This window comes from Callithrix jacchus, chromosome 12, assembly GCF_049354715.1.
Source record: "Callithrix jacchus isolate 240 chromosome 12, calJac240_pri, whole genome shotgun sequence".
NCBI lineage: Eukaryota > Metazoa > Chordata > Mammalia > Primates > Cebidae > Callithrix > Callithrix jacchus.
This window is the reverse complement of record NC_133513.1, coordinates 123,806,620-124,094,977: the sequence shown is the minus strand read 5'-3', so window position 1 is coordinate 124,094,977 and position 288,358 is coordinate 123,806,620. Positions and strand designations below refer to the sequence as shown.

Genomic DNA, 288,358 nt, shown 5'->3' with positions numbered 1-288,358 from the left:
GATAGCGCCATTGCACTCCAGCCTGGGAGACAAAAACAAAAATCCACCTCAAAAACATAAAATAAATAATATAACAGATGTTGGTGAGGATGCAGAGAAAAGGGAACTCTTATACTCTTTTTTTTTTTTTTCTTTTTTGAGATGGCGTCTCACTCTTGTCACCCAGGCTGGAGTGCAATGGTGAAATCTCAGCTCACTGTAATCTCCACCTCCCAGGTTCAAGCGCTTCTCCTCTCTCAGCTTCCCGAGTAGCTGAGATTACAGGTGCACACCACCATGCCCAGCTAGTTTTTGTCTTTTCAGTAGAGTCAAGGTTTCACCATGTTGGCCATGCTTATGTTGAACTCATGACCTCAGGTGATCTGGCCACCTCAGCCTCCCAAAGTGGTGGGATTACAGGCATGAGCCGCTCTCCCAGACAGGAACCCCTATACTCTTATACACTCTTGGTAGGAATGTAAACTAGCATAACCTCTATAAAAAGCAGTATGGAGATTTTGCAAATAACTTTAAATAGAACTACCATTCAGTCCAGCAATCCCATTACTGGGACTCCACGCAAAGGAAAAGGAATTATTGTATCACAAAGATACCTGCACTCATGTGTTTATCAGAGCACTCTTCACAGTAACAAAAACGTGGAATCAATCTAAGGGTCCAGAAATAGATGATTGACAGAGAAAATGTGGTGTAGCTATACACAACAGAATATTATTCAGCCATGAAAAAGAATGAAATCATGGCTTTTGCAGCAACATGGATGGAACTAGAGGCTACGATTTGAAACAAAGCAACTCAGAAACAGAAAGACAAATACTGCATGTTTTCACATATAAGTGGGAGCTAAATACTATGTGTAGACAGGGACATAGAGAGTGGAGTGACCAACCCTGGGGACTCGGCAGGGTGGGGCTTTGGAGTGGGCCATGCGTGATGAGAGATTACCAATGTACGATGCAGGTTATCTGGGTGATGGACACACTAAAAGCCCTTGGCCACTCTGCAATGTATCTATATGGCGAAATTACACTTGTACCCATTAAATTTATACAAACAAAAGATGAAAGGGAAGGAGAGAGGAGGAATGGGAGGGAGGGGGAGAGAATGAAAGGGAGAATAAGCCAGAAACTGGTAAGATTGTTTACCTACAGGGCCTGTTGGCAATGGAGTAAAAGGGGTTGGGAATGATACTTCTGTGAGTGTTACTTTTGGTATTGTTTTGAATTTTGGAACCACATTCAGTTTCTACATAGTCAAAGTCCTTAACATACAACATAGGGACTAAGGCTACATCATTTCAGCTGAGTGACATAAACACACGGGAGGGAAGAAGTAAGCCCAGAAGTGCTGAACACAGCAATTTGACTCTGTAGCCTGATCTTAAAGACGGGTAAAAAGATTCTAAACAAATAACGAACCCTAGTTAGCAAGTTTGTTTTCACAGTGACATGAAGTGTTTGGAGATAAAGGACATTGTGTCTGTAACACAATCTGAAATGAAGAAAAATATCATATATGCGTGGGTATATCTATATTCTTTTTCGGTTATATGTAGTCACTGATAGAACATGCACAAATGATAAATGAGTAAAATGAAAATAGTTGGTGAATTGGAGTAAAATATGTAAGGCCGGTTGCCTCGCTGGGAGCTCGGACATGCCCATCCCTCTCTCTGTCTGAAAATTACATCACCAGAATACGCCCATCATCTAGCCCCACCTTGGAAATCCCCTCTGCACTCAGCACTAAGCTCTGCACTTGGCACCCAGCTCACTGGAAATCCCACCTACCTACCAATAGCGGCTTGCCCCGTCCACGTCCTGTTTCTCCACAGCCAATCAGAATGCCCTCCCTCCCTATAAAACCCCACACGCCTGAGAGGAGTTGGGTGTGACTTCTCTGACCTCTTTCCCCAGGACCACAGAACCTCGTCTGGGAGCCAAATAAATTGGCATCTATTCTCATGCAGGCCTCAGTTTTCTCATTTTAAACTGAGCAATAAATCTCACAAGACAATAATCCTTACAAAACACAGAGGGGATAATTTACTGTTCTTGCATCTTTTCTGTTTTTGAAATTACAGGACAGTAGAGTCTCCGAAGATCATATTATTTCATGTCTTCTGGATCTCCGTCTGTGTTGAAATGTCAGCTTTTAGTCCTGTTCTTGCTGCTCTGAAGATAGCAACTCAATTTCCCCCTCTGGGTATTGTAAAGATTGTCTCTTTGATTTTGGTTTTGAACAATTTGAGAATGATAAGCTTAGGGGGTTTTCTTAGTGTTCATCATTCTTTGGGTTTGCAGAGTGTGTTCACTCTTTTACTTGGTATCTGAATTAGTTTGGGGCATTGGTTATGACTGAACTGTTTCCCAAAAAAATTCATATGTTGAAGCTCTAACCCCCAGTGTGGCTGTATCTGGAGACAGGGCCTTTAAGGAGGTAAAGTTAAATGAGGTCCTAGGCGTAGGCCCTACTTGGATAGGACTGGGTCCTTTATAAGAAGAGGAAGAGAGGCCAGAGCTCTCTCTGCAGGCCCATACAGAGGAAAGGCTAGGTGAGGACACAGGAGAAGGCAGCTGTCTGCAAACTGTGGAGAGAGGCCGACCTCACCAGCACCTTGTCCTTGGACTTTACAGCCTCCAGAGCTATAAGAAAACAAACTTCTGTCGCTGAAGCCCAAACTGTGGTCTTTTGTTTCGGCAGCCCGAGCAGATGAATACATCCATTTTGGGAAATCTTCTGTCATCATGTTCTCAAAGGCTGCTTCAGTCTCCCCCTCCCTTGCTTCTTCCTGGACTCTGATACACATCAAGTAGACCTGTTCGCTCGGCCCCATGTGTACCTTATACTCCGCATTTTCTGTTCTCCTCTCATTTTATCTTCTTTCAAATGAACTGTTGCATGGCTTAGGAATTCTTCCGTCTGATGTGTCTAATCTCTTATTAAATGTATTTGTTAAATGACTAATTTAATTCCTGGTTATTTTAGCTCTAAAACGCCAATTTACTTTTTCTTTCCTTTTCAGGGATCCAAGTTTCTGATAAGTTTCCGTCTTTTTCTCTGCATTCTTAATAATATTAAACCTTTTTAAAGTTTATGAGCTTGGTATTTCTATGCTGAGTTTTATCAGGCCTTGTAAGTTTCCTCTTACAGGTCAGCCTTTGCAGCTTTGCCGATAAAAAGAAATCTTACAGGCTACCAATGATGTGGCCTTTCACCAAAGAGGTAGTTTCCTTCTGATGGGTAAGGAGAGCACTGTCAGATCTCACTGGCCCTGTCAATGATCCCTTTTAGGGCTTGTTATGGCTACATGCACTGGTTTTCATGTTGCCCTCTGGATGTGCCCCTTGCTGTGTGGGGGCGGCCCTTTTGAGATCTCAACTGAAGCCGGAGGTGCTTCTCAAAGCCCTTGACCTTTGCAGGGTTTAAGCTCCTTTCTCTTCAGTATCTTGGGGCTACTGAAAATGTTCTCAGTCTTTTGAGCGATCAGCTCCTATTTTCTGCTCATTCCTAGAATCTTACCCACACGTGAGTAGTGAGTGGGTTATCCCACCACTTTCAAAAACGTTGTTGGCAGATTTTGCAGCTCACTTCTCTGAGGGCTCTTTCTCCCTGGGATTTAGCAGCCAAATTTCTAGCTACTTTGTCGTCCTTGAACTCTGATCTATGTCTCTCGGTAAAATTGCTGCTTTCTGCCTGGAATCTACCCATCCCCCAATCTCTCAGCACAGCTCCGCTTCAATCTTTTGAAATGGAAATCATTCCCAGGAAAGACAGTAAGGTGAAAGCAAAGCTCTCTTCTGCTTAACTTCTCTAGAGGATACCAGCTCCTCAACTCCCGCCTGCATTAACTGTTGTCTGTGTCTCCATCCCAATTACACACACACACACACACACACACACACACACACACACACACGATGCTTTCTGGTTTTGATTCAGAGACAGAGGCTTCCAGTAGGCCCAGGGCTCACCTGTCAGCAATAATCAGATGGCACCAAGAGAGACTCAGAGCTCAACTGCCTTGGGTCCATCCTCCCTTTGGAATGTCTCAAGGTCTTTTGCATCTGTCTTTTCCATCACGGCCAGCTCAAGGCATGGGCTGTGGCATTGGCTTCCTGCTCCAGGTCCCTGCCACATCCTCCAAAAACGGGGCAGTGGAGCCTCCCCCAGGAAGAGGAGCACAGAGCCAGCCCCGTGTCACTGGGGGTCAAGACAGGTGCATCAGGGGGTGAGATGTGGTCACACCATCCTTGGAGGTGTTGCTGTCATGTGAATCAGAAGTGAGTTAAGTTGCAGAAAGGGCTCCATGTGACTGACACCCTTGTGGCCAAAGGATGCCAACTCTGTGAACCTAGAGGCTTTTCCATGGAAACAGGACATCATGAAGACTCATCACGGGGCCCATAGGAGTCAGGATGGGGCCCAGCAAAACTCTGCTGCTGTCTTGCTCTGTGACATTGAGCTGCTTGGCTGGTCTCTCTCTAGACCAAGGTGCTTGGACTAGAGACCTCTAAGGTCTCCTCTGCTGTAACATTTCACAAGGCTGAAAGACCGGTTAAAATGTTTCTCAGCTGTCTGTGAATGCTGCCACATTGTCAACTGTTTAATTATAAGAATGTCTTCCTTTGTTTTAAAAGATGTCACTTGCTCATCTTCTGAGCACTGATGGGTTCTTTCTTGGTGACCTGATCAGTGCGATTAGTAAGTGAACGTTTAAACACCTGAAAACCAAGCTGGAGTCTCTTTTTTGCCCTTTCTTCATTCCACTCTAACCTTGCTTTGTAAAATAGAGCTAATGAACATCAAGTTTGTCATGAGGGTTAGAGATACATGTGCAAATACCTTGAGTATCAGAGACCACAGAAGGTGATCAGTGAAATACAGCTGTCCTCATCCGTAGCAGTGAGCAAGGCGAGGCCATCTCTACTCACAGTGCTTCCCACTGTTGAAACACTGCCTATACTTTCTGACTGCTGAGTTTCCTTTGTAAAAATTAAAAATGAAGAAATATTTTGATAGAAATTTTCTGTCTATCCCAAATAGCCAACTAAATCGAGTCTGAATCCTGCTGACTGAGTTCTGTATCATAAGTCTAGGCATCTCTGCAGAAGATAATCTGCTTTAAAATAACCATCGACTTGGAAATCTATAAATTGCAAGTCATAAGGAGGAGAGTGATCCATGGGAGACCCTCCCTGGGGACACTTCACCGCACACAAGTCCTGGGGTGATTCACAGCCTTACATCTTAGGAAAATAAGTCAAGCAATTCCAAAGAGGCCTGTCAGCTCTGCACCAGTCTTCAGTGCCTTCCGAAAGATGCTTTGATCTAATTTATGAAAAGAAGCACTGCTGGCTTGAGGAATGGAAGCAGACAAACTCCCAAGCAAGACAGCATCAGCAAATCATCAGGAGAGCTGCAGCTTCTGGCATTCAGCTCTGGAAGAAGGTGCTAATCCCAGCTGTGCAGCCAGCTGTGAGCCTGCCTCCCACTCACACTTTGTCTCCAGAATCTGTCTTTCTGGACCAGCCACGCCCTTGTTCACTTAGAACCCTATCGAAGGATTTAGGGCAGGGGAGCCAGGTCAGACCTCTGTTCACACCCCCATGCACCTGCAAAGTTCCTCTTGCCTCCTGTAAATTAAAACTCATTTTGAATCCCAGGCCAGGACTGGCTCCATCTTGGCTGTAGAAGCTCCACCGATCCTTTACAGAGGAATTTAGCCCTCAGCAGGTGCACATTCACATGTACTCCCAAGAACCTGGGGATCCCACGCCGATGGCTTTGGCAATGATTGAGGTCCCTTCCTGAATATTTCTGTAAGAAAATCAGCATTTTGATGTTCCCCTCCCTGTGCCCATGTGTTCTCATTGTTCATCACCCGCCTATGAGTGAGAACATGCAGTATTTCATTTTCTGTTCTTGTGTCAGTTTGCTGAGAATGATGTTATCCAGATTCATCCATGTCCCTACAAACGACACAAACTCATGATTTTATGGCTGCATAGTATTCCATGGTGTATATGTGCCACATTTTCTTTGTCCAGTGTATCATTGATGGGCATTTGGGTTGGTTCCAGGTCTTTGCTCTTGTAAACAGTGCTGCAGTGAACATTCGTGTGCATGTGTCCTCACAGTAGAACGATTTATAATCCTCTGGATATATACCCAGTAATGAGATTGCTGGGTCCAATGGAATTTCTATTTCTAGATCCTTGGGGAATTGCCACACTGTCCTCCACAATGGTTGAACTAATTTACACTCCTACCAACAGTGTAAAAGTGTTCCTATTTCTCCACATCCTCTCCAGCATCTGTAGTCTCCAGATTTTTTAATGATCACCATTCTAACTGGCGTGAGATGGTATCTCAATGTGGTTTTGATTTGCATCTCTCTGATGACCAGTGATGATGAGCAATTTTTCATGTTTGTTGGCCTCATATATGTCTTCTTTTGTAAAGTGTCTGTTCATATCCTTCACCCCCTTTTGAATGGGCTTGTTTGCTTTTTTCTTGTAAATCTGTTTTGGTTCTTTGTAAATTCTGGATATCAGCCCTTTGTTAGATGGGTAAACTGCAAAAATTTTTTCCCATTCTGTTGGTTGCCGATTCACTCTAGTGACTGTTTCTTTTGCCGTGCAGAAGCTGTGGAGTTTGATTAGGTCCCATTTGTCTATTTTGGCTTTTGTTGCCAATGCTTTTGGTGTTTTAGTCATGAAGTCCTTGCCTACGCCTATGTCCTGAATGGTTTTGCCTAGATTTCCTTCTAGGGTTTTTATGGTGCCAGGTCTTATGTTTAAATCTTTAATCCATCTGGAGTTAATTTTAGTGTAAGGTGTAAGGAAGGGTTCCACTTTCAGCTTCCTGCACATGGCTAGCCAGTTTTCCAACACCATTTATTATTTATTAAACAGGGAATCCTTTCCCCATTGCTTGCTTTTGTCAGGTTTGTCAAAGATCAGATGGTTGTAGACATGTGGAGTTGCTTCCAAGGCCTCTGTTCTGTTCCAATGGTCTATATTTCTGTTTTGGTACCAGTACCATGCTGTTTTGATTACTATAGCCTTGTAGTATAGTTTGAAGTCAGGTAGCGTGATGACTCCAGCTTCATTCTTTTTGCTTAGGATTGCCTTGGCTATGTGGGCTCTCTTTTGGGTGGGGGTGGCTAGGGGAGAGACAGTGGGGGACAGGGAGATTGGGGAGGCATAACACTGGGAGAAACACCTGATGTAGGTGACAGGGGGATGGAGACAGCAAAACACCTTGGCATATGTGTACCTATGCAACAGTCCTGCAAGATCTGCACATGTACCCCAGATCTTAAAGTACAATAAAAAAGAAAAGAAAAGAAAAGAAAATCAGTATTTTGGTTTGAAAAATAAACAATGGAGTGTTGGTTGTCAGTGAAAAGCCTAATTTTCTTGTGAGAGGTATGACCTGATCATAAGGACTTCGCATTTGATTTACTCTGTAAATTAATGCAATGTGTAGCAAAAGTTTGGAAATTAATGCAACCTATTCAAAGATTTTTTAAGTGTTTTTTCCAATTTAAATGTCAGGTTTAGGGAATGCCATAGAGTACTGTGTGTGTGCTACAGGAAATAGTGAATTGTTTTCTTGTCCAAGAGTGAATCCAGACTTGCCAATGTGTCTAATCCATTGAGAATCACGGTTTTAAAGCCGGTTTTACAATGATCAGAACCGAGTGAGCAGGCATCCTGCTGCACAGCCTCTCCACAGCCTCGCAAGGCCCCAGTGGCAGGCGTTACTGGTCTTGGAGCCAGCAATGGGATCAAACCTCTTTCTCTGGCCTGGGAATTCTGACCTAGTTGTGTCACTTGGTACATACTCCCCAGGGTTGTCAAAGGAGTACAGTGCGTCCTGATTCTCAGAATGAGATGGGGAGGGGATGGCAAGGCTGGAGTCAGAGGAAAGGACTGTCAGGTTTGACTCCCTCAGGGTCCATCTCCAGCACACTGGGTGAGCCCCCCCCAAAGCTGCCTCTTGGGAGATGGTGAGAATGAAGAGAGGGAGGCGTGGGGGCACCCAGCACACCCCTGCAAGGCAGGAGCTCCAGCAGGTCCTGCTGCTTCCCTGCAGAGGCAGCCGGTCTAGTGGGCCTGGGGAGTCCACAGGCCCCTTGCCTTCTGCCTCCTCATGTCCTGCTTCCTCTGTGACTCACCCCACAGCCAGGTGAAGGGCAGATGGTACAGGTGTGAGCCTGCCTCCCACTCACAGGCCATCTCCAGGAGGCCTCTTTCTGGATCCACCATGTTCCAGTTTACCTAGAACCCTACAGAAGGACACAGGACAGAAGAGTAAGGTTGGACTTCTGTTCAGACCTCCACCTGCCTGCAAAGTCTCCAGTTAAGTTAAAAGTTAACTTGGATCGCAGACTGGGACTGGTTCCATCTAGGAGCTCCACTGACCGTCTGCAGGGGCAATTCGGCGTGGACCTGCGCATGGCATAGTGCTGGCCCCATCGGTGGCTCTTCATTTGCAAGGACGGTAGGAACACGAACTAGAAACATTTCTAAGAGCAAACAATACTAATTAAAGAACAAAACAAGATGAAGCAGATATATTTATTCTGCTACGGAGAAGTTCCCACTAACACAAATGGAGACTCTTTTTATACATTCAACTAATGTGTCTTTATTGCCAGTGAAGCTCTAATATTCCTAGATTACCCATGGCAAATTCACTGATTGTCTCTGGGGAGCACAGCCACGATCAATGACAAATAGACGTAGGCTGTCAAAGAGCATTTCTAATTTGGCTTGCTAGTATTTTGGTGAGAAATTTTGTATCTATGTTTATCAGGGACGTTGGCCTGTAGTTTTCTCTATTTTTGAGTGTCCTCATCTGACTTTGGTACCAAGATGGTGATGACCTCATAGAACAGCTTGGAAATATTCCCTCCTCTTCATTTTTGTCAAGCATTTGGAAAGGATTGACATTAATTGTCTTTTAAATGTCTAGTAGAACTCAACTGTGAAGCTACCTTGACTTGGGTTTGTGTGTGTGTGTGTTGGGAGGATTTTGATTATTGATTTAAGCACCATATCTGTTATTGATCTGTTCAGAATTTTTATATCTGTATAATTCAGTTTTGGTAACTGGTATGTTTCTAGGAATTCAATCATTTCCTCTACGTTATCCGATTTGTTGCTGTGTACTTGTTCATAATAGTTCTTGTGGTTCTTTTTTTGTTTGTTTGTAGAAGGTGATTTATTTAAAGAGAGAAGGAAACAGGAAAAGGAGAGAGAAACAGGAGAAGGGGAGAGAAACCGGAAGAGAGAGAAACAGCTAATTCTCTTACTGAGTGAGAGACTCCAGAAAGATGGAATCCAGGAGAGGAAAGCACCTTCCATACTGAGTGGAAGGGAACAGAGAGAGATGGAGTTTAGGAGGGGAAGACAAGCTTCCACCAGAGTGTGGAGGGGACTCCAGAGGGAAAATCCAGGAGAGAAAAACAGCTTCCACAAAGGGAGTGTTTGTGGAAGGGACCCAAACATGGAGTCGCTGGGTCTCTATATTTTTGTGGTATCAGTTGTAATGTCTCCTCTCAATTCTGATTTTATTTATTTGACTCTTGTTTCTTTTTTCTTAGTGAGTCTAGCTAAAGATTTGTCCATTTTATTTATCTTTTCAAAACACTGACTCTTTGTTTTGTTGATCTTTTATATTATTTTCTAGTGTCTGCTTTATTTATTTCTGCTCTGATCTTTATTATTTTTTTTTTTCTGCTAACTCTGGGCTTAGTTTGTTCTGTTTTGAGTCCTTGAGGTGTAATATCGGGTTGCTCATTTGAGATTTTTTTAATATAAGCTTTTTGTTGTTGTTCTGAACATCTGCCTTAGAACTGCTTTCGCTGCATTCCGTAAGTTTTGGAACGCTGCCTTTCCATTTCTTGTTGTCTCAATATATTTTTAAATTTCCCTTTTGACTTCTTTGACACATTAGTTGTTAAGAAATGAAAGCAACTACTTTTAAATTTATTTTTTAATTTCTAGAGTTTTGTGGGGAACAGGTAGTGCTTGGTTACAGGATTAGTTCTTCGGTAGTGATTCCTGAGACTGTGGTGCACCCATCCCCGAGCAGAGTAACTGTGCCCGAGGTGCAATGTTTCATCCCTCAGCACTCCCCACCCTTTCCCCCGGGGCCCCAGAATCCAATGTTCCCTTCTTACGTTTTGCATCCTAACAGCTCAGCTCCTACGTGAGTGAGAACAGACAATGATCGGTTTTCCATTTCTGAGTCACTTCGCTTAGAATAGTAGTCTCCGGTTCCGTTCAAGTTGCCGCAAATGCCATTGTTTTTCCTTTTTACGGCTGAGTAGTATTCCAGACAGGCATGTGAGGAATTTCAGGGAAGGGAGCCTTCCTCACTGTCTCTACGAGTAGACAAGAAGAAAGCACGGTAGTGGCCGCTGCTGCCTCTGCAGAGAAGCGTGCACAGGCCCGAGGGTAGGGACGTTCTTGGAATGTTCAAGAAACAGTAAATACGTGCTTTTGTTTTTCTTTTGAGATGCAGCTTTGCTCTAGTCACGCAGGCAGGAGTGCAGTGGCACGATCCCTGCTCACTGCAGCCTCCGCCTCCTGGGTTTAAGTGATTCTCCTGCTTCAGCCTCTCAAGTAGCTGAGATTACAGGCATCCACCACCACATCCAGCTAATTTTTGTAGTTTTAGTAGGACAGGGTTTCACTATGTTGGTCAGGCTGGTCTTGAACTCCCGACCTCAGGTGATCCACCTACTTCAGCCTCCCAAAGTGTTTGAATTACAGATGTGAGCCACTGCACCTGGCCGGGATGTGCTTTTTATGCCAAGTTATGACCCTAGTGCCTTGAGCAGTGCCTGACACATTGTAGGTGACTATAAACACTTGCTGCGTAAATCAACAAAGCCTTAGACACTCTATACACATCTGTTGAGTGAATGAATGTGCACCACATTCCAGATACTGAAATTGTTGGGGAAATGGTCAGTCCTTGCCTGCAAGTCCTCAGAGCCCGGAAGCAGCAGCCATACAGATGTGGAAGAGGCCCACATGCAGTGAGAAAGCAAACACTGGAGAGGGACAGCAAGCTCCACCACCCCGTCTCTATGTCCCAGCGCGAGCAGCAAACACTGAATACGGGAAGAGAAGGTCTCGTTAGTCTTTCTGCCAAGGAGCCCAAAGATGGATTGTGCTCCCCACGTCCACACAGGAAATGAAAGTCGCTGGGGACCAAGTACCACGAGAGTGCCTGCACTGCAGGAGGGCCCAGCACTGACCTGTGGGAAGATTGAGTTTCCTCGTACCCATTTGGAAATACACAGTTCAGAAAAGTACTCTCAGCAGTATTTACAGATGTCAGCCACGTGACTTACTACCGTTCTTCATCTCAGAAATAGCTCTGTGCCACTTGCTGATGGGATGGAGATGGGCACAGAGGCTTCATTTCCTCCCCCTCCAGGATACAGCATCCGCGGGGTCACCCACTCTGGTTCTTTAACTGCATTTCAGGATCAAAAGGCTATTTTCAAGTGTGTAGCTAGTTTTTCTACTGAAATTCTTTCTCGAACTTCCTGCATTGATAGACTTATAAACAGTTAAAGAAAACATCACAAACAGTTGCAAATTGGTACGCATAGGTTATTGGTGAGCCCAAAAAGGAAAAGTGACATGAAGGTAGGAAAATACTCGCTATGTCCAGGATGAAGTGACCTGTCTCCCTCAGTGGGAAACATTTCCGCCTGGCATCGCATGATACATCCACAGTGGCCAGTGTGCCTCCAGCGCAGCTCTGGGTCCACACACAGGAACTGCTCTCTGCACAGCGTGGAGGCCTCCTCTCCTGGTTGAGATGCACTCCTGGAATAGACAGCCAGAAGCTGGTGAGGAGGCCATCAGAGGGCAGTCGCTGCCTGGACCCTCTGTATGACTGGCCTGGGGCTGCTGGTTCACATTTCCAAAAGCCGGGGGGACTCAACCAACAGAAACTGATTTTCTTGCAATTCTGGAGGCCAGAAGCCTGTAATCGAGGCGCTGACAGGGTTCCTCTGCAGGCACTGAGGGAGGCCCCTCCCCACCTCCTCCAGCTGCTGCTGGCCCCAGTGTTCCTCAGCTGGTGACCACCTGGCTGCGACTTCTCCCTCAATCCAGCCTTGGCTTCTGTGTCTTCTCCTCTGCTCTGTGTTCTGTTTTTCTGTCTTTCTGTTATTGCTGTTGTTCTTTTGAGACTGAATCTCACTCTGTTGCCCAGGCTGAAGTGCAGTGGTGTGATCTCAGCTCATTGCAACCTCCACCTCTGGGTTCGAGCAATTCTCCTGCCTGAGACTCACAAGTAGCTGGGACTACAGGCCCACACCATCATGCCCAGCTAATTTTTATATTTTTAGTAGAGGTGGGGTTGCACTATGTTGGCCAGGCTTGTCTCGAACTCCTGACCTCAGGCGATCCACCTCCTCAGCCTCCCAAAGTGCTGTAATTACAGACATAAGCCACCGTGCCCAGCCCTATTTTTCTGTCTGTTATAAGAACACTTGTGATTAGATTTAGGGCCACCCAGGTAATCTAGCATGATCTCATCATGAAGCTCTTAATTTCATCTGCAAATATCCTTTTTCCCAAATAGGGGCATGCTCACAGCTTTTGGGGTTGGAGAGATCTTTGGGGGAGCCATTTGGCCCGCTGGAAGATGTAATCAACCATCATCTCACATGTAAGGACTGTGGCCCCTGCACTCCCAGGGCACCCACTGCTCAAATGAATAGCACTGATCCCTCACACCGGGCCCTTCCCCAGGCTCCTTGGAGGGAGGAACGTGAGCTCCCTGGCCACATCCATAGATGAGCCTCGGAGGGAGCCCAGCAGGCAAGCTGCTTCTCCAAGTGAGGCGGGTCCCCTGTCTGCTAGGGGCTTCCCTATGCCCAGACCCCGTCACCAGGCCATGCTGCTCTTGTCTGAGTTCATCTCCAATGGGCTTTCTTAGGGTCAGCTTCTGCAGCTGTTTTAGAGAAGAGACTTAGTTCCTTTATTAAGTAGATTTTCTCTTGCTCATCTCACATCCTCTCTGCCTCACAAGTCCCCAGGTTCTTGAGTGGGTGCTGGTGTGGAGGGATAGGTGCTAAACGGGCCCTTGCAGAGGAGAAGAATGGAGGCTGGGCAGGGACATGCAGGAGCTGACGGAGAGGTGCAGTCATGGGGAGGCCTCAGACCAGCCGGGTGGGAGTGGGATGAGCCTGTAGTGCCTTTTCCCTTGGTGGAAATCTCTGAGGCATATTCTACATGGAGGGGGAGGAAATTAAGGCCTGTGGGCCCAACCGGGCTCACCTCCAGTTTTTCTAAATAAAGTTTTATTGGAATACAGTCCTTCACGTCCATTGGGTACTGTCTGTAGCTGTTTTCATACTAGGAGGAGATTGGACAATTGCCGTTGAGGCACGGCAGACTGTGAGAATCAGCTAGGAACCACCTGGCCATGTACAAGAAAAGTATTCCAAACCCTGATCTGGGATCTAGCATCTCTTGAAGGCCCATAAGGCCTGCCCTTCCTGCCTGCAGTGGGCACAGCTCCTCAGCCCAGGCGGGCGTGGCCCCTGGCCTGACCGGCCTCACTCCCCACTCCCCCAGTGGTTCCAAGTGTCCCTTCCCTAATGAGCCACATGCACACACCAAGCCTCAGGGTTCACGTCCAGGAAGCCCTGAGGGAATGGACCTGAAGAGTGAAGATGCCTTGCAGGACCTCACAGATGGACGGTGGCCATGGGAGCTCCCTCAGGCAGAATGGCCATCGAGGCAGAGGATACAGCAACACGGAGGCCGGGGGTGGGACTGGGCTGCCTGGAGGTGGAAGTGGAGGGTATAATTAGGAAGATTGTGTTGGGGGGGTCAGGAGAAGTCAGACCACCATGGGCCAGGGAATGAGTCTTGTCCTGTGTCCCAAGGGTGGTGGCCTGGAGTGTGATGTACCTGGAAACCTGCAGGTGGGGTGCTCCCTGAGGGTGGGGTGCTCCCTGAGGGTGGGGTGCTCTCTGTGGGTGGAGTGCTCTCCACAAGTGAGTTACTCTCTGCAGGTGGGGTGCTCCCTGTGGGAGGTGTGCTCTCTATGGGTGGGGTGCTCTCTGTAGGTTGGTTACTCTATGCAGGTGGGTTACTCCCTGTGGGTGGGGTGATCCCTGAGGGTGGGGTGCTCTCTGAGGGTGGGGTGCTTCCTGTGGGTGGAGTGCTCTCTGTGGGTGGAGTGCTCTCTGCAAGTGAGTTACTCTCTGTAGGTGGGGTGCTCCCTGTAGGTGGGGTGCTACCTATGGGAAGGGTGCTCTCTGTGGTGGGGTGCTCTCTGTGGTGAGGTGCTCTCTGTGGTAGGGTGCTCTCTGTGGTGGGGTGCTCTCTGTGGTGGGGTGCTCTCTGTAGATGAGATGCTCTCTGCAGGTAGGATGCTCCCATGGCACACCTCTGACCACGGTCACAGCGGGCCGGCCATGCTGGCTGCTCTGTTGACACCTTCCTTCTTTCCCTCCCTGCTTCCCTTCCATGAGCAGTGGGATATTAGGAGGAAGAACTCAACAAACAAACCCTTGTATTATATTTAAGGAAACACGTGGGATTCAGAGGGTTTCACAGACAAACCTTGCATGTGACTCGCTCTTCCCTCACAGGTGTGACGGGATTTGCTTCAGACTCTTCTGGGGACAGTGACCTTTGTTCTTCTCTGCCTGCCTGGTGCCCATGTCACTGGGAGCAACTACAGAGCCCTCTCCACCAGCGTCTGCCCAGCGGGTGCAGGCAGCGCTCTGTGGAATCCAGACTCACATTCCACCAGGCTGTGGTTGCCGGCTGCAGTTCTGACCCTCCTCAGGTTCAATCTGAAGGCATCAGGAGGCCTGAAGAGCCAGGCTCAGCAGGGCAGCAGAGCAGTGCACCTGCTCCTAGAGCATCCACAAGGCAGCCTTGAAACGGGAGCCTGAGCTTTATGAGATTATCCTTTCTCTTGCTGTGAAAATTCAAGCTTTTTGTAGGGCAGCTGCAAAGTATGTAAAAGGGGCCTCCACACAATCGTAGATGAAATGATAAGTTTTCATCTGCAGAGAAGAGCTTGTGTTACGGTGCTGAGAACAACAGTGCGGGAGAAATGTGACTTTTCCAAGAGGAGACGAAGTGTCGCTGGTGTCCACGGGAGGCCATCCCACCCCAGGCCCAGGACCACAGACAGCAGTGGGGCAGCACTGCTCACAAGCTGATGGCATCACAAGAATTTACTCTGAGTTACAAAAGCAACCTTCTGACGGAAAAAAAATGGAACCAAAATTCCTGCGGAATGGCACCCTCGACTGTCTGGATGGCACAAAGAATAAGGATTCTGGTTTAGAGGATCACTCACTCTGCCTTCCCACGCTGCAGAGGCTCTGAACCTGGGGACCCCTGTCTGTAGGGCAGCCTCAGCCACATCCAATGGCAGGGCTGTGATGTTACCCTGGGTCACTCTGGCCTCTCTCACTGCCGAAGCCATGGTGCCCACCTGGGCAGCCTGCAGAGGGGCCGGGGCTGGGGCAGGCCCGTCTCTTCTTCTCCAGCAACCTTTGCTTCTCTTTAGAGTCTCAGGCAGCCTGCTCTTCTGGGGAAAAGGTAGGTGTGGAGCTTTTCAACGTTGAAAGATTCGTGCTCCTTGTGTTCTGATGAGCTAATTATCATTCCTGTTCCACGCGCAGCTGTGACCTCCGTCCCCAAGTTCCACTCTTGGCCTGTTCAGCACCAGAGTCGGTTTTCAGGAGCTTCAGATCAGCCCCCACCGCCCCCGCTGTCGATGAAGCCAGCAGAAGCTCCGCTTACACCAGACCCTGGCGAGCCACGCGCGGCCCTTCTGGGAGACTCCACAGCTGTGGGAAAACAACTTGCCGAAGGCCCTGAGTCACTGCTTAAATCAGGGGTGTCGTCTCCAATGTGAGGAGCCCGTCTGATCCTTTTTGATACCCGTCCTTAGAAGTAGGCGTCTTCTCTTGCACCTCCTTCCTTCTTCCCCATTAGGAGACAACTGCTGAAAATATTAACTTCCAAATAAAGGAAAAGCGATCCATATTCATGTAATGCTAATTAAGGACATCCTGAGTTCATAATTGCCAATTTTAAAAAAGGAAGCCAGATTGTTTTCCTGCGCCCAATTTCGCTGCCTATGGCAGTTGAATGAAAAGAATGTGTAAGAGTGTGTGTGCCTGTGTGCATGTGCGTGGGGGTGCCTTGTGTGTGCCTGTGCGTGGGGGTGCTTTGCTTGTGCCTGTGTGCATGTGCATGGGGGTGCCTTGTGTGTACCTGTGTGCATGTGCGTGGGGGTGCCTTGTGTGTGCCTGTGTGCATGTGTGTGGGGGTGCCTTGTGTGTGCCTGTGTGCATGTGCGTGGGGGTGCCTTGTGTGTGCCTGTGTGCATGTGCGTGGGGGTGCTTTGTGTGTGCCTGTGTGCATGTGCGTGGGGGTGCCTTGTGTGTGCCTGTGTGCATGTGCGTGGGGGTGCCTTGTGTGTGCCTGTGTGCATGTGCGTGGGGGTGCCTTGTGTGTGCCTGTGTGCATGTACGTGGGGGTGCCTTGTGTGTGCCTGTGTGCATGTGCATGGGGGTGCCTTGTGTGTGCATGTGCGTGGGGGTGCCTCTCAGTCTTCAAGGAAGCCGAAGACAGCCCTTTACCAGGAGCAGCTGGAACCTGACCTGATGTACCTGAGTATGATTTTGGAGCTACAATACCTGAACTTAAGAACCACCTTATTTCTTTTTTCTAATTTTTTTTGTCATTTCTTATCTAATTCTTTTTTTTTAATTGTACTTTAGATTCTGGGGTACGTGTGCAGATCATGCAAGATTGCTGCATAGATACATTCATGGCAAGGTGGTTTGTTGTCACCATCCCCCATCACATACCTGACATTTCTCCCCATGTTATCCCTCCCCCACCCTCCCTCCCACTGTCCCTCCCATAGCCCCCTCCAACAGACCCCAGTGTGTGATGCTTTCCTCCCTGTGTCCACGTGTTCTCATTGTTCAACACCCGCCTATGAGTGAGAACATGTGGTGTTTGATTTTCTGTTCTTGTGTCAGTTTGCTGAGAATGATGATTTCCAGGTTCATCCATGTCCCTACAAAGGACACAAACTCATTGTTTTTTGTGGCTGCATAGTATTCCATGGTGTATATGTGCCACATTTTCTTTGTCCCATCTATTGTTGATAGGAATTTGGGTTGGTTCCAAGTCTTTGCTATTGTAAACAGTGCCTCGATGAACATACATGTGCATGTGTCTTTAAAATAGAATAATTTATATTCCTCTGGGTATATACCCAATAATGGGATTGCTGGGTCAAATGGAATTTCTATTTCTAGATCCTTGAGGAATTGCCACACTGTCTTCCACGATGTTTGAACTAATTTACACTCCCACCAATAGTGTAAAAGTGATCCTGTTTCTCCACATCCTCTCCAGTAACTGCTGTCTCCAGATTTTTTAATGATCGCCATTCTAACTGGCGTGAGATGATTTCTCAATGAGAACCACCTTATCTCTAAGTGCCCACAACCACCACCTGAAGGTCACGCCCCAGTGCTGAGAGGTAGGGTCTGACCAGTCTGGAAGACTGATATGTGTGAACACAGCAAGTACCCAGTGGGAAGTGTGAGATCCTGGAGCTCATGACGGGTTATGCAGGCCATGAGCCCCTGCAAAATAAAGCTGGGCACATGTGCCTGCGTACACGTGTGTGTGGGAGTGTGTGCATGTGTGCATATGTGCGTGTCAGGGTAAGCATATTAAACCTTCTGCCCGACACTGGCACCCAGAACTGACCGAAAGAACCGAAATGGCAGAGCAATCATCAGAGACAAAACTGCCATTGGTTTCCTCAGAGGCGTCCGAGTCTAAAGAGCACAGCATCTCTGCAGAGTGAGTACCAGCTCCGCGTTCGGGATCAGAGACAGCAGGGTTTACACCTTGTCCTCAGACTTACTTTTCCCCTCTGTAAATGAGACAGGTAATGATTCCTCTCTCAGAGCAGAGGGATTAAATAAGATGCCATACGTTAAATGTGCAGCTTGGCGTCTGACACAGTGCACTTGTTCTCAAATATTATTAGATATAACGGTTCTCTGCTGTTTATTTTTAAATAAACTTTATTTTTATAAAAGTTTTAGATGCATAGAAAACCTGAGCAGACAATACAGGAGTCCACGATGACCCTGCGCCTGCTTTCCCTCACTGTTAACAGCTCGCCCCAGTGTGGTAAACTTGCTACGATGAGTGAACCAGCATTGACATACGGTTATGAACTGATGTGGAGAGTTCGTTCACATTTCCGCAGGTCTTTTTCACCTGTGTTCTGTTCCTGCCCAGGACACCACACTGTATTAAGTTGTCACATTTCCTTCATTTCCTCTTGCCTGAGATCGTTTCTCAAATTGTCCTTGTTTCTGACAATGCTGATGGTGTTGAAGAGTCCTGGCCAGATGTGTTGAAGGATATCTCACTCGTGTAATTTGCTGGCCCTTTTTCTTGCAGCTAGCCTGGGTTATATGTTTTCCGAAGGAAGAGCACAGAAGTAAGTGCCATTCTCATCACATCATTTCCAGGGCACCTGCCATCAGCAGAGCCACCGTTGATGCTGCCCGAGGTCGTCTGGCTGAGACAGGGCTTGTCAGGGTCTTCTCTGCCACATCACGCTTTCCTCTCTGTTCCATGGTGCATGCTCAGAAGGAGGTCATCATGAGCAGCTGCTACTTCACACGTGGACAATAATGCTGCATGCAACATCTGGAATTCCTCTGCATGGGATATTTTTCTCTTATTCATTAATTTATTTATGAATTTATTTTCCTCTGCATGGAATTGTAGATATTTATTTTATGTTTTATATTTTAGGGGATCGTAATCTAATGTTACGTTTGTTGCTTTAATTGTTCCAGCTTAACCTTCAGGGGCTCTTTGATTGATCAGTCTCTGTTCCTATCAGTGTGTGGGGGGGGGTTTTCTGTTGCTCTTCCTGGCACTACAAACAGTCCAGGCTCACACTGTATACCTCCTGTCTTAGTTCTAGAATCAGCCATTTCTCCAAGGAGCCGCAGTTCTTTTTACTGAAGAAGGATATTTGAAACCAAGTTCGGAACGGGATGTATGCACATTGCTATTGGAATGACATTTATTTCAGGCTCTCTTAGCTGTCAGAACAAGGAAGTAATGTGTGCATGTGTGTGTCTGTCTCCATCTATATGGAACTGATCATGCACTCTTACTGTTATCTCCAGCTCTAATCCATTATCACATGGGTAATTCTAATCTTTTCTTACTTACATGTAAGCCCCACTCTTAACAGTGAGAAAACTGGTCCCCACCCTCTGTCGTCCAGTTCTTCATTGTTTAATTCTGGTACAAATATATAGAAGTATTATAACTGTTAACCAATAGCCCAACAGGAAAACCTTTATCAATGAGTACACAGTCTCATGAGCAGTTGCTTTTCCCTTTAGATTTATGGACTCCATTTATCTCCAGAGTTCTTTAGGTCAGTAACTCAACCCCTCAGTGAAGTGGTTTCAACATTTGTAACACAGTTAGAACCTTTTGTCCCCTTCTGCTTCCTTCCTGGTTTCCCACAATCTCTCAATGATTTAAAAAAAAATTATGCATTCAGATGCACTCTTTGTGCTCCAAAATTCCATGGATTTTGACAAATGCAACATCTTCTTCATTCACCATTTATCATACAGAAGAGTTTCTGTGCTTCACTAACAGTCCTCTGCCTCGCATTCCACACCCTTGTCATCTGCTTGCCATCTTCACATTTTTTTCTAGAATATCATATAATTGAGATCAGAGAGTAAGCAGCCTTTTCAGAATGGCTTCTTTCATTAAAACTATGCATCTAAGGTTCCTTTCTGTCTTTGAAACTGGGTGGCTCATCTCTTTTTATTGCTGAGTAATATGCTACTGCATGAGTGCAGCGTAGTTTGCACAGCTATTCACCTACTGAAGGACAGCTTGCTTTCCTCCTAGTTTTGTGGTGATTATGAATAAAGCTGCCCTAACATTTCTTTGTAGGGTTTTATGTAGTCATAAATCCTCATGTATGGGGTGAATGTTAGGAGTGGAATTGCTGGATCATACAGTCAGAGGGTGTTAGGGTGAAGGTTAGGAGCAGAATTGCTGGATCATACGGTCAGAGGGTGTTAGGGTGAATGTTAGGAGCGGAATTGCTGGATCATACGGTCAGAGGGTGTTTAGCTTCATAAGAAAACATCACACTGCCTTCCAAAGTAGCATTTATATTCTCACCAGCAGTGAATGAGAGTTCCTGCTCCTCCAGACCCTCACCAGCATTTGCTATTGTCTGTTTTGTTTAAACCATTCTAATGTGCATTTACTATCTTATTGTTGCTTTAATTTTCACTTTCACAAAAGAAATGGTGTCAAACATATTTTCTTCCATTTGCTTATTAGTCATCTATATATCATCTTTAGTGAGGTGTTAAGAGCTCCGTTGTTCATTTATTTAAGTTGGGTTGTTTTTAAATAATAATAATAATTTTAGATATAAATCCTATATGTTTTGCAAGTATTCACTCTTTCTATAGCTTGCCATTTCCTTATTTTATCAATATGTTTTAATTTTAATAAAGTCAAACCTATCAATTTTTAACGTATCGTACTTTGGGTGTTGCAGATAAAAGTTCATTGCCACACCTAGGTAGCATGGACTTTGTCCTATATTTTCTTCTAAAAGTGTTAAAGTTTTGCCTTTTACATTGAGCTTTAGGATCCATTTTTGGTTACATTTTGTGAAATATGTAAGGTTTCTGTCTAGATTCATTGTTATTTTGCAAGAGGATGTCCTACAAATGACTTCAGCATCATTTGTTTAAAAGACTGTCTTTTCATTGAATTGCCTTTGCTCCTTTGTAAAAGATTGGTTGGCTTTATTTTTGTGTATTCTTTTCTGAGTTAATCCACCCTGTTCCATTGACATATAGATCTCTTCTCTCCAATATCTGGCTGTCTTGATTTCTTCATGTTTTCAGTCAGCTTTGAAGTTAGGTGATGTCAGTTCCCAAACTTTGTTGCTCTTATTCTTTCTCCTCCTCTCATCCTCCCCTCCTCTCCTCTTTCTCCTCCTCAGCTCAAAAATTGACACCTTAAAAGATTGAATCATCCAATATCTGAACATAGAATCTCTCTACACCTATTTGATCTCGATTTCTTTTGTCAGTTTTATAGTTTTCCACATATATATTATGTATCAAGGTTTTTGGGTTTTGTTTTTATTTGTTTATGGTTTCTTTTTCTTTCTTTCTTTCTTTTTTTTTTGAGCTGGAGTTTTGCTCTTGCTTGTTGCACAAGCTGGAGTGCAATGGCAAAATCTTGGCTCACTGCAAACTCCACCTCCTGGGTTCAAGCGATTCTCCTGCCTCAGCCTCTCGAAGTGCTGGGATTACAGTCGTGAGCCACCATGCCTGGAAAATTATGTATACAGTTTTTACAATTTGTACCTAAGTTTTCTTTTTTCAGGGGAGAGACTTTCTATTCTACATGGCATTGTGTTTTAATTTAAAGTTCTAATTGTTCATCTCTGGTAAATAAAAGGGCAATAAACTTTTGTGCGTTATCCCTGTTATTTTACAATCTTTCAATACTTACTCATTAGTCCCAGGAACTTTGTTGTGTATTTGAGATTTTCTACATAGGGCAACCCTGTCATTCCTAAACAAAAGACAGTTTTACTTCTTTCTTCCCAATATTTTTTATTTCTTATTCTTGTCTTATTGTACTAGCTAGGACTTCCAACACTATGTTCAATAGGAGTGGTGAGAGGAGACAGACTTTCTTTGCTCCCAGTCTTAGGAGGAAAGAACCCCATTTCTCATCATTAAACATGATATTAGCTGTAGATATTTTGTAGCTGTCTTTATCAAGTTGAGAAAGTTTTTCCCTTTTTCTAGCTTAATGATTTTTTATCTCAAATGGGTATAAAATTTTGTCAAATGCATCTGCTGCATTCATTGGTATGATCTTTCTTCTTTAGCTTGCTGATGGGAGTGTATTATACTAATTTGTTTTCAAATATTGAACCAGTATTTCAAATTTGAAATAAATCCCACTTTGTCATGGTGCATAATTATTTTTACACATTGTTGGATGTGATTTGCTACTATTTTGTGAAGAAGTTTTGAATCTATATCATGAAACATATCATCCTGTAATTTTCCTCTCTTGAAATACTGCCCTGGTTTTGGTAAGAGCATAACATTGTCCTCAGGGAACCAGGGGAAGATTGTCACTCTGCTTCTATTTTCTGGGAGAGCTTGTAAAGATTTTCTAAAATTGCTTCTTATATTTTGGTATAACTTACCCATGGAACCATCTGGGCCTGATGGTTTGTTTTTGGAAAGTTATTAATTGTGGATTCAACATCTTGAATAATTTTAGGCCCATTCAAATTGTCAATTTTTTCTTGTTTGAGTTTCCCTCTTTCAAGAGATTGGTCCATTTCATCTAACTTATTTTAATTATAAACATAGAATTGTTAATAATATTTCCTTTTACGTTTTTAACATCCCTGGGATCTGTAGTGATGACTCCTCTTTCATTTCTGATGTTTGTAATTTTTGTCATCTTTCTTTTTATGTTAGTTGGGCTGGCTAGAGGCTTACCAATTTTAATTATGTTTTCAAAGAGCTGGCTTTTGTTTTTTAAACTTTTCTCTATTGAGTTCTTGTTTTTAATTTTATCGATTTCAGTTATAATTATTATTACATATTTTCTTTTGCCTGTTTTAGGCTTAAGTTATCTTTGCTATTTAGTCTTCCAAGGTAGAAGCTTCAATTATCAACTTTAGAGTTGTTTTCTTTTCTAATGTGCACTTAATACTATTTATTTCCCTCTAAGTGTTGCTTTTACTGCATTCCACAATTTTTATGTTATATTTTAATTTTCACTTAGTTCAAAATATTTCACATTTCTCTTGAGACTTTTTATTTGACCCACATGTTATTTAGAAGCACATACTTAGTCTTCAGGTATTTTGACATTTTCCATGTATCTTTCTGCTACTGATTTCTGCTTTAATTCCACTGTGGTCAGCAAATATACTTTACATGATTTCTATCTTTTTAAATGTGTTATTACATATGTTTCCTGGCCAAGAATGTGATCTATTGTGGTGAAGATTCCATGTGAGCTTAAAATAGTGCTATTTTCTGTTGTTAGGTGAAGCATTCTATAAATATCAATTCAATCAAGTTGATAGTTCATGGACTCATAACTATATCTTTACTCTTCTTTATACCTTTACATGTAACATATCTGTCTCTATATTTAAAGTAGGTTTCTTGCAGACAGTTCATGGTTGAGTTTTGTTTTTTTAACCACTCTATTTGTCTCTCAATCAGTGTATTTCGACCATACACATTCAAAATGATTATTGATACAGTTGTTAATATCTACTATGCCTGTAACTATTTAAATTGTTTCTTATGTTCTTGTTTTTGCCTCCCTTGTTGTCTTTGGGTTTCCCTAGGGATTCCTTCTTAAATAGAGTCTATTTCTCTTAGCTCTTTCTACTGCAATTCACTCCTATGATTCTGGATCTCTGTTGATGTAACAAGGAGTTGTGGGGAAGAAGGTGCATTCTATAATCTTACAGGATGTCTGTCTTCTAGTGGGCCTATGCCTCTGAACTTCACCAATGTAGGCTTTTATTTGCTTCAAGCTACCCAAGTGACAAAAGAAAGCTAGGGGACCCAAAGTAAGTTAATGCCCTCCCCTCAGGTTGGGTTAGGTGCTCGTAAAGTCTTTTCTCCTGAAATATAGCCTTGTTTCATGGAAAACACTTAGGTTTATTTCAAACTGGTTACTTTTTCCCTCAAAGGTAACCAGTCAAAGTTGTGAGGGTTTTTTTTTTTTTCTCTTGACATGAGAACTTAGGTTCCTGGAGATAAAACCAATTAAAGTGTTCTCCCTACCCTAACTACAGCTCCCAGAGTCTCTGAGTCTCTCACTGTCATACTAGTCCACTCTCAGCCTCCAGTAAGTCATCAAAATTATCATTTAAGTCTTTCTACCTGGCTTTAGCTCCAGTGTTTTCTGCCCTTAGGGTGTTGATTTCTGCTCTCATCTGCCTCTCTAATTTCAGGGCAGCAGCTTGTTTTGTAACCTCAGTTTTATGATGGGTCCAATAAAGTAACTGACTTTTATTTTGTTCAGCTTTTCCTTTTAAATTTCCATATTCTTTAAATGTCACAGTTTAACCCAGAGTTCCTATCTGCGATTCTTTTTTTTTTGAGACAGAGTTTTGCTCTTGTTACCCAGGCTGGAGTGCAATGGCGCGATCTTGGCTCACCGCAACCTCCGCCTCTTGGGTTCAGGCAATTCTCCCGCCTCGGCCTCCTGAGTAGCTGGGATTACAGGCACGTGCCACCATGCCCAGCTAATTTTTTGTAATTTTTAGTAGAGATGGGGTTTCACCATGTTGACCAGGATGGTCTCGATCTGTTGACCTCGTGATCCACCCGCCTCGGCCTCCCAAAGTGCTGGGATTACAGGCTTGAGCCACCACACCCGGCCCCTATCTGCAATTCTTAATAATTTCCATTGGAAAGCACCATTGCTGAGGCTCCTAGAGGGCATCAGCTCCTTACTGCATCTGGGCCAGGCTTTGGTCAATGCTGAAAGCCTCTGCTGGAACTGGCATTTTTACAGAAGCAGTGGGGGCTGGTGACCATTTCCAGTGCATGATAGTGATCAGAATCTAGTGCTGACAAGACCTTAGGGAGCTGCCTTAGAAAATGCCACTTGATAAACTGAGTAAAATGTTATTTAGCAACTGGAAGATAATTAGAAAGCAATTACTGAAACAAAAAGAAACCCTGAGAACACAAATAAACAATTAGAATCCAGCCCAAATTTATGATCAGGGTCAGAGACTGTGTTTTAATACCTGTGTGGTAGAGCACATTAGAAAATCGAAATTAATGCTTCATTTGCACAACTGACCTATTAGATCCCACTGGACTGTCACTGGGGGCTCCAGTTGGTTGCTGAAAGTCCCTTTGGAAGACTTTTATAACCGCCTCTGGCTTGTAGGCTTCAAGTAACCCTGTCCTCAGCAGCATGAAGCCGTCATAACTTGTGTGACGTTGTGTAAGGACGCTGTGGTCACACCCTGCATCTCTCCCCAGTGCTACCTCAGAAAGCACAAAGTCATACAAGTCGTGTGCAGCTCATTAGAGCTCAGGGCCAGTTTGCTTGTGATTAAAATAAAAGTGGGTCCATGGTAATGTTTTAAGTAGAACCAAGTTCACTCAAGAGCAATAGATGGAACATTTCCCCAGCAGGGTACAGCAGGTATTAGGACCTTTCTCATGAAGCCCAGCGTCTGCGATCCTGAGAAGAACAAGGTTTGCCTCGCTGGGCTCTAAAGCTGTGGGGAAGACAAAACAAGGCCTGCAGGACCAACTGTATCACTTACAAGACCCAGTGCAAAAAAAAAAGATATTTTCAAAAGATATGGAGAATTGCAGTGTGGCAATTCCTCAAACACCTAAAGACAGAAATACCATTCGACCCAGCAATCCCATTACTAGGTATATATCCAAAGGAATAGAAACCATTCTGTTATAAAGACACGGCCATGTGTACGTTCATTGCAATCCTACTCACAATAGCAAAGACATTGAATCAAACCAAATGCCCATCAGTGATAACCTGGGTAAAGAAAACATGGTACATACATGCCATGTAACATAGCGTGGCCATAAAAAGAACAGAAGCATGTCCTTTGCAGGGACATGGGTAGAGCTGGAGGCCATTATCCTCAGCAAACTGACATGGGAATAGAAAGCCAAATACTGCATGTTCTCGCTTGTGGGCAGGAGCTAAATGATGAGAACACGTGGACACATAAAGAGGAACGGCACACAATGAGGCCGACAGGACACAAAGAGGGAGGGAAGAGGGAAAGGATCGGAAAACTGGCATGAGTACCAGGCTTAATACCTGGGTGATGAAACAATCCACACAGCAAACCCCTGTGACTCCAGTTTACCCATGTGACAAATCTGCACATGCACCCAGGAACTTAAAATAAAAGTTAAAAAGCAAGAATTGCAAGTCGGCAGCAGCAGAACATTAAACCACATGCAGGTGCTTCTGAGTGCCAGGCCTGTGACAGCCCCGGGCACAGGTCCGTGAAGCTGGCCCTTCATATAGACCTTCTGCCATCCCCCCGCAGACTGGTGCATGTGGGTGGTTATGAGTGAATGGAGGTGTGCGATTGTGTGTGTGTGTGACGTGTGTGTGACCATGGTGCATGTAGGTGGGTATGAGTGAATGCAGGTGTGCGATTGTGTGTGTGTGTGTGATATGAGGTGTGTGTGATGATGGTGCATATGGGTAGATATGACTGCATATATGTGTGTGATTGTGTGTGTGTGTATGAGGTGTGTGTAACCATGGTGCATGTAGGTGGGTATGAGTGCATGCAGGTGTGTGATTGTGTGTGTGTGTGTGACATGTGTGAGATGATGGTGCATGTGGGTAGATATGAGTGCATGCAGGTGTGTGATTGTGTGTGTGTATGAGGTGTGTGTGACCATGGTGCATGTAGGTGGGTATGAGTGCATGCAGGTATGTGTGTGTGTGACATGTGTGAGATGATGGTGCATGTGGGTAGATATGAGTGCATGCAGGTGTGTGATTGTGTGTGTGTATGAGGTGTGTGTGACCATGGTGCATGCAGGTGGGTATGAGTGCATGCAGGTGTGTGATTGTGTGTGTGTATGAGGTGTGTGTGACCATGGTGAATGTAGGTGGGTATGAGTGCATGCAGGTGTGTGATTGTGTGTGTGTGTGAGACGTGTGTGAGATGATGGTGCATGTGGGTAGATATGAGTGCATGCAGGTGTGTGATTGTGTGTGTGTATGAGGTGTGTGTGACCATGGTGCATGTAGGTGGGTATGAGTGCATGCAGGTGTGTAAGTGTGTGTGCCTGTGCTTGTGCAGGTGTGAGTGTGGGTGTGTGGGCAGGTCAGTTGCTGAGAGAGCACAACGGTGTGCCTGCATGAACCCCTGCTGGGGAAGTGACCTGAACATGTACTGCAGGATGAGCAAGACCCTCCCAAGAGAGAGGCAGTGTCCAGCCGGCCTGTGGGGAGGAGACTGAGGGCCAGGAAGATGACCCCCAAGGGAAGGTCAGCGTCCAGCCAGCCTGCGGGGAGGATATGTAGGACGGAGTGGAGTGGGGAGTGGCATGGAGACCACCCACCATGAACAGGACCCACGTCTGTCAGAGAGGTGGGGCTGTACCCCAGGAATAGTGGAAGCCCTGAGAGGGTCGGATGGGGGTGGTTAGAGGCCCTGGAGCTGAGGCGGGGATTGAGCCGGGGGTAGAGGGCAGACAGGACGCAGGAGGCACTTTGGCGGGGGCCTCAAGCCAGAATCCCCCCAGACTCCCCACCGTATGTGGGCAAAGAAAGGTGAAGCCTGCTGTGCTGTGACCAGGACGCGGCAGGGGTGGCTTGTGAGTGTGATTGTGTGTGCACCTAGGCATGAGCAGGGCCCTCATACTCCTCACTTCCGAATGTTCTGCCCCTCCCATCCACGAACACCCTCATCCTCAGCAGTGTTTGGGGGGACCCTCCCCTTCAGCCACATTGCAGGCACACGTTTCATTTCGTGTTGAGAAAACAGGCCACATCGTTATAATTGAGCAGTGTGCATATGGCTTCAGTTTCAAGTTAGAGAAGAATTTTAATTTTTAAAAAACTTTTACATTTCTGTGCTCAAATAATGTGCCTATACATAATTATGGAAATACATTTTTAAAATCCTATTATTTTAACACAGCTGTGATTTGTTTTGCATTTCTGTCCTATGTGTGCACCCCACACAGCTGTCATCATGGTGAATAGGTAATTGTGAGCCTTTGTTTTGCATTTTGCATGATTTTGTGTACATTTTTTATATTGTGACACTTTTATGTTATTTAAAATAAAATATACTCATATATAAACATATGTTCAACACAAAAATATCGACAACATAAAAATGCATAATGCTACTAACACTCTGCAAAGTCTCCACCCGCATTTTGGAATAGGTCCTTTCAGGGTTCTCTGCATAAACACTCACATGTGTTTAAAAGTGGGATCTCTTAGTTCATGGTATTTTAAAGTCAGCTCTGTTTACATGTGTATACATACATGCACACACCCACATGAAAGATTTTACTCTGTGAAAAAAAATACTGTTATAATACCACACTCCAGGTATGTATTAATATTAAATGATTTGTATGATACTTTCAAGTTTCAGGCATCTTTTAAAGACGGGGCTCAAGTGATCCTCCCATATCAGGTTCCTGAGTAGCCTGGACCGCAGGCAGGTGCCACTCTGCCTGTGCTGTGTTTCAAATCATCTAAACTTTTTCTTTCCCTCCTTCCCCTTCTCTGCCTTCCTCCCTCTCTTCTTCCTTTGCCTTCTTTTTCATTTGAGTACTATAATAGCTTTTGAGGAATAATGTTAAAGCCTGCGTTTTGTGTAATTGCTCAATTATTCTTAAGAGAGATCATCAGAATCCGAATTGTTAGGTTAAAGGCTACATACATTTAAATATTTAGTACAAATTTGTCAAACATTTGGAAAGCATTTGAGATAATTTACATCCCCTCCAGCGAGGCACATGAATTTTCCCATAAACTTTCCAAATGCAGACAGTATCCTGTTCATAATTACCGTCAGTTTGATAAGAAAGAAAAATGATGCCTTGTTGTTTGAAATTGCATTTCTTTGGCTTTTAGTGAGGTTGAATTTTTGACGATGTGCACTGAGTATTCTGTTTACTTGGCTTGTGTTGGTTGCTTATTCCATAGCTTGGAGCATGCATCTGGAGAACACATATATCGTGGTGAAAATATTAGGCCTCTGTCACTGTCCCAGATCCACCAAGCTGGGAAAGCCTGGGAGCGTCGCTTCCCCTTTCTATGATTATAGCTTCTCCCCAGCAGGATCTTGTGAAGATCTAATGGGATAATGTAGTATCTGCAGAGTATAGGGCACAGTAAGCCCTAAATAAATGTCTGCTTATTTTATGGGATTTTTATTAAAGTATAACACAAATGCAGAATTGTGCAAAAAATGTAAGTGTCCAGCATGAAGAATTCCAAAAACAGGTTGTATCCATAGCAACTGGACCACAAAATAAGCACTGCTGGAATTCAGAAGCCCCTGGCAGAGACCCATTTCAGCCACTCAGACTTCCCCGGGGGAACCACTGTCCCAATCATCATAGAATGGTTTTGCTCATCAGGAGTTCTATAAATGGACTCTAGAGGACTCCCATCCTCCATTGCTGCCAGGTGCCAGGGCTCCTGTGACAGCGTTGCAACTGTCTCAGCCCAGGCATGGGGCTTCAGAATCCATCTCAGCTCTGGACCCACCAGTCACTGGGCTCCAGCCTCCGCCAGCCATTCAAGTCACGCCAGCCATTCCAGTCTCTCTGGGGAAACAAGCCATCCCCCCGACCCAGGGTCATACACAGCAGCTGTTGTTTTGTGCCATTGAGTCTGGGGTGGTTTGCTCTGCAGCGACAGGTACCTGAGCAGGGTAGAGCTGCACACCCTCTTAGGGCCTCTCACGGCCATGGGAGGTAGGCAGAGCCATCGCTCCTGCACGTTCTGGTGAGAACACGCAGAGCCCCAGCAGGAGTTAAGACACACTAATGTCAAAGAATGTGTAGCCACATTTTAAAACTGCCACCACCATGTTTACTGTTTTGGGCCTGGCTTCTTTCACTCAACATGATGCTTGTAGGGCCCATCCGAGGCAGGGGTAGTTGAGATTTGCTCATCCTTCTTGCTGTGTAATCTTTCACTGCCTGCATGTAGCACACTTCATTCAACCACTCTACTGACAATGGACGTCTCGGTGATTTCCAGTTTGGGGTGCATTCGGGTATAGTCCTGAGAGTGAGCTGGGACCGTCCCATCCATGTCATGGCTGTGCACGCACACACATTGCATGTGGACACCGAAGAAGAGGATTGCTGCATGTTGTGGAGCACACCTGATCGGCATTTGTGGGCACAACCACACTGCCTTGCAAAATGGTGAAAATGGTGGTGCCAATTTACCCTCAAACAGATATGAGGAGGGACCTGCCTCTCACCCTCACTGCCGTGGTGTGGCCTGAGCTTCTACTCACAGCCTTTCTCACGTGTGTGTTTTGATATCCCATTATGGTTTGATCTGCGTTTTTCAGTGACTTTCAACCTCAGTTTGGATAACCGTTTCTGTAAAGGGCATGGTCAAGTTTGGGATTCTTTTTTAAAATTGGTCTGCCTGACTTTCCGTAGGGACACAGGTAGAAGTGGTTGATGGTGTTCTAAGGTGAGTCTTCTTTGAAGATGCGTATTGTGAGTACCCTCACCTGCATTGCAGCTGGGCTTGGCTCTCTCTTAGCGGAATCTTTGGGGAAAGAGAGTCATTTTATAAGATCAAAGTAAATGATTAAAAAGCAAATGCTCCTGAATTAAAGAAAATTATGCATGTGTTTGTGTGTGTGTATATATTTACATATATACATGTGTGTATATATACGTGTGCATATATACATGTGTGTATATATGTGTGTATGTATATATATATGTGTGTATATATATACATGTGTGTATATGTGTGTGCATGTATACATATACGTGTGTGTATGTATATATATACGTGTGTGTATATATACATGTGTGTGTATATATATACGTGTGTGTATATATACATGTGTTTGTGTGTATATATATGTGTGTGTATATATATACACATGTGTGTGTATATATATACATGTGTTTGTGTGTGTATATATACATGTGTTTGTGTGTGTATGTATATATATATATACGTGCCTGTATATATATATGTGTATATATGTGTGTGTGTATATATATACATGTGTGTGTATATATATGAGTGTGTGTGTATATATACGTGTGTATATATATACATGTGTTTGTATATATATATGTGTGTGTGTGTATATATATGGGTGTGTGTGTATATATATACGTGTGTGTATATATACGTGTGTGTATATATATACGTATGTGTGTATATATATATGTACATACACAAACACTGTTTTCAAATATGAGCTTGAGCAAGCCCATGTTAAAATGTTTTCATTTTGAGACTTGAAATACATCAGATGTTATTTATTTGTATTTAATGCTTAAACGAAGAGGAAAAATTTCTCCCTGCAAGCAAATCAAGGCCAGGACCACAATCTTGCAAAGGCCAGATTCTATCACTCCGGTTAATTGGGTCTATCTCCAAGGTCACGCTGTCCATACCTCAAGGGCAGCAGAGAGCACAGAGGCTGCTGGGAATGGATGAGCATGGGGCCGGCTCCCAGGGCCTGGCCCAGGCCCCTGGGGAGTTCTCCACTGCCGCCCCCACCATCTTTCTTGTGGTGAGTGATCTGGGGGCAGCGGTGCCCTCCACAGTGTCCTGGCTAAGTAAATGACTGTGCTGTGCCTGAGAGATTTACAGCCTGCCCTGTTCTATTGTTTACAGCTGTGGAGTTATTTTTAACCTCACAGAAAATCTGAAATGTCCTCCCCAGGCTCTGTGGCGTGTGGACAGCTGGATAAACTCAGAAGGCCACGGCAGGTTGCAGGGTCCTGGGGGGAGGCAGCCAAGGCCGGAGCGGGAGAGTCCCCACCTGTCAGGTGCCTTCTCTTTCTCAGGTCTGTGCTGTGCACTCGGGGCTGGGCTTGCAAAGGCCTCTTCAACTTGAAAATATAAATTGGGAAAATGTGTTCACAAGGCCCCACTCCTGTGTGCTCAAATGGTTTTCTCTCCAAACCCTGAGAGAATGTTCTCACCTAACGTGAGAAGCACAAGAGAACTGGAAACAAATGGAAAATCAAGATTCCTCTTCCCTGGAGAATTGGAAACCAGATGACGTGGGTGAGTATCGGTGGAAACTGCGGTGATTCCGGGGCCCTCTGCTGCATCCAGCGCTGGCATTGGGGGGCGGCAGACCCTGCTGTGTGTGCTGGGGATGGTGAGCAGGGCTCCACACACGCCCTGCCTTCCTGGTTCCAGATGGCTGAGGCTGCCCTAGTAATGAAGATTCATGCAGAAGTTTGCTAGATTGGAGTCAAACTGGGTCTGGTGTCTACACTGTCATGAATAATAATGAACATGGTGCCAGCCTCGCTGTGCTGGACTCAGGGGTGTGGAGCCTTCCTCATTCTTTCCAGTGTAATTTAATTAATCCACTGCAGCTGAGTTGCTCGCTGAGTCATGGTAAAGTCCACACAGCGCGGAGCAGACAAGAGCACTGTGTGGCCACGTCATGAGGGCATGAGGGTCCCGGGTCACCCTCAGGCCCGACCATGGCACTGTGCGTTACCAAAGAAAAGCAAATTCATTCTTAGGTAAGAGACTCTTATTCAGAAGGATGATTGCCACAAGAGGAGGATCCACCTCAGGACAGAAGGGGCTGCGCCTCCGGGAGAAGCTCAGACCACGAGACCTGCAGAGCCCCAGAGTCAGGCAGGAGGGGACGCTCTCCCACAGCAGGGAGTAAACACAGCTAGGAAGACACGGGACCAGGCGGCGTGTGGTGTGACGAAACGGTTAATCGGGGCATGTTCTCCGAGTAGCAGCTCATGAGAAGTAGGGTGTTCCACACTCCCATGTTCCAGAGGCAGCAGAAGTTCAGAGCTGGGGAAAGGGGAGAAGCCTTTGTCAGGGAGGAAACCACGTTTTGTCTACCCTTTTACGTGTCGTGTCTGGGGCCTGCAGATTAAACTGGCAGAGGACAGGTTTCCAGGAAGAAAAGTTTACTCACACATCAAAGCTCATGGACACAGGGGTGCTCAGGGATGGCTGACTCAAAGTGGTGGCTAGAATCTGGGGTGCATGTCCCCAGTTTAGTAGGGAGTAGGAAGGAGAGAAAAAGCATTTATTAAAAGAACAAATAGGTTTCTTTAGTTACGACAAATGGGTGTTTAGGAGAACAAACGAGAGAGGAAAGCCTGTAATAATGCTCATTTATGAGTGTGAGTGGTCGCTCTGTCTTCCCCATGGACATAAAACTGTCCTGAGAGAGGATGGTTGGTAGATTTACTCTTGCTCTGTCTCCTGGGAGCAGAAGTGCCCTGAAGAGGAAATCTTTGGCTGCTTTCTTGCCCAGAAGCTGCTGCTTTGAGTCAGATAAGAGAAGTTCCAAGGAGATTCAACAGATTCCTGCATCTGTTGAATCTCAAATGTCTTCAGCTTAAAATAATCTTCACACCAACTCTGGGCTTCCTAGTGCCCCCGACACCTGACTAAAGTTTGGCCAAGTGAAATTAGTGGGCATTTTGTCCAAAGTGGTCAGTGGAGACAAGTATCTACAGCTCAGCTCATCATTCATGCAGCAAAGCATGGGGATGGGGAGGCTCTGGACCTGTCCTGTCCTAGGTAAACTGAGGCAGCTGAGAGCCTCACCCAAGTCGTGTGGGTTTTGCAGTGAGCCCCTTCCCAGAGCACCTGAGTAGGGAGAGGGAATTTAACCTCCCAGAGCACCGAGGGGTAGCGGGGGGCATTACCTGCTGGTGTTCCCAGGATCGCAGGAAACGGGACAGTGAGCCAGTGGGTTCCAAGGCAGGGCTGGGCTGAGGGAGTCTTTTGTCACTGGCGTTGCTTTTAAATGCTCTCCAGAAAATGCCCTCTTTACTGCCTGTGCTGGGGTGGGCCTGTCCACCACATCCTGGGGGCCACCTCAAAGCCCAGGTCTTAGCCCAGGTATTACAGCAGAGGGGACAGAGCCCACTCAGGACTGCGCTGTCAGAGTGGCGGATGGGAATTTTAAGAAAATAAAAGAAAGCTATGCAACTTCTACCTCCTGAGTATATTTACAACTCTGACTTCAAACATGTCTTCAGCCAGCTCAGCTCAGCTCAGCAGGCCTTCTGCATGGCTGGGAATGTCCCTGAGGTCTGTGTTTCCCAGGCTTCAGGAGCTCTACTGGACCACACTGGGAGTAGGCAGGCTGGCTGGTGCCCCTGTTGAAGGCACCCACATGCACCGTGGGTCCACATTCCTGGGCTATGCTGCTGGACACGGGACATCTCAGGGGCCTGAGAGGAAGCAGAGAACCACTGGGAGCGGCTGCCTGGGCACTTTTTGTCAGAGACATGCGCCCCGGCTGCAGGCACACACGGCAGGGCTGTGGTTCACGTCTGAGAACTGTCCCAGCTCATCAGAGAGCTTCCCAGAGGGCTGTCCTGGAATATCTCAGCATAGACCTTCTGCAGGGAATGCAGAAGTGTGACAAGGAAGAGCTTAGATTTTAGAACGTCTGGCATAGGGGCAGCAGGTGTTGGCTGTGAGTAGTTACTAGCCCTGCCCACTGCACACAGGAGACACCCAGGAGACATTAGCAGGCGCAGCAGACAGAGGGGCTGGAAGGCTCAGGACAATGCTCATACCCACCCACTCCCTGGCAATCCAGATTTGCATATGGGGAGACTCACCTGCTTCTCTTGCACAGGTAAATGCCTCTCAGGCTGGTTTTCCAGGTGACTACAGGTACCGTTTTCTCCCCAAGCCATATTGCTGGTGATGTCTTTAGGATGGACTCCAAGAGGAGGGGCAATCTCAGGTAGGACAGGAGCTCCCAGGAGGCAATGCACAGAACATCAGGTGGTTGAGAATTGGGTGGCTGGCAACTGATTTGGGCAGGAGGCTTAGAGGTGGTCAGGAAAGAGAGGAGGCTGTGAGCAGAAGCCGACCTTGCCCGGGAATTTGGTGGTGCTCACCCACAGTCAGAACAGATGCACCTGCGGCGCCAGCATGGGGGCTGCCGCTCAGCCCCACCCAGCCCAGGCACCTTAGGGCAGAGGAGCGAGAGAAAAGATGAAGAAGGACAGAGACCCCAGGCGGGAGTTTCATCTTTATTGGAAGTGTCTGTCGTAGGGTTTGCAGGCTGCCCCTGTTCTCAGGACACTCTGGCATCTGCTGCACTGAGGCCAGAAGTCAGCTCTGCTGCCTCACACTGCCGGGGGTCCTGTCCCCAGGAGGCTGCTGAGTTCTCTAATGAGTCATCGGTAATTATTGGTTTAAGATCCCAAATAATGACTGACACAATGTCTTAAGAAAAAGAAGAGCAATAAAGTCATCTGGTCCCAGCACGTCGCCTTGGTAGCCACAGAGCACTGGGAGCTGGGACTGCATTTCCGTGTTAGAAGATTCCGTTCACTGGGCTCGGACTCCGAATGCAGCACTCCCGGGCGTGCACGGCAGTCATCAGTTCTGGCTGATGATTCCGTCAAGTTACGGGCAGATCAGGGATTGCGAATCCCAGGCTTTTACTCCCCAACCTGGCCCGGCAGGTGGCCTAAACGACCTGTGACTTCACAAAGTCTGGTCCTTGGTTACAAGCTCTAGATGAGCTACGAGGGAAGAAGAAAAGACACGGAGATTGGATTCACAGAACAAAATACAAACAAGCTTTGTCTCCACTGAGCTCTACACAGTGATCAGAGAGGCTTCTGCTGTGGTCTCAGCAGCATCCCAGCAGGGACAGGGACTTTGCTTCTTGTCTGCAAGCTGTTGGTGGGCTGGACCGGGGGGCCACGCTGGGCAGTGGAAGGACTCCTCGAAGCTCTGGGCTTTCACAGCTGTACCCTCTCAGGCCTCAGCCCAGGGGGCTCTGGCTTTGGGTGTTTTCCATAGGAAGGGCGAGGAGAGAATGTCCTTTTCCAGAGCTTGAGTGGTCATAAGAAGAAACGAGAAGGTAGCCTCTGGAGGAAAACCAGGGAGATGTGGGAAGGAAAGCCTCCTTATATGCAGGGAGGGCAGAGGGCAGGGGGTGCTGGGCTGGAACCCTGAGAGAAGCCCAAAGGCCCAGCTAGCCCCACAGATGGCCAGGCAGGCTGAGCTCAGGTGAGATGTGTGGGTCACAGCAGAGGCAAGGGTGGCCATGTGGCCCCAGGCAGCCCTGCCTCCACCCTGGCCAGGGAGGCACAGGGGCTTCTGCCACAGACTCTGCCAGAGGAACGGCAGCTGGGCTGGGAAAGATGAGGTGGAGACGCCAGGTGGGCAGCCAGGTGGAGAAGGACAGTGGCCAACAGAGCAAGAAGCCGCCCAGGGAGCCACGTGGGGGAGGGCAGGGGTATGGGGAGGGTGGTCTAGCAGACCTCGTATGTACTTCATCTCAGCACTCCCACATAGGTTCTGCCAGCCCCCGGTTCCTCTAGATTGTCCTCCCACCCGTCCACTCCAGCTCTCCCTGCTGCCCTGGCCATTTCCGAGCTCAGTGGTTATGAGGGTCTGAGGGGGCCCAGCCATGGTCATGGGCCAGAACGTGTCTGTGTTTCTGCAAGTCTGTTTTCCTAAAATCCCCTGGACTGGACTCATTTTGCTGCCCTTTCAGATGTGGGTCCCATCGGCTCTGATGGTCTGGCTTCCGGGAGGGTCAAAAGCAATCCTTTCCCCATTTCTTTCACTCTCTCTCATTTCCTTCTGATTTTCCACATCTTCTCTGACTTGTGCTCAGGATCGCTGTGCTCTTGGGCTTCAGTGCCTGATGCGGAAGGAGTGGGGCAGGTCGGGGAGGCCTGCAGGGCTGCAGCCGAGCACTCTAAGGTCCCAGCTCCTCGGAAACCCACGGGTCCACGAATTCTTTTACTGCACCATGAAGTTCCGCGAGGAACCAGGGCTGAAAATGGACATAGTAGCTTTCCCCTGAAAGAGGGGGCTGAGTCCTCAATGGCAATTGTGGGGGGTGCACCCTGTGGGCTCAATGTCAAGCCCAGAGGAGGCAGAGGCTGGGGGCGCAGGAGGAGGATGAAGATGTAAGAGGTGGCAGGGGAACTTTCAAGACTCCAGGCGCAGCTATGGTGGGTCCTGTGAGGTGCAGGAGGCTGAGCACCAGGCCAGGAAGACTGGAAGGAGAGGGCCCAGAAAACAGGCAATGCTGGGAGAGGCCAAGCCCAGGACAGGACGTCCCTTCTCCAGTGCTCAGCCCCTGAGTCCTTCCAGCAAGTTCCTTCGGAGCCTCAATGCCTTGCCTGGGCAGAGCACTCTAAGGCGGCGGCCTCCTTCCATTTGGTTCTAAGGCGTGCAGAGGGCTCAGACCTTACGGAAAATGAAAGCAGCCTCTGCACTTCTCAACACTCCTGTGATAACCCTCCCATTTGCTGGAGATGTTCGCTTATGTGGACCGCTGTGAACACACATGCAAGGCACTGAAGGCCTGTGTGGGAGAGTGAGAGGAAAAGCAGGCCTGGCCCTGTGGCTGTGTCCGGGGCTCTCTCATCTGTACCGCTGAGACTGGCTGGGCCAGCTGGGACCCACGAGGCCCCCTCCCCTGCTGAATGTGGGGCAGGGCCTAACCGTGAGTTTTGTGTGGCATCTTGTAGACACAGACAGACTGACAGAGCAGGTTGCCCCTCTTCCTGCCCTGTGGCAGCCAGCACAGAGAGAACAGGTGGCCAAAAGTCAGCATCATCCAGGCAGCAGGGGCCACAGGACCTGGGAGAATCCCAGAGCTTGTGACTGTGGTCCAGGGAGGCTGCCTCTCAGCTGTTGCCTCCTGCTGCCCCAAACTCCCTCTCTGGAATAAACCATCCCCAGAATCAAAAACAAGATGAGGAAAGGGCTGGATTCAGAACCAGCACCAGGGTAGGGCCTACCCCAGGGCACCAGTGCCATCCAATGTCGTGAAGTCTGTCTACAGCCCCCTGGGTGCCTGGGCTGAGGTCCTGCAGTCCTTCTGATTCCTCCAAATGGAAGGAGGCCCCCAGGGCGTCCCACAGGAGCAGGAGCACCATCCTGGGTTTCCATGGAACATCTTTTCCCGGCCTCACCTAAGCCCTGCTTGCTGCCCCATGTCTGCTGCACTTCAAGAACCGATGGAAGCTCTCGATGTGGTACTGTGGGTCTGAAGTTCTTGGCCTGATGGTGAAGACGTCAAAGACCAACACAGACTCCTTTCCTCTGGGTGTGTGTGCACTTTCTCTGAATATCCAGTTTCAATCTAATTTTAAAGACATCTGTGGTTCCCACACCACCCCTCAAATTGAAAATCTTTGATACTTTTACACACACACCCTTGCCCACATGCTCTGTTACACACACACACACACACACACACACACGTACATTTTGTTAGTCAGCAATGACTCTTTCCTCTAAAGGCAGCCCATGGTTCTGGCACCCCATGCAGGGAACGCTCCCTGCTCTCGCTGGCCCTCTACCAAACCATGTGTGAAATTCCACGCACCTCTAGACTCTGCCGGGCTGCCAAACTTCTCCAGGCATTTCATTTATTTGTCTTGTTTCCTTGCTAAGAAACCAAGCTAGAAATACTAATTCAACCTTTAAAGAACCCAAAATTTCAGGCCACATTTGCCTCTCCAGGTGAGTATGTATAGGGATTTAGGAAGGTTTTCCAGAAATTATTGGAGGAACTACTTTGGTGTTGCTCTAGACGATGGGCACAGATGAGAACACCACAGAGCCCCTTTCTCTCCAGTTACTCAGTCCCAGTGCAGGAGACACCTGACCGTGGCTACACTGCAGATGGCTGGTTCAGGGGTCTCGGGACTACGGAGCAAGAGGGGCTGCTGTGTGCATCGTGCTCGGCGTCTAGAGGATGCGTCACCAGCTTCAGCTCTGGAGGGCGTTCTGCCATTTCACCAGGCTTCAGGCCTCCAAAGCATCCAGCTCCACACCTCCGTCCCCGTCTGCAGTCCAGGAGGCCAAGCTTAGTCCCGCTGTCTATCGGTTCTATCGGTTGTAGAGACGGAACTGTCCTGGGAGGCAGCCGGGATCATCAGCTCCCCACGCCTCCCTGTCTCCCTCATTCCTGGTGCTTGGCGCTGGCTGGCATCAGTCACTCGGTGGCTTACGGGTGAACATTTGCTGGTTTGCTTGTATCCAAGCAATTTTACAAATTCATTAGACAGAAACGAGAAGCTGCCATGTATTTTAGCAGCTGAATTTAAAAGACCTTGAAGGGATTGTGCTTCAGGAAAGAAGTGGCCCCTCCCACCATCTGTCAGATTTGGATGGGCTTTATCAGGACGGTGACCCTGTCCCGTGTGCCGGACTGCAGCTGCCCACAACCTGGAGCATGGCTCTTTCCCACCTCTCTCAGCTTCTCGCTCACCTGTCCACCTGTGCACTCAGGTGAGAATCAGGACGCAGATGATTACAGATCTATTTGTAAAATGAAATTGCACGATTTAGCCAGGGCATCTGCTGTCAGTGCATCTAACTTCCACAAGGAGCACCTGGGCACTGGCTCGTAAGTCACCAGCATCAACAAGCCTCAGGAGTTATGGCCCCGAATGTGATCTGGCACTTTCCCCACTTGGGGACAGCAGCAAATAATCTTGTGGTGTCCCGGGTCAGCACCTGGAGCGGTGGTGGCGGATCTTTCTGAATGTGGCTCCCATACACACATGGGAGGGAGTGGGAGGAAGGCAGGTCCCTTGTGGGCTCCATAGAACCTTCAGACATACTTTCATACAGATACTTCAGTTGTTAATAAAAGATGACCCCAACTGTTCTCATCGGGTTCATGCATACCTTTCCACAGTGTGGAACCCGTGGTCCTCCCTCAGCCGCCATTATCCATCCTCCGCCACACTCATAGCCAGCCCTGCACCACTCCTTCCTTCCCTTCTCCCTGTCTGCCCTCAGCCTCCAGGGTACCCCTGTCTCCTGGGCCTTCTCCTGCATCTCTGCTTCTCTTTCTCACAATCCAGACTCTCCCTAGCTGGCTGCCACTCGGCCCCTGTCCTGGAACCTCATCCTTTCTCCACCTTGGTTCATGCCGTAGGTGATTTCACATGGTGCCATGGATACCACTGTGTGCTGACAATGTGCTGTCCAGAACGCCAGCTCTGCCCCTCAATCTCCAGACCGTGTGTCTGAGGCCCCTCTGCATCCTCACTCATGTTCCCAGGAACAGCTGGAAGTGAAGATGCCCAAGCAGGTGTTTGGCTTGTCCTCACAGTGCTCTTGGTGTGTCCCCTGTCTCGGGAAGTGGAAACTTCATTCTTCCAATCACTGAGGTCAAAAGACGGGCTCTTGTCCTTGTATCAGCTTTCCAATCTCTTAACAAATCATAGTGGCTGTTTTCAAAGTCTATCAGAATCCAACCACTTCCTGCTGTAAGCCCTTGAAGATCCTAGTTGAAGCCACCTTGATTTCCTGCCTGGCCTATTGCACAAGGGACCAATAAGAGATGGGTTTGGTTTTCTGTGACTGGTTTGCTGCAATGACCCCGGGCCCTAGACCAGCATGGCAGGGAGTTTGTGCTCAATAGATAGTTATTGAATACATGTGCAGTTTTTACTCTTTTTCTCCAATATCTTCCCCAAAGAAGCATGAGAGTCATCATTTAAAAATTATATTATGCTTGTCTTCTGCCTAAAACTTTCCAGTACCTTCCCCTGCACTCAGCTGAGGCACAGCATCCTGCACACTGTGAGTGCCTGGCCCTGGCCCAGCCCTGAGGACACCTGCCCTCCTCTTATCCTACCTTCCCATTGCTGTTGCCCACCCACGCTGGCCTCCTTGCTCTTGTACACACCAAGCACATGCCTGCCCTCACAGCCTTTGCACACGTGCTCCCCCTGCCCAGACATCCACAGGGCTCAGCCTGTTTTATTGAGCTTTCCACTCCAGTGTGACTTCACCAGAGTAGGTTTCCGGATTAATTAGCTCATTCTTGCATTGCTACAAAGAAATACCTGAGAGTGGGTAATTTTTAAGGAAAAGAGGTTTAATTGGCTCGTGGTTCTGCAGGCTGTACAGGAAGCACAGTGCCAACATCTGCTGCTGGGGAGGTCTCAGGAGGCTTCCAGTCATGGCAGAAGGTGAAGAGGAGGCAGGTGGCCCACCTGGCAGAGTGGGAGCAAGGGGCAGGGAGGTGCCACACACTTTTAAATGACTAGATCTCATGAGAACTCATTCGCTGTGGTGAAGACAGCACTGAGCCACAAGGCATTCCCCCTTGACCCAAACCCCTCTCACGAGGCCCCACCCCCAACACTGGGGTGTACATTTCAACAGCACATTTAGAGGAGACACACATTCAGACCACACAGCACTATCCTTGATCCCCTGTAATGGTTATTTTCCATTTGCCACTCCATATACCCTTCCCAGAAGGCACCTGGCAGGCACAGACTCCATAGCTAAATCTCCTGGCTTCTAGTTGGCCTCGGTCAATGGAAGGCAGCAGCATGAGACAAGGAGGGAAAAGTGGGGTCAGGGCTTTAATCCTTGGCCCCTTGCTACCTCTCCACCCTTCCCAGAAGGCACCTGGCAGGCACAGACTCCATCGCTAAATCTCCTGGCTTCTGGTTGGCCTCGGTCAATGGAAGGCAGCAGCATGAGACAAGGAGGGAAAAGTGGGGTCAGGGCTTTAACCCCTGGCCCCTTGCTACCTCTCCACCCTTCCCAGAAGGCACCTGGCAGGCACAGACTCCATAGCTAAATCTCCTGGCTTCTAGTTGGCCTCGGTCAATGGAAGGCAGCAGCATGAGACAAAGAGAAAGGAGGGAGACGGGGGTCAGGGCTTTCTCCCCCGGCCCCTTGCTACCTCTCCGGGTCTGTCAATAAATGTGTCTGTACCTATGACTACAGCCACAGCAGGCAGCCCCTTCTTCCATACTCACAGCTCTCGTCAGGTCCTGGGAACAGTGATCTTTTTTCTTTTGCCTCCTCAGGCTTAAAGGCACACGCGGCCCAATGCTGTTTCCACTCCCAACAGCTCCAACATTGCTCCTGGGCTCCTTTAGCTCCTCACGCAGCTCTGTAAATGATCCCCCTGCTAGCTCTCTGTAGTTAAACTATCTGAGGTTGCCCTCTCTGTCGTGCTGGGGTCTTGATTGATGCAGCATCCTACTTAAAACAGCTCTTCCTTCCTTGTCTGCCTGCCTTTGCATTATTTTTCATCGAAGCTTCTGTCAGCCAGGCATGGTGGCATGTGCTCGTGGTCTCAGCTACTTGGAAACCTGAGGCGGGAGGATGGCTTGAGCCCAGAGGTCAAGCCTGTGAGCTGGGATCATGCCACTGAGCTCCAGCTTGAGCAACAGAGTGAGATCCTGTCTATAAAATTAATTAATTAGCAAACTGGCAGAGGCTATTACACACTGATTGCTTTTTTAAAATTGCATTTTAGGTTTTGGGGTACATGTGAAGAACATGCAAGATAGTTGCATAGGTACACACGTGGCAGTGTGATCTGCTGCCTTCCTCCCCTTCACTTATATCTGGCATTTCTGCCCATGCTATCTCTCCCCAACTCCCCAACCCACACTGTCCCTTCCCTATTCCCCCCAACAGACCCCAGTGTGTAATGCTCCCCTCCCTGTGTCCATGTGTTCTCATTGTTCAACACCCGCCTATGAGTGAGAACATGTGGTGTTTCATTTTCTGTTCTTGTGTCAGTTTGTTGAGAATGATGTTCTCCAGGTTCATCCATGTCCCTACAAAGGACACAAACTCATCGTCTTTAATTGCTGCATAATATTCCATGGTGTATATGTGCCACATTTTACCTGTCCAGTCTATCATTGATGGGCATTTGGGTTGGTTTCAGGTCTTTGCTATTGTAAACAGTGCTGCAATGAACATTCGTGTGCATGCGTCCTTATAATAGAATGACTTATAATCCTTTGGATATATACCCAGTAATGGGATTGCTGGGTCAAATGGTATTTCTATTTCTAGGTCCTTGAGGAATCGCCACACTGTCTTCCACAATGGTTGAACTAATTTACACTCCCACCAGCAGTGTAAAAGTGTTCCTATTTCTCCACATCTTCTCCAGCATCTGTTGTCTCCAGATTTTTTAATGATCGCCATTCTAACTGGCGTGAGATGGTATCTCAATGTAGTTTTGATTTGCATTCTCTAATGACCAGTGATGATGGGCATTTTATCATATGTTTCTTGGCCTCATGTATGTCTTTTTAACAATGTAGTTTCCCTGTCCTGAGGCCACGGGCTTGGTCGCTGTCTGTGGTGCTGAAATGTCTTTCTCTAGGAGGTCTGGGATGTGTCTTTTGAAGGCTGCTCTCTGTTCCCCAATGTGATGCTGTGTTTGCACAAAGCATCATGATTCTGCTTTCATGTCCTATCTGTTAGGCTTTAAACCTAGGTATGTACAGCTTGAAAACTGGGGCCTTCCCCTGGGCAGTGATGCCTCCTGAGGGTATATGAGACCCTCAGTTTCTTGAGACCATGGTCCTGGGTCAGTAAGGAAATGCACATCCACAGCCCCCCACATCCTCGTCCTCTTGTGACTGCTCAGTCAACAAGAACCATGAATCGAAGGGCTAAGCTGCATAACAGACTCCAAGGAGGCCCTCCCTCTCCACTAGAAACCCTCACTGCACAAGCATAGCTGGAGCACAGAGGCAGCTCCAAGCACAGGGGAAGAGCCCTCGTCTCCCCCAGCCTCGTGAGCATGAGAGCAGTGCTGCTAATTCAATCAATTGTCCAGATGTCTTGGCAAATTGCTCACGCCTCCCTTCGAAAGAAATCTCAGGCCATTTAGTTGAAGCAATAATTTTTTATGAATAAAATAATTAGAGAAATATATGTAAATGGAATATAATAATCCATTAGCAAAAATTATACCCTTGTCTTTTTTCCCTTTAACTGTGAAATACAGAGAGGCAGGATCCCACTTCCTAAGCCGTCGCAGGAAAGCCGTGGAGAAATGCCTTGGGGCACCAGGATTTACGCTGATCATTTAAGTCATGGGATGTTCCATTTCCCACCAGCCAAGGGGGATACAAGGTTCAGGGTTCCAATCTGAGAGAATAAAGCTCTAGCCTAAGGTCAGGCGTCAGCTCACCAGGTGGTTCTGGTTAAGCCAGCAGAGATCCCTCTCAGCTTCAGACTCCTCACCTCTGAAGTTGGTTATGGAATGAAAAGGGCTGCAGAATTTTGGACAGTGGCCTGTGTTCCTGGGATAATAGACATTTACTGCATAATGTTATTTGAGAATGCCTTGGCAGGTGCTGGGATTAGGAAGTAAGCTACGCTCTAATGCGTTGGGTTGTGTCATGAGAGATTAAAGGCCATGGGAGGGCTGACTGGCCAAGACCAAGGGCCTGGCAGAGCAGGCTGTGGGTGGACAGAAACCGCTGCAGGGCAATGACCAGGGGATCTGTGTGTCCTAAACTTCCCAGGGGCACGTGGCATGGCAGCAACTCAGCTCACAGGAGGAAGACTGGGCTGGCTGCCTTCACACATAGGCACAGAAGAAAGGTCTAGAAGGATGTACAAGCATATGGCAGGGCTAGGACAAACTCCCCAGGACTGCTCAACAGATGGGGTGGGGTTGGGTGGGGAAAAATGCACCATTTAAGTAGCAAATCCCAAAACCATGTTGGGCTCCCTTCTTCAATGCAGGGGCATTTCCCCATGGCTGGGGCCGCAAGTTCTGTGATAAGCCCCTCCAGCCTGGACTGATGTTGCATCTTTCCAGGGACCCATCTGGATCCCGACCTCTGCCTTTCTTTCCTGCACGAGCCTCCTCTCCTCCAGGGATCCTGTCTTCCATCCTCCAGCTTTTGCCCTCTTTTGGTCATGCCTAGAGCCCATCATGACTGATCACACAGCCTCTCTGTACATTCAGGTTCCAGCCTCTCCTCTCTGGTCAAAGCCTTTAGCTCCCACCCTCCATCACCCCGATCCCAACATGCCTTCACCTCACCAGCCTTCAGCCTACCGATTTCATCGTGATACCTCAGTTCTCACCCCTCATGTCCATGCTTTCTCCCTCCCTCAAACTAAAATTAACTCCTTGATTAATTTTCAGTCACTCCTATGCATGCTCCCAGATCCTCAGTCCCTCCCTGCCTTTGTTATTATATTTGACATAATTTCAACCCAGGTTAGTTTCAGCCCTCTGCCCGGTTCATTGTCGACTGCCTGTGTGACTGAAGCTGACTGATGAAACACTCAGCTTTCCCAACTGGCTCACAAATCCACGTTTGCTGCCACCAAGGCCACTCTGACGCTGCCCAGAAATCTTCAATATCTTCTCTATGGTATATTATTCTCTCACCCTCCTAATGCCTCCTTCAAAACTCCTCCTGCCTCCTGAAACTTGTAACAGCCCCTTTGTCATTGGGCTGACCTTGTTTCTCCTTTCACCAAGAAAATGGAAACAATCAGAACACAATTCCCTGTGCTCCCACCTCTGCCCCCCACCTGGATCTGCACCCACCTGGATCTGCACCCACCTGGATCTGCATCCATGTGCTTCACTTCTCTCCAGAGCCACATCCCACCCCCCCAGGGTGCTGTGGGCCCACCCACTCTCCTGCTCAAGGGCATTGCTGTACCGACTCTCCCCTCTCTCCCCAGCGTCATCAAACCTCTCACCTTGGGATCCCTCTCACTGCACATAAACATGCCATGGCTTCTCCCCTGGAAAACTAAAAGTAAAACATCTCTCCAACCCTCTTTCTTCTGCAGCTGCTGCTCCACCTTCTCTCTCCTTCAACAGCATGACTCCAAAAGTTAAAAAAAAATTTTTGAAAAAACTGTTTTGCCTGTAGTTTCTTTTGAATTTAATCCAAGAAGGTTTTGGCTCTTGGCATTGGCTGATGTTACATTCATCCTGATGGGGCAGAAGAAAGTGAAAAATATAACAAGAGGTGACCCCGGTCTCAGGAAGTGGTACCCACCCACCCACCCAGGTTTTTCAATCCCAATCCACTGGGCTGCCCTTGATCCCCTCCTCACCACCAGCTCCACATCCAAGCACTGAGCTGCTCACAGGGGCTCTACTCACCCCACAGTAATTCTCGAGTCTTTTATCACTGGACCTCACCATCTGAGACCAAACCACCCTGCTGTCTGGTCTCTCAACCTGCCCTTGCGTGGCCCCTCTCTACATGACAACCCGAGCCATCTGATGGAGAGTACAATCTGAGTGTGAATGTCTGGTTTAAACACCTTGTGCCTTCCTGTCACACTGGAGTGAGCCACCTTCCCCTCCATGCTATGGGGTCTCATTGGAGAGTACAATCTAGTGTGAACGTCTGGTTTAAACACCTTGTGCCTTCCTGTCACACTGGAGTGAGCCACCTTCCCCTCCATGCTATGGGGTCTCATTGGAGAGTACAATCTAGTGTGAATGTCTGGTTTAAACACCTTGTGCCTTCCTGTCACACTGGAGTGAGCCACCTTCCCCTCCATGCTATGGGGTCTCATTGGAGAGTACAATCTAGTGTGAATGTCTGGTTTAAACACCTTGTGCCTTCCTGTCACACTGGAGTGAGCCACCTTCCCCTCCATGCTATGGGGTCTCATTGGAGAGTACAATCTGAGTGTGAATGTCTGGTTTAAACACCTTGTGCCTTCCTGTCTCACTGGAGTGAGCCACCTTCCCCTCCATGCTATGGGGTCTCATTGGAGAGTACAATCTAGTGTGAATGTCTGGTTTAAACACCTTGTGCCTTCCTGTCACACTGGAGTGAGCCACCTTCTCCTCCATGCCTATGGGGTCTCATAACGTGGCCTCCGCCTGCTTCTGCGACTTCATCCCAACGTGCCACCAGCGGACAGGATGCTCTAGCCACTGTGAGCCTTCCCTCCTCGCCGAAGGAAGTCTCACCTGTTCCCACCCCAGCTGCCTGGCATCTGTGCATTTCTCCATTTAGAATGCTCTTCACCCACCAGCTCCGTGTATTGTCTGTCCCTCCTCGCCTTCCATCCCTGCCTCATGAGGCCTCACCGTCACCACCGTGGGTGCCACTGCCCATCACTGTCCATCACATTCTTCTCTGCCTTTTCCATAAAGCTCTGCTTTTTTGTTCTGTTGTATTGTTGTTTGAGGCAGCCTCCCTCCATCTCCCAGGCTTGAGTGCAGTGAGGTAATCTCGGCTCACTGCAACCTCGGCCTCATGGGTTCAAGTGATTCTCCTGCTTCAGCCTCCCAAGTAGCTGGGATTACAGGTGTGCCCAGCTAATTTCTGTATTTCCAGTTGTCCAGGCTGGTCTAGAACTCCTAACCTCTACTGATCCACCCACCTCAGCCTCCCAAAGTGTTGGGATTACAAGCATGAGCCACCACGCCTAGCCCCTTTTCTACAGAGCTTTGATTTCCATCAGAAATATCTTATGACTTTCCCATCCTCATGAAAACGTCACATCCACGAAGGCAGCTTCCTTGCTGTTGTGTTGGCCATGGTATCCTCGGCACCTAGAACAGTGCCCAAGACAGCAGGCACTCAGCAGAGACGTGTGGGAATATGTGGGAGGCGACAGCACCTGCCTTGAGCAGTGCTTTGAAGTGTCATTTTCACAATGCCCACCTCTGGATTCTCACAACACTACAAAACCACACCTTATTATTCCAACTTGAAAGATGAGAAAACAACCCCAGAAAGACGTGCAGTGTGTCCACGGCCACAGACCCAGGCGGCAGCAGAGGCAGGGTGGGAACCCTCTTTTCCTGACACCAAAACTGGGCCTGTTTTTGCAGATTTTATTTGAGAACAAGAAAAGCAGCATCCAATAGTCAGGCATAACTTTGATTTTCTCTTTCTCCCTGAGGCATGGAAAGTAGAGAGAAACAGATAAATGGTCCGGTCACCAAAAACGGAATGAAACACAACATGCCAAGAAAAAATCATTTCAACTTTTCGCCAGATGGTTTCAAGCATCGCCACTAGTTCTTAACTCTTACGCCGTGCGCCCAAAACAAGGCAAGTATATTTTAAAACAAAAAGTGGCATTTTCTCTTTCTAAAATTTGTGTGTAAAGGTGCTCACTAAACCTCCCTTTAAATGCATTTGACGTTATGAGAGGGGAAGGTGGCAGATCAATGTCACACTCTGCATCACGACCTAGAAAAATAGTTGTGTTGAGCAGGATGCCACATCCTCGGGGACTGTGGAGCTGTGCTGTACCTTATCATGTTAATCAAATAATGCCTTGCAGATAGAATGGTGGCTCGATATTTGAATCCAGCTTGTAGAGCACCGTATACTTTATTTTGTTGAAAGCCACCGTGGAGTAGCAGGATGCTATTCTGGGGGCCCAGGAGTGTGCAGGGGATCAATGCACTCCTGTCCACCGTCCTCAGCATTTCACACGTCTGCAGCATCCTTGATATGGAAGCCAATCTGCCATCAACCCATTGGGCCGGGCAGGTTAAGACTGCATCCAGCTCACTCACATATTTCTCTGCACCTCTCAATTGTATTTTCAGCAGTGCTTTAAGAACTTGGACTGTGAGCTGGATGCAGTGGCTCACGCCTGTAATCCCAGCACGTTGGGAAGCTGAGGTGGGTGGGTCACTTGAGGTTAGGAGTTCAAGATCAGCCTGGCCAACATGGTGAAATCCTGTCTCTACTAAAAATACAAAAATTAGCTGGGCGTGGTGGTGCTAATCCGAGTCTGTCATCACAGCTACTCTGGAGGCTGAGGCAGGAGAATCGCTTGAATCCTGGAGGGGGAGGTTGCGGCGAGCTGAGATGGTGCCACTGCACTTCAGCCTGGGTGACAGAGTGAGACTCCATCTCAAAAAAAAAAAAAAGAACTTTCGCCATCACCTGAAAACCAGTTCCCACCTCCTAACCTCTCCAGATTTGATGCTCCAAGGCCAGGACGACCCGAGAATGGCTTTACTCAACAGATCTCACCCAGGAGCCCAACAGACACATGAAATTGACCTCACACTCTGAGAGTGTATCTGTCAGGCGGTGTATACACGACAAGTGTATAAATCTAGGTATGCGTGTGGTGACATGGGCGACCTCCTGGGAAGTGCTGACAGGCTCTTCCATCTTAAATGGATGGGTCTCTCTTTCTGGTCATCACCCTCACCTGTCCTTCCCTTTATAAGTTTCTTTCCTTCCCCACAGGGATGCATTAGGTTAAGTACAGCAAGGATGACAGTCAGAAGTTTCAAAAAGACACATCAACACAAATTCCCTTGGAACCAATTTTTCTTTTTCCTATCAGAGAAAGCCGAGATAAACCGGTCGTACAGAAAGAGCATTACACCCCGGGTGTATCTATCGCAGGCGTTTAAGGTTATGTTCTAGATATAACTATAAAGGAAATTACCCTCACAGCTTTCCATTTCTTCTTGACATGTTTCTATAAGAAGGCAGAATTGTCTCTGAAGACACACACACCCTTGATTGCTTGGGGCCTGCAGTTTCTGTTCCTAATTTCTAAATTAATTACCTCCAGATGTAGCGCCATGTTTTCTAAGTAGATAACTGCTGTGTTTTAAATATGATTATAGTGTGAGAACATTTGACACGTGCGGTATTTGCCCTTCCCTCATTCTTTCAGAACTAACTGGGTTTTGAATTAGGCATGCTATTTATTAAAAGTTCCACTTTCTTTCACTTGTTCAACAGCATTTATTTTCCTTTATTTTGAGACAGAGTCTCACTCAGTCACTGAGGCTGGAGTGCAGTGACACAAACTCTGCTCACTGCAATCCTGCTTCCCGGGTTCAACAGATTCTCATGCCTCAAACTGAAATTCCCAAGTAGCTGGGATTCCAGGTGTGCACCACCATGCCCAGCTGATTTTTGGATTCTTAGTATTTTGCCATGTTGGCCAGGCTGGTCTCAAATGCCCAACCTCAAGTGATCCACCCACCTTGGCCTCCCAAAGTGCTGTGATTACAGGCATGAGCTACTGTTCCCGGCCTATTTTTGTTTTCTACAGCCAATATTTGACATTGTTTGGATTCATTTTTTCTAGTGTTAGGCGAATGCATCTCGTCTCGTTGCAGCTTTTATGGAGTTGAGTAAGGCCCTGCGCTTTGCTCTCAGCTCCAGTCTTGCACTGCAGAAAAGCCACCACCTCTGCCCATTGCAGTTTCTTCTGGCACATGGCGCCCTGCAACTGGCTCCCCACCCTGGTCCCTGAGCACAGCCTTCAGGACCGTGCCCATGGTGGGGGCTCAGTCCCAGGAGCCAGGTCCCACGGTGTGCCTTGGGGACATGGGACCAGGGGAAGGTTTGGTGAGCTGCTCCTCCTTGAGACCATGTGGAGAATCAGAGCCCACCAAGCTAGCGTCTGCAGCTCCCCAGAGATGCTGAGAGGCAGGTGGTGGTGAACCTGCCTTAGGCCAGTGTCCCACCTTTGCACCACTCCCGTGCAGGACACTTCAACAGTGTACTATTCTCCAGAGAAATGTGCCAGGCACCTAGCAAGATGGCAGGATAAAGAAGAAATGTTGTTGGGCGAAGTGGCTCGTGCCTGTAATTCCAGCACTTTGGGAGGCCAAGGCAGGCAGATCACAAGGTCAAGAGATCGAGACCAGCCTGGCCAACATGGTAAAACCCTGTCTCTACTAAAAATACAGAAATAGCTGGGCGTGGTGGCGCATGCATGTAGTCCCAGCTACTTGGGAGGCTGAGGCAGGAGAATTGCTTGAACCCGGGGGGCGGAGGCTGCAGTGAGCCAAGATCATGTCACTTTGGTGACAAAGCAAGACTCAGTCCCCCCAAAAGAAAAAGAGGCAATGCCAGCTGGACCTGTAGCCCTGAGTCCAGTTTCTGCAGGACTCTGGCAGGTCACCTGCTTTCTCTGAGACGACCCAGGAGGATTCTGCATGTCCATCAGTTCACACGCAGGAGGACCCTGGGAAGCCAAAGCTGCAAGGTGGGGAAACGGGAAGGTCTCTAGGGAAGGGGTGGGCAGCACAGGCTTCCTGAGTAGATGGCCAAGGATGTGTGCTGGCAAGGGAGGAAGGCGCCCACACCAGGCCTCCTCTCGTGGGGAGCTGGGAGTTCTCTTATCCTGCAGCACAAGTGGAGAGGCCAGTGTTCCTCAGGCAGTGTGATGCATCCCCACCGGAAGCCGGGCCAGCCCCTTCACCGCGAACACTTCCAGGAGAGCGTCGGTCTCCCTGCACCTCTTCCCCGTCTGCACTCCACACTTTGCGGATCCCCATGAACCTCTCCAGAGCCCCTGGCTGGCTGCGCCCCAGCGATACAGTGGTGCAGGGAGCCGGCACCAAGGGCTGTCTTTACAGAGCAGGCTGTGTCCTCCCTCTGCTGCTTTTCTAATTTCATGAACTTTCCCAGAGGAGCTGCAGTTGAGGAGTTGGCTTTCTCTGCCTGAACGCAGCTGGTTTGGATGGGAGGGCGTCTGTGAGAAGTGCTCACACTGCAGCTGAGAAGCCCATGAACATGGGATCCCTGCCTGGGCCGCCCCCGTGGGCCGACCCGACACTGCGTGCCCAGTGGCCTCAAACAGAAGCACAGAAGCACTTCTTAGTGTGCGACTTATCATCACATAAAATCTATTTCATCCATAGAAATGGGTCCTGTCGCCCCGGCCCCTGTCTTTCTGGTTCTGTGAATGACTCAGGCACCCCAGTTAGCACAGTGCCTCTTTTTTCTTTTCCCTGCAGTGTGACCTCAGATAACCTCTAGAATTTGAACAATTCCTGTAGCCCGTATCATCAGTGTCACACATGAGCATCCTCCTCCGCACGGTGGGAGTGGCACACATTTCCCAGACCCCGTGTGGGGGCCAACCTCTGCAGGCTCTGTGAAGTGCCAAACACTGCTTGGTATGAGGCAGACACTTGACCTAGGACAGGATGCTGGGCATCCCCGGGGATTGTGTCTCCTCTCTCCTGCCTGATTGAAAGCCCTGGGCGGGAACTATTTCCATGACTGTCCTACCCCCCAGAGCTTCACAGAGCTCAGAGAGACTGCTTGAGCCCTCTGAGTTGGACCAGTCACCCCAGAGCTGACCCACTCCCCTGGGGAAACTGTTCTTCCCCAGGGGTTCCCTCCAGGAGCACCCCTGGGAACTGAAATACTAACCTCCACACTCAGAACAGCACAGCTGCGAGCAGCTGAACAGCACCTTCAAAGAGGCTGTCCGAGCCTCAAGCCCCTCTGTCATCCACCTGCTGTATTCACGTGGGGCCTCAAGCCCCTCTGTCATCCACCTGCTGTGTTCACGTGGGGCCACGCCCTCTTCTCTGTATACCTGGGCATATATGAGGCCTGGTCACTGAGGTGTCAGCTCATGCCATGGGGAGGGCCCTGCACAGGACACTCAGGATCTCTCCCTTGAGAGGCTTGAAGCCTCGTAACTGCTGAGCTATAGGGAGAAGGATGGCTACAGGGGAGGACAGAAGCATCGCGTTCCTTGGCCTAACTCTAGGCCAGGAGTGCCGGGCTACACTGGCATTCATGCCAGGCCCTGCTCCCCATTCCATGTGAACTCTGCTGGCACAAGCCGTCCCTCACACCCATCTGGAAACCCTGAGCCCTCGGTGGGTGCCTTCATTGCACCTGCTCTGGACAGACATTGCAGGCAGCAGACAACTCCACCCGCATGAGGAATAGCGCAGGCAACGAGCCGCCCCGTGGGACGCTCTGGAGGCTCTGAGATGAGCAGGGCAGATGCTCCTCAGGGAGAACTGAGCACTGAATCTGCAGGCAGCTTTGTTGACTGTTTCCCATTGCACCCTCAGGAATAGCCGAAAGGGGGCAGAATTACCTACATTTTACAACTGAGGGCATGGGTCTCAGCACAGCACATGGCCTTACTCCACAGCCACGTGGTCGCTGAGGGATGGCGCGGGGATCCGAGCCTTCACTTGTGAGCCCTGCCCCTGCGGTGCCCACCCTGACGGCCAGGCCCCACCCACCCCACGGAAGTGCCCACAGAGTCCGCTCCTCGGGGCTCAGAGCACGCCCTCAGACTCTTCAAGCTAAAGCTCCTTGTTCCGGTGCTTTTACAACTGGGTATTACTGCAGATGAAAAATTTTGAAAAGATAAAATAATTTTGACTCGATTTTGCTCTTGTCATTATGGAGAGCAATGAATCACCGAAACAACCACGGGCCAGGCGTTTTTATTTCGTGCATTGTTTCAGAGGGAAACGTTCTGTCTGCACGGTCCCACGGCCTCCTGGCTGCTCTCAGGAGCACACCCTTTCCTGGCCTTCGTGGCGTAACGTGGCCATGGTGGCATGCAAGAAAGCCCCCACCGGGAGAGGGCTTCAAAATGATGCCATCTTCTGTGCTAAACAGTTACTGGAAATCACAGGATCTGGAAAAGACACTGGTGTTCAATTCCCCAAATGGACTTGCCTGTGAGTCTTTCAGAAAACAGCCTGATGAGACAGTGAATTGGAACTTAACTCTCCTACCTGCCTCAGGAGCTGAAATAAAAATGAGGAATGGCTGCAATGCTGCTCCGCTCAACTCCATTTTAATTGAAAATTATGTCTAAGATCGCTGCCTATCTGGACTTCGCCCGTCTCCCTCTTTTCAGAGTGCATGGATTTATGCACCTGCTCGTATTAAAAGCCTCACTATTTCCCATAAATATGCACAGGCTCCTGTTTGTTTGTACGATAAATATTATAAAGATCATAAGGAAATTAAAATGGAGCTTGAAGATGGCTGTCCTCCGATGATACACTCCACATGAATCATGTCCTCAAGAACTATTATCCCCAAACTTCCTGGATCCCGTATGAATGTGTTTACTCGTTGGTGCTAAATGGCAGAAGAGAGAACCTCCTAATGAATTTATAGTTTATCAGTGAGTCTCAGGGAAGCCAGAGATGGATGGGTTCTCTCCAATAGAGTGTTCATTTGCAAACAATCCACCACAGTTCAATTCTGCAGTCTTTTCGTTTAGGTAAACCAGAGCACTAGTTATAATTCACTTTATTTTTAAAGATAAACATATTATCTACGCAAACATAGGAACTACATTCCTGTAGACTGGGTTAATCGGGAGGTATTTATAGTTTTTCTTAAAGGTAAAAATGTCAGTTTTCCTTGTTAAGCATTCCATTCCTTTCTTGGGAACAGGGACATTGGTCTAAAAATGTAGATTTAAATAAAATTAGGTTTGTTTCATAAATTAAATGGCTCTAAAGAGAAGCACGACTTGAGGATGACTTCCGAATTGGGCAATAAAATAGCCAATCTTCTCGAACACCCCTCCACCCCTGCCATAAGCAGCTTGGCCCTGACAACGTAGCTGGTGTTGGGGGCCGAGGGCACAGGCGCCTCGGCTGAGGGCTGCACCGGCCCCGCCTGACCCGGGTGGGGTGTGGAATCCCAGCCCCGCACCAGCAGGCATGCTGCTGTGTCCCGGGGTCTGAGAGCATCCTGGTCCACAGCAGATGCTCAGTACATACTTGATGAATCACCAAAGAGGCAGCGAAAACATTCCCACAAGGGGCAATATTGTTTGAATCTTCTGGGAGCATGGCAGGCACCCTGAGGCCCTGAGGGTCAGTGTCCAGCCCGGGCACCAAACCCGGTCCACTGAGTCCTTTCTCAATCGCCTGAAGCCGGCCCAGGTGTCAATCTCAAGGCTTTCTGAGGCTCCCTCCAGGGAGACCGCATGGCAGCCCCCGCTCAGGGCAGGATGCTCAGGAAGTTTGGCTGAGTATGGGAGTCAACTGCAGCTGCCAGAGCCTGAACACACCAGAGGACGGGTCACACCAAGACACTGCTCACACGGGAGTATCTGCTTTCCCTTCATCTGTCCATGTGACCTTTCCAACAGGCTGCAGGGCCTACACCCCCCTGAAATGTGGAGGTGTCCACCTGGTGTGCCTCAGGCCGACAGTTGAAAAGGATCCTCTTGGGTGGCCCCATGGGCTAGAGTTAGGCAGGGAGGGGAGGGAGAAAAGGCCATTGCATGGGACTAGGTTATAGCTGCACTTTCAGCAGCCTGGAAAGGCAGCCAGGCTCACTGTTCCAGGTGAGATGGAGGGGGTGGGATGAGGTAGGGGAGGAGCTGGGGTGGGGGAGGAGCTCAGGGTAGGGGAGGAGCTCGGGGTGGGGGAGGAGCTCAGGGTGGGGGAGGAGCTCTGGGTGGGGGAGGAGCTCTGGGTGGGGGAGGAGCTCGGGGTGGGGGAGGAGCTCAGGGTAGGGGAGGAGCTCGTGGTGGGGGAGGAGCTCGAGGTGGGGGAGGAGCTCGGGGTGGGGGAGGAGCTCAGGTTGGTGGGGCATGTGGGCAGATCGGCAGAACCTACCAGGCCTTTTGCGTGTTAGGAGCTCTCCACCCACCTTGCTGAGACTATATTGGACTCAGGGGAGACCAAGCCCACAGGGACACTATGACCACCCAGGGCATCTTTTCTCAACAGGAGACAGGATTCCAAGCTGTGGGAAAATGATCCAGTTCAGGACAGAGCAGTCCTCCTGTGCCAACTGCAGCTCCTTCAAATTTCCCCTGAACATTTGTGTAGCCCCCACTGTGCTAGAGAGCAATGACTGGGACTGCTGTGTAGCAGAGGGACTGCACCTCACAGGTCTTCTTGAGTCTATCAGGAAGCAGAAGACCTCTGGCAGATCAACATTTAAGAAAGGAGGAAGCTGGGAGGTCAAGGCAGGCTTCACTGCTTGAGCCCAGGAGTTGGAGACCAGCCTAACATGGCAAAACTCCATCTCTACTAAAATATATAAAAATTAGCTGGGCATGGCACGTGCCTGTAATCCCAACTGCTGCGCAGGTTGAGGCACAAGAATTGCTTGAGCCTAGGAGGTGGAGGCTGCAGTGAGCCGAGATGACGCCACTGCACTCCAGCCTGGGTGACAGCGTGAGACCCTGTTCAACAGCAACAACACAGAGAACTGTAGAGGGCACTTTCTGGGCAGCTGGCAAGCCCCCCAAATGCCCATGGCTACTCTCACAGCACAGCCAGGGTCAGCTTTTCTCCAGTTGTGGCTTGGAGAAAACAATGGTCCCAGGCACTGCCCACCATGCCACAGCTTATCCCATTTTGCATAATGCCAGCCTCCGCAGTGAGAAGCTCATGCGGATGGAAGAGTTAGGTGCAGCTAGCCTGAAGCACCTACATCAGACACGACCCACCTGGAGCAGAGGGTCCACAGAGACGGGAGATCCTGTGGGTCTGGGGTCACCGCTGCCTGCGCCTTTCCCCAGCACAGACCAAGAGCTACTCAGCTGCCCCAGAAACACCAGGGGTTGGAGCTCTGGCTTTCCTGTAGGAGAGAAATCAGTAGCCAAGACCAGGCCCATCCCTCCCTGGAGGAGCCTGCCCGGATGGCCTTCCACAGGGACCCCCAGAGACCGAGGACTGCTCCAGCCTTCAGGGAGCCCTTCTAGCCCCTGCTCAGCCTCCCTGACATGCCCTCAGGCTGTGGGGGGCTCCATTGCTGACAGGCGTGACGCTCCTGGAGCCTGGGGGCTGCTCCATGTGCAATGAGATGGAAACCTCCTGTCGTTGCTTCAAGAAAGATACCACTCAGGTTCAGCGCACTGACTCCTTCTCCAGCCCTGGTCACTAGCAACCCACTAATTTCATTGTTTTTATGTAACAAGAATCTGAAGTTCAAAGGGATTAATTAACTCCCGGGTCCCCGTTGCTAATTAATGGAGCCAGTTTTAAAGCTCTTACCCAAATCCTACCACCTCCATGAAGAAAGAAGACTCGAATTATTAACCAGGAAAGCTTCGGGGTTCGAAGGGTCTGTGAGTGAGTGATCTGGGGGCAGGGGTCATTTTTCAGAACTACAGGACTTTATAGGAAACAGGACCTGTGACTGCCTGCCTGCAACAAACACACACACGCACACATGCACACACACATGCATGCACACACACACGCACACATGCACACACATGCATGCACACACATGCCCCCCCCCACACACACACACTGTAAACCAAAAATAAAATCCTAAGTCCCCCAGCTGACTGAATGGACTCTTCCTCTTGGCCAAAGGGATTCCAGAGAAACCTGAAATCCTGGCTGGGGCTGTGGTGGGAAGTGGGGGTGGGACCACCTCAGGCACAACTGACCAGCATTAACGTGAAAGCAGAAATCTTAAGACTGACAAAACAGAGTCTTGGTAGTAATAGGATACCACATTCTAACCTGACTCTAGCATAAATCACAGGACAGATAGCAGGCCCTGAAAGAAATCAACGTATTTTACCTCAAAATACATTTTTTGGCATATTTTGAAATGGCTCTGCAAAGCTATCTCTTGTGGGAGAAATTTACATTCTGTAGAGAATCCCCTTCCCTTCCAGATCATTTTCTGATCCTGAAGAAATTAACTGAGAGCCTAGCACCTTTTAAAGGTCTGAACAGGAAAGACTGCCATCCATTGCTTCTAAGGGCCCACCTATGAGACTTCGTCTACATAATAAGAACCTCGGTCTCTACAGTTCCTTATCTCAACCCAGACACTCCTTTCTATTGACTCCAGTTCCTTAGATAATATTCTATTTCAACCAACTGCCAATCAGAAAACCTTTGAATCTCCCTGTGAGCTGGAAGCACCCACCTCACTACCACTTTGTGTGGTCCCACCTCTCCAGACGAAGCCAGTGAACACTTCACATGTATTCACTGATGTCTTATGTCTCCGTAAAATGTAAAGAGCCAAGTTGCAACCCAACCACCTAGGGCGGATGCTCTCGGGGCCTCCTGAGGCTGCGCCATGGGTCACAGTCCTCACATTTGGCTCAGAATGAATCTCTCCAAATATTTTACAGAGCTTGGCTTTTTTCATCAACTGCACACAGGCACACGCAGACACACACACGCAGACACACACACGCAGACATACACACAGACACACACACGCAGACACGCAGACACAAACGCACACACACGCAGACACACACACGCAGACACACACACGCACACACACGTAGACACACACATGCACACACATGCAGACACACACACGCAGACACACACACACGCAGACACACATGCAGACACACACGTAGACACACACGCACACACACACGCAGACATACGTGTACACACATGCAGACACACACGCACACACACGCAGACACACACATGCACACACACACGCACATATACGTAGACACACACATGCAGACACACACATGCAGACACACACGCAGACACACACATGCAGACACACGCAGACACACACATGCAGACACACACACGCAGACACACACACATCAACGATGTGCACCATGGCTTCTCTGAACCCCAATATCTCAAGGTCAAACAGCACCCAGCAATGACCACCTTTTCTGCACAGTCCTTTCAAAATAACGGACAGAACAGGGCTGTGATTTTGCAGGACCCCCTCACGGCACTCTGCGGCAGCTCGCTATCCACGTGGTGCAATCATTTTGGCAGATTCTTTAAAAAAAGGTTGCCCTTTTTGAAGTGTAGTTTGCAAGGTCAAACTGCTGAGGCACGTTCATGGGCTGAGACTCTTCCAGCCCGTTTGTCAGGAAGGACTGAACTGGGCTGCAGCAGGCTCTTGTATTCTGTGGTCACCACCGGGTGCCTCCCGTCCATCCTCGCCTTCAGGAACCTGCGGCCATCTGTTCTTCCTTCACTCATTAAGACATGGGAACTGGGTAGGTACTCAGGAATATGAAGTCGTGGCTGTGAGAAGATCCTGTCCCAAGCCCAGACCTGACCACAAAACATCAACATCAAGACCAGAGGAGACAGGAAAACAGAGAACTCAACATCCTCTCCTTTTTATGGAAAACTTTATAAAGAAAATTTAATTTTAAAATCCCTCTATTCTGGGGAGTGAATTATCTGTGAGGTCTGCAAAAAGCTTTAACCCACATCCAGATAAATGGAGTCACTTCTGCAGGTGCACACACACACACACATGCACACGTACACACACCACACACCCATACACACATGTGCACATGCACACACCACACACACATACACACATGTGCACACGCACACGCCACACACATACACACATGTGCACACGCGCACACACCAAACACACACACATGCACACATGTGCACACGTGCACACACCAAACACACACATACACACATGTGCACATGCACACACACCACACACACACACACTCTCTCTCTCTCCATGTCTGTGAGACCAGGAGCCACCCACAATGGCTCAAAACTCTACCCAATAACAGGAACAGGGATACCAGTGACATAGATCAGGCCTTGGTGGCCAACGTCCCCCTAAGAAAAGGTAGATGCTCTCATGTGTTACTGAATTCTCCGTGTATCCTGGTCCCTAATCTGTAAGTCAACATGGCCAGTGGCAAGCGCCCAGAAAAAAAAAGGATTTGAGTCCCTGCAAGACGAACAGCTCTGGGACATCCCAGGCGCTCACTCTTAATCTCTTCTAAGTGATGAGCAAAAGCAGGCTCAGAGTAGAGGACATTGCTACAAGCCCTGGCCGTGGCTGGGCACTGCCATTCATATGAAGGTAGCGACTGGTGCGGTGGCTCACGCCTGTGATCCCAGCACTTTGGGAGGCTGAGGCGGGTGGATCACCTGAGGTCAGGAGTTCGAGACCATCCTTGTCAACATGGTGAAACCCTGTCTCTACTAAAATGCAGAAAATTAGCTGGGCGTAGTGGCGTGTACCTGTAATCCCAGCTACTTGGGAGGCTGAGGGACAAGAATCACTTGGACCCAGGACGTGGAAGTTGCAGTGAGCTGAGATAATACCACTGCACTCCAGCCTGGGTGACAGAGTGAAATTCTGTCTCAAAAAAAAAAAAAATAGATAAAATAAGAAGATTTTAAAATGTCTAAAAAGTGAAAGCAGCAGTGATCATTTAAAATTTCCAGTATAAATATTAGTTGTCTTAAGAAAATAGGCCTACCTCACCTCTTTCTACCTGGTGGTGGTGTGTGGGGTGTCTGTTTGTGGGGTGTCTGTGTGTAGGGGGTATGGGAGTATCTACGTGGGGGCTGTTGGTGTGGGTGTGTCTTTCTGTGGTTACTGGTTTTTCTCAGCAGCCAGAACATGAATGTAGCTGGATGGTGTGGCTGGAACCATTGGGTTTCAATAGAATATCATTTAAAAGTGATTTTTTTTTAAAAAAGAATACAATCAATGAAGAAAGAAAAGAAAGCAAGAACCACCACTGGGAAATTGGTTTCCCCAGAGGATAAGGTTTCCCATCGCCTACTGAAAGTCTCATCTTTGCTTCAGCTGGTATCTAGTCGGGAAAAGATCCCCAGGCCCTTCCTGTGAAGCTCGATTGTTGCAGTCAGCAGGTTGGCGAGCTCCGGCCCAGCAGGTGGGAAACAGCACTTAGCAATGGATCGCAGAGATGCTCAGGAAACAGCAGGTAGAAATATCCTCCATTTGTACCGTGTGCTCATTGATTGTTTGCACCTTAAACAGGGATTTCCTTTCCACACATTAGGGAGATGTGCATGGCCCAGGCAGCTCTTCCTGGGGTTCAGTCTCCCAGGGCGCTTCCTGGGAAGGCACTGGAAATCCACTTTCAACTCCAGACCAAGGCACGCCCTGAGTGGATAGGGCTTACAACACTAGCAGAGCATAACGGGTAAAGGAATAGAAAAGTGAAATTCGTTAAATCAAAAAAAAGAAGAGGGCTCCACTGGGTTGTACTTAATGATCAATTTCTACTGCCTAGTCTAGTTTCCAATGTGAACCAACACAGAGAAAATGAGTACATATTATGATGATCAAGAGGAAAAATGAAATGCCTCTCTTAGCACTGAGAGCCAGGATGGAGGTTGTGCTTCCCCAGATTCAAATCCAGAGACGCCACTGCTGTTACCAAGTGACTCTCAGCGGGACTGTTATCAACCACCCATGGTGGGCTCCTGATAAAGACGATGATAAGGGCTTTAACGTGTCTGCATGCCAGGCACTCTCGAACCATCATAAAACCTCTGTTTGGAAGTTACAGCAATGGTTATATTTTACGGAGGAAAGACAGGTCAGTTACGTAGCTGTAACTGACCAGAAGGCTGCCTGCTGCTACCTGCTCCCACTGGAGTTTACATACGAGCACGCAGAACCTGAACACTTGTCTTAGTCCACTTTCTGCTGCTCTAACAGAATACAGCAGACTGGGTCATTAATGGAGAAGAGAGGTTTACGTGGCTCATGGTTCTGGAGGCTGGGAAGGCCTCGAGCAAGGTTTCAACATCCGGGAGGGTCCTTTCATGGCAGAGGGCAGAAGGGTGGAAGTGAGGAAATTAGGCCCATCTCAGCCTTTTATCAGGAGCCCACTCCTAGGATAACGAAACCATGAATTCATGACCTCTTCAGGACCCCGTCTCCCAATACCATTGCAGAGGCGGTTAAATTGAACGTGAGTTTCGGCAGGGACACTCCAGACACAGTGAGGTTCCTCCTCATCACAAGGCTATTGCTTCTTCCTCCATCCCAGCACACTGATGAGGCTGTGAGTTTTCATATGCCATTTCACAGGGTTGTTTTAATTCAGTTTGAAATTCGTGATTTGGGGTAGTTAAAATCTAGACATGTTACTGGAGCTGGAATTGCATTTCAAAGGAAGAGAACTAGGAATGAATCAGCGTCTCTTTGAGCACAGTCGTTAGCCTTATGTTCAAGTCGTGAAAGATTCCTGAGTCTCGAGTCAGCTTTGCCCCCCAGAAGCTCACTCCCGTGCTGGGTCTTCCCCGATGGTTTCATTTCCTTAGAAGCAGGTGTCCTAACTTCCTTTATGCCCCACCTCCAGCCTTCAGCACATCCCAATGGAAATGCCCTGTAGACATTTTTATATTTAGTCTTGCCTTGGCTTGTCTTTATCAGATTATTTTATTGTAAGGATGATGTACTTGATCCGTAAAAAGTAACACATAAAAATCTTTTCCGAGCCTCCCTAGAAAGCATGTCTTCCTACCTCATCTACTCACCCCACTGCCTCCCTTTCCTTCCCTCTCCCTTACCCTCCCTCCACCACTGCTCTTGTCACAGTCACTGCTCACTTCAACTCCCCCAGAATCTGTTCTTCCCTGGCTCTCATTTCAGTTCCCAGAATGTGTTTTATTTTGGTAGAAAAGCAGAAAGAACACACTTTAAAGCAAAGCGTCCGTAAACTTCAGATCCCACTTTTCTACGCTTCCTCAAAATTCCAGCGTGTTTTTCCTGGACACAGTATAGGCATGGAATATCATGCTGGGTGCTGTAGATTGTTATGTATGCACTGGCTTTTAAAAATGATCAAGGCATAAATTATATAGCATACATTCACCCATTTTAATCATACAACAGGGTGATCCTTAGTAAGTGTGTCAAGCTATGGAAACATCACCACATTGAACATCTCTGTCACCCCAGTGAGATCCTCATGGGCATTTATAGTTAATTCTGTTCCCACCCCCAGCCCCAGGCAACCCTTAACTACCTCTGGCTCTGTAGATCTGCCTGTTCTGAACACTGCCTACAAATGGACTCATGTGATACCTGGTGCCGTGTGTCTGGCTCCCTAGGCAGGGCGTGATGCTTCCAAGGTTCATCCGCGCTGCGGCGTGTCAGCGTTCTGCCCCTTGGAATGCACTCTCTGAATTCTCACCAGGCTCCCTGGTAGATGAGGACCTCCACCCAGCAGACATCACACGTGAATTCAGACTGTAGAACAGGGGACAGCTGTCCTCATTTGCTAAGCCACGGCTCAGCAAGGCTTATTTTCAAAGTTTGTTTTTATGTCTTTGCTGTCTTCAGTGTGCTGTGTTCCCATCACACTGGCTATATCAGGCCCCTTGCACAGACACACTTGGATTTTTAGAGAACACCTAATTGCTCCTCATGCTTGTTCCAAGTTGATGGTAATAGCTGAGCTTCCCGCTGAGCCCACAGCACTCAGTAATGAGTTCCCTGCCTCCACACCGTGCTGGGAGGATCAAGGGCAGATGTAAATCTGAGCTGGCTCTGTGGCATCAAATGCTGCCACATAAAGCAGAGTTAGGGAAATGGACAACAAGGCCAAAGATGGGATGTACACCGCTGTGTGCTGAGTGTGTGCATGTGAGTGCACGCATACATATCCGTGTTTCACAGCCGTGTGCTGAGGTGCGTGCATGTGAGTGCATGCATACATATCCCTGGGTGTCACAGCCATGTGCTGAGGTGCGTGCATGTGAGTGCATGCATACATATCCCTGGGTGTCACAGCCGTGTGCTGAGGTGCGTGCATGTGAGTGCATGCATACATATCCCTGTGTGTCACAGCCGTGTGCTGAGGTGCGTGCATGTGAGTGCATGCATACATATCCCTGGGTGTCACAGCCGTGTGCTGAGGTGAGTGCATGTGAGTGCATGCATACATATCCCTGTGTGTCACAGCTGTGTGCTGAGATGCGTGCACTCACATGTACATATCCCTGTATGTTGTTTATGAGAACGGAGCCAGGAGTCAGTGTGGAATAAGACGTGTAATTACTGAAAATAAGTCTGTCTCAGTGACAGCAATGGTCCCTTGGATGCCGCTGCACCCTCCTAGCCAGGAGCAGAAAGGGCAAAGGGAAGTGGATGGTCCCACGGCCCAAACTCTCCGGTGATGATGGGAGGGTGCGATCCATCATCAACCTGGCCAATTTCTAGAAAGGTGACGGACCCCAGGGAAAGGAGGGCCAGGCACAGCCATGGGGCTCAGGAGCCCCCACTTGATCCCAGCAGAGCAAGGGGATACACAAAACCCTGAAGGGAGGCTGAGGGGCGGCCTCTTTCTGCGTGGGGGCTCCCGACCATCATCAGTCAGGGATGCTTTGGTGTCCAGAGCGGGCGAGGGAATCATTAGCTTTAGCTTGCTGCCCTCATGTGTCACGGGTCCCAGGGCAGCTCCCAGCAGCAGCTGCGACAGGAGGACCTGCCTCCTGGTCTAGGAGCTTGGGAAGTTTCCAGAGCAGCAGATCCTGCAGGGCAGGTGACGGCACCTCTGGCTCCCGGACCCTGGGGGCCTTTCCTCAACCGGCAGGGGCTCCGTGAACATTAGCTCTGGTCCAGCAAGCAGGAGCTTTAGTAGGAAAGGCAGCCCATGAGCCTGACAGCGTGGGGGTAGGCAGAGAAATGACAGAGACCATGGGGGTCTGGGTGGCATCCAGGAGCCTCGCCCAATGGGAGATGTCTGGAGGCAGCCAGGGCCGGTTTAGAAGACCTGGCAATGGAGCAGCTTCTATCCCTGCCACCTGCACAGCCTTGCTGCCCACAGGAACACTTCATGAAGGATGGTGTCGCGCCACTGGCAGGCCCTTTGGGGACAGGTGGCAGCAATCCTTACTTGTACATCTGAATCAAGCCTACACAGAAAGTATCAAGTCCATATTGGAGAAACAGCACTGTCCTTTCCTGAGTGCCCAGGGACCTGGAGTGTCTGAGAACAAGCCCACGGCTTGGCCACTGTGTACTCACATGCCTGCCCCCCCCAGATGCCCAGCTCTTAGAATGTGCCTGCTGGCACAGAGGATTTTAGGAAGGGGAAAAGTTACTGTAAGAAGCTGTGCTGCTAGGCCCATGTCAACTGCACTTGCCAAAACCCCCAGAAATGCAGAGCAAGGAGTGAACCCTGTGTTAGCTGTGGTCTTCAGTGACTCAGCATATCAGTGTGGGTTCCTCGATTGTCCCAAATGCCCACACGAATGCGAGATGTCAAAATAGGGAAAGCAGTGTGGGCAAAGGGGGGATAAAGGGAATGCTATGTACTAGCTCGATTTCCTGTCAATCTAAAACCACAGTGAACACAGTAAAGGCCGGGTGTAGTGGCTCACACCTGTAATCCTCACACTTTTGGAGGCCAAAGTGGGCAGATTACTTGAGGCCAGGAGTTCAAGAGCAGCCTGGACAACATGGTGAAACCCCATCTCCACTAAAAATACAAAAATTAGCCAGGCATGGTGGTGCACTGTAATCCCAGCTACTCAGGAGGCTGAGGCAGGAGAATTGCTTGAACTCAGGAGGCAGAGGGTGCATGAGCCGAGATCATGCCATTGCACTCCAGCCTGGGCAACGAGAGTGAAACTCTGTCTCAAAAACATAATAATAAAAAATGGTAATTTTGCAAAGTGCCTGTTGAATGAATGAGCAGTGCCTTCCCACAGGTGAATTCGGCTCCTGTCCCCTGCCTGAGGGAGATCTGGTTTCCAGTCTGCCCTCGAGGCTGGAAGAGCAAGGCTGGAAGAGAGACCCACATCTTCCAGGTCCCCCTTCTGGGTCCTTGGGCACTTGGGAACTTTTGCTTCTTTCTGTTTCCTTGTGGCAGTGGCTGAGTGGATTGTGTGGGAGGTTAACAGAGAAACACGTGCAGGGCCAGCCTCCCCATTGCGGGCAAGTGAGCAGGTTCCTTCTGAGATGAAGTTGAGGGTGGGGCCAGCCTCCCCCTTAGGGGCAGGTGAGCAGGTTCCTTCTGAGACGAAGCCGAGTGCAGGGCCAGCCTCCCCACTGTAGACAGATGAGCATGTTCCTTCTGAGACGAAGCTGAGTGTGTGGCCAGTCTCCCCACTGCAGACAGATGAGCATGTTCCTTCTGAGACGAAGCTGAGTGTGTGGCCAGTCTCCCCACTGCAGACAGATGAGCATGTTCCTTCTGAGACGAAGCTGAGTGTGTGGCCAGCCTCTCCACTGCAGACAGATGAGCATGTTCCTTCTGAGACGAAGCTGAGTGTGTGGCCAGTCTCCCCACTGCAGACAGGTGAGCATGTTCCTTCTGAGACGAAGCTGAGTGTGTGGCCAGTCTCCCCACTGCAGACAGGTGAGCATGTTCCTTCTGAGACGAAGCTGAGTGTGTGGCCAGTCTCCCCACTGCAGACAGGTGAGCAGGTTCCTTCTAAGACGAAGCCGAGTGCAGGGCCAGCCTCCCCACTGCAGACAGGTGAGCAGGCTGCTTCCAAGACGAAGCCGAGTGCAGGGCCAGCCTTCCCACTGTAGACAGGTGAGCAGGTTCCTTCCGAGACAAAGCCGAGTGCAGGGCCAGCCTCCCCACTGTAGACAGGTGAGCAGGTTCCTTCCGAGACAAAGCCGAGTGCAGGGCCAGCCTCCCCACTGTAGACAGGTGAGCAGGCTGCTTCCGAGACAAAGCCGAGTGCAGGGCCAGCCTCCCCACTGCAGACAGGTGAGCAGGTTTCTTCCGAGACGAAGCAGAGTGCAGGGCCCCTTTTCCAATTGGTCTGACCCGGGTGGCAAGTCAAGTGCTCTCTGAAAAATTAGTTTCTTAGGGTGCACTAATTCTCCTTCCCAGAGATTATGGCGCACGCTCCCAGGGCTTTCTGCAGTAACATGCAGCTACGAAGGGTGTCAATTATCTCATTAGCAGGCATCCCCTCCTGCAAGGCCTTTCTCTCCGAGCTGCCTTCTGGATGGAGTGTGTGACTCACCTTGTGAAACAGCAGAGGATGAGGACTCCTAGTGAAGAGCAGAGGCTTCAGAGCAGGTGGGGCAGGGCTGGGGGCACCTGCTCACCCACCCCCAGAGGCCTTCCCCGAGGTAACTGAGAAGAACTGTAACAAGAAAAGCGACTATTCAGCACCTGGGTGTCCTGGTGGTGGGTAAAGGTATAGAATCTGGCTCAGTCCTCAATGTCCCACATGAAGCTTTCTCTCCTTATCACCACATGACAGACGGTGAAACTGACACTCAGAGGGTCTCAGTTGCCCGACCAAGGTTTCAGCGCCGAGGAGGCAGAGACAGGCCTCGACTTACCCAGATTGACTTCAAAGCCGGTGATCCTTCCTCCCTGCCTTCCTGGATCACTCCTTGCTGGGGTGCCCTGGACCCAGGGCTGCCCGTGTGCTCACTTGAGGGAAAGGGCTGCAGAGTGGCCTTTGCCTGCCCTCCCTGGGCAGGGTGGCTCTGGATGGAAAAAATGGAAAGGGAGGTGGTTCCCACCACACAGCTGCCCCCACTGCTTCCTCGAGTGCCTGGCAGCTACCCAGCCTGCCCTGAGGTGCTGTTCTGTGCTGGGCTGGGTAGTACCAAATTGTTCCAGGAGTGGGACGGCAGGGAGCGTGGGCTCTGGGTGGGTCGCCTCCAGGTCAGACCTCACGGCTCCCTCTTGCTGATCGACGACAGTAACATTTCCTCACCCAGGCAGTGAGCTTCCTGTATAACTGTCTCCCCAGTCGGTCAGTGAAGGTGGGAGACCAGCCACCTAGTGAATTGGCCGGTTGGCTGGTGGATGGATTCCTTCATTGATGGATTAATTAATTACTGGTTTCGTTAATCGACATAAACCAATCAGTACATTGCCCGCGACTGGGAGGAAACAGTGAGCTGGGCGGATGGATGCAAAAAGAACGAGTGAATGAATGAAAGGAACAATGAACTAGGCAGAACACGTCGCATCTGCCTTCCAGGGGCAGATTCAGAACGGAAATAATTCAAAGGTGACAAAAATTAAATATTTTGTCTGTTCGTTTGTAAGTCCGTCATATCTGACTTTTTAAAGAAGTACCATCACTTTGACACCAATTATATTTACACAGGGTCATAAGCACTTAAAGATGGTCCTTGCGATAATTCTTTCCCTGATTCTAATTCAGAAAGATCTTCTGCCTCTCTCAAATGCAGATGACACGCATCATCTGGAAAAGTATCAGGTGCAGACGCACTGCATCCCAGCTGTGTCCGACGCCATATCCTTGTTACAAGGCAGTTTCCCTGAGGAAACAGACTCTTTCTCTAAAATCCACATGTTTATTTGAGGAAGACAGAAGGGACGGGAAGCCAACACCTCTCTTCCTTGTTCTGATAACACACTTAGGAGGCAGCATGCAGACAGCAAGGAGCCCCCGCTTTCTTTACAGAAGAGGGCATGGAATGGCCACTCCCTGCATGGAAGGACGCTCAGTGTTGTTAGTCAAAGGGAGGCACATGAGGCACCACCCCCCAGAGAAGGACAGATGTGTGGAGCAAGTGGCGTGCTCCCACCCGACCGCACGTGCAACTGCTCTGGAAAACAGTTTGGAGTTTCTTATAAAATCAAGCAAACAACTACCACTCAACCCAGCAATACCCACCCTAAGGTATTTACACAGAGAGATGAAAACATATGTGCACACACAGGCTTGTGCAGGAATATTAATAGCAGATTTCTATATAATAGCCTCAATCTGGAAACACGCATCGAGGAGCAGGAGACACCAACTAGGGTGTATTTTACAACGACTCATCTATGGAGCGAAGAAACAGCCACAACATGCGCGTAGCAATGAAGGCAAACACTCTGCTCCACAAACATTCCTGGGCGAAGAGACAGGAACACAGGCACGCGGGTGCACAGGATGCGTCCATACGGCTGGATCCACGGCAGGCGAGTCCAGGCGGTGGGGACGGGAAGAAAGCAGTGATCGCCCAGGCCCGGGGTGAAGGTGAGAGGGCAGGGCATTGACTGCAAAGAGAAGAGAGCCATGTTCTGGAGAAAACACTCGTCAAAACTCATCAAGTTGGCACTGCTAAGAGTGTGCTTCACTGCACTAAAGCTATGCTGCGATAAGGGGATTTGGAAGCAGGCTGGCTGCTTAGGGTGCAGCCTACCACCCTGCGTCCAGCGACTTCCCATCTGTCCAGGGATGCACCCTCCCTGCAGAGCGCTGCTGCCCCACCTGCAGGAGCCATGTGTCCCGCCCTGTGGCTGTCCGGCCCCAGAAGCCTGTTGGCAACTGGTCCAGCATCCGGCTGCCTGGCCCTCTGGGCCTGGAGCTTGGGGCCCCATCCTTGGCCTTGGCCCCCATCCCTTCTGTCTGGTGCTGACTTCACAGCAAACACTGCCCTTTCTCCCCTTTCCTTGGCATGGAGTCCTGCCCTTTCCCCTCCGAGCAAGGCATTCTCCCAACAGAAATTTGTGCTCAGCCTGTGAGTTACTTTCTTTTGCTGTTTTTTCTGTGTTTGGGTGTGTGTTCATCTGGATAGTGATGTGACTGTGAACCGGCTTTGCACGTGAATAAAAGTGCAAACGCTTGCCCAGCAGTGGAGGCGGTCCTTGGCCCGGTTCCTGCCCAGACCCTCACAGGCCCTCTCTGGGCTGCCCTCCATCCTCACCAACCCCCCAAACACACTTCAAGGGGCTTCCCTGGCTGCACTGCAGATGGCCTCCTCCGAGAGCCGCCCTGGACACCGGCACCACCTCCCCTGCAGCGGCACCCACACTCCACTTGCCCAGAAGACCAGCCACATTTCAGCCAAAAGCAGACGAAAAGGAGGGAGGGCTCTTCTACCAGTGTGTCTCCAAGGTCATGAAAACCCCACTGTTTGACCAGGATGTCTTTGTGATTTCAACTCCGACTCCAGGGCTTTGAACATGGTCTTCAGGCTCTGGACGTGCCCGGGAGGCACACGTGTTCCCTCCACTCCTCTTCCCTCCACTCCTCTTCCCTCCACTCCTCTTCTTCCCTCCACTCCTCTTCTTCCCTCCACTCCTCTGTCCTCCACTCCTCTTCCCTCCACTCCTCTTCCCTCCACTCCTCTTCCCTCCACTCCTCTTCCCTCCACTCCTCTTCTTCCCTCCACTCCTCTTCTTCCCTCCACTCTTCTTCCCTCCACTCCTCTTCCCTCCACTCCTCTTCCCTCCACTCCTCTGTCCTCCACTCCTCTTCCCTCCACTCCTCTTCCCTCCACTCCTCTTCCCTCCACTCCTCTTCCCTCCACTCCTCTGTCCTCCACTCCTCTTCCCTCCACTCCTCTTCCCTCCACTCCTCTTCCCTCCACTCCTCTTCCCTCCACTCCTCTTCCCTCCACTCCTCTTCCCTCCACTCCTCTGTCCTCTCCCTCCCCGGTAGCACTTTCTGAGCTGAGGCCTGAGGTCCTGCCCAGGTGTGGCACAGCCTCCTCCTGCTCTGAAGCCTCCTCGGCCCCGTCCCTGCCTGTGGCAGCCTCACTCGGCCACCAGCGACCACTCTCGGTCATGTAGCCCCATGCTGGCTGTGCTGCCTCTCATGGTTGGCAGAAGAATGGCCCCATGGAGCCTCAGTGAATCCATGCAATGTGGGCAGTCCTGGCAGTCTTAACTCATGGGCTGGCACACCTTTTCTGTAAAGGTGAATATGGTCTCGGCCACACATTAGCTTGCAGGCCATACAAAACAGGGCTAGATTTGCCCCATGGGACCCCCACCCTCAACCCCTATGTTAGAAGGGAAAGTGAGTCCTAGTGCAGGAAGGACTTCCTCTGCAGACCCCAAGCCCAGGCAAGCAACCCTTCTCATTTCTCTTTACCCACAGATAACTGAGGTGCCAGAGAGGCTAACTAGCCAGTACAGATTTCAGAACCACCAAGTGGGGGCAGCTCCCACCCATGAGGCAGGTGACCCACTCAGGGGGACCTATCCAGGAGAACAGCCATGGGTTGTGGGGCTCTCAGAGCCAGGGCTCTCCACATCACCCCTGGGAGAGGCATCACACACACGGAGGAGCAGAGCCAAGGCGCACATATTCTGCTGTGCAGGGCAGGGTGCAAGCTCCATTGCAGCCTCTACTCAGGGAAGCTGGTGAGTTCAGCTGAGCTGGTCCAAGTGAGATTCTAGGTACGTGAGACAAGGGTCTGTTTCTCCTCAGTGGACAGTCAGTGCTCATCTGCTGCCACCCTGCCGACACCACAGTTGATTTCTCCTGGGGCCAGCTCACCTCACCATAGCCCAGAGCCCAGGAGGGCAAGTCACTTCCCCAGGCCTATCTGCCTCCTGGAACGGGCATGTCACTGCTGTGCCACCCTGTTTTCCTATAGGGCAGAGAGAGGTGACAAATGGCATGGCCAGCCTCCCTTATCGTCCTTCCGCACTCGGAACAGACCAGCCCTGACTGCTTTCACCGTCCGTCTTGAAACAACCAGTGTGGAAATAGTGCATGCACCACTCTCTTCAGACCCAAGGAAAAGGATCCCTTCTGGGTGACCCCAGGGAACCTGAGGTCAGCTGCCTGCACACCCAGCAGGGGAAAGGCCATATCCACAACCATGTGGGATGCCCTGGGGTCCTGATGGGGCCTCTCTCTGCATGTCCTGCTAATGCTACAGCCTGATAACAGGCGCCCTGGCCACATACCACACAGTTGCCGTGTGCCTGGCCTCCGGGGACATCACCGGATGATTGCTTCTGGCCCCCTAACTGTGCAGCTTGGTGCACGTCTTATCTTATTGACCAGGGGCCCAAGGCTTGGGCGTAGCCATCAGTCACTGGACAGTGAGTGGGGCCATAACAATGCGAGCCTTGGCTGTTGGAAGTGCTGCTGGACTTTGGAAAGCAGACGGCTCCACCGGCTTTAGGAAGGCCCAGAACGATGGCTCAGACAGTGAAGTGGTCTGGCTGTGTCCTCACCCAAATCTCATCTTGAATTGTAGCTCCCATGATTCCCTTGTGTTGTGGGAGGGACCCAGCGGGAGGTTTCCCCATACTGTTCTCATGGTAGTACAGAAGTCTCACGAGATCTGATGGTTTAGATCAGATCTAAAAGGAAACCCCTTTCGCTTGGCTGTCATTATCTCCTCTCATCTGCTGCCACATGAGATGTGCCTTTCACCCTCCACCATGATTATGGGGCCCCCCAGCCTCACAATGGAACTGTGAGTCCATTAAACCTCTTGCTCTTGCAAATTGCCCAGTGTCTGGTGTGTCCTTATCAGCAGTGTGAAAATGGACTAATACAGAGAGACTAGCAAAATTTCTCTCCACATCACCCCTGGGAGAGGCATCACACACACGGAGGAGCAGAGCCAAGGTGCACATATTCTGCTGTGCAGGGCAGGGTGCAAGCTCCGTTGCAGCCTCTACTCAGGGAAGCTGGTGAGTTCAGCTGAGCTGGTCCAAGTGAGATTCTAGGTACGTGAGACAAGGGTCTGTTTCTCCTCAGTGGACAGTCAGTGCTCATCTGCTGCCACCCTGCCGACACCACAGCTGATTTCTCCTGGGGCCAGCTCACCTTGAAGGGCTTGGACTCCAGGAATTGCCGCTTCAGGCCATCAGCCACTTGAACCTTTCCCACAATAGACCTCTGTCAGCCACCGCTTCAGGGGCTTGAGCCTGACACCAGCTGTCGGCTCTCAAAGGCTCTGACTTTTATTATATAAAAAAAGACACATGCACATGCCTCTTTATAACAGCACAATTCTCAATTGCGAAGATATGGAACCAAGCTAAGGGTCCATCGGCCAACAGGTGGGTAAAGAATATGTGGTATACGTACACCACGGAATACTACGCAGCCATCAACAGAAACCAAATAATATCTTTTGCAGCAACTTGCATGTAGCTGGAGGTCATTATTCTAAGTAAAGTGACTCAGGAATGAAAAACCAAATATATGTTCTCACTTATTACGTGGGAGCTAAGCTATGAGGGCACACAGGCATAAGAATGAGATAACGGACTTTGGGGACTTGGGGGAAAGGTTTGGGGGGATGAGGGACCAAAGACTATGTACTGGGCACAGTCTACACTGCTCCAGTGACGGGGGACTGGAATCTCAGGAACCACCACTAAAAAGCTTAGCCATGTAGCCAAAAACCACTTGTACCCCCAAACCTATGGAAACTTCCTAACAAAATTAGCAAGGCTCTGACTTTCAAGTCACTATTTTGATCCAAGAGCAAAGCGTTTCGTTTCCCCGCCACTGGGGAGGGGAGGGTTGCTCTTGGAGAATCACTTTCGGGACCACGGCTCGCCGCATCAGGGCCTGTTGTGGGGAGGGGATCCCATGGCATTAGGCAGAGGTCGTGGTCCCTTCTGCACTCAAAATCCCCCCAACACTGTCCATCCTCGTATTTTCAATCGTGCTTCTGTCCCTACTCCAGACATGTTCGAGAGAATTTTCTGTGTGAGAATAAGAGCTAACCGGCGCTCTCTTCAGAAAGCGGCCCTGGTGCACCGGCATCACTGAAAGGTGGCAGGTGCTGCGGGCTGCGGCTCTGGGCCCACGAGTCCAGGCGTGTGGCTCCTGCATTGGCAAAGACCCCGACAGCAGAGTCCGCAGGTATCTGGGATTACTCTAACTTAGTCAGGTTATTATTCTTGCGGCTTGAAGAATAAACTGTTAGCTGATTTTAATGGTTTAAAATTTGGAAAGTCTAACCTTTCCTAAGGGTTTGATGTGAAAGTTAGGCACTTTCCTCTGGAGACAACAGAAGTGCTTGTGGCCTGTGCCCGCTGCTGTCACGCGGCCCTGGATGGCAGGCTTTGGTCAGCATCGAGGACTCCGCACAACCTCCACTGATGTGCACGAAACAACTCCCAGTGGGAGGCCAGACTCCGAACCCAATTTAGTCGGAAGTACAGCAAACGTCAGCGGAACAAAGAGCGAGATCCCAGGCCCAGAATGATCTGAGATGGCGCTGGGTGGTGCCGACAGGTGGCCAGGGTCAGACAGCGGGGTCCATCCTTTGCCCTCATCTACAGCTCCTTCACCGTCAGAAGAAATGCCCTTTGAATGTGAAGCTGTTTGAAAACAGTTGGGTGCCTCCACAGCAGTCCCTGTACGGCACCTACAGTTCTTCCTCCTGAACTCGGCACATTTTTCAATTCCGTTGTATTTTCAGCTGACCACAGAATATGCTCAGGGCCAGACAGGAAAATCTTCCTCAGGGGAATTATTTAGGTTTCCACAATGATTCTGAGCCATTTTTGATCGGACTTTAGCCGGGGCAACTTTCCCAGGCTCTCGGTGGGAGCAACAGATGAGGCTCGGGAAACTGACAGACATGCAGCCACCACTGCCATGTGTGTTGTGGGCCTGTCCACTCGTCAGTCACATCCGCTGATTCTCACCACCACTACCAGGCCTACTGCCCGGGGACAGGAGCAGAATCCCTCCCTGGCCTCAAGGAGCTTGAAGTCTTCCATCAGCCAGGAAGAGCTGCATACAAGGGCAGGAAATGGGAATATGCATGGCGGGGAGGTGCTTCTCCCTGGGTGGCGAGGTGCTGCTTCTCCCTGGGTGGCGAGGAGGTGCTGCTCCCTGGGAGGCGGGGAGGTGCTTCCTGGGTGGCAGGGAGGTGCTGCTCCCTGGGTGGCAAGGAGGTGCTGCTCCCTAGGTGGCAGGGAGGTGCTTCTCCCTGGGTGTTGGGGAGGTGCTTCTCCCTGGGTGGCGAGGAGGTGCTTCTCCCTGGGTGGCGAGGAGGTGCTGCTCCCTGGGAGGCGAGGAGGTGCTGCTCCCTGGGTGGTGAGGAGGTGCTGCTCCCTGGGTGGCGAGGAGGTGCTCCCTGAGTGGCAGCATCGGTGAAACTCCCCACTCAGCACAGGAATTCAGTGCTCATGAAGAGAAACTGCCCTCATTGGATTCAGACTCATCACCCCATAGTGGGCCTTCAGCTCTGTCAGCACCAGAGCTTTGGGAAAACCACCCCTGCTGGCATTATTCCAAAGGCCAGACATAATTCTGGAAATTCTTCCAAAACCAGCAGTGGTCAAGTAGAAAGTTCCTTTTTAACGTTTCCTTTCTTGTTAAAGAATAAGTGTACTAATAACTTTATGAAGCCCTATCCTGCGCAGCTGTTAGACATGTGCTTACAGTCACGTGGTATATTCCATGTCCTTGTACTTTAACCAAGATATCTGTGCTGGACGTGCTCACAGGCATGTCCCAGCTCTCCATTGCTTTTACCTGTTTAGAGAAGTTTTAAGTTATCAGCCAATCGGGTTTTAATTTAGATTGTGAGGTCTGGCTCCAGCCAATGGAAGCTGGACACAGCAGTAAGGATGACCCCAATGTCTAAGTGATAAATTTGTTTGTTTTCCTTTCTTCATTGTACTCTCATGGCGAAATGGCTAGTGAGAGTACCTATCCTGCAGTCCAGGAAGTAAAAATTGTGTTGCTGGGAAATCCTTTGTCTCAGTGCTATTTTTAATTTGCAGCACCGAGAATCTATTTCCAACAGGTCACAAGGTTCCCACAGAGCCCACCCCATCAGAAAGCACAGCCCAGGAAAGCACCTCAGATGCCGACCACAGGGCACCCCAGCTTGGATAGCCTTGCCCTTCCATCACTGGGACTCAATCCTGTCCCAATCCCAGGAGCTGCAGAGATGTAGACAGGGATGCGCAGGCCTCCTGTCCAGTCACTGAGGAACAGAGAGCCCAGAGTGCAGCTCCCACATCCTCCATCAAGCAATCCCCTTCTAAGAACCGCCCCTGGGGCCAGAGAGACAGGAGGGAAGAGAGCTCGCTTGGTCTGAGCATTCCTAGCTGCTTGGCAATTGAAAGCTCTCCCAGCACTGACAGTTCCCATGCGGGGACTTAGAGACTGCAGCCTGTCAGGGGAGCCACTGAGCAGCTTCCTGTCTGTTATTCATCAGATATGTGATCTTGGTCAACTTATTTAACCCCACCGTGCCTCTGCTTCCTGGTTTGTGAAGTGGGCCAATCATACATTGGCAGAAACCTGTTGGATGTGCTGCCTTTTCCATTGGCTGGGACATTCCCTGAGAAGGGTCATCTCTGTGGGAACTACATTTCCCAGCTGCCCTTGCAGTTCAGAGCACTCACGTGACTGAGCTCTAGCCAATGAAACCTCAGAGAAAGCCATGTGTTCCACTCAGGGCCTGACCCATGCAAAGCTTTTCTGGAGCTCTCCTCCATGCAATTTCCCCTTTTCAGGCTGTCTGGATAGGAAAGGATTTGCATGGCAATCTTGTAAATCATGTGTGTTGAAGAAGGCATGTCTCCATCGGCCTGAGTCCCTAGGTGATTGAATGGTGAGCGTGCCCAGCCATCAGCTCATCTGCCCAGGCTCTTAGCCAGAAATCAACTTCTACTGGCCTTGAGCCATTTCATAATTTGGAGTCTATTTGTTACTCTAGTTAGCCTACAGTACATGACAGATAACACTCCATGGCGTTTCTGGGAAGAATAAATAAATTTATGCAAAGAGGATAGAACAGAGCCCACAGCACAACCACTGGTCGCTGCTATTATTCTTCCCTGGGGTCCAGCCCAGCCCAGCCCTCCAGTCCCTGCTTCCATGTTTATGGTCATTATTTACAGGCACATCTAAAGTTTAGGCCCACTGGAGACAATCAGACGAGACCCTCTCTTCCCAGAGAGGGTCACATGGGAGGGTTTGCAGCAAAAGAGAAAAGCTTTCCCAGAGAAAGTACTTGGAGTAATCTTTAGAAATGAGAGAAGAGAGGGGGCATCTTACTCCATTTTCTGTTCCAGTAAGTGAATACCTGAGAGCGGGTTATTTATAAAGGAAAGGTATATATTTCTTCCAGTTCTGGAGGCTGGAAACTCCAGTGTCCAGGGGCCTGATCAGGCCCTTCTTGCTGGAAAGGACTCTGCAGAGTCCAGAGGCTGTTCAGCGTATCACATGGTGAGGGGCTCCTGAGAAATGGCCAAAGTCGCTTTTGTAATAGGCCCACTGTCGTGATAACTAACCCACTTCCTCCATAACCCATCAACCCATTAGTCCACAAATGGATTACCTCACTCATAAAGGTACAGCTTTCCCAAAGGCTCCTCCTCTCAACAAGCTACACTTGAGAAATGAACTGTTGGGGGACATACCTGCAGCCCCCCAAACTCACATCCTTCCCACACATAAAACATTTATTCAAAGCCAATAGCCCCAAATGTTTTAACTTGTTCCAGCAGCAGCTCAAAAGTCCAAAATTCCAAGTCTTATCTAAACTAGATATGGGTGAGATTCAAGGCATGATTTGCCTTGAGGCAAATTCCTTTCAGCTGTGAGCCTATGAAATCAAATGTGTTATCAACTTCCAAAATTCAGTTACGGAAAGCCAGAAGAAAGACATTCCCATTCCAATTCCACATGACATCTTACCACTATAGAAGGGTCTTTCAGTCCTTGTACTGCCTCCTGGACATCCTGGGGAGGAAACTGGGTCCCCGAGACCTTGAGCAGCCATATCCCCATTGCTTTGCTGGGCTCGTACTTCAGCTCTTCCAAGCTGACACGGAACATTAATCGCTCTGCAGGATCCGGGTGGTGACTCCACTCACACAGCCCCACTAGACATTGCCCTGGTGGGGACTCCCTGCAGCAGCTCCAGTTGTGCCCACGTTTCCACTTGGCATTTCACCCTGTCGGGGGCTCTGTCCTGACTCCACACCTGCAGAAAGTCTCTGTCTCGGCCCCAGGCTGTCCAAGGCACCATCTGAAATCCAGGTGGAGGAAGCCGGGTCTTCACAGCTTTTGCACTCTGTGTTTCTGCAGAATTAGCACCACGGGCACATCACCAAGGTTTTGTACCTTCGTGATCAATGGATTGAGCCATACTTGGAGTCACTTGAGCCACAGCTATGGTGGCCTGGGAATGCTGCACCAGAACATGGAGAATGGAGACCCCAGCTGGGTCTGGACAGTGACCCTGTGAAGGGCACCCCAGGCCAGTCCCTGGGAACCACACTGGCTTCCTAGAGTAGGACAAAGGGGGAAAAGACCCCACAGGCATTTCAGACACCTTCCGGGCGAACCTCCTGTGTCAGTCTCCAAGGCAGGCTCTTGGCCATGCGCTCAGTCTCCTCTCCTGGGCGTGCCTGTCCACTCTTTCCATGGCCAGGCTGAGTGTTCTAAATCCTTTACTTTGCTTCCTTTTAAAGTATAAATTCCGTCTTTAAATCATCTCTTTCCTCTCTCATTTTACAGTAGCAGTGAAGAGTCTTGAGACTGACTGACTGCTGTTTTGTGGCCATCTCTGGGCTTACTCCCGACAGTTGCCTCTTTCTTCTCCCCGTGGCTCCTCTGCACCGTGGTGCTGTGTGGCAGCTTGAATGCCCGGCTGCTCTGCAGTGTCTTCTGTCTGCTCCCCTTCATCGCTGTTCAGTTCCACATTCCGTAACCTCTAGGACAGGGATGTGATTCCATCAGTCTTTGCTGTTTTGGAACAAGGATGGCATTTGCTCTGGTTTCCAATACCTTGTCCTCATTTCCCTCTGAGACCCCCTCAGAATGGCTTTGCTGTTCATATTTTTATCAGCAATCTGCTCATGGCCACATAAGTAATCTCAAAGCAGTTCCAGACTTTCTCTAGTCTTCTTTTCCTCTGAGCCCTCACTAGCATCCCCTTAGTGTCCCATTTGTAGAAATACAGGCTTTTCCCAGCCCCCTCCTTCAAATTCTTCCAGCCTCTACCCATTACTCAGTGCTAAAGCCACTGCCACATGTTATATGTCTGTGGAGCAGAATCTCACTTCTTGGTGCCAGGTTTCTGTCTTAGTCTGTTCCTACTGCTATACATGAATACCCGAGACTCAGTAATTTAAAAAAGAAAAAAACATATTTGTTACATTGCTGGAGGCCAGAAAGTCCATGATCCAGGGGCCACATCTGGTGAGGGTCGTCTTGCTGGTGGGGGCTCTGCAGTGGCCTGGCGTGCATCACAGGACATCACAGGACGAGGGAGCTCATGAGAAATGCTGAAACTGGCTTTATTAACAGACCCATCCTCATGAAAACTAACCCACTCCCTCCATAACCCATCAACCCATTCATGGATGAACTCCCGCCCGAGGGCAGAGCCCCCTGACCCACGCACCTCCCAAACACCCACCTCTCAACCCTGCTGCACTGGGGACCTGAACTTTTGGGGGACACAGTCAAAACACAGCAGGGGGTTGGCAGTTTCTGACTAGGAAATGCCCTTGTTCTGGTGAGGGAAGAGTGGTCAGAACAAAATGGGAAAATGATTCCCTGGGGGCCCCAGAAAGGTGCCTGGGGGTGCTGGGCCTCCAGATGTGATGGAAGATGCTTCCCTCATGCCCAAGCCCACTCCAAGACAGAGGTGCCTTAGGGGCCAGGGTGTTTTCCATGGATGGCTCGGAGGCCATGGTTAGGGTGGCCTGGGAACGCAGAATGTGGAGAACAGAGTCCACACATAACAGTGGAGACATTTCCCCCATGTTCCAATTTCCTGAATTGCACAAGACTTGGGGGAAGTGGCATGACCCTTCTCTAAGTCACTGTACTCACCATCAGCCCAGCAGGACATGGAGCGCGAGGCGGCCAGGTTGGTGCAGGCGGTGGGCGATGCACGTGTCTGTGACAGCTGTGCGTGTGGAAGGCCTGTGCTCTACTAACACGTGGCTGAGCGCCTTGCCTCGGGGGCAGCCCCTGAATACTTCTGGTCTAGGAGGTGGACCCTCCACAGGAGAAAGAAAAGATGAAAGGAGAGAAGAGAGAGGGAAGAGAAAGAAGGACAAGGGAGAGACTGGGACAGAGACGAAGACAGTGAGGAGCCTTCCTTAGCTGCGGCTGACTCACAGCTGACAGCTCTGTGGAGGGCTGGGAGCCCTGGATTGAACCTCCATGCTGCCTCTCAGGCTCCATCACAGCCACTGAGTTACTCAGCTTCCCTACATCTCTGCTATAAGATGGGGATAATAATAATCACAGGACAATGAGGTGATAGGTGCCAATCACTCTGAGCGTCTAAAATACAGTAATTAATGACTCGATAAACTATCCCTACATCAGTAGCTTAAACACTGACAAGGAGAAAAAAAAGTCCTTTGTTTTGACATTGTTTTCAGACTTCCTCAGCTGCCAAGAAGCAAGCAACAAGCAAGCATGACCTAAACAGCAACTGCAGGCAGGTAAGAAAGTTGTGAAGGTGTCACAAGTAATAAGGCAGCTCACGTGGGCAGGCGAGGGGAGACCGGGCTGGGGGAGGTGGCACGGCTGGGCAGGTCGCAGACCCTGACGCTCCAGAGGGCTCCACGTGGCTATTCTTTGTATTTTCTCTTTCTTGAAAAAGTGGCGTGATTTTGTTTCCACTGCTATAAACAAAAAAGAATCTACAGCTAAACTTTACAATCTCTGTAGTGGGCGGCAAATGCCTCCCTGGTGGGAGGCTGAAGGGAGCAGTGCTTCCCAGTCTCCAGGGACAGCATCTGAAGTCTGGCTGGGTCTACTCAGTCGGGCGTGGCTTAGCTTTGTCTCATTCCCCTCTGAGGCACAGCAGAGACCTCAGCTACCACAGCGGACTTAGGGACCCATGACCTTGATCCTGCCTCAAGACTCATGGCCACAGACACTGTTACACTCAGTCCTCTGCAGCAGGCGGCTTGTTTCCCCACTTCGCCACCAAGTCGCACCAGCCCCTCTCCCTCTGGCTACTAAGCCAGGTCGGGAGTGCTTTAGCTGGTTAGGACCAGGCTCCTCTCTGCTTGGGTGAGCACTCCCGTCAGCATGGTTTGTTCAGGAACACAGAATTACTCCAGGTATTCCAAGCACAGAGGCTTACATGGCCATCGGGAGGTGTTCAGGTGACCTGCAGCAGCTCAACTGAACCCCATGGAGAGTCCCTGATGTCCTGATCTGGAGCCCAGTCTCAGCCCCCTGCCGTAGCAAAGCAGGGGGTTCAGAGCTCTCCAGGAAACTCAGGTTCCTCTGGCTCACCATTGCCCTCTGTCAGCTGTGCACACATCTGCTTGCAGCCGTGATGAAATCATGACTTCTTCCCTTCCACACAACTCACACGCGTGGCTCATGCCAGCAGGCTCTAACAAGCACCATGCAGGGCAGAGGTTCTAGGAAGTCAGGACAACAAAGACAGGATGCATATGGGAAGATGCGAAGGTGTGGACCACAGTTCACAGATGCTGAGGCTTGGACTTGACAGCAAGTCCGATTAAACTCCTCCGGGAAGAGCTGGGAAGCCCCAGAGACACTGGTCTCTAGGAGCCCCCCGGAGTACTGTGCCACAGAAGCTCATTTGCCCCCTTTTGAGTGAATGTGGCTACTATTTCCTCAAACCCGATTAATATGGAAGGTTAGAGTGAAGACACCTGCAGGGGAGGACACCCCAAACACAAAGTGCTGAGTGCTTAAAAACAGGTGATCTCTAAGAACAAAGACCCATAATGCAAAGGGCACTCCTTTATAATAGACGGGCAGCACTTCAAAATCCATGCATATTTCATCAGAGCTTCATGCTGCTGAGAAATGGTTAAGGAACCATGCAGCACAATGACGCGTGCAGCAGCAAAGGGGCCCGTCTTCATCGGCATCGGCAGCAGGACCGTTGGGTGAATCCCCGGGACTCTGCCAGCGGCTCCATGGAGATGGACACAGGCTGAGCCTGGAAATGGCTTTGCTGGGAAAAACAGTTTGGAGCAGAGGTGGCCAGGGAAGCGTCTATTTCCTTTCAGCCCTGATTCTGCACAAACGTTTTCTATTTGGCCTCTCAAAATTTCTCCCCTCGGGAAAAACCACGCTCCAGAAGTCCTGCATTCTCAGCCTTCTTGGGAATCTGTTGATGAGCAATGTCTACGTCAACACTCTTAGTGCCCACAGTTTAGAACATGGTCCCAAGAGGGCACCCTGGAAGTCAGTCCACATGCACGGACGCCTTCTCATAGCCTCGTGTGCTTTCCTGAGAGTTCCATAAGCCCAGCTTCCAAAGCACCCTCGTCCACTGCAGGGCATGCATCCAGCACCTGACAATGTGGCTGGCACCGCAGAAAACATCAGGCACACAGGTGAGCTGCTGTCCCTGCCATTGAGGAGTTTGCCGTTTGCTGGGAACTTATCAAAACACACGGGAGAGCAGGCGAAGACCTTCTCACACAAGACAGAGCAAGGCACAGAAAGCAGTAGGATTCTGTGACTGAACGAGCCGAGAGCTCTACCAGCCTCAGGGCACAGCTCTCAGAGTGGCAGACCTGGAGGTGCGCCACCCAGATTCCCCTGCAAGGAAGAGCCTGCTGCCCGGCTGCTGGCGTCAGTCGATGACCTGCAGCTGCTGGAACCCCCAGGGGCTGCCTCGGCTACCAGGAGCCACCTCAAACATGGCCCTGTCCTGTAAGGGTGGCCACACTAATGAATGAGGAAGGGGTATAAAGGCCAAGCCATTCTTGCCCAAAACGGGACAACTCCAATAGGGTCTGCTGAGGCATCACGGAACACCCCTACAACTCTTCCTGCCCAACCCCCCTGCGGCAAATGATCCCGAAGAGCCCCCCACTGTGGTGCTTCCGCAGAGTCATTCCATCCCGGAGTGGGCGCCTCAGGGATCCCAGCTGGTCAGCATCTGCCCAGCCTCCCTCCACACTTTCTGCACACCTGCCTCCTGCCTCCCAGCTGTCTCTGCCTTGTGGTAAAGATATGACCTGACTTGAGTCATGCCCCGATGCTGCCTCCCCTCTCCCTAACCCCACCTTGTTCCCTAGAGCCCTGTTTGCTGTAGGACCCAAGGCCCTGGCCCTACTTCTGATTCTCTCTGGACACTGATGACCCCCCTTACATGAAAATGTCCCAAACCCTCTGTGGTCTCCCTGCTGCAGTCCTTGCTCCTTCCACCCACTGGTCAGTATCCCTGCAGTCGATCGATTCCTCTAGTCACCTGCTTTGTGACTGACAGCCCTCTGGACTCAGTCCTGGGTTGCAGGAGTGCCCTTAGGGTTTCCTGACCACATCTAAGCAAGAGATGCCGGTGTCTCTGTGGCCCTGGCTGCTCTCCTGAAGCGTCTGATGCTGTGACCTGGTTGGCTCATGCAGCCTCAGGCCCTTCAGACAGCACAGAACTTGCTGTGCTAGAGTTTGCTCCTTCATCAATAGCACCCACCATGTGGCACGTGTGGCGTCACAGTAAGGGCGTCCATATTCAAACAAGCAAATCTCTGGAATTCTATGCTTCAAAACACAAAAAACAAGAAAATATGTAACTTAAGGAAATTAATCTCCACCGATAACATTTCAGCCGCCGTGATACTTTGGAGATGAAGAGGTTCTTGGGTGGAGAGTCCCACTCTAGCATCCGTTAGGCCTGCAAAAACTAGGTCTGACCCTGCTCTCTGTGTTTGCCCTTAGGGGTGAGCCCAAGATATGCTGACTTTAAAAGCCACCTGTTTGCAGTCTTGAAGGTTCCCTAAAATTTGCAGTCCCTGCTTTGACCCCTGTGCCTCTCATGCTATTTGATACATCACATGAGAAACAGCCGAGCTTCTTAACGATATGGTCAGACAGATAGTTCATGTAGGCTGAGCACAAAGAACGAAATCATGAAGGCGAGGAAAGCTCCCTAGGAATCACTTCGAGAGGACAATAGGACCCTGGCAAACCGTCCTCATGATGGCGCACCAATGCGCTCATCAACACACAGGCTTCTTCTCCACTGAGCCAAGTAATGAGATCAGCATGGACAACAACGTCTGCATTTTGTACCCAAAGCTGATGATCATCTGGGGAGGGAGAATAATTCCACAGTTGATAAACGGGCTTGATTACGTCTATTGATGTCTTCCAGGAAGCTTTATCTGACGTGCTTGTTTCTGAACATGAAACTGAAGGAAAGCTCCGTTTCTACCAGAAAAGGAAAGTTTGAGTTACAAGTCAGATAAAAATATTCTTCCATAGGAACACAGTCCTTCCTGTACAGAAAAGTCGTGATAATTGGGCTGAGCAGTCATCAGAAGAAGAAGCCGCTAAGTGCTGTTGGAACTCGGGGTGTCCTCTCCAGCAACGAGAGTCGGTACTCTGATGAATGTCAAGTACCCATCCAGAGCCAGTGGGATTTAATTTCATGAATTGTTTGCACAAATACTAGACAACATCTTGAGAGAAACATACTGTACTTTACATCTGTGTACATGGTGGATGCAAATGCTCCGGCCTCGCTCCTGAATAATTCATTTCAGACATTTTATTTACATAGGAAAATCACCCTTGATTTGTTTGGCAGATTTTAAGTCACAGTTTCTGTTGGTAAACTGAGCCCCTGGCGTGCAGCCAAAGGCACCGGGCAGGGGAGGCACACTGTAGAGCATGTTGGTAAACTGAGCCCCTGATGTGCAGCCAAAGGCACCGGGCAGGGGAGGCACACTGTGGAGCATGTTGGTAAACTGAGCCCCTGGCGTGCAGCCAAAGGCACCGGGCAGGGGAGGCACACTGTGGAGCATGTTGGTAAACTGAGCCCCTGGCGTGCAGCCAAAGGCACCGGGCAGGGGAAGCACACTGTGGAGCATGTTGGTAAACTGAGCCCCTGGCGTGCAGCCAAAGGCACCGGGCAGGGGAGGCACACTGTGGAGCATGTTGGTAAACTGAGCCCCTGGCGTGCAGCCAAAGGCACCGGGCAGGGGAGGCATACTGTGGAGCATGTTGGTAAACTGAGCCCCTGGCGTGCAGCCAAAGGCACCGGGCAGGGGAGGCATACTGTGGAGCATGTTGGTAAACTGAGCCCCTGATGTGCAGCCAAAGGCACCGGGCAGGGGAGGCACACTGTAGAGCATGTTGGTAAACTGAGCCCCTGATGTGCAGCCAAAGGCACCGGGCAGGGGAGGCACACTGTGGAGCATGTTGGTAAACTGAGCCCTTAGTGTGCAGCCAAAGGCACCGGGCAGGGGAGGCACACTGTGGAGCATGTTGGTAAACTGAGCCCTTAGTGTGCAGCCAAAGGCACTGGGCAGGGGAGGCACACTGTGGAGCATGTTGGTAAACTGAGCCCCTGATGTGCAGCCAAAGGCACCGGGCAGGGGAGGCACACTGTGGAGCATGTTGGTAAACTGAGCCCCTGGCGTGCAGCCAAAGGCACCGGGCAGGGGAGGCACACTGTGGAGCATGTTGGTAAACTGAGCCCCTGGCGTGCAGCCAAAGGCACCGGGCAGGGGAGGCATACTGTGGAGCATGTTGGTAAACTGAGCCCCTGATGTGCAGCCAAAGGCACCGGGCAGGGGAGGCACACTGTAGAGCATGTTGGTAAACTGAGCCCCTGATGTGCAGCCAAAGGCACCGGGCAGGGGAGGCACACTGTGGAGCATGTTGGTAAACTGAGCCCTTAGTGTGCAGCCAAAGGCACCGGGCAGGGGAGGCACACTGTGGAGCATGTTGGTAAACTGAGCCCTTAGTGTGCAGCCAAAGGCACTGGGCAGGGGAGGCACACTGTGGAGCATGTTGGTAAACTGAGCCCCTGATGTGCAGCCAAAGGCACCGGGCAGGGGAGGCACACTGTGGAGCATGTTGGTAAACTGAGCCCCTGATGTGCAGCCAAAGGCACCGGGCAGGGGAGGCACACTGTGGAGCATGTTGGTAAACTGAGCCCCTGGCGTGCAGCCAAAGGCACCGGGCAGGGGAGGCACACTGTGGAGCATGTTGGTAAACTGAGCCCCTGGCGTGCAGCCAAAGGCACCGGGCAGGGGAGGCACACTGTGGAGCATGTTGGTAAACTGAGCCCCTGGCGTGCAGCCAAAGGCACCGGGCAGGGGAGGCACATTGTAAAGCAGATAGCAGGCTGCAGCTCACAGAATTCCCTGATTCTTGAGAAAACAAGTATGTTTGATCTGGTCCATTCTAAACAGTCTTTGCTCTATAATGGTACTTGCCTATCTGCTTTCAAAAGAAACGTTCCCCCTTTCTGTGCATCTTTCATCCTGTTTATGAGTGCCCTCTTCTTGCTTTCTTTAAAAAAAAAAAAAACAACTTTCACTCTTATTCTCATTGCTGTCTTGAGGAAACAAGAGAATGGGAAGGTGAACCAGGGAAAAGTCTTTGGAGGAGGCAGGACAAATGCTGAGGAGTTCTGAGGTCTTCCTCCCCTCCTCATCGGCCACTTGGCGAGCACTCGGGGTGAAAACATGCAGGGGAGGAAGTCTGAAGGCTCTGACACTTGTCAGTGACGTGGGGGCCACAGGGAGGGAAGTCCCTGAAGATGCTTAGTGAGAAACCGCTCTCCAAACTCTCAGCTCCAGCTCCCTTCCTTCACGTGAACCCCTTAGACCAGAGCATCTCGCATTTGATGCACTTCAGCTCTCCTCTCCCAGCCTCACTGTCCAGGCGTTGGCGCCTCCCTCTACAGTACTCTTCCTTGGGCCTCTGGAGTGCAGGAATACAGAAAGAATTCCCCCAGGCTTCAGTGCTGCTGGGTGAAGGAAGAAGACAGGGATCTCTGGGGCTACATGTCCCTGAGGATGACCCTGCTTGTGTATCCCACTGAACACCACCACCATCTTGCCCGCCTTCTGCTCTTCATTCTACAATGAAAAGACTGTGTTCCTCAGGCAGAGGGAGGACACCCCTGTGGGGCAGGCAGTGGCTGCCCGAGGCGGGGAAATTCCCAAGTCTGTATAGACCTCTGTCACATTTCCTCCCTTTGTCCGTTTCTCCTTCCCCAGACCTCGGGTCTCCCTCCAGTTCCTCTGCCTGCTCCTCCTTCTCCATCCCCTCCTGCTACTCCCACAGAGCAGTTCATGCCTCGCCTGCAGGAGCTCAGGAAGGAGCTGCACCAGATCCTCCTCCTCAGGTTGGGTCTCACTCATGGATGGGTAGTGAGACCTTATGTGGTGAGCAGAGTGACTGTGTCCTCAGGACCCCCGGCCCTCTCTTGTCCATTTCTTCACACCCAGCAAATGCTGTGAGGAGCCCTCTCCTTGCCCTCTGAGGCCTATTCTCAGTAATGCACAGGGAGTGGTAAGTGCCAATAAATCCTTCATTCAGAAAAAAAGAAGAATCCATTCCAAGAGCACAGATCATCAGCCATGGGCACCATCCCCTGCTCCCAGGGCAGCTCTCATAGGAGGGAATGAACACCCAGCTCGCAGCCTTGATGTGCCCTGAGGGACCTACAGGGCCTCCATCACCCACCGCAGGACTGAACCAAAGTCTCCCTCCATGAGGAAATGGAGATGCCAGATACTGAACCCCCATTTCACCCTCCATCTCCAGTCCCGCCTCCCAACTCCTCTTTATTTTGAAACACATAGTAGTCTCCCACTTCCACATGAATCCTTGTCTCAGGTTCCTTTTCTAGAGAACCGAAACCCAGACCCATGTATACAACAGAAATTTCCCTTCTCTCCCATGCCTAGGCCCACAGGCCCTCTTCAGAGGCGGCTCCTCTGTTTTAGGAGCACACTGCTCCGGTAACACAGAGCACAGATGTGTGGTCACTGTTTCCTCATCTGTAAAATGAGATGATAGGCTCTACATAATAAGACGGCTTCCTTATGAGGGGTGAAGGAGTTCATATCTGCAATACAGTGGTGCATGGACACGGATAGCACTAAGGAAAGTTCGTCGACTAACTACCTTCACACATGCTCGCATCCGTAGTCTTCCTATTTCAGTTTTGACTTACTGCTGGCCCAAGGAATCCATTTTCACTGAACCCTGTGCTGCGTCTGAGGCTTTGGACGAACAGGAGGTGTAGGTGGCTGCCAGACTCTTGGACCACAAGCCTGGCAAAACCTCGGCTGCTGGGAGATTAGGACACTGTTCTTTTGGAACTCAGCTGATTCGTCAGGCTTCATCTGAGCATAGGTCAGGTGAGAGGCTCTAGTGGACTCCAGGAGACCAAGGGGCTGCCTCTCAAGGTCTCAGTCCTTCCAGGGTGAGTTCTCAAGGAGCATGCCCCACATCCCAGGAGAGAAACAAGCAGCTGGAAGTTGACTTTGCCATGGAAGTGCTACTCAGCCAGGCTCCTACAGAAGTGTCTAGGTTGTGTCATTCATCGTGCCATGCCCAGCAAGGCTAAGGTTTGGAAACGCCCAAGCAAGACGCACTCAGTACCGGAGATCATTGCTTCGCAGTTACAGAGTGAGGGACTTCAGCCTACACTTTTTTCTGGAATCTAATATCCAAGTTCATCACACTTTCAGCGAGCACACAGTGACAGCAGCCAGAAAACATAGCAGTTTCTTGATAAAACAATTAGGGAAACTAGCTTGACAGCTGATCCCCTCACCAATTAATCATTCCAACACCAAGAACCAAATGAGATTCCATAAAATAAATTGATCACTTTGGGGTTAATCGGTAGAACTGTGAGAATTAAGTTTGGGATTTCAGACTCATGAAATCCCTCATCTCAAGAGTTTTCAAGGCCGTTTCAAGAAACACTTTTTCTGCATTTGGCTCGCATTGTTGGAATTTTATGTTCTTTAAGATTTGTAGAAATTTAGCAATGTGTAGGGGGCTGGGGGCTGGTAATATTTCACTTCTTATGTCTTTTTTTTTTTTTTTTGAGATGAAGTCTTGCTCTATTGCCCAGACTGGAGTGCAGTGGGGCAACCTCCGCCTCCTGGGCTCAAGTGATTCTCCTGCCTCGGCCTCTTGGGTAGCTGGAATTACAAGCACATGCTGCCACACCTGGCTAATTTTTGTATTTTCAGTAGAGATGGGGTTTCACCATGTTGCTCAGGCTGGTCTTGAACTCCTGACCTCGTGATCCACCAGCCTCAGCCTCCCAGAGTGCTGGGATTACAGGTGTGAGCCACTGTGCCTGCTCGTCTTTAACTTCTTTTTACCAAGATGCCTGTGTGGAATCTCTCACTGGACTGTGTTTTTGTTTCTGCCCCTTTAATGATTGCCAGAAAATCTTTAGATTTCACAAGCAAAAAGAAAAAGCCTTTATTGGGAGTCAATAGACCCTGAAAAATAAATCACCCTCAGAAATGTGAGGCATCAACAAGCATAATTTTACTTTCAACTCACCTACCTGAAATTGTTTTGTGACCAAAATAATCCCAGGTGAGATTTAAGTATTTGTGAAAACTAATTAACTCTCTCTTTCCATAGGTACCTCCCATAGATTGGGTGGCAGTTCTGGAAGAATACACCTGATATTTCCATGAAAATAATGTCAGAATCCAATTGTATAACGAGAGGAGAAATTCATTAGTCTTGATAGTCCCCCAGAATCACCTTCATTTTGCCTTAATGTGACTTTAGATCTTTAAACACTTCCTTAAAGCAGGAGACGTAGACTTTCTTGAAGATATTGATGTGTACAGTAGTCAGTATCTTAATTGAGAACCGCTCACTCAATCCAACCCATGTTTGAAAAAAAAAGGAGTAGCTATGAATCATTACCAGTTAATACAAGAGCATGAAAGGCAAGAATCTTGTCCTCCCTCGCTCTCTTCAAGACCCACATGGGAAACCAGTAATTGCTTAATTTGGAGGATTTCCCTCAGGTGCCCATGGACCTGCTTTAGAACAGTACCCAGGAGCACCGCTGGCAGTCCCTTTGCCCTCCTGACCTTAGCTAGGTGTCAGATGAGATGGCAGGAGTCCTGTGCTCCATAGTTCTGGAGGCCTGTGACACCTTGTGCTGCTACCGGCCTCTCCATCCATCATTCTCCACCTGCACACGCAGATAGGCTCCCCTCCCACCTGCACAGAAGAAGATCTTTTAAATAGCACTGTACAAAAGAGCTCATTTCCACATCTTTAGATAAAAGCTTTGTGTCTTCATTCGCTCAGCAAATGTGTAAGAAGCATGCCAGTGATGCATTGAAAGAATGGTTTCTAGAAGAAAAAATGATGTATTTGTGGTGTTTGTCAATTTCTGGTGTAAATATTCTCAGCATGGCCCATTTTACCTACAAACAGAGCATCTCTGGATACAGAGTTGGGGAAAGAAACATGGAATTCATTCTCATGAACTGGTGCAAACCTGCTCCAGCACCGCGCTGAAAATACCTGTTCTTCTGCAGACATGATGTAAGATAACGATGCTACCAGGATACCTGACTGCATGTACCTGCTTCTGAGGAGCTCATAATGCAGCCGGGAACACAGAGTGTGTGTGAAAACCTTTCTTCTGCAGGATGACGTTATCCAAGTTTATTAGGGAGGCATTCTCTCATGAATGTTATGGGAAGTATAAGTAGAGATACGTAGGTGAGGATGTGTCTTAGTCTGTTTCTGCTTCTATTAATGAAACACCTGAGCTGGGTAACTTCTAAGAAACAGAGATGTATTTTCTCATAGTTCGGGAGAACACAAAGTCAAAACCCAAGGCACCAGCAGGATCCGTGTCTGGTGAGAACCTGGTCTCTGTTTTCAAGATGGTGCCTTGCAGGGTGGAAGGAATGAAAGGGCAAAAGGAATGAAGAGGTGAACTTGCCCCCCAAGCCTTTTATAAAACACTCATCCTCTCCATGAGGGAAGAGCCCTCTCAGCCTAATCCCCTCTTAAAAGCCCACCTGTGAATACCGCTGTGTTCACGATTCAGTCTCAGCACAAATTTTGGAGGTGACACAAACATTGAAGCCATAGCAGGAGAGGAGGGGAGGAGCCATCAGTGTGTGCTGCCATACTCAGCTTCCCAGAGGGAATGTGCAAATTGTTGATCTCAAGAAATGTACAAGAAGTTAAGAAAATGTTGTTAATTATTTCCAGGTAATCACTTAATATATAAAAATAAAATGCATCAATTCTAAACTAGGACACAAAAGTTGAGTCTACCCAATGAAATGTAATAAAAGATGGGGAAAACATGGGAAATAGAACACGTGACCTGGAATGGAAGAAATACGGCATAACAGTATCCACGTTAAATATAAAAGACTTGAATTTCTTTGTCGTAAGTCAGACATCAGATTGAGTTTAGAAAATAGCTGTAAGAAACACATTTGCCACAGAAGAGAAAAAAGGGGTTATAGCAATATAGAAAAATGCCTTTAAAAAGTATAAACTCATGAAAATCCATGCAGCAATATTAGTATGATTCAGAACATAATTCCAGGTAGAACCACAGTGAGTGACCAGGGCAGCTGCACAGTCACAGGAGAAATGGAACTAGAAAGTGTTACCATCACGAACATATGCACAAAATATGTGCTCTATGCTTCTGCAGATGAGGCTTGATTGACCGTGAATTTGTAGTTGTTATTTCTGTTATTTATCAGAAAACAAGGCTTATCAAAAAGGCCTGGAAGAGGGGATGGGTTCAACGTTGGCCATGTGAAGGTTGGGGCCACCGGGGGCCTCAGGGGCAAGTGACAGAGGTAACCAGAGATGATGCATTCACCCTGGGGAGCTTGTTTGGAATATTATCCTTTCCCTGCAAAGGTCTGGAGTCAATTTTTCACTGAAGTATTCTGATCATCACAAGCAAGAGACTGCACACAGAATGAAAGTACATTGGATCGGTAATGATAGTGAGAGACATATTTTTCTGACAAAGGATGGGAAGGATGGAACAATACAGACAAAAACACAGAAAGAACAGGGAAAATGTCTTGAAAGTACTTAAAACCTTGCTTGACTCTTAATGAAAGTTGCTACACAGGCTACAGGTGATGGGTAAATATTCACCATGTATCTTTTGAGGCATAAATCGTTTTGCTTCCCAGGCATTGCCTATATAAAGACTTAAATGGCTGTGCCCTCCTGTAGCTCGAGATATTGCTTCTGTCTATCACAGTGGAAACCTGTCCAACAGAATCTCTTATCTGTCAGACAGATGAAGCTGGAGCTTTCCTGGCTGCTCTGATAATCAGTATTAGAGGGAAGGGGCGGCGTCTCCACTGCAGAATGATTTGTGTAGGTTGCCAGGTTTTAATGAGGAGTGGAAAGCATTGTGCATCTTCAACAGTGTGTGCGCTAAATCACTGACTTTCACAGCCTCCCTGGAAAAGCCATTTGTTCTATAATTATGTAACACCCATATATATGTCACAGAAAGGCAGTGAGTTTACTATTTTAAAGTAAATTTTAGTAGTGCTGAGAATTTCCACAAACTAATGCAGAAAACAGTCTACCCCATCACGTCTTATTCTCTGTGGGCATCTCACAGTAAAGAAACTTTTTTTTTGAGACAGAGTCTCGCTGTGTCACCCAGGCTAGAGTGTGCAGTGGCACAATCTCAGCTCACTGCAATCTCCGCCTCCTGGGTTCAAGCGATTCTCATGCTTCAGCCTTCTGAGTAGCTAGAATTACAGGCATGTACCACCAGAGCCCAGCTAAATTTTGTGTGTGTGTGTGTGTGTGGTATTTTAGTAAAGATAAGATTTCACTACGTTGGTCAGGCTGGTCTCAAAGCCCTGGCCTCAAGTGATCCTCCCTCTTTGGCCTTCCAAAGTGCTGGGATTACAGGCATGAGCCACTGTGCCGTCAAAACTCTCTTTTAATGTACAAGTTTTGTTTTGCTTTTTTTCCTAAAAAGTGACCACTTTTTAGAGCAGGGAAGAGCACCATTCATGCAGCTGGATTTCAGAAGTGGGACACCCTGTTTCGCAGCTCCAAGCTCTCCCACAGTCACAAGCTGAACGGCTCCTCTCCCCACCCTCCAGCAAGAAGCAGGGAGGTGTTTCCTATTTCTGTCATCCTGGAAGGCAGAAAGCAGGAGGCAAAGTGCAGGGCACAGCCCTGGGCTTCAGTGTCATGCAAAGTCAGGTGCCAGTGGCTGCCCTCACTGTGAGACACTTGCCATGTCATTAGCGTTGTCAGGTACTTAGCCAGAATGGCCATTACTTCATCCATACCTAATGTGTTTCCCCAAACATGCTCCCAGAAAAAGAGATTTGCTTTTATTAAGTGCTCTCAGCAATAAATATCCTCCCCTTCTCCCTCAGCCTGCTTCTCTGACTTAGGACAGATTCTGTCCCACAGAGGTGAGGGATGGGTGAGAAATCTGTGGAATTCTGGAATTTTGGGGATCCAACTAGGAAAACTCTAGGTCTTTTAACAGAGAGTATTTAATAGAGGGGATTGTTGCATGAGCAATGGACTCACTGAAAGAGAAGGCTGGGACAAACCAGAGAATAACAGCGTGGCAGGAAGCCGCTCACCCAGTTGGGGAGGACCTGTGTCAGCGGATACCACAAGCCAGGGCCTTCGCGTAGGAACCACCAGAGTGGTCACCCAGCAGGAGCTGGGACCCCGGAGAGACAGACTGTCCAGCAGGAGCTGGAGCCACAAAGGAAGGAGAAACGACCATTCCTAAAGTGCCTCACAGAGCTGAGTGGCAAGAAAATGTCCACGCTCTGCACACAGCTGCCCTCCACCCCAATGTCCACGCTCTCCACACGGCCGCCCTCCACCCCAATGTCCACGCTCTCCACACGGCCGCCCTCCACCCCAATGTCCACGCTCTCCACACGGCCGCCCTCCACCCCAATGTCCACGCTCTCCACACGGCCGCCCTCCACCCCAATGTCCACGCTCTCCACACGGCCGCCCTCCACCCCAATGTCCACGCTCTCCACACGGCCGCCCTCCACCCCAATGTCCACGCTCTCCACACGGCCGCCCTCCACCCCAATGTCCACGCTCTCCACACGGCCGCCCTCCACCCCAATGTCCACGCTCTCCACACGGCCGCCCTCCACCCCAATGTCCACGCTCTCCACACGGCCGCCCTCCACCCCAATGTCCACGCTCTCCACACGGCTGCCCTCCACCCCTCCTGCAGTGCTTCCACTACCCAAGCAGCCAGAAGCAAGAAGGCCAGGGAGCCTGCACGTGTTGCCTTCTGCTGTGCAGAGTAAGGAGCTCCAAGCTGGTGCGAGGGGCTGCAGTCGTGTCTGCAGCTGCCCTCCTTCCCCTGCTCCCATGCCTTTTGTCCCATGACCTTGAAATCACTCTTACTAAGTAGGCAGTTTCTATTTCCACACCACAAATCTGGGCCCAGATATGTGACTTGCATTGGCCCGAAGAGAAAGACAGAGTGACCATGTGTGCGTCTGGACCAAGGCCTCGAGCAGCCTTGAATGCTTCCACTTTTGCGTTTCTGCCATCACTGGAAGAAGCACATGTCAGGGCTGGCTCTCTAGACCCAAGGTGGATAATGAGAGACATATGGAGCCATGCGTCTCCAGCCAAGCCTAGCCTAGAGCAGAGGCCACAGCTGAACCTCGGATGAATAAATAAGCCAGTCCATTCACAGATGACATGTAAATCCAGCCAAGATCATTTACGTTTATCTTGAATCTGCTGGTTCCCAGCCAACCTGCAGATGTATGGCTTGTAATAACAAAGTATGGCTTTAATACGTGAGGTTTGGGGTTAGTTTTTAATGCAGAAGGGTAAACGGATAAAGATAAGATGCATATGAAAGCAAACCAGCTGCTGACTGCACTAATACATCACATTAACTACAAAACCAGAGAAAACCTAGGAGGTTTTGAAACCAGCTGCTGACTGCACTCACACATCACATTAACTACAAAACCAGAGAAAACCTAGCAGGTTTCGGAGACCAGGTCAAAGAATCTCCTTGGTTGTCTCAAAACATCCTGCTTTACTATTTTTATAAATATCTGCTAACACTAAATTTAGTGAGCCAGGTGGTCCTGCATCCCATAGGAACGTGACTGCTGTGGTCGATGCAGGACAGGCATGTCCCCAGCCCCTGAGTGATGGGTCGGCCATGAGAGCAGGCCGCCTTGGTAGTGCCATGCAAAATTCAAGGGCTACTCAGATGCGGCCACCTGAGCAGGGCCCAGACTGCTGGATGGGAACTCCTGGGAGGGAAAAGAGCACGAAAGGCACTGCAGAGAGAGGAAATGGCCTAGGCACAGGTACCCAGGCAGGAGGGCGGGAACATCAGGCATTCAAGCTGCCTTGAATCCACAAGCATGGCAAGAGCCCTGCATGCCTGTGGGATCCAGCAGGGTGAGACTGTAAGTCTGGGCTGGAAGCACAGGGAACGGCCGTGAAGAGCATGCACCATGACCCTGGCAAAGGTGAGCCCCAGGGAGGGTTCGATCCCAAGATACATGTGGGATTAGGCAAAAATGGTGCACCATTACAATTATCCTTGAAAATATCTAAAATCACAGTTTTTTGTGTATTGGCTACATATCCCCATGTAATAAATTATCCCTAAGACTCAGTAGTTTAAAACAACAAGTATTAGTTATCTTGCAGGTGTCCTCTGAGGCGAGTCAGGAATTTGGGTGTGGTTTAGCTGGGTGACTGTGTCTTGAGGTTCCTCCTGGGGTTGTATCAGGATGTCAGCTGGGGCCATGGTCTCATCTGAAGGTTCCATGCAGGTAGGATTGCTCCGATGCTCATTCCCATGGTTGTAGGCAGAATTCAGTTCCCCACAGGAGTTTTGACTGGGGCCTCCGTGTCTGTCTGTCTGTCAGAAACATGCCTTCCTCACTCCCTTCCCATATGGTTCCCTCCATAGGGCACTTCACCATATGGCAGCTGGCTTCCCCCAGAGCAATGAGTGCGGTCAATGTCTTCATAAGATATTCTCAGAAGTGAAGACCCACTGCTTCTGCCATATTCTATTGGTCATAAATGATTCACTATATCCAGTGCACAATCAAGGGAGGGGGACTCCAGAGGGCGTGGATACCAGGAGGCAGGGGTTGTCAGGGTCATCTTAGAGGTCATCTACCACATCATGATTAGCCATATGATGCGGTGGCAGGACGCTCACTCTGGGACGGGCACATGGGCGCTGAGACTGCCTGGAGAATCTCAGGCTCCCATGCTCACCGGGTGTTCTGAGTGGTTCCCTCTCTCACCTAAGTGTGTATTAATATGTTATGCTGAAGGTGTGCAGTTATATATTTAAATTAAATATGCATACAACATAACACTGTTCTAGTGTGTGTGTGTGTGTGTGTGTGTGTGTGTGTGTGTACATATGAAATAAATAATTCCAGAGGACTGACAGTGAGATGGAGGAGGAATGTGAGGAATAAGCAGGTACAAGAAATAGTTCAGAAGCAACGGTCCAGGTGGAAAACAGAGAACACGTGCAGACAGAGCAGATGAAGGGAAGTATTGGAAAGGCATTCAAGATTTCAACAGGTCAGCGTTGGTGATGGACCAGTTTGACACAGAGAGAAGAAGACAAGGAGTTAAGATTTCTCCTAAATTAAACAGGGTTTCTTATGTGTCCAATCTAGATCATGCTATTAAATCAGATCCGGCATCTGGGGTTGGTGGGCTGCAATTCACGAGAGAAGGACGGATACCCTTTGTCGTAAGTCCAGGGTTCCCCTGGGATTTCTGCACCATAGCCTTGGCTGTGCCTCCCGGTGTGCAGGGCGCAGAGCTCAGGGGACATGAGCAGCATCGCAGCACTGGGTGGAGGTGAGGGGCTGGACAGTCAGGCCCCTGGACGTCCTAGAAAAACATTTCATTGCCTGGTAAAATTCAGGGTACAGGTGGCCACTTGATTTCTTTTAATGCAGGGATCCCTCTTTGAGAAGAGTAGGTTTTATATGTGTGCTTTTTATGATGTCATGTTTCGAAGTGCACTATTCCAAGGGTGTGGAGCAAGGAATAAGGAGTAGTGAGTGAATGGAGGGAGCTGGCAGGGTATCTGGTCAACATGGTAGGGTCCCCTCAACCTTCCCCACGTGTCTGCACTGCCTGGCCCTCCATGCTGGGCGTGGCCACCTGTTTTGTGCTTCAGCCCCCCAGGGGCACTTCCTCCCTACCTGCCTCCTCGGCCTTCCACTGGAAAGATGCTGAAAGATGCTCATTTGCCACTCAAGGTTTAACACGTCTGATAGTTGTTTTCCTTCTAATATCCAGAGGTTCACACTGCCAGGAACTCTGGTTCATAAAAAGAGTTATTTCTCCCTGGAGAGACATTCTCTGATGTTATTAAAGACGGGATTGTGACAGTATCTATAATTAAGAATAGTTAGATGCAAATGTGAGAAGATGTGTTTGAAAACCTCTGGATGATAACCCTCATTTAATCGTTAAGTGAAATTGAATGTGACTGAGCGCTCACTCCGCCTCATGTGGCCCCCTTCGTGGCTGTCGTGGAGCTCTCCTTGTGCACTGGGTAGTCCACTGGGGATGGATTCTGCCTGAGTAGGTTCCCAGGGTTGTTCCCAGTGCACCGACGTCAAGAGCAGCTTCCTTCTACACCTGAGTACAGTGTCCATTCACTGTCATTCCCAACGTATTCTGCGTGCCTCCCAGTGGAGAGAGGACAGAAATACACACAGGACTTCAGGCTCCGCGTGGGCCCAGCAGGCTTGGCAGAGGCCAGTTGTCGGGATTACCGGAATTGCAGGAGCCTCCCATTTCAGTCAAGGCATTGCCGGGGCAGTGCAGCTGCTGCACGATCCACTTACCACGGGGGTGGCTGGAATTAGTAACCGTGGCATGCGCACCTTCCTTCCACTTAATAGTTCTACATTTTGAATTATTAGCGTTTTTATTGACGCCTAGACTGCTTCCAAAGTAGTCGGGAGTCACGACACTGAGGCTATAAAATAAAAAAGCAGTCAACATAAAAAAAAAAAGATGAGAGACCCCTTCCAATCCTCGGGTGGGGCAGCAGAGTGTGGGGGAGGCGCAGATTGGGCCTGCTGGGAAATCCTAAGCTAAGTCCTACTGCTGCGACCAGAGCCAGCAGTTAGCCTGAGCTTTCTAACAGCCAAGGGACAGGGAACACAAACCGGGCCACAGAGCCCTCAGGCCCGATGAAGGGGACAGAGTCCACCAAGAGAGTCACCTTCCTAGTACTGAATGTGGAGGGGAATTGTCCTCCCCCTTCCTGGTACTGAATGCGGAGGGGAATTGTCCTGCATGTCCACCACAGCAGTCTCACAAAAAGGCATGATCAATAAGGCTGGTTTTCATGTTTCATTATTTTTTACTTCTTTACTTTTTATTTTTTGAGACACCGTCTCGCTCTGTCACCCGGGTAAAGGGCAGCAGCACAATCACAGCACCAGCTCGACCTCCTGGGTTCAAGTGATTCTCCCACCTGGCCTCTGGAGTAGCTGGGATTACAGGTGCATGCCACCATGTTAGGCTAATTCTTGTGTGTTTTGTAGAGACAGGATGTAACCCTCGTTCCCCAGGCTGCTCTCAAATTCCTGAGCTCAAGCTAGTCACCCACATTGGCCTTCCAAAGTGATAGGATAATAGGCATGAGCCGCCACACCTGGTTGAAGCTAGAAAGTCCTTAACAGGAGGACTTAGCTGAGGATTTTACATCAGGCTCGATCTGCACTTCCCTCTGCATTCAGCTGCCCCACCCAAATACTAGACCCAATGATTTTTTAAATCTTTGATTCCTAAAAACTAGAAATTATATTCTGAAACACTGCACTAAGTTTCAAGGGTATATGTCTGGGCTGCTATTCAATAATGTGTTGACATCAGTAAGGTGTAATTCACTTCGGTTCCCTTGACGCCCTTCCCTGGAGGTTCTAACCCTCCAGATAATCTAGAATTTTCCCTCTTTCCTTCTTGTTCATCTTCACCTAGGCTAGTTTCCGTGGCTTCTATACCAGCCAGTGAATGTCAAGGTCACCCAGGAGGAGTTGCTGTGGCAGATTTTGAAGACGACTGCATTCTCTGTTATACTCACTCCAGTGCTTTTTGTTTTTGGTACCTCCACCGGAAAGTGGGTGGGATCTGGAATGGCTGTGACCAGTGAAATACAACGATAGAGATAAGCCTGTGCCTTAAGAAATGGCAGCTTTCACTTGCTGTCTCTAGGATGTTTGTTCTGGGGGAAGTCCCCCATCCCATGTTAAATGTCTAACTACACTAAGCAACCATGCTCTCAGGAAGCTCAATTAGCCTCAGGAGAGGCCTCGTGGCAGTGCCAGCAGCACCAGCAGTTCCAGCCATCCCAGCCAGGAGCCAGGCACATCTTGGACATTCCAACTCCAAACACACCACTCGGAGAAGTAACAAAGCCAAAGATATGTGAGCTCAGCGGAGCAGACTCAGCTGGCTCCAGCCCATCAAGCCACTCCGCTGAGGATCCAGGCTGTGCTGCATCCAAATTCTGGAACTGCAGAAATGCAAGGCTAGTAAAATGTTGGTTACTTCAGTCCATCAAATTTTGTTTATTTGTTTTTTTCTGTTTTATGTGTAGATAACAAACCAGAGGGTTTGCACACTGGAATGCATATCCTCGTCTATTCTTCCATCCCATTGTTACTTGGAGCTATCTGAGGCCACTCTACCTCCAGGCCCCTGCTAATGCACAAGGAGAATTAAAATACACATATATATGGAGAAAGATCAAGAGAGAGGACAGAAGGAGAGTGAAAAAGAAGGCAGGTGACAGAGAGAAGAAAAGAGAGATCTGAGGATACAAAGGAAAGAGAGGGGGTAGAGACAGATGGACTAGATGGATAACAGATAGATGAAAAATAGACATTTGGTGAACGAATGGGTAAATGGGAGAAAAACTAAGCATTGGTGCCTTAGCAATGTGGAAAGAGATGCCATGTTTCACATGGGCCAAGTAGGCCAAGCACCTGGAATTCAGGAAAGGAGACTTGCCTGAAAGTAATGCTGGTTTATGTCTACAAGAAAAAAAAGGCTAGTTGGTTTATTCAACACACCCAGGAGAGGGTTTCTAATTCACTGGCAGAGGCAATTTACAGCAAACTTCATAAAGCAAAGCACCCTTGCTTGATGGTTGAAGAAGAGTGAAATAAAATTGCTTAGCCTCGCTCCATAAGGCCAACCTCAAGCCCAGCTGGGCTTCCTCACAGCATGGCAGCTTAGTGTAGTCAGATGTTTAACACAGGTGGCCAGTTTCCCCCAGAAGGAGTGTCCAAGAGACAGCAAGTGAATGCTGCCATTTCATAAGGCTCAGGCTTGTCCCTCTCATTCTATTCTACTAGTCAAAGCCATTCCAGATCCCACCCAGATTCAAGGGAAGGGCCCAAAGACCTCCTTCTCATGGAGTGAATGTCAAAGTGTTTCTGTTGCCAGCCCCACTCCCTAAAGAAGAGAATGTGAGGCTTGGCCTGGAAGGCTGATGCCGGAGCAGAGTTGGGGATTCTGCCCAGATATTCTCCCATCACTGAGTGACAGCCAGAGCCATGGGAGAGATCTTTCATGATGGAAATAGAATTTTCCTTTTTATTGGCATATCTATTGCAAATAATTTTATATTCATTCTTGTCACACTGAGTAAACTTCCAAAATGTGTTCCGGGCTGCCACAGCCTGTTATGCAGAGTGGCACAGGCTATGTGACGTGTTATTAAGCTGCAAGTCTTGGAACTCTGAAGAAATGAAATAATAACAGCCTTCATAAATCGTATAAGTTCCAGGGGCTGTGCCTGAGATCTGGAGCCAAGTATTGACAGACGTTCTGCTTTGGAGGGAGCACATTCGTTTTGGAATTCCTTTAGTCATGTGTCAGTTGACAACGAAGACTTTCTGTGAAAGCTGCCTTAAGTGGAGCATATTAAGAGGCGGGAAGGCCTGACTGCGAACACAGAAGAACGTCCCTGAGGTCACCCTGGCACAAAAAGTTGCAACCCAGGGACAACTTTGCAAGAAACTTGCACTGCCATTCCCAAGTCACCTGGAGCAGATGGCAGTGGGTGTTCATCCCCACCCTTTATGGCTGAAGTCAAAAGAGAGATGAAAATGAAACGATGGGTGCAGACAGTAAGATCCTCCCGCCCCGGCTTGGAGCTCCCCAGTTTCTTGGAATGAAACATTGTATTCAGCACATTTGCCTTCCATTTTCTCCCACATGACAGCAATCTTGCCATCTTGCAGAGGGACCAAGGCAGTCACAGACCACTGAAAGCATGATCCCTATTCAGAGTCATGTTTCCACTGGTGGAAGTAGATAGGAACCCAGGTCTCTGTAGCCTCTGGAGAAAGCTGAGCCCCTCACCTTCCCATGGAGCCTCCTCAATCTGATGGCCAGGGCACCCTGACCTGATCACTCATGTTTCCACACTCAGGTTCTGTTGCTTCTTCTCACAGGCTACCTACTTCTGCTAAGCTAATTTCTCTCACAACTCCCCATCCCCAGAGCCCACTGCTTGGGCTGAATCTATGTCTGCAATCCAGAAAGATGTTGAGAGCACTTGGTCTGTGTGCGGACTCCATGCTCTGACCCGTCTCAAGTCTGTTCAATCCGTTCCCTTAACTAGTGAGCTGCTGCCTCTGCATTCAGGCCCCTGAATCACCCTGAACTTTTTTCTGTTTGTTTAAGATGGAGTCTCACTCTTGTAGTCCAGGCTGGAGTGCAATGGCGTTATCTCAGCTCACTACAACCTCCACTTCCTGGTTCCAGCAATATTCCTGCCTCAGCCTCCCAAGTACTGGGACTACAGGCACCTACCACCACACCCAGCTAATTTTTGTATGTTTAGTAGAGACGGGGTTTTGCCATGTTGGCAAGGCTGGTTTTGAACTCCTAACCCCCGGTGATCCACCTGCCTTGGTTGCCCAAGGTGTTGGGATTACAGGTGTGAGCCACCACGCCCCCACTGCCCCTCCGAGGTAGGCTCTTGGAGGACTGGAGCTGTGTCTCACTCTCTGTCCCTAGGGGACCAGGCCCCTATTTCAGTGACCTCTCTGCCCCTCTCAGGGTGTGCGTGGGCGAGGAGCTCAAGAACTGCCGAACCAAGAGGTGGAACCCAAATGGCTGTATGGCTCAGTCCTTAGGTATCTGGAATGGAAACTTACCTGTGCGTACCACCTCTCTCTAGCTGTGTTTCTCCAAGGGTCCCCACTGAGTGTCCAGGAAGCCTCAGTAGATGGAGCAGGTCCCTGAGAATGGGCCTGAGCAGCAGGTCTTGGCTGGCGTAAGAGCAAAAGCTAGTTCAGGGGAAGATCGTGCTCCACTGGGAAAGCCTGGGAGCACCTTGCCAGCTCAGGCAGGGGGTACAGGGACCACAGCTCACTGTAGCAGAAGCAGGAGGAGGATGGATGCAGTCTCCAGGGCTCCTCCCAGATGACAGAAGCTGGTGTTGAGAGTTTGTGTCTCCCAAATGGCCCCCAGGGGTCCTATACCAGAGTAGAGAGGGCTAGGGTACTCCATAGGGCCTCACTGGCCTGGGCATCCTAGTATTTGACTGGGGAGAGGTCGCTTCTTTGTTGGAAAGGGCACTTGGTCCCAAGGTCTGACCCTGCCACCTAGCAGCTCCATAAAATTTCCTTTCCCTCTCCAAGTCCTCTTGTCTGCAGGTGGGGCTGCTTGAGATCCAGTGCGGTAATATATGCCACAGTGTTTTCCATTTGCTTTAATAATTTGCTTCCTATGATTTGCAATTTGCCTTTATTGATTTACATTGAGAAGTAGAGAGAGAATAAGAAGAAGGTTGATTAGAAATTCAAGACTAGGAAACACCCACCTAGGATATTAAGATCATCTAACTAAGGGAATCCAGTTTTTTCTTTCTCCACTATTTCTCCAAAGACCCCTGCCCTACTGAGAAGCTGGCCTCTCGGCTCCTGTTTCTGTTCCCATGGTGATGCTTGCCATCCTGCCAACTACATACTGCTGTGCAGAGAGTGACTCTCCCAAGAAGGCATGTGCTCCTGCCAGGGTGGACTGACTGACAGACCTTCTCTCCATCCATAGTCTTCTGTCCTGGAGGTGATGACAGAACTAGGTCACATTCATCTCAGTGTTAGCTAAACTCCAGTGGATTCATCATTACCGCTCTGCCTCCATTTGTTCACCCGTCATTCATTCCTAACGGGTCCCCATCAATCGTGTGCCCTCATCACTCCATGAAAACAGTCATTGTAAAAATCACAGGGATGGTGACGTTTCTGAGTGGCTCTCTTCTGTGTCCCTTGTGCCTGACCCCGCAGCAGCACTCTCCACTGCTGACCTTCTCTGTGAAGACTCTTCCTGGGATGGCATAACTCAGCCCATCTTCATACACACCTCGGCTGCCCTCTCTCCATTTGCAGACCCTCCCTCCTCCATCAGGCCACCAGATATAAAAGACCCTCAAGGCTCCTTCTCTCTTTTCATAGCCTCTCTAGGAAATCCCATCGCTTTCCATGACTTTAATTGCCACCTGCAAGCAAGCATACATTTCTATCTTCACTCAGACTTCTTTGTGCTCCAAACCTGTATCCATCGAACAGCCATTGGACATCTCTGTGAGATGTTCAGTCTCAGCATATTAAAAAATTAACTCACAATCTTCTCCTTCAACCCTGGTCCACCCCAGCATTTTCTTTCCTAGGAAGCATCTCCACCATACAATCAGCTGAGCAAACCAGAACTCTCAAACCCATTGCAAACCCCTCTCTCTGCATTTTATCCAACCACCGAAGGTAATCCTGAATCAAGCCCTGGAGAAACTACTTCCTGTGTCAGGCTGTTCTTGTGTCTCCATAAAGAAATGCCTGAGACTGGGTAACTTATAAATAAAAGAGCTGTGCAGTGACTGGTTCAGGGCTCTGCAGGCTGTGCAAGCATGTCTCTGGCATCCACCTCCGGTGAGGCCTCATGAAGCTTCACGAAGCAAGTGGCTCACACGGTGAAAGAGGGAGCGAGAGGGAGATAAGGGGGAGGCCCCGACTCTTACAACCAGGTCTCACGTGAAATCGCCCAGAGAGAACTCGCTCATCACCAAGGGGATGTTGCTAGACCATTCATGAGGGATCCGCCCCCATGATCCGGTCACATCCCACCCACCTCGGACACTGGGAATCACACTTCAACATGAGCTTCGAAGGGGACACACAACCGCACCACGTCACCTCCCAGGTCTGTCTCTGCCGTTTCATCACTGCTGTTTTGTCCAAGCTACCGTGACAGCACTCCTCTTCTAGCTGATCTAGCCCTCTAACCCGACAGAAAGACCTTTTAAAAAGTAAGTAGCCCCAGTTCCTCATCCCAGTGCTTTGGGAGGCCAAAGCAAGAGAATCACTTGAGGCCAGGAGTTCAAGACCAGCCTGCACAACGTAATACAAAAAGTTTTAGTTTAAAAGATACCAAAAAAGATTAAGAAGAGAAAAGCAGCTGTCGCCAGTGGCTCACAAGTGTCATCTCAGTTTCTTAGGAGGCTAAGATGGAAGGATCGCTTGAGCCCAGGAGCTTGGGGCTGCAGTGAGCTATGACTGATCGCACCACTGCATTCCTGCCCGGGTGACAGAGCAAGACCCTGGCTCTAAATAAATAAATAATAAGTTAAAAGGTCAAAACTGACCATGTTCCCTTCCCATTTTACGGACCCTTAAGGTGACTTCCCACTGATAGAATAAAGGCCACAATTTTTTTTTTTTTTTTTTTTTTTTTTGAGACGGAGTTTTGCTCTTGTTGCCCAGGCTGGAGTGCAATGGCGCGATCCCGGCTCTTCGCAACCTCCACCTCCTGGGTTCAGGCAATTCTCCTGCCTCAGCCTCCCGAGTAGCTGGGATTACAGGCACGCACCACCATGCCCAGCTAATTTTTTGTATCTTTAGTAGAGACGGGGTTTCACCATGTTGACCTGGATGGTCTCGATCTCTTGACCTCGTGATCCACCTGCCTTGGCCTCCCAAAGTGCTGGGATTACAGGCATGAGCCACTGCACCCGGCCACAAAGACCACAATTTTTAATTCTTCCTTGAGTTCCTGCACAGACCCCACCATCCCCACCAATTCTCACGCCTCCTTGAGGAGGTTCCTAGAGCAAACCACACAGTCTCACAGTGTGAAGAGCGCAGCCCTAACCACATGAGATCCGGTCACGTTTTATCCCTGTGCATACATGAGTTAGTAATTGTCTTAGACCTTTCACCATCTCTGGATATCACCAGCCAAGAATGCACTGAGCCTGAAAACTCCAGCCAGGCCAGGCTCACAGCAGACACCCCGGGGAAGGCACTCAAACAGCAGCTGCAGTGACGGCGCTGCAGAAAGCTTCCCACTTTGCCGGGACAGGTGTTGATGAGTCGTCGCTCACTGTGCGGCAGGACTCCCCCAGGAGGCTGCCGGAGTGCACAGCTCTCACTCCCTCCATTACCAATCCCGCGTGGCTCCAGTTTAGATGGTGAAATGTGCCCGACTCCTTGAGCGTCGTAAATCTCACCCTGCCTCCGTCCTCGGGATGAATTTAGATGTCTTGTTATTGCCCAGGGTACCACCATGCTCTGTTTCTCTTTATTTCCATTTAAGTTCAGCTGTATGGTTTGTCTCACCTGGAGTCTGAAATTGTGCATTTCCAATTGAAATGTGTTTATGGAAAGGACAGAGAACAGTTTGACTGTAAATTTGTGGCTGAGCCTAAGTATCGGTTGGTTAAATGAGTCTACAATTGCTTTCAGAGGAGCAGTGACTCAAAACAACAAGGCACTGCTGTTTTCATCAAAGTGTTTGGGGGTCTAGAGCTGTGAGTGGGACACCGAGTGACTGAAAAGGTTGATTCAATGGGGGGTGAACATGGAGGAAAGGGGATAGAGTCTGGGGAGACCTGGAAGTCAGTCCTCATAGCAGGGGAAAGATCCCTGGCCACCCCAACAACCCACCAAGCTTTGAGCCTGAGGATGCATGAGTTCCAGGCAGAAAGCTGAGACTCCTTTCATCCTAAATGGCAGGATGGGATAACCCAACAGTTAGGGTGCCCTGGAGGCAGGTGTCATAAAGAGCATGAAGCTGAATGCGAGTCTCTGCAAGCACCGGTTCCCTTTCACTCCTATCCACAGTGGGGAGTGCACTGGGAGGAGAGGGTGGGGAAGACAAAGTGGGAGCTGGGCCAAGATGGGCAAGAGGGGGCTGGGAGTCCCAGCTTCGGACCACAGACCTACAATCCCACGTGTACCAGGCCAGGGCATGTGTAGAGAGTTGAGGCAGCTCCGGGGCACAGAGGTCATCTTCAAACTGTACTCTTACTAACTCATGTATGCACAGGGATAAAACGTGACCGGATCTCATGTGGTTAGGGCTGCTCTCTTCACACTGTGAGACTGTGTGGTTCGCTCTAGGCACCTCCTCAAGGAGGCGTGAGAATCGGCGGGGATGGTGGGGTCTGTGCAGGAACTGAAGGAAGAATTAAAAATCTCTCGTTCCTTCATGCTTTCTTGCTAATAAACTATGAGCCAAATATCAGAAGGCAGAGACAAGTGCCTGTGCTCAGTCTCCGCGGCTCCATTACAGCCAGTTCCCCTAATGAACATGTCAGCACAACCATATATTCAAGACCTGGCACTTTTGATGAGTGGTAATAGAATGCTTTGCCTCTCGTCTGAAGACTTTATTTTCCCTGAAAAGCACAGTCGAGCTTGTTCTGATTCCTCTCGCAGTAGCTTCCTGGCTGTACGGGTCTGGTCACAGCCCAGCGGTAGGGCACCCCGAGCCGATTTAGGATGTTTACTATCTGATGACAAGAAAACAGCCCCGAGATCAAGAGGGCATTATCGGAGAGACTTGTCTGCTCTCCTTCCAAAAGGAAAAAGGATGTGAAGTCATTATTGCTAAGGACATAAAAATCTTCAAATGCCATTCTAATATGAATTTTGACAGATATGTGTTTCCATGAAAAGTAATGAATTTCACAAGAGAAACAGATTGGAAAATGATTAAATGGACATACTGCTTCAGCGTGAAGCTCCTGGAACCACATTCCCTGAATGACGATGTTGTCCGATGCAGTACGTGGTCCAGGCAGAAGCTCCCAGAGCTGTCTTGCCCCATCCAGACCCTTGAAGCCTATCCTGTCAGGAGACTACTCCCTTGCCAGTGAGCCCTGAGGCAGAATACAGAGGGGCTCCTGCAGCATTAGGAAGAGAACCAAGAAAAGACGTAAGAAAAGAGTAATGCTGAGATTTCTCAGAGCCGGAGAAGTTTCCATTTTTTTTCCCTATTGAATTGCAATTACCATACTGATCCATGATGTCATCACAGCCATCGGTAATCCATACCCTTTATCTAGCACTTTTTAAATTTTCAGAGTTTTTATCTACTATGCTTCCTCTAAGTGACAAAAACAGAGATAAGATTCTGCTTCAGACGGGAAGTTTCTCTCGGTTCAAAGAGGGCATTTTTATAGGGTCTTCTCACTCGGGCCTCTAGTTACAAGGTCTTTCATTAAATTTTCGTTTGCAGAAGGCTTACCTAAAGGCAAAGCGTCATTTTGAAGGTGAAAACCTCAACGGGATATTTTAGGTGTGGTTTCTGAATTTTAGCTGCCCACATCTTCACCAAGCAGCAGCACAAATCCTTTTGCGCTTTGCCAGTTTAGCCACTCTTGTGTCAGCAAGGTTCCAAGATGTGAGGTGTCATGCCCACTTCCCACATCAGTTGCTAGAAAAAGTTGCACCCCAGAAGCCAGTGTGGCAGCTCCCAGGTGAACTGCAGGTGCTTTCAGGGAGCCAGAGCTGGGTCCTATTACCGGATTTTGTGAGAGTTTGGTTAATAACTTGATTCCAAACGCTGCCCAATGAGCAGAGTGAGGTCACAGGATGTGAAACCCTTTCAGGAACACAGAGAAAGGGCTGGGGACACACGGGCTTATGGACATGGACACAGCCATGCCGACGAATAAGGACAGATGCTTGGCAGAGCCCACGCTGGGGGAGTGAAGACCAGGTTTGAGTTCTTTGGGGTGGGCAAAATTGTTCACACACTAGATTGAAGCAACAAGATTAACCCTTTCACACTGACAGACTGTCACTAAAAATCTGAGTTTAATTAACTAATCCCCGCTGTCATTAGAAATACGTTGGAGAAAGAAGGTCTCAACTGTATTGATCATGGCTTCCCACCTGGGGTTTGGAGGAGGACTGACTTCCCTCTGATCTGCCCAAGCAGGGCTCTTCCAGTTTTCAGTGTTCACGGTACACCCTACTCAGGATGCCCAAGAGGCTTCCAGAAGTTAAGACACTGATGAGTTGTCAAGAGAAACAGGCACTCATCCTGTGTAAGATCTAACTTTTTTAAATGTATTAAAACTAAGAATTATCGTCAGACGCATATTGTTTATGCATACATAAATTTGTCTACAATTATGCCAAGGAAGCTCGATAAAATGCGAAGTATAAATTGGTGATGTGTGGCCTTCTGAAAGCAAAGTAAACCGTAGTAGATGTGATCATAAAATGAGACCCAGATTCTTATTGGCCATCATAAAACACGGATGAAACACTAAAACCAGCAACTTACTTTACAAAACAGAAAAACTCCTCTGGGCAGGCAGCCTGCGCTTATGCTCCAAGGCTTCACCAGTTTTCAGAACGCATCACTCAAACCCACTTCAGTAAAGGGAAAATGGAAGCCCGATGAGGAAAGCAGTAACTTTCCAGGGCTCTGGATCATTCTATTCAACATCCAACAGCAAGGCCCAGTGCGCAGTGCACACGTGAGCAGCTGCCCAACGCTTGCAGGGAGTCTGAGTATTGCAGGTTGTGTTAATCACTCCTTTGTGATTTTACAATCTTCCTTAGACTGCGATATGAAGATGAAATGAGAATCGCAGATGAAACATGGAATTTTACAGTAGAGTGGATCTATGAGACCATTTATTTTCATTTCTTTCCTCCTCAGTAGAGAATGTTGAATATCGAAGAACCGATTTGCCGGGGTGATGGGGAGTATCCTGTTTTATTGATCCTTCCACTCTGCTGCTTTCCCGCTAGAGAATGTTTTGGTATCTTATAACACTGTATTGCTAGCATCTGGATAGTCTGAAATAAACGCTAGTTAATATATATGCTTCCACTCCTTCATCAGCACCTGGTAAAAAATGTATTACAATCCTTCCTCTATCTCAATTTTGCCTTCCATTCTTTTATTCAAAAATATTTCTCGTGCACCAAATGCTTGCCAGACATTACGCTGGAATGTTTCCTGGCCCCATAGAGGGCATGATCTATCAGTGAATAAACGAACACATTTTGCCTGCCCCGTTAACAAAGATTGATGGGATGATGGCATCCAGGATGTGAGGATGTGAAGAAATGGGCAAACTTAGTCACTGACAGGAGAAGGGAAAATTGGGTAAGGTATTTTTGGTGGGCAAATTGAAAAAAATATTTAAAATTGTTATGTCCTTTGGTCTAGCAATTTTACTTCTAAGAATTTATGCCAAGTAAATAATTAGAATACATTTGATAAATTATATTCTAGAATTTTCAACACAATACAGTTTACATGAATGAAAAATAGAAAAATTATCTTAATATTAAGCAATAGAAGAATGCTTAAGTAGATTATGGTATAGCTATATAACAGAGTTCTATAAACCTGTTAAATCATATTATATGAGAACATTATTTGACATATAAAACATTCACAATGCTTTAAAGATACAAATTCATTTTCTTGGGAGTTCATCTTTATAATATTGAGTCTTCCTATCCATTCACATAGTATATTTCTCTATTTACACAGATTTTCTTTAATAACTTTAAAAATAAATTTTCATAATTTTTTACACATATTTTTATATTTATCCCTTGAATATTTTCACAGATATATTTTCTAAGTGTTTGTTGCTGGCATTAGAAATGCAATTTAATTCAGTATACTGATAAAATAGCCACCATGGCTTCCTTTTGGTAAGTATTTTTCTTGCATATATTTTGTCTAATCTACAAAAGCATACATTTTATCATAACCATTTTTATTTTTTCACAAGATAACTAATAAAATGATGGTCACAAAAATAGGCTGAAAAGTCTTACCCCAAAGTGTTAAAAACACATACTCCTGGGCAGTATCACCAAAAGAAATTCTATTTACTTAATTATTTTAGTGCTTGTAATTTCTTAAAAATATATTTTTCCAGTTTTTGCTATGAATACATATTAATTTTGTAATTTGAATAAACAGAGCATGACATTTTTATTCAAAACTACTGTTTTTCTCAACCTCCTCTGTGTACTCCCCCATTCTATAAATGATTGGAACTTATCAACATGTTTTCTTCTGTAGATCCCAAATATCTGCACATTAGATTACATCTTTCCAGAGGTGGCATTGTTTACTCTTTCCTTGTAATTCCTCAATTTCAGCTCAATAAACACTGCTTCACTCAATCTCTCTTCCTACAACTCCAACAAACCAGCCTCTAAAGCTGGAGATATTATATATGCACAGATATTGAGTCTGAACTCCAGAAAAGAAGGTCACTGTCCATGGACAGCTTAGGGGAAGATTCACCTTGTAAAGTGAGATGAAAAATCCAGACCCAGGATGAAAACTTTCCACTAGTAAAGGTGCATTTCTTTCCTGTTCAAGAGAGCAGCTGACACAAGTGTGGGTTTCTACCCAGAGAAGATGGATGTGATAGAACCCATGAAGAGGCTCATGGGTCAGGACCTTCACAGAGGAAGATGCTCACAGCCTCATCCACCACACACAGCAGATGTTTGAGATAGTCAAGAGAGGTGGAGATTCCATGTAGCCCAAGGGACAGACTCCAATCTCCAAACCAGAAAACCGTATCTCTTTCAAAGAGGAGGCGGAGGAAGAAAGGGAAAAGAAAAACTGGAATATGGTCCTAACATTGCCACTTCTGAGGAAGTGACACGGAAATGCAGTGGTACGGTTTGGCCGTGTCTCCACCTGTGTCTCAACTTGAAATGTATCTCCCAGAAATCTCTTGTGTTGTGGGAGGGACACAGGGGGAGGTAATTGAATCATGGGGTCCAGTCTTTCCTGTGCTATTCTCATGATAGTGAATAGGTCTCATGAGATCTGATGGGTTTATCCGGGACTCCCACTTTTGCTTCTTCCTCATTTTTCTCTTGTCACCACCATGTAAGAAGTGTCTTTCACTCCCGCCAGGATTCTGAGGCCTCCCCAGCCACGTGGAACTGCAAGTCCAGTTAAACCTTTTTTTGTTCCCAGTTTCAAGTATGTCTTTATCAGCAGAATGAAAACAAACTAACACAGTAAATTGGTACCAGTAGAGTGGGGCAATGCTGAAAAGATACTCGAAACTGTGGAAGCAACGTTGGAACTGGGCAACAGGGAGGGGAGGGGTTGGAACAATTTGCAAGGCTCAGAAGAAGACAGGAAAAGGTGGGAAAGTTTGGAACTTCCTAGAGACTCACTGAATGACTTTGACAAAAATTCCTATAGGCATATAAACAATAAGGTCCAGGCTGAGGTGGTCTCAGATGGAGATGAGGAATTCGTTGGGAACTGGAGCAAAGGTGACTCTTGTTACGTTTTAGCAAAGAGACTGGCAGCATTTTGTCCTTACCCTGAAGATTTGTGGAACTTTGAACTTGAAAGAGATGATTTATAAAAACCCTAGAAGAAAACCTAGGCAATATCATTCAGGACATAGGCATAGGCAAAGACTTCATTACCAAAACACCAAAAGCAATGGCAACAAAAGCCAAAATAGACAGATGGGATCTAATTAAACTTAAGAGCTTCTGTACTGCAAAAGAAACTATCATTAGAGTGAACTGGCAACCACCAGAATCGGAAAAATTTTTGCAAGCTACCCATCTGACAAAGGGCTAATATCCAGAATCTACAAAGAACTCAAGTAGATTCAAAAGAAAAAAAAAAAAAAAACATCAAAAAGTGGGTGAGGGATATGAACAGACACTTTTCAAAAGAAGACATTTATGAAGCCAACAAACATGAAAAAAATGCTCCTCATCACTGGTCATTAGAGAAATGCAAATCAAAACTTCACTTGAGATACCATCTCATGCCAGTTAGAATCATGATCACTAAAAAATCTGGAGACAACAGTTGCTGGAGAGGATGTGGAGAAATAGGATCACTTTTACACTGTTGGAGGAAGTGTAAATTAGTTCAACCATTGTAGAAGACAGTGTGGCGATTCCTCAAGGACCTAGAAATAGAAATTCCATTTGACCCAACAATCCCATTATTGGGTATATACCCAAAGGATTATAAAACATTCTATTATAAAGACACATGCACATGGATGTTCATTGTGGCACTGTTTACAATAGCAAAGATCTGGAACCAACCCAAATGCCCATCAATGATAGACTGGATAAAGAAAATGTGGGACACATACACCATGGAGTACCATGTAGCCATAAAAAAGGATGAGTTTGTGTCCTTTGTAGAGAGATGGATGAAGCTGGGAACCATCATTCTCAGCAAACTGATACAAGAACAGAAAACCAAACACCACATGTTCTCACTCATAAGTGGGTGTTGAACAATGAGAACACATGGACACAGGGAGGGGAACATCATACACTGGGGCCTGTTGGGGGATGGGGAGGCTAGGGGAGGGATAGCAGGAGGTGGGGGGATTGGGGAAGGATAACATTAGGAGAAATACCTAATGTAGATGATGGGGGATGGATGCAGCAAACACAGCAGACGTATACCTATGTAATAATCCTGCACTATCTGCACATGTACCCTAGAACATAAAGTATAATTTTAAAAAATTGAAAAAAAAATTCTATGCAGTAAAACATTCAGAAGGTGACTTGTGTGCTGTTAAAAGCATTCCATTTTGAAAGGGAAACAGCATAAAAGTTCAGAAAATTTGCAGCCTGACAATGCAGTGGAAAGGAAAAATCCATTTCTTCAGGAGAAATTCAAGCCAGCTACAGAAATTTGCATAAGTAGCAAGGAGCCTAATGTTAATCCCCAAGATCTCGGGGAAAATGTCTCTAGGCCATGTCAGAGACCTTCACAGCAGCCCCTCCCATCACAGGCCTGGAGCCCTGGGAGGAAAAAGTGGTTTCCTGGGCCAGGCCCAGGGTCCCTGTGCTATGTGCAGCCGAGGGACTTGGTGCCCTATGTCCCAGCTCCTCTAGCTGTGGCTGAAAGGGGCCAACATAGAGCTCAGGCTGTGGCTTCAGAGGGTGTAAGCCCCAAGCCTTGACAGTTTTCACATGGTGTTGGGCCTGCAGTGCACAGAAGTCAATAATTGAGGTTTGGGAATCTACCTCCACCTAGATTTCAGAAGTTGTATCAAAACACCTGGATGCCCAGGCAAAAGTTTGCTGCAGAGGCAGGACCCTCATTGACAGCCTCTGCTAGAGCAATAAAGAAGGAAAATGTGGGCTTGGGGTCCCCACAGAGTCCCTCCTGGAGCTGTGAGAAGATGGCCACTGTTCTCCAGATCCCAGAATGGTAGATCCACTGACAACTTGCACTGTGCAACTGGAAAGGCCACAGACACTCAGTGCCAGCCCGTGAAAGCAGTGCAAGGGAGGCAGTGCCCTGCAAAGCCACAGGAGCAGAGCTTCCCAAGCCCATGGGAACCCACCTCTTGAACCAGCATGACCTGGATGTGAGACTTGGAGTCAAAGATGATCATTTTGGAGCTTTAAAATTTATCTGTCCTGCTGGATTTCAGACTTGCATGGGCCCTGTAACCCCTTTATTTTAGCCAATCTCTCGCATTTGGAATGGCTGTATTTATCCAATCTCTTTACCTCCGCCGCAAAAGCAACTAGCTTGCTTTTGATTTTACAGGCTCATAGGCAGAAGGGACTTGCCTTATCTCAGATGAGACTTTGGACTGTGGACTTTTGGGTTAATGGGGATTGTTGGGAAGCCATGATTGCATTTGAAATGTGAATACATAGATTTGGAGGGGCTGGGAGCAGATTGACATGGTTTGGCTGAGTCCCCACCAAAATGTCAACTTGAATTGAATCTCCTAGAATTCTCCCATGTTGTGGGAGGTAACTGAATCATGGGGGCCGGTCTTTCCCGTGCTATTCTCATGATAGTGAGTAAGTCTCACGAGATCTGACGGAATTATCAGGGGTTTCCGCTTTTGCTTCTTCCTCATTTTTCTCTTGTTGCTGCCGTGTAAGAAGTGTCTTTCTCCTCCCACCATGATTCTGAGGCCTCCCCAGCCATGTGGAACTCTAAGTCCAATTTAACCTCTTTTTGTTCCCAGTTGCGGGTATGTCTTTATCAGCAGCGTAAAAACAAACTAATACATGTACTTATAAAAACATGGAATGCCAAAGGGGCTGCCACAGAAACCCATGCTTTTCTTCTCTTAATAATCTAGTTTGACTCCTTAGTCTATGGTTAACTGGGCAGTGGTTGCCTCTGGAGGGGAAGTGTATTAGTCTGCTCAGACAACCATACCAAAATACCACGGCTTAAACAACGGAAACGTATTTCTCACAGTTCTGGAGACTGGAGCGTCTACAATCCAGGCACCTGCAAATTTAGCTCTTGGTGAGGGCTTTCTTCCTGATTTGTAGATGGCCACCTTCTTGCTGAATTCTCATGTGGTGGAGCAAGGGAGACCCGATGTCTTTTCCTTTCCTGATGAGGACACTAATCCCATCATGAGGCTCCATCTTCTGACCTAACTCCCTACCCCATCTCCAAATACCATTACATCGAGGGCTTCAAAACATGAATTTTGGAGAAACACATTCAGCCAATCACAGGAGGCAAACAGCAGTGTGCATGCCAAGTCCTCTCACCCTGCTCCCAGATAGCCACCTAGAGCTGGTGAGGACAGTCCTGCTTTTGCTCCCAGGAACATCTGAAATGCTGAAACAGTGTAATAGATAAGGTGACTCCACATTCAGATCTCATCCCTGAAGATAAGCATGGATGTCCTATTTCATTTCCCATCCCAGATGATGCCCAGCTATGCCAATTCATAAACCCTTAGCAAGGAGATACGGAGACTAGGAGACAGTATATAAATACTTCCAAAACATAAGTTAATGATTTAGAGATTATTTTAATTAGCATATCCTCCATATGTAAATTCTTTTTCATTAGGAAATTTTTAAGATTAAGTCTATTTTGCCTTGTAAGAAAATCTGAGGAAATCTAACTCTAAGAGTGTCTCTTTTTCCTCCTTGTTCCGGTCAGAGAGCCTCACTTTGCTCGGGGTCGAGCCAGCATCTCACTGGAATCTGCTCTGTGCTGGCTTTTGCTGGAATACATAAAATGGTTTCATTTTTTCCCAAGTTGGATTCTTCTTTCCTGCAAATTTGAGAGAAGATTAGAAAATTCCCAGCTCTTTTAATGTCTATTTTTGGCAAATTTGAATCCAGAACCTGTCATATAATAAAGTGCAGAACGTGTTATTATCACTAGTTGCAGACATTATGTGGGGAAAAGAAGGCAGACAGCTCATGAGAAAAAAGGAAAAAAATGATTGGCTTTTGGCTTAACGCCAGTCAGTTTGTGCTGTTATCGAGATGTCACAACCCATGAACTTCAACGAAGCTGAGAGAAATCACCCATCAAGAGTCTGAGCTTTCATGTGTTTTTTCTCTCATTGATACCATGACCTTTTGATGTCTGTGCTGTTTTGGGGATGTCTGATCTCTACCATGGCCTTCTTCTCTCCAAAAGCTGCCTTCTCTCAGTGCTCACTTCTCCAGGGCTTCAGTGAACTTTCACTGCACTCAGCGACCCTGAGCCCTGAGCCTGCCACACAGTAGAATCCAGTGCATGCCTTCTCCTTTCTCCACCCCAGCTTCAGCATGACTCTGACCCAGCGTCACTCAGCAAAGTATGAACACCAGCTGCCTTCACAAGCTCGTCATGTGCACAGCCACACCCAAAGGCTTTCTCCAGGTCTGCATCATTGGACCCCAAAAGCTAGACTTGTGGGAGCACCTCATCAGTGCCACGTTGGGTACCAAGAGGGTGGAGGTTCAGTGTGGACATGGCGCCTGAACCTCACACTCACCCTTCATTCCCTACAGGATTCTGATCGATAAAATATAAATGGGCAGGACTAAGCAAAACGTTGTGGGGTGGGGTTTGAGCAGGGAGTTCCGACCCAGAGAGCCTATGGAATGGAAGAGGTGAGAGATTTTCTGGAATCAAGACAGGCAAGTCTTTGAGTGACAGGGAGAGAGCCAGGAGGAGGATCTGTGCTGGAAAAGCCCTCTTTGAAATCTTCCACCATCAGAACACATGAGCGGAGTGCAGGCTCACCCCTTCCTTATTCTGATTAGTCTGCCTCCTCCCGGGAGAGGGAATGTGACTGCTGGTAGAGCGACCAGCAGGGCTGCCACTCCTGATCCTTCCCGAGGAGGAAGGGTTGGCACAGCCCAGGGTGGTTGCTTGTGGGAATTCCACCCATTGGTGTTTCAATATTGACCACCATGTTGGAATTGGAGTTCCATATCCATCATTTTGTTAGTTTCATATTCTTTGCTATTATTTGAAAGCATGATCTGATCACAGTAAATGTACTTTGTGTGTGTGATTCTTATGTTTTTGTAAATGGAGGCACAATTTTGTCAAATGCCGTTTTCAGTTTCAGCAATCTCATTTCATGATTTTTATTCTGACATGATGAACTTCACCCTACTGATAGAAATAATTATGCCCATGGATTTTCAATTATTGAATCAATCAATGCTTTATTTCAAAAATAACTCGCTTAATGGTGTTCTATTACTTTTGGAATGCACAGCTTTCCTTTTCCTTTGGATTCTGGAAGAGTCCCTTAACTTTGCCTCCACATTCCAGGCGCAATTCTCCACCCCGGGGGTTCTGTTCCTTCCTGAACAGAACTCTTATTTCTCTGATTTCTGCGATTGCATGCTGGATCGCTGCTGTCTTCTCTGACTTCTGCAAACTCTGGTTACCTCCCTGCCTTACTCACATCCTCTTCTCCCTTTGTCTGTCCTTACACCTGTCCCATTCTGCCTCTGTCCTTTCACACCTCTTCCCACTAAGAGTTTCTGATATGTAATATTTAATTTTCAAAGATGTGCCTTGCCTCCCAGTCTTCAGAGCAATGCTCCTTTTCCTTGTATCTTAGTATGATTTGAATCCATGATGTGTTGCTACGATTGTTTCCATATCTCTGGTGCACAGAACCCCAGAAACTCAGTAACTGCCTGAAGATGGTGCATCTGGAGTGGCTTCTGCCCCAAGGCCAGTCCCGTGGCTCCAGGCAGCCCCCTGCATTGTAAAGCAATTGTATCCACCCCACCAACCACACCGGTGAGATAATACAACCTTGCATTTGTGGAGTGCTATGTCTTCCCTTTAGTTAGTGGTACTATGTCATTTTTGTATTTTCCTGTATATCCATGATATTTAAATAAAACACAGGGTTTAAAAAGTCTAGGTCATTTTGTTACAAACTATCCCCAGATCTCAACAGCCTAAATCAATAAGGTTTGCTTCTCCCTAATGCTTCACACTCATGGAAAGCTGGGGGAAGAGGAGGTGTTGTCTCAGGTCTCCATCCAGGACCTGGCTAATGGAGCAGCCCTGTCTCAAGCAGAGGCCACAGAATTCAACCTGGCCATCAAGTGTCCCAACCCAGCAATGGCAAGGAGGCTGCTGCTTGCCATCTGTGGCCTGGACAGGCAGCCCACCCTGTGCCCAGAAGGAAGAGGAGGGGAGACACAGGAACATCAGAGGAGCGCACCAAGGACTCGGTCATTCTTGAGTGGGAGGCCAAGCACCAGCCTGGCCAGGCCCCTGTCTGTACACCCAGTGCTGCCAAGCATGATCTCTGGATGGACACACATCCAGAGGACCACGATCTGCTCACTCGGGACATGCCTGTAAACTTGGCACTGCCAAGTGTTATTTCTGGATGGACACACGGACAGGGAACCACAGTCTATTCCTTCAGGACATACCTGTAAACCTGGGCTCACCGAACATGACTCTGCATGGGCACACATCCAGGGGCACAGCTCTGCTCACTCGGGACCTGCCTTCACACTCAGCACTGCCGACCATGATTTCTACATGGTGTCCAGGGGGCCACTCTCTACTCACTCGGAGCATATCTGGAAACCTGGTATTGCCCAGCGTGATTTCTGGATGGACACACATCCAGGGGGCCACACTCTGCTCACTCAGGGCTCCCTGCTCCTCCAAAAATACTCCTCTGCCTATCTTTTCAGCATGTGGCCACACATGTCATTCAGGAATGTAAAGGTTCCTGATTTGCTTCCCTCAGGGGCTGCCCCTTCTTGCTCTTCCCATCAGCTTGTCTCCATCAGCAGGATGTCCCAAGAGTTCCATCCTGGGCATCTTACCATCCTACACTCTCCTAAGGACCCTGGGCACCTCCTGCAGACCCATAGGGTCCATGTGGTCATCTCCTCTCAGACCCACACCCACAGCAGCACTGCCTCTACTGCTGGAGGTAGGTGACCTGCAGCCCCACATGTCCATCCTGCCCTCTGCGCCCCAACTCTGCAGCTCCCGATCTGGGCTGTTCTTTCCACAGGTTCTCAGGCACTGCAACTGCTGCCCTGGACATCTCCTGGGTGCCCACGCCTCCCCTCCTCATTGCTGCTCTTCCCGAAGTGGCTCCAGAATCACCCATTTCCCTCAACTTCATTTCCAGTGCCACCCCATCCCCCTGATGAGCCATTGACATGTTTTGCCTTAACTGCAGTGACAGCTGCCAAATTGGTCGCCAGACGTCCAGTCCCATCCGTGCCCCGCAGACGTCCAGTCCCATCCGTGCCCCGCAGACGTCCAGTCCCATCCGTGCCCCGCAGATGTCCAGTCCCATCTGTGCCCCACAGACGTCCAGTCCCATCCGTGCCCCGCAGACGTCCAGTCCCATCCGTGCCCCGCAGACGTCCAGTCCCCGTGCCCCACAGACGTCCAGTCCCCGTGCCCCACAGATGTCCAGTCCCATCCGTGCCCTGCAGACGTCCAGTCCCATCCGTGCCCCGCAGACATCCAGTCCCATCCGTACCCCACAGACGTCCAGTCCAATCCATGCCCCACAGATGTCCAGTCCCCGTGCCCCACAGATGTCCAGTCACATCCGTGCCCCGCAGACGTCCAGTCCCATCCGTGCCCCACAGACGTCCAGTCCAATCCGTGCCCCACACGGCAACCAGGAAGTCTGGTAAAATGCCAGTCTGATCACATCACCGCCCAGCTGGAAACCCCGTAACTTCCCATCACCCCTGGGCTGACGTCAAATCCCCCATCTGGCCTCCCAGGCCGGGCTCACAGGCATCCCTCCTTCCACTGCCCCAGCCCTGCCTGCCTCTGCTTCCCGGACAGGACAGCCACACCAGCACACAGCACAGGACCCTGTGTTTGGTCTAATGCTTTGCTGTCACCATCTCAAAATTCCCTGTAACTTTTTAACAGGCATCTCTGCCTTTTCCTTTCCCTCTGAGCCCCACAAACTATGTAGCCAGACTTGTTCTTGGAGAGGCCTTTTGAGCACATGTGACTTTGCCCAAGCCAGGCCCTCTGTCAAGAATGTTCTTGTCTTCCCTCCACCCGCCTCCCGCCTTCATGTCCTGGGATTTCCTTCCCCAGAAACCCTTCCCAATCCCCCAGGCTTCCAGAGCCTCTGAATGTTTGTCAGCCTCATCACAGCTGTAAGCAGAGTCGGTCTCTCCCTAACCTGTAAGTTCCAAGGGCGGGACTCCATCTGTTCACGAATGCAGCGTGGTCATGCAGCATGACTGGGAAGGAGATGGGCTCAGGACACCCACGGCCGGGCTCAGGACACCCACGTTCGGGCTCAGCTCCAACCTCTCCTGCTTCCTGGCTGTGGAACTCTGGGGGAGTTAATTAAGCTGTCTGTGCTTTAGTTTCCCAAGGAGCTAATGATACCACCCAGCTAAATCTGCATTTTAGATAAACAAGTATTTAGGTATCAATGTGTCCCTTAAAATCTTGGGACGTACTTATACTGAAAAACCAAGCATTGTGTCTCTGAACTGGAAACTGAAGGGTTACTGTGAGGATGAGACACATCCAGCGGGTGGGCACCGGGCTGTGTTCTCCGTGCGGCTCAGGAGGACCGACCCCGTTCTGCTCACTGTGGTTTTCCGGAGCCCGGAGTCAGGGCCTGGAGTCTGCTCTGTCCGTCAGCAATTGCTGAACAGATGAATGGCGACTTCTATGAGAATTAAATGCTGTGAAATACGTGAGACGCGGAGCGCAGTGCTTGTTACACAGTGAACATTAGATAAATATTGGCCATTATTATTTTACTGTTAGAATAAAGTTTCATGGTAAAGGAGCATTTGTCAGAAAAGCTGCTCTGTAACGAGGCCCAAATCACCCGGCCAGATGGACAAGTGTTTCCTGGAGTTAATTTTTGTTGCACGTTTGCCTCAAGAGAATGTGGAATATATTTTACAAACCCATTATGGGAAGTAGGTTTGCAACTGGACACCTGCCCTGGACGCTCACGCCTGGCTTCCCTCTCCTCCCAGCTCCAGGGCCAGTGGTCCTGACCATCATCTGCAGGGTTCCCACCAACCTCTCACAACCCACCAGGCTGCCCTCCTGGACCACCAACCAGGGGACCTCCGATAGGCAAGACGTGGGCTTGGGAGCCCCTTGGTGTTCCTTCCCACCCCCAACCCAAGCCCAGGAGCCTCCCCAGTCTCTCATCCCCCAGATTTAGTGAGCAGAAGTGCAGGGCCCTGGGTGAAAGTTGAACGTTAGAGAAATAACCATTTGTTTTAGTATGAGAACACCCTGTGCAGTAGGTGGGATATACTCACACTAAAAAAGATCCATTTTATATCTAAAACTTAAACTGAATTGGGTGCCCTTGTCTAGCTAGCTGCCCTACACTCGTGCCCCCTAGCCCACCCCAAGTCCTCCAGGCCTGCATCTGTCTCCCCCCAGCCCGTGTGAGGCCAGCAGGAGGCCTGACCCATTCCTGGTCGTCACTGCCGCTGCCTTCATGCCCAGACCCCTGTCCTGGCGTGCTGGGGAGCTCCTCTCCTAAGCTGGCCGCAGGGAGGTCGGTCTGAGTGTGGGTTCCGAGGACAGGGAGATGGGAGAGGATGAGACCGGCTGCCGCCGAGGAGCATCGTCTGCTCCCTCGCCTCAGATATCGTTTGTTTTCCGTTCAGGAAAGCTCTTCCACGACCAGAACATTCATCTGCTTGTTATCCAAAGAGCCATCTGCTCCTCCAAGAAAACTCGCTTCCTGGAGCCGTGGGTCCCGGCTGCCTCCTCTCCCCGCCACGTCACACACACTCAACAATCCTGCTGACAGTTTCTTCACCACTCCATTATAAGCCTGTGACTTTTCCTTCCATTTCACAAGAGCGATGGGCTCTCCTTGAGATTCATTTTCACTTACACAAAAGTTTCTTCTTTCCATCACTTTTCCCCACGCCCCAGGGGGACTCGCCAATATGCAGGATTATAACAGGACTCCCAGAAGTCACTGTGCTACCTTCAGGAATCTTATCAAGTGGGAGACTTTTCTCCACACTGAGCCATCGGGGTAGACTTCCATTCAACAATAATATGATTTCAGAATTTTTAAAGGATCTCTTTTCCTTGTGAATCTCTGGCTTTAGAGTTACAAATGAGCATATCATGTTCTTAAATTAGAGATTATCGGCAAATAACTACATCTGAATCCCAATCAAATCTTTCATGTTAGAGAGGTGGTTCGCATCAAAGTGGAAAAGGGCTTTTAGCTCCTCATAATGAATCTTGCTTTTTGCCTCCAAGTGCAATCACTCCAAGGCCACAGATAATCTAATTACCACGGCGGGGGCTGTCTGCTTTAACCTGCCTTTCAAAGCAAAGCAACAATGGAGAGAAAAACTGTGGCTGGAAGTGAGGCGAGACCTCGCCTCGTGGGGCAGGGTTCGGGAGCACTCACCTTACCTCTCAGTTTCTCTCACCCATTCATTCACATTGTTGACGGCTATGTGCCAGGGAGGGAGGGAGGAGCAAAGAGGAAAGACAGGATTTTTTTTATTGTGGGATTTACATGATGTCCCTTAGCGATGAGCCATGCTGACCCTTTTCTATCACCCAGCAGGAGAGAGAACCACACATGGACCGTCTAAATGGAGCGAGGTCAAACTGAAGAGGGTTTAAAGTGCACTGTGTGTACAAAAGAACAGTTAACGAACCAAGGACACCTCACACCGAAGTGCAAGAGGGAGGAGCCTCAGAGGCGTGGCCTGAGCGCTGCTTTATAAAGCAAAGCCAGGAGGCTGTGGCCCTCTCCTATGCTAAGCACGTGTGTGATGTCAGCACGTGACTCAGAAGCGACGCGTCAGTCTCGTGGTCAAATGGAGCCTTCGCAGGGAAATGGGGATGGTGTAAGTGCTGGTTACATGGCCACAGGCGGTATTCATCCAAACCGCGGCCTCCATTTTTCTTTTTCTTTTTCAGCACAGTCCTGTGTGGGCTGTTTGGGATTTGTTTGTTTTTGCTGATTGGTTTTAACCTCCACGGGTAATCAGCACAGTCCTCCTTGAGTCAAACTAATTTCGCCAGTTAAAGGCCTGGTCTGATCATTAACTCCTCCTCACGTTCATGCCGTCATTGTTCGAGATGAACTCTCTTGGATGTAACCACGCCCCGGGGCAGGTGGGCATTGGAGGAGGAGGAGTGGATATTATTAATTCTGGTCTGTCATCAGCCAAGTCCCATCTTTGGTTTATCAACACACCCCTCTCACTGGGTATCCTCTGCCGCTCACCACCCGAGCAGCTGGGGTCCATGCAGCCTCCTCTCACACTCAGGCAAAATATAAGAAAGAGCTGGTGACTGGGTGCAATGGCTCACGCTTGTAATCCCAGCACTTTATAAGACTAAGGCAGGTGGATTACCTGAGGTCAGGAGTTTGAGACCAACCTGGCCAACATGGAGAAACTCTGTCTCTACCAAAAAAAAAAAAAATAGCTGGGCATGGTGGTGGGCATCTGTAATCCCAGCTACCTGGGAGGCTGAGGCAGGGGAACTGCTTGAACCCAAGTGGTGGAGGTTGCAGTGAGCAGAGATCACACCATTGAACTCCAGGCTGGGCGACAGAGCAAGAATCTGTCTCAGCAACAACAAAGGCTGGTGATTGATGGATACGCTCTACCCCAGTTTTCACTCTATTTTCCTACAAATAGTTGCAAAAGTTAAACCACATGACTCATATAGTCACTGAATATTTTATCCCTTTCAAAAGCTTTAAACCCTGTCTTTGACCAGTAACAACCACAGGACAACCCAAACAACAGCAGGATCTGTGACTCTTAGCCACAGGTGAGCACGGCACGTCTGGACCATCCAAGGCAGGGCAGAGTGGATGGCGTGGCTCTTAGCCACAGGTGGGCACGGCACGTCTGGACCATGTGAGGCAGAGCAGAGTCGACGGTGTGGCTCTTAGCCACAGGTGGGCACGGCACGTCTGCACCATCCGAGGCAGGGCAGAGTCGATGGCGTGGCTCTTAGCCACAGGTGGGCATGGCACGTCTGGACTATCTGAGGCAGGGCAGTGTGGATGGTGTGGCTCTTAGCCACAGGTGGGCACGGCACGTCTGCACCATCCGAGGCAGGGCAGAGTGGATGGCGTGGCTCTTAGCCACAGGTGGGCATGGCACGTCTGGACCATCGAGGCAGGGCAGAGTCGATGGCATGGCTCTTAGCCACAGGTGGGCACGGCACGTCTGGACCATCGAGGCAGGGCAGAGTCGATGGCGTGGCTCTTAGCCACAGGTGGGCACAGCACGTCTGGACCATCCGAGGCAGGGCAGAGTGTATGGCGTGGCTCGTAGCCACAGGTGGGCACGGCACGTCTGGACCATCCGAGGCAGGGCAGAGTGTATGGCGTGGCTCTTAGCCACAGGTGAGCACGGCACGTCTGCACCATCCGAGGCAGGGCAGAGTCGATGGCGTGGCTCTTAGCCACAGGTGAGCACGGCACGTCTGGACCATCCGAGGCAGGGCAGAGTCAATGGCGTGGCTCTTAGCCACAGGTGGGCACGGCACATCTGGACCATCTGAGGCAGGGCAGAGTCGATGGCGTGGCTCTTAGCCACAGGTGGGCACGGCACGTCTGGACCATCCGAGGCAGGGCAGAGTGGATGGCGTGGCTCTTAGCCACAGGTGGGCACGGCATGTCTGCACCATCCGAGGCAGGGCAGAGTCGATGGCGTGGCTGTTAGCCACAGGTGGGCATGGCACGTCTGCACCATCGAGGCAGGGCAGAGTGGATGGCGTGGCTCTTAGCCACAGGTGGGCATGGCACGTCTGCACCATCGAGGCAGGGCAGAGTGGATGGCGTGGCTCTTAGCCACAGGTGGGCACGGCACATCTGGACAATCCGAGGCAGGGCAGAGTCGATGGTGTGGCTCTTAGCCACAGGTGGGCACGGCATGTCTGCATCATCCGAGGCAGGGCATAGTGGATGGCGTGGCTCTTAGCCACAGGGGAGCATGGCACATCTGGACCATCCGAGGCAGGGCAGAGTGGATGGCGTGGCTCTTAGCCACAGGTGGGCACGGCACGTCTGGACCATCCGAGGCAGGGCAGAGTGGATGGCGTGGCTCTTAGCCACAGGTGGGCACGGCACATCTGGACCATCCGAGGCAGGGCAGAGTGGATGGCGTGGCTCTTAGCCACAGGTGGGCATGGCACATCTGGACCATCCGAGATAGGGCAGAGTGGATGGCGTGGCTGTTAGCCACAGGTGGGCATGGCACGTCTGGACCATCCGAGGTAGGGCAGAGTCGATGGCGTGGCTCTTAGCCACAGGTGGGCATGGCATGTCTGGACCATCGAGGCAGGGCAGAGTCGATGGCGTGGCTCTTAGCCACAGGTGGGCATGGCACGTCTGGACCATCAAGGCAGGGCAGAGTGGATGGCATGGCTCTTAGCCACAGGTGGGCATGGCACGTCTGGACTATCTGAGGCAGGGCAGAGTGGATGGCGTGGCTCTTAGCCACAGGTGGGCATGGCACGTCTGGACTATCTGAGGCAGGGCAGAGTGGATGGTGTGGCTCTTAGCCACAGGTGGGCACGGCACGTCTGGACCATCAAGGCAGGGCAGAGTCGATGGCGTGTAGACAGCCTGTAAATGCTGAGTCTTAATCCAGGAAACTAGGCTGCACCCTGCTTGACTCCTCCAGGCTTGGTTCTTGCAGAGGTTTTGAAGTTTTGTCATTGTGTACTGCAGCAATGCTGGGGGGTCGTCCCCAAAGGCTTCTGCAGAAATCAACGCCCTGCCTGTGCCCTAGTTAGGCAGAGAGGCCAGAGGCAGCAGAAGGACCAGAGCTTGGAGTTGAAGGGTGCTGTCCTTGGCCCTTAGGAATCTGGGAAGCCTGACTGTGCCTCAGTCCAGACAATGACCACGGGCCCTCATACACAGACAAGTAATGGTTCTGCCTCAGACTCCCCCAGCACCCCGGGCTCAGGACATACACAGCATCCATTCCTTCAGATGGAGTAATAAAGGGAGTCATTAAACCCCGCCCTTTCTAGAGAGGCCTGAGCTGGCTGTGTTTGCCTGGCTTACTGGCCACGCACATCCCTCGGAAGGCCTGTGGTATTTCACAATGGTGTGGTCTGGGAGGGGCTCCCATGTTTCCCTTCGAACGCGGTCCCCATGTGAGTCTGCATGGGAGGACACTGGCATCCCAGAACTCTTCAATGACTTGTTCAAGGTCAGAAAGCAACATCAGATAGAAACTACATCCAGATTCAGAACTCTGCAGCCAAAGACCCTACTCCTAAGAGCCCCTCTCCCTTCTGTTTTGAAGATGGATGCGTTTATTCATGAAGAACTGAACGCTCACCGCCTAAGGGATGCACACAAGCCGTCTGCTCACAAGGGTGTCACCTGGCAGGGGTTCCTCTGCTTCCCTTTGAAGGCAGTCCCCATGTGAGTCTGAACACCTGGATATCCATGACATCAGCCATTGGCTGGGAGAGACGTTCTTTGTGCAGGAATCCACATGGAGGTTGAAATGGTCATGGGGATAACAGTGTCTGCTACTTGACCTCACAGGCCGATGAAAGTGCTGGCAAAGCTTCTGGTAGGGCTCACTGCAAGCATCCCCAGGCCTCCTGCTGGAAGCAGCTCGGGTGGCAGTGGCTTCCTTCGAACGCCCCAAGGGTTCTCCCTTGTAGTGATTACCACCTGGGAGCAAATACATGCAAACTAGAAATTGCCAATTACTTTTTCCCCTTTACAATGAGTCTCCACTTAGATTAGTTGTGCAAAAGAAACTGCAAATAACTGAATTGCCGAGGACACAGCTCTGCATATCCTAAAAGCTCAGCAAAACTTTTTAATTGAATTGAACTTGGCTGAATGAACCTCATCTCTGTCTCAAGCCATGCAGCAAAAGGCAAGGGGGCACCACTGACCCAAGCACACCAGGCAGCCGGGGGCAATGTGGAGGCAAGGGACAGGTGTGCCACACCTGTTCAAGGGCTCAATTCGCCCTGGGACCACGCCCCGGGACTACCTGGGCCCTCTCCATGTGGTCTCTGCCTCAACCTTCCATGACACACACATCCTGGATGTCATCTACCTGTGTTTACCAGGGACACCAGAGCCCAAGTCAGATGGCTGCAATGGGCAGCCGGAGGCTTTGGAGGGCCCTGGGTTTTCTAGGGCTCAGCCTGGGACTGTCACATCCAGGAGGTCCTGAGAATCAACTCCCTGTGTGGGCACCTGCCCTGAGATCTCAGTGCTTTCATGCACTCAGCAGATCCTGAAAGCAAAGGACCTATTCCCCTCCTTTGAATCCTGCAAGGGACCCTTCTCTTCCTTTGAATCCTGCAGTGGCTCCAGCAGATTCCTTTGCCACTGGGGATCTGTGGAGAACACCCTGACCACCTTCTAAATGCCCCTCGTCCCACAGTGGCCACGGCTGGAGCCCAGTGAGCAGGACGGTGCGAACTTAGGAAACCTTCCTGTGTGTGAAATTGACTCAACATGATGGTTCAGTTGATGTGTCAGTTTCATTGCACCACAGTGCCCAGATTTTTGGCCAAACATTATTCTGGATGTTTCTGTGAGGGTGTTTTTGGATGAGATTTTAATCCAAATTGGTGGACTTTGAGTTATGCACATTGTCCATCACAATGTGGCGGGGCCTCGGCCAATGAGCGGAAGCTTTAGGAGCGAAAAGGCTGGAACGCCCTGGAAAGAAGACGGGGTTTCTAAGCAGACGGCCTTCAGTGCGAATCGCGACGCTGCTGTTCCCTGGGTCTCAGGACTGCCCTCTCAGCCCGCGGGATTCGGACTGGCCACACATACACCCCACTGGTTCTGTTTCTCTGCAGACTCCTGACTGATACACTCACTAAGGCCATGCCTGTAGGGACAGGAGTGATTGTGTCCCCAGAACAAAGCTGCCTCTGGCTGAAGAGGAGTTTTCTCTGACGGCGTTTGAATCAACCCACATCTCTCAGATGGGGGACTGGGAAACATGTGATCCAGGATGGAATCTGTGTTACAGGAGGAAGTCAGAAACTGCTGTTTCGTGCTTTAAGGCATGGGAGCAGGGTAGAAATGCAATTTTGTCCTGTTTCAGTATCTTTTTCTCCCCCCCACAGGGTGCCTTAAAGCCAGTCTTCTGTAGAATGTCCTTGGACACCACCCACAAGGGCACATCTCCAGAAACAGGAGGCAGGACCTGGGGGCTGCTGCCTCTGGATGGGGAAGGGGTTCCTGGGTGGGCCAGCTCCTCACAGCTTCAGCCTCCTGGGCAGACTCGCCAGGGCTTAGCTTCAGGCTCAAGAATGAGCCATCTCTCCAGCAAATGTCTACACAGGCAGAGGCACCAGACCTCCCCTCCCAGTCAGACCCCATCTTTCAATAGCATTTTTGCATCCTGTGATTGCATGAAAGGCCCCCAGCCCCTCCAGGTGGGTCCAAGCCTCCTCCAGGGCCATGGACACTTCTACCTTTCGGCTCCCAATCGTGTTGCCTCTGGGTCCCATCCCTGGGAACTGCCCACTGCAGCCCAGACGTCCCCTGAAACCCCAGGCCAGTCAGCAGCCACCCCATGCCAAATCACCCCCAACCCCTGTCCTTCTGCAGGGTCTCTGGGCTGTGAGTTCCCAGAGTGTGAGGACCCGACTGATCCATCTCTGTGACTCCAGACACCTGCGCCACACCAGAACCACCAGCAGGGCCCATTAAATATCTGCTGAACAGAGTGGCTGCGATAGCATCAGGTCACGTTTGTGAGCATTTAGGAACTTACAAAATGCTTCTGCCTACGTTACTCACTGAGCGGAATCGAGAACACCTCGGCCAGTAAAGTGATGGTCTCTTTCACCCTGGCTATTTACGAGTCATTGACGGTTTCGGAGCTCCCAAGTGTCCTGTAATAAAACAGGACAGCTCCCCTTCCCCTCTTCTCACACTGGCCTCTGGTATCTCCAACGAGGGTGGCCTGGGCTCTCGTTCCCTGCCTGCATCCCCTCCCCTGCTACAACAAGAAACCCTGAAAGCTGGGACCACCAAGCCTGCTCTGTGTTCCCCACAGGGTCTTCCCTGGCAGGTGCTACCATTACATCCCCAGGCCCACCCCTTTGGATCCCCACTTTTAGTTCATTTTAAATCTAGGCTGGACATGGTGGCTTATGCCTGTAATCCCTGCACTTTGGGAGGCCAGCACAGGTGGATGACTTGAGGGCAGGAGTTCAAGACCAGCCTGGTCAACATGGCAAAACTCCATCTCTACCAAAAACATAAAAATTAGCTGGGCATGGTGGCACACGGCTGTGATTCCAACTACTCAGGAGGCTGAGGCAGGAGAATCACTTTGAACCTGGGAGGTGGAGGTTGCAGTGAGCCAAGATCAAGCCACTGCACTCCAGCCTGGGCAACAGAGCCAGACTTGGTCTCAAAAAAAAAAAATCTAGAGATGATTTTTCTCCTGTGGCTACAGCTCTCTGCACTCGTGTTTTGAGTCTGGCACATGCTTTGTGAAACTATCCCATTCTCTGTGCTGTTCAGTAGAGGGAGTGAACTTCGCAAAATAAGCATCTCCTCATACTGAAATCTGGGAGGAAGGTACAAACTAAATTATATTTAAATAAAGGAAAAAATAATTCCCCCATATGTGACGGCAGAATGGTGCTTGAGGTCTGCTCATTGCAGGAGCCACAGGGTGAGGTTGATGCAGCCAGAGGTCTGCGGCCAGTCCAGTGAGAAGGGTCTTCTCCTGCCCTTCCCTCAGAAAGTGTTCTGCTCCGAGATGAACTGTGACCCGATTTCCTTAACTCCCCTGCATGACTGCTCTGCAAGGACAAATTTGTGCTCTATGTGCTGAGGGTCTGGGGCAACTGATGAGACATAGATATTTGACAGAGTCCCAAACATTCTACTGAGGCTTCAAAAAAATTGCTGCCTGCCAAAACGGGCTATCATTTAGTGGTTTCCAGCTCTGGAAGGCAGATCCACTTGGAGGAGTTGTTCCTCAACATGAAGAAAATCAGAGAAAGGAGCACCAGGGAGCTCAGGTGGAAGGCAGTGAGGTCAGTGGATGCCCTGAGGATGCACCTGAGCACCTGTGTCCCCCCAGCATCTGTGACCTGGAGCACCTGTGACCCCTGAGCCCCTCTGCCCCCCACCCCGGGCACCTGTGTCTCCCATGCACCTGTGCCTTCTGAGCCCCCACACTACGGGCTTTTCTCACAGCTGCCCAGCACCTTGGCTACAGGTGCAGCCCTGAAACACAGGGGAGGTTTGCTGCCCTGTGGTTGCCCCTCAGCCTCCAGTGAGGTGCTCCTCCCCTTCTCCAGGCAGACACCCCTGGGGGCTTATCAGGGGTCTCTAGGAACAGAGTCGCCTCTGCCTATGGTGGGGGCCCAGGTGCTGCCTGTGGAGACGCTCTCCTGCTTCCTGGAGTCATCCCTAGGGGACTGCCCGCTCCAAGCCCCCGTCTGCTCACAGGAAGCCAAGACGAGATGACACAGAGGCAGAGCCGCCCCAGCAGGTTCTCAGGAGGGTTGAGATATGACCCCTGAGCAAACGTTTCTGACCAAGCATCCCAGTCCTGCTGGGAGATGTGGGGTGGCACATGGTGTCCCAGAGCTGCGTCTTTGCAGAAGCCACTGTGCTGCTGGAGGGCAGTAAGGACGAACCGCTTCCTCTCTCTGGGCCCACTCTGCCTCCACACAGAAGCTTGCCCTTGAGATCTACTGACAGGGACCCTGATCAGAAGGACAAGAAGCCCTGTGCCGCTCTCCTTCACGCCAGAGAAAAGAGAAAAGACGATTTGGCCACCAGGGAGACACTTGAAAACCTGCCTCACCCAGGGTAAGCCCACCTCTGTGGTTTTGTACTGGGTGGGCTTTCTGCTGAAAAAGGTAAACATTCCCGTCTTTCCCCCTAGGAGGGGTTGACCCTGGGGCAGTATGGAGACTGGCAGGCGAGGAGGGAGGTCCCATTGGGGAAGAAGCTGCTTCCGTTCCCTGGGCTTCATGTGAGTTGAGCCCAGCAGCAAGACCACACTGGGGCCAATGGGGCCAGGTGGGAGGGAGCCTGGGAAGGCTCTGGATGGGGGTGAAGCAGTGAAGGGAAGAGGCCCCACCCCCACCTGCATGTTGCATGTCCCCAGGAGGCCTGGGAAAGCAGCAGCAGCCTGAGACAGAACCTGAGGCGGCTGTAGATGGGAAGATGGGGCCAGAGGCATGGGATGCAGGTGGGGAGTTGGCCCCACAGGAGGTGGGGTGCAGGTGGGGAGTTGGGGCTGGAGAAGGTGGAGTGCAGGTGTAGAAATGGCCCCACAGAAGATGGGGTACAGGTGGGGAGAGGGTGCAGGTGGGGAGTTGGCCCCACAGGAGGTGGGGTGCAGGTGGTAAGACAGCCCCACAGGAAGTGGGATGCAAGTGGGGAGATGGGGCCAGAGGTGTGGGGTGCAAGGGGAGTTGGCTCCACAGAAGATGGGATGCAGGTGAAGGGATGGCCCCACAGGAAAAGGGGTGCTGGTGAGAGACAGGGCTAGAGGATTGGGGTGCAGGTGGGGAGCTAGCCCCATAGGAGGTGGGGTATAGGTAAGGAGACAGAGCTAGAGGTGTGGGGTGTAGGTGGGGAGTCAGGGCTAGAGGTGTGGGGTACAGGTGGGGAGACAGGGCTAGAGGTGTGGGGTACAGTTTGGGAGTCAGGGCTAGAGGTGTGGGGTACAGGTGGGGAGTCAGGGCTAGAGGTGTGGGGTACAGTTTGGGAGTCAGGACTAGAGGTGTGGGGTACAGGTGGGGAGTCAGGGCTAGAGGTGTGGGGTGCAGGTGGGGAGTCAGGGCTAGAGGTGTGGGGTGCAGGTGGGGAGTCAGGGCTAGAGGTGTGGGGTGCAGGTGGGGAGTCAGGGCTAGAGGTGTGGGGTGCAGGTGGGGAGTCAGGGCTAGAGGTGTGGGGTGCAGGTGGGGAGTCAGGGCTAGAGGTGTGGGGTGCAGGTTGGGAGTCAGGGCTAGAGGTGTGGGGTACAGGTGGGGAGACTGAGACAGAGGAGGTGGCTTGCAGGGGCAGGGCATGGATATTGTGGTGGGGAGCTTGCCTCAAAGGCCCTAGAAGGGAGGTGCAAAGGCTCAGCAGGTGCCTGTGAGACTAATAACAGATGACGCCAGGAACAGGGAAGCCCTTTTGTCAACTTGGCACTGGAGCTCTGCGCGGTCGCTGTTGTGGGAACTCGAGGACACAAGCTCTCTTGTTAATCACAGGGCAGCAGGAGCCGTGCACAGCTACTCCGTTTGGGCTGAGGCTTTTCTCCCATTTCTCATGTGGGGGCAGAGGAGGGGTCATCAGGACTTGGTGGAACTTGGACACTCGTCAGCTGGAACCAGCCCCAACCTTGAGTCCCAGCCCAGGATTCACGGCCCTCCCTGCGGGCACCATTGACGTCTGAGGGCAGGTGAAGTCCAATCATGTTCCTGTGGGCCCCACCTCCTATGAGGCCAAGTCCCCACCTGCACTGTCTCCCCACCTGCACCCCATCTCCTGTGGGGCCATTTCCTCACCTGCACTCCATCTCCTCTGGCCCCATCTTTCCACCTACACCCCGCCTCCTGTGGGACCAACTCCCCACTGGTACCCCACACCTCTGGTCCCATCTCCCCATCTGCAGCCATCTCCAGATGCACACACTCATGCACACATGCACATACACACATGTGTACACACATATATTTATACACATAAAACATATACTGGCTGTGTTATAGGGAAATATACAGGCTCTGTGGCCACATGAGCCAAGGGTGACCAGGTTTAGACCCTGGCAGTCCTCAGTTTTGGGAATATAAGATGACACCGGCACCAACTTGTAGAAAGTGAATTAAAAGAGGAAGGTTTGGAGGAACTCGTGACGGGAGCATAGGAAGTGTCCCTTTATATGCACATGTTTGTCCCTGTACACAAAGTCCTCAAAAATGAAAAGTCCATGGGGAGCCCTAAGATGACCGTCCAAAGGCCACTGTGCCTCAGTGCAGTTCACCTCACTGCAGCCTCTGTAAGCTCTTCCAGTCTGAGGTCTGGACGCAGACAACATTGATTTTCTGATGGATGGGCGAAGATAACACGTTTGATCAATAACAATGGAGCTCCATGGTCGAGAGGGAAAACACAACAATTAGCCCAGTGCCACCATCTGAGAAGGGCTGGAAAGTGAATGTTAAGTCATTGGTATGGACCACAGGCAGCAGGGGAGAAAGAGTCTATTCTTCCCAGGCAATTCAGACACCTATCTGTGTGCCAGTAGCCACCTGAGGCCCTGGAGCCCTTCTGCAGGCCATAAAAAGGACGGCCTCGGGGTCTGAACAGGAGGGTGTTCAAATGACTCAGAGAATCCAAGACACAACACAAGGGTGACGGTTCTTGACGAGATTCCAGAGCACACAGGTAAAGACGGCCATTGTGCTTGGAGCAGCCAGTCCCGGGAGCAGGAGTGGCCCTGCGGGACCAAGACAGCTGCTGCTTTCTCAAGGCCTGGCCCAAGGAGACTGGCCAGTGTTCCCTGGGCAGCAAGCACAGCGGGCACAGGCTCCTGGCCAGTCTCCTGCTGAGCCCCGGGAGATGAGGATGGCTACCTATGCAGAGGAAAGATCTACATACAATTAAATTCACCAAGTTTGTGCAATTCGATGAGTTTATACAAAGGTACATTGTTTCAACACTGCCACAATCAAGACATAGAGCAACTCCACCTATTTGTTTTTTTGAGAAAGAATCTTGCTTTGTCGCCAAGGCTGGAGTGTATAGTGGCATGATCTCTGTTCACTGCAACCTCTGCCTCTCAGGTTCAAGCGATTCTCCTGCCTCAGGCTCCCGAGTAGCTGGGACTACAGGCATGGTGACCATGCCTGACAATTTTTGTATTTTTAGTAGAGATGAGGTTTCACTATGTTGGCCAGGCTGGTCTTGAACTCCTGACCTCAAGTGATCCACTGGCCTTGACCTCCTAAAGTGCTGGGATTAGGGGAGTGAGCCACGGCGCCCGACCAGAACAACTCCATCTCTGCAGAGCATTCTTCCTTTCCCTGTGTGTCCATTGCTCCCCTAACCCCGCTCCTAGGTAACCACTGCTCTGTCTTCTGTTGCTAGAATTTCAGAAGTCCCTGTAACTGGAGTCATTCTGTAAACAGTCCTTGTGCCTCTGTCTTTTTTCCACTCGGCCGAACGTTACTGGGACTCATTCCCGTTGTAACAGTAGTTTTCTTTGTTGCTGAAGGGTATTACCATTGTCTAGCTATCCGTTTGTGATGACACGCGGTTACTCCATCACCATTCACTGGAAATGACGCTCTTTCTCGTTTTAGTTTCCAGCTCAGCTTGGTTGAAAGTCCGTTCACCACGGATGCGTGGGTCCATTTGTGGACAGACATCCTTCTGATGTCTGTGTCCATCTGTGTGCCGGGACCACCATCTTTTCTTTGCACTTTTAGGCAAGAAATATGAAAGCAGTTAGATGTTCCATTTTTGTTTTGCTTTTTCAAAAACTTTTAGATAATTCTTTCTTTCTTTATGAATTTCAGGAAATGAAAGCTGTAGCGATTGTAACTGGGTTTGTATGGATCTACAGATCAATCTGAGAAGAGCTGGCACGTTGACAATGTTGGGCTTTCTGTTACATGAGCATGCTTTATCTTGCTCCCTCTCTTTAGGTCTTCCCTAATTTCTCACGGGAGTATTTTGCCGTTCCCATCCTGCAAATCTTGCACACACAGCATGCTGTTAGATACACATTAAGTATATCATTCCGGGGGATATGTGGCTATGCATGTGGATGTCTAATGTAAACATCTTTTTACTCACTTTTGTTTTTCATTTTTTTTATTCTCTAGTAAATAGCACCTCTAAAGTTTAAATTCATTTATAAAACATAAAAAGCAAAACTCATTGTTTTATACATGAATCTAGCATGCTGTGACCTTATTAAACTTACTCATTATTTTTAGATTTTTTAGATGCATTAGCATATTAAACAAAAACAATCATGTACACTGTGATGAAAGAGAGATTTACTCCTTGATTTCCAATCTACATGACTCTTACCTTTCCATTTCTTTATCTTGTCTTATTGCACTGGTGATTTGGAGTGGGATTAAGTGTGACATTAGTTCCAGGTTTTTCTACATACTATTAATTGGGTCAAGGAAGTTTCCTTCTATTGCTAATTTTCTGAGAATTTTTTTATAAATGGATACTGAATTTTGTCAAAGGCTTTTGTGTATCTATTGAGATGATTATATGTTTTATCATTTCTACTATTTTTTTTTTTTTGAGACAGAGTTTCGCTGATGTTACCCAGGCTGGAGTGCAATGGCAGGATCTAAGCTCACCACAACCCCTGCCTCCTGGGTTCGGGCAATTCTCCTGCCTCAGCCTCCTGAGTAGCTGGCACTTACTCTTTATTACAGTGAATTGCCTTGATTGATTTTTCAATGTTAAGCCATCCTTACATTCATAGAATAAAAGTCACTTGATCAGGCTACAATAATGTGTTGAAATAGTACTTGATTCGACTTGTTATTATTTTGTTGAGAATTTTTACAAATGTTTTCAGGAGGAATGTTGTTTGCATTTAATTTATAATATATTATTCTGATGTTGGCATCAGGGTAATGTCAGCCTCATAAATTGAGTTGGGATGTATTCCTTCTGCTAATTTTTGCTGATTTCATTTGTGACCTTTTCTTTGACATGCACATGCACAAAGAATATTTAATTTCTAAAATTTTGAAAATTGTATTGATTTCTTATATCATTTGCTGGTGTTCAGAAAATATGCTCTTTAATTTTTCAACCCTCTCAGCTTTACTGAGGCCTTAGGACCCCGCCCGTGGTGCAGCTTCTGGGCTGTGTCAGAGCCGGCTCACCCAGGCCCCTGGGTGCCAACTGCACCCATCGCTCCGCAACTCCTCACTGGGCAGCACCGCGCCAGTCACTCAAAATCGGCCATGATGGAAATATTTGCAACACCGAAATGGACAAGCACTCTGCGTCCTCGCTTCGGACGGCCGGTTGTTTAAAGAGCTGGTTGTTCAATGGCTCTCAGCACACCATGATTTATCTTTTCCAATGCTTCACACTTCCTGATTAGTTCTGTATCTATGTGTACATATGTTAAGATGAGCCTGAGCCCATGAGATGTCCTTAGCGCTCCTCCATCACACAGGGCTATCTCAGGCCTTCCTCCTAACCCATTTGTAAACTAATCTCCCATTATCTATAATTAATTTACTCATTTTTTCAACCCTAGTATGCACATGGGCTGCTTTAGAACCGCTGAACTGTGCCCACGTGAGAAGCAAACTCACTAACAGTGCTCATGTGCAGTTGTGGGCGTTGAGTGTTTTTGCTGTTGTTGTGTTTTTGGTTTTTGTGTGCAGTTGTGAGCGTTGTGTGTTTTTGCTGTTGTTGTTTTTTGATTTTTGTCTTTAGCCTTCCAGTATCCAGTTGAAACACCCTCTTCCAAATTAGGGAGATTATTTTTTCCTCACCACACTCAGTGTGGACATGTCGCACACTTGTGATAATGCAACCAAGCAGCTTTACTTCAAAATGCATTTTTAAACATTTTTTATCCTTTCTCTAGTGTTTCAAGTTATAACCTTGGGGCAAACTTCAGAGGACTTTTTTCTTAGGCTTAAAATCAAGAGCACACCCTCCTTTCTCACCATACATACTCCCTTCACGTCCATCTAACTGCGTGTTAGTATTCAATTATGTGTCTTCTTACAAGTTCCAGGGTCTACTCTGGAGACAGACCAAGCCTGGAGCTGCAAGTTTCAGAGATGACTTCAAGGCAGGGGATGAACAGCCCGGCTGCTGCAGAGATGACACCAGCCTGCACTCCTGGTGGACTGGGGCCCAAGACAGCCACCGCATTGTACTCGGCCCAGCTCCCCATGCCTTCCTTATCAAGTTTTTCCTTTTTAAAAACCCCTGCCTTCCCCCTAAAAATCAAAGCAGTTACTTTGGATGGGAATCCGGCTGCTGCTTCTCGGCTAGTTTTGGTTCATAAATGTGCTTTCTTTCCACCAGGCCTTGCTCTTGTTACTTGGCTTCAGCACATAGCAGGCATCCAGACCTGCTTTGTCAGGTTACAATAACATTAGATATATTTGCCGCAGTCTGCATCCCATCCTGGGATCAATATCCAGGTCAGCTTTTTTACATTTGCATACAGCAGTTTGCTATTTGAGTGCACGACGCTCCGGGTTTTGAAATACACGTGGGATACTTACCATTTCTTGATGTTCTTCCTTCTTTTTGCAGCATCCGGTTTTCTATCTAGTGACAGTTCCCTTCACACTGAACATGCTGTGTCAGCATTTCTTACAGCAAAGACTCCTGGCAGCAAATTCTTTAAATTTTCCTCTGTCAAAAATGGTTTTATTTTAATACTTAAAGAATGCTTTCAGTGATACAGAATTCTACACAGCGTTTATACCTGGAACGCTAGAGTCTGTCTGTTTGTTAATTCAGTTATTTGCTTTCAGTGCTTTGCAGCTGTTCCATTTCCCTCTGTCCCTAAGTGGTTTCTGACAAGGCACCAAGCCTTAATTGCATCGGAGCGGTGCTGTGAGTAAGGCCTCATTTTTCTCTTGCTGCTTTCAAGATTTGCCTCTTATATTTGCCTTTCAACAGCTTCATAGGATGTGCATGGGCATCTTTGTGGCTCTTTCCTGATGTACACTTAGCATCTTCCCATTTTATGCCGGGTGCAGAATATTTTTGAACACTGTATCTTCCAACATTTCTTTTCTCTGCTTATGGCAATCCAATTACATGTATTTGAACCCATTGATATAATCTATCAAACCACTCAGGCCTTATCTAAAATACTGAAAAAAAAAAAGAAAAAAATGTTTGCTTTTTTCTTGGATAATTCTCTTAATATCTTCAAATTCAATTACTCTTTTGTCTGTCATATTCACTTGGCTTCACACCCATCTCATGAATATTTTCTCATAAAAATTTAAGTTTTTAGTCCTGGCAGTTTCATGTTTATTGTAAGTCTCTGTACTTAGACTTTCCAGTTCTCTGTAGATCTTCTTTAATTGGAAATATGACTGTGGAGAGATAAAAGCATCGGTAGGGGCAGGTATTTTGGGGAAAGGGCACAGTTGTGTATGTCTTAACTCAGGAACCCCATTCAATTCTCACTGTGAAGGACAGAGAAAAGTCCCCTACTGCTTCCCACAGGAGAAGGGGAAAGGATCCATGAACTATGCACAGAGCCCTTGCTCCCCTAGCAAGGCCTACCCACAAGGGAAGCAATTTCACCGTAGCCTGAATGGGGTTCCCCAGAGCCTAACCCTAACTTACCTGGAAGGAGAAGTATTCTGGAGGCTCACTAAAGGACTGAGATCTAATCATAGCTCTACAGAGTGTACAGGGTGACTGTAATGATGGGACTACAGTTAAAACAACTGCCCAACTAAGAATACTAGAAGGAGAAAAGAGAAAAGAACAAAAGAAATATAATCCCAATGTTGGAGGAGGGCCTGGTGGGAGGCAACTGTATCAAGGGGATGGATTTCCCCCTTGCCGTTTTGATGGCAGTGAGTTCTCCCTATGTGAATCCTCACAAGATCTGGCTGTTTCCAAGTGCATAGCACTTCTCCTGTCTCTCTCTTCCTCCTGTTCCAGCCACATGAAGACACACCCTCTTCCCCTTCACCTTCTGTCATAGGCCCTATTAAAGGAGTTTCCAGGGAAGACAACAGCAGAGACAATAACAAGGCCAGTGGAGGAAACAGCAGCCTCTGACACCTACAGCTACAGCAAACATAACCACAGCCTCACTGGCAGCCAGATACACACACAGACTCCCACTGCAGGCTGATCTCCCTTATAGGAAGAGTGAACAGCACGCAGGAACAGATGAGTAACAGATGGGTAACGTAAGCAGAGAGACAGAAACTCTAAGGAGGAATCCAAGGGAAATGCTGGAAATAGACAACACTGTAACAGAAATGAAGATGCCTTTGATGGCTCATCAGCAGACTGGACATGGTTAAGAAAACGATCAGTGAATCTGAAGATACATCAATGGAAATTTCCGAATCTGAAATGCAAAAAAAAAAAAAAAAAGGAAGGAAAAAGATGAGAGAGAATATGTAATAACTATAAGATAATTACAAAGTGTATAACGTTTGTAGACTAAGAATACTAGAAGGAGAAAAGAGAAAAGAACAAAAGAAATAGCTTAAGTAATAATGACTGGTAATTTATCAACAGATGTCAATCTACAGATACAAGGAACTCAGAAACACTAACCAAAATAAATACCGAAAGATGTATATCTTGGTATGTCATATTCAAACTTCAAATAAACAAAGATAAAGAAAAAATCTTGAGAGACGTCAGAGGGGAAAAATATCTCACTTATAGTGGAACAAGGATAAGAATGCATCAGACTTCTCTTTAGAAACCATGCAAACAAGGATAGTGGGGAATGAAATGTTTAAAGTGCTAGAAAAAAAATCATCAACACAGAATTCTGTAACCAGTGAAATTATTTTTTCAAACTCGAAGGAGAAATAAAGACTTTCACAGGCAAACAAAAATTCAAGGAACTTGTTGACAGTAGACTTACTTTGTGGGAAATATTTTAAAAAGTTCTTCAGAGAGTAGGAAAATAATATAGGCCAGAAACATGATCTACATAAAGATAGAGCACTAAAGAATAAATAAAATGCAGGCAAAATTAAAACATGCCTCGTTTTCCTTTATTTGGGATAATTATAACAACTTCTTTAAAAGGTTATTATAATTTTATAATAAAAGGTTATAATTACATAATCTTTTCTTGGCTGGGTTTGAACTTTAAACTCTCTATCTTGGGACAGCTTCATTCAGATACTTTGCTTTTAGCTGAGCTGCACGAGTCTGCTCTGCACATGTGTGTTTAAGGTTGATATGGTTTAGATTTGTGTCCCTGCCCAAATCTCATTTCAAACTATAATCCCAATGTTGGAGGAGGGCCTGGTGGGAGGCAACTGTATCAAGGGGATGGATTTCCCCCTTGCCGTTTTGATGGCAGTGAGTTCTCCCTATGTGAATCCTCACAAGATCTGGCTGTTTCCAAGTGCATAGCACTTCTCCTGTCTCTCTCTTCCTCCTGTTCCAGCCACATGAAGACACACCCTCTTCCCCTTCACCTTCTGTCATGATTGTAAGTTTCCTGAGGCCTCATATCCATGCTTCCTGCACAGCCTGCAGAACTGTGAGCTAATTAAACCTCTTTTCTTTGTAAATTATCCAGTCTCAGGTAGTTCTTTATAGCAATGGAAGAACAGACTGATACACAGGTCAATCAGAGACGTGGGTAGAGAGAGTGGAGTATCCCTTCTCTGCCTCTTCAACAATTTCTCTGCTCTCTGCAGTGTCTCAGATTGACTTTCCAGCTTTCTAGGCAGAAAGGCTATAGGTTTTTCATGTGAGACCGTGCTGCCACTGTGCATGCTGGGCAGACTGCATTTAGCACAGGTTAAGCCTTATAGATTCCTAACCCACGTCTCTACCCCGTAAGTAAGGAGTCCTCCCTTGCTACTTTTAGTAAAGCTTACTACTTCTTCTCATTTGCCTGCACATTTGAGTAGATATGTTTCTTTCTATTGTGTTCTGGGTTTACAGTTGTTTCCTGAAGGAGGATGTTACCTGCTAGAGCTTTAGTCCCTCATACTCAAAAGAAAAAGACCACCTTCATTTTTGAAAGATACATTCATTAGGTATAAAATTCTCATTTGAGAGTACTTTCCTTTCAGTACTTTAAAGATGTCACTCCAATTTCTTCTGGCTTGCATTTTTTTTTCTGATGCAAAGTATGCTACCATTATTATCTTTATGACTGATACAGTTTGGCAATTTCTCCCCACCAAATCTTATGTTGAACTTCGATCCCCAGTGTTGGAGGAAGAACCTAGCAGAAGGTGTTTGGGTCATGGGAGCAGATGCCTCATGAATGGCTCAGTGCTGTCCTCATGGTTAAAAAGTTCCCAATCTACTGGTCACCTTGAGATCTGATTTGTTAAAAAGAGCCTGGCACCTTTCTCTTTTCTTCCTTTTTTCTTCTCACCATGTGATACCTGCTCCTTTTATTTTTGAGATGGAGTTTCGCTCTTGTTACCCAGGCTGGAGTGCAATGGTGCGATCTCGGCTCACCGCAGCCTCCGCCTCCTGGGTTCAGGCAATTCTCCTGCCTCAGCCTCCTGAGTAGCTGGCATTACAGGCACGTGCCACCGTGCCCAGCTAATTTTTTGTCTTTTTAGTAGAGATGGGGTTTCATCATGTTGACCAGGATGGTCTCGATCTCTTGACCTCGTGATCCACCTGCCTCGGCCTCCCAAAGTGCTGGGATTACAGGTGTGAGCCACCGTGCCTGGCACCTGCTCCTTTTTACCTTCCAGCATGAGTGGAAACTCCCTGAGGCCTCAGCAGAAGCAGATGCTGGCACCATGCTTCTCATAGAGTCTGCAGAACCATGAGCCAAATCGACCTCTTCTCTATAAATTATCAAAGCTCAGGCATCCCTTTGTAGCAACACAAAGGGATTAGGACAATGACTCCTAAATAGTTATGTAATATGCTTCTGTGTTCCTCTTACATAAACTGCTTGTAAGATTTCCTTTTTGCAGAAATTTGATTAATATGTGACCCAGAGTGGTTTCCTTTGTATTTCTTCTACTGGAAGTTTGTTGATCTTTAATCTATCAGTTGACAGTTTTTAACAAATTTAAATTTTTTTTAATATTCTTAATTTTTCTACACCCCCCTCCTCTGTTCTCTGTGTTTAGGATGATCACATTTGTTTTGGACCATTTGATATTCTCTCTCAAGTCCTGATGCTCTGTTCATTTTTTCCATCTGTCCTGTGTGCTTCATTTTGTTTAGGTTTTATTGTTATAGCTTCCAGTTCACTGATCTGTGTATGTGTGTGTCTTCGCAGTGTAATCTGCTAACATGTTATTTCACATACTGTTATTTTTTCTCCAGAAGCTCAATTTGGATTTATTTTCTCTATATTACATGTCTCTTGCCGTCATGCTCATGTTTTCCCACACATCTTGAACAAATGCGTGTGTGAGTGTTCTGTCTTAATGCTTTTATCTGACAATTCCATAATCTCTGTCGTTACTGGGTATGTTTCCATTAACTGAGTTTTCTCCTGGTTTTGGGCTTTATTATATGCTTATTTGTATAAATGCTACTTTGCTGGATGCCAGGCATTGTAAACGTTAATGCTATTGGGTGCTGTATTGCTTCAGGGAGTGTAGAACCTTGGTCTAGCACCCCGTGCGATTGCCTACAATCAGCTTATTCTTTTGAAGTCTACTTGTCAGCTTTTTCTTTTTTTGGCAGAAGATCCACAGCAGCCTGTCAGCCGGGGCTGGCCTACTTTAACTTCCAGAGCAGCATCTTTCCACAGTCTCTGCCCAACACCCCTGCATCCATCTCTCCAATTTCTCTGGTGGCGGTATAAAATTTACTCTACCTGTGTGAACTCTAGGAATCTTTTGTACTTCTGTTTTCTAGCAATTCCTTTCCCAGCCCTGTGGCGATTTAGCCACACACAGTCACAGATTAATATTGAGGCAAATATCTGAGAGGAGCCCCTGCAGATCTCTGGAACTCTCCCTGAAGCTCCCTCATCTCTGGAGTCTGCAAATCCTGGCGGCCTTGGCCTCGCAAAGCTACAGTGTCTGTCTACTCAGATCAGCAAAGTTGCTAGGCTCTTTTTGATATTCCTTTTTCTGTGCTGTGGCCTGGAAATTTCTTCCAAGCAGTAAGCTGTGAAATTGTACGGCTAGCTTAGTTTGTTTCGGGTCTTTCAGGTATTATTTTGTTTCTGTACTGACTATTGTTTAAGGTTGGAAATGGTTGTTTCATGTATCTTATTTCATTTTCTAGTTATTCAAGGCAGCAGGTTGCTGGGCGGAAGCAGCATTTCTCAGCAGGTTGTTTCTCACAGTGGAATAGATTAGCAAGTCTCAAAATGCTTTCTGTATTGCAACATGGTAAACACCATGATGACGCTGGGTGCTAGGTTTCTCACTGATGGCAAAGGGAGAGACAAATATGAAATGTAGCAAGGCTGGGAAGAATCCCATTATACTGGCTGGGAGTCGGAGTTATAGGCAGGAAATCTTGGTTTCACAAGACACAGACATAAATATAGGTAGACAGTCAGACAGGCAGATATGCATGTTTCTTACTCGGTTTGCTTAGAGACCTGAAATTAATCACACCATCAGTAATGAGCCCACTGTGCACAGATCTTGGTTTCTAAGTACTGCTTCCCACTAAAATGATCCGTGACTTAGATCAGGGACTAATTCCTAGGATGAGTCAGGAAAATAAGCCTACGACACATTTTTGGGCAAGAAAATAAGGCTTTGATCAAAAAGCGTTGGGAGCATGTCAAAGCACAGAGAAACCAGGTGGAAAGACTTTTCACTGATCACACAGGAGACGATGTGAGCACCACGATGAGGAGAGTAAAGGGTTCTAACCCACCGGATTAAAAAAATCTAAAACAAGTAATTGGTTAATATTATGTCAGTAATTTATAGATTAATGAAATAAGGAGATACTAATAAGGTAAATATGGCAAAATATCAAAAATTGATCAATCTGAGTAAAGAGCAGACGACAGTTCTTTGTGCTATTTTGCAAACTTTTGCAAATTTGAAATCATTTCAAAGTAGGAAGTTAAAAACATTTAGATCATCAGGATGAAGTCCAAGTAACCAAGACTTTTTAAAAAATTTAATTCTATCATTTTTTTAAATTTATTTATTTAACTTTGGGTGCATACTATATCTGGCATTTCTCCCCATGTTGTCCCTCCCCACCCTCCCCACCTCCTGCTGTCTCTCCCCTACCCCCTCAACTGCCCCCAGCATGTGATGCTCCCCTCCCTGAGTCCACGTGTTCTCATTGTTCAACACCCACCTATGAGTGAGAACACGCGGTGACTTTTAAAGGGAGAAAGTCGCATTCTTGACTTCAAGCAATTATGCTGTGGTTTTGCAGCTGGGCTTAACACTCGGCAGACTTTTCATTCATCATGGAGCATACTATGTCAGCTCTCTCCTCAACGGGCAGTGCTGGTCCTGAAAGCGCTGGTTTTGAACGGGGGCCTGGGTGTGCATGGTCTGACCTTTCAGAAGAGGGATTTGACTCAGAATTCACATAGTCAAAGCCTCCTGCGCATCAGTAAAGTGTGCAAGTCATGTTGAACTGACACATCTGTAGAAATCCGCCATAATCTCTAAGATCTTTAGGATGGGGTATGGAGCATCTTTCTGTGGCAAATGAATTTTTAAAATCTTCAGTGGCATAACTGGTTTTTGTAAGGGCGTCTTACTGTTGAAATTCTAGTTTTTCTTCTGGAAAATCTTTCCATTTTTCTTTTCACAGGCTTCTGAGCATTTATGAGGTTTTATAAACTAACCAGTGTTAGTAGTCACAACACTTCTATTGCACTTTCCCTCATCCCAAGTCTTATTTCTATATAGGATGATCTTTGTCCATTGCCAAAGGACTCACAAATACAGCTCTTTGATACTTCCTAGCTCCAGTCGAACTTGGTGTGTGTAGGAAACCACAGCCCATGGAAAGGACGATATCTGCGTTGATTACGGATATCCTGTGAAAACATTTCATTTATAAAGAGCCAGGAAAGTCATTCAAGTGTCCATATTTGCAAGTAAAAAACAGCACTTTGGGTACCATTCACCTAGGTCCAGGAAAATACCACCTGCCTGGCTTTGGGGCATGGGAGAGGGCTGGGAAATCAGAGAAGCCAATAGCTTTTGAAACAGCAGCCTGGACTTGGGAGAAGCAGATAATTTTCTGGCTGTCTGGAGGAAACCTGATCCTTCCAGCAAGTCCGTGAATGGACTGAGGTCTGGACAAGGTGGAGTCTGGTTATGTGGCCGATGCCTGGTGGACGCTCAGAGCCCAGACTTCATAACTCTGGAAGCAGCCAGAGTGTAATAAGGTGGAGACAGGGAGCGTTCCAAAGGGAGGGGAATGATGCTTTGGGAGTGGCAAGCCCTCATTCCATGGAACTGACTGGCTGCACTGTAGACAATTTAGCATCCTTGGCCTCTGGGCTCTAAATGCCAGTGGAGTCCTGGGCCTGTGACAGCCAGAACATGCCTACTCATCTCCCACACCCTCTGGGGAGCGCCACTGCAGCCATGGAGAGCGGTCACTTGAGCAATGTGGAGCTACAGTGACCTGACCCATCCACATCTACAGCAGAGGGTCCTCCCTTCAGATGCTGATTGCACACATGGTCACACTAGGGTGGCTTCAATCAGTTGCTTGTCGTGGTCCATTAGGAGAGGAGGTAAGATTTCTTAAGGACTTTGTAATTAGCATTACATTGAGAAACACTGAATAGATTTTCCCAAGGGTGCCCAGACTCTACATGGACCAAGAATATAGACAGGTGATCAGGGGGGTTTAGGGTGTGTCCCTTCACCAGGACACAGAGCCCATTCTCGGCCCATTCTGTGAGATGTGCCAAGTCAGAGATAGCCAGGTCCACACACAGTTGTATCTTTCCACAAGGTCAGACTTTTACTGACACTACTTCAATCACGAAAGCTATGACCTATGTGGAGTTCCCTAGAAGGCAATTGTCCTTAGAACTTCCTGTTCACTTCATAGTTAGAACCACAGGCACACAGGCTCAAAGCACACCATACACGACAGTCAACTTCATCAATGTATAAATATTCTAGATTAGACATTCCACAAAAAAAGTAAAATTAACATCAGGAGAAAAGAGATAGGAAAAAGGGCCAACAAACCAGTCCAGGGACAGTGACGAAGACGAAAACAGTCTTCTGGTCTGGGCCGGGAGGCCCATCAGTCTTGCAAGGAAGAGTCTCCGACGTGACAGAGCCTCTGGCAGCAGATGCCAGTGTGATCACAAGCAACAGCAGGAGTGTCAGCTAAGACAGCTGCTTCGAGCTGCTGAAGCCCTGCTCTTTTATGGTCACAGAGTCTTCTGGTGGGGCCTGAGAGTGCAAGAATGTGCTTTTATATGCCCTTATCTGGTTGGGTACAATCTTTTTTTTTATTGGTTTATTAAGGAAAACATCTCGTCCTTGTTGGTAAAGTGCCCTATGAAATGTAAAGTGGAATCTGTTTCTAAGATGAAGGTACTTATGTCAAGGGTGCCCAGGTACACCAAGACCTGTGACCGTGGCCCCATCAGTGCTGAGTACTAGGCAAGGAGTGGCCGCTGGAGGTGGGAAAGCAGCTCTGCCGCGGGAAGACCCTAAGCCACAGGAGGACCAAGGAGAGAAAGACGTAAGAACTAGGAGTGAAAAGAGCAGTGGGTGCACACGACGCCAAGACTGTGGGAATCAGGAACCTCATCAAGTCACTGAGGGAAGAGATAAAAAGTTATAATCTCACAAAAGGATTCCCTAGAAAAATCCCAGACCTCCACATTCCCACACATAGCAGGGAATTTAGGACGACCATGTTTAAAATTCACTGAGTGATAAAGGATCTCACGTGGACACATTCAGATCTAGAAGGAAGGTTAGACAACACGTGTCACTTACAATGGTGTAAACCAAAAATGAAATCCTAACCCCCCCGATGAACCAAGCAAATCTCCTCTTGGCCAAGCGAACCCCACAGAAACTTGAAAACCTGAATTCCTGGCCATCCCATGACAGGAGGGGAGGTCGGACACACCTCATTCTCCCTTCTCCCTTTTGGGTTTTTGATTCAGCTGATCAGCACGAATATTAAGATGGAGATCGTAAGACTGACAAACAGACTCTCTGTGTCAGTAAAACGCCAATTCCACCTAGACGCAGGCAGAGAGCAGACCACAAGCCCTGAAGGAAATCTAAATATTTTACCCTAAAATATATTTAGTTGACCTATTTGGAAATGGCCCTACAAAGCTGTCCCTTGTGGGGGAAATTTGCATCTGTAGAGAATCTCCTTCCTTTTTTAGGTCTTTCCCAGATCTAGGAGAGCCTGAGAGATTTAACTAAGAGTCTGACACCTTTTAAGATCCAAAAAGAGACTTTTACCATCTATTCTCTCTGAAGCCTGGAGGCTTTATTTACATAGCAAGACCTTGGCATCCACAACCTCCCTTATCTTAACTCAAGCGGTTCTTTCTGCTGACTTCAGCTCTTTACACAAAGCTTAATGCTTTCAACCAGTTGTCAATCAGAAAATCTTTGAGCCCACCTATGACCTGCAAGCCCCCTCCTCACCCCTGCCTGGGAGATGTCCCACCTTTCTGGGTTGAACCAATGTACACCTCCCATGTATTCATTTATGTCTTCTGTAATTTCTGCCTCCCTAAAATATGTATTAAAAAGCTATATGTATTAAAATATGTATTAAAAATGTCTTTTAATACATATATAGATATTTAATTAATACACATGTATTTAAAATACATTAATACATATGTATTTAATACAGATGTATTAAAAAACTATATGTATTAAAAATTTGTATTAAAAGCTATTAAAAGACCTGTAATTTCTGCCACCCTAAAATATGTATTAAAAAGCTATAACCCAAGCAAACTGAGCACACATTTTCAGGCCCTTTTGAGACTATACCCCAGGCCATGGTCACTCATATTCGCTCACGAAAAAAACCTCTTTAAATGTATGATGGTGTTTGGCTTTGTCATCAACCATGGGGACATTTCTGAGAGGCTGAAAGCAAACATAGAGTTAAAGAGGCTGCTGTGTTTCTTACGAGAAGATGAGGGACTGTGCTGAAAGCCCCAGAGCATTCTGACAAGGGACAGAAACTGCTGTGCCCTCACGTGCACTCGGGAACAAAGAAGCTTCATAATACAGCGGGCTCCAGACCAGCTCAGCTCCCACCTCTGATCTCTGCCCAGGGATAAAGGGGCAGAATGGCTCAGAATGAGAAAGTGATGCCCAGGGAACTAGAGCACCAGGTCTTGTTAGCTGTGCTGTGGGGAGGTCCCAATACATCCAACAGGTTCCCAAACTCCTCTAAGGAAGGCCGGCACAGCAGCCACAATGCAGGACCTTCCCGGATGTGCTCACATGCATCATTGCTCACGCAACACAACGGGCTTCGATGACTTGTCATTAGCCAACACGTCCCTGCATCTGACACTCTTGCCATGGCTGGCAGCAAGGGCAAGGTCTCGCTTTTGGAAGAGGAAGCTTCCCAGGCACCTCCCCAAGATCTTGACTGAAACTGTCAGTTTCTGCAAGAGAACCAGAGGCTAACAGGCCACCATGTCAGGGAATGGGAGATTTTCCCATCAGGCTCGATAGAACACCATGGACTAGAGTGCACATTCCGAGCCAGGCCATGCTGAGCTTGGATCCCACAGCTCCCCTGAGAGCTGGGAGGCTCCACAGCAAATATCACATCAGTCAACATCCCTGTCTAGGGGTATTCCTCCATCCATCACATCATGCCAAATCAAAGGTGTCTGTGAGTGTGCAGGTGTGTGAATACACATATTCATGTCTATAAATAGGCACACATATGCATGTGTGTAGAGTGTAAACACATACATGTTTATATGTTTGTATATGTACATGTTAACATACATAAAATTACATGCATGTTTTATGTGTGTATGTGTATACTATACGTGCTAACACAGGATTATAAAACCTGACCTCCTTATGCTCATTTTAAATTATTGACCATGGCTTTCCTTCTCAAATTTACCATGAGGTAGGAAAAAAATCTCTTTGCCTGTTCAGCAGAATTGCCAGGCGACCCTTCAGATTCCCAGTCTACAGAAAGGGGACTAGAGTTGTACCTGCGAGCTGATACTCTTACAGTCATGGTTGACAGCTTTTTTCCTCCCTCCAGATTTATGATGTTTTAATGAGCAAACCAGTGGCAGAGAATATCATTATCCTCTCCGTTCATAGCCATAGGAAGGATGTGCCACAGCATAAGTTCACACAAACAAACTAATTGAAGCAATTTGCACTATTGCCCAAATGCTTGGCTTTTTAAATCCCTCTGTTTCAGTCTCAATTGATGCAGAGAATACCCACATTTGGCATTATTTTTCCCCAGATAATAAATGAACTTGCCCTGCCCTCGACCCCACCAGTGGCCGGAAGAGAAATATTGAAGAAACAGTTGGCAGGAGGGTGCCATGGTCATGATTCAGCAATGCTCTCCTCCGTGCACCTCTCAGCCTCCCGCTGCAATAACTCTGTTTCATAAATATTTAATATTTTAGCTATGTTTTCTTAAACCAAAAGTTGACCCTTATTCAAAGTAATCACATAAGTGATCAGTATTTGCACTGCCTGAGGAAACAGGAAATTTGCATCCAGCTTCTCTAAGCCAAAATTAAACATTTATACATGTTATTCACATTGCCTATCATTAGGCCCAACTTACCAGGGCTCTCCGCATTCAGTTCCACACTAGAAAAATGCTCTCTCTCTGAAATAAAATCGACCATGAAAATTACACTTGTTGCTGGAATGGTCATATGCCCCCCTCTAAAATTCTCTAAAAGGATTTTTCAAGGAAGTCAGCATTTGCTGGGAAAGTGCTCTGGACTCTACTTGGAGAATTCCCCGTCTAAGAGGCCTCACATGGCACTCATCACACCCCAGCACTGTTTGCTTGCTTTTGCTTTTTTTTTTTTCAATATCAACTTTGCTTCCAGACTGTATTTCCCTTTTTCTACCAGCAACCAGGAAGGAAGGCGAAGCAGATGGGGCAGAAGGAGAAGTCGGAGGATGAAAATGAAGACAGAGAAAAGCTGGAAGATTTCTAACACCATGAGGCTGACTTTGCGTCATCTTTCAAAAGCCAAAGTGGGATTAGCTGGCCTTTTTCAGCCTAACATTTAAGAAAAATCTTTAACAGGATGATGTGACCAGCACCCTGAACCAAGAAGAGTCTTTTCTTTGGCACTTCCTTTTCACGTTTGGAATTTCACAGTTTCCAAGAAAACGGGCTTGATTTGCCCTATTCTATGGGGTCCCCTAAACTCTTAGTAAATTTACTGGGGTCCTGAATGATGAGTCTCTGCAGGAATTTCTTGTGAAATTACATGATTGGCCATTCACTTGCATATATTTTATTTTTAATCATTTTTTTTTTACTTTTACTTGGCTTTTGTTTTTTAAAAAGTTTTTATGGATACAAAATAGTTGTATATATTTTGGGTATATAAATGACAATTAGATACAAGCATGTATCTTACAATAATGTATGATAATGAAACCAGAGGGATTGGAATACTTATCATTTCAAAGACTTACCAGTTCTTTGTGTTAGAAATATTCCAATTCTACTTTCAGTTATTTGAAAATCTACAACAAATTATTATTAACTATAGTTGCTCTACTGTGCTACCACACACCCCCAGGGGTAACCACACACCCCCAGGGGTAACCACACACCACCAGGGGTAACCACACACCACCAGGGGTAGCCACACACCACCAGGGTAGCCACACACCACCAGGGGTAACCACACACCACCAGGGGTAACCACACACCACCAGGGGTAACCACACACCATCAGGGGTAACCACACACCACCAGGGGTAACCACACACCACCAGGGGTAGCCACACACCACCAGGGTAGCCACACACCACCAGGGGTAACCACACACCGTCAGGGGTAACCACACACCACCAGGGGTAACCACACACCACCATGGGTAACCACACACCACCATGGGTAACCACACACCATCAGGGGTAACCACACACCACCAGGGGTAACCACACACCACCAGGGGTAGCCACACACCACCAGGGTAGCCACACACCACCAGGGGTAACCACACACCGTCAGGGGTAACCACACACCACCAGGGGTAACCACACACCACCAGGGGTAACCACACACCGTCAGGGGTAACCACACACCACCAGGGGTAACCACACACCACCAGGGGTAACCACACACCACCAGGGGTAGCCACACACCACCAGGGGTAGCCACACACCACCAGGGGTAACCACACACCATCGGGGTAGCCACACACCATCAGGGGTAGCCAAGGGGGAAAACACAGTCCTGGGTTCCCAGTTTCAGGTTATGGTTGGGCAAGTAAAGCCTCCTCCTCATCCCTCTTTTCACCAAAGACAGAAACTAAAAGCCACGGCTTCAGTCTGCTAGGAGCCCAGAACAAAACACACCACCACCAAAACAAGGCAGCTGGGCAGGCTTGCACTGGGTCTGATTCTTTCTGTTTAACTGTTGATTTCACCCCTTAACGAAGCCTTCTTTAGCCCTCCCTCCACACTGCTCTTCCCAAGCCTCTGGTAACCACCACTCTACTCTCCTATCTGTGGGAGTTCCATTTTTATGTCGTAGCTCCCACATATGCGTGAGAACGTGTCATACTTGTCTTTCTGCGCCTGGCTTGTTTTACTTAACATAATGTCATCCAGTTCCAACCTGTCACTGCATATGATGAGATTTCATTCTTCTTGTGGCTGAATAATATTCCACTGTGTCTATGTTTTCTGTGACCACATTTTCTTTACCGATTCATCTGATAGACAATTCAGTAAAGTTCTAGAATACAAAAGCAATGTACAAAAAAGTAGCATTTCTGTACACTAACAGTGAAAATCTGAAAAGGAAACCAAGAAAGCAATCTCACTTACAATAGCTCTAAATAAAATGAAATGCTTTATAAACTTAAACACATTGAAAAATGTCTACAATGAAAACTAAAAACAGAGGAAGAAAACTGAAGAGGACACAAAAAGATGGCAAGACGTTTCGTGTTCATCAACTGGAAGAGTCAATATTGTTAAATGTCCGTACTACACAAAGCAATCTATGAATTGAATGCCATGTCTATCAAAATTCCAATGACATTCTTCACAGAAATAGAAGAAATAATCCTAAAATGTATGTAGAACCACAAAAGAACCAGAATAACCAAAGCCGTCCTAAGCAAAAAGAACAAAGCTGGAGGCATCACATTATCTGACTTCAAATTTACTACAAAGCTATAGTAGTCATTGTTCAAAAAATCTCCTTAAATGTACAAAACCAACTAATGCCAATTTAATGAATGATTGCAAAGTGAACAACGCAGAAGCCTTATCATGCGACAAAACATCGCCAGCGCTACACAAATGTCCCAAGTGCCCTTTCCAGTCCTAACTCCTGCCTCCTCCTCCCTGCATAGTCACCTCATTTTCATTGTTATGGTCATTGCACCCTGGCTTTCTCTGTATAAGCACTACTTAGATACTTATCATTAAACACTATGGTTTAGTCTCATGTGTCTTTTTAGCTTTATACAAACATAACCATCCCGTGGGTAACCTTTTGTGTGTCTTCTTTCACACAGTGTTACATTTGTGACATTCATTCACAGTCACGCATACGGCTGTGGTTTCTTCACTTATTCGTTTCTTCTATATTTGAGTTGTTTTCATTAGCTATCCCAAGTGATGAAGTGCGTGGTATTCCTAAATATATTTCAAGTGCATAAACTGTCATTGGGCATACGCCTCAGGTTGGAACTGCTGGGTCTTGGAGCACACGTATGTGCAACTCACACTGTCATGCTGAACAGTTTCCCAGAGTGCTGCTCCAATTTACCTCCACACCCAAGCATATGTTAGAGTTCCCATTGCTTCAGAGCCTTGCCAACACTAAGTACACTCTTCCATCTTTTAAATGTCAGCTGTTGGGGTTTTATTCAGAATTTTCCTGATTTCCAGTGAAGTTGAGCAAGTTTGTATGTTGGTCGGCCACTTTACCCTCTATTTATATTTTTTCCCATGTGGCATAATTTTTAAAGACTATTTCTGCCTCAATTTGTAGTGAGTGCCAACAGTGTAACACACTTTGCTAGAAATCAACTGACAACATAGTGCAAATCTTTATTTTTGGACTCTATTCTGTAACACGTGTTCAAATGTCCATCTTTTGTGCCAATACAACCTTGACTCAACTACTACAGCTACCGAGAAAAGCAAAGCCTTTCGCTTGGTTCTTTGCCTTGGGAATGGCCTTGCCTACTTTTGACTTCCTTGAGATACAGAATAGAGCAGAGGAATAGAAGCTTCGAGTATTTGTCTAAGAGCCAGCAGGTGATGAGCACACCCTCCTCCCGGAGCCTGGCTGATCAGCCCTTGTCTCATTTGGACCATCTATTTGCACGGTCCACAGCAGGTGATGGTGTTCCTCCGCAGAGACGACATTCACCAGGCTCAGGCACAGGTTCTCCACTTTTCTGTTCTTCACTCTTTCCTGAGTCTCCCACGCTGGGGTCATATTTTTCCCTGCCCTTCAGCATTTCTTTCGGTGCACATTTGCTGGTGACATATTTTATGGTCGTGTTTTCCTGCAGTCTATTTAATTTTCATCTGTGAAGGACAGTTCTGGGGCAGCAGTTACTTCTACTCCATTGTTTTCTGCTTTTCTTCCTCGTCAGCTGGTTGAGGAGCCAGCTGTCATTCACTGACGTTTCTTCCGGCTGCTTTCAAGAGATTCTCTCCATCTCTAGTTTCAGGTTTCACAGTGAAATGTGTCTCTTTCTTTTATGCTGTTTGAGGTTTGTCAATTGATGTTATTCACCAGTTCCAGAAAATTCTCGATCACTGTTCTTTCAAAGTTCACTTTCACCCCATCTTGCCCCATCCCTTCTTCTGGGTCTGCAATTCAGTGTGTATTAAACCGACTTCCTATGTCCTCTATTTCTCTTACCTTCTTTTATGTATGCAGGATTCTTGTAACTTGCTGTGATTCATTCTGGAGCAATTTTTTTCCTAATATCTTCCAGTTTACAAATTACTTCTTAAGCTGTGTCTAGTAAGCTATAAAGCTAGTTCGTTGTATTTTTAATTTCAGTTATTGTATTTTTATTTCTAGAGTTCCCATTGGTTCTTTTTGAAATACACTGTCACTTTTTATAGTCTTCAGCTCTCTACTACATTTTTTCTTTTTTCTTTTATCTCCTTGAACAAACAAGTATAGTAATTTTGAAATTGATGTCTGGTAAAACCAGTTACATTTGAAGATTCCTTAGGATTGTCTGCACAGAGAATCATGTCATTTGTAAATAACGTTTTACTGCCAGCTTTCTATCTTTATTAGTTTTTATCTTTTTTTTTCTTTTGCCTCATTGCCCTCACCAGAACTCACAGAAAAATGTTAAATAGACATGCTAAGAGCCAACATCCTGCTTTCTAATCTTAGGGGAAAACCATTTAGTTTTTCGCCACAAGCTGCCATAGCTGTCACTCATGTGAACACGGCCTCTGCCTCCTTCTTGTCCTGTCCCTGCTTGTCATCCTCAACTTGCACATTTGGAGGCAGCCTCCATCCAGGGGCTGTTTTCATGTCCTGGGTAAATAAGGCCCCACACCCTGAACCACGTGACCACTTTACTTCTGCTTTAAGCCTGGGGGACCCGATAATGCAACCCTGGAGTCTGTGTGCTTAGCTCCCTTCAAATTAAACAGTCCAACCCCATCCCAGGAACCCCACCCATTATCCCTCTCTCTGTCTTGCCCACTGGTTGAGTGCGCATGTCCCGACAGCTCCGTGTTCCATGGGACCTTCGAGGCAAGCTGTCTGCTTTTCCCTGGGACCCGTGGGTAGGAAAAATATTTTCGTGGTTCCCATCTGAGTGGCCCTCACTGCTGTACCCCTAACCTAAATACCTCACTGAACACCTCACAGCCTGAGTGTGACGTGAGAAGTCTTTGTGTAGATGCCTTTTGTCAAGCTGAGGAATGTTTCTCTTTCTAAATGTGCTGAGGATTTTCATCATCAATAAGCGCTGAATGTTGTCAAATGCATTATTTGCACCTGTTGGGATCTCGCATGAATTTTCTCTTTTCAAGTGGTGAATAACAGGGATTAGTTTACAAATGATAACCAACTTTGCACTTCTGGGTCCACTGCACCTCTCCACGACGTGTGTATGTAGGTGTATGTGTGTGGTGTATGCATGTAGCACGTACGATGTGTGTATGCGGTGTATGTGTGATGCATGTATTTGTGTATATATGTACATATATGTGTGGTGTATGCATGTAGCACGTACGATATGTGTATGCGGTGTATGTGTGGTGCATGTATTTGTGTATATATGTACATATATGTGTGGTGTGTGCATGTAGCACGTACGATATGTGTATGTGGTGTGTGTATGTGTGGTGCATGTATTTGTGTATATATGTACATATATGTGTGGTGTATGCATGTAGCACGTACGATATGTGTATGCGGTGTATGTGTGATGCATGTATTTGTGTATATATGTACATATGTGTGGTGTATGCATGTAGCACATACGATGTGTGTATGCGGTGTATGTGTGATGCATGTATTTGTGTATATATGTACATATATGTGTGGTGTATGCATGTAGCACGTACGATATGTGTATGCGGTGTATGTGTGGTGCATGTATTTGTGTATATATGTACATATATGTGTGGTGTGTGCATGTAGCACGTACGATATGTGTATGTGGTGTGTGTATGTGTGGTGCATGTATTTGTGTATATATGTACATATATGTGTGGTGTATGCATGTAGCACGTACGATATGTGTATGCGGTGTATGTGTGATGCATGTATTTGTGTATATATGTACATATATGTGTGGTGTGTGCATGTAGCATGTACGATGTGTGTATGTGGTGTATGTGTGATGCATGTATTTGTGTACATATGTACATATATGTGTGGTGTATGCATGTAGCACGTACGATGTGTGTATGCGGTGTATGTGTGATGCATGTATTTGTGTATACATGTACATATATGTGTGGTGTATGCATGTAGCACGTACGATATGTGTATGCGGTGTATGTGTGGTGCATGTATTTGTGTATACATGTACATATATGTGTGGTGTATGCATGTAGCACGTACGATGTGTGTATGCGGTGTATGTGTGATGCATGTATTTGTGTATATATGTACATATATGTGTGGTGTATGCATGTAGCATGTACGATATGTGTATGCGGTGTATGTGTGGTGCATGTATTTGTGTATACATGTACATATATGTGTGGTGTATGCATGTAGCACGTACGATGTGTGTATGCGGTGTGTGTATGTGTGATGCACGTATTTGTTTACATATGTACATATATGTGTGGTGTATGCATGTAGCACATACGATGTGTGTATGCGGTGTGTGTATGTGTGATGCATGTATTTGTGTATATATGTACATATGTGTGGTGTGTGCATGTAGCACGTACGATGTGTGTATGTGGACTGTGTATGTGTGATGCATGTATTTGTGTATATATGTACATATGTGTGGTGTGTGCATGTAGCATGTACGATGTGTGTATGCGGTGTGTGTATGTGTGATGCATGTATTTGTGTATATATGTACATATGTGTGGTGTGTGCATGTAGCATGTACGATGTGTGTATGCGGTGTGTGTATGTGTGATGCATGTATTTGTGTATATATGTACATATATGTGTGGTGTGTGCATGTAGCACGTACGATGTGTGTATGCAGAGTATGTGTGATGCATGTATTTGTGTACATATGTACATATATGTGTGGTGTGTGCATGTAGCACGTACGATGTGTGTATGTGGTGTGTGTATGTGTGATGCATGTATCTGTGTACATATGTACATATATGTGTGGTGTATGCATGTAGCACGTACGATGTGTGTATGTGGTGTGTGTGTGATGCATGTATTTGTGTATATATGTACATATATGTGTGGTGTGTGCATGTAGCATGTACGATGTGTGTATGTGGACTGTGTATGTGTGATGCATGTATTTGTGTATATATGTACATATATGTGTGGTGTATGCATGTAGCACGTACGATGTGTGTATGCGGTGTGTGTGTGATGCATGTATTTGTGTATACATGTACATATATGTGTGGTGTATGCATGTAGCATGTACGATGTGTGTATGCGGTGTGTGTATGTGTGATGCATGTATTTGTGTATACATGTACATATATGTGTGGTGTATGCATGTAGCATGTACGATGTGTGTATGCGGTGTGTGTATGTGTGATACATGTATTTGTGTATATATGTGCATATATGTGTGGTGTATGCATGTAGCACATACGATGTGTGTATGCAGAGTGTGTATGTGTGATGCATGTATTTGTGTATATATGTGCATATATGTGTGGTGTATGCATGTAGCACGTACGATGTGTGTATGTGGTGTGTGTATGTGTGATGCACGTATTTGTGTACATATGTAAATATATGTGTGGTGTGTGCATGTAGCACGTACGATGTGTGTATGTGGTGTATGTATGTGTGATGCATGTATCTGTGTACATATGTACATATATGTGTGTGATGCCGGATTTTGTTTGCTAATCTAGTGTTAAGAATTTTATGTCTAGATTTACAGGGATATTGGTCATTTTCTCTTCTTTTAATCACTTTGCATGGTTTTGTTTTTAGAGCTATGCTAGACCCTTAAAATGATTTTGGAATCGTTCCCTCATTGACTAAGTTCTGACAGTGTAGGTAAGAGTGTTATTTTTTCTTCCTTAAATATTTAATAGAGTTTGTGTTTGTGTCCTGTCCTTGCACCTGAACGGTGACTGTGTGACAATATAATTGGCTTCAAGTCATGAGATGTCAACTGGTCCATGTCCAGTGGAGCGCTAGTGCTTCCACAACCGTTTACTAAGCCCGTGCCAGGCCGTTTTCTCTCTTAAAGGTACACAGGGGCAGGCAGGGACCATGCTGCATGGTGCTCTGCAAGAGTCCAGCACAGGCTGTGTGGGAACAGCCAGGGTGTCCACCTGCCCCTTCCTGGGGCGCTCAGGAGACCCTCTGAGAAGAAGTGATATTTGAAAATACTGCTTTGCTATACGGTGGTCTGAAACGCTTTAGACATCGTTAAAGATTTCGTTTCATTTTCTAGATTTTTTGATACCCTTAAATTCCTCTAATTCTCTTTCAATGAATTGTTTCAGATGGAAAAAGTCTACGCTAAATACTAAAGGTAAAGAAAGAGGGTGGCCTCCTGGAGACCTTCAGAAGGGCCTTTTAGCCACAGTGCAGAGTCACGGTGAAGTGCAAGGGTCAGACTGAGCAGCTGGCCATGTCCCAACCTTGCAAACCCCAGCTAAGGCAGTAGAGCCCGACAGAGATGGCTCTGCGGAGTCAGTGGGGGGATTCTGGGGCTTCTGGTGTGTGCAGCTGGGCAGGGGGAGGAGCCTGGCCTTGAGCAGTGAGTCAGAGAAAATGCTGGGGTCAGCAGGGAGGGAGAACGCTGGTTCAGGCTGGGACACGGTGAGTAGGAGGGGCCTTGGCACATCCACGTAGGTGGTCCTGTGGGCAGGTGGGGAAGTGTCTGTGCAGGGGGATACCAGGGACGGGCCTGGAGATGTAAATCCATGCTTCCTCTGTGAGCAGAAGTCCCCTTTGGCCACGAGAGTGGATGAACACCCACAGTGAAAAGAGGAGGAGGCCACCCACAGAGCCCATGGCAATCCCAACACTCAGGCCCAGGAGGAGGAGGAGACACTCTCAGAGAAACTCAGAAGGACCACCCCACTGAGACACACAAAGAGGCCAGGGTTGATAATGTCACATACACCCAGGGAGGGCCAGTGCGATTGAGGAAGAGTGTCTTCCTTTACTTCTCTTCTGATCAGCACCTCTGATTGCCCCAAACGTACCATGACCACAACTCCCAGAATACAACAGTTACCTACTACTGGGACCAGAGATGGCAGGGAGCTTGTGGCTTCAGCCCCACAGGGCATGTTTGCTTACAGCTTCCGATATACACACGTACACAGATGTCCACCAGAAGTGGTCTCCTGCAGCCCCAGGGGTCATGGGTAGTCCCTGGAGAAACTTGCCACCTTCCAGGTCACCCTGGTGGTCACAGTCACACTCAGAGAGGCACTTTCCACAGGTGAGTTTGTGCCAAAGAGAGGCGGGCAGCCAAGGAGTTGAGTTGGGAACGTGACAGAGCTCTGGAGCTAAGACTGCTTTGAAGATGGAGCTCACTGGGGACAGGAGGTGAATACAAGCACATCTTTTTCTCAGCAACCAAAGTTTGATTTTAAATTCTGTAGGTGGGGTGGTAACTCCCCGAGGTTAAGTGCTTTCTAGTTTGCTTTGCGTGTGATAGCTGGTGGCAATAACGAACAGCGCTTGGGAAGAACGAATGCACTTAGGAAAGGAAATGGTTTGAAATGCAAATTGCCCATCCACCTCCCAAAGAATTGCTCCCACACTGTCCATGTAGTCAGTGCAAGACTCAGAGAGAGAGAGAGAAAGAGAGAGAAAGGCGGGAGTACCGTGGGCGGAAGCCCAGCGTGGGATGTGAAGATGAGCCACATGGCGCCAACAAGAGCCACTGAGCCTGAAGCCAGCTTTACACCCCAGCCACTGGGTGACTGGGGATGCTTTAAACTCTTCTAAATCTTTAATTGCCTTACCTCTGCAAAGGGAAGCATAGCGTCTCACCTAGTTAGCTGCAGTTTTGTGAAGATGATGTAAGGTAACTGATACATGCGATGCATGGTAAAGTGGGCATGCTGGTCACATGGAAGGATGGACCACTGCTCAGGGTGAGTGAAGGAGAAGTAAATGTCATCCCACACTTAAGTTCAAAAGACCAAAGGCACAGCAACGGTATGAACACATGCCACGTAGCAGAGTTTTAAGTGGTCGACAGGTCACGCTGTGTCCACAGTGTGATGTCATCACAGAGAGCTCATGGGCTTGCAGACCATCTGGGTAGACACAAGAGCACTGGGGATGATGGGCGTAATGGGGTCAGGACCCACTTGCTCCACTCCACAGTCCTCGGTGACACTCTAAGCACCGACTGAGCCAGAGACTGTGGGAGTGGGCACCAGTGTCTAGGCAGCTAGAATGCCTCTGAGAAGAGTGATCAGGAACCGAGGGTCAGAGAACAAGAGGAGCAGGAAATGGTTGAAGATGTGTCTCACTGGCACCGTCTCCTGGGTAATAACTGCCGAGCTGATTGTCAAGAAGCAGCGAGGCTGGGCTCGTTCTAAATGGATCCTGAAAGCAGAAATTCCAAGACTGAGAGGCTGAGTCACCAGGGAGACAGTTTCATCATCTCAACCAGGAGGAACTTAATAGCAGAAAGCAGCTGAACCTCCACGGGACCTTGACAGGCAGTTGACACTCCATCTCAGCCTGTGTCCAACATGGCAGAGGGATTTCTAATCCTGTTGTAAAGGAGGTCAGACTGCATGATTCTAGAACCTTCCAACAACCTCCAAGTGCTGGAAGACTTGCAATGGGCCACTCACAGTGCCCCAATTGCTTCCTAAGTTCCTCAGTGGGCTCTGTAATATCTGATATGCAAACCAGGCGGTGCAGCCAGTCTCGAGGAGGTTACAAACACACGCATCATACTTTTCTGAACAGTGGCGCAGAGTACTTCAGAAAATAATCCAGTCTCATTGCACGTCTCAGTGGGCAAGTGAAAGACGTGAGGGTGGTGTCAGGGTGCCTGAGGGAGGTGCTGAGAATGGCCATCCCTGTTACTGAGAGAGCTGCTGGCAGAGATAACCCAGAGCAGCAGAACTGACGTGAAAAGGCAGCAAACTTCTTTTGACACAGGGAATAATACGATATGCAACCTTTGGAGACTGGCCATTTTTGCAGCATCATTTCCTAGAGATTCGTCCACGTAATTGTGTGTCTCAATCGTTCATTTATTTTCATTACTGAGTAGTATTCCTGATACACATGTACCAGTTTGTTTAGTCTTTCATCTGTTAAAGGATATCTGACCTGATTCCAGTTTTTGGCTCATTCAAATAAAGCTGTTATGAAAAAAAAAAATGCAGCAAACCAGAAACCACAGACACAGCGGGAAGCCTCCCGCCAGGCCACTGTCGCCAACAGGAAGAGCAGCCCTACCCTGCCCTCAACAGAGAAAAACAAAATGATAGCACAGACCAACCATTCCCTTCTCCTGAAAGATCTGGAACAAAATCCGTGTCAGAACCCATCTCAAATCCAACGGCAGGTAAGCAAGGAACGCAGCTGTGCGCAGAGAGGAACCAACAAAGAAACCAACTTAGATGAACACTGATGAAGTCACCAAAAGAAAAGCAATCATCTGTGGAGTCAGAAATGCCCTCCGAAGAACGAGACTAATTGCAACATCCATAGGAGACGTTTAAATTGCAGTTTGGAATTTTCTTCTTAAGATTTCAGGTGGCAGAGCATCTGCAACGTGGACTACTGCTCTCTGTTGAAACACACGGTTGCCGGATTATAAAGGACAGTGGGGAGAGAGAGCGGAATTGAACCCTGGCAGAAGTGTGTCCTCAGTGAACTGCAGGACCAGCTGGAGGAACCCTCCCCAGACTTCAGAGGGAAAGCAACATATAAAACAAAATAACGTGTCTATGCGCTCTGAAAACTAAGTGGTGAAAAGTGCAGGCTGTGGAATTGGAGTGCCTGGAGTTTAAATACAAGCTCTGCCGCTGACTTCGTGAGTTCGGGCAAGTTCACCACCTTCAAAGTTGCTGTGCTCACAATTAAAATATGAGACTGCTTGTTGAGTTGTTCTGAGGATTGAAGCGGGTAGTGGAGTCCACAGAGATTGCCAAGCACGTGATAAACAACAGCCTTTTTTAACGTCAAAGAAAAAGGCCCACCAACACTTACAATGGAAAACATAAAAAGCGCATCTGAAGACAGCATGGCAGCATGTGTAAAGTTAGACTCATGCAAAGCTATTATAAATGCGCTCAGCACATAAAGCAGTTTAACCAGGAAAGGGTAAGAATGAGGTTGGTTTCAGAGGTCTCTTCCTCTGAGGGTGTGGACAATGTCTTCTCCAAATCTCCATTGGCACCTCCCTGACTGAGGTCAACAGGCCACCCTGGTTCACCCAGCATTACAGGACGCAAAGGCCAGTGCCCGGCCCTGACGCTGCTGCTGGTGTCAGGCTCCTGCCTCCGTCACGGAGGCCGTGGAGAAAGTGCACACGGTTTCTGCTAATTCATGGGCCATTCCTGAGCACGCGGGAGCGCAGGTGAGCATGGGCGGCACTGAAAAGCAAACGGGTAATAGTGGCCGCTGATGATCAAAACATGAAGAAACCTGCGACAAATGCCAGGCTTTGCCACCGCAGCAGGCAGCGGCTTTTAAAAAATTACCTTTACACGAGGAAAAAGAAGTAAATAAACTGAGCATCTAATCTAAGACCCCAAGAAAGTAATCGTGAAATAAAGAGAAAAGAGAAATTTATACAGATAAAAAGAGAAAGAACCCCATTTACAGTAGAAGAGCTCATACATTTAGTTTGTGGGTTTTTAATTGTGGCAAAAACTGATAATATGATAAGTGAATTAGAAAAACATGGGCGCTCTAGTCAAGCAGAGAAAAGAGAAAAGGGAAGTTCAAACCCTGGGAATGAAACAGACGAAACACAGGCAGGAGCAACGTTTACAAAGTGTCATGAGAAAATCCCTTCAGACCTAGGACTAACTCTTTCCACATGCGTGATTTAGCAAATACTCCAAACCCGTAAGTTTAAAATCTGCCTGAATGTTAGCAGCGCGAGGCCAGGGATCTGGGGCTGTTTTGTTCAGAAGCAACGTGGAAGTCTCTGCAGAAGTGCCTGGCACTGAGCAAGTGTTCAATGAATGTTTGTTGAATGAATGAATGAGTGAAGAGAGGGAGACAGGAAAAAGTAAAGGAAATCTGTGTAAAATTAAAGGTTTTCAGGAAAGCAAGCATTTCCAAACTTACTTAAGGCAATGCTTTCAAATATTAATGAACCAATAGTCTTGAAAGAAACAGCCCCAAAAATTAGACTAAGGTTACTTCCTTCTTATAATGTATTATGCAGTAGTGAAATGTAGAACGAGATAGAGCCACGTATACTCACACAGAAAGGTTTCAAAGATTTACTATTAAAAAAAAGGGGCAAGTTACATAACATACATTCAGAATAATTCCATTTTATTAAAAATACAGAGGAAAAATTTGTATTTCAATATGTGCTTATACACACTTTGAAATACACAGAAAAGAATCTATAAGAATTCAAAGCTGCTGGATATGTTTGCTTCTGCTGACGGAACAGGAAAGGGGGAATGGAATCACCTAGAGAGATTTCTGCTTTATCTGTATGTTTAAAATTTCACATAACAAAAGCATATTCATATATGGCTTATAGTTAAAAATTAATTTAAAAGATGAAATGTTTAAAGCTGCCCAAGAGCTAACCTCATAAAACATCCCAGGTGCAGGCATTTTTATGAGCAAGTTATTTCAAAACCAAAAAGAGATCATTCTTATGCTATTTAAATTATTTCAGCACACAAAAATTTGGAAAGCTTCCCAGTTCATTGCACATAACCCTGACACCAAAAAAATTCAGAAGCACAAAAATAAAACTATATAATAACCTTAGCTGTAAATATTTTTAAATTCTAAACAAGTATTAGCAAATATAATTTATCTAATCTCTTAATATATCAAAATAACAAAATAACCAAAATATTTTTCCAAAAATATTAATAAATTTATTAATATAATTCATCATAGTAAGTCCAAGAAAAACAAACGACATCATTATCATAACTGCCTAGAAGCCATTTGGCCAAGTGCAATGTTCACTTCTGATTTTTAGAAATTATTTGTAAAATAAGGATAGAAGAATATTGCTTGGACTATTTCAGAATAAAATAAGAAAGATTCATTTCGAACTATTAGCCCTTGCTATTTGTATACGGTACAGAAATACAAACTGTTTTCTCCTGCTATGCTCTCAACACTCAATACAAAATTCTTCTGTGGCCAGACGTGGGAGTTTTTTCCCATACACCAGGCAACTCACCAGTGCTTCAGTTGAGCATCCTGAGATGCAACTCAGTTCTGACACTGACCCGAGTTAGTGCAGGCCCCACAGGCCAGGGCCTCAGTCGCAGAGGACTACCACAGCCGAGATGCCAACCACAAGTTCAGATCTCCAGCACTTCTGACTATCTAGCTATAAATTGAGGATTCTTACCACCCCCTCCCTTGGCTTCCATTATTAGCTATAAAGTCTCTTACTGGTTTGTTATAAAGGAAATTACAAAGAATACAGATGAACATTCACATGGAAGCTATGCACATGGCGAGGTATGGGAGTGTGGTGGGGGGCACAGAGCTTCCTGGACTACTTCTGTGCACCCCGACACTACACCTCTAGAGACGACCACCCTCTTCCTCCATGCATCTCCTCTTCCATGCACCCCCACACTACACCTCTAGAGATGACCACACTCTTCCTCCATGCATCCCCTCTTCCATGCACCCCCACCCTACACCTCTAGAGACCACCACACTCTTTCTAGATGCATCCCCTCTTCCACACACCACCACCCTACACCTCTAGAGACCACCACACTCTTCCTCCATGCCTCCCCTCTTACACACACCCCCACACTACACCTCTAGAGACCACCACACTCTTCCTCCATGCCTCCCCTCTTCCACACACCCCCACACTACACCTCTAGAGACCACCACACTCTTCCTCCATGCATCCCCTCTTCCACACACCACCACCCTACACCTCTAGAGACCACCACACTCTTCCTCCATGCCTCCCCTCTTCCATGCACCCCCACACTACACCTCTAGAGACAACCACACTCTTCCTCCATGCATCCCCTCTTCCACACACCACCACCCTACACCTCTAGAGACCACCACACTCTTCCTCCATGCATCCCCTCTTCCATGCACCCCCACCCTACACCTCTAGAGACCACCACACTCTTCCTCCATGCATCCCCTCTTCCATGCACCCCCACCCTACACCTCTAGAGACCACCACACTCTTCCTCCATGCATCCCCTCTTCCACACACCCCCACACTACACCTCTAGAGACCACCACACTCTTCCTCCATGCATCCCCTCTTCCATGCACCACCACACTACACCTCTAGAGACCACCACACTCTTCCTCCATGCATCCCCTCTTCCATGCACCCCCACCCTACACCTCTAGAGATGAACACACTCTTCCTCCATGCATCCCCTCTTCCATGCACCCCCACCCTACACCTCTAGAGACAACCACACTCTTCCTCCATGCATCCCCTCTTCCATGCACCCCCACCCTACACCTCTAGAGACCACCACACTCTTCCTCCATGCATCCCCTCTTCCATGCACCCCCACACTACACCTCTAGAGATGAACACACTCTTCCTCCATGCATCCCCTCTTCCATGCACCCCCACACTACACCTCTAGAGACAACCACACTCTTCCTCCATGCATCCCCTCTTCCATGCACCCCCACCCTACACGTCTAGAGACCACCACACTCTTCCTCCATGCATCCCCTCTTCCATGCACCCCCACACTACACCTCTAGAGACAACCACACTCTTCTTCCATGCATCCCCTCTTCCATGCACCCCCACCCTACACCTCTAGAGACCACCACACTCTTCCTCCATGCATCTCCTCTTCCATGCACCCCCACACTACACCTCTAGAGACGACCACCCTCTTCCTCCATGCATCCCCTCTTCCATGCACCCCCACACTACACCTCTAGAGATGAACACACTCTTCCTCCATGCATCCCCTCTTCCATGCACCACTGCCCTACACCTCTAGAGACAACCACACTCTTCCTCCATGCATCCCCTCTTCCACATACCCCCACCCTACACCTCTAGAGACCACCACACTCTTCCTCCATGCATCCCCTCTTCCATGCACCACTGCCCTACACCTCTAGAGACAACCACTCTTCCTCCATGCATCCCCTCTTCCATGCACCCCCACACTACACCTCTAGAGACCACCACACTCTTCCTCCATGCATCCCCTCTTCCATGCACCCCCACACTACACCTCTAGAGACCACCACACTCTTCCTCCATGCATCCCCTCTTCCATGCACCCCCACACTACACCTCTAGAGATGACCACACTCTTCCTCCATGCATCCCCTCTTCCACACACCACCACCCTATACCTCTAGAGATGAACACACTCTTCCTCCATGCATCCCCTCTTCCACATACCCCCACCCTACACCTCTAGAGACCACCACACTCTTCCATGCGTCACCTCTTCCATACACCCCCACCCTATACCTCTACATGTTCAGCAACTCGGAACTCTGTAAGTATTTAATGGAGGCTTTGTCACGTAGGCATGGTCAGCTACTAACTCGACCTTCAGACCCTCCAGACCTCCTCCCTGGAGCTCCAAGCTACTAATCCTGGCTTGGTCTTTCTGATGACCAGTGTCTATGCAGGAGCCCACCAAGGCCACCACATTAGGGCAAAAGATGCTGCTATCACCAAGGCAATTCCAAGAATTTAGGAGCTCTGCATCAGAAACCAAGGCAATTTTAAGGGTTTAGGAGCTCAGTGTCAGAAACCAAGGTAATCCCAAGGATTTAGGAGTTCTGTGTCAGAAACCAGGATCAAAGACTAAACATGAGAGCAGAAGATTCTCCTAGAACCCCTATTGCTCAGGAAATTACCGGGGTTTCAGAAGCTCCATGCCAGTACTCAGCAGCCAAGACCAAATATAGATTCCTCTTATAAGTGACAATACCGCACAACCAAAGCAAAGTTGTTCATCATCACTACTATCTCTGAAATCAGGGCAAAATTTAAAATACAAAGAACTCATGTTGTAATTTTTATAGATCTGACTTAATTTCTATTGAAATTGCATTAAATCTATAGAGTTAACTGCAACGGATTTAATGCTATAAATTTAATGCAATTTCAATAGAAATCAAAGATAGTTTGACTTGACAGCATTTTTTTAAATCACTTTGAAAAAGTAAATGTAGAGGAATATTAGATAAGAAGATAAAAAGAAGAGTAATAAAGGTGCTTGTCCTATAAAATATCAAAAAATGCATCATTAGAATAACATATAAGTGTCTCACACAAATACAACACACAAGGTAGGGGGAAGGGGCTCGGGGTATTGAAATGAGAAATAAACTAAGGACAAACCCAGGTAGTACAACTACTCAAACTACAACAGTGGTATTTCAGACAATTAGGGGGAAGATGACTGAGATTCAGTAAGTGGGTGTTGAGAAAATGAGAAACCACAGGGAAGTAACGTCTCGATCCCTCTTGCATGACCTACATTAAAATCCATCTTTGGTGGGTCAAAAACTTAAATGTGAAGTGGGCCATAACTGCATTAAAAGAAAATGCAGACGACTTTAGCATGTGGAGGAAAGGAGACTCTCAACATAACGCCAGGTGAAGGAAACAACAGCTACCCTCAGCTGTATCAGAAACAAAACTCTGTATCTGAGAGCACCACACAGAAAATCAGAGAGCGAGCAAACTCTGGGGAAATACTGGAGGCACACCTGACCAAGGTTTAATATTCCTGATACATAAAAACTTACAACAAATCCATTTTAAAAGGTTATTGTGGAATAGAAATACATGCGAAGTCAATTCACAAGAGAAGTTGAGCTCATACACATATGAAAATATTCAGTCTCAAGAGGAATGGAAGAAATGTAAACCATCACAACAGAACAGCCGAGCTGCACAACAGACTGGTTTCCCATTCTTAATATACTAACAAAAACAATCACAGAACCCAAATAACACTCATGTAGAAATAAAATTCAATGTTTAGAATGCATTGCATATAATCGGACACCCATTTCTGATTTACTGAAAGAAAAAATATGACTTTTGAAAGCCTGGCATATTAAAATCATTCCACTACATGTAGAATCATAATTTATAATTAAATGCTAAAAGCTTCTAGTAAAAATAAGGAAAAACCAATGTATTAACTTTCAACGTAACTACTTAAATTGCTTTATATATGTAGCCAATGCACTGAGTCATGAAACAGAAAAGGAAAAGAAAAGGGTAGATTTACTTTAAAGGGAGATTTCTTTAATCACAGAGGGAGGCAAAAATTGCAGCAAAGTGAAGTGATCATGCAAAGTCATAAATAAAATTATAAAACCCAGATAAAAATACTAAGAACAGCTAGTGACAGATACCTGGAACGCAGGAAACAGTGGGCAAAAACCAGGGGACAGTTCACACTATTTTTTAACGCAATTTTTAAAAAGAACTGCCAATTGGTGGCATTTGAGGCCCGAGGGAGCTTCCCAGCACCCAGGCTGTGGCTGCAGAAATGACAGGCTGCTCACCCTCCGACGGCACAAAATCAGAAGTCAAAACCGGAAAGAGCTGGAAATCTCAAGGGGATCCCGCAAGTGAGTGCTCTGCAGGAGTGAGACAAAAAATTTAAATATGAACCTCACCTAGATCAGGGGCTAGCAGCTAAGCTGTGCCCATGTCGGGGACACCACAGGGGACTCAATGGAAAAGCCACAAGATCAGGGAGGGAGCTCTTGGAAATTGGAGCTGCACAGGTGAGATCTGTGTTTGCTGCATTGTTAACTGAGAAGGTTCTGGATCCTGCAGCTGGATCCTGGTGGCAGAAAGCTAGCAGTCCCTGGGCCTGGCATGTCATAGGTCAGAGCCTTAGAGGTTAGAGCTGCTGGAAATTAGGAGGAAATCTCCAGGAATAAGAAAACCCCAGGAAACCTAAGTCCCCAAATTGAGTATAAATCTTTATACTCAATAATCTTTGAAGTCTAAAGATTCAGCCCAAATCTTTGAAGGATTGCTAAATTATTAGTCCAAATCTTTGAACAACTGCTAAATTATTCAGGCAAGGGTTAAATACCAAGTACATAAAGAGCTATGACAAATTGGTTTTAAAAGTAATAATGAAATATAAATATTGGCAAATGCAATTTACAAAAGTAGGCTGCGTAATTGCAGCTGAGATACTTGAAAGCAGAGTAGAGATTTCAGCAGCTGCATAATGCAATAAAAGCAAAGTTGTTATTTGAGGCCAGGCAGATTAACTACAAGGTAGAATAACAATAAACACTCAGAACACAACAGATTCCAGAATCACCACACCATACCATCTACAGTGTTTAATTTTTAAACCTAAGTTACTACACATGCAAATAAACAGAAAAGTTTAATCTATACCCAGGAAAAGAGGCAGTCAATAGACATTATTGGTGACTTGGATATTGGTTTTAGCAAACAAGTATTTTAAAGCAACTGTTAGAATTAAATAATAAAAAAATTTATCTCAACTGAGAAATGAAGAATATCAAAATGAAAAATTCTAGAGTGGAAAAATATAATAGCTAAAGATTGATGATGACACAGAAGAAAGGACCAGTAACTTGTATGCAGATAAAAAGAAATTAATGAGTCTGAAGAACGGCAAGAAACAAGATTGAGAGCCTCAGAGACAATACCAAGCAGTCCCTAATACATACTGCTAAAGTCCCACTGAAAAAAATCTGGGACAGGAAAAAAATTCTGTGAAGAAATATTATACAAAAACTTCCCAGAGTTGGTGGGAAATGTTAACTTACAGATCCAGAAATGGCAGCGAACTCCCAGCAAGTGAAACACAAAGAAACCACTGCTAGGTACACACCAATAAAACAGCTGGCACTGCAGGGTTCACACCTGCCAGTAATCCCAGCACTTTGGGAGGCCAAGGCAATGAATCACTTGAGGTCAGGAGTTCGAAACCAGCCAGGCCCACATGGTGAAACCCCATCTCTACAAAAAATACAAAAAAAAAATTAGGCATGGTGGTGTTCACCTGTAATCCCAGCTACTCGGGAGGCTGAGGCAGGAGAATCACTTGAACCCAGAAGGCAGAGGTCGCAGTGAGCAGAGATCCTGTCACTACACTTCAGCCTGGGTGACAGAGCAAGACTCCGCTTCAAAAAAAAAAAAAACTATTGAAACTAAACAGAGAAAAGAAATATTTTATTCCTAAAGCCAGAAAAAATAATTTGTTACATACAGAAAAACGATAATATAATTAACAACCAACTTCACTAGAAACTGTGGCAGTCTTAGTATTATTTTTTTTTCATACGCTGATAGAAAAGCGAATGTTTAACAAAAAGTCTTTATTTAGCAAACTCCCCTTCACCAGTGGAGGCGAAATGAAAACACTTTCAGATAAACAAAAGCTGAGACAGTTGGTCACCAGTAGACACACACAGCAAGAAACGCTAAGGGACTGTCTCCAGGCTGGAGGGAGAGAACACCTGCGAGAATCTTAGCTGCACCCGAAGAGCCGCCATGGACCTCCATATCTGTGGGCTCCATACATGAGGATTCAACCAACTGTAGATAGAAAAATATTAAAAAAAAAAAAGACCACCTCTCTACTTTTGAATGTGTGTGGACTCTTTTGTTATTATTTCCTAAACAATGCAGTATAACAGCTATTTACATAGCATTAACATGGTATTAGGTTTAAGTAATCTAGAGATTATTGGAAGTATATGGGAGGAGATGCACAGGTTACATGCAAGTGCTGGCCATCTTATACCAGTGCCTTTAGCATCCACAGATTTTGGTAACCAAGGGTGGTCCTGGAACCATTTCTCTATGGTTACTAATGAACATCTGTACAGAGCAACAGAAATATGAACTATATGGCTAAATAAAAGTGGTTCCACATGTTTTTCCTTTCTTCTCTTCTTTGAAACATATTTGATTGTTTAACTGAAAATCATAACACTGGATTGATTTATAATGTATATAAATGTAACATACATGATAACAAAAATAAGAATAAGAGAAATGCAAATCTATTTTGCAAATTTCCTCTATTTTACCTCAAGTAATTCAATATTAACTCTAAGTAGATTGAGATAAATTAGAGATGAATAATATAATCCCAAGAGCTTGCCACCTATAATTAATTCAAAAATAAAATATAGCTAGGAAGACAATAGAATTTAAATGGAAAATTCTAAACTTCTTGATTAATACAAAATATGACTAAAACAAGAGACAAATAGAAAGTAAATGACAAAATGGCAGACCAAAATAGAACTATATCAACGACTACACTAAACGTAAATGAATTAAACACTTTTATCAAAAGGCAAGTTTTACCAGTCTTGGGAGGGAAAAAAAACCAAAATGATACCTACAAAAGTTGTCCTTTAAATGCAAAGATACAAAGAGACTGAAAGTAAAAAAATGGAAAAAGATACACCATGTAATGAATAAGCATATACGTGAATAAGCGTAAACATGATGATGTTAATATGAGACAAAAGCGACTTTAAGACATGGAGGATTGTTAATGGCAAAGAGATATTTTACAATAATAACAGAGCCAATGCATCAGGATTATGTAACAATCATAACAACAATGCCTCACATTCCATTCGCCAAAAACTGAGAGCACTATAGGGAGAAATAAATTTACAGTGAAAGTTAGAGAAGCTGCCCTGTTTTATCTGCTTTTTCAGCGGGATTCTAACAGTATGTTTCATGGACTGCTTGGTGTTGCCTCTGAGGCTCTCAATCTTGTTTCTTTATCACCCTTTCTTCAATAATTGATAGACCAATTTAAAAATGAGCAAGGATATAGAAGATTTTACATTATCAGTCATCTTAACAGAAAATTATAGAGCACTCCCTCTACTCACTACAGAACACATTTTTTTCAAGTGCAGGGAAAGGTTACCAAAATAAACTATATGCTGAGCAATAAATTCTGTTGTAATCAGAGAATATTTTCCACAGTATCTTAATCTTTCAATTTTTAAATATTAAAATACTGTAGAAAATATTCTGATTATAACAGAATTAGATACTTACAACAATAAACATCCTTAAACATCCAAATCTCTCTAGATGAAACACCTGAGTTTTAAATAATCCACAGGCAAAAGAAGAAATTACAAAGAAATTGAGATAATACTTTGAACTGAATGAAAATTAAAAGGCAACATATCAGAATGTGAGGAAACAGCTAAGGATGTGCTTAGACGAAAAATCCAGAGCTTTAAAGATTAGTGTCAGTAAAGAATGAAAATTTTGAGTTTAATAATGTCAATTTCTACTTCAAGCAGGTAAAAGGAAAAAGAACAATTAAATTCAAAGATAGGTAGAAGAAAATAAAAAATAAAAATATCAATGGAATCAAAACACAAAAAGTAAAAGTCGATTCTTTGAAAAGATCTATAAAATTGAGAAACGAAGAGGACGAGGTTATGAACCCCAGGAGTAGAAGCGGAGACTCGACACAGGCTCTATGGGTGCCAACGTGATAATAAGAGAATGATAAAAAAAAGTATGTCTATAAATTTGATGCCTAAGTCTGAAAAACACGAATTGTCAAAACTGGCACAAGAACACAAGAAAATCAGCAAGAGTGATAGAGGGAAAAACAGAAGATCTCTAATCTCATTGGAGGAGCTGTTTCGCTGGGGTAAGTGGGATTGAGTAACGCACCTGTTACGGACAACTCACATCCCACCAGCTGAGATGAGCACCACCCCCCTTCCACAGGGATGAGAATAACACCCTCTGATGCAGCATGAACCTTCATGAGACATAGTAGGCAGCAGTGTGGAGGGCCACCCAGTCTATCCCTGTGGCAGAATGGAACCATCCCATCCCCTCAACACCATCTGGGGGCAGCAGAGGGGCCCTGACCCTCCCGTATGTCCGGCAGACGGCTGCCACTGTGGCTCTGCAGGAGCTTCCCCATTGCTCCATGGTGCTGTCCTCCTCCTGGTGCATCCTCTCTCTTGACTCTGTAGTCATGAGGCTGAGGCCTGCTGTGGGGACTGCAGGGACTGGGGCTGATATATGGCGCCATCCCTCATGCAGTCAAGAGACCACTGGACAGCAGACCCACACACCAAGGCAAGAGTCCTTTGTCCAGCACTGGTGAGTGCTATCCGAGGGCCACCAAGGAAAAGGAGAACAGAGAACATCCTGGAGGAGGCTCCTCCCTCCTCCTCTTCTCCCTGGTCTTACAGGGAAACATGGTGTCAACTGAGTCCGCCTTTCAAAGCCGCCTCTGTTCTAGTTTTTCCTGTTTTTCACCTGTCAAAAGCAAGGGTGCACTGGCAGATGATGAACAAAGAGGCTCTTTCGCAGTGTAGGGGGTAAGGGTGTGGAGCCAGGGGTTGTAACACACTAATTTTCATGATATACATACTCCCACCATGGCCATTATCAGTTCCCAGGGTACCTTCAGCAAAGGTGGAGCTGGGAAGAGACAGGCAGTCAGTTGTGGGACCCATGTGAGCCAGCTCTGGCAAAGCACCACAACTGGGCACGCAGAACAATTCTTTTCGTCCCTGCTGTTAGGTATCAAAACTCCTATAGTCCATTTGGAAAGCAACTTGGAGATATGTATCAAATGCCTTCAAAGTGATCATGATTTTTAATCTAGTAATCTTATTTTTGGTCATCTATGTAGCACAGAAGTAGAATTACTAATTGTCATAGGTTTATAATAACCTAAATACTTAAAGATAAGTGAACAGTTAGAAAAATCATTACAAATACTGTTGAAGATGTTTCTGGGTTGTTTGCTAAGACTTTAGGATGATTTATGCTCTGCTGACTTCACTGCATGGGGACCCTGGGGGCTGCGTATGTTGACTCTACAGAGCAGGCTCTACCAGGTGCACTGAGTCTCTGCTTTCCTTGGTGCCTGCCAAGAAGGGAGAGGAGGTTCCGGAGAGGACCAGGCTGATGGGCTTGGGAGAGCAGCTGGAGAGAGGTGTGGGATTGAGGAGATCACTGGAGCCTGAGGATGGGGCAGGACCAAAGACAGCTCCCACGTATTCCACCCACCCCCCAGCACTGCCCTTCCCCCCACTGGTTTGCTGACTATGCAGGACGGCACATGCCAGCTGGTTGCTCACCTGTGGAAGACCACGCCTTGCCTGCCATCCTAGAAAGCATTTACGTCTAAATCATGGCAAATAAGCGAAATGTTTTTACCTGGAAGAGGCATCTTGCATTGAGCTTGCAAAGGGATCTGAGTGGTGTTTTCTTTCCTTCCTCTATTCAAGGGCGCATGTGCAGTGGAGAGAAGAAGTGGTTCTACACCTTATTCATGTTTTCAAAGTAAAAAAAAAAAATAGGAATGACTGTAGGCCTCCCTGAGCAACAGATTCGGTTCTGGGTGATGAAAGTGGTGTTCGTGTTAAAATGGGCCAAACGCAGAGAAAACATGGCCCGTGGGCAGCTCCTGTTCACAGTGAGCAAGTCTCACTTTCACTTGACACACAAGATGCCTTGGATAGGGAGGTCCCACAGGCTTCCTAGGACCACGGCACTGGCGAGCCACACAGCCAGATCCCTCCCAAATCTGTGCTCCCACTGCTAGAAATCATGCTTTTTCCATTGTGAGTAAACACGAAAGTCAGAACCAGAAAGAGGTATATCTCTATTTAGGTATGTGCAGGGTCTTCACGGCCATCTAAAAGTAAATCACATACCAAAAACAACAATGAAAGTTAAATGTGAAGGCCTGGAGCCCACTCAGATGACAGCAATCACAGCAACAAGCTAGTTCCAAGCACTCCCGGGCACTGAGCCACATTCAGGTGATGGAAAGAAACTCGTGCCTTGTGCCTGTGACCAGGACTGAGTGTCAGATGAAAGGTACTCAGCCAGTGAGGAAACAAGGCTCCCTGGTAGCTCATCTGGGGTCCCTGACAGCAGTCTAAGACACGGCTGACGAGCAGAAACCAAAGAAGTAAGAAACCTCAGCTTAAGGAACCCACGGCTTGCAGAAGCAGGGACTCAGTGTGGCTCCATGCTGGCTGCAGGATCGAGAGCCTCTGCCTTGGGAGACCTCTGGTGGCACCTGAGGCTGGGGCTGCTCCTTAGCTTTGGAGTTCCAGGGCTATTTCTGGCCAGTGCTGGGCAAACAAATGAATGAATGAATGAACTAATAATGAAGGAATAGACATAGAGGTTCTGTGATCAATAGAGCCGGGCAAGCCAGCCTCTGGCCAAAAGGAGTTTCTGAGGAACCCCGCCCCACACAGCCTAACAGCTTTCCCTACTCAAAGGGAAGGCTTGGGGAAAAAAGGTGGCTTTGTGCTGGGGCTCCCTCCACCTCGGAGGATTCCAAGTGCCCTGTGTGATCCAGCCATGAGGCCAGGGCCACACAGCTCCGTGACCTCATGCCTCGTGACGAGGATGCTGTCAGGGATGCAGGAAGGGGCCTTGTGGTGCAGTCCCTGATCATCAGGTCACGCTGTTGCCCCTGGAGCTACGGCCCTGGCAAAACTGTCTGCCCCCTGGAACACTGGCCAGGTAGGAAGCTGCTGCCAGCAGCTACTTCTCTGGAGGGCATGGAGACTTGGGGACAAAACAGCTGGCACCTATGACCCTATGCATGCAGTGGGATGGACTGAGGTCTGTCTGCAGGGCAAATGTGAGGGAAACTCCCTTCACCTGCAGCTCAGGGCCAGTGCCATCCATCACACGGTGCTTGTGTGTTACCTTCTCTTACTGTGTGCTAGTTGACAATCCTTGGAGCAAATCAGACATGACTATTTCTCCGAATTCCTCTTATTAGAAATAATCAGTTCCAACTGAGCCATTTCCAATCCCACAGGCACTGGCCCCTAAGAGAGCTGCCAGCTGCTTTGCCAGAGATATGTGGTTATGCAGGAAATGTGATCAAATGGTCAAATGAGGGGGTCCCAGCAGCATGGCTGCCCATCCTGGCCATCAGAGCATGCAGGGAACACACCCCTGAGGGCAGGTCCAGAAGAACTCAGTCAGCTCCATCAGGATGGAGGGAGGGTGGAGGCTACTGGGAGAAGCACCAGGGAGGGGGTGTCCCCTGTGGTCATCTGAGCTCACTGTGGGCAGCAGCACGTGCCGGTTCTGAGGCACAGGAGAGAATGAGGAGGACACAGGAGCCCCATCCCACAGCACGTGGGCTCTCAGCGGGGAGGGGCTGCATATGGCGCTCAGACCCTAAGTCCCCTCTGGTTCGCCCAGGGTGTGTAACTCTGATTTGGAAATAAGCCAGCTCTTCAGGAGCACAGGCTCAGCCATTCCCAGTGTGTCCTCCTTCTCCTGAGTCCTGTGAGAAGAGCACAATCTAAAAGCACAGTCATTAAAACCATTTGAATTCATTCACTGACCTCGTACTTATCTGGCACCTACCACATGCTGGACACTGTTCTGACTGTGGGGGCAAAGCCACAGAACCTGTATTATAGAAGAGATGATGGGCAAGAAATACCAAAACCAGTCAATACGTGAGCCTGTGTTAACCCACCTTGTGGCAGCCAAACCAACTCATTCCCGATTGAAGAAGCCTGACAAACTCCATCTCAGCTTCCTCACTTAGAGTTATTTTCCCTCCATTAAGCAGGTAGCTGCAGTGTGTAGCTGGGGCAGCATGACCCCAGGCACATCCAGGGATGCATTGCTGATAAGATGCTAAGTCAAGCGGTGCCAGCAGACCCTGGGAACGCGGATGTTGCTAAGTACGCAGAGCCCCCATATCTGTAAGTGTATGTCTTTTGTGACAGCTTAAGCCCTGCACCTGGTATTGTTTACTTCTTACATACTAGTTTATCCTTTAACTTTCTGCTTGCTCTGCTTCTGTGAAAACCTGCTTCAGCTAGGTTCCCCCTCCCTTTTCAAACCAGGGCATAAAAACCAACTAACTCTTTCTTCAGAGCTGAGAGTCGTCTCTCGGTCGCCAGCAATAAAGGACTCGTAACTCAATCTCAGAATGTGGCGCATTCCTGTACTCGTTCAGGTATAACAAGACAATTCAGAGTGTGATGAATGCTATCAGGAAGATGAACCACGTAGAGAGTGACCCAGAGAGCCACGCTGCCTTGGCAAGGGCAGCACGGGAAGGTTTTCTGGAGAGCAGACATTGGAACTGAGACCTGAACAATGGAAGAACATGCACACTGCAGAAGAAAACAGACAGCCAATGAAACAGAATGGGAGCTCAAATATATGAGCACACAGAGCATGGCAAGGACACGCCATGACCATTTACGGACAGAAGTTTACTGGGTCTAGGGAGTGTGGGGAAATTGGTTGGTAACTGGACAATGTTCTGCTTTTTCAAGTAATGCACAATCTAATCCACATGTGAGTTAAAGATTTAAGTGCAAAGAGTAACCACAACAGCCCCTTGGAAGATGCCATGGAGATTTATTTTCTCCAAGGTGGAAGATTCCTCTCGGAGCAGGGACTCAGGAGAGACAGTGGGACGTGGTGGTTAGGGCAGACCATCAGCATGAGGTAAATCTGGTGGATTTCAGATCTCAGAAAGAGGGTGTGTGCAGGCAAGCAAGGAACTTAGCATGGCGGACGTTCCTGATGGTATCGGGGGCCACCACGCCAGATGAACTGCCCGCCCCACCTGCCCTTCTTGTTGGGTGAGACTGACAAGGTCCCCAACTCCTTCAAGCAAATATGTATATAGAAAATAAAATTTAAACATTTAAAAACCTCAAAACTAAAAAGTCCTCCAAATTTTCGAAACGGAAATCATGATAAAACCAACCTCACAGGGCTTGGGGCAGACTTATTGAGTGAACAAACTCACAAAAACTATTAACAGCATAAATCAGAGGGTTAATAAATTTAATGAATGAAGTGTCCCAAAAATCAATGAGAAAAAGATAGGAGAAAATGAAAATGGATAGGCAATTAACAAAGGAAGGAACGCAAATGGAAAATAAATGTATGAGAACACGTCACAGCTATGTAATTAAATTAATGGGAAATTTAGCAAGGATGACATTCTTGTCCTGCCAGCCAAGGGTTTCAAAGCATTTCGTATCTGCTGTTGGTGAAGCTGTAGGGAAGAAAAGGTCAGGGCAGTAGAAGTTCTAGGACTCACGGGAAACATCAGGCCTCCAGCAGATTGGAGTTGGGGGCTGGGCACAGCAGCATGGAGTGTGGGTGGGTCCTGCCGAGATAACCCACAGCGCCCTGGAGAACAGTCTGGGAGAAGCGCCTGAGAGGGGATCCTCGGAGGCTCTGTTTTGGGTGTGCGGCGTGGGCTTGGAAATACCCCAAGAGCTGGCTCAACAAGAGGTAAGTGGCTTTATTTGTATTTTTTAAAGCCCCACTGTGTTTTAGATCCAATACTTTAAAAACAAATATTGCCTCTCAGTTCTGAAGTATTATCAAGAGCTTAGTGTCTCTTCAATATAAGAGGAGCACCTCCAGAAATACCTTCCTAATAGAGGCATTGATTTTTCCTGTCTCTCATATCTTTGCTGAAGGACTTTCCTCCAGGAGCTGGTATTTCCGCACTGATGTCCTGACACGCAGATCAACAGGTGTCTGGCTGGATGCCAGTTCTATCCAGAACAATAAACTGCAGGCACATTCCTGGCTAATAGAAATCACCTTCCAGCCCTGCTCCAGGATTGAGATTCCAGACACCTGGTCACCGAGCTTTTGTAGGGCAAGAGCTCCCGGCGCCATGCCTGGTGAAAACATATTTGCACACAGCACTTGGCAGGGCCACCGCCTGCTCCCTGCCCTTGTTAACATCACAGCTGACAAGGGTCCGGCTGGACCACCTGCCTCGGCAGCCATATCACCATGCTGCAGGCTCCTGTCTGCTTCTCCCTCCTGCCCGAGGACGGCACTTATGGCTCCACGGGATCGTAAATGTTATGACAGTGAAAAAATCAGGCTGAGATCTCCTGTCTGACTCAGCACTGTTGAACATCTATTTAGATCTTGAAATTAAAATTGCATGCCTACAAAGTCCTTGAGAAGATAGCAAAGGACATCTCCGTGCTGCATTTCATGGCAGAAAAGTATTCAATCATGCACACATTATGCCACATACAAATAAGCCCCTTTGTTAATTTCAGTCACTGGAATTTATTAATCACCTATTGTGTGTGAGGCTTTATTCTGGGAACCATAATAGCAGCTGAAATAAAAGAGGCACAGGAGCCAGACTCTGCTTCCTATGGCGATCGCAGGCCAGCAAAACACACAAGCGATTAAACTCCATGAAATTCTCACACACGGTAAGAGAGCCTAAGGGCTAGTGGAAAATCATGGACGCCAAGGAAATGGAGCAATTAACTCTCAAGCAAAAGGGAAGATCTGGGCAGAGAGATCACAAAGTAACCTTTTCTCTGCAAAGCTGCCCTTCCCAGAGCTCCCTATTCCAAAGACAGGCACAGCGCCCCCATCCCCGCTGCCAGAACCCAGCATCACTCTGATCTGCTCCTGTGCCCCGGAGCCCATGTTTAGTTTATCCCTGGGTCCTCCCTCCCCAAGCCGCTTCTCACTATGCCCTTGCCAAGTATCTGTTCCTGGTTTCCACCACCTCTCCCAGAGATGGCGTCCTGCTCCAGTCTTGTTCCTCGAACACACAGAAGCTGAAATGAATCTTACAAATACAAGTAGGATCATGTCAGCACCTGGACTGAAACCGTCAGGGTTTCATGCTGCCCTCAGCTGAAGTCCACAGTTCTTAAGAGGCTTGGGAGGTCTCCTCACGCTTCTCTTCCCACTCACACCATCTTCATCATCATCCAGCTCCTCACTGCACCCTGCTCTGCTCTGTGCAAGGGTCTCCCAGACTCCAGACCGGGCTCCCCCTCACTTCTGCAATGTCCATGCAGCCCTCCTGGCTCCCCATGGAGGTCACCTCCTCTGAGACTCCGAGACTGGACTGTGAGGCTTCCTGCCCCTCCCACTATAGCCCCTGGCACCTTACCCAGACTGTGATTTCCATGCTGTGTGGCAATGGCCCGTGAGCCAACCCAGGAGCTCCGCAGGGGAAGGACAGCATCTGTAGAGGTCACCTTCTCCTCTCCAGCACCTCTCCCCATGCCTGCCCCACACAATGTATAGAAGCCCTTTACACAATGAAGACATCGACCTGGGGTGTGAAACATCAAAAACTGATAACCAGGAGAGAGCGGAAAAAGTGTTTAACATGTGCAACGGCTCAAGAGCAAGAAAATATGTCGGCTTTTTAGAGAATTACAAAAAGTAGGCATAGGATGAGATATTAGGTTGGAAAGGTAGACTGAGGCCCTGTCATAGAAGGCCTTGAATGCCAGGCTAAGGAGTGAGGAGAGACTTCTGCTGCCACAGTCCGACCCTAAACTAAGGAGAAAATCCGAAGAAACTACGAAGCAGCAGTTTTCAGGAGGCCAGGCTTGGGGCAATGAAGGGCCTGTGAGAGTCAGGGGTGTTCATGAGCTGAGCCCTGGGACGCTGCTCCTCACTGCCTTGAGGGAACCCCAGGCCACAGCACAAGGAACGGGAGCCCCAGTGGGGCCTGGTGGTTCACATGAGTTCAGGAGACAGAACCGAGGCTCTGGGATCCAAGGAGGCCAGAATTTGAGAAGTCGAGTGCTGGCACAGAGAGAGCTCTGAGGTTCCACAAAAGGATCCCCTGAGATACTCAGCAGAGGGGTACGGGGCAGTGGATGTGGGAGGGGTTTACATGACGCTAGGAAAAAAGCCACCCAAAAAGATTAGAAAACATGCTTCACATAGGACCATAACTCATGCTTGTTTCCACCAACCAGATTTAGAAACCTCGTAGTTCATAGTACATTGAGAAAAATGCTCAGGAAGATCATGCCTCGATCATGGGCAATGGTTATTCCTAGAGACTGTACTGCCCCAGACCCACTTAACAAATCAGAGAAGCAAGACCTGGAAGAATCAAGCTGTTTCCCATTAACTGTGTCTCTGAACAATGTTCAATAATATTTATGGGAATATAAAAATATCCACTATAGTCCAATTATTCCTGATGAGCACTGGTGCAAAAATCCTCCCCCAAATACTAGCAAACTGAATTTAAGAAAATATTAAAAATATCATTCACCATGACCAAGTGGGAATTTTCCCTGGGATGCACAGATGGTTCAACATACATAAACAAAGTGATACATTCTATCAGCTGAATTAAAGACAAAAACCACATAATGCTTTCAACTGATGCTCGAAAAGCATTTGATAAAATTTGACATCGCTTCATGGTAAAAGCCTCAAAAAACTGGGTATAAAAGAAACGTAACACAATTAAAAAAAACCATATACAACAGACCCATAGCTAGTATCATGCTGAATGGGGAAAAACAAAGAGCCTTTCTTCTAAGATCTGGAACACAAGGATGCCCACTGTCACTCATGGCATTCAGCACAGTACAGCAAGTCCTACGCAGGGCAATTAGACAGGAGAATGAACTAAAAAGCATCTAAATTGAAAAGGAAGAAGTCAAATTATCCTTGTTTGCAGATGATATGTTGTTATATTTGGAAAACCTTAACCACTCCACCAGAAAAACTATTAGAACTAATAAACTAATTCAGTAAAGTTGCTGGATGCAAAATCAACACACAAAAATCAATAGCATTTCTATGTGCCAACAGCAAACAATCTGCAAAAGAAATAAAGTAATCCCATTTGTAAGAGCTACAAACAAGATAAAATATCTAGAAATAAACTTAACCAAAGAGTTAAAAGATATCTATAATAACAACTATAAAACATTGAAACAAGAAACTGAAGATGACACACAAAAAAATGAAAAGATATTCCATGTTTATGGACTGGAAGAATCAATATTGTTAGATGTCTGTGCTACCACAGAACAATCTACAGATTCAGTGCTATTCCTATTAAAATACCATTGACATTCTTCACAGAAATAGAAAAAAAAAAACCTCTAAAACATACATGGAACCACAGAATACCCAGAATGGCCAAAGCCATCCTGAGCAAAAAGTACAGAACTGGAGGAATCAGATTACCTGACTTTAAATTATACTACAGAGCTATAGTAGCCAAAACAGCATTGTAAGAGACACATAGATCAATAGAGCAGAATAGATAACCCAGAAATAAACTAATACATCTACAATGAACTCATTTTCAACAAAAGTCTCAGGGACATACATTAAGGAAAGGACAGTCTCTTCAATAAATGATGCTGGGAAAACTGGATATCCAAATGCAGAAGAGTGTAACTAGACCCCTGTCTCTTGCCATGTACATGAATCAAATCAAAGTGGATTAAATACTTAAATCTAAGACATGAAACTACTCAAAGAAAACCCTGAGGAAACTCTCCAGGACATGGATCTGGGCAAAGATTTCTTGAGGAATACCCTACAAGCACAGGCAGCCAAAGCGAAATTGGACAAACTGGATCACTTCAAGTTCAAAGGCTTCTTGACATGAAAGGGAACAACCAACAAAATGAAGGAATCACCCACACAATGGGGGACTGCAAACTATCTGACAAGGGATTAATAACCCTTGGAACATAAAGAACTCAAACAACTCAATAGAAAAAATATTTAATAATTCAGTTAGAAATGAGCAAAATATATGGATAAGCATTTCTCAAAAGAAGACATACAAATGGCAAACAGGTATATGAAAAGGTGCTCGGCATAACTGATCATCAGAGAAATGCAAATCAAAATTACAATGAGATATCATCCGATCCCAGTTAAAATGGCTTTTATCCAAAAGATGGGAAATAGCGAATGCTGGCAAGATTGTGGACAAAAGAGTGCTTTCATACAGTGTTGGTGGGAATATAAACTCATACAGCCACTTTGGAGAACAGTATGGAGGCTCCTCAAAAAACTAGAAATAGAACTACCATATGATCTAGCAATCCCACGTCTAGGTTGATATGGTTTGGATGTCCCCACGCAAAATCTCATCTTGAATTATAACCCTCATAATCCCAATAATTCCCATAGGTCAAGGGCAGGACCAGGTGGAGGTAATTGCATCATGGGGGCAGTTTCACCCATGCCGTTCTCATGCTAGTGAGTTCTCAGGATATCTGATGGCATTTCCTCTGCTTGCACTCCCTCCATCCTGCTGTCCTGTGAAGAAGATGCCTGCTTCTCCTTTGCCTTGCACGATTCCTCAGCAATGCAGAACCGTGAGCCAATTTAACCTCTTTCCTTTATAAATTACCCAGTCTCAGGTATTTCTTCACAGCAGTGTGAGAATGGACTAGTACCCAGGTATATACCCAAAAGAAAGGAAATGAAAGTACATCGAAGTGATATCTTCATTCCAATGCTTATTGCAGCCTTATTCACAATAGCCAAGATTTGAAAGCAACCTAAATTTCCATCAACATAATTCATACTACATTGTACATAGCAATGAATAAAGAAATATGGTGCATGTTCACAACTGAGTACTATCCAGCCACAACAAAAGAATGAGGTCCTTTCATTTTTTTGTTTCATAAACTGGAGGACAGTATGTTAAGTGAAATAAGCCAGGCACAGAAAGACAAACTTTGCATGTTCTCACTCATTTGTGGGAGCTAAAAATTAAAACAATTGAATTCATGGAGATAGAGAGTAGAATGATAGTTATCAGAGGCTGGGAAAGGTAGTGGGGTTTGGCGGGAGGTGGGGACATTAATGGGTACAAAATGTCATTAGACAGAGTGAATAGGAGCTAGTGTTTGACACCACAACAGGGTGACTGCAGACAATAATTTAATATACATTTTAAAATAACTAGAAGAGTATAACTGGAATGCTTGTAACACAAAGAAATAGTACTTGAGGTGAAGGATGTCCTATTTCCCAGTGTGATTCTTACCCATTGCATGCCTGTGTCAAAACATCTCACATATCCCACAAACATATATGTACGCCTACAATGTACACATCAAAATTGTAATAGTTATATCCAGCACCTAAGTAAGATGCCTGCCAACTAATCAAAGATGAACAAATACACAAAGAAATGAGAGAAAAACCCCACAAGGAGAAAAATAATCAATCAGCCAAAACCAACACAGCTGTTACACTGAGCAGACAAGGACATTTAAAATGATCACAGATTTATTCCATATGTTTAAAAGTTTCTTGGAAACGTGAAAGATAGAAACTAAAGAACAAAACAGAAATTCTAAAGTCAAAAACTCCAACGTTTGAAGTGAAAATTACACTGGATGTGTACATTATGCACTGCAGAGGCAAGGAGGAGTAAACATGAAAACATAGCAACAGAAACTGCCCAAAAAAAGCAGAGACAAAAAGTACTAGAGAAAAATTCAATCAGTTCCTTATGGGACAACTTTAAGAGACTTAACACACCTGTATATTGAATCTGTAAAGGGGCGGAAGGAGGAAAGAGCAGAGTAAAACGAAATCCTGGCTAAGAAGTTTTCCGTTGGTAACTTAATTGATATTGATAAAATAATAAATCTACATATCTAAGAAGCTTAATGAATCTTGAGCCAAAAATGATGGGAAACCTGTGATAAACAGAACATCTTAAAAACAGACAGAGAAAAACAAACTCATTATATCAAAAAAAAAAAAAAAACAAGGATAAGGATGACAGCTTGTTACCCATCAGAAGTTATGTTAGAAGACATAAAGCAGCCTCTTTAAAGGACTGAAAGAAAAAACTACACACCTAGACTTCTAATCACAGACTAAGTCTTTTCAGAAACAAAGGCAAAACAAAGACAAATGCAGAAATGCTCATGCTGAAGTAATGTACAATGACAATAATTTACAGCTAATCATGACAGCGCCTGCACTATCAGCAACGGGAAAATGATTCCAGATGGAAACAGGTGTGCAGAAAGGCACGATGTGTACAGGAAATGGGACTTACCCTGGTAAATACATAAGATTTCCCCCTTTCACTTGGATATCTTTCTAAGTTAACTGGCTGTTTAAAGAAAAAACAAGATAGTGTAGAGTTGATAACATGTGTATAAATAAAATATTTGACAAAAATAGCTTACCGACTGAGAGGAGAAAGATGGCAGGTGCTATTGTGAGGCTCTCCTGTGTGCGGAAGGATGGTATCACTTAAAGATAGACTGTGATAAATTAAAGATGAAAGCTAGCAATCCTACAGTAATCACTAAATCTTTAAAAAGCATTATAACTAATAAGCCAATGGATGAGTAAAATTATAACATATCTACCATTAAAAGAAAGAAAAAAAAACAGGAAAGGGGGACAAAGAAAAGATGGGACAAATAGAAAACACATAGCAAGCTTTATTAAGAACACAAACCTATACAATCGACAGTTACATTCAATGTAATTTGACTAGACATTCCAGTTAAAAGGAAGATACTGTCAGATCGGATGAAAAACAAGACCCATGTGTCTGCTTCCTATAAGAAAGTCACTTTAAATATAAACACAACACTGTGTTAAAAACATACGGAAACTACATATCACACTAGCACTGTCAAAAGAAAGCTGGACTATTTTATATCAGACAAAAAAGTTTCAGAACAAAGTTTATCAACAGGAACGTAGAAGGCCACTTTATAGTGAGAAGGGCATCCATTGATCAGAAAGCCCAAACAAGTGTAAAATCTTTCTGAACTGAATACCCGAATGATAACTGAAAACCTTTATGAGCTTCACAATACATTAGGCTAAAATTTGTGTAAGTGCAGGAAAAACAGAGAAATGAACAATTATGGTCAGAAATTCCACTACTTTTCCCTTAGTAACTGATTGAAGAAGTAGAAAGAAAATCAGCAACGATATAGTTAACTTTAACAACGCCGTCAACAAACTCGTCTTACGTCTATAGGACACTCCACCCAACAACAGCAAAATGCAGACTCACTTCAAGTGTACACCTAAAGTCTACCTGGGTAGAGCAAGTCCTGGATTACAATAAGAGACCAAACAAATTGGAAAGGTTTCCAAGACATACAATTATGTGCTCTGAAAAAAGTGGAATTAAATTAGAAATTAATAACAGAAAGCTATGTGGAACATGCTCAGATATATGGAAGTAAAATAACACACTTTTAAATAACTCATAGGCCAAGGAAACCAAAGGTAAATTATAAAGTATTTCGAACTGAATGAAAATAAAAACACATTATATCAGAATGTGTGGGATGCAGCTAGAGGAGTAATTACGGTGAAATTTATAGCACCAAATACTTATAGTAGAAAAGAAGAAAGGTCTTAAATCAAGGACAACAGCTTCCTTTTCAAGTAACTATAAAAATAATGGTAAATTAGACTGGGCATGGTGGCTCATGCCTGTAATCCCAGCACTTTGGGAGGCCGAGGTGAGTGGATCACTGGAGGTCAGAAGTTCAAGACCAGCCTGGACAATATGGTGAAACCCTGTATCTATTAAAAAGACAAAAATAAGCTGAGTGTAGCGGCGGATGCCTGTAACCCCAGCTACTCAGGAGGCTGAGGCAGGAGAATCGCTTGAACCCCAGAGGTTGTAGTGAGCCGACATCAAGACACTGCACTCCAGACTGGGTGACAGAGCAAGACTCTGTCTCAAAAACAAACAAATAAATAAATATTAAAAATAATGGTAAAGTAAACCCAAAGCAGAAGAGAGAAAAGATAAAAATGGAAACTAAAGAAAAAGAACCCAGGATAAATAAAATAAGTTCTTGACGATTAAATCTATGAACACTGATCCAGAAACGAGGACCGAAGACAAAACTCACCACGATAGCAATGAGAAGTGATGACACTATAAATTCAATCAATAGTTATTAAAAGAATAATAAGGAAATGTTATAATCAACTTTAAGCCTATACACTCAAAAACATATGGCAAATGCAAGATTTCTTGAAAGATATAAACTATCAAAACTCACTGAAAAATAGACAATGTTAATAACCTTACACCTATTTAAGAAATCTAATTTGCAGTTAAGAATATTATATGCACACACACACGCACACACACACGCACACACACGCGCGCACACACACGCACACACACGCACACGCACACACACGTGCACACGCACACACGCACACACACACACACACACACACACACCCCTCTGTGATCAGATCCCTTTATTAGTAAATTATAGCAAACGTGTTGGAAATATATCTGTTCACCACAAATGTGTTCATAAAATTGAAATGGAGATAATACATCCCAATTCATTATTCAAGACAAGAATTACCCCAATTTCAAAATATACCATCAAAAAAGAAGAATAAATATCCCTCATAAACATAGATGAATAAATCATCTAAACACAACTTTAGCAAATTATCCACCAATATATTAAAACAATAATACATCATGACCAAGTACAGTTTATCCCATAAACATAAGGTCTAACATTTGAAAATCAATCAATATGTCACCATGTTGACAAACTGAAAAATAAAAGCTATATGATCATCTCAATTTAACAGAAAAGGTATTTTACAAACTCCAATACCTGCTTCCATGAAAAAAAATCTCAGCAAACAAGAAATAAAAGCAAATTTCCTCACCCAGATAAAGATCATCAATAAGAAAATTACATCATACTCAATGCTGAAAGAGTGAATGCTTCTCAGCTAAGACCAGGAACAACACAAGGATGTCCACTGTCACCACGTCTATTCAACAATATTGGAGGTCCTGCCCAATGCACTCAGGCTGGAACAAGAAATAAAAGGCATACAGACTGTCAAGGAAGTAAAATTGCATTTGTTCCTAGATGGCATGATCACTCCTAACAAAAATTCAGTGAAATCTACAAAGGCTACTAGGGCAAATCAAAGTTTATCACGGCTGAAGGACACTACACCAATATTTAAAAATCAATTTTATTACTATATCCTAGCAAAAATGTTCAGAAATTTAAATTTAAAAACAATATAATTTAGAATAGCATTAAAACATGGAAAATATAAATCCAACAGAAGCATGTTTGTACTGAAAACTTTAAAATACTGCCAAGAGAAATTAAATACTTAAATAAATGAAAATACACATATTATTTATAGGTCTGAGACTCGGCATTGTGAAGATGTCAATTTTCCCCAAACTGATTTAGAGATCCAATGTTATCCAAAACAAAATCTCATAAAGCTTTCTGTTGAAACTGATAAACTGATTTGAAAATTCATTAGAAATTGCAAGGACCTGGAATAATGAAAAAGAATGTTGAAAAGAAGAGTAATATTGGAGGAATCACTCTACTTGAAGTCTTATTATACAGTTACAGGAATCAAAATGTGTATTATAACTTTCAAAATGGACAAGTCAAAGGTACAAAGTACAGATTCCAGCAACAGATGCATTAGTACAGACACTGATTTTGACAAAGGCAAAAAATGATTCAGTGGGGAAAGGACAGCTTTCAACAAATGGTGCTGAAAATAATCTATATGCACAAAATTAACTTTAAAGCTACCTCACACCATGCAAAAATTTAACTCAAGTGTTCCACAGACATAAATATAAAACTCAAACTCTAGAAGAAAATACAGGTAAAATAAAACACGTATGATCTAAGTTTAGGTTAAGACTTCTCAGATAATATAAAAGCACAATAAGCAACAGTTTTTAAATTATAAGTTGGAACTCACCAAAACTATGCATTTCTGTTTTTCCAAAGACAGTTTAAGAGAATGAAAAAGTGTCATGACAAAGTATTTGCAAATCACACAGCTGACAGAGGATAGATGTCCAGAATCTATCGAGGCCACTCAAAATGCAATAAAAAATAAAAACCCGATTTTTTTAAATGGGAAAAATATTGAGCAGGTGACTTATCAAAGAAGATATATGGGTAGCAAGTAATCACATAAAATATCTTTAATAACATTAGCCATTAGGGAAATGCAACTTAAAGCCATGATGAGAAAACAAACACTACACACCTGTCAGAATGGCAGAAACTGAAAAGACTGTTCATACCCAGTATTAATGAGTATGTGAGCAGTTAGAACCTTCCTGCATATGAAACAGTACAAACACTTTAGAATGCAGGTTTCCATACATTTCAGCATGGTTTTTGTTTTTGTTTTTTTGATATAGAGTTTTGCTCTCATTGCCCAGGCTGGAGTGCAGTGGCGCTGTCTCCGCTCACTGCAACCCCTGTCTCCCAGGTTCAAGGGATTCTCCTGTCTCAGCCTCCCAAGTAGCTGGGATCACAGGCACCCACCACCACACCCAGCTAATCTTTGTATTTTTAGTAGAGACAGGGTTTCACCATGTTGGCCAGGCTGGTCCCGAACTCCTGATCTCAGGCAACCCACCTGCCCCAGCATGCATTTAACATACGATCTTGCCATTGTACCCCCAGTATTTACCCTGGTGTAAACAAAGCACACGCCCTACAGAGATTTTTTACATGACTGTTCCCAGCAGCTTTATTTGTAACAGCCAACAGCTTGCGGTGGGGAGAGGGTTCCAACCAGAAATAAATGGATAAACACATAGTGGCATGTATACACAAGGGAATCGTTCTCAGGGGTAACATCATGTAATGAATATTGGCACATGCAACAACAAGAGTGAATCTCCAATAATTATAGTGAGTGAAGGCAGGCAGATAAAAATGCATATGTCCAGGATGGTTCCATTTCTGAAAAACTCTAGAGTTGCAGTGACAGAAAGCAGATGCGTATGAGCAGGTGCCTGGAGGAGGGTCAGTAGGGCACATGACTAAGAGACAAAGCTTGTGGAGTGACGGACAGGTTCATTCTCTTGATTATGTCAATGATTTTATAGATGTATGCATACATCAAGACTGATCAAATTGTACACCTTAAATACATACAACTTACTGGGGCTAATAAGTATAATAAGGTCGCAAGATACAAGATCATTATATAATATTCTATTAACAAAATACAAACAATCCAAAAATGAAACTATGAATACGATACCATTCACTATATCGTCAAAAAGATAAAACTAACCAAAAAATGCAACACTGTTGCACTGAAAATTTCAAAATATGGCTGAGAGAAATTAAATACCTAAATACATGGAAAGGCCATCCAAGTTCATGGACTGGAAGACTACATGTTAAGACAGATATTCCCTCCAAATTGGCCTTTAGATTCAACACAGTGTCAAAATTCTAGTGGGCTTTCTTGCAAAAGTTGATGAAGTGATCCTAAAATTATTTTTGCTTTTAACTTTTATTTAAAGTTCAGGGGTATATATGCAGACTTGTTATACAGGTAAACTCAAGTCACAGGGGTTTCTTGTACAAATTATTTTGTCACCCAGGTAGTAAGCATAGTACCCAATAGATATGTGTTCTGATCCTCTCCCTTCTCCCAGCCTCCACCTTCAAGTAGACCCCAGTATCGACTCTTCCTCTCTTTATGTCCATGTGCTCTTATTATTTAGCTCCCACTTATAAGTGAGAACAAGCATCATCTGGTTTTCTGTTCTTGTTTTAGTTTACTTAGGATAATGGCCTCCAGCTCCATCCATGTTGCTGCAAATGACATTGGCACATTCTTTTTCTTGGCTGCATAGTATTTCATGGTGTGTATCTACTACATTTATTTTTATCCAGTCTACCACTGATGGGCATTTAGGTTGATTCTATGTCATTGCTATTGTGAATAGTGCTGTAAGGAACATACTCATACTTGTGTCATTATGGTAGAATAATTTACCTTCCTTTGGGTATATACCCAGTAAAGGGATTGCTGGTCAAGTGATAATTCTGGTTTTAGTTCTTTGAAGAATCACCACACTGCTTTCCACAATGGCTGAACTCATTTACACTCTCACCAGCGGCGTGATAAGCATTCCCTTTTCCCCACAACGGCATCAGCATCTGTTATTTCTTTACTTTTTAATAACTATTCTGACTAGTGTGAGATGGTATCTCATTGTGGTTTTGATTTGCATTTCTCTAATGATCAGTGACGTTGAGCTTTTTCTAATATGCTTGTTAGCTGTGTGCATATCTTCTTTTGAAAAGTGTCTGTTCTTGTCCTTTGCCCACTTTTTAACAGGGTTGTTTGTTTCTTATACTTTAAGTTACTTATATATCCCAGATATTAGACCTTTGTCAGGTGTGTAGTTTGTAAATATTTTTTCCCATTCTATAGGTTGTCTGTTTATTGATAGTTGTTTTTGCTGTGCAAAAGCTCTTTGGTTTAATATAAGTCTTATTTGTCAATTTTTGCCTTAGTTGCAATTGCTTGGGGCATCTTTGTCATAAAATCTTTTCCAGTTCCTAAATCCCGAATGGTATTTCCTAGGTTACCTACAGGGTTTTTATAATTTTAAGTTTTGCATTTAAGTCTGTAATTTATCTTGAGTTGATTTTGTACATAGTATAAAGAAAAGGTCCAGTTTCAATGTTTTGCATATGGCTAACCAGTTATCCCAACACCATTCATTGAACAAGGAGTTCTTTCCCCATTGCTTGCTTTTGTCAGCTTTGTCAAAGATCAGATGGCTGTAGGTGTGTGGTATTATTTCTGAGCTCTCTATTCTGTTCCATTGTTCTATATCTCTGCTTTTTTGTGTGGGTTTGTTTTTTTGTGTGCCAGTACCTTGCTGTTTTGGTGACTAGAGCCCTGTAGTATAGTTTGAAATCTGAAAAGGTGATGCCTCCAGCTTTGTTCTTTTTTCTTAGGACTGCTTTGGCTACTTGGGCTCTTTTGGGGTTCCATATGACTTTTAAAATAACGTGCAAAAGAAAGATGTAGAATAGCCAAAGCAGTTTTGAAAAAGCAGAGCAAAGTTAAAAGAAAAGACTTCTAGCTTTGTTAGAAGTATTATCAAGACAGTCTGATCAGGATAGACACACAGCTCAGTGAAACAGAATTGATAGTCTGAAAACAATCTCTTCTATTTATAGTCAATTGATTTTGGGGAAAGGTGCCAAACAAGCAATAGGCTTGCGACAATGTTTGCAAAACGCACTAAGACAGGTCTTGTGTCCAGAATACACAAACAATTCTTATAACTAAACAATAAAAAGATAACCCAATAAAAACATCAGCACACAATTTCAATAGACATTTCTGCATAGATGTACAAATGACTAGAAAGCACATTAAAAGATTCTCAACACAATTAGTCATTAAGGAAATGCTAATTAAATCCACAAGATCCTATTTCACCTCCACTAGAATGGCTACAATTTTACTAAGACAGACAACAACAAATGTTGGAGAGGATATAAAAAAGTGGGAATGCTCATACACTGCTGGTGGGACTGTAAGATGGTGGTATGGTTTTGCTCTGCGTCCTCACTCAAATCTCACCTCAAGTCATAATCCCCACGTGATGAGGGAAGAATGTGGTGGGAGGTGACTGGATCATGGACTGATTGCCCCACACTATTCTGATGATAGTGAGTGAGTTCTCATGAGACCTGATGGTTTGAAAGTGCGGCACTTCCCCACCCACCCTCCTGCCACCATGTGATTTACACCTCGCTTACCCTGCACCTTCCACCACGATTTTAAGTTTCCTGAGGCCTCCTGCCTACGTGAAACTGAGTTAATTAAACCTCTTCCTTTACAAATTACCAGTCCCAGGCAGGTCTTTCCAGCATTGTGAGAACGGACTAATACAGATGGTGTGGCCACTTTGGAAACCAGGTTGTTCGTTTCTTAAAAGCTAAACGTACATTTACCATATGACCCAGTAACTTCAAGCTTACATATCCATAGAACATAAGTGACAATATCCATCCATACAAAACCTTTTACATGTTTCATTGCTGCACCATTCATCATACTCCAAAATGGACGACACAAACGTCCAGCACCCGTAAATGAGTGGACAACAGAATGCTGTTCTGAAACAGAAGGGAAGAATGTCATATACATGCTAGAACGCAGACAAGCCCCAAAACGTCATGCTGAGTAAACAGAGCCAGACCCGAGAATCTACAGATTGCACGGTTTGATGCAAAAGAAACATCTAGAAGAGGCAAAGCTACAAAGAAGGAAAGCAGACGATGAGGCACATGAATGCACACAAGCAATCATGTTGGGTGATGAAATGCTCTAATGATTGGTGGTGATGGGTGAGCAACTTTGTAAATTTACTAAAAATCATTGACTTACAAGCTTGAAGACAGCGACATATATAAGATGCAAAATATATCTCTATTGAGAGATTTAAAAACAAACAAAAGAAGTGGTTTTAAGAAATGTTACAGGTGTCTCTGAAAGGTTTTGAGGATCTGTGAATCGAGGCAGCCTGTACTTTAGGAAGAAAACTCCTGTAGTTATATGAAGGACAGACTGGGCAGGAGAGAATGACAGTTTTAAAGTCATACAGCTACTAAATATGACATAATGAGGAATGAAATGTGAGGTTACCCATGGTCCACTTCAGAAGCCCAGGTAACAGACTTGACAAAACACTCTCCCAGCTTCCTCACCACCCCAGCCCCAACAGAAACATCCACCGAATCACAAGGAATCGAAGAAGAGTGAAGGGTGTCAAGTGAGGGCTTCCTTCTCACAGCATCTACTCCGTGGTGACGTTTGACAAAGGTGGACATGATTTTCTGAATTACAGTCCTTACGCAGCAAAATTCTGTTTCCTATCACCACATATTTTACTGATGTGACAAGTTGGAAGTATGATGGTGAAGATGTTCTGTGCCAAAATCCATTCAGCAGGTGCCTGAACTTAGCTCACTGTTTGAAAGCTAGAGCCATCTGCCAACTATAGGTGGGCAGCTCCTGAGAAAGCGCCAAGGTGGAGGTTAAGAGTAGATGAAGTGCATGCCAATCCAACCTCGGATTTTGACAATGGACTCATTCCTATGCAAATACATTATATGAGTTAAAGCCATGATTTTTTGCAACTTCAAAGCTTGTGCTAGCTTGTACGAAGGGAATTTGACTGCCTAACCATTTCTCGCTTAGATCTCTAGAAGGGAATTGCCATGTCACCTTCCTTTTTTAAATATTCCCTTATCCTGTCTGTCCCCCAGCACGCTCCAGCCCTAACACAATCCCTCTTCAGACACTTTGTTGAAGTCATTAACATTTAGATTTTGTTCTTCATTTCCTTTGAACTACAACTGGTTTTAAACAATAAGCCACAGCCAGACAGAAACACACCTTTCCCAGTTTTCATTCACAGTGCCACGGGCTTTTATTCACGTCACTAGGGAGAGATCATTCCCTCACATTTGTCTGAAATGCAACCAGCATCAACGCAGCTCATGTTTCAGGTTAAAAGGAGTAAGGAAAATTCCCTTCAATTAAGAAACTGGGGTATAGGCCTCATGTTGCAGGAGAGCTACTCACAAAATAAGAGTAGACAAGCAGGCTGGATGGGTCTGCACTAAAACCCCTGCCCATGGGGAGACATCAAGAGGCGGGAGAGGAACCCCACAGGAAAGGATGAGAAGATATAGGGGAGCTGACTGTAAATGCCCAGAGGGCTGCCATCTGGAAGAGTGATTCTGCTCTAGCCCGTGAGCGTTGAGGCTGAAAGATGGAAGCCGTGGGGGAAAGTGGCCATCAGTCTCAGGAGGTTTTTTCTAGCTGTCCACCATCAGCATGTGAGTCCTTGGGAAGGGCCCACCATTCAGAAGTTACCAATGAAAACTAGAATAGCCCAACCCCAGAAAAGGTTGAATTTAGATAATCTATAATTTCTTTTCCCACACTGAGTCTGTGGTCAACGATGATCATTCAGTTTCCTTTATATATTCATATTACAACATTTTATACTTTTGACAAACCTGAGCATCAAGCTAAGGAAAGATTATGTCAAGTGTGGTTTAAAGGAGAAATATAATTAAAATATATAATTCATGAGAAAGTGTGCCTCCAACAATTCACCAGAGATTCTTTACTTACGATCCCTAAAATGTAGGCCAATTTTGGTGGTATATACTTTTGCTTGCTTTCTAAGGTGAAGATCCTTAAATATCATCAAATTTATTTAAAAAAAAAAAAAAAGGTCTGTGAACTTTCAAAATGCACAAATCTCTGCATTCAGCTTTGTTTGGGGCAATACTGTAGACTAGCCATCCCAGAAACTTTCAGTCTAGGAAGAAGAAAGACTATGAGCATTGTGGACTAACATTTATCACAGGAACTAGTCCACACTGCATACAACACAGAGCTGGAAGCCAGCCACCTCCTCAACAGTGAGGTTTGCAGGGAAGTCTGCGCACCCAGACACATCCAGCCCAAGTGGGGCTGCGAAGGGGAGCTGGCGTCAAAGGACATAGAAGGGCAATGCTCTGTCTGGCAGAGGGCGTGGGTTGCTGTGGGTCCCTGCTGGCCAGCAGGACTAGTCATGAGGGACCAGAGGTGAACTTGGATGCAAGGAGCGGGAGAACATGCTTGTGGCTGCTGGATTCCCTGCTTCTGCCTCTCAGTCTGACCACGATGGCTTTCTCGGTTTCCACCTTCTAAAGTTACATACAACTTTTTCTATTGGCAATTCTGCTGAGGAGTCACACAGGGAAGGGAATTATGGGAATACTTCCAAGTCAACTTAGCTGTGTAACTTAGTCGCTGCATGGTATTCTGCTACCAAACAAATCTAAACAGCACTGGAAAATTACAGAAGACATTGTCTCAAGTACACAAATGAGCTTTAAAAATTAAGATAATGCCCAGGGCTGCCGGCAAAGCCATTATTTAAAATGAGATAAGCACCAAGTCTGGTGAATACCCAGGGTCAGTGCTGCCTCCAGGGACTGGCACCCCTGCAGGGAGGCAGGATAGGAAGCCAGAACTCCTCCTGCAGGGCCACATCCTGGCAGAAAATAAAAGGCAATTCTAACTTCCAAGCAAAGAGAGCAAGAGAACCTGAGTGTCCCAGCCCTGGCTCTGAGTGCAATGGGACACAGCTCCCCAAGACGTTGATGTGTTGGTTTTGAGAGTCACCATCTAACTGTCTGCAAGGCGCAGCAACACAAGCTGAGATTCACATTAAAGGGGTCCCAGATAAGAAGTCTACCAGGTTCCCAAAAGAAGCAAATCCAAATCTTTCCCCACAAAAGGGAAGTCTCAATCATAAGGAGACAAACTAACCAATCAACAAATAAATAATAAAACAGGGAAATAAAGGAATTTGAGCAATAATTGGAAGAAATAGCAAAAAGCAGAATCAGACCCCAAAAACTGAGATATTAGAATATTACATTTGAAATATAAAATAATTATATGTTCTATGAACAAACAACAGAGACAAATATTAACAATGAATAAAAGATAAATGATCGTGCAGATTTAAAAACAAACATACAATCTCTTGAAAAAAGTAACAATATGTTAAAGTGTGTGGGATTGAACAGCCGATTAAACCAGGTGCAGAGATAATGGTGAGTGGGAAAACAGATCTCAACAAGGCATCCAGAGCATCACATTAAGAGACAGACAAACGGAAAATGTGAAAGAGATGGCAGGCAAGATGAGAAGCCTAGCACTCGGCTCACTGGGTGAGAAATCGGCATGTAGCTCATGGAAGTTTCAGAAAAGAATGCAAAGGCTGGCGGTGGAGAAGCAATATTTGAAGATACAATATCTGAGAGGCTTCCACGCATGTGAAGAACATGAATTGTCATAATCACAAACACAACGAATTCCAGAAAGTAAATTAAAAGAAGTCCCATTACAGTGTGCCATACAGAAATTATAAAACGGTAAAGTCAAAAAGGTGCTGGGCGTGGTGGCTCACACCTGTAATCCCAGCACTTTGCTAAACTGAGGCAGATAACTTGAGACCAGGAGTTCAAGACCAGCCTGGCCAACATGATAAAACCTCGTCTCTACTAAAAATAAAATTTAAAAAAAAAAAAGCAGGCCACAGTGGCATGCACCTGTGCACCTGTAGTCCCAGCTACTCAGGAACTGAGGTGGGAGAATTGCTTGAACCAGGGAGGCAGAGGTTGCACCACTGCACTCCAGCCTGGGAGACAGCATGAGATGCTATCTCAAAAATAACAGTAATAATAAAATTAAGTCAGAGAAGGTCTTAACAGCAGCCAGAAAGAAAAGAGAAATAATCTAAAGTTGGATGACAGTTAGTCTGGCAGCCTTCCTCTCAGCAGCAACAGTGGCCAGAAGAGAGCAGAGTGACGACTTCAATGTGCCAAGAAAAGTGAATCCTCGGTCCGGAGAGGCAGACCCGACAAAAGCCCCAGAACCACAGCAGAACAGACACCGCAAACCGACAGATCTTCAGAGCCCCACAAGGAGACTTCTTCTGAGAGGAAAGGAAGGTGACCCCAGAAGGAACCTCTGAGATGGAAGATGTATCTGTGAGAAAACAGAAGAGTAACCGTCAGCAAGTTAAAGCAGGAATTAACTGTTCTTTTACCGAAGCAAGACTAATTTGCGGAGTTAAAAATAACAGAATACCGAATTCTGCTTTTGGAAATGGCAGATTCGAAAGTTTGAAGCAGGTCTTCATTGAAGACAATTAGAAAGACTGGACAGAATGTATTTTAATCAGGCACGGAAGACACAGGCATCCAGCGTCAGAGGAAATGTGTGCCTCGGGAAGGTGAACCTGGCTGTGAGCACCTGCCTCCGTGGGGCTTGATCCTCATTCCAGAGAACAAGGCCAAGAAACCAGCACCCATTTGACACCAGAAATGAAACCACAGCAACCTGCAAAGAGCGGGACGCCACTTTAGCTTGATAAAATTCTTCTACTTTAATAAAATGTGTTTATGATGGGAACTGAAGAGTAAGAAATTCAACAATTACTATGCACAGGTGATATGATCATGTATGCATGATAAAATTCCAAGTTATGTTCAAACACATCATTAGAGTGAGCAGGAGAGGTCGGCAAAGTCGTGTACACACTCAATGTGTAAAGGCCATCTGTGTTTCTACCTAGAGTCAGAGTTTAAAAATACGTTTCACAAAGATACCATTTACAATAATGTCAGCCATATCTAGTACCTAAGAATGAATCTAATGGATAATATGCAAGATCTTTCTACATTAAAACATGATTGAGAGAAATTAAGGAACCCTGAATAAACAGAGGAATAAATCATGTTCATTTGATTTAAAGGCAATATTATAAAATGTCAATTTTTCTCAAATTGAATCAAAGCAATCCAATTAAAATTATAAATTTTCTGTTGAACTTATAAGCTTAGTCTGAAATCTAAATGGAAAGGCAAAGGACCCAGGCTAGGCAGGAAGGTCGGGAAGAGGAAGAATAAGGAGACAGCTTGCTCCGCCTGGTGTCCACATTGATTGTAAAGCTGAAGTAATTAACACAAACTGGTTCTGACATGAGGGTGCACATAGCAATGAAACAGAATAACAAGTCCGGAAATAACCCACACACGCAACACACACAGACACCTGTTATATGGCACAACAGCACTGCAGAGCAGAGAGGAAGGCATTTTCCATGAATAATGCAGAGCTGCTTGAAATGTAGACCTAACTGTGGAAAGTGAACAGCGTTAACTTCTCAAAAAAAAAAAATCAATGTTTTCGAAGCTTGGAGTGGGAGAAGTTTTCTCAAATAGAAAATAAAAATTAAGAACTGAAATGGGCAGGATGGATAAACTTGACTACTTTAAAATTACGAATCTGTGTTCATTAAAAGGCGTCATTAAAGCTGAAACGGCAAGCTGAGTGAGAGAAGACACTTACACCATAACCAACAAATGTTTCACAAAAACTCCCGCCAACAGTGTGAGAGCGACAGATGACGCAGCAGAACAAAAGACAGTGGGAAAGAAAAGGCAATGAACAAAGTGAGGAATTCAGATCGTGAGCAAACATACAAAAGGGCGCTCAGTGACGTTCCCAGTCTGGAAATGCAACCAGAAACCACTATCCATTCGCTGAAAGAGCTGACAATACCCAGTGTTGATGAGGATCTGGACAAGTGGGAACTCTCCTTCTGTTGGGGGTTACAGTGTTACAAACACCTGAGAAAACTGTTTGCTGTCACCTGCTAAGGTTGAACATACAGTGCCCTGTGACCCAAGAATGCCACTTCCTGGTATCTGCCCGACAGATGCTCATATGCACTTGAACCTCAAATAAAACGTGAAGAATGTTCATTGCGGCAGCATTTAACACAGTCCTAAACGGGAAATGAACTTGAATGCCCTGCAACAGACTAATGGGTACACCCATGTGGCTGATTTACAGCAGGAAATGGTGAATTACTAGGGTCACACTCCACAGATTTCATCACTCTTAATGCTTGCCAAAAGCCAGTCCCTGTGGATTATAGATTTAAATGTGAACAACCAACAGTAAAACCTTAAGATGAAAATTAGCAGAAAATGGTCGGGAGCAGTGTCTCATGCCTGTAATCCCAGCACTTTGGGAGGCTGAGGCAGGCAGATCACTTGAGGAGAGGAGTTTAACACCAGCCTGGACAACTTGGTGAAACCCCGTCTCTACTGAAAGTACAAAAATTAGGTGTGGTGGTGCATGACTTTAATCCCAGCTACTCTGGAGGCTAAGGCACGAAATTTGCTTGAAACCAGGAGGCAAAGGTTGCACTGAGCCAACATCATGCCACTGTACACCAGCATGGGCAACACAGCAAGACTGTGTCTCAAAAAAAAAGATCCTGGGTGCAGTGGCTCATGACTGTAATCCCAGCACTTTGGGAGGCTGAGGTGGGCAAATCACAAGGTCAGGAGTTCGAGACCAGCCTGGCCAACATGGTGAAACCCCGTCTCTACTAAAAATACAACAAATTATCTAGACATGGTGGCCAGCACCTGTAATCCCAGCTACTTGCAAGGCTGAGGCAGGAGAATTGCTTGAATCTGTGAGGTGGAAGGTGCAGTGAGCCAAGATCGCACCACTGCACTCTGGCCCAGGCGACAGTGCGAGACTCCATCTCCCATCAACAAAAAAGAAAAATAAAAGAAAATTAGAAATCAGCAGAATATCTTTATGAATTTGAAGTTGAAAAGGATTTTTAAACAAAAAGCAAAAATATAAAAGAAAAGAGATATATTTGATTATGTTAAAATAAAAACATCTGCTGATAAGATACACCATAAAGCATGGGGCTATGTAGCAATGATTTTTTTTTAAATAACAAAAATCTAAAATATGTAAAAGAAAAAATAACTTCTCAAGTCAACAAAAATCCATAATCAGCTCAACAGCAAAATAAGAAAAAAATCTCAAACAGAACTTTTACAAAAAAAACAATGAACACATGAAAAAATGCTGAGCTTCACTAGTAATCATGGAAATGGGCAGCCAGAATGATACAGACCATCTCACACCCACCAGCTGTGAAAAATGTTTTAAAATCTTATAACAACTTTTGACAGGTAGCAGAAGCAACTGAATTTTTGGTGGGAGTGCAAAATGATGCAGGCACGTTGAAAATAAATAAGCATTCCCTCATTAAATTAAAAGATTTGCATACCCTATACCCTGAAACACACACACACACATATATATACACACAAATATATATGTAAAGTATTTGCCATATGCACCAGGAAACAAGTTTAGAAATATTTATAGAAGCTACTGTGATAACAAAATCCTGAACATAATTCGCTGACAGAGGAATGGGTAAATAATTTCATCCCCGTTTAACAGAATGTAAAAATGAATGAACTATAATTCCTCCCATTCATCACCATAGAAGAATCTCACAAACTTAACATTAAGCAAAAAAGCAAACCACGAAATAATGTGTATAGTGCAATGACAATTGTATACAGTCAACAATTCTGCAAAGCAAATAAAAGGCTGTTTAGGGCTTGGTATATATGTAACAAAAAAAAATGAAAATGAGTAAGGATTTGTGCCCACAAAAGTTGACTGCGATGATCTCAGGAAGGGAGGATGACGCCGCGTGCGAGACCCACGGCAGGCTTCAAAGAACTGCTGGTGTTCGCTTTCATTCACTGGGTAATGGGCGCACGAGTGTTTGGCTTATTAGTATTACTTTATACTCCAGTCTATGTTCTATGTGAGTATTTCTAAAATTGCAATATTTCATAAAACATACCTACTGCACATGCGACTTGGCTTCTCTGCTGATCTCTACATTTTCCCTTCAGTCCTTCCTTGGCCGGCCCTCTTTCCGTGGGAGAGCCTGACACGCATGTGTGTGTCCAGCACTCAGCCCTCTGGGTTTGTTCTGTTTCCAGGTTCCATTTGAAATCTGACGGCTAACTTCAATCCATGGAGCCCTACCATTGCCTTTCCAGGTTGCTCTAGTTCTCACATACTGCTGAAACTGGCAACAGAAACGCCACGAATGTTAAATGATGCGTTGGGCAGCATTAAGAAAGCTTTTGCGCGTGGGTCTTCCTGGGTGTCATTCACTCCCACAGAGCTCTTTCATTGCTGACAGCAATGTGGGACACCAAGGACGATCTCAGAGTTGAGTTTTGCCGGTGTATTTCGAATTCCCTATGACCCTCCCTTCCATACCCATCTCAGATGGTGCACAGCTCTAACCGTCTTCATCACTGAGAGTTGGGAATGCTTACAGACAAAAGGTAGACGTCAAGAATGAACTCACTTCTCCATAGGGCACACAGAGAACCTCGACTGCCTGGTGTTTGTCTGAATCTCAGAGACGGCACTGGGTGCAGTATCTCTTGAGAATAAAAATAGAATAAAAAGGTTCAAAGATGGTGTACCTGTGCTAGCCAGCAGGCAAAACGAAAGTCTTCACACTCGTCGCTGTTGATAGCTGTGGGATCCCTGAGAAAACCACAAAAGGCATCAGGGAAAGAAAGGGAATGTATAAGGAAAGTAAAGGGAGGGAGGAAGGGAACAGAAGAGTGGACAGCAGCCGCAGGTGACAGGCAGGACGGGAGAAGCACAGGCCAAAGGGCAGGGCGAAGACCCTTCATTATTTCTGTGAGTTACCACGCAGAGGAAGGAGGCACAGTGGCACAGGGACAGGCCCACGTGGGATGGGGCAGCCCTGCCGAGCGTCTTGGCCCCAGTGTGCCTCACTCAATGCTCTCCAACTCTGCATGCCCCCTGGGGTAGGATGCCCACATCCAGGTGACCAGGCAAGCTGTCCTGACCCCTGCAGCAATCACGGAGACTGCGCTGTGGAACCCCAGCCTCCCACATCCATGAGGGCTCCATCTGGAAGCTGAAGGACCAATGTCTTCCATTAACTGGGTGGGATGATGTGTGTGCAGTGAAATGGGACACACGGGCTTCTAAATGTACATGTAAGTGTAGCCTGGATTCACCTTCCCCTTGTCAGCTCAGAGAAACCGTTCTCTATCCCACCGTTTCTTCCATCCTCATACTCTGCACTCCACCCAGCGGTCTCTGAAGCCAAGCCAGGGTCTGAGGACAGTGACAGGGCGAGGCAGCACAGCGCAGGTGTCAGGGAGATTTTCCAACAAGTTTGGAGAGAGATCCGGAAGCAAGCAGGCATGCAGGGAAATGGGTGATAGGGCAGTTCTGTCCCCTTCTTTTTTCCTGAAGAACGCAACCTGAAGAAGTATCTCTCTTAGAACAATCGGAGCACTGCTTGGAGATGAGGCCGCAGGGATGTAACATCATCAGGTTCTAGACAACCAATTTTATACAACACAGTGTGTACCTCATGTTATTAAAATGGTTTTAACAGTCTCAAGATTAAACACACCCACAGGGAGATCGGCAGGTGACCAGGTAACAAGGTCCGGACAAACGGGGCGTAAAGTCCCTCTTGTCACTTTTTGAGTCTAATCTGCCCTCAGAGACTTGCCCAGGTCCCCTCCTCCTTCCCCTACTTCATCTGCAGCCTTAGAGATTCTAGGTCATTGGTTAGTGGCACAGATTCACAGTTAAACAATTGGCTAGAATCATCATCGTCCTCACAACTCACAGGTTCAATGCCTTTAAAAGCTTACCAATGCACCTGGCCTATTGACATGATTATTGTGGTTATCATTTCCATCCACGTTCAGAAGGTTCAGGAAAATTCCCCATGTCTGCCATCAGTTAAAAGAAGCTGAGATGGAAACCCTGGGCCACCTGACTCCAAAGACCTTGGTCCCAGCCACTGGCCTCAGGGACCAGCCTTCTTTCCCCCACTTGACTGTAGGCTCCCCTCCGCCATAACTGGACCCTGGCAAAGAGTTGGTCAAACAGCCGACCCGAGCTAAACGCTGATTAACAGAGGTGCGATGGGAAGCTTGGGGATTCTAACCCGTAGACAAAACAGTGTTTCCTCCTCACATTTACTGCATCCCAAACTGATGGCGGAGCTCCTTCCAGGAGAGACACTTCACTAAACGCATATATTAACCGCCGCAATTATGCACACTCCATCCCTCAACTTGAAAACGGCAGTCATTTCTTTTTAATTTAAGCACTTTCTTGATGGAGTTCTTGCTGTTGAAAGGCTTGCAAATGCATCTGGTCTGCAATCATTTAAATATACCCCTCTTTAGATGGACAAATGCAGTGGCTTTTTGGTTTTTTAGAAGAAACAAATCATGAAAAAGCCAGCCTCTCTAAGAATTTCGATGGTGTGAGATGGTTTTCTTTCTTCCTATTTTCGGCAGTGCTGTAAGAAGACACCATATTTCAGCTGACTGAAGAACAGAGGGTGAATGCAAAGCGGCACTTTACAGCCGGCCAAAGGACAAGTCAACCCCCACCCTAACGCACACGGACGCAGGGAGACGGCGAGCCCTGTGACAGCGTGGTTGAGTTATATGCCCAAAATGCAACATGACGTCATCAAAGAGCCACAAAAACTTCTAATTAGAATGTGCAAGAGGACAAACCTGACTCAAAAGAAAGTGAAAATCCAATAGGCCAGTAACTATGAAACAGGACAGTGTTTTCCATGAATTGTCTTACGGAAGTCTCTAGTCTCAAAAGTTCTGCTGAAGTCTTCCCATGTTCAGTTACTGGGATACATTACCTTTCCACAGGTGAAAAATACAACTCCCAAACATTGAAGTAGGCGATCCCAGCCACCATGTCCAGTGAACCACAGTGACAGTCAGGGAGCAAGGTAACACCGTGGGGGAGGCAGACACAGAGGAGGCGGGAGGAGATGAGACCCTTGGCGAGGTCAGGCCACATCCCCTAGGGCTGGCGGGAAGTAGGGAGGAGGGGCAGGGGACACACTGACAGCCATCCTGGAACAGAGGGAACAGAGGGAGCAGAGGCTGGGGAAAGCAGGTGTTGAGAAAGCAGCACATTTATAGCAGATCTGGAGGGCAACTCTCTGTTTTTTGTTTTTTGAGACCGAGTCTTGGTCTGTCGCCAGGCTGGAGTGCGGTGGCAGGATCTCGGCTCACTACAACCTCCGCTTCCTTGGTTCAAGAGATTCCCCTGCCTCAGCCTCCTGAGTAGCTGGGACTACAGGCATGCACCACCACATCTGCCTAATTTTTTGTTTTAGTAGAGACGGGGTTTCACCAGGTTGGCCACGATGATCTGGATCTCCTAACCTTATGATCTGCCTGCCTTGGCCTCCCAAAGTGCTGGGATTACAGGCAAGAGCCACTACACCAGGCCTATCTGTTGCATTAAATAGGCTACCAGAACCAGAGGCTGAGGACAAAGGGGCATCAAACACCTCAATACTTCACCTTTTAAAAGAGCTGCAAACAGCTAGGAACAGATGGCCCTCGACACTTAAGACGGGGCTCACTGGTTCTTCCGCCTCCCCCATCACTCCAGGACTCCCCTGCCCAGAGCTTTGGCCAGGAGTGGTGGCTCATGCCTGTAGTCCCAGCACTTTGGGAGGCTAAAGTAGGTGGATCACTTGAGGTCAGGGATTTGAGACCAGCCTGGCCAACATGGTGAAAAACTGTCTCTACTAAAAATACAAAAATTAGCCAGGCACATGCCCGTAATCCCAGCTACTCGGGAGGCTGAGGTAGAATCACTTGAACCCGGAAGGCAGAGGTTGCAGTGAGCTGAGATCCTGCCACTGCACTCTGGTCTGGGTGACAGAGTGAGACTGTGTCTTAAAAAAAAAAAAAAAAAAAAAAATTCCGAGCTTTTGTGCTCTCTGCCCAGGGGAAGGGTGGGTGGCCTCTGGGCAAGGGGATCCCAGGAGCAAGGGGCTGCCTGGAGTCAGGTGAGAGGGCGTTGGATGAGGTCAGATGAAGCAACTCCTCCAGGACAGGGAAGGAAGCATGGATAGTCCTCTGCTGTGGCCCCTGCAGGTAATTCGCAAGCACCTACCCGAGGATGGCACCAAAGAAGCAGGGCAGCAAGAACCTGCTCAGCAGCCAAGTGACTGAGGCACACATGGCCCTTTCCCCACGCGGCCCTCCCGCCCCACACACAGCAGACATGGAGACCCAGGAAGGGCAGGAAGAAGAGAGAAAAAGTTGGCCTGGCCCCTCATGGAGAGTGGCTGCAGCCACGGGGCCAGGGGAGGAGATGGACAGAAGCTCAGGTTGGACCGTTGTCTAAACAAAAGTGACCAGAAATCTGCTGAATTCCACCACGATGACAGCGAAACGCTGGAACAAGGCTGTAGCACAGCTGAAGGCAACGGTAAGACAACATTAAAATCCTTTTCTGTCTGCCCCAGAGCAGTGACACACCAGATACACGCATTTGGACCACTGACAAAGGGGAATGGAAAAGAAGGAGGATGGGTAAGAAAGTGGAGTGTGCGTGTTCCCCAGTGGCCCCGGGGGCTGGGAGTCCATGGAGCGATGGGATTCTCTCCTGCAAAACCCAACGCCCAGGCTGGATACAAAGAAAGCAAAAAAAAAAAAAAAAAATGTGCAAAATATGTTTGTAAACTATAAGCCACCACAGAACAATTAATAGTTATGTCTTTTAACATAGTCACTTAAAGTCAGTTACACAGCGACGTTCTATTCTAGACTCCCCACGACAACTTGCAAGATAGACAGTCTGCGAAGCGATCCATTCAAACCCTCACCAGTTCCAGATGCACGAGGGTCCCTCTGCCTTGCCTGCCTACAACCCTCGTCTGTCTAGGGTTGGAGACAGGCTGGCATGGCAGGTGCAGTGTGATTTCTGGAGCCAGAGTGCTGCACTTCAGATCAAGCCCACCACTGACGCACTGTGCAGTCACAGGCAGGTTACACACCCACACCCCTCCACCTGCATGCTCTGATCATGAGCTGGTTGGCGTCGGCTCAGCCTCAAGGTGTGGTGTGGTCCAGACACAGCTTCAAGGCCCCACTCCCAACTGGATCCCACCTCGAACGTGCTGGGGTTGTCACTGGTAGTCATGTCAGGCCATGCAACAAGAGCCCCCTCATGCTCTTCATGGCCTCAAGAAGCTTCTGGCCTTTCCCACGTGTACCTCTGTGTGTCTTTCCTGGTGTCTGATAAGGACGTGAGGTGTGCTGTTGGTTTCAGCTTAACAGGGCTTCACAGAGTCTTCCACACTCAGCACCAACGAAGTTCGCTGGGGTCCAGAACCAACTGGAATGCCGTGACCTGGAGGGGGAAGCACCTTTCCTGAGATCTGCAGGTCACGATGCCTGCACTCGCGCTGGACAGTTCTGGTGTCAATTTGTCAGCAAAATCCTGCAACTAAAGGAAAGACGAGACTATTCTGCTCAATTTAGAGTCTACTTGAAATTAATGGAGAATAAATGTTCCAAATTCAAACCTTTCAAGGGACAATTTCCATTAAGCCCAAGCTCAGCTTCATTTCTGATCCGCTCTTGCAAGGAGTAACAGCTGTTAGGGGTACTATAATGGCCATCGAACCACTGAGGCCAGAAGCCCTAAAAAGGAAACTCTTCTTTCTGATGGTCACCAGGAGAAAAGGAGAGCGAGTGGCACATTTCGTGAATCTGACCATGCTGTGGGCACCCACCAAATCCTCAAAGCTGTCCTGAGATTCATCACACGGAGGCACCAGCCCCCAAAAATACTCCCCTCACCCTCGGCAGGTGAGCGAGGCAGTCTTGATGAATGAGCAGCACTGAAGGAGGGGAGAGTGAAGCCGGAAGGAGAACGCAGGTCCCCGCATGTCTAGTGTGCAGCGGAACAAAGTCGGGCTCTGAGGATGGGCTAGAAATGATCTCCTTCAGCTCATCGACTGCTCAGTGGTCCAGCCATGCAGCTGGGTGGCTGCTATCTCCAGCACAACCCTAGGCTTGGGGACACGTCACTAACCCAGCCACACAGCCCCCTGTGTAAGTTTATAATCCAGTGAGTGAGGCAGAGAGGAGAGAGATACTTGCACAAAAAAACGGTTTGCCTTTTATGGTGATAGTGGCTATAAAACTTGAGCAAACTCCATGTAACTATATCCTGGAAGCATTTTACACTGCCTCTGAAAGGGACAATTAAGCTGAAACTTGCCCGGGCCAAGGGAGACACAGGCCTGCTAAGCAGAGGGCCAAGCACATGGAGGATCTCTCAAACGAGGAGGAGCCGGAGAGCCCAAGGCGCTGAGGAAGCCTGGTGTGAGTCAAAAGTGTGAACAAGGAGAGCTGGGACAAGGTGGAGACAGGCCAGGTGGAAGGGACCCTGTAAGCAGAGCCGTGCTAGCCTCACAGGGCCTGCAGCACCTGACCACAACCGGTGGGCCTTGTCAGGAGACACTTCCCAAAGTGTTGTGGAAGGGCCAGAGGGTCCAGGAAGAAAGCAGGCAGCAAACAACTGCCACGGTCCGGGCAGGGAACGTAGGGGTGCCGTGCCTCGGGGAGGAGAATGGAGACTCCCCAGACCCGGAAAGGGGAAGGTGTTGGGGGATGGTTTCTGGCGTCAGCAGTGACGCTCTATGGCACCACTGTTGATACGCAGCATTCCAGGAGAGAAACGCTTTTCCTCTTGGCTTGCTTGGTACTTTGCTTGGAGTGATCATTGTCAAGGGAAGGACCAGGGGAGACGATGCCTTTAGCTTCGGGTATGCTAAAGTTACAATTCTGGGGAGACACCCAAGGGGAGGCGTCAAGGAGGCAGGTGGAGATACAAGCATGGGGCTCGGGAGAGCAGTCTGAATGGAGAGGAGAGTCGCATCTGGATGGGACAGGGAGCCATGAGAATGCACTGGGCACCAGGGAGACGAGACACGCACTGTAGCCCATCACTAGGAAGTCTGATATGAAAGACCGGAGAGGAGAAGACCCAGGAAAAGAAGGGGAGACCAGGGGAGCAGGAGCCCAAACAGAGAGAAAGCGTGATGTGGACTGTCCCAACTGGCTGCCTCTCCAGTTTCCTCCCAGGCCAGTAAAATCAAACATGACCTTCTAGTCCCCTGGCAGAACAGGGTGCTCTCCCTGCCTCTACCACAGTGGGTGATGAGTATGCCCAGGGAGCGACATGTTTGAGGCAGGGGAAGACAACCAAGGACGGGGAGTGGCCAGCTGCATCTAAAGCTGATGAAAAGTCAAGTCAGAAACAGACTAAAATCTTCTATTGGATTTAGTCACATAGAAGACATTGGTGTCCTTAAAAGAAAAGTTTTGGTGAAGTGGTGGGAGTAGAAAGGGGGGAAGAAAGCAGGGGAGGCAGGGAGGGAGCAGAGTTAGGCCCGAGGTGATTCTTTCAGTCATGCTGGCAGCAGAGGGACTTTCTGGGGGCAGACGCCACTTTCCATTTCTGCAGCTCTATCACCCAGCAGGAGGGATGTGCGTGCTTGAGGGATGAATGCGTGAGTGTGTGAATGAATGATTCTCTGTGGGAGCTTAAAGTAGGGAGAGATGGAAACCAGGTGCCGGGCCAGTGGGCATGGGGTTGAGCAGGCATGTGCTCCTTAGAGGGAAAGCGTCAGGGGCAGTCATGATTTCTAAGGTGGTATACATAGGAGCGGAGTGAGCAGGTGGCTCCGTGCAGAGGAAGCTACAAAGCAAAGGCTCCCCTGGCACCTCAAGTGCAAGGCCACGGCACGCCAGACAGGAATAACACGCAGACTGAGCCTGCACGGAGGCCACAGCACGCCAGACGGGAATAACACGCAGACTGAGCCTGCACGGAGGCCACGGCACGCCAGACGGGAATAACACGCAGACTGAGCCTGCACGGAGGCCACGGCACGCCAGACGGGAATAACACGCAGACTGAGCCTGCACGGAGGCCACGGCATGCCAGACGGGAATAACACGCAGACTGAGCCTGCACGGAGGCCACGGCACGCCAGACGGGAATAACACGCAGACTGAGCCTGCACGGAGGCCACGGCATGCCAGACGGGAATAACACGCAGACTGAGCCAGCAGGGAGAGCTGGCGGCCACGCTGAAACTCTGCTTCTTGCTCCAGGAGGCAATGGGGAAATATGCAAGGGCCGTGAGTAGACACCACGGCAGGTCAAACACAGGGCATGCTAATAAGAAGACGGAGCGCAAGACCTGGAAGGTACAGCTAGAATCTACTTGCTATTGGCTTCCACAAGTAAAACATAACCTGCCTTCCTGGTGGATGAAGAAAACCATGTACAGAAGCTGTTACTTCAGACCCCATAACCAACACATGGCAATGCTAAAGACACCACTGGAACGATGCCAGGCTCCTCCACTGTGACTTGGATCATGAGATTCCAGAAGAACACACAGGCTGCAATCTGAGGCTTAAGAAGATCGTCTGGATGTGAAACCATGTTTATGGGTATTTGGACGCTGGAGTTTGTTCACTTGAAATAAAAGTGCAAGTGCCCTGTCTCCAGAGCTTGGATTTTAAACAGGTCAAGCACTCCTGTGTGTATGCCCTGAGACAGAGGGCAGAGGCCTTGAAGGCACACCAGATGCCTGGGCTCAAGGGAACCTGGCTGGGGCTTGGTTCCCGAGCTCGAGCCTGCAGGTCCCAGGAGCTTCCAAGGTCTTCTGAGCTGCTCCTCTCTAGAAGTCCAGGAAAAGGCCACACCCCTTCTTCCTCCTGTAAATTGTTTCCCGTGCAAAGAAAATCTTTGCTTGAAAGAGCTCAAAACTTCTCATTAGACCTTACCTGGCACCTGAGGTCCTTGCAGGTGTAAATACAGCTCAGTTCAGTCAAGGAAAATTCAATGCTCAGGGACTGAAGACTTGCCTTAGGCTGACCTCATGGGCCTTCATCAGTTTCACATTCTCTGTGAAAACCAGCATAAGCTACGTCCCTCAGATCTAATGATGAGAAAGCCAAACAGAAAATACAGACCAGAACAGCAGGAGAGCTGTCTCCTGGCCACGAAGGCAGGAGCCGAGGAAGGAAGCTGATCTTCAGCCTGACGGTGACACGGTGTAGTGACAGCACATAGCTCAGGCTGCGTGTGAAGGACAGAGCTGCACAGGAGACCCAGTGTTCTCCGAGCTGAGAAAGAAGGAGCAGAGCCAGGGGTGTGAGGATGAGTGAGAGCTTCCTCAGCCAACTGAGTCTTTACTGAAGGAGGTACGTCTTTGCGGGATTAGCCTCAGAAACTTCCAGCCCTCATATTTAACATCCTATGACTTGCATGATGAGAACAGGAAGAGCTAAGATTTAAAATCTTCTTGGAAGTCTTCACATAGCCCGCCAAAATTAAGCAGCAAGAGAGAAACTGCACGTCTTGGAAGGGGGTAGGCCCGACAAGAACTGACGTTGAGGGAGTTGGGGAGGGTAGGTTTCAGGAGCTCCATCACTGACAGCCCTGGGCTATGAGCTCTATTCCTTAGGAAGGTCCAGAAACACACCTTGGCCAGTGTCTGCCCTGAGAATCCCAGGACTCCAGGAAGAAACACTAAGGCATCTGCAGAGGAGCCACCATGACGAATAAAGGGATGGAGGGTGAGTGAGTGGGTCGCATGCTTCAAGTGTGTGATTTCAGCCCTGAAAGGAGAGAGGGGTCATGAGTTCGACCTTCAAGTGCAGATAGAATTTTTAGAGTAGGACAACTAACCGATCGCTAGCACATCATCATCTCTGCTTCTAATTCCATAGCGTCTTGCACTCATGAGGCACAAAGTGTGGGCATAAAAGCACTCGGTGAAGGCGACATGGATAAATGGTGGGCAGACAACTTCAGTGCTCACCCCGCCTTGGAGGCTTCACAGGCAGCTCTGCAACAGCTCATCTGACGCCCCAGTCCCAGTGAGTCCAGTCGGTCGGGCTCACGGATCAGCACTTCACAGCCACGCTCCTGTGAAGTTTGGTCACTTGACATCAGAAGTGAGGACCATTTCTGTACCCCAGAGCCACGTGTGCATTTGAGCCCTGCTCGTGGCGGCATGTAAGTCTACTCACAAGCACCACTGCGCTCACTGTCCAAGTGAAAGCCAAGTGAGAAGACAGGGATGGATCACTAACCAAGACGTTTCATTTCTGAGAACAGAACAGCTGACCAGGCCCCACACACAGACCAGGGTGATCTTCACCATGTCCAAAGAGAAAAGAGGAGGCTGGAGGCATTCCATAAAGGGAAATATTACATACTGTTTAGAAAGAAAACTCATGGGCATTAGCAAGGTTTTGGGGGGCTGGCAAGCTCTGATTGGTGAGTGATGGCAACAGGCAGAACTGGTCTTAGAGCCAGGACGATGTGTTTCAGCAGCTCCTGGGTGACACTGCTCTTCCGGTGAGAGCCGGTCATGCTGGCAGCAGCCTTACAACACTCTCCCCGGGCAAAGCTTGTACCCAGAGTGCATTTAACCCCCATCTCTGAACCCTGATTTAACTGGGTCTGATGAGGTAACTCCAACTTGTATAATCAATCTTCACACTTACAATATATTACTGAACTGGAATGGCCCAAGGAGTATACAACAGAGTTTAAAGTGTACCTCATTTTCCTATCACACATATTTACTGAGAAGAGCATGTAATTTATAGATGTAACAGTCTGATTCCACAGGGAAGCTTAGGAGATTCCACAGATGCACCACCCCAAATAGCTTCCTTCAGCTCCACAAGAGCAGCTGTGCCCTGCAGAGGTGCCATGCTACTAAGGAAGCAGAAAAGCCATCTTTTCATCTTTTCAGAGCTGTTTATATATGAATTCCCAAAGGAGGTCTCCATCCTGTGTCCACTGCAGAGTATTTTAAAGCAATGGTTGCTAGCTATGAGGATTCTCATCCCTCTACCACTGATTGAGTCTCATGGAGAGATTTGTCTTTTCAAGAGCCTTTTTAACATAAGAAATTCAGGGAAAGGTCCTTCCTATTACATAAACATAGGTCCCCCCACCCCATACCATGTAAACTCATTGAAACAAAGCAAAGGTTCAGGCCCCGGAGGTGAAGCGGAGACACCTGTGTACTAGGGCATCCTCCTGTCTGGACTGAGCCCCCACAGGTGTGTCACTGAGGACACGGAGCGAGTGGCCTGCTGGGGTGCAGCCAGGACCAGCAGCATGTCCCAGGGCCTGCAACACCACCTCCGTGTCTAAACACAGCCTTCTCCAGGGGACAGTGACAAACACAGACATCCAGACCCATTCATGCCTCTGGTGCCTCTCCAAGGCAGCAGTGTTCTGGAAACCTCTCTCTGGGTCAGCTAATAAGACAGCCACCAGGCCTGACATACACCTGTGCTCCTGGCGCCTGTTCAGACCCAGGGAGTGGCAAATGGCTGCAGACACTGCAAGGACCTGGACACAGGGAAGCCTGGCCTGGCCTGGGGGCTTCCTTAGAGGCACCCCAGATCCTCGCCTTGAGCCACTCCGCTTTTCCTTGCATAAAACTCAGATTAAGCTTCACTTAAAAAGAAAAAAAAGGAAGGGTTTTTGAAGGAAGTGACAAAACGTATTTGAGCTCAGCAGGAGAGAAGAGCGAGCTGGGCCTGAGCCCCGCCTCTCAACCACTCACAAGCTTCACTCTTCCGATCGCTCAGCCGGCTCTCGTGTAAGATGGAGAGAACTGCAGGCAAGTATCTCAATGTCCCGCCCAGGTTTTAAAAATCCCCTGGGATCTCGCTATTGTCTAAAGTAAAAATACGGTTCCTATGTGGATGAGAAGTGTGATTTAAAATGTTTCTTCTCAGGAAGAGCAGTGGGCTTCCCAGTCCCTTTGGAAGAGGACCAAGCTTGGGCCTCTCCAGCCCGTGAGGGAGATGCCCAGCCCCCAGCCCAGAACCTTCTGCTGTTCATTCACTGGGCCAGCAGCACTGTCCTATTACATCGTCTAACAAATCCAGAGTCTCATTTTTCATAAAGGGTTATAGGGGCAGAAACTTCCTAAATTATTCTCCAAAAGAAATCAGTATGCAAATAAAATGCCTCCACCACTTTATCAACTGCGATTTTGAAGCAGGTGGCAATCAGTCTGTATTTATTTTGGGAGAACAGCTTGGACTTGATGTTATTTGCTAAGTACTTTGTACCCTCCAAGGAGACATGTTCAACATCCATGGGTGATGATGTGATTTACCTGGAAGAGCCACCTCTCCTAATTAGTTTGATTGAAAACTCAGCAAAGCTTGATGCGCCGCTCACTCGGGAGATCCCCACTCAGTGTTTGCAAGCATGCAAGGCGCAACGTTCCAGTGACAACGTCCAGGAAGAAACCACTGCCCATCCCAGCTCGGACCCTGGCAGCACCTGCCTCCCAGCCACTGTGCACAAGCAGCAGGTCGAAGCTGTCCCCAGCACCCCGGACCCAGCCTGCCTGCAAGTTATTCGGGGCCTGCCTAAACTTCTCCGCCAGAGGTGGCAGCTGCTGTTGGGTTTTCCAGGTTTAAATAACGCAGAAAGATGCCCCCGGTTCTCCCTTAGATCTTCACGGTATATTCCTCTGTCAGACCTACTCCTGTAAGTAAAGGATGACCCACGTGATTATCTGATGACTGTCTTCCCCCACCAGGTGAGTTTGGTTCTGACAGGGACCATGCTGTCTTACTCACCTCATCACCCTTGTGTGAGCGCAGTGTCTGACATGTGGGAGACACCCAATGAACACGTGGTGGATGAATGAATGAAGGGATCGTTCCATTAATCAGTTTCTACAGTGACACTCTTTGATTGGATTATTCAATTTCGAAGAAAAATAACACTCATTAGCAAGACCAGGAAGCGGTAGAGTCTTTCTCTCTCTGACATATTCATCCAGGTCGGAGTAAGATCACAATGCATTCCTCTTACAGCCCCATTGTGTCTGGGATCCCACAGCCTCGCAGACTCCATGACAGTGGTTTCCCAGAGTCACCCTGGAGGAAGAATCTGCAGCCCAGGGCAGACCGTGCTCCTTGCCGTCGATGGGCTGTGTGTTCTGAGTTGCACTGGCACTGTGCTGCCTCCCTCCTCGTAGGTTGTACACCTTGTCCAATTTCCCCTGAAGCTTTGTCTTGCCTGTGTTCACAGAGCAGTGACGACATCTTGGGTTTTGTGTGGGAATTATAAGATTTACAGCTTAGCAACTAGGAAATGCAAGAAGTCCTTCTGTTACCAACGTAGAAGCGGGAAGACCTTTCACATTCGTCCAAACAGAAAAGGTGCTTCCCAGAGGCCACCTTTGGGTGAGGAATGGGAGCAGTTCTCCTGCCCAGGAACATCTGCAGGCGGTTCACCCCGATGCGATGATCCCCGAGTCCAGGGTCACAGGGAGCGCCTCCCGCCTGCGGGCCAAGGAGGATGCCTAGGAGCTCGCGCTGCTGTCATGACACCAGCTTCCTCTGAGTGGCAGATCTGGAAAGGCTCAGCACAGGGACCTGGTGGCCTGTGTGTGGAGTGGAGAAAGCTTCACCGGGTGGCCTGTGAGGAGCGGCCAGTGTCCACTTCCCTGCCCCGCACATGTGGCTCTCACGCCGTTTCTCCTTTGCTTGTGGCCCTTGCTCTGTCTCATTTCTACCCCTCAGTTTGCATCCTACCCTAAAAGGGACCCCTGCTGCCCTGTAGAGGGCTGACCTCCTAAACGCCCACACCCTCCAGATGTCACCAATCATGCCCTCATGCAGAGGTCCCCTGAATGCCTCTCTCACCCACCCCTGTAGATTTCACCAATCACGCCCTCATACAGAGGCCCCTAATGCCACCCTCACCCTAGTTACTCAAGACATGAGATTTCATCCTGTTCATAAAAGGAAAATTATCTTCTCAATAATAACACTTAATATTCACAAGTAAGAAATCACAGCCCAGGCTGCACCACAGTACTGAGAACTTAATAACAAGAGGTTAATGACCATAAAATACTGTGGGCCATTTTCTGCGTGACTGGAGAAAGTTCCAGCTGTTCTCGAGAGAGTGCCTGTCTCTGGAGGCAACCTGAAAGGAGAGACCCTGTGCCCGCCCCTGAGCCCCTGCGTGGGCACTGACCTGTGTGGCAGCCACGGAACTCTCTAGTGAAGCTGGCAGGGAGGGTCAACATATTTGGGGGCTTTTCAAACAGTGTTTAGGCTACACCACAAATAAAACACAAATGCAAAACAGGATAAGCTAGAAGAATAGTCATCATTGGTCATGAAGTCAGCATCAAAAGCAATGTTTGTTAACTGACATTATTCCTGCGTTGCTAAGTGTCTCAACAAGCCCATGGAATGCACCCTGTAGACAGCCTGGGCTCTGGGAAATCCCCCAGGGCCTCCTCCCAGAGACCTGCCTCCAGGGCCCCCAGCCATTACCGCCTCCAGGTGGCTGGGATGGTTGAGGCTTCTTTTCTGCGGCAAATCTCAAACACGCCAGCACCGAGTCTGCATGACCCGCCCCACGTATGGAGACAGTGTTATCGGTAATAGGAAGCACAGCCGCGAGGAACTGGTCCCTAACCATCCTGCTAGAGTTTTCTTTCTAAGCCAGCCAAGGCTTTCCACGTGGTCAGCTGGGAAGCTGCGGTCCCACCTCCTCTGGTTGCAGACCCTTGGCCCTGGCAGGGCGGCGTGAAGCTCCAGCAAGGAAAAGGGCTGGACACAAAGGAGAGTGACTCCGTGTCAACAAGACGTGGCTGTGAGTTGCTGAGGCTGAGCTGGAGGCACTATAAATTCCTCTGAAGGTCATCCATAAAGACACTTGTAGAATGAGATGCCACGTTCAAAACTCAAAACCCTCCTACCTGTGAGGGCTTGTAGATTTTTGATAAAAATAGTTTTGTACTTGGTCAGGAAGAATAGTTCTTTGCGCACGTGCGCACATGCACACACACTCGCGGAAGCTCGAATCAAAGTTGTTTCCCAAGCAGATTCCTGAAATACTCTGGGCAAAAATTTATAACAATTTTAATGGGAAAGTTCCCAGCAGCTCCCCCCTTGACACCTCTTCACTATATTGGAAGTCACCGTCCTCTGAGCCGAGGTAGATTGATGGGCATAGCCATGCAGGATGAGCAATTCTGCACATCCATCAGCCACAGGGAGAGCCACAGGATGGCTTAGGAGACATCACTCATGACGCCAAACAAATGCTCACAATAAACAGGTCATTTTATTCAGGTTTTCAGAAGGCTGCTCCGCCCCAGGCATTGCCAGGCACATGTTCCTAAATACCTTCAACAAGCCCAAGGAACACACCCTGCAGACAGCCAGAGCTCTCAGGCAGCCCCCAACCTTCCTCTCAGGGACCTGCCTCCATGGGGCCCAAGCCTCCCCATCACAGGGCTGGCCTCCCAGTTAACCCTGGGCAGCTGGCTGCCGCTCAGTGCAGAGACCCATAGAGAAGGATCAGATCCCAAGAACGGGGACCCCAGGAGCACAGAGACCCTGAAAATAGAGACCCCAGGAGCACAGAGACCCCGAGAACAGCGACCCCAGGAGCACATGCACCCCAGGAACAGGGATCCCAGTGTGACTATCACTCTTAATGGGAGTCGGGCTATCAGAATAGCCACTCTTTTTCCAGAAGCCACTACCCCTGCAACTGTGTGAAGGTCCGTATGTGACGCCTCTAGGGTGAGTCCTGAGGGCTCATCTCAGGGTCATGGAGAAGAAAATGACATGGAGAAGAATGCATTCTGGCGAGGCACCGCTCTCAGCAGCCACTATCCTCTGAGCAGGGCTCCTCCTGGAAAAGCCCCAGCTGGATGGGCCAGCTGCCTGCAGGTAGGGGTGGGCCCACCCCTTAGCACGGAGGAGGCTGACGGCTGGCTCCTCACAGGCCAAGTCAGTGCCCAGCAGCTGGGTCCGTCTCGTTTCTTTGCCTGCACCCCTCACAGGTTGCTCACCTAGTCCAAGATGGCCCCACGCCAATGCGAACACCATCTGCTCTTGCCCACCCCACACGAAAAGGACTCCAGGGAGCGACCCCACTCAGAGCCACCAGGAGGGCGCTGCCGATGGGATAAATCACACCCCTCCAGGAGGCTGCAGCCGCAATGAGAACCAGCCCTGTTCCTTGCCTGCCACAGTATCCTCAAGTATCCCCCGGCCGTCAGGCATAAAACAACCGAAATCCCCCCTGCCTCATTTCCTCACATCGTGAGGAGGCAGCGCTGGGGAGATAAATGTCAAAACGCACTTATGGAGCCTATAAAGCGCTCACTGCAAATCGAGAGGGTCGTCACTCTCAAGCTTTCACTGGTGCCTGGCATTCAAAGACAGGGAAGCATCCCCCTCCGGGTCAGAGAGAGAGTGTCCTCAGGTAGCGAGGCCAGATCCCCAGAGGAAGAACTTCGGAAGAGGAGGCAGGACACCAAGGGGCAGAGGCTCCAGCCTTCCCAACCCAATGCACGCCTGAGGTCTTGGGTACACGTAGAGCTGCAAAGGCCAAGAAGGAAATAATGTGGCATCCTCCAGATTCCAGTGCATTCTTGGGAATGCTCTAGGCAAGGTGGTAGAGGATGGTGGTTATGGACAGGCGGGGGTCCAAGCCCAGAGGGGAGGAGAGACTACAGTGGAGAGGTCGGGAAAACACAGAGGGGATTTTCCTGCCCAGGAAGATCAACATACGGAAGTGAGGCTGGCTCAGAGGATCGCAGGAAGACCCCTGGAAGGGCAGAGCAGCCAGGTCATCACCAGCTTGGCTCTGGGGCAAATGGGTCTGGACTGCAATCCCAGCTGTGTCCTGGCAGGTGAGACTCGGTGAAGGCAAATGACCCACCTCTCTGAGCCTCAGTATCACTCGCTATAAAAGGAGATAATGGCAAGTCCCTCTGCATAAGACTTGACAGGTCTTCAGTCACATCGGACAGGGTCTGCAAGCCCCATGCAGCCATGGAAGGCTCAGGACGGTGAGTCCAGCTGACGCCCACCCAGTACCCGTGTGGTGCATGCTTTACCAGGCTGTCTTCCGAGCAGCAGTGTCATGCTCACTGCCATCAAGAGCTGCGTTGGACAGTCTGAGGACCTGGCTAAGAAGGGCTCTGCAGAGCTCAAATGCAGTTTGACAAGTATTTCCCAACACCTGCTCTGGGCCAGGGCAATACCAATGACTCCAGTACCATCCAGCCCCTGGGGGCAAATGCCAATGCCTTCTCCAGGCCCTGAGGCCAAGGGGTGGCTGCACACGTAGCAGACACAGTGTCCAGGCTCCCAGGAGCTGCATGGCCTACTCCTGCCCCTCCAGGACATGCCCAAAGGGCGTCTGCTTGCAGCCCCGAGGGCTTCCTCCTGGAAGCCCAGATGCTCAAGAGTTGTCCTGGGTCCAAGGGCTCCACGGAGCTGTTTTCCACTTTCTCTCAGCACCCGGCTCACTTAGGCAGCCACCAAACAATTACCACGTAATTACAGTTTACAGTCCGCAGTTCTGCTTCTGAAATAAAATGTAACCATGGTTCTGATTTCAGATGACAAAGGAGCAGAGAGACACACTCTGATTTGTCAGGAATGTGCCTGGCAACAGCAGAAGGCTCTGGCCATGCCTGTCCAGCCGCAGAACTGCCCTGCCATCAGGCCTGACTCATCCAGCCTGAGAGGACCCTCGAGGCTTCCGTGCTAACCGACAAAGAACCACCCCTGACGACAGCCCACAAACCTCCAGGAATCCACGCACGTCAATTCCAGTGGATTCTGGACCATGGTCTCCATGGGCTAATAAGAAACAACAGCCCATAAGCTTATTTTTGCAATTTGAAATAACTGATGGCGGATTTGCGTTTTCCATTTAGCCCAGCTACAAATCCCACAATTGCCACTTCAAAAGCTACTGAGGCTTGTGATGTTGCCTTAAAGAACCAAAGGACAATTATTGGCAAAAAAACAAAAACCAGAAAATAATTTTATGCATGGCAGTCCCTTGTCGCAGAGGCCTCCTAAAAAGAGGCGGGTGAGCAAGGGAAGCACCCCTGGCTCCTGTTTCCTCGGTCCGGCTCCAGGTCTCCTGAGGCTCTGCAGTCTCCACCTGTGCCATCAATGTGGCTCCAGACCACTGAGGACTGGGGCTGCTCTGTGAGGCCCCCTTTGAGCAAAGGATTGTAATTAAAATTCACAGCAGATGCTCCTGAACACCTGTAATCTGCACACAGAGGAAAACAGTGAAAAAAAGAAATATACCAAGCCCAGTAAATTACTAAACAAAATTTCAAATAACAAAACAAACAGAAAAAGAACACTGGTGCAGAATCATTCCTTCAATGGCAAGAAAAGGTTCATCTTCCGGGACCGGCTTGGTCCTCCTCCTCCTTCCCCCAGCTCCGCTGAGGCTGGCAGGATGCGCGGCCAGCCTGGTGGAAGCAGCCATAGGCTTTGTCTTCTTCCTTCCAGGACTGTTTGCCCTGAGCTCTTCTCTTTGCCAGCTATAAATCTAAGGTCTGGAAGAAAACATGACCTACCACACCTGTGCTCTCCCCGTCCTTGAGACCCTGCCTGGAGTCACGCAGCGTGTGCCACTGTGCTCTCTGGCTCATCACATACAGACCACAGTGAGCCTCCAATCCCAGCTTTTACCCACATTTCCCTCCAAGAGGTCCCCCACCTTCCTCCATCCCCACTCACCACTGAAATACTCTAGATGACCTCTAAGAGGGACGACCCCTGAGGCACTAAATACATGACTGCGTGGAACAGAGCCCTTCCCACCCCAGGCTCACATGGAGCAGTGACTTGAGTGAGCAGTAAGCTTGTACTGGGTGAGGCTTTGCACTTTACCTGTTTGTTGGGTGAGGCTTCTGAGGCTTTGCACTTTACCTGTTTGTTGGGTGAGGCTACTGAGGCTTTGCACTTTCCCTGTTTGTTGGGTGAGGCTACTGAGACTTTGTGCTTTATCTATTTGAACAGCTGGGGTCCCCATTTGCTCTAAAATGCCATCTGCTACCACTTATTCCACAGGCTCAAAGACCCACCCTGGTCCCGGCCTCCTCTCTCCTGTCCCTCCAGACAATACCCAGTGCCACCCAGGGTTAACGTCTCCTGCTCAGAGCAAGGCAGAGGCAGCATCTGCAGGGGAAGGAGTGGGTACAGCAAGAGCCAGGAGGTCACTTCTGTGCAGTCTCTGGGGAAAGGGAAGCTGGTTTTCCAAGATTTCTCCACCCCTCGGAATCAGACAGAATGTTCTGAAGCCACTCTGAGCTCACAGGAGCTCAGTCGGAGAAAAGCAGTCTTTTAAACAGAGCAGGAGCCCAAAGATGGGTGACTCGTCCCTCCTTTGTCCCAACCTCCTCACTGGAGGATAAGCTGCCACACCTGCCACACGTGCTGCCAGGGTTCTCGTGGCTGGTAGATCGAGCCAGTGCCACCAGCGCCCCAGAAGCTAACCATGACTTCTGTCCATGCTCACTGCCTTAGTCTGTTTTCTGTTGCTTATAATAGGATGCCTGAAGCCGGGTTACTTTTTTTTTTAATGTATTTCTTACACTTATGAGGTTGAGAAGCTCAAAGTCAAGGGGCCACAACTGGTGTGGGCCTTTTTGTTGGTAAGAACACTCTGCAGAGTCCTGAGGTGCCCGGGGCATTACAGGGCCAGGCCCTGAGTGTGCTCACGTGCCAGCTCGAGTCTCATTCTGCTTCTATAAAGCCACCAGCCCCACTCCCACAATAACCCATTAATCCATCAATCCGTTCATCCAATAATCCATTAATCCACAACTGAATTAATCATTTCCGAGACTGAATCATCTCTTTAAAGCCCCACCTCTCAACACCGCCCCTCTAGGGATTAAATTTCAGCATGAGTTTCTGAGGGCACAGATATTCAAACCACAGCACTCATCCTGCCCCAGACGGTGAGACTTATTGGGTGGGTGGGGGGGGTGCCCGAGGCAGTGCAGAGCCTGGGAGAGGACCCTGCACCCTCCCCGGAATCCTGCCTTCACTGTTACCCACTCCCCTGTCCGGATGGATGCAGCCCTCCATGCTGCCGGGTCCCAACTTGCCTTTTCCCTGGGGTTACCACAAGAGTTACATTATTAGAAGGTAGCATGGGATCACATTACGCGCATAATTCGTGCTTTTCCGGGAAAGTGCTCCCCAGCTGAGCTGCCACCAGTGGGAAAACTAGGCGTGAGAGGAGGAAGCAACAACCTACAGACTAAAGTGCTGACCCTGTGCCCGCATCCCGACGCCCTGTTCAGGAGTTCCGTGGGAGAAAGTGGGCTAACATGATCTGAGTCTGATTTATCCCTAATCCTCCGAATGTACCGCTGTAAGCTGAGCGAAGAGGACCATTATTACCTGAAAAGGGGTGCAAACGTGCAGCCAGTGCCTGAGGAGAAGTGAATCTGCCACGTGCCCTCGGCCATCCTGGTCCGCACACACCACTCCCACCCTCTGTTTCCCTGCACGTCGGAAAGCATGTGAGACGGAGGCCTGCGGCTGAGTAAGAAGTAGGTGCCAGGTGGGGCGTCTCTGTCACACCCACAGGTTCCTACTGCTCCAGGACTTTAAATCACTCCATCGCCACTGGTTCTGGGGACTCTGGCAGCAGGAGGAGGGACTGGCCTCTTCCCCTGCCCTCACCCGCCGGCATGAGAAGGGGCCAGGTCCTCCTGCTCCCACTTTTCTCTGGCACAGAAAGGAAGAGCCAGGGACAGGATTGGAATCCTGCCTCTCCCACTTGTGAGCTGAGGAACCTCTTGTGAATCGCTTGCCATCTACATGTCTCCACAACCATCAGAGATGAGGAGCACTACCTATGCTCTACCTCCTGAAGAAGGCAACGGAGCCTCTAATGTGCTCAAAACTTCCCTGGTGCACAGGGTGGGCACAGGAACCCTGTGAGCTGAGCAGCAGCCTGCCCACTCCACCTCACATGGGTCGGTCTCCGAGACTCTGTTCACACGTGTACCCACCCAAGACCACTGCTCATCCCCACCCCGACGCCTCTGCCTCCTTTCTCTCTCCCACCCCTCCTCCATTCACTCTCTCTTGACAATGGAGGGCACAGACTCTCCCATCACTCTGGCAATGCTCGTCCTGCACAAGGGAGAATTCGCCCTCTGTGGCAAGGCCTTCTAGGGGCAAATCATTAAAATCCGTTTCTCTACCCTGATGAGTCCCTCCCAGAGCCACACACTGGCGAATCTTATCCTCACCTGGACTCAGTTTTCCCTCTGAAGCCTCAACCCCAGCCTTCCACTGTCTCATCACAGCCCCCCTCCCGGGCCGGGGTGCTCTACCTGCGCTCCGCACCTGCTGTGAGCCCTCCGTCTTCTGCTGGGCTCTCTCCCTTTCCAGTCGGGTGACGGCAGCAGGGGCTGGGGTCTGCGTGTGGGCGAAAGCAACGACATGGCCCTGGCAGAGGCAGGAAGGTGAAGAAAGCGGCAGAGATGACGGTTCACTGGCTTTGCTGCTGTTTCTCAACAATGAAACGGGGATATCACAAAGAAGCCTTTGTGAAGAGTTTGTGGAACTGGCTTCAGATGAAACTAATTTTAATGTCTCCCATAAGACACAGAAATGCTTAGACGCACCCACATGTTTATCTTTTGAATTGACAAATAATAATTGTGCGTATTCATGGGGAACGCTGCAATGTTTCCAACCCGCCATGCTCCCTTGATTTCGTGTGTGGGGAGACAGCGCCTTCTAGGTTGGAAGCCCGTTTGACTGGCACCCTCGCCAACTCTCAAGGCCCTAGCCCCGCCATTATCACAGCCTGCACCCCTGGATGGAGGCCCAGAGACAGATGTGCCCACCACTGGCCCAGGGGCTCTCCTACCCTGGGCCCCACAGAACACCTTCTCCATGGCCCTTCCCTGCCCCTTCCCTCACCTCCCAGCTGCGTCATCCTGGTAAGGACCCTTGACTCACCTTAGCGCTGCTGCCCATGGCCTGGGAGTGGTGGGGGAGGGGAGACTGGCCCGGGGACCTCTGCAGGTCCACCTGCGGACACTGGGTCTGGCCTCAGGTGACTGTTCTCCACTGAGGTCCGGTGCTCAGGGCAGTCTCCCACCCCCATCGCTGACAGCCTGTGCTAACCCCACCGTGAGCGCTCACCTTCACTTCCCAGGTGAGAGGAGCTGCCCTGTGTGTGTCCTGATGAGGGAACGTGAAGCAACGAAGGCTACATACTGTGAAGACATGCTCAGTCCTTCCGGAAAACACGTCTGATTGTTCTTATAGCTTTGCCGTAGGTGAATTTGGTTTGGTTAAGTGCATTTAATGGGCTTAAACTGTAACAGTTAAAACTTGCAAACATCTATTCAAATATATGCTCTACGACTACCTTGTCCTCAAAGCCTCCTCACCCAGTCTGTAGATGAAACAGCAGCTGTCCACCCCCTGCACCAGCCACCTGCCCGCACTTATGTAACAGACCCTCACCCCAGCCCACATGGGACGTGCTGACAGGACGAGGGTCTGCACGTCCACATCCACCAGAGTGTGGGCCCCTCGAGGGCAGGTTCGCCAGTCCTCAGGCCACAGACGGGTGTTCAGGAACCAGGCTGCACAGCAGGAGGTAAGGAGCAGAGCAGGGGATCTTCGTCTGTATTTACAGGCACTCCCCATCATTCCTGTTACCGCCTGAGATCCACCTCCCATCAGCTCAGCGGCAGCATTAGATTCTCATAGGAGCAGAAACCCTATTGTGAACTGCACGTGCGAGGGATCCAGGCTGCTTGCGTGCTCCTTGTGAGAGTCTCATGCCTGATGATCTGTCACTGTCTCCCATCACCCCCAGGTGGACCATCTAATTGCAAGAAAACAAGCTCAGGGCTCCCACTCATTCCACATTACGGCGAGTGGTATGTAATTATTTTATTATATAGTGCAATGTCATAATAGAAATGAAGTGCCTAAGTGTAATGCACTTAAATCATCCTCAAACCATCCCCTCCCCATGTCCGTGGAAAAACTGTCTTCCACAAAACTGGCTCCTGGTGCCAGAAAGGCTGGGCCTCTGCTCCAGGAAGCTGCACTGCTCTTCCCAGACCCTCCGCCCTCAAAGCAGCACTCAACAGCTGCTGGCTGAGTGAATGAGGCAGACAGCAAGTAAGCCCTCACTCGGTGGCTACATGTTGAACGGGGCGGATTTAAAACATTCATTCTTGGTTTGCTTTAAACCCAGGCAGCGCGAACCCTTTGTTACAGTGCCACAGTCTCCCCACTCTGTTTCACTGCATTCTAAGACACCAAGCGTTTTCTAAACCACACTAACACAAACATCACAACTTGAAAGATCTGGTGAGACGCTGATTAGCCCTGGGCTCAAGTACCACCTTTTAGGGCTCACTAACGCACCCATCCCTGGGGGCCATGTGGGGTCTTCTGGTGCGCTCAGAAGGATCCAACACCAAGACCCAACATGAGGTCATTATCCCAGCGGGGCTTTTGCCCACATTCACAACCAGGCTCTCGAAGGCCTTTGCATTCTAACCAGCCCTCTTCTGCCCCACTTATGGAAAATGATTTTTCTCAGGCAAATAACAAAATCAAGCTCTCACTGGAGGTTCAAACAGCTCGCCTCACCTCAGACGTCACTTCTGTTTACCGCCAGCTCCCACTGCATGCAAATGCAGCCATAAATAGAGATACAATCACAGTGGATAATTGAAATTTCAAAATATTAAGAACTTAGAGTTTTAGGGATTTGGGTTTTTAATAGAAACAAATAAAGTCTTGCCACATTGGCAAACACAAGCTGACAGTTAAGAAATTAGATTTGCATATAAAATATTTCATTTTATGAATTAATTGGCAGCAAACTCTGCTCCACGTCTCCGGGTAATTTGGAGTGGGAAGGCGCTGACCGTCAGGGCTCTCTAAGCAACAGGGAGCCGCCCAGGAGCTCCGCGGGCAGGGGCGGGAGCACAGACGAACCAGGCTGCCGGGCAAGAGGCAAGCCTTTTATTTGTTGCTTAATTTTAACCAAAAGGAGACTAATGTTTTCTTCTCATCTGAAACACAGGAAGGTGGAAGCCAAAGTGACGTGGTCACCTGCTGCTTCCCCCAGGAGGGGTCCACACTTGTCCCTCTGGTCTCTGACCTTGCACACCTGGCCATGGCTGAAAATGTGACTCAGCAAAGCTCATGGGGGCCATCTGGGATGGTGACAGGGTGACAGGAACCCAGTGCAGGAAACTTTGCAACGCAACAGCAGCCCAAGCTCCTGCTCATGTGTCTTGAGCACAAGGCCAAGATGTGACTTCCCCAAACTGCCTGCCTCCTGTCCCCTTGTGAGGGCAGCCTCCTGGCTCCAGGTCACCCAGGGAATGAGCTCCTCACCCTCCACCTTCCCAGCCCACAGCAGAGCCCCCGTGATGCCTGTGAGGGTGAACTACTAGGTTTCAATCGGACTGGGCTGCAGGGTGCCTGGACAGCTGGTAAAACATTCTTTCTGGGTGCGTCTGTGAGGGCACTTCTGGAAGAGACGACCATTTGGTTCTGGACTGAGTAAGGAAGATCCATTCTCACCAAAGTGTGTGGCTGCAACCAATCCTCAAGACCGTGACAGAACGAAGTGTTCAGGAATGGCAAGCTCTTTCCCTAGAAAACCCAGACCCACTGCCCTGTGCGGTGCCCTGGCATCTGACCCCGGGAAGAGAGGTGTGTCCTGGGCTCCCTCTCAGCCCAAATTACCCACTGGCTTCCCTCATTCTCGGGTTGCAGAAGGTAGCGTGCAGGACCTCTTGCCTCCATCGTCCTGTGAGCCAGCTGCTAACGCACCCCCTTGTTACCAGCCCCTCTATCCTGCCTCCTGTCCACTGTACGGTTTCTGTTTCTCTGGAGGATGATGACTAACTCACCCCTGGGGCTCCAAAAGCACAAGGCCTGGCTCCCTGCAGGTGTCAGAATTTGCCAGTGACCCATGACCAAGGGGTCTTGTCCCAGCCCCGCTTCCTCTCAAGCACTAATGACGTGATCAGGCCAGGCTGGCATCAACACCTCTCCCTGGCACAAAGCACTCAGAGGGGACTTCACTCCTGGCAGGTCCCCGCCTAAAGGTGTGGCAAGGCTGTCCTGGAAGCGGAGGGAACAGGAGAAAACAGGCAGGCTGAGCACACAACAGGGAGGAAGACCCAGGGCACTGAAGATGTCCCTGTCTCAAGAGGACATTTGTTTTCACAGAGGTGGAGCCGTGGGTGAGCCTTGGAACTTGACATAGATCCTTCCTTTCCTACAAGGGGGAGAAGGGGTGGGGCAGGGGGATTTCCAAGGGTTCCATCATCCAGAAGGCATGAGACGGGGTTCTCATGTCCTCACTTCTGCTGATTTCCCCATCTTCTCCATCAGCCGCCATATGTCTGTGGACCAAGCCCCTCTGCCCGAAGGACCGTCCATGCCCTCTTCAGCCTGGAAAGGGTCTGGGGGCCTCGGCAGCAGGGCAGCAAGGACAACTGGTCCTCATGGCATAACTTCTACAGGAGGACTGCAGTGCATCAGAGGAGGGGCCAAGTCCCAGAGCCAGCAGGGAGCAAACCAGACAAGCCCTTCCAGGGAGGTTGGGTTTCCTGGGGAAGGCAGACGCGCACCTCGATGTGGGAGCAGGGGTCGGCGTGGGCCAAATGGGGTGCTGATCTCACATCAGAGATTTTCACATGTCCTTAGTCATTCATTCATTCTTCTGTGTATTTATTTTGCATATTTAAGGTATATACCCATGTTTTCATATACATATACAGTAAACGATTACTTGACTGTGGTCAAGAAAACTAGCACATTCCTCTCCTTCCGCAGCTACCTTGATTCTGGTAGTAAGAGCATCTGAAAGACTTCCAGCAAATGTCCAGTATACAATACTGTATTTTTAGCTACAGTCCTCAGGCTGCCCTTAGACCTCTAGGCCTCTGACCCTCCTTGAATTTCCTCCCGCCGTTTCCCTGGCCCACAACTACTCCACTCTCTGCTTCCATCAAGTCAGCTTTTGTTTTCTTAAGGATTCCACATATGAGTGGGATCCTGGAGCATTTTCTTCCTTGCCTGGTTTATTTCACTCAGCATAATAATGTCCTCCAGGTCCATCCACATTGTCACCAATGGCAGGATCTCCTTCTTCCTGTGCCTGGTTTATTTCACTCAGCATAATAATGTCCTCCAGGTCCATCCATGTTGTTGCCAATGGCAGGATCTCCTTCTTCCTGTGCTGTGGTTTATTTCACTCAGCATAATAATGTCCTCCAGGTCCATCCACATTGTCACCAATGGCAGGATCTCCTTCTTCCTGTGCCTGGTTTATTTCACTTAGCATAATAATGTCCTGCAGGTCCATCCACGTTGTTGCCAATGGCAGGATCTCCTTCTTTCTAAAGGGACCAATATTTCATTGTATGTCTATACCATCATCCATCCACCTGTCAATGGACACTGAGGCAATTCCCTATCTCTCTTGGCTATTATGAATAGTGCTTCAGTGAACTTGGAAGTGCTGATAGATTTTGACATACTAATTTTATTTTCTTGGGATACATACCATGAAGTGGAGCTACTGCCCCATGGGGTAGCCCCCACTGTAGTTTCTTCTGGAGCCTCCACACTGCTTTCCATAATAGTTACAAATTGAGACTCCACCAACAGTATGCAAAGCTCCCCTTTCCTCCCCATCGTCACCAACACTACGTCTACTGAAGTCCTTTGCCCATTTTTGAATCAGTTTGTTAGTGTCTGGTTTCTTGTTTTTGCTTTTGTTTTCTGTGGAGTTGTATGTTCTTTGCTAAGGAGTTCCCTATATTTTAGCTATCAGCTCTTTAAAAGATACACAGTTTGGGGCTATTTTATCCTAATTCACAGGCTGCCTTTCCACTGCGATTGTTTCATTTGTCATACTGAAGTTTTTAGTTTGACACAGTCCCACCTGTTTACTTTTGCTTTTGTTGCCTAAATTTTTTATGTGAATCCAAAATACCGTTACCGAAACTAATGTCAAGGAGCCCTTCCCCTATTTTCTCCTCTAAACTAATGTCAAGGAGCCTTTTCCCCATTTTCTCCTCTAAACTAATGTCAAGGAGCCTTTCCCCCATTTTCTCCTCTAAACGTTTTACTGTTCAGGTTTTGTTTAGATCTTTAGTCCATTGTGATTTGATTTTTGTATTTGGTGCTAGATAAGGGTTCAACTGTAGGGAGCCAGCCGTGGGTACCCCAAGTTCAGTGGCGACAAAGGAATGAAAGACAGATTAAGAGAAAAAGTGGGACCAGGAGGCCAACACGTTATTACTCTGGCGGTGAGAGTGAAGGCCCCGAGCTTCACTCCATTCACACCATTGATTACAATCACTTTGATCTACAGGGTAGGGGTGGAGTGATGGTGGTGGCGTGAGTCAGTGAGCTGGAACTGGTGTGTCATTCTAAGGACTGATAACAGTGGTGGTTTGGGAGTTTCACAAAACAAGAACATGTGGTCGTCTTTAGCCTATGATCTATGTGCAGCTAGTGGAACCTGGGCCTTATAAGGAGCCTACAGGCTGGCTACGTCATAGTGCTCTGAAGGGGTTTCACGTCCTTGAGCACAATGTTTATGGTAACAGAGCCGAGGTCACCCTGCACCGGAACATGGGCCATGCAGAGGCCGTCCTCCTCAGAGGCCTCCTGTGGCCTTTGCAGTTTGTTGTTCCTTGTTTACATGTCACTCATAACCAATTTATGTGGGCACTCTGTCAGTCCTTTCTCCTTCACAGCTTTTCCCAACATTCAGCCTCATTCTTTTGCAGGTAGATATCAGGTTTTTCCTGAGCCATTTGTTAACGAGACAATCCTATCCCCATTTCTAAACATCATTTCCATGAAAATGGCATCTTAGTCTGCTCAGGTTCTCAACAAAACACCCTAGACTGGGAAGCTTATAAACAACAGATATTTATTTCTCACAGTTCTGTAGACTAGGAAGTCCAAAATCCAGGTGCCAGCAGATCCAGGGTCCTATGAGAACCCTCTTCCTGGTTCATAGGACTGACGGTGTGTCCTCACACGGTGGAAGGGATGACCAAGCTTGCTTGGGCCTATTTTATAATGGCGCTGATCCTATTGATTAGTCTGCCGTCCTGACTTAACTCCCCTTCCACTAATACTACCACTTCGGGTATTAGGATTTCAACACATGAACTTTGGAGACACACAAACATTAGACCATAGCAATGAGAACAGGCAGGTTAGGCTTTCCACAGAAGAACTGCCAGCCTGGTGGAGATCCACTCAGCCAGGAGGCAGATCTACAAATCCATCGTTAATTAACTCTCCATCTTTAAATAGGAAATCCCACAGAAAAAGGAATTGGCAAATTCCCAGCAATCAGTGTGAAATCCCACTCCCATGCAGCTCTCCTCCCACTCAGAATCGCATAAGGCATGGAGGGTGGGGGGCAGGGACCCTGCAGCAAAACAAGGGTACCCAGAGCCCAGGATGTATGATGGGCCTGGCAGGTCTTGCCATGACCCAGGATGGCTGCACAGTCCACCCCTTCCCATCAGGAGGCAGCCAAACAAATTCCAGAATAATCTGTGCGCCAAAGTCACATGTGTGCATACTGATGTTCACACCAACCCTTCATAATCGCGCTAATTCTCGTTCCACACAGTGGGCCATGTCACTTTGCTGGATGCAAAATGAAGCCCCTCCCTGTATTCCCACAAACTCCTGGACCAGGCAGTCCGCTGAATAGAGCAGAGGAATAGGACTTCATTGTGTAGGAGCTGTGAGTGGAATAACGAAGTCGGGAGTTTGGGGCAGGTTACGGTGATCTGGTGGCGTTGGGGCAAACGTGGAGTGGAAGAGAGGGGCACGGCACCCATTCTGGCTAGGGTGGAGGAAATGGAATGGAAGGAATTCCCATGGGAACGCTTCTCAGAACACCAGGCACAGATGTCAAGGAACCTTCTGAAATCAGGGACAAAATAAAGATGAACACATTGTGAGGGCCTCAGTGGCCACGACAACCTAGAAGAAATCTCCCACAAGGCAGTTCTTCCAGGTCCCTCCTTCCTGACTCAGAATTTCCTCAATTCTCATTGCCATATTCTTTCACTGAGCAAAATTTTATATCCATAGTATTAATCACCGGTTAACTTAATGCAGAAATGAAGATGAAGTGGATTATCATTGTTTAACACATATTCAAAATATTTGGCCGGTACCAAAACAGCTGGATAATTTCTCTCCATCTAATTACCTCCAAATGCAGCCGGGACTTCATTCCTATTAACACGGAAGCCCTAAAGCCCACCGAGTAAAGCTGAATCGTGATTTAAGCACTTTGTGGAAATAGTGCATGAAACCGGAGTTGCCTAGCTTAGCCAAGTGAGCTCAGGATTGAAAATTTACTTTAATTCTCATTTTCAGAAAAGTAGTCAAACGCCTTTAATTAAAACATATTCCTCGAAATTGGTTTTGCATAAATGATATTTTTAAAAATCAAACTTGAGCCAGAATCTAATTCTGATATCGCCAAGGGAAGGAAAAGCCATGACTGGTGCATCTTGAGCAGGATGAAAGCTGCAGAAGGACTTGATGTCCCCTAAGAGAGCAGGGTGATGGCTGCAGGAGGATGTGATGTCCCCTAAGACCAGCCTCAGGCTGCAGTGAGCCAAGACCACACCACTGCACTCCAGCCTGGGTGACAGAGCAAGACTCCATCTCAAAAATAAATAAATAAACAAAACAGCCTCAGATGACACTTCCTCCAGGAAGCCTTCCTGTTGTTCCCCAGTCACAATTACTATACTAGTCCCCCTCTGCTTCCAGGACTCTGTCCTCCTGAGACAGCACTGTCCACCTCCGATAGAATAACAGCATTTGTGGTCGCTACAGATGCAACCATCACACCACAGTGCTGTGAGCTCTGGGATGGCAGGTGTTAGGACATACGGATCCATTTTTCCATCCTATTAGATGACTGTGAGCTCAGGTCACAAGAGCTGATTGGCGTTAGCAAGGAGAAGTCTCCTGGAAAGGAGCTGCAGTGCTTAGTAATGGCAGGCACGTAGGCACTGGGGAAAGAGAGTGGGTCTCCAGGCCAGCAGTGGGGCCTCTTCTTCCTCTACTAGGACCACCCATGACTGAGGCAAGCTTGACAGATGGCAGGAGGCGGTGGCCAAGCATCACACCTGTCACAGAGAGAGCCATCAGCCAGGCTGGGACACTTCTCTGCGGTCAGCTTGATAGTGCATTTGTCTCTTCCAGGTGGTTTACATTTTCCCAAAAAAGGATGCACCCTGACCATGCACAACTGCAGGAGACCCTACCTTTGGGGTCCTTTCAACTCTGAACAACCCCAGGTGACAGGGCAGAGACAGAGACCACAGCTCCCAAAGCCTTGCGGAGCAGCCCTAGGGCATCCTCTGAGTGATGGAGTGGGACCCTGAGCCTGAGACCACGCACAGCCTCTCCTGACCTCCTCCAACTCCCACTGTGATGATGGTGGGGTTGAGAAACAAATGGCTTCAAATCAACCACCCCACTGACATTGCCCCTTTCTCAATCCCCAGGAAGGTGTCACTGGAGGAAGCTCCAATGTCTGCAGACACAACACATGCTAACGGTTTTGATTTAAAAGGCAATTTGCATTACACGGCACTGACATGAGCTACTAGCCTCTCTGGATGCCCATTTCATGAGTCTTGGATGCTGAGCCCATAGGTTAAATGTTATGAGATTTCTGTTTGTTTCTGTGCATTTATTTCACATTACCAGTCAGATCTGTGGTAATTTCTTGAGATTTCCGTCAACACCATGATTGTCAATGAAAACATTGTTTTCAGAACAGAAAATACAACATGCTTTCTAGGGACCCACGTAGGTCACAGTAATTCTCTGCTGCTCACTAAGGTGAGAAACGGGGCCACGTGTCACTTAGTTTCCATTTTATCTGATGACATGCTGACTTTACATAAACCATTTTTGCAAATAAGATCATGTAATTGGAGCATCTGTCTTGATCATTATTTGGCAAATGTGTCCTTTTAGCACCAGTCCAAATGAAATTTGGAAATTTGGCTAATCACAATTTAACAGATGTTTTGTCCAGTTCTGTGCAATCTTAATTTTAAGTGACACAAATCCCTCCATTCACTGAGGCTCTAATTGGGCTCTCTCCATGCCCGTAGAGAACGGTCAAGGTGAGAATATAATCATTTCAGTGCATCTGGTCTTGACCCTGTAGCCTTAATTAATTCAAGTGAAATCCCATTTGACCTTCATAGCAGTAATTATTTAAAGCAAGCCCTGACAAAACATCTCACACTATGCATTTTCCACAATCTAGCTCAGCAGGCTCACAGAGCCCATATCCCAAATATTCCCCAGGAAAAGTCCAGTGCTTTTCCACATGGGTTCCAAAGTAAAAGCCCATTTATGCAAAAAAAAAAAAAAAAAAAGAGAAGCTAGAGTTTATTTCAGTGTACAAAAGATACAAAAGGCAACCTCTTCTTAAATAAGACGGTCTTCTAATTCTCACTGAAGACAGCAGGGGGCCCCCCCAAGGTGTAATAACTTGGGGCCACCATGGCAAAGACTTGAGGTAGAAACAACTTTCCAATTACCCCTTCCGCAGGAAAGCCAGCACACTCTCTGCTGCGGGCATAATTGCCCAGGGTGCTGGTGTTTGCCTCACTCCAAGCACTTGCTTAAACCCTAGGTGGCTGGCTTCTCAAAATAAAATGCACATCGCATTTTACTCTGGATGAAAGCGAAACCTTTTTAAAAGCACAAATGTAAGAGAAATTAGAGGGGTGGTAATAACGTGAGCACATCTGGAAGTGAATGGAAAGGACACATTTTGATGAAGAAATGAGGTTATTTTGTCTACACAGAAAATCCCTAGCCCCACTGCCTCTGCTTGATACACAATTGTATCTCTTTTCATGAATAAATCAAAAGTGTTTTTTTTTTTTGGAACGCTGAATAATTGTTTTTATTACATTGTTGAAATGTATTCCTTTAAGAATTTGATTGCATAGATATGTGTTTTTTATTGCATTTTAGGTTTTGGGGTACATGTGCAGAACATGCAAGACAGTTGCTTAGGTACACACATGGCAGTGTGTTTTGCTTCCTTTCTCCCCTTCACCCACATTTGGCATTTCTCCCCAGGCTATCCCTCCCCAGCTCCTACCCCTCCCCACTGGCCCTCCCCTTTTCCCCCCAATAGACCCCAGTGTTTAGTACTCCCCTCCCTGTGTCCAGGTGTTCTCATTGTTCATCACCCGCCTGTGAGTGAGAATATGCGGTATTTCATTTTCTGTTCTTGTGTCAGTTTGCTGAGAATGATGTTCTCCAGATTCATCCATGTCCCTACAAACGACACGAACTCATCATTTCTGATTGCTGCATAATATTCCATGGTGTATATGTGCCACATTTTCCCAATCCAGTCTATCATCAGTGGGCATTTGGGTTGGTTCCAGGTCTTTGCTATTGTAAACAGTGCTGCAATGAACATTCGTGTGCATGTGTCCTTATAGTAGAACGATTTATAGTCCTTTGGGTATATACCCAGTAATGGGATTGCTGGGTCAAATTGAATTTCTATTTCTAAGGCCTTGAGGAATTGCCACACTGTCTTCCACAATGGTTGAACTAATTTACACTCCCACCAGCAGTGTAAAAGTGTTTCTTTTTCTCCACATCCTCTCCAGCATCTGTTGTCTCCAGATTTTTTAATGATCGCCATTCTAACTGGCGTGAGATGGTATCTCAAAGTGGTTTTGATTTGCATCTCTCTGATGACCAGTGATGATGAGCATTTTTTCATGATTGTTGGCCTCATATGTCTTCTTTCGTAAAGTGTCTGTTCATATCCTTTGCCCATTTTTGAATGGGCTTGTTTTTTTCCTGTAAATCTGTTTGAGTTCTCTGTAAATTCTGGATATCAGCCCTTTGTCAGATGGGTAAACTGCAAAAATTTTTTCCCATTCTGTTGGTTGCCGATTCACTCTAGTGACTATTTCTTTTGCCGTGCAGAAGCTGTGGAGTTTCATTAGGTCCCATTTGTCTATTTTGGCTTTTGTTGCCAATGCATTTGGTGTGTTGGTCATGAAGTCCTTGCCTACTCCTATGTCCTGGATGGTTTTACCTAGATTTCCTTCTAGGGTTTTTATGGTGCCAAGTCTTGTGTTTAAGTCTTTAATCCATCTGGAGTTAATTTTAGTGTAAGGTGTCAGGAAGGGGTCCAGTTTCTGCTTTCTGCACATGGCTAGCCAGTTTTCCCAACACCATTTATTAAACAGGGAATCCTTTCCCCATTGCTTGTTTTTGTCAGGTTTATCAAAGATTGTATGGTTGTAGATATGTTGTGTTGCCTCCGATGCCTTTGTTTTGTTCCATTGGTCTATATCTCTGTTTTGGTACCAGTACCATGCTGTTTTGATTACTGTAGCCTTGTAGTATAGTTTAAAATCCGGTAGTGTGATGCCCCCCGCTGTGTTCTTTTTGCTTAAAATTGACGTGGCTATGCAGGCTCTCCTTTGGTTCCATATGAAGTTCATGGTGGTTTTTTCCAGTTCTGTGAAGAAAGTCAATGGTAGTTTGATGGGGATAGCGTTGATTCTGTAAATTACTTTGGGCAGTATAGCCATTTTCACGATATTAATTCTTCCTAACCATGAACATGGAATGTTTCTCCATTTGTTTGTGTCCTCTCTTATTTCGTTGAGCAGTGGTTTGTAGTCTTCCAAAGTGGTTTTTAACTGTTTTGCTTGAAGAAAAGTGCAAGGTCTCTTGGTTTCTCTGATTTTCAGTAATGGAAATGGCCGCTCAGCCCCGCCCTGGTTCCTTGGGCCACCGCAGTGACACCCTCAAGAGCTCAGGGCCTGGAGCTGGATGCCTCATTTGCATTCAGCCCCCTACTGGCCAGCTGTGTCACTTTGGGTAGCCTCAGTTTCCTTATCCCATACGCGAGGAGGGCAATGCACTGGCCTCCAGGGGTGCTGGGAGTAGTAAATTATGCCCAGTAAGCGTCGCTATTGCTTCATGGAGGGCACACCCCGCAGAGACAGCCAGGCAAGGCACAAGACCTCCTGGTCCAGCCACGCAAAGCCCCGCCCCCCTCCACCTCACGTGCATCTTTGGAATCACTCCATTCTGCTGACCACCCAGTCCACTCCCTCCACCACCACAGGAGAGACACCAGAGCCTCCATGACCACACTGCACAGGAGGAGATGCACTGTCTCGGGAGGGCACCTGTCACCTCCCACAGAGGGGCCTATGGGCCTCACACACATCCATGTCCCTCTAGAGCCACGCACAGGTCTGACCCAGGTCAGGCATTGCACCATGCGTGGGACCTTGCAGGTCAGCCCCACGGAGAATGGCCAACCCCTCAGCCTGAAGCCAGAAGCTCCAAGAGCTCTTCATTCCCAACAGAGATCACAAGATGCTTAAAACACTAAAATCACCTACAATTCACTCTGATTTTTAAAAAACGCATGAGAAGGTTATCGGAATAAATGTATTGAAATGTTTCTTAACTTCCTTTAAATAACCCTGAAAACACACAAATGGGAGAAAATCTGCATCTACTGTAGAACCGAGGAGGCGTTTGGTGAAAAGAACCCAGGCCGTGGCGTCAGAACCGGGAGGCTACTAACATGGGGACGTCGCTTCTGATTTTACCCGCAGCTGTGAGCCAAGCATGGTTCAAAAGGGGGAGGTCAAAGGACAAGTCAAGGAGTGACATTAGTGTCCATGACATGCCACTTCTAGAATCACTGGAGAGCAAAGAGAGGCCCTCACTGCCCCTGCGTCCCTGCCAAGAATCCCAATCACACACAAATCAGTAGAGCGTGCCAGTCTGAGAAATGGTGGATCTTAGGATTCTCATCTCAGAGCATGCCCCCCCCCCGACTTCCTCACACCCCTGAGGCCACACTTTCCCTCCCCAGCAGCAGAAGAGAGCCTCCACCCATGGGGCTGTGCTCACCAGGGAGCCAGGCAAAGAGACTGGAGTGAACTCAGAAGCATGGCTTGTCCATGTTGCAGGAGGTGTGCAATTCTGCCAGCTGTGCGAAGGGCAATGTCCCCTCCTGCAATCCTGCTGACGACTGTGCGAAGGGCAATGTCCCCTCCTGCAATCCTGCTGACTGTGTAAGAGGCAATGTCCCTACACGTACATGCCTAAGGAGACCCAGTGTGTTTCCTGAAGCAGTGGGTCTCAAACATTTTCAGTGACGTTTCAAATACAAGCTCCTAGGTAACAGGCACAGCTGTGGGTATAATAGGTTGGTGAGGACCCTCTAGCTTAGAACGCTTCTGTATGTTCCTGAAAAGACCTGTGGAGCCTCCAGGGAGCCACAGATCCAGTCTGAAAACCATGGCCTGTGAGGAGCCTAAGGCAGAGAGGGCACGTGTGCCAGGCCTGCCAGTGCCGCCTGCGAGTCAAAGATACTGCACAGCAGCAACCAGCGGCCCTGGGATTCGCTAACGTGAGCCTGGGTCAGTCCCTTTGTCTTTGAAAAACAAAGAAAACATTTTAACATGTGGCTCAGGGTGAAATTCTGTACAGCAAGAGTGAGGATAACGTCTTAGGCATCTGGAAGGAGTCTGCCGAACTGTTTTCAACAGAGAAAGGGAGAATATGTCATAAAACAGCAGCTCCACGTTTCCCGTAAGATTCAAGAGCATGTTACAATACACCGGAGAGAGCAGGTGGAAGTGTAAGTAAACTGCAAAGAAACGAGAACGGCCAAGTAACCCCAGGCCAGCTGCAGCTCGGGGCACGCGGCGCGGTGAAAGAAGGAATCCCTGAGGGGGTAGGAGAAGAAACCGGCAAAATATGCCAGAATTCGGGTAAGAAAAGGAGAATCACATTAATAGGATAGAACACGAAAACTGACCACAGACTTTCAGACTCATAAAACGCGTATCTCCAAGAAGAAAACAGAAAGTAGCAGGCGCAAGGTGAGCACAGCGCTGGCGCGGGTGAGGAGGCGGCGCGGGTGGGTGAGGAGGCGGCGCGGGTGGGTGAGGAGGCGGCGCGGGTGGGGAGGAGCTGCAGGTGGGGATGCAGCGCGGTGAGGAGGCGGCACGGGTGGGTGAGGAGGCGGCGCGGGTGGGGAGGCGGCGGCACGGGTGGGAGACGCCGCTGCTGAGCCGCACCTGCTGATGCCTTCCGTCCCCGTCCCTGTCCCCCGCCCCGCTCCTCGCCCCAAGGATCAGGCCGCAGTTCTCAGGTGAGCCTCAGAGCAACACGCTCAACACGCGAGATCACCAGAAACTGTGCTTCGCCGAGAAACATGACTCTGCCGTGTAGACCACCAAGAGCTAAATCAAAATTAAGGACATGAAGAGAGAGAATTATTGGATTAAAGAACAAATGGGAAATATCAAAATTAATTAATAAGCCTTTGTAATCGTCTTTGTAAGTATTTTATGAAAATGTATGCGAAGAGGCTTTGTTAAATAAGGAATGTTATATTCTAAGAAATTATAATCCACGTTAAATTAATGAAATCTGGCAAATGCAGCTGGAAAAGTAAAGGTGCTCAGTGTTTGGCTTTTTACATATAAGGTATTAGAAGTTCTATTCGTGCCTTTGAGTAAGTATATTAAGTAACCATATTATAAAACTATGTCAAACAAAAATTTTTAAATTAGCACAACCTTAAATTTACAAATCATTTGAGGAAATAAAGGCAAAAAAGACACACTGTCCATATTAAAAAAAAAAAAAAAAAAAAAAACAAGAAAGAACAGACATAATGAACAGAGAGACCACATACTAATGACAAACATGTTATAGAGTAGAAATGAATACTTGTAAACTGTTGCACTATTTAAAGGGTAAACTAATAACAAAAAAAAAAACCTCCAACCAACATATTTAAAACGAATGAAAAAGAATGTTTAAAATAAAAGGTTGGATAAGTATCTATGAGACAGATGGAAAAAATGAATGCAGAAATGACAATTTTACTTACAAAGAATAATTTAAGTCGGAAAGTTTCCCACGGCATGAAGAGGATTATTTTATGTTGATAAAAGTTACAATATAGCAATACAAAAGTGTAGTGCTGATAATATCCGGGAAATTAAAAGGCAAACCATGCTGTAGGTATAGCTGAAATGAACAGAAACACACCTGAACTGGGAGGTTTCCATGCATCTTTCCTATTCCATGAGAGAGTAAACAGAAAATAGCATGTCAGAGACTTGAACAAGAAACTTATACAGAAGCCTTTGCAAGAGTTCGGGTAGTATTTACAAAAATTAATCATATTTAAGTGCTAAGGAAAACCTCTATAAAATTTAACTTAGGAAAGTTTAATTTAAGAAAAAAATAGAGATTTTATTTTCTGACAACACCACACTAAATCTTAACATTAATAATAGAGCTTGTGCCATCAAAAAAAAGTAAACTCTTGGAGAAAACAAATAACTCATAATTGTTAGGATAAAGAGAAAAAAATGAAATACTGTAACAGACCTTTGAATATAAAGAAATGAAAATGTCACATTGAACAACTGTGATATGATCACAAGCATAAATAGTCAAATTCATGGCTTTAAATACTTCCAGGAAGGAAGGGTGAGAGGGAATGAGTGAAAAGAAAGAGAGATGGGAAGAAAGGAAGAGGGGAGGGAAAAAGAAAGGGAAGAAAAAGGGGAGGGAAATCAATTGATTTTCAGTGAAATTATCAGCGGGCAGTATCCCGGTATATGCATTAATCAGCTTCTTCTGTGTTAGTGCTGCATATGAAATAATTACAAAACTTCAGTGCCTCACAATGTGAAACATTTGTTTCTTTCTCATGGGTTTGTAGGGTGGCTGAGCTTGGCAAGGTACAGCTGGGGTGGGCTCCATGCTGAAATAGTTACAATTTCCCTGGAAACTTTTCCTCTCGTGGAAAGAACATGGGCACAGAGTGAACCTGAAAGTCCTAAGTATGTTCAAAGCCTCTCTGCAGACACGCACATGTCATGTTCTTCCTATTCCAATGGCCAAAGCAGGATTCACAACCAAGCCCACAGTCTGTGGGGTGGAGAAGTTTGCCCAGCCCTCAGGAGAACAATTACTAAGCCACAGTATATCAAAGAAATGAAATTTTGAATAGACCAGTAAGCCCAAAACTAAGAAGTAAGGGGCAACGCATTAATGGTGCCTTCAGTGGCTGCACACTTTCAAGGAAATGATGATTTTAAATGTATGAACAGTAATACACAGCATAGAAAAATCTAGGAGACTGCTGGATTCATTACGGAAAGCTAATACAACCCTACCGTCAAAAACTAATGAAGAGAAATGATAATAACATATTTAAAAATAAAGCTAAATGTCATTAGAAAACACTAACAAAAAAAATCAGCAGGATATTAACCAAATAGCCTTGTAAAACCAACTAGGTTTACTCAGGGATGTAGACACTTTAACACTAGAAAAGCTATTAATAAACATATCAAGTCAACAGACAAAGTTATGTTTCTGTCCAGAAAACCAAATATCTATTCCCAGTATCTAAAAACTAGAGGCATTCTCAATAAAATTGGAAACTAAATTAGGAGGCCTTCTGCTATAGACTAAATGTTTGTGACCCTCTCCAATTTTTAAATATGGAAACCTAACCCTCAAGATGATGACATTTGGAGGTGGGGATGTGGGGAGGTGATTGAGTCATGAGGGTGGATCCCTCAAGAATGGGATTAATTCCCTTAAAAAAGAGACCCTGGAGAAATGTTTTGCCCCTTCCACTACATGATGTTGCAGTGAGAAGATGGTCATCTTTGAACCAGAAGACAAGTCCTCAGTAGACAATGAAGCTGTGGACACCTTGATCTTGAACTTTCAGTCTCTAGAACTGTGAGAAAGAAACTCGTGCTGTTTATGAGCCTCCCAGTCTGTGGTATTCTGTTACAGGAGCCCAAACGGAGTCACCTTCTTTTATTCCCATTACTCAATATTTACTCACAATTTCTAGGCATTGAAATAAGTAAGGTATGAAGCAGAAATTAGAAAATAAAATATTGACAGAGAAACAAAATTTATACAAGAACACTGTTTCATTTTACATAAATTTGAATAATTTAAAATAATGTAATAAAGCATTAATGAAGTCTCACCTTCCATCTAAATTTTCTATAATTTAAAAGTTCATTTTTTGGTTAAAATAGCACAATTCAAAAATTATAAATGGCATGTGAGCTTGGTACCACATGGCAGCAGCAGAAACAGCAATCTGATATACAGAAGTCCCTCATTCCTCAGCTGTCTGTGAATTGTGTTGGTGCTTATGTGTAGGGTAGCTTAGTAAGTAGAACTGTCATTTTAATGGTTTCTAATGTTTTACCTAAAATATTAAAAGTTTATATTCTGGTCAGGCGCAGGGGCTCACACCTGTAATTCCAGAACTTTGAGAGGCCGAGGTGGGTAGATCACCTGAGCTCAAGAGATCGAGACCAGCCTGGCCAACATGGTAAAACCCTGTCTCTACTAAAAATATGAAAATTAGCCAGTGTGGTGGTGGGTGCCTGTAATTCCAGCTTGGGAGGCTGAGGCAGGAGAATCACTTGCACCCAGGAGGCAGAGGTTGCAGTGAGCCAAGATCACACCATTGCACTCCAGCCTGGGTAACAAGAGCAAAACTCTGATTCAAAAAGAAAAAAAGTTTATATTCTACACACATGGGTGTCAAATGTGTGTCATTTAAACAGTGGTATATGTATCAAATGTTGTAAGTCAGAATCAATAAATTTGAAACAGAAGTTAGAGGCAATAAAATGCTACTGTTATTCAAGCATTTCAATACATTTTTCATGCTTAACTTATATTTTTAAAAATATAATAAGCACAAAGTTATTCATTATAATATGTACATGTATTCATACACAAGCATGCATGCACAGGTGCACACATACACACACACACATACACACACACACATTTCCATAGGAAAATTATGTTTGAATAAAATAACTTTTAAAACCCCTAATTCTAACAATGGCTATGTGAGATGGGCATTCTCATACATTGCCTGGGAAGGTAAATAAGCTAACACTTTTATAAATTAATCTGTGAGTACATAATAGGAATTTTAAAACCAATTTTCTCATAATTTATGTTTTTGAAAAATCAGAACATACTTCTCCCAAAATGTCTTTCCCAGCATTATTTACAGTAGAAAAATAAAACATTAAAACCAATTATATGCCCAACTGAAAGATGAACAATTGAACAAATTAAGAAACATACGAGGAAATATTTTGTTCCTATTAGAAATTATGCTGGTTATAAATAAAGGAAAAAAATCAACAAAAGATCAACAAGTAGTCGAACAATTTAAAGCAGCCCAATATTTGAAGTCCCCTAAGTAGACTGAGCAGCATAACAGCAAAAAGTATATGAATAAATAATAGCTGAAATTTTTCCGAATTCAACAAAAACTATAAGCCTACAAATTCAAGAACCAGTAAACCACAATCAAAAGGAATGTGAAGAAAACTACTCTAAGACACATGATAATCAAATTACTCAAAACCAGTGACAAAGAGAAGATTTTAAAACCAACCATAGGGCACATATCAGGATAATGGCTTCTTGTCAAAAAGAATGCAAGAGGGAAGACAGCAAGGCAACATCTAGAAAGAGCAAAAAGGGGAAAATTTAAAAAGCTGTCAACCAAGAATTCTATACCCTAGGAAAAAATCTCAAAAACAAAGGCAAAATGAAAAGGTTTCCACACAGAGAGAAGCTGAAAGAATTCATCGTCACCAGCAGAGCCACACTGCTAGAAATTCTGAAAGAAATCCTTGAGGCAGAAGAAAAATGATAGCAGACAAATATGGATTCTCAGAAAGGAATGAAGAGCCCTGGAAATGGTAACCAGCAGAGTAAATATAGGTCTTTGTTGTTATTTAAATCTCTTTAAAAGACAATTGTTTTAACTGTTAATAGCATGTATAACAATAAAATGCATGACAAAATAACATAAAGGCAGGAAGAAGAAATGAAAGTATGTGATTATAAGTGCTTACACTCCTGTGAAGGGGTGTAATAACACCTGAAGATAGGGATTCGTTAATGGTGTCTACTGTAAACCCTAAAGCAGCCACTAACACAACAAAACAAAGCATTACAGTTAATGATCCCACAAAAGGTTGGAACTTAAAAAAACCACACAATTCAAACAAAATGGGGAAAAGGGAGAACAAAAGACAGACAAGACAAATAGCAGGAAGACAGTGTTAAATCTAACCACATCAACAAACACCTTAAATATATTGATATGGTTTGGCTCTGTGTCCCAACCCAAATCTCATCTTGAATTTTAATTCCCATATGTCAAGAGGTGATTGGATCATAAGGGCAGTTTGTGATGCTCTCGTGATAGCAAGGGAGTTCTCACAAAATCTGGTGGTTTTATAAGCATCTGGCATTTCACCTGCTAGCACTTCTCTTTTTTTTTTTTTTTTTTTTTTTTTTTTGAGACGGAGTTTTGCTCGTTACCCAGGCTGGAGTGCAATGGCGCGATCTCAGCTCACCGCAACCTCCGCCTCCTGGGTTCAGGAAATTCTCCTGTCTCAGCCTCCTGAGTAGCTGGGATTACAGGCACGCACCACCATGCCCAGCTAATTTTTTGTATTTTTAGTAGGGACAGGGTTTCACCATGTTGACCAGGATGGTGTCGATCTCTTGACCTCGTGATCCACCCGCCTCGGCCTCCCAAAGGGCTGGGATTACAGGCTTGAGCCACCGCGCCCAGCCCTCACCTGCTAGCACTTCTCTCACCTGCTGCCATGTGAAGGCCTTTGCTTCCCCCTCACCTTCCACCATGATTGTAAGTTGCCTGAGGCCTTCCCAGACATGTGGAACTGTGAGTCAACTAAACCTTTTTTCTTTATAAATTACCCACTCTTGGGCAGTTCTTTATAGCTGTATCAAAATGAATATAGTTAATATGGTCTAAACAGCAAAAAGCAGATTTTGACAAATTGGATTTTAAAAAGCAAGATCCAACTATAAAATGAGAGCAAGAAACACACTTTAAATGTAAAGATTAAAAGTAAAGGCATTGCTGGGCGCAGTGGCTCACACCTATAATCCCAGCACTTTGGGAGGCCGAGGCAGGTGGATCACAAGGTCAAGAGATCGAGACCATCCTGGTCAATATGGTGAAACCCCATCTCTACTAAAAATAGAAAAATTAGCTGGGCATGGTGGCACATGCCTGTAGTCCCAGCTACTCAGGAGGCTGAGGCAGGAGAATTGCTTGAACCCAGAAGGTGGAGGTTGCGGCGAGCCGAGATCGTGCCATTGCACTCCAGTCTGGGTAACAAGAGCAAAACTCTGTCTCAAAAAAAAAAAAAATGTAAAGGGATGAAAAAAGATGCATTACATTAGTATCAGTCAAAACAGATGGAGTGGCTACATTAATATCACATGAAGTAAACTTCAGAGCAGATTTCATTGCCAGAGATAAAGAAAGACACTTCATAATGATAAAGGGTTCAATTAATTGAAAAGACATTATAATCTACAAAGGCTACTAAAACTAATGTCAGTTTGACAAGATTGCAGAATACAAAATAATAAAAATTCAAATGCACTTCTATATGCTAGCCACAAACAGCAGAAAATTGAAATTCAAAAATACATTTGGAATAGTGCAAAAAGATATGACTTAAATCTGACAAAAGATGCCAGAGACCTATACATGGAAAACCACAAAACAGTTCTGAGAGAAATTTAAGTGCCCAAATAAATGAAGAGACATGCCTCATCACATGGGTTAGAAAACTTAACATGGTTAGCCAGCACTCATCCCTCAACTGATCCACAATCCCAATAGGCTTTTTCTTTTTTTTTTTTTTTTTTTGCAGAAATTGACAAACTGATTTTTATATCCATATGGAAACTGAAAGAACCTAAAACAACCAGAAGAGCTACAGAAAAGAACAAAATTGGAGAATTATCACTACCTGATTTCAAGACATTGTAAAGCTACAATAATCAAAAGTGTGATACTGGCATAAAGACAAATCAGTTGAACAAAATAGACTCCAGAAATACATGTATATAGACCACTGATTTTTGACAAATATACAAAAGCAATTAAGTAGAAAATGATGAGTCTTTTCAACAAATAATTCCAGAACGAGATATCTATACTCAAAAGAAAACTTCAATCCATACCTTCTATCATATACATAAATTAACCCAAACTAGATAATACACCTAAACATATATCCTAAAATTATAAAATTTCAAATGAAAGTATAACATAAAATTTTTGTGATATTTGATTAGGCAAAGATTTTTTAGATATGGCCATCTAAGCACAATCTATAAAATAATAAATTGGTAAGTGGGACTTTATCAAAACCTAAAACTTCTGTTCTTCAGTATACACTTTTAAGAAAATGAAAGACAAGGCACTGCTGAGGGGAAATCATTGCAAAGCGTACATCTAAAACAAGTACTCCTATCCAGAATATATAAAGAATTCTCAAAACTCAACAATGACAAAAAGTAAAGGGAAAAGTGAGCAGAAGATATATAGATACTTCACCACGGGACATTTAAGATGGCAAATTAGCCCATGAAAACATGCTCAATATCATTAGTCATAAAATGTATGACTACATTAAATTCAAAATCACAGTGAGAAGCATTCCACACCTACCAGAATGGCTAAAATCATGCCAAGCCCAGGAGAGGGTCTGGGGGACCTGGAACTGTCCTATGCTGCTGATGGAAAGGTAAGATGGTGCAACCACTTTGGAACACAGTTTGGCAGTTTCTTAAAAGGTTAAACTCATCTATTATTGGATCCAGACATTCCACTCATATGTGTTTCTTATAAGAGATGAGGATGTTTCTTGTGGGTTTTTTTTTTTTTACAGGAAATGTCCACATAAAGACTTGTACCTAAATGTTCATAACAGCTTTATCTGCAATAGCCCCAAACTGGAAACAAGCTGGATGTCCCTCAGCTGCCAAGTAGGTAAAGAGACCACAGAGTATCAGTTTCATAGACTACTACTCAGCAACAAAAAGGAATTAACTGTAGATACTCTCAGCAGCATAAGTGACTCTCCCAATCATTATCCTGAGTAAAAAAGCCAGACCAAAAAAAAAAGTATGTACGCTCTAGTTCCATTTGTAGAACACTCCAGAAAATACAAATTAATATATGGTGACCCAAAGCATGCAAGTGTTTGCTGGGGAGCAAGAGGAGTCTAGGAGGATGAGAGGAGATTTCAAAGGGGCTTGAGGGAGTTTTGAGAACAAGGGAAATGTCATTAACTCAATTGTGGTAATGGTTTCACAGGTACAGACACATGTCAAAACATCAAATTGCAAACTTTTGATACGTGAGTTTATATCAATTACACCTCAATAAAGATGTTAAAGTGATGCTTGAGAAAATAGTATTATTTTAAAAAGAAACATCCTGCAAAATGTTCAATAGCATTGTAAAGTGCTTATGATAAAATGCTATGAGATAATAACAGGAATATTTTCAGATGCTGGTGAGGTTGTGGAGGGAATGGAGGGAATGCTTATCCGCTGTTGGTGGGAGTGTAAATTACTTCAGCCATTGTGGAAAACAGTGTGGTGATTCCTCAAAGGCAGGCAGGGCGTGGTGGCTCACACCTGTAATCCCAGCACTTTGGGAGGGCAAGGCAGGCAAATCACTTGAGGTCAGGAGTTTGAGATCAGTCTGGCCAATATGGTGAAACCCCGTCTCTACTAGAAATATAAAAATTATCTGGGCATTGTGGCACATGCATGTAATCCCAGTTACTCAGAAGGCTAAGGCAGAAGAATCACCTGAGCCTGGGAGGTGGAGGTTGCAGTAAACTGAGATCCTGCCACTGCACTCCAGCCTGGACAACAGAGTGAGACTCCATCTCAAAAACAAAAACAAAATAAAACAAACAAACAAAGACCTAAATACAAAAATACCATTCAACCCAGCAATCCCATTACTGGATATATAACCAAAGGCATCTAAATCATTCTGTCGTAAGGACACATGCATGCATATGTTCATTGCAGCACTCTTCACAACAGTAAAGACATGGAATCAACCTAAATGCCCCTCAATGACAGACTAGATTTTCCGGTACAGATATTTTCTTGTCATTAGTCCCTAGCCAATACATTACCACACTATTTACATAGCACTTACATTGTATTAGGGGTTATACATAATCTAGAGATTATTTAAAGTATATGGGAGGATGTGCATAGGTTATACGTAAGCTCTGTGCCATTTAACATAAGGGACACAAGCATCCCTGGATTTTGGTATCCACGTGGGTTCCTGGAACCAGTGCCCGTGAACACTGAGACATCTGTTCTATGCTTAGCGGGATTTGGGCTAGTTCTCCACTGCCTCCCACCCCACTTCAGTATGGTTATGTTATTCGTTTATGTGAACAAGTCACTCCATTTATTTTCCTTGTACTCCATCGCAGATTGTTTACATACATATTCGTGTTGATTTCATGGATTTTTATGTAGCAAAATGTAACATGGTTCCAGAAGTCAGACTTCACAATATGCCTGACGCCAACAAGTGTCATTACCCACCCCCCACTTTTTCTATCTTTTTCTTTCCACTCAATCCCTCCCACCCCAATTAGGCACCAACTTGATTGCATTGGTCTCTGCTTTATCCTTCTTTGTGTGTGAATAGTTGGGTTTTCTGTTTATTCATAAGTGAACAAATGCATATAAATTTCAGTTACCCTTTTTCTTACACAAAAAATGGCATAGTGCATTGTGCACTTTGCTTACTTTTTTCTGCTTAATAGTATATTCTCATGTGCTCTCTATTCATTCCTAGAAGTCTTCCTCATTACTTTTTTCATTTTCCTTTTCTTCTTTTGAGACAGAGTCTCGCTCTGTCACCCAGGCTGGAGTGCAGTGATCTCAGCTCACTGCAGCCTTCGCCTCCTGAATTCCTGCAATTCTCCTGCCTCAGCCTCCCAAGTAGCTGGGATTACAGGCATGCACCACCATGTCCTGCTAATTTTTTGTATTTTTAGTAGAGACAAGATTTCACCATGTTGGCCAAATTGGTCTCGAACTCCTGACCTCACATGATCCGGCTTCCCAAAGTGCTAGGATTACAGGCATGAGCCACCAAGCCTGGCCCCTTCTCAGCACTTTTTACAGCCATATAAGGAGGACTTCATGGGCCGAATGTGTCAGGGATGCTCAGCTGCTCTCCTATGTATGGGCATTCAGGTTGTTTCAATGTTTTGTAATTACAAACAATGCTGCAATAATTATTTTGTAAACAGATTTTTTTATTTTATAGAACATCATCTAAAATGAGTAAGTTTCTAGAATTAAAATTAATAAGCCAAAAGGAGAATGCAAATGTCATTTTCTAGCTGTTGCTAAATTCCCTTCCATTAGGCTTCTAACAATTCTCATTCCCATCAGCAAAGTGTGAGGGTGTCTGCTCCTACACAGACTCCGCAACAGAGTGGGAGAGATTGATTCAAAAATGTCTGCAGATCAATTAAGTGAGAAATGTCATCTCGGTGTAGTTTTAATTTGCATTCACCCCGTAAGATTGAAATATTTTCGTATGTTTAAGAAAAACAATTGTACCTCCACCTCCAGCCCAACGTGGAAGAGTAGTGGAGATGATAAGTATCTCTGACTTGTTCCTGATCCTTTTAAAAAATGTTTCCCCATTTACTAAGACACAGGTTGTAGAAGCATCGTACATGTATCTTATCATGTTAATAAAATGTCCACCAATTGTTATTTTCATGAATATTTCCATCAAGACTGGTCGTTAAATTTTGGTAGAGACTTTTTCAGCAGGTAGGGAGAAAAGTCAGGTGGTTTGTACCTGTCTGTTTGGGGTTTGTTTGGTTTTTGTTTGCTTGTCTTTTAAGACAGAGTCTTGCCCAGGCTGGAGTGCAGTGGCACGATCTCAGCTCACTGCAACCTCCACCTCCCAGGTTCAAGCAATTCTCCTGCCGCAGCCTCCCAAGTAGCTGGGATTACAGGCACCCCCCACCATGCCCAGCTAACTTTTGTATTTTTTAGTAAAGACAGAGTTTCACCATGTTGGCCAGGCTGGTCTTGAACTCCTGACCTCAAGTGATCTGCCTGCCTCAGCCTCCCAAAGTGCTGGGATTACAGGCGTGAGCCACCTCACCCAGCCATGTGTTTTCTTTTTAGATTAACATATACTGCATTATATTAATGATTTCCCTAATATTAAATAATCTTGCACTAAGAGAGACCAAAAAAAAAAAAAAAAAAACAGCCATAGCATTAGACTCTGCTTATTTCTGTTTTTATCTTTAATATTCAATGGTTCCTTCCTTGTGGTGTCTTTTGGTATGCTTGGTGATTTCTTCCTAGCTCTTTGAAAAGGAAAATTAATTCATTTCCTTTCTTCCACTTTTGCTTATAAAAAATATTTAAGGCTATACATTTTCCTCTTTCTGAATATATACCATAATTTCTGCATGTAGTGTTTCATTACTACTGTTTATGAATTCTGTAATTTTGGTTTGTATTCCTCTTTTATTCAAGTGTAACAGAATTTTAAATTTTCTGATGAAAGGGTCTTTTTAATTCGGTTAATGCTTTCTACTTTTACTGCATATAATCAGAGACTGCTGTTTACATAATTCTTACTCCATGAATCGTACCGTTTTCTTTGTGACCTAGTATGTGATCAGTCCTTATTAATGTTTCCTGTGTGTTCTATGTAAACATGCACGACAACTATCAGTGTGTAGAATATGATCTAATACAAAAATCTACCTTAAGGCTTGCATTGTTTACATATCCTATATTCTAATTTATATTTTGTACCTTTGTCTGTCTCATACTGAGAGTGATGTCTTAAAGTCTTCCTTTCTTATCCAGGATTCCTTGCATCTCTTCTAAATTCTGGTTTTTCAAGTTGATTATTATTTGGTAAATAAATATTCATAATTATTACTTTATTATAAATTAGGGCTTTAAGCAGCAAAATGTGTCCTTTGCTATTTGCAACTTTTTGTCAATTTCTAAATGCTTCATTATTTCCAAAAGCTTCGCATTTGGAATTCTACTAGGCATGAAGCAAGTAGCTACCCTGATTTTCCTATTTCCAATTGTATAGAATATCTTTGTAAATTTCTTTATTTTCATCATTCTCAAATTGTTTAATTTTAGATGAGTCTCTTGCATACACATACATGGGGGACTTTCTTTCTGAAGTTAATTGGAAAACATTTTATTTTACTCACTGAGTTAAACCAATTTACCTGTATTGACAAAACTGATATGTTTGGTTTCAATCCTGACATATTCTCATTTTTTAATAGCTTTATGGAAATATAATTAACATTTCATAAAATTGACCTACTGTATATATGAAATTCAACAATTTTAAAATACATTTATGGAACAGTGGAACCATTGCCACAATCTAATTCTAGAACATTTTAATCACCCCCAAAAATCACCTTGTGTCTATTTCACATCATTCCCATTTCTGTCCCCAGCTCAGGCAACTACTAATCTACTATCTGTCTGTAAATTACCTTTTCTGGATATTTCATATAAATAGGATCACATAAAATAGTCTTCGTCTTGTTTATTTCACTTAAAATAGTGTTTTTGAGGTTCTTACGTGTTGTAGTACACATCAGCATGTCCTATGTCTTCACTTCTGAGTAACATTTCACTGTAAGGATATGCCACAGTTCACCTGTCCATTCACTGGCTGAACATGTTCTGCTGTTTCCACTTTCTGGCTTACATCAGTAATGCTGCGGTAGACACTCCCATGCAGGATTTTATGCAGGCATGGGTTTCAGTTCTCCTAGCTAGGTACCTAGTAGAATCTCTGGGTCTTCTGGTGTATATGTTTGACTTTTTAAGGAACTGCCAAGCTATGTTCTAAAGTCACGGCATGACTGGGCCTCCCACCACAGCACAGGAGTTCCCTGTGTCCCCGCCTCCTTGCCCGTAGGAGTTATTGTCTATTCAGTTAGAGCCAGGTAGTGTGTGGGGGAAGGGGTATCATCACTGTGATTATAATTTGCATTCCCTGATAGGTAATGATGTTCATCATTTTTTCATGTTTTTATTCACCATTCATGTACCTGCTTAGGTGAAACATCTGTTCAAACTTTTCACCCATTTTAAGTGTGTGTGTGTGTATGAGAGAGAGAGAGAGAGAGAGAGAAAGAGAGAGAGAGAGAGATGGCATTGTAATAGCTCTTTATACAAAGCTTTTGTCAAATACACGATTTGGATTCTGGATACAAAGCTTTTGTCAAATACATGATTTGCAAATACTTTCTCCCAGCTTGCAGACTGTCTTTTTATTTTCTTGATAGTGTCTTTTGACGTGCCAAAGTTTTTAATTTTGATGATGCCTAAGTTATAGGTTTGTTCTTTCATGGATTGTTCCTGTAATACTTCATCTAAGAAATCTGTGCCTAACCCAATGTCATAAAGACCTTCTCCTTAAAAATTCCTTCCACCAAGTTTAGAGTTTTAATTTTTACATTTAGATTTATGGTCCATTTTGAGTTAATTTTTGTGAATGGTATAGAAAGAAACCTGAGGGTCTTTCTGCATGACAATGTCTAATTTCTCAGGAATATTTGTTGAAATACTGTATTATGGTATTTCTTCATTAAAATTGTCCTTGTGCATATTGTATTTGTCATTTTGTTTAAAAGAGCATGTTATTTGCTCTTTTATGTCTAATTCATGTCTTTTGGTATTTATGATACTTTTTAGTTTTGTTCTAAAGGTGACTTTGGTACTTGTATCTTTTTAAATGGTCTTATTCATATTTTCTTACGCAAATTTCCACAATTCATTTTGGTGTTTTTGTGTTTTGTTGGTGGTGGTGGTAGGTTTTTTTTTTTTTTTGGAGAGATGGGGTTTCTTTTTGAAAGAAAAAAAAAGGAAAGAAGGAGAGGAAGAAAAAGAGGGAGAAAGAACAGGAATATTGCTTTATTCTAAAAATGGTTATTAATAATGGCTGATCAATATTTTGTATATTTAAAGTGGAGAATGTATATTTTGTGTATTTAAAGTGGAGAGCTCTATAAATATTTGTTGAGTTTACTTGTTCTGGATCTGAGTTCAAGTCCTGGATATCCTTATTAATTTTCTGTCTCATTGAGTCTAAATCTCTTTATGGGTCTTATGTATCTGGGTGTTAGGATCATTAGCTCTTATTGTTGCACTGATCCTTTTACCACTGTATCTTTGTTACTTTGAAATCTATTTTATCAAATGTGAGATTTGCAACTCCTGCTTTTTGTTTATTTATTTATTTTTGCTCTCCATTTGGTTGGTAAATCTTTCTCCAACACTTTGTTTTGAGTCTGTGTATCCTTGGATATAAAATGGGTCTGGATGCAGCACACCGTTAGGTTTTGGCTGTGTCTTTTGATTGGGGGATTTAGTCGATTCAAATTTAGGGTTACTGCCATTTGATGTTAACTGGCCATTTTATCCATTTGTTGATGTAAATTCTTCTTTATGTTGATGCTCTTTACTTTTTGGTATATTTTTAGAAAGGCTAATACTGGTTGTTCCTTTCTGTGTATAATGCTTCTTTCAGAAGTTCTTGTAAAGCAGGCCTGGTGGTAATAAAATCTCTGAGTACTTGCTTGTTCATAAAAGATTTTATTTTTCCTTCAATTGTGAAGCTTAGTTTGGCAGGATATGAAATTCTGGGCTGAAAGTTCTGTTCTTTAAGGATGTTCAATAAATAGGCCCCCACTCTCTTCTGGCTTGTAGGGTTTCTGCTGAGAGATCTGCTGTAAGTCTAATAGGCTTCCCTTTGTGGGTAACCTGGCCTTTCTCTGTGGCTGCCCTTAGCATTTTCTCCTTCGTTTAAACCCTGGTGAATCTAATGATTATGTGCCTTGGGGCTGCTCTTCTTGAGGAATATCTTTGTGGTGTTCTCTGTATTACCTGGGGTTGAATAGTGTCCTGCTTTGCTAGATTGTGAAAATTTTCCTGGATAATACCCTGAAGAGTATTTTCCAGCTTGGATTCATTCTCTCCATCACATTCGGGTACACCTATCAAACATAGATTAGGTCTTTTCACAGTCCCATATTTCTTGGAGACTTTGCTCATTCCTTTTTATCCTTTTTTCTCTATTCTTGTCTTCTTGTTTTATTTCATTAAGTTGGTCTTCGACCTCTGATATGGGGTTTCACTGTGTTAGCCAGGCTGCCTTGAACTCCTGACCTCAGGTGATCCGTCCACCTCAGCCTCCCAAAGTGCTGGGATTACAGGCATGAGCCACCACACCTGGCCCTTGTTTTAAGAGTATCCTACCTATCACTATTGCCCATATGCCAATCAGTGATCAATGAGTGTGTTCTTCTTTCCATCTCTTTTATCTCTGCACTTCCTTTGCATTACACACACACACACACACACACAGAGAGAGAGAGAGAGCCCTAGATCTATCTTTGCAACACCACTTTAGCCTTCTCTCTACCTACAAGCATTAGATACAAATATTAAATATATAAAATGCCAATGGTCTTTGTTCTAAAGCCTCCACAGTCATCTCTTGGCAAGACAAATGTGTGTGTGTGTGTGTGTGTGTGTGTGTGTGTGTGAATTCTTCACGAAAGCTCCGGCGTGCTGAATGTTAAAACTACTGTTTGAACACTCTGGACATCGGAGGGGCTGCCTGGCCAGATGTGAAGAACTCGGTTCAGTTTCCTTCCTGGAGTACTTTCACAAGTCCGCCCCACTGTTGCTTTGGTTCGCATGTACTTTGAGTCCTTCCTGGAGTACTTTGACAAGTCCACCCCACTGTTGCTTTGGTTCGCATGTACTTTGAGTCCTTCCTGGAGTACTTTGACAAGTCCGCCCCACTGTTGCTTTGGTTCGCATGTACTTTGAGTTCTCTAAGTTTAGTCTATTTTTTTGGCTGCTGTAAATTGCTTTATCCAATCATTTTGCTAGGGTGTATACTAGTTAATTTTCAGTATGTACGTTCAGGTGTTACTTCATTACTAAGCATTTTCCCTTAGATTGTGGTTTTAAATAGTAGCTCTGCCCCACTGTTTTTTTTTTTCTTTATAGGTAAATTGGGTATTTTTCCCAATAATCTATTTCATCCACTTTCTCTTTGATTGTATTTACATTGTTGCTTCTTTTCCTCATTTTCATTGTCTCAGTTTGTTTTTACCTTTTTAAACGTATTTTCACTGAAAATGTATATTTTAATTCTAACCTATTTTTGGGGTGCCTTCTAATTTGGACTTCACTGCTGATCTGATTTTGTCTTTCATTATTTTCCAACTTCAATCTCTCATTTTTTTTTTTTTTTTTGTCTTTTTACACTGATTTCTGGTCTTAGTTTTTGCACTTCTGGTTGAGGGTGTTCTGCAGACCTCTCCATGCTGTTCGAGTGTGTCTAATTTGGGAGTATAACACAACAGTTTTCTTCTGCTTTGTTACTTCTTTTGTAGGGGGCGGTTTCCAGCTAAGCAGTTTGGAATCCCACCTTTAGTTTTCCTTTCTGGTAGTTTTGCATAGAGAAAGACTGTCTGCGCCTCTGCCTTTATGTGAACCAGGACAGCAGTTTAGTTTGTTTCATGAGATACTTCAAGACTACCCTTGCCTGCTTTCTGTCAGTGCAGTAAAGCGTAGTTTCCTCACTGAATGGATTATTCTTTCTCTTTCTTGTCAATATTTTTGGAGGTGGCAGTAAGAAGAGCGGGTGCATGTCCTCTGGTTTTTTCTTACAGGATCCCCTCCCCCACACCTCCTCTGCCCTTCACTGTGCAGCCTTCACCATGCCGCCCTTTTTGTTAACCTTTAAACCTCCCAAGCATGGCCTTTCCCAGGTTGTGCTGTCATATCCACCGCACACTGAAAAGCTCTTCTTTATAGTCAGTGCTTTGATATGCCAGGAAATGCACGTTCATGCTTAAAGTGACTTCCTCTTTCCAGGGGTGGATTCAGATCCGTTTCTGACCTGAAGCTGGTCTCCCTGTTCTGTGAGCGGCACTTGACCTGCAAACACCTGTCGAGTGTGAGGACGGCGCCTGCGCTGTGCTGGAGAAAGTTTTCATGTTTGATCATTCTCTGTCTCTGAGTTGCACTGAAGATGCTGGTTTTGCATAGTTTGTTATGCTCTGTCTTTATTTTACTTAGAAGAGACGTGCAGTTTCACATTTATGTAGTTGCCATTACCTCGACTATCCAGAATTCCCCAGTGAATTTACTCTTTAAACTCTGACTTCCATTAGAAAAGACACATATGTATTTATTCAATATGTATAAATGAATTCAAAGCAATCAAAATAAATATTGCTGTATCAGATGTCACCCGCGATCCCCCTACGAAACCCCACTGTGGCATCCTCTTTGGGAAACACCAGCCGCACTGGTTCATTCCCATCCTTGTGACAACCTCTGCCATTGCATTCACAGTTGATAAACTCAGCGTGTCTTTCCGTTTCTCTTCTGTGGCCACATCTTCCACGAGCCTCTCCCGTGAGCTAGCTGTGGCATCCTCCCCCCCCCCTTCAGCAGGGTTATCCTCAGAGGAGTTACATCACTTCTTCCTCGGTTGCCACCATGTGCCTAGTAGCCATACTGTTCCTATCTACTTTATTCTCATAGCACTAAGCACACAATAGGTCCTCAATAACTGCTCACTAAATCATTTCACTTCCTGCTCCCCTGGGCCATTAGGAAGCAGTGAATACTGGTAAATGTTCAAAATGACAAGCGCAGGTGATGGTGCCATCCTAAGAGGATGGCATCACTTCTACCAGCAGTTCCAGATTTTTCCAAACTTCTAGCACATGAATCTTAGTAGAAACTCAGTAACTATTTTTCAGATAAGGTGACAGAATGACAGAGAAGACAGGGAAGAAGTCGGGAGTCATTCCCACTGCTGGAATTTTCGCCGATGCTGAAGGCAAGGACTCTGCCACAAGCCATGCCACACACGTCAGCCTGGCCAGGACCTCCTATCCACAGACAACCCGGAGATGGAGTCATCTCTGACTCATGGTGGGCTGGCCTACCAAGAGCTCAGGCAAGCTTATGATCATTAGGTATGGACCGAGCAAAAACAAAAAAATTTTCATTCTTGCAATGAAAATTCCCCTGTGCTTACCAGCATCTGATCATGGGAGATATTTCAAAGCCCCTTTTGAGAACACCTGTGGGCAGCTGACTTTGGGGCCCAGTGCAGACATTCTGACCAGAGAGACACCTTAGGTTGTGCAGGCAGAACCCCAGAATGTCAGAGCTGGATGGGGCCTGATCCAGCCTGTGCCCCAGTCCCTCATCCAGGAGGTGATGGAGAGAAAGACCGGACTAGGCCGTGTCCCCAGTTCAGTCTTCCAGGCTAGCCGGTGCAATCCCTGCCTGTCTCCATGAGGCCCTCGGCTTCTTCCCTTTGCTGGGTCCCTGTGCCCGTGACTCTGCTGTTTATGAAGCACCACCATCTTTCCATCAGGGAGCCTGGTGCACATGGTACATCTGCAGAGGTGTGCAATGGAGGCAGGTGGGGAGGCATGAGGACCATGGACAGGCAGCATCACCTCCTGCGCCAGCATCCTACACCTGGGGTCCCCAGGGTGAAGGACCCAGCCCACCTGATGCCACAGACACTTCTTATCCAGAAGTTTCTAATGAAACTTGAGAGACGGCTTGGCAAGGGAGAAGAGGCAAGGACAGAAGAAATGGGACTTCTACTGGAAAGAAAAACAGGCTTCATTTTGGTTCCTTCTTCCCTTTCAGTGGTTGATGTGGAAGTTTTCCCTGTAATTGGCGCCATACTTTAAGTACAGAAAAAGATGGACGATCACCTTGCCCATAAGAATGCATGTATTTCACATGTTTACAGAACGCTTTTCACAGAAACGAGGCTTACCACCTCCATGGATACCCTGTAAGGATAACAGGAACTAAGGAAAAAATGGAAATTACCAGAACCTGTTATCCTCCCACAAAGAGGCTTCCAGGCACACCTCTGAAGGGCACCTGTGACCAGCACAGTCACTCACACAATGGTTGAAAGGAGCTGATGAAACTAATAACAGGAATTTGAAAAAAGAAGAGCTGAAGCATCATTTAACTCATGAAGTCCCATTTGCCTTTAAGCTGTACCAGAATATTTAAGCCCAACTCAGGTAAACTCAATCCAGTCATCGCTGCCGTCAAATAGGGTGTAGGTGCCACCACCTGTGCTTCCCAGACACAGCCCAGTGCTCAGGTGGCACCTCTTCCCAGAGCCTTCACTTACCTTTGTGAGGATTTGTTCTGTGCACCTGTGCTCCTCTTGAACGCCATCTCTGGATCTCGTGAAGCAGGACACAGGCAAGCTGCGCATGGGTTTCACACAGGTAATTACTTCATTGTTCCTTCTGGGGTTCCACTCCTCAATCTTAAACCTTCACAGAGTCCAGGATCTGGCACGCAAACTGGGGCCAAAGATGAGCCTGAAGGGGTCACGGCCTGGGTGTGTTTGAGAGATACCATCAGGGTCACAGGACATCAGATCCATGGGGGTCCAGAAGGGCTCTCAAAACAAGAAACAGACACTTTGAGGCAGGCACGGGTGGGTGGCACACTCACACCATCTCAAGTAGGCAGCTGGACCCCTGTGAGGCCCTCTACCAAACCGGGGTGCACCCATCAGACCGCCAGGTGCATCTTCAGTAAAATGTGGAAGTCCCCCATAATTGGGCAAAGAAATGGAGCTGAGTGCCCCTCATCAAGCTGAAGGATTGAGGGCAAAGGTTAGCTCAATCACCCGTGAAAGACAAGGGTTGGCATGACAACCAGCTGGTATCTGGGGAAACTCGCTGGCATCTCACCTCCACAGACAAATAGCAGTTTCACTCCTCATGCATTGCACTGAAAGCGCTCAAAGAAGGGAAGGCGGGGGGGGGTCCCAGGAGGCGCCACAATCACCTAGGAGAGCTCCACTCTGCGGCAGGTCTGCATGCATCTATGCGGGGGAGCTGCACCCTGTTCACAATCTTAGCAAGGTGCACAGGGAAAGCCAGGGAGCAGACTTGGGTGTTAAATCTGAGCCTGGCCATGAATCACGGTGAATTTTGATAGCAGAACACCAAAAAAATGGCAAGAATCGCCATAGTTGAACTGAGATTTTAGCATCTCTCTCCTTCAATCCAGACTCTTTACAGCAGCCACATGTGTTCCACATGCATCACTAATATCTCCCACTCTGCGGCTTGCATTTATCCTTTGTGGTCTCCCTGGATGACCAAAAGTGATGCCATAATCTAATCTGCGAATCTTGTCCTTGATGAATAGAACTTCATTTTTTTCCTTTTACCTTTCATGTTGAAGCTCACTGTGTGGGTGGCATTTGTTTATGTGGCAAGGCTGACTTTTCCTCACATAAATATTCAGAGGACCCAGCATCATCTGGTGAAAAGAAAAATCTGCATCTGCTCCACCATTAAAATCAAATGTCCACATTTGTGTGGGTCTATTCCTGGATCTTATTCTGTTCCTTTAGTCTAACACTATTGTAAATGGCAAAGAATTTCCCATTTTATTTTCTAATATTTCTTGATAGTATCCAGAAACACAATTAACATTGAATTCAGTGTCTTATTAAATTATTATCTGAATTAGTCAAGGTTCTCTAGAGGGACGGGACAAATAGGATGGCTGCATACATGAAGGGGAGTTTGTTAAGGAGCACTGACTTACATGATCAGAAGGTAAATTCCCACCATGGGCTGTCTGCAAGCTGAGGCGCAAGGAAGCCAGTCCGAGTCCCAAAACCTCAACAGTGGGGAAGACAACAACATAGCCTTCAGCCTGTGGCCGAGGGACTGACAGATCATTGGCATGAGTCCAAGACTCCAAAACCGAAGAACTTAGAGTCTGATGTTCGAGGGCACAAGTCATCCAGCATGAGAAAAAAATGAAGATCAGAAGTCTCAGCATGTCTGCTCTCCCAGCTTCTCCTGCCTGCTTTGTTCTGGCCATGATGGCAGCTGATTAGATGGTGCCTACCCAGATTGAGGGTGGGTCAGCCTCTCCCAGTCCACTGACTCAAATGCTAATCTCCTCTGGCAACACCCTCACGGACACACCAGGAACAGTACTTGGCATCCTTCAATTCAATCAAGTTGACACCCAACATTAACCATCATGCTATCTAAAATTTAATAATTTCCCTATAGATTCTTTGGAGTGCTTTCTATACACTCCAAATAATATCCAAATAATGAGTTTTCTTTTTGAACTAGGATAAATGTTATTTTAAAATTTTTCCTACTGCACTGGCTATGAATTCTAGCGCAATGTTAAATGGAAATTGTATTTTTAAAAGGACATGCTTGTTTGCTTCCAGTCTTATGGGAAAATATTTGAATATTTCACCATTTAATAGGATCTTCTATGTGACCATCAGGTTAAGTTACATATCTTTACTTCCTTATTTTCTAAGAGTTTTTATCAAAGGCTTTTTCCCTCATCTACTGACAGGTCATGAGTTTTCCTTTTTGTTCTGGTTCCTCGCTGACTTACACTGATTGACTTTCAAACGTTAAATCAGTCTTGTATTCCAGAATAAATGTGAGTTGGACCTCACGTATGATCATTTTATTCATTGCTAGACTAGGTTAGCTAACGTTTTGCTGAGGATTTTAAAATCCACATTTGTGACATTGAACTCAATTTTTATTTTCTTGTAATGTCTGTGTCAAATTTCCATTTTCACTTTGACTCTTATGAAAGAAATTGGAATGTGTAGCTTCTTTTCATGTTCTCTCGCGTGGGACTGGAATAATTTATTCCATCAGAGTTTGATTGATAGAATCTGCTGCTGAAAACTTTTGAACATGAAATATATCGTGTGTGTGTGTGTGTGTGTAAAAATATAAATTTGGCATATTTAATTCTGCAAAGAATACTCCAAGTTTCTATTTTCCCACAAGTCTGTTTTTCTGTTTCCAGGAATTTAATAATTGCATCCCAATATTCAAATTTACCTCTGTGAAATTTCTCCCAGGGATTGGTCATCTGTGACCTGTGTGGTGGCTGCAGTATCTGTGGCACTAACCTCTTTGCAGTCCTGAATTCTCTTGATACCAGGCAGGGCTGGCCCCTATGCAAAGACTGCACTTTGGCTTCATTAAATCTCTGTATTGTATGTTTATTTTCTATGCCATTAATTTATACTCTTAAATTATTTCCACCCTCCACTTTCTTAGGGTTTAATGTGCTTCTGCAGGTGGATGTTTTAATGATTAGTGTTTTTCCTAATATGTGCATTTATTTTCTTCTAATTAGAACACATTCGCCCCATTAACCACCTTCCAACTTGTATACCATCGAGTTTATGTATTTTAAGACTCTATATGTTAAAACCCATTTCCATTTAACATTATTATGATATTCTTTTAAATATACCCACACAGTTGCCCTTTCTTCGTTCTTAACTCCTCTCTGTACTGCTGAACTTCCATCTGGGATCATTATTCTTCTGCCTGCATAATAATCGTGTCTTTCTCTTACTGTTGTCTATGCTGATCTTTTTGTTTGTCTCAAAACCTTTATTTGCCTTCATTTCTGAAAGATACTGGTACAGCATGCAGAATTCCAGATAAGCAGTTATGTTCCTTCAACACTTTAAACATATCTTGTTTCACCATTTTCATTGAAAAGTCAGCTATCAATCTTGTTTCTCTGAAGGTAAGAAGTGGCCTGTTTTTGTTTGTTTTGTCCCTTTTAAGAAATTCTCTTTGTCTTTGATTTCAGCAATTTCGCTATAATTTGCTTGCTGTGGTTTTCTCACTATTTACACTGGGTTTTACAGCACTGCTTGGATCTGTCATGTACTGTCTTCTGCTATTCTTACTTTTTTGCCTTCTGAGCCCCAATTTTAGGTATTAATTTGAGCCATGAGGAATTATCAGTATCAATTCTTGTTTTTTATAAAACTCATATGGCTCCTCCTAATATCACTACTCATTGTTTTTTACAAAATTCACATCACTCAGCCCAATATTACTTTTCTGTTTTTCATTTTTTTAATCCATTTATCTCCCAATGACTGGATTTTGGATATGTTCTTCTGACACAGCTCCAGGGTTACTGATTTTCCCTTTGATTTATCTGATGTGCCATTAAACTCAGCTACTGAATGCTTAATTTCCATTATTGTACTTTTCAGCTACAGAATTAGCATTCTGGGTTTTTTTTAATAGTTCCAGATTGTCAATTTCTTTGATCTTAACTTTTATTTACATAAATATATTAAGCATTGCTATTATAAAGTTTCTGTCTGAGAACTCCAGTCTCGTGTCAGTGATTCTGTCTTCTGGATACTGTGGAGATGTCTTGTTTGCTCACGTTCTTTTGATTTTTGGTTATGTTTTGTTTCTTTTTTGTCTAGCTGTTTTCTTTAAATGAAATGGAAAACTTTCATATGAAAAATAGTGGGGATAATTTGACGATTTGAGTGGTGTATCGTCCTTCAGAAAGTATTCATCTTTTCTTTTAGTTAGGTAAACCAGGAGGACAAGTTATCCTTGACCACCTAAACCAAAGCCTGGGGGTTGCTGGTATATTTAAAAGTTGATGTACAATTTTAGTATCGACTTTCTTTCTTGCCTAACTCTTCTATGTTCCTTTATCTCGTTTCTTGCCATCTTTTAGATTTTTTTTAAATGTTTCCATTTGCTCTCTGTTAGCTTGATAGTTACACATGCTTTTACCACTCTGTCATGCTTTTCCTAGAGATTACAACGTGCATCCTTCAGTTATCAAAATTTTACTTCAAGTTCTGTCTCCCTAGTCCTCCGTTCCTACAGAGCACTCGCTCTGCTTCTCAGCCTCGGGGCCATCGCTTTGAAAAACTGCAGTGATCTCTACGGCGAAACCCACCCCAAATAACAGGCTCCTTTATCTCCACCTCTCCTGCCCTAGATCACGGTAACTCTCCAACACTTTCCAAGAGATTTTTCAGGTTCTTTGTCCAGCTTTTCCATGTGTCCTCAGTGGAAGGGCTGGTCCAAACCAGCAGCAGTTAACAGGTGTAGAAACTTGGTGGTTACCTGATTGTTTGGTTTGTCTCCATTTTTTTGAGTTTCGAAACACAGTAGAGAATAAGTATCATGGGAACTTTGGACCTGCCTAATCACTCTGATAATTTACGAAATTCTCTCCACATTAGTCTAAGTACTTACATGTGCTCTTTCACTCAGTCCTCATGATTGGCCTTTGAGTTGGGCCCTTGTTAGAACCTCACTTCCCATGAAAGAATTAGAAAGCACAGAGTGAACCAAAGCAAAGCCCGACCCAGGCCAAAGGCCACAGCCGTCAAGTGGCTGGTGAACCTGCAGAATCTTACCTTGTAGCGGAGTCTCTTAGCCCCTACGCCAGTCTACTGGGAAATGGCTAAGCATTTTTTTTTAAAAACCACGGATTCTAGAGTGATAAGGGAAGAGGCAGGTGGTAGTGGTTGGTTAAGAGCATTGAACCTATGCACCTGTCGGGAGGAAGAGCCAGAACCCGGGGAGAGGAGGTGCGTTCTGAGCAGCCTTTATTGCCCAAACTGGAGCAATAAAGACTTTACCATGAACGAGCCTTTTCTAACCGTGCTAAACTCCAAATTACAGAAATCCCACCGAGTGGCTCCATGGGCGTACTGTATTCAGCTGGGTTTAATCCCACCGAGTGGTTAAATACCTTGGGTTTCTCCTCTCAGGCCAGGAACATGTAGGATACGGACACGCGCAAGGAGTTTAGAAGCTGAGAGTTAATAGGCAAGGAACTGAAAAAGAAAGAGAAAGGAAAACAGCGCTCTCTCCAGTGCGAGAGAGGGAACTCACCAGAGGAGAGAGGCGTCCGGGATGCAGGGGAGTGTCTAGCCCAGCTGGAGGCGGCGCTGTCTGGTTTACGTAAGGCTCACAGCTTCCGTCGCTCAGGTATGACGTTTACACAGCGTGAGAGGAAGTCGGGCCGCCCCACCCGGATCTTATTATGCAAATGACCTTTCACCTGGGCCGGCGCCATCTTGTCAGCTCCTTACTATACATACGGGTGTCTGGCAGAAGGGAAGATGGCGTCGCCATTTCTGAACGTGATTGGCACCACTGCCAGCATCCATGTAGCAGCCCGATTTTACAGGCTGCTCTTTGTTAGCAAGGAAAACGATTTGGGGCTGCTTTTCATTAAAAGAAAAACCTTACCAAGGACTTGCGTGCCCGCACTCTCTGCCTGAGGAATCTCTCCTTAACTCCTGTATCACTGCTCTTATTCGTTACCCAAGAAGGAGGAAAAAGAGTCACAGGATGAGGGGGAGCCAGCAGGAAGAACTGGTGGCAACACCTGGCGAGGCTGTGCCTCCTCAGCCAGGGAGGCCACCCCGGTCACGTGGCAGATGTGGGCTCCCTTCCCACACGCCACCAGCAGCAGCAGCAGACTTCCTGGTGGGCACACTCCTGAGGCGGGGTGACAGAGTGAGACTCCACCTGCTATGTGCTGCCCTCAGCTGAGAACAGAACATGCTGCTGCTGTTCAAATAAAAGAATAAGTTTGCTGCACTGAAACCAAAAATGAGAATAATCAGCACAGGAGTCTGGATTGAAGCAAAGGCTGGTGTGTTTTTCTCCTCTAATGCAGCTAAGCAAGATCGCCAGCACAATGTAGCAGCTGTTTAAGAGGAAACAACAAAAAAGAAACCCACTTGCAACCAGAAAATAAAATGGGCCATTTTTGACCTTTCAGTCCTCCTATAATTGTTCATTTTCTGTAGACCCTTAGAAGACTATTTTCAGAAGAGATTTCATCCAGGATGGTCAGAGGGCAGTGCTTCTCCACTGCTTTCCAGACTAAAAGGTTGGCTTTTACTTTAACCAACACTCAGGGAAACTGCTATGTTAATAGGGCAATGGTGGCCAATGCAAGTGGCACCCATCCCCCGTGTGTGCAATGGTTAGAGCGGCTCTCCTCACTCTGAGGCCACCCAAGGATGCAAGGGTAAGGTCTCAGTTTCATAGGAGGAGGGTCTGTGAGGTGCTTCCCTTGTGTCTAAGAAGTCAGCTTCCAAGGAGGAGGGAGTGGATGCCTGGGGACTGCAGATGAAGTGCCCAGCAGCCTTGGGTGCCACCCGACCCCCACAGCTGAGCTCCCAGACTATGCCAAGAGATGTCAGCAGGCTTTCGTCCAGAAAGTACTGCTTCTTTTTGTCCCACCTCCTGTCCCTCCCATGCCACCCGCCTCCCTTGCCCACCTCTGTCCTCTGAACCCTTCCCTTCCTTCTTTAACAGAGGGAGGAAGGAGAGCCTTGCTGGCTTACTGAAGGGAGCACAGACTCTCCCCCCCCATTGGAATGATTTTGCTCCTCACCCTTGGACACTCTCCCCACCCGCTCACCGAGAAAACCAGGGACTGCACCTGACCTGTGAGCCCAAATTGATGCACAAGCTATGCCAACTTACTTTAACCCCACAGGTGTATAGGTCTGTATTTATTGGCAATGCCTGCAGCCTCCACACAAAGAGCAGGCAGCTCAGGGCAGTCTAAACATGAATGTGACGTGGGGGCTAAGCAGGATTTCACCCTAGTCTTCCTCAGCCCAGAGAATCCAGTTTGTACCCATTAGCCAGGCTGGTACCCACCCAGAATGCCAACCAGCAAGAGAACCCACAGCTGCAGCTTGGCACCAGCCTCTCTCCAAGACAAGCACCTGACCAGCTATTCCTGCATCCTGGATGCCATGTCCTCCTCCTAGAAAGTGCAGTCCCGGGAAGAAAAGGAGAAGCCATAGGACAGGGGTGTGCAGGACAGGAGGGGCCGTGATCACCCCCCTGCTGGTCTAGATGCCACGCCCCCAACCTGCTCTCAGGGAGCCGCTTCTGGAGGAACGCATGAACACAGCCTCCTCGGTGCCAGCCTGAACCCACCTCTTTAGGCATGGCTTTGAGTCCTGGAGCACATCTTCCCAGGGACCTCATCAGAAGCAATTCTGTGGTTTTCCAGTGTTCCCAGCAGGAAGGTGGCCTACCGGGATGGGACAGGTAGATAGCCTTCAAACGCCAAGGACGACGAGCTCACTGCCCTCCAGGTGCTGTCGCGTTCTGGGGACCTGAGTGGCTTAGGATGGGGAGCACTCGCCCGGAACACAAGAGGGCACATTCCAAACCCTTCTCTCAGCGGTGCTGAAGAAAGTGCAAGCCATTGCCGGCATTCTCTCCTCCAATGTTCTCCAAAGTTCTTAGTATCTACAAGCTTCTTCATTTCATATCAGATATTTCAGAAAAATTGAATTGGCCCTTGTCAAGTGAATTTTGACTTTTAGAAAAGAGCCACATAATCATTCAAACCCTAAATAGCAGGGAGCTTCCGGTAAGTCTGAAACATTAGAAGTTGAAAAAACATTCTTACAAAAAGCAGGAAATCATAATAGCTGCTAATTTTCCCCTGAGGGGAAAAAATGCATTTTAAAGTAAGTGGTGGCCAGGCACGGTGGCTCATGCCTGTAATCCCAGCACTCTGGGGGGCCAAGGCAGGTGGATCACTTGAGGTCAGGAGTTCGAGGCCAACCTGGCCAGCATGACAAAAAACCCATCTCTACTAAAAACACAAAAGTTAGCCTGGCATGGTGGCAGGTGCCTGTAATCCCAGCTACTGGTAGGAGAATCGTTTGAACCCAGGAAGCAGAGGTTTCAGTGAGCCAAGATCGTGCCACTGCACTCCAGCCTGGGCAACAGTGCAAGACTCCATCTCAAAAATAAAATCAGTGGTGTATTTTCTTCCTCCTCCTTAACTTGAAATTTCCCTCAATAGAACTCAGGAGAACAGAGCCCATTGCGCACATCCCTCGTGGATCAGTTGAGTTCCTGCAGGCATTTTTCTCTGTAAGAAAAGACCCCCATTTGCTTTCAGCATTTTGGATTTTTTTACCTGACATAACACTCATTTCCCAGGGACAAACTAAATAACCAAGTTCCACGAACTGAATGCATTTCGCATTGCACTACCTTGACAAGGCGATAGCAAACATTTTCACACCAAAAGGCTGGCTTTGTGTCTCAGGGAGGGACATATTAAAAATAAAACTGGAGGACTTAGAAAACTGTATTTGCTCAAAAAAGAAAAGTCAGTTCACTTATCCTATCAAGGTAATGAAGGAGGCATTTGATGATCCAGAACTCTTGTGAGCTTTAACACTCTCTGATAAAACCCGACCCAACACGTCTGTCGGGAGAGGCTAGGGAGTAACGTGGAGACGAAGAAGCTCAAAAGCTCAGCGGCATCAGCACAGTGTGTGTGCCCTCACTGGCCGTGAGCGCAGTGTGACTGGCAGAGCAGCGGGAGCCGTGGCCTTGGCACCTGGACATCACTTTTACCAACCTGACGGCCAGAGCTGGTCTCCTGCCCAGATCAACTTCTAGGCTAGGGAAGTTCAGTCCTGCTGGACACCCCAAAGGAGAGCACACCAGTGATATTGGGAACACTCATCATTGCTCACCAGTTGGGCACTCTGTACTCAGTTACGGGTCATAAAAAGCAGACATTTGAGACATTCACGTTCTAAATGTTAACCACTCAATAACAGCATGGGGGAAGCTTTCACGAAGCACCTGCCCAGACCCTCCCAGGTCAACAACTTCCAAATCTCAGGGTGGAGCCCCGCCATCTGTATCATTTCAAGGCTCTGAAGCTTTGATTTCAGTATACAGAGGGCTTAAGAACCCCACAAACAGTCTTACAGCCTCCCCTACCCCGCACGTGGCACAGGAGTGCCCATTCCTGCCCCTGATGGCGCCAAGCTCAGCATATCCGCAAGCTTCAGCTTGAAGCAGAGACTGGACCAGCATCAGCCTCTTCAAGGCAGTGGAATCTCAGATTCCAGTGCGCACACAATCACCCAAGGTGCTGCTTGGGGCCACATGCTGCAGTACCCCAGCACCACCAGCTCTGATCCATGACAGCCTGTGGAATCCCCCAGCCCAGGAATCTACATTTTGGCAGAAGCCCCACTTAAATACAGAGCTAAGGAGCTTTCCACCTCCCTATGCTGACTCTGGACAGAATGCTTCTGTTCTAATAGGTGAAAACTGCTTGAGAGCAGAACCCAGCCTGAGGACTTCGGTGAGTGCCCTGGCTCACACCATCACTCGTTTATTCAGCCACACGGACATGGACACATAGCAGGTACCAACCAGGTGCCAGGTCCTGGACCAGGGAGGAATCCTGATGGCTTTTCTCCCCCAGCAGCTTTTTGGGTGTTATGAGCCCTTGCTCCTCTCAGGGTGCCAGCTAGTCCAGGCCAAGAGGCTTGGTGGCAGCTGGGGTCTGCTGGTCACAGGCTTGGCTTCCTCCCTGCTGACATGAACTCCCCACTGTGACAGAGGACTTGGGACAAGAGAACCTCAGGGTCCACAGAGATATGCTCTGGTGCAAGGACAACAGGTGGCATTTGCAGACAAGGAGTCCACTCTTCTCACTGGTAATGCCCCATTTTTCCCTTCCCACTTCAACCCTGGGCGCCAGCAAGCAGGGAGAAGAACAGCAGGTGCGTCTGGTCCACATTGCACGCAGCACACAGTCCACCCTGAACGCCATCAGCGTCATCACTGCCGTGCTGAGGTCTGTAGGTGTTCCTTGAGCTGTTAGTTGCCAAAGGTGCCAAGGACACACTGAGTGCTGCTATTCAGCAGCCCCACCTCCCACCTCTTCCCTGCAGGATGGCCTTGCCCTCTACAAGCCAGACTCTGGGCTTGTGGAGGGCAAGGAATGCCACCAGGAGCCATCCGAGCAGCTGCAGCTCTAGTCCTAAGGACAGCTTGCACCAAGCCTGCATGTACACGCACCTGCTCAGGGCATCTGCAGCCAGAGATGGGGTCTGGATTGGCACAGTGTGTGCCCGTTCCCACAGACCTCTGGGTGGCCAGCCCAGACAGGGCACGGGAGTTCATCGGGCAGCGGAACCTCTGAGCGACAGTCTCACATTACACTTTAGGGAATCAGTGGGGCTTCTGCCTTAACCCCACCTGTGCCCACAAAGCCAAGTCCACAGCAGGATTCCAACATCACACGAAGTCCATTTCCACACACCCCTTCTCCAGTCCCAACAACAGCTCTGCCAGGGAGCACCGCGCAGTGTTGACCAACATGGAGGCAGAACCCAGACAGGGTGCCCAGGCCTGAGTCACATGGCTGAGCCGCGATGCTCACGCAGCTGTGCCCACCTTCACATACAGCAAGCAATAACCCTTGCTGTACAGAAAACAAAGAAGTGTGCATGCCTCGGCTCTTATGTGGGGGAAGGAGAAGAACTTTTACAGAAAACCACAAGCCAGTCCTCTTCCAGGTCTGCAGTCTGAATTCACTGTAGTACAGATCAAAAAACTTCAAACAGGAAATTTTAATTACATCTGTGCCCAGTGGAAATGCCCCAGACAATAGGAAGAAGAAAATGTGAGGCCTCTGAAGGAAATGAATCTCAACCCACCTCTCAAAGAAATCTCTGGGTAGTGCTGAGGGAAAAGAGCGACCTGCCTCCCAAGTGAAAAACAAATCAGGTGAGTGCAAAGCAACAGAAGCAGACGTGCAGACGTTCATGCAGGTGATGTTTTAAAAAAGTAAAAAAGAGCTGTAAATGCGGAGCACAGATGATTTTTTAAAGAGAATTTCTAAAAATGAAAAACATGATAATTGAAATAAAAAGCTCAGTGATCTCCAGGTCAAGGAGGATGGAATGGAGGCATGAATCATTCCTGCATATCCTGTACATAACAGACAGGTTTCATAAACCCTACTTAGGCCTTAAAGCCATTGGTCACCAATGATACTGAAGCTACGAAGACTCAGACTACGAAGACTTGACTCTTATATTATACCAACGTATTTTCTTGAACCCAGCGAATTTCGACTTGTTGAAGTAGATAACTGAACAACATTAGCAATAGAAGCAGATATCCCTATGCTCATTTCATCACAAGACGTCTTAGACTCATGAGCTGTCCCATCACTAGGCATTAAAACAGATGCAATCCCTGGATGCTTAAATCAAGCACACTAGCCTCTGCACGACCAGGCCTATCTTATGGGCACCTGCTGAGTGTTAACTAACGGCCCTGGACGTTGTTCATGGAACCGCACACAAAGATTCTGGAGGGTACAGGAGAGGAAGATGGACGAGGGACCCTGGAGCCTGCAGAACCTCACGGGGGTGACTTTTCGGGGTTTTCTTCTTACCTTATGTATCTCAGACTTCAGGTGGAAGCAGCCAGCGATCCGGAAATACCCACAGGTGCCGACAATGAAAGCCCCAGCCAGAGTTTGCTCCCTGCAGGCTGTGGGTTAGGACCGAGGCAGCCTGGCAAGACAGAAGACTTTCAGGAGCTCTACTCTAGCTGACTACCATGGAGAAAGTCTGTCACCACTCTCTCCCGGCCATTGATACAGCCAGGGCCAAGTGGGGAGCCGGGACTTCCACTTTCATGTGGTTTGGTGGAGGTGCCTCAACCTCCCACTGCAAGATGGCATCAGAGAAGGCCTCATAGGCAGCTGGGACATTTATATCCAGAGGCAGAAGGAGGAGCCCCTCATGGTGTCAGTGGAGCCCATATGGGGAGCCCCAACCTCCACCCCACCTAGCAGGAACAAGACACCCTCTTTTCCTTGCTATTTGGAATTTGGCAAGGCCAAGGGACCCAGGAATGAGAAAGCTTTTTCCCACCCTCTCCTGCTCCTTGCCAGGGTAGTGTCAGAGAACCCCTAGTGGAAAGTCAGGAATCTTACCAGCATCCAGCGGAAACAAGGCTGGCCTTCCTCCTCTGGGGCCACAAAGGGAGAAGTAATGAGGAACCCCCACACTCCACAACCCAGCTAACCCTAGTGGGCGCCTAGTGGGGATCTGGAACTTCCACTCACAACCCACAGACATGAGGCGTAGCCCCTCAGGAGCCAGTGGAGCTCAAATAGGAATCCTGGAGTTCTAGCCTCTCCTGGTAAGGTCAGGACAGCAGCCCCTTTTCCTGCCAGAGTGGCATCACAGAAAGCCAGCCGTGACTCCTGTTTCACATAAAATTCATTCTTACAGCAGAGAATCTAGTGTCCAGGATTTTCCATTTTTTAAAAATCGCTTATGGTAACAGGAACCAGGAAGCTCTCAAAGTGAAAGAAGAGAAGAGAATCCATCACATTGAACGCTGAGGTGACAGAGATGCTAGAATTACCTGACAAAAGACTTTTTAAAGCAGCCATCAAAAACTGTTTCAGACATGCTTGAAATGGTCTCATATAATAAATCAAAAGTCTTAACAAACGGAAGATGTCAATAAAATCCAAGTGAACATTTTAGAACTGAAAAAATATAGAGTGGTTAAAATGTTAAAAGCCCAATGGATGGGCTTACCAAGAGAATGGAGGGAATGAAGGCAAGAACAGTGGAATGATAGAAACTGCCAGATCTGACCAACAGAGAGAAAACAGGCTAAGAAAGGGGAGCAGAGCCTTGGGGACCTGCAGGGCTGTCACTAACATCCTAACATTGATGCCGCCACGTGCAGGAGGAAAAAGAACGGCAGGTAATAATCGGTGGAAACTTCCCACATTCGGAAAAAGACATAAGCCTGAAACTTCCAATGCTAAGCAAACCCTAAAAGATAAATCCAAACAAATAGACATTATAGTCAAGCTTCCAAAAACTAATGTCAAGGGAAATATCTCGAAAGCAGAGAAGAGAAACCACATCTTACCTCCAGGGAGAAAAAACAATTGGAACGACAGAGGATTTCACAGCAGAAACTGTGACGGGAAGAAAGGAAGTATTACACATTTTTCAGCAACAAAAATTCTGCATCCAGTGAAAATATTTTTCAAGACTGATGGGGAAATAAGACCTTCTTGGAGAACAAAAATAAGAGAAGATTGTTGCCAGAAGACCTGCTAGAAAAGAACGACTGAAGGAAGTTTTCCAAACAGGAAAGAAGAGAACCAGGGGACTTGGCTCATCAGCACTGGAACAGTTTCCATTCTTTAACGGATAAATGGCCCACACCAGTAGACGATGACAACTTATATAATGCCTAGATAAACCGATTTAAAAAGCCATACAAAGGGATACAACCAAAAATACTATGTTAAACAAAAACAATTCTAAAATATTCTCATAGAAGCCAAAAGAAGACAGAAAAAAGAGCAAACAGAAATTAAAAAAAAAAAAGAACAAACAGAAAACAAAAATTTAAATGACATTGAAATCCTAACATTTCAATATCTACATTAAACGTAAGTGGTCAATGTACATCAATGGAAGAGAGAAATTAGCAAAGGGCATTTAAAACATGATCCAACTGTAACTAGCTAAAAGAAACTTACTTCAAATATAATGAAATGAGCAGCTTGAACGTCAACAGGTGAGAGAAGACATTTCAGACAAATATCCACCAAATAAAGGAGTGGCTATGTTAATTTCAGACAGACAATACTTCAGGGCAAAGACAATTACCAGAGACAAAAATGACTATCATGTAATGATAAAACACTTAGTTCACCAGGAAGACGTAGCAATCCTGAATGTGTCTGCATCCAGCGGAACTGCGAATCCAGGAAGTTCAAAATGGGCAGAATTGAAAGGAGAAATGAACACATCTACATGACAGCAGGCAACGTCAGTACCTCTCCGTCAATCATCATAGAAAAACTCAACATAAAGTTAGCAACAATACAGAAAAGTTTAAAATGCCACCAAGCAATATGGCATAAATAATATTTATAGAACATTCTGCCAAACAACAGCAGAATACACACGTTTTAAGCCAGTCGAAGTTAGCAGCAGGCGGGTTGTATACCAACTTTAGTGATACTAATGTCAATAAGTTCTGATGGCCCGTTACCCTCAGACCGGCAAAATACATCTTTATTATGTGTGTTCTTTATTAAGTATATCATAAAGAACACATCAGGGACCATCAAACAGACCTCAACAGATTTAAAAGATTGTGTTTTTCAACCACAATGGAATCCAATTAGAAATCAATAGCAGAAAAATAGCACAAAAATATAGAAACAGTTGGAAACCAAATGATACCCGTCTAAATAATTCATGGTTCAAAAGAGCATTCTCAAATTAAATAAAAATTTTTGCTGAACTGAATGAAAATGAAAATACAACATATCAAAATTTGTAGGACACAGCTAATGCCATGCAGAGAGGGAAATTCACAGTATTGAACAGCTACGTTAGGAAAGATGAGAAGCCTCAAATCAGTCACCTACACCGCCAGCCCCCAGATAAAGAGCAAAGTAAATGAAGGCAAGCAGAAGGAAGAAGCGAAATAATAAAGGTGAGAGCAGAAATCAATGACATTGAAAACAGAAAAACGGGAAATTAATGAAGCAAAGAGTTTGTTCTTTGAAGACATCGATAAAATTGGAAAAATTCCTAAAAGACTGACTAAGAGAAATAGAGAGAAGACACAAATCACCAACATCAGGAATATCACAAAGGACCTTAGAGACTTCAAAAAGTGATTATGGAATAAAACCAAGAAAGCTCCACGAGGTAAATGTGAAATCTTAGACAGAGTGGAAACACACACTACCACAGCTCACCCAACATGAAGGAGACCATTTGAATCGCTCTGTGTCTATTTAGAAACTTGAATTTGTAATTTAAAAAATTCCCCCCAAAGAAAGAAATCTCCAGATCCAGGAATTGCATTACCGGGCAGTCATCTCAGAAAAGTAGAGTAAAGGGAAAAGTATAGACTAATCCATCGAAATTTTAGGTTCACAGAAAAACACATCCACTGCAATTTTGTTTGAAACAGCCCCAAACTGGAAACTACCCAGAAGTGCCTCAGCAGCTGAATGGATAGACAGGCTGTGGTGCGTTCATCATGCCATGGAATACTGCTCAGCAAAAGAAGGAATAAACCATTGATGACAAGCAACAACCTGGGTGAATCTCCAGAGAATTTCGCTCCGGGAAGAAAGCCGATCTCAAAAGGCTACGCATTACACTATCTCATTTATGTAATTCTCAAAAGGACAAAATTCTAGAACTCGAGAACAGATTAGTGGTTGCTAATGATCAGGTTCGGGCTTGGGGATGGAAGTAGGCATGGGCCTAAAAGGGAAGCCGGAGGGACCCAGTGGGATGCAAATGGCTGTATCAATGCCAGCATCCTGGTTGTAACACTGTGCTATGGTATGTATGTATGTATTTATTTATTTATTATACTTCAAGTTCTGGGATACGTGTGCAGATCATGCAGGTTTGTTACACAGGTATACACGTGCCATGGTGGTGGTTTGCTGCATCCATCACCCCATCACCTACATTAGGTATTTCTCCTAATGCTATCCCTCCGCAATCCCCCCACACCCTACTATTCCTCCCCAGCCCCCCACCCTCCAGGCCCCAGTGTGTGATGTTCCCCTCCCTGTGTCCGTGTGTTCTCATTGTTCAATGCCCACTTATGAGTGAGAACATGTGGTGTTTGGTTTTCTGTTCTTGTGTCAGTTTGCTGAGAATGATGGTTTCCAGTTTCATCCATGTCCCTGCACATGAACTCATCTTTTTTTATGACTGCATTGTATTCCATGGTGTATATGTGCCACATTTTCAAGATGTTACCACTGGGGGAACCTGGGTAAAGAATACACAGGATTTCCCTGTATTCTTTTTCCCAACCAATATATGAACCTAGAATAATCTCACAATAAAAAGAATATTAAAAATAACTCAATAATTTGATTCATTGGTGGATTAAATGCAGATGGAGAAAAAATTAGTGAACTAGAAAATTCATCTAAGTCATAGCATGGGGCTAGCAAATCTCAGTATGAAAAGCAAACATGGACCAGAAGGGAAAATTGCACACCGATTTCACTTGTGAACATAGACGCAAAATCCTATTATCAGAGTGAATACGGCAGTGTATAAAAACATTCAAAAAGCACGTGGGCCTCTTGTCAGGACTCTTTGAATGTTCTTACAACTCGAAGAACAGCTGAATGTTCTTACAATCTGGCTTCCCCCAGAATAAGTGATCAGAGAGAGAAAAAGAAGAGGAAGAGAAGAAGGAAGGGATGGGGGAAAAGAGAGAGAGCATGAAGCCACGGTGCACTCTGCAATCTTGTCTGTCCATTCGCACACACTATCGGTTCAGCTTTCATCTCTTCATCAGAAGCAAATAGACAAATCCAGTCCAGTCTCACCAGAAGGGGAGTTAAGCTCCACCTCCTGAAGGGAGAAGTATAGAATCATCTGTTGATATAATTTAGGATCATCACGACAGCAATATAAATACAATGTATCCAGAAATAAATATGACAAAATAAGCGCAAGCCTCTTTCAGATAAAGTTACAAAACTTTATTTAAAAGAGCTAAAGAAGACCCAGAGAAGTAGAGATAAAAACCATGGTCCTAGACAGAAAACCTCAACATTCCACAGAGCTCATGTCTCCTCACCTTGATCTACCATCCAATGCAAATTTAACCCAAACCCCAGCAGTAGGCTTGTTTTCCATATGGAACTTGAAAAGATTATTGTAAATCACACATGAAAAACTAAATGGCCCAAAATAGCCAATACGGTCCTGCAAAAGGACACCATGGTGATCGGTGAGCAGGGTCATTTCTTGACCAGATATCAAGACTCACTGTGACCCTGTGCACTGCGTGCCTTTAGAGAAGCCCGGACATGCTGGCGGCCCCAGCGTGAGACGACAGGGATCAACAGGCTCTTGTCTCTGCTGGGTGAAGGCAAACAGCTGCTTTCTTTTTGCCGAGAGTTTGACATTGCCTAATAACTTAAATGTGTCCCTTTCAAAGACCCAGCAAGCAAAGGCGCTTAGACGTAGGCCCTTGCAAAGCTGCTGCCCGGTGCACCAGAAGATAAGTACGAATATGTCTGGAGCGGAGCGATTCACAGGTGAGACAGGCAGAGTCAACCCAAATGCTCACCGCAACAGTAAGCGCAGTACACTCAGGCGAGAGAATGTTCTCCAGCAGTGAAAATAGATTCACCACATGCACAGACATGGATGAATCTGAAAATCACAACATCAAGCGAAAGAAGCAAGCAAACTTCCAGACTGTGTGATTTCTCTTGTGTGACTCCGAAAAGAGAGAATCTAAGCAATCTATTGTTTAAAGACATACACAGAGGTGGGGCAACCATAAGGAAAAGCAAGGAAGTCAGCTGACTCTGGGGACAGTGTTTGGAAGGTAGAGAGCTGGAGAGAGAGACAGAGGGACAGGTGATCAGAGTGGAACCCGGGGAGGCAGGGTGACCAGCTGCCCAATTTTGCCAAGAAATGAGAAATTTCCTAAGGTTTAAAAGTGAGAAATTTCCTAAGATTTAAAAATGAGAAATTTCCTAAGGTTTAAAAATGAGAAATTTCCTAAGATTTAAAAATGAGAAATTTCCTAAGGTTTAGAAATGAGAAATTTCCTAAGATTTAAAAATGAGAAATTTCCTAAGGTTTAGAAATGAGAAATTTCCTAAGGTTCAGAAATGAGAAATTTCCTAAGGTTTAGAAATGAGAAATTTCCTAAGATTTAAAAATGAGAAATTTCCTAAGGTTTAAAAATGAGAAATTTCCTAAGATTTAAAAATGAGAAATTTCCTAAGGTTTAGAAATGAGAAATTTCCTAAGGTTTAAAAATGAGAAATTTCCTAAGGTTTAAAAATGAGAAATTTCCTAAGATTTAGAAATGAGAAATTTCCTAAGGTTTAGAAATGAGAAATTTCCTAAGGTTTAGAAATGAGAAATTTCCTAAGGTTTAAAAATGAGAAATTTCCTAAGGTTTAGAAATTAGAAATTTCCTAAGATTTAAAAATGAGAAATTTCCTAAGGTTTAAAAATGAGAAATTTCCTAAGGTTTAGAAATTTCAGTGCTACAACCAGGACAGTCTTGGACCAACTGGAACTATTGGCTACCCGACACTAAAGCTTCTAAGTTTCCAGAACATTCTGACTTGGTCCTGTGGCTCTTTATTTGACCATTATTTTTAAACTAGATGTGGCAGGTGAAATGGTGCCCCCAAAAGATATATTCACATCTTAACCCCCGTGACACTGCAAAGTGACCTTATTTGGAAAAAACAGCATCTTTGCAGATGAAAAGATATGACTGTTATTAAGATGAGATCATTTGGATAACCAGGAGTCCTAAATAAAAAATAAGTATCCTTATAAGAGACAGAAATAGAGAAGAGACAGAGAGGAGGAGAGCCGTGTGAAGATGGAGGCAGAGCCTGGAGGGATGTGGCCACAGCCCAGGGACAGCTGGAGCCCCAGAAGCTGGAAGGGACAGGGAAACCTCCCCGAGACCCTTCAGAGGGAGCGTGGCTCTTCTGACACCTCAGTTTTGGACGTGGTCCCCAGAACTGTAAGAGAATCAGTCTCTTTTGTTTTAACTCACTGGGCTCATAGTCACGTTTTGTGGCCGCCGCAGTGAACCAAGCCTCTGAGTACATATGTTTTTATGCCCTATTTTGGTGGCATAATATATTTGAAAAGAAAAAGAAAAATTTTGACACACACACCCCCCGTTTTTCCAGGCAGCAACTCACATGCCACCCCCGCAGCCGTGACCCCTGCCCTGGCGTAGGTCTGCAGCGCGTGTCTGAAAGGCCCTTATTTTGGCTTCTTGTGCATACGTAAGTAAACGCTCCTGATCTTCCCTGCCAGATGGAAATGTCCTTGAAAACACCAATCCAGACTTACGGAATGTTCATACCCCACAGTGTCCAGACCACTGTCAACCAAACAACAGAGCTGAGTCAGCACTGAGAGCAAATGAATAAGTGAACAAATGTCAGCAAAACCCCGAGAGGCAGCAACAGAACCAGGTGAGACTCCCAGTGCACATCAGATACCAGCGGTCCCCGGAGCACCGTGTGGATGCACAGCTCCCGGCAGTGCCCAGCCTACCTTCCACCTCCCATTTCCAAACTGCCCGCTCATCCCCTGCCCCCTGCCTGCCCTGCCAGTTTCTGCGTCTGCCTCCACCTCTGAGATGCTGCTGTTCGCCGCTCAGCCATGGGGTTCCCATCCCCCAAGCCACAGGCACCCATTGCAGACGGCTCCCAGCACTGTCTGTGGATTCTGTGGCCGGCATGTGAGGTCCTGGGATTCTGTGGCCGGCATGTGAGGTCCTGGGCTCCAGGTTTCCCCTTGCTCACACCTGTGTCTCCCAGGCTTGGGCAGTCCATGCGCATTTATTAGGACGAGCCAGAGAGGCCAACACACCTCAAACCTGTGTCCCAAAGACAGGGAGAGCAAATGGCTGCTTCACCTGTGGACAGGGAGACTGCAGCAAGCCAAGGTTGCCACAGCTGCCTCCACCTCCTCATGTGACACAGAGAGCTTCTGTTTTCGAAAGAGCACTTGTCACCCTTCCCCACCAGGTGCCGCAGAGCAGCCCACCCACAGGGCTCCACCAGGCTCCCTGCCTGGCTTCCAGGTGGACTCAGCCATTGGGAAGCCCTGTCAGGAGGTGGGAGGGAGGAAGAAGGGGAGGAGAGAGAAGGGGGGATTTGTCTACAGCACCCATCCCTGCTCTCTGTCTGCAGAGCTCCTGCAGATGGGGTGCTTTCCTTGGTGATGGGCACAGCTCCTGCAAGAATCCTTCGTCTCCACCAGCTGTTCTTCCCACTTCTCTCTTCAATCCACAGCATGGTACATGCCCCACAATCCTATGTCCAGCATAAAGCACTGTGCCAGCCCCACACTCTGCCCACCTTCACATTACCCTCTTATTAAACTCTCCTTAAATGACTCAAACTGAGGATGCATCTGTTTAACAGGACGGCTCAGAGTGGGAGCTCACCACCCTTCCCATCTTCCAAACTGATGGGGCACCAGGATGGACTTACCCCCAGGCAGGGCCTCAGGATACCACAGGCCAGAGCTTAGAGAACAAGCTCCTGGTCAGAGATCGCATAGGCAGCGAGAAGGAGATGGAGGCTGGAGAGGCTGCCAGGGTCCCCCTTCAGGCCCCTAACCTGCACATCTGACCCAGGAGAGCAAGGCCCAGCCAGGCAGTGCGGCTCAGCCCAATCTGTGTGTCCCAGGACTACAGTCTGCTCTGCCTCCCAGATACTGTGTCCTCAGAAAGACTGGGGACTGGCATCACCAGTTCAAACCCCAGCCAGTGAGATCCGCTAGGAGTTGGGGACAGTGAAGAGCTGAGATTGAATCTCAGGTCAGAAAATATCAGCAAACCACCCATGGGAGACTTCCAGTTAAATTAGACATAGGATGGACAGGGAGTTTCTGGGGCTCCGGTGGAGAAGAGCAGGATGGCAGCAGGACCCACCAGTGCAGGAGTCCTGGCCGTGACCACCTTTGCTCTGCCTGGGGGGCACAGTTTATGACATGGAACTACTGATGGCGTTCTGCTTTGGGATCTTGGGTGTCCAGGGTAGGGAATTACACTAAGGAATTCTATTTTTGTCATTTGTCATTGATTTTGACTAGCAGGTCAATGATCTTGTGTATACACACACATACACACACACACACACACGCATGCATGCACACATATACACATGTGCACACACACATACACGCACACACATACACACATACACATGCACACACATGTACATACACATGCACACACATACACACACATGCATGCACACACACACGCACTCATGCACACACATACACACATACACACACACACAATTGTCCTTCGCTCCCTAGTCCAGACACTCCTTAGGAGAGAACTGAGGCCAATCTCGGGTCCAACCCTTGCCTGGCCAGGGTCCAGACTCCACAGAGCAAGCGCCTCTCCTGGACCTCATAGGTCAGGATTCCCACCTGGACCCCCGGCCACATCATCTTGGGCATGAAGCCGCTGTTCATTAACAGAGGTCAGGGAGCGCCTTCAGTTTGACGGGGAAGAGTTACTGACGGCCATGATTTCATCTTAGGAGAGAAGCAGCTTCTCAGCAAAAAGTAATGAATTGCGTCTGCTGTGACTTTTCTCCTGGGAGAAAACCAGGTGACCTGGGTCCCTTAGCAGCTCCCATCATTGACCTGAAGCTTGTATTTGGAGCTGAAGGGGTTGCTGTTACTGAGAAAGAACCACACACAAATATCTGTGAAGATTTCAGCAGTGACGAATGACCATCTGAAGAATCTCATTAGATGACCCCAAAGCATAAGTACTGTGTTAGGTGATCAGGTACCACCGTATTTAGCCAACCTTTGGAGGCTAAATTTACTACATATTCTGATTTCAACCTACTTCAAACAAAGAAGAGACGCAGTTGTTTACAAAAATGGAAATTACGTCCCCAGAGATTATATCTGCTTCTGAATGATTATTTCTTTCCATAGAATAAGTTCAGAAGACTCCAAGAACATCCACAGAGAAAGCCCATTGAGCATTTACGGTGGGACAGGCACTGCACTTTCTCATTAATCCTCACGAGCAAGCCACAGGCAGATAATACCAACATTCCCATTTCATAGATGAGGAAACTGAGGCAGGTCAAGACCAAGCAGCTGCTCAAGGAGGCAGAGCCAGGACCTGACTGTGGCCCTTTGCTCTGTGAGCTCACAGGTCTGGTCCTCACTCTTATGTGGCCTCACTCCTGAAACACCACAGCCTGTCTTTCCAACATGCCATGGGGCCCTGCCTCTGAGCTCACAACCCCCTGGAGGAATTATCCCAGAGCCAACAGGGCAGCAGCCCTCCACGGCCTCACCAACGTGGCACCAGTGTCCTACATTGAAGCATCCCTTCCTGGAGTCTGAGTTCTGATCAGAAGCATCTCAGGGCCTTCCTGGATTCAGCCCCAGGGACGCTGCCTCACCCCAGGTTTCTCCATCCCAACCCCACTTCACACAGACAATGCTGACTCCTCCAAGGAGGGGCCATCCCTTGCAATCTGGGACCAGCCTCCACGTCTCTGGGCTTAGGCCCGTGCTGGGGACCCATCTCGTCATGCTCCGAGCACATGTGCCTTTTTCTTTTCTACAACACAGTGACCTCCGGAGAGCACGAACCACGGCTCATTATTTATCCAACTCCAGAGCCTGGAACAGGTCTCAGCACAGAGGATGCACCAAGCATTTCCTCCTGAATGAATAAAAGCGGAATCCGGTAAAACTCTTGCTGTGGAAAGTAATGATTATGTGACTGATTGAGAAGAGGGTGCATAAAAATGGAGCCATCCTCTGTGTTTCTAAGATAAACAGAAAAAGCCTCACCTTGGCCATGACCAGGACCATCCACTAGGTCCTGGTAGCACAAGACTGGTGCCAGGCATGCCACGGCCCTTTCCTGGACCTCTCCACGGCTCTAGGCAGAGTCTGGCCACAGGGCTCCTAACGCGACATACTCCCCAGAACCTCCAGGTATGTCTGGCCACATGTCATCCTTGCCCCATCAGAGGCCATGCCTCCACTGTAACCCCAGAATGTTCTCAATGCTTGTACTTGGAAAACCCACATACCATGGAGTGTCCCCATTGGCTAGATCTCCATCCGCAGGACGTGGTCCCCTTCCACACCCCTACACCCACGCCCACACCCACCTGTCCCAGGACAGCTAGCTCAGAGGCACAGAGGCCGGAGCAGGAGCCAGCAGCCCTGCCTCAGTACGGCCGGAGCCACCCGCTCCCTGGCACCTGCTCTTGGGGCCTTCAGACCTCTCTGGGCAGCCCGGGATGTGGAGGTAGTCCTGAGTCTCCCACGCAGAGAATTTGGAAGCTTCCAGCTCTGCACCCAGGGCCCACTTCCGCCACACAGCTGGGAAGTTCTTCTCTCCAAGCTTTTGAAGTGCACACGAGTCACACACTCCAGAACCCATTCAATACTGCTGACCCAGGAAGCTAGACGCTTCAAATGATTTTGCACTCCCTGTGCTGTGGGTCTGTGCAGCACACTGTGAAATCCGAGGGAGACGTCAGAATGTTCTGCAAAGGAAAAAAGAAAATAACTTTAGAGTCTGAGGGAATCACCGCCATAAATAAATGGTAAAGCTGTAACGTGTTTACTGAAAGCTAAACGTTCTGCCTTCTCAGCCTGCTTTCCTGCCCTAGGGTTCAAACAACCAGCCAGCTGTCCCCTCCAGCAGCAAAACCCTAATAGTCTGAAACCGTCAGACTGCACGACTGCATGAGCGATGCCGTTTACTCATTTGAGATGCCATCAAGAATACAGAAAGTATTGTATAACACAATATGCCTGCTCTAATTCCTAGACCCGAATCTAAGGAACTCGGAGAAAAGTCCTTCGGATATTCCAAATGCATGGCGATTCTAGATGCTTGCAGAAAAGGCACAGGGTGAAATGTTGCAATGGCTTAAAAGGAAATCCTTCCCTTCCATCCCATGTACTAACGAAGTCATCATTCAGAAGGTTACTGTTGAATGAACTGGAAGGACACGTTTCTCCATCCTCTTCCTCCTTTCATCATGACTGGACCATGGGGAGGAAGAGGGCCCTGAACCCCCAGCAGGCTTAACTGAGAACAGTCAGGCCTCAAGATGGGCCCTGGGTCCGCAGGAGCACAGGCAGCCAGCAACTGTCCTGCCGGCTCAGGCCCGGGCCACATGTCACTCAGAATCCACGGGGAAACAGTGGGGCTGGCTCACGCCAGGACTGCCGTGTCACTCAGAATCCACAGGGAAACAGAGTGGGGCCGGCTCACGCCAGGACTGCCGTGTCACTCAGAATCCATGGGGAAACAGAGTGGGGCCGGCTCACACCAGGACTGCCGTGTCACTCAGAATCCATGGGGAAACAGTGGAGCCAGCTCATGCCAGAGCTGCCGTGTCACTCAGAATCCACGGGGAAACAATGGGGCCCACAGTTCTCTAGGTCCAGCAGCTCCTTGGCTTAGCTGCCCCTTGGCATAGCCATCCCGACCATGTCCTGGAAATTATGAATTTTGGAGGAGAAGAGAAACAGAGCTAAGTGGTCAGTGAAAATTCCCCAGTTCATCAAAAACCTTCCAAATTTAGACCCCAGTAAATGATCTGGGGTCCAGCGGCTGCTGTACACAGCATATTAAGAGGTAGACAGAAGTCTTCTTCCACCCTTCTTTTCCATTATCTGCTTGGAAGCATCCCACCAGGGTGTGGGCTGCAGGAGCCACAGACAGGGCCAGGCTGGTGCTCCTAGGCCAGCCTCCTGCCCCGCAAAGGCTGCTCTTTTGAGCCTGGTGGGCTTTCCTGAGCAATGCACCCAGCTCACGCCTCTGACCCAGGCCTGCAGCGGCCTGAGCAGGGACCTCGGGGAGGAACACAGATGCTCACAGGCCCAACAGATGCTCACAGGCCCAACCCGTTCTGCCCCTGCCAGTCCTTCCCCTCTCCATGCACTCCTCCCTCTAGCTGGGAACGGCGTGAATGCACGCTTCCACCCTGTGCCTGTGGGATTCCTAAACGCTGGCGATCTGGACTATGAATTTCCAAGGTGAAGGAGAAGTTCCTCCTTCCTTCAGCTTCACTCTCCTGAAAGGCCTCCGTGCAAACCATGGCCAACTCAATCATTTTTCCTGGAGTGCAGGCTAAAGAGCCTGGGCTCCTCTCCTAAAGAAAAGACAGCTGAGAAGTGTGTCTGAGATCACATGCAGGAGCATGGCCAGACATCTTGGGGGAGTCTGGGAAAGCACCAGCTCCGAAGCCCTACCCGTCTGAGTCACTGCCACCTGCCCTGAGTGTCCCTGGTCACCTGGCTTGTTTTCCTGCAAATTGCCTTCTCACTGGTCCCGTAGGGGAAGGGGTGCAGCTCCCCCAGATTGCCCCATGGGAAGCGGCTTCTAGATGGGCCAGCAGCCCCACGAAGCACATGCGCCATCTCCATCATGCTTGGGCTGGCCGTTTTGAGGCACTGTGCTCTTGGGGTTGATGCATGGTTGGTTCACCACAGTATTCAGAGCCCCCCATCTAGGCCCAGCACCTTGGAGGTGCTCAAGAAAGTTGAACTGTGCAACACGTCACCTAACCCAGAGGCACGCCTGGCTGAGTTTTACTTTTGTTAATTCTTTACCGAAATTATATGTAAAACACAACAAAGGCAACGAAACGTGAAGAGCAGAATGGCAGCCACAGACCGTCATCCACGGGGCTGAAACAAGGCGCCCGTCAATTTTTCAGATGAGCCCCTCCACCCAGTATTACAATTAGCGGCTTGTATTTGTGGAACAGACCAGCATCACATACCACACGCCGTCACACACCACATACCATCACACACCACACACCACACGCCACCACACACCACACGCCACCACACGCCACACACCACCACACACCACACACCACAGACCACCACACACCACATACCACCACACATACCACCACATACAACCACACATACCACCACACACCATATGCCGCCACACACCACACGCCACCACACACCACACGCCGCCACACACCACACACCGCCACACACCACACACCATCACACACCACACACCACAGGCCACCACACACCACATACCACCACACATACCACCACATACCACCACACACCACATGCCGCCACACACCACACGCCACCACACACCACACGCCACCACACACCACACGCCGTCACACACCACATACCATCACACACCACACACCACAGGCCACCACACACCACATACCACCACACATACCACCACATACAACCACACATACCACCACACACCACATGCCGCCACACACCACACGCCACCACACACCACACGCCACCACACACCACACGCCACCACACACCACACACCACCACACACCACACGCCGCCACATACCACACACCGCCACACACCACACGCCGCCACATACCACACACCGCCACATACCACACGCCGCCACACACCACACACCGCCACACACCACACGCCGTCACACACCACATGCCACCACACACCACACGCCACCACATGCCACACGCCACCACACACCACACACCACACACCACCACATGCCACACGCCACCACACGCCACATGCCACACACCACCACACGCCACATGCCACACGCCACCACACGCCACACACCACACACCACCACACACCACACGCCACCACACGCCACACACCACATGCCACCACACACCACATGCCACCACACACCACACGCCACCACACGCCACACACCACATACCACCACACACCACACACCACCACACACCACATGCCACCACATGCCACCACATGCCACCACACGCCACATGCCACCACATGCCACATACGACGACACACCACATACCACCACACACCACATGCCGTCACACACCACATACCACCACACACCACATGCCGTCACACACCACATGCCATCACACATAGCATCACGCACCACATGCCACATGCCATCACAGATACCACACACGACATACCATCACATACCACATACCATTCACACACCACATGCCACCACACACCACACACCACACACCACAACACACTACATGCCGTCACACACCACATACCACACACCACATGCCGTCACACACCACACACCACATACCACCACATGCCGTCACACACCATACACCATCACACCACATGCCGCCACACACCACACACCATCACACACCACATGCCGTCACACACCACATGCCATCACACATAGCATCACACACCACATGCCACCACAGACCACATGCCGTCACACAGCACATGCCGTCACACACCACATGCCGTCACATACCACATACCACCACACACCACATGCCGTCACACACCACATGCCATCACAAGCCCGGGCTTGCTTTCTGTAAACAATGGAGAATGAGTCTTTTCTTAAACACGCATAAATGCATGTGCACATCTATACACAAGGAATATATTTTTGCTCACACTTACGCACATGCATGTCCACATGTACACAAATGAATGTACACACATAAATCCATATGTTTACACATACCCGCATGCAAACACACACAAATCCATGCACACATGTGTACATGCACACTTGAGCATGTACACACAAATACATACACATTCAGACAGGGCTCTGGGGAAAAGTGGCTGCTTGTGGCATGATTGCTAAGATTTCTCTGGGTCTGAATTGATTCTGGCTCCTATGACAGAAAAGTCTGGTGCCTACAGCCAGACAATATACGGACCCCTGGGTAAATGCTGACCCTCTGTCTTCCCACACAGCCCCGAAGCCAGGCTCCACCTCTCTACACTCTAGAAAGGGAGGTGTCAGAAGGTGATTCAAACCAGAAAATACCTCGTTTGTTATCCCGAGGTCAGTCTTTATTTCTCCATCTATATGGTAATATGCCTCAACTTCACTTCTTATAGAGATGTTCAAACACGCATGAAAGTAGAGAAAAGCGTCAACTCAGCCCCTTGCATCCATCACTCCAGATGCAGCCCTGCCCGCATCCACGCCCTCTTTCTCTCTGCCTGCTCTCAAGTTGGGCAAGTGGAGAGCCAGCAGGTACACAGAGTCTCCCCAGCCCCTGGGGCTGTGCCCTAGCTTGGCCTCACACAAGCTGTGGGGTCAGGGCAGCCACCTGCTGAGCTGAGATGGCTTCTTCCCCATAATCCAGTTGACGAGGTCCACTCCCAGGGCTGTGTGAGGATTAAATGTTAAAATGCACACAAGGCTTCGTGCGGAGTCTGGCACCTTGCAGGCACTGAATTAACAGCAGTTAAAATTAGCCATTGTATTGTTAGCTGTACTTCCAAACAGCACAGCACAGACAGCAGAGGAGCCAACCCAGGATCACAGACCCCTACGGGGCAGATGGGCTGGGTCCCAAGATTCTGCCTGCCGCTCCTCCGCCCTCCTGAACCGGAGGAGGCAGCTTTGTCTTCAGGCCCTGTGGCCCCTTGGATTCAGCAGAAGCCTGAGAAGGTTATGTGTATTTGAACTCCAAAACACTACACAGAAAAACAGACGCATTCCGGAGGCATCATTGTCGTGAGTTTAGCAAATGCCTGAAATACTTCCCATCAAGTGAGAAAGCCTCAACTTTCAAACAAAAGGTGTTTAAATCAGTCTTTAACTCTCAAGGAAGGTTCCTTTCTGAGCGCTCTGAGCCCATCACGGTTGCGAAAGCCTGGCCCGTCTTTCACCGTGCGGAGGGATCCCTGCCCACCCTCCTCACCTGCTGCCTGAGTGCCTGCAAGTGTGTGGAAGGAGGGAGGCTTAGCTTCGGAAGAGTCAGGACAGCCCCGAATGGACAGGCACCTTAGATGCTCCCTGTGGGGCAGTTTCTTCCACTGAGCATTCCACCCTGATGGACCTGACCACCCCCTGTCCCCGGGCAGCAGTGGCAAGAGGGGTGAACCAGCAAGTGCTCCTCACTGCTGACGAGGGAAGGAGGAATACACAGATTCACAAGACAGTTAAGCAAAATCAAGCACCCTGGAGCCCTCAGCATGGGGACCAACCCAGGACCTCAGTCCTCAGGAGGCTACTGGGGAGGCAGGGAGAGGCTTCTCAATACATAGAGCAGACTGGAGCCTGGAGCACACCAGCCAGCACTGGGCCACACGGGGTCCCAGACCAGACCTGCCTCCCATGCCCAGGGTTCACACCCAATGTCCACACTGTGTCCACACCCAGAGTCCACAACCAGGGTCCACACTTGGTGACCCATACCCAGTATACCACACCCAGGACTCACACTCAGGATTTACACCCAGACTCCACACCCAGAGTCCACACCCAGGGTCCACACCCAGACTCCACACCCAGACTCCATACCCAGAGTCCACACCCAGGGTCCACACCCAGCGTCCACACCCAGACTCCACACCCAGAGTCCACACCCAGGGTCCACACCCAGCGTCCATACCCAGAGTCCATACCCAGGGTCCACACCCAGCGTCCACACCCAGACTCCACACCCAGAGTCCACACCCAGGGTCCACACCCAGCGTCCACACCCAGACTCCACACCCAGAGTCCACACCCAGGGTCCACACCTGGTGTCCATGTGCAGGATTCACAGTGCCCCACACCCCTCCATACCTGGGGTCCACACCCAGAGCCCCATAGCCAGATAATGAGGGAGAGGCCAGCACCCTTGTGGGTGGTGATGTCTGAACCCCAGCGGCTGTGCTTTACCCCATTGCTTTCCTGCTCTGCCTCCTCAAGCTCAGACCTTCTATGATGCTTGCTCTTGTGAGTGGTTTGTGAATCACTGTGGAGGGGTTGGGACCTGGGTTGAGAGGATGCAGGGAAGTCAGTGCTTTCTTTCCTGGACGAAAGAAAGCATATCCTAATTTCGTGTTTCCAGCCCTAGAGTGAGTGTCTTTCCAGTATGAGCTGGGAAGCATTCATTGTTCTGAATGTATTTACCTTAGAAAATGCATTGCAACTGGATCTGCAGAGCCCTGGCTCTCCAGCCGTCTGTCCCCACACAGCAGTAGCTGGTTTCACAGGGTGAGCCAGCGCCCAGCACTTACCACAATTCCCTGACCAAATTCAACATTCAGTAAACACTGGGTGCACAGAATCCTAATGCCATTCATTCTTGTAGGGCTTTACCTGGCTCAGAAATGGTTCCTTAACCACAAATTCATTTCGAGAGACATGTCCAGTGAAATTAACATTCTCCCTGCAACTAGAGATCATTCCTCAGTCACAACCGAGCTCCCTGTACTTAATGATGTGCTTTTAGAAAAAAATGATGGCTCTAGTTAAAGTTGAGTGGTCATTTCATTCCCAACTCATCTTTACAGCTCTTAAAGAATGTTTAAAATTCCTTCAGCTGAGCCTCAGGCTACATGTGAATTTTTTAAGAAAGAAAACAACCATTGAGATTCCCATCTGGGAATAAGTGAGGAATGAGCAATTCACAGCTTGGTTTCAAAGTGACGGCTCAGACTCCAGCTTTGGCAGAAGGTGGAAAATGCAGACAGGGCTGACTTTGAGGAAAGACTTTTTATTTTCTCCAAATAAATCATTGTTTGAAAGCAAGTCAGGTGGTAGGCAAAGCAAGGCTCCTTCCAATGCGAGGCTCCAGGCGGCAGGAGGAGGACCCTGGGAAGGTCCAAATCGAAAAGCAAGCCTCTGCCAGGACGTGTAGCCAGGACCACCAACAGGGAGCGGCCCCCAGGCCATGGACTCTCTGGGAGTAGGACATTTACAGGCCCTGCAGGTCAGTGCCCCAATGCAAAACATACTCCTACAGGGTAACACTTTTTTCTATGTCAGGAGTTAAACTTATAAATTCCTTATTTTCCTAGATAATTTGAGACATTAGACCTGCAGTTCTTAACAACAGCTGCACACTGGAAATAGCTGGAGAGACAGAAGCACAGAGGCCTGCTGTCACCCACAGCGCTTCTGATTCAGCTGGTCTAGAGTACGCCTGGCTGCAGCGCCCAATTCACATGTGCAGCCGCAGCCAAGAAATCCCTTGTTAAAGAAATCCCTGAATGGCCAATGCCAGCCAAAGGTGAGTGCCTGGAAGGAGAGCAGGAAGGAGGGGAGAGAGGGAGATGGAGGAGGAGGAGGAGGAGCAGGAGGAGGAGGAGGAGGGAGCAGGAAGGAGGGGAGAGAGGGAGATGGAGGAGGAGGAGGAGGAGGGAGCAGGAAGGAGGGGAGAGAGGGAGATGGAGGAGGAGGAGGAGGAGCAGGAGGAGGAGGAGCAGGAGGAGGAGGGAGGAGCAGGAAGGAGGGGAGAGAGGGAGATGGAGGAGGAGGAGGAGGAGCAGGAGGAGGAGGAGGGAGCAGGAAGGAGGGGAGAGAGGGAGATGAAGGAGGAGGAGGAGGAGGGAGCAGGAAGGAGGGGAGAAAGGGAGATGGAGGAGGAGGAGGAGGGAGCAGGAAGGAGGGGAGAGAGGGAGATGGAGGAGGAAGAGGAGGAGGGAGCAGGAAGGAGGGGAGAGAGGGAGATGGAGGAGGAGGAGGAGCAGGAGGAGGAGGAGGAGGGAGCAGGAAGGAGGGGAGAAAGGGAGATGGAGGAGGAGGAGGAGGAACAGGAGGAGGAGGAGGAGGAGGGAGCAGGAAGGAGGGGAGAAAGGGAGATGGAGGAGGAGGAGGAGGAGGGAGCAGGAAGGAGGGGAGAGAGGGAGATGGAGGAGGAGGAGGAGGAGCAGGAGGAGGAGGAGCAGGAGGAGGAGGGAGGAGCAGGAAGGAGGGGAGAGAGGGAGATGTAGGAGGAGGAGGAGGAGCAGGAGGAGGAGGAGGAGGGAGCAGGAAGGAGGGGAGAGAGGGAGATGAAGGAGGAGGAGGAGGAGGGAGCAGGAAGGAGGGGAGAAAGGGAGATGGAGGAGGAGGAGGAGGGAGCAGGAAGGAGGGGAGAGAGGGAGATGGAGGAGGAAGAGGAGGAGCAGGAGGAGGAGGGAGGAGCAGGAAGGAGGGGAGAGAGGGAGATGGAGGAGGAGGAGGAGGAGGAGGAGAAGGAGGAGGAGGAGGAGGAGGAGGAGGTGGTGGAGGGAGAAGGAAGGAGGGGAGAGAGGGAGATGGAGGAGGAAGAGGAGGAGGAGGAGGAGGGAGGAGCAGGAAGAGAAAAAGGAGTGGGGGAGGGGGGAGAAACACACCTTGCAAAAGATGAATAAATGGCCTAGACCAAATCCCCTGAGGATCAGAAGAAAATTTCCCAGGCGTACTTCATGCTTGAGAAAGATATAACAGGAACAGAAATGCAATAAAAATAGGCACTCAAAGGCAAGATTATCGAACAAGGAAACAGATGAACACAGAAATTGCGGACTCCAGGAAACAAGTTGACCCAAAACACCAACATTACGGAAATCCTACAGAGAGTCAAAACACTGAGGAAGAGGACACCACAGCTAACAGCAAACCAGTGACACAGAGAAGGCTGTGGTCACCACAGTGAGGCCAGAGCGGATGTAGCAGGGGGTGAAGCAGAGAGACAGTGGACTTCAGAGACAGCGACAGTCAAGCATAAGGAAAACTGGCTCCCCAAACGTAGAGACCAGCATGTGGAGCAAGTCGGTGTGAGATAAAAGAGTGATTCCCAGAACAAAGCCTGTGACCCGACAGCTCAGATGCGGCTTCGGAATAAAATTACACACAGCAATCTACAAGACACAGCCTGCTTAAGGTCCTGATTTTCAAGTTGAAAGAAAGGACTCTTGAGCCATCCCGTAGATAAACAATTCACCACCAGCACTTTGGGAGGCTGAGGTGGGTGGATGGCCTGAGGTCAGGAGTTCAAGACCAGCCTGACCAATATGGAGAAACCTCATCTTTACTAAAAATACAAAAGTTAGCCAGGCGTGATGGCATGTGCCTGTAATCCCAGCTGCTCAGGAGACTGAGGCAGAGAATTGCTTGAACTTGGGAGGCAGAGGTTGCAGTGAGCTGAGATCACGCCATTGCACTCCAGCCTGGGCAACAAGAGCGACACACTGTGTCCAAATAAAAAAGAATTCACCAACAAGGTGAAAACAATCAGACTGACTCGGAGTTCTCCTCAGCCAAAGTTTCCTCCCTCGGTCTGTGGGAGGCAACCGGGCAACATCAGCAAAGTGCCCAGGAAGGGAGCGTGAGACATCAGGATGTTTGCCCCAGCTAAGGTCGTTCAGCCTCGAAGACAGGGAGCAGGCACTCAAAGCTGCCGGAACTCAGGGACCGTGCAATACCCACGGGCCCCTCTCGGAAGATCTGCTCAGTCGGAAAGTTCCGGAGATGAGAGAGCTGGCGGAAAGACCTTGCAGGACTTCACGCTGGATGCCAGAAAACCCTGGAGACGCTCTGCAGAGCGCCGAGGTGAGGACGGAATGCCACCGCAGGTGCAGAGTGCCTGTGGAAAGAGACAGCATTCCCAGGCTCCCAGGACCTTGGGGAGTACGGTCACTGGGTTCTTCTAGGAAAAAAATCACTGGCAACAAATCTAGTCAACCATGAGATGAATACAAGTGACCCGGGAATGGAGAAGTCTTCATTAGCGCCCTGGTGCCGAGGGGCCCGTCCACCAAAGACAGAACTGAGACTGTGTCTATGGGGCATAAAGTTACAGAGTGTGCAGGGTATTCATGGCATTTGAATAATAGCTAACAAACAGGAAGGTGGGGGAGGAGAAAGGAAGAGTGGCTGCATACATTCCTTTGTCTTTCTTAGCAGAGAATGGGAAAATGAAAACACGTGGTTAAAACGGTAGGTCTCCACCCTTACCATCCTCACAATTATGTTTCAGAAGCTGGGAGGCATCATTGCATCACTAACATCTCTTCTAATCGGAAACATGAATCAGAAATCCAGCAGTCGCTTCAGCTTTGCTTTCTGGTGTTTTCTTCATGTAAAATTAAAAGCCTACGTACGTTGGAAGATAACATAGTTGATCATCTCATGTCATCATGTACAGCAAGTGACCTACGCCAGCCTCCCTGCTCCCGTGCACCATGGGCTCACCAAATGTCACCCAAGTACCTCCAGGTAACGGGTGAGCAAGTGAGTGCCTTTTTCTTAACTTTCTTATGCATATATTTCTTTATTACTTAGCTTTTTAGAAGACAATATATCTGGCTGGGCACGGTGGCTCACGCCTGTAATCCAGAACTTTGGGAGGCTGAGGCAGGTGGTTCTCCTGAGGTCAGGAGTTCAAGGCCAGCCTGGTCAACATGGTGAAACCCCATCTTTACTAAAAATACAAAAATTAGCTGGGTGTGGTGGCGCACATCTGTAATCCCCACCACTCATTGTGGTGGCACAATAGAGTGAGTCT

General features: G+C 47.1%; 1 long non-coding RNA gene across 1 annotated transcript; it reads right to left on the bottom strand.

The window, feature by feature from the left end:
- Positions 1-108,195: 108,195 nt before the first annotated feature.
- LOC103787385 (uncharacterized) lies at positions 108,196-259,652 on the bottom strand. Its single transcript, XR_004732282.3, has 3 exons — positions 259,591-259,652; positions 254,016-254,227; positions 108,196-113,982 (listed from the first exon to the last, which is right to left on the bottom strand). It is a non-coding gene; the product is annotated as an uncharacterized LOC103787385 (long non-coding RNA).
- Between the last annotated feature and the right edge of the window lie 28,706 nt (positions 259,653-288,358).